Below are 225,530 nucleotides of genomic sequence, written 5' to 3'. Positions count from 1 at the left end.
TACATTTTTTTGCAAAAAAACGTATCGACTAAATACCCTGTATTTGTTATCCAGCACTTGCTGATTACTGTCATATATTTTACTGCAGAGTATTTTTGCAAATCTGTTTTCTTGTGTCTCAGTTAGTGGGTGGTGTGAACGTTGTCTTACCGACTTGTTCACACTTGTGCATGTCACATGTGTTTTTAATGTGTGCACACGTATGCAGAAAATTCCTGACTGAAAACCGGACTCCTTCCCAGAAAATGTGCTTTTTTACTGCGCATTTTTTGCACGTTTTTTGCGCTTTATTTTAGCAAAAAAACGCACTTTTTTATGCGTTTTTTTCCGGAGCATCCCCAGTCTCATAGAAAATAGCTAGAAATGCGGATTTTTCAGCGAAAATAATGAGAATGCTGCGTTTTTTACCACGATATATGTATGAAAAGTGCAGAATTCATTAAAATGAATGGGATGCTTCTTTTAAGCGTTTTTTTCCCTAATTCTTACACTACAGATGAGAACCAGCCTGTCACAAAGCTGCAACCCCTCCTTTTTTTACCCACAGCTTACACTCACACCGCAGCTATGTGCCTGCTTGTAACCCTACACCAGATGCTTGCTCCCTGAGGAAGGAGCGTAAGGCTCCGAAACGCGCTTCGGGGTGACGTTCGGAATGCCCGGTCATCTGAGGGTTCCACTGAGGTAATGTTGGCTTGGGGTTTTTAACCCCTTTCGGATGGGTGATAGTGAAGTCCCCCAGAGGGAATGATTACTTTCCTCCCATTTGCAATGTGAGCTCATAGACAATGGCTTGAACTTATTGCAGCAGCACATGACAGCTTGATAGGCATTATAGTGGGGCATTATAGCTGTTTGAATACATATGGATTATAGGTAATAGATATTTGCCTTCATAGCTGTGATCTTCTTTGGAGGTGGTGTAGGCTGTCCTGGTGTCGTACTGTTGTACACTTTTGATAACTGCCATTTATGTTCTATTAAGGTGTTAACACATCGTATGCCTCTTGATAAATAGATTTGTATATCTCTACTACATCCCTTGTATAGCTGGGGTCAGTCCAGCACGTCTTAAGCACTGCTGCACTTTAGTTTGCAATTTGCACATGTCCCCCTATTGTCCAATTCTGTCCTTTTCTAATACAGATGTTATAATTTGATGATACAGGATCTTTTGGTCGTAATTTTTGTGGTTTCCACACTCACACTCAGATGATTCCTGTGCAAACATTCTCTGCTCCACAGCTAAGGAATGCTAATAAAGCTAAGGGGGAAGAATGTCATTGTTTGAAGCACCATGCGGCTGGATATAAGTACGGGTAATATTAAAGCGACTGGATCGCAAAAACGATACGCGACAGAGATATAAAAATCACATATCCGCGTAGGACACAAAACCAGCGTTCTGGACCATAATTTTCAGGGTTCCAGCACCCACAGAAGCCGAGAACTGGATTTCTCCTAAACAGTGTGACATAATTACTGCATGTTTGAACTTTAAATATTGTCTGCGACAGGCTAAAAAGAATGATACCATGTGCGTGTTTATACGAGGTACCCTCTGCGAGATATAGTCATTATAAGTTTTGTAGTCAGAATTGTAACTCCTAGAGCAGGGGGAGGAACATCCCTAGACCGCCCCTTTCGTGATGTCACAAACCCAAAGCTATAAGGCATTCTCTCCCTAAAATTGTTCATTTGAGCTAGAGGTTTGATGCCAAAAGGACCCCAGATGCAGGGCAATGTCATCCGCTCAATGCTGACTTTTATTCCTCATTGACTTGCATTGGGGTCGGGTTTCGGACGAAACTCCGACTTTTTTGCCCTAGTTGGATGAGTTTCATCTGAAACAAATTTTGTTTCATGAAACCCGATCCAACCAAAGTCGCTCAACTCTAATGATCACTGATTAAGTGACAGATTCCCCTTAACTATTGCTGTGAATTTCCTTTGTTTTTTCGGCTTCAGAACTGCTTGGGATCTTACACTAAACTTCTACTGAGGCTAAATAATGAGTCTCTAGACTCAATAAGCTACTTTGCTGTTAATCATCTCTATAATCTGTCAGCAGTTCTTAACTACATCCTCTTCGAGCATCGAGCAGCCTGATGTGGGGGCAAAGACCCTGATTCCAGCGATGACATATTATAGGGTGGACAAATCATTGGCGCAATCTTCACACTGGCCGGTTGGTAACGGGACCCATTTCCACCTCCAAAGTAGGAAGAAGCTTCTGTCATAGTCACATTATTGGACTGCAAGGGGCCTGTATACTGTTCTTGCAATGGCGCCCAATTCTGTCTGTGTCCGCCGGTGTCGCAGTGTATTATTATGGTCATTCTAATTATTAGTAGGCGTTATTATTTATTATGGAAATTAGATGCAGCAGAAATATACAGAAAAAGGTAATAGACCTGGCAGTAGTGGGGTACTGGAGCAGCGGGCTCGTAGGTGACGTAGATAGGAGAGGGTTAATGTGGTAACGTTCTATCTCCTAGCACATGAAAAATGCCTGATGAAATGACATCTGTTTCTAAGCGATTTTCAGAATAATTTACTGCTATTATACAAACTGGATGAATGCAATTTAAATATTGCACAACGGATCCAATAAGCTAGTATTAAGTATAAGTGTGTTGGCATAGCAACAGCGTGTGCTATATATTCCATGAGAACATGGACCCGGCCTGGTAGCCTGATCCTATGTTATTCTTACTGTCCAAGTGCGTATAGCAGCACTTCTCAAGGATCATTCACATTTCTAGGCCCCGATTCACCAGTTTTTGCCAGGATTTAGGCCTAAAACTGCATGGTTGCCACAAAACTTTGTGACTTTTGGCGTTTTTTTTGCCAGACCCAACCTTCTTTATATACTTTTTGCAGAGGCGAGGCGAGGCGTTGAAAAATGCATCATAGTTATTCCAATAAATGGCGCACATTAAGACAGAAGTGCACTCCAGTGGTGAACAGCACCTGAAAGATAAGCCAAATTCATTATGAGGCTTATACATTTGGCACATCTTACTCCAGAGGACCCACCATCAAGATTGCCATACAAAACGCCAGTTTTGATGAATCGGGGCCTTGGGCTATGTTCACATGTGGCGTTTTTGCTGCGATTATTAATGCAAATTGTCAGCTGCTTTTTACAGTACCAGCAATGTCTATGAGATTTCAGAAATCTCCTGCACACAGCTTGGTTAACATTTTGTGCTTTGCTTGGTTTTTGCAGAATAGAGCACGTCACTTCTTTCAGCGTTTTCCACCCGTTGAAAGTAATACGTGGTGAAAAAAACGCAGGTATCTGGTTTTGCTGCATTTTTTGGGCCAAAACCTGATGATGAAGTAGAATATGATTTTTTTGTCACTAAACTTTATCAGCATGCACCAGAGACAAATGTAGCATGACAAAAACGCACAAAAAAACACAGAAAAAACAAGCAAAACCTGCTTCTTTACTGCCAAGAGAGCAGGTTTTGCTGCAAATAAAATAAAAAAAAGCAGCAAAAACGCCACGGGTGAATATAGGCCCGGACCACACTACTGTGTGTGATGCAAGAAACTTGCACGAGTCTCTCGCATCAACACACGGTGCTACCGCCGGCACTCAGGACCGGAGCTGCGGCCACATGTATTTCTATGCAGCCGCAGCTCCGGTCATGAGTGCTGACAGCAGGGCCGGGTGTTGATGCGAGAGACTTGTGCGAGTTTCTCTTATCACACACGGTAATGTGGTCTGGGGCTTAGAGTACAATTTTCCATAAAGGAGTAAGAAACATTTAACTCAGCAAAACTAGAAAAAGCTCTGGATTGCGCTGTATTAGCTCTCCCCACATTAGGACGGATTCACAAGGCTGTGATTCGCGGTCAGTACGTAACTACGATGCACAAACTGGTCACAGGTCTCCTGACCTAAATTAGACAGCCTAATGGCGACATACGAGGCTACAGAATTCAAGAAAGGAGGCCTGTGAACAGGACGTGCGTCGTGGTCTGAGCACTAAGCACAAACCTCTGAATGAAGGCATTCTATTAGACTCTGCCTATTGGACCCCCCATTACTATGACACCCTAGTGATCAAGAGGCAGGGGGTGCAGGTTAGTAGGACGCGGGGTGCGTTCCATGCGTATGTGGAGCAAGTGGGGTGTCCTTTAATCAAAGGAAAAGAAGTGCTAGGACGTTGTCCTACTAATCAGATCAAAGCCATGAAAAATTGGTTTATTTGTCATATTGGGCAGATATTTGGGGATAGATCCAGTCGCTTTATTATCGCAGAACTGGAGATACTCTCTATATTTTATACCTGATGGATGCTATATATGTTACCTCATAGGTGTTATTCCCTCCATAGATGAGCCGTTCTGGTTTGCGTATATCTGACTTTTATTAGACGCTGGGTCCCCCATCTATCTCACTTCCCACGCTGTGTTTTCTCCCTTTAGGCAGCAGTTATGTTTAATACTACATGAGAAGTTAGATTTTATTCTTCTGAATTGCCATTTACCTCATTTTAAAAACTAAAAAAGTAAATATATTCCGTTTTGACCTAAAAAGTAAACATATAAAATTGGTCTATCCAAGTGGCGAAAAAGAAAAATGGAAATTGCCAGTTTTCAAGCCGCTCTCGACGCCCAAAAAAATGAGGTAAAAATTGAGCAAAACATTGAAGGAGCCTCAATTTTTCTCACAAATTTTTTTTTTCTCTTCAGACTCTAAAATAATAATAAAAATACACGTTTGTTATCGCCGTAGTCGAACTGTTCTGGAATCCTGAGGCCGGGGTATTTTTAGTGGCACAACGAAGGCCAGGAAAAAAAAATAATAAGGGCGTAATTGTTGTTTTTTCTTACTATTGGAATATTTTTACTCTTTTTCGGTAGATAGTAAAGGGGACGGTGGCATTCACTGCTACAAGCCGGCGTGTGGCGAAGGAGGGTATGGCTCTTGGGAGCAAGAAAACGAAAGCACAAAAAATGTCAGAGCTGAAGGGGTTAAAGCTGAGGTGGCTGACTGGCCCCTTATTCTGTCAGTATCACCCGCATACTCCCGTCTGCTATGGCGGGACAGTGAGAACACAGCCCTGTGGCTGCCTGCGCTCAGGAGCGGCTCTGCCCTCGCTCCTCACTATCTGCCCTCAGAGCTGCACTTCTGTTTTGGTTTCGCCTCCCGCCGCACACAGGTTTCAGTAACGCCCCCCCATCGCATCTCCCCTGTTGGTACAGCCCCCTCAGTCGGTGGCTACTGCGCTTGCGCACAGAGCCGAGCACTTGCTAACGGTGTCATTATAGCAGTGCTATTCCTTGGCAGAAATGGCGGCGAGTCAGACGGCGGTGGTCGCTGCCACTGCGGGGGGCCCCGGTGGGCAGAGTGGAGGAGGAGGCACTGGACAAGGTGGCGGTGGCACTGGAGGAGTGAGTGTGACCGCCGCTGTGTGCCCGGGCTCGCTGTCCGTGTTCCCCAGCTTTCCAAATGGACCGCACTGGAGCACGGGAACCCTGCACCAGCACACGGTGAGGAGCCTGGACCGGGCGCTGGAGGAGGCGGGGACGTCCGGGATCCTGAACCTGAGCGGCCGCAAACTGCGAGACTTCCCGGGCACCGGCTACGACCTGACGGACACCACACAAGCAGGTGCGGCCATTGTCACTGGTCTGTACACAGCCATCAGCTGGGGCCCCAGAGGCCTCACATAAAGACATTACTGGCCACTAGGGATGGGGTCACTGCGCCTGTGGTGATAGTATGGTGGTGCGGTGGTGCCAGTAACATGCCCTGTCTCTCAGGCGGTGCGGGTGTTGTATGGATGTGGTACCAGTAACATGCCCTGTCTCAGGCGGTGCAGGTGTTGTATGGATGTGGTACCAGTAACATGCCCTGTCTCAGGCGGTGCAGGTGTTGTATGGATGTGGTGGTGCCAGTAACATGCCCCGTCTCTCAGGCGGTGCGGGTGTTGTATGGATGTGGTGCCAGTAACATGCCCCGTCTCTCAGGCAGTGCGGGTGTTGTATGGATGTGGTACCAGTAACATGCCCTGTCTCAGGCGGTGCGGGTGTTGTATGGATGTGGTACCAGTAACATGCCCTGTCTCAGGCGGTGCAGGTGTTGTATGGATGTGGTGGTGCCAGTAACATGCCCCGTCTCTCAGGCGGTGCGGGTGTTGTATGGATGTGGTGCCAGTAACATGCCCCGTCTCTCAGGCAGTGCGGGTGTTGTATGGATGTGGTGCCAGTAACATGACCCGTCTGTCAGGCGGTGCGGGTGTTGTATGGATGTGGTGCCAGTAACATGCCCTGTCTCTCAGGCGGTGCGGGTGTTGTATGGATGTGGTGCCAGTAACATGCCCTGTCTCTCAGGCGGTGCGGGTGTTGTATGGATGTGGTGCCAGTAACATGCCCTGTCTCTCAGGCGGTGCGGGTGTTGTATGGATGTGGTGCCAGTAACATGCCCTGTCTCTCAGGCGGTGCGGGTGTTGTATGGATGTGGTGCCAGTAACATGCCCTGTTTCTCAGGCAGTGGCGGTGTTGTATGGATGTGGTGCCAGTAACATGCCCTTTCTCTCAGGCAGTGCCGGTGTTGTATGGATTTTGTAGTGCCAGTAACATGACCCGTCTGTCAGGCGGTGCGGGTGTTGTACGGATGTGGTGGTACGGGTATCATGACCCATCTGCCAGGCGGTGCGGGTGTTGTATGGATGTGGTGGTGCCAATAACATGCCCTGTCAGGCGGTGTGGGTGTGGTACTGATGTGGTGGAGCCAGTAACCTGCCCTGTCTGTCAGGCGGTGCTGGTGTTGTAAGGATGTGGTGGTGCCAGTAACATGCCCCGTCTGTCAGGCGGTGCGGGTGCTGTAAGGATGTGGTGGTGCCAATAACATGACCGTCTGTCAGGCGGTGAGGGTGTTGTATGGATGTGGTGCCAGTAACATGCCCCGTCTATCAGGCGGTACGGGTGTTGTAAGGATGTGGTGGTGCCAGTAACATGCCCCATCTGTCAGGTGGTGCGTGTGTTGTAAGGATGTGGTGGTGCCAGTAATATGCTCAGTCTGTCAGGCGGTGCGGGTGTTGTACGGATGTGGTGGTACGGGTATCGTGACCCATCTGTCAGGCGGTGCTGGTGTATGGATGTGGTGGTACGGGTATCGTGACCCATCTGTCAGGCGGTGCTGGTGTATGGATGTGGTGGTGCCAATAACATGACCTGTCAGGCGGTGTGGGTGTTGTATGGATGTGGTGCCAATAACATGACCTGTCAGGCGGTGTGGGTGTTGTATGGATGTGGTGCCAGTAACATGACCTGTCAGGCGGTGCGGGTGTTGTATGGATGTGGTGGTACGGATATCGTGACCCATCTGTCAGGAGGTGCGGGTGTTGTACGGATGTGGTGTTGCTGGTAACGTGACCCGTCTGTCAGGCAGTGCAGGTATGGTATGGAAGTACTTGTGCTGATGCCTCCATTTGTTCATGTTTCCTCCAATAATGTGATATTATGTATTGGGAAAGAGGAATGTGACCCGAGGAACCCAGTTGTACATACATTGGCAGTGGTAATAACAAGGCGGTGGTGGTTTGTCATGAGGAAGGCCGTGTAACAGGCGGTGGTGGTTTTCTATCATAGGGAAGGTTGTGTAACAGGTCCTGGCAGTGGACTCCTGTCATGAGGAAGGCCAGGTGACAGGCAGCAGTAGCCTTCTGTCAAGGGGAAGGCCGGGTGATTGGTGGCAGCCTCCTTCTGACATGGGGAAGGCTGTGTAACAGGTGGCAGCGGTGGTCTTCTTTCATGGGGAAGGCTTTGTAACAGGTGGTGGTGGTCTTCTGTCATGAGGAAGGCCAGGTAACAGGCGCCGGTGGCCTTCTGTCATGGGGAAGACTGGGTAACAGGCGCCGATAACCACCTTCTGTCATGGGGAAGTCCGAGTAACAGGCGGTGGTGGTGGCTGTCTTCTGTCATGGGGAAAGCTGAGAAACAGGTGGTGGTGGTGGCCGTCTTCTGTCATGGGGAAGGCTGAAAACAGGCAGTGGTGGCGGCCGTCTTCTGTCATGGGGAAGGCCGAGAAACAGGCGGTGGTGGGTCTGGCAGCCTTTTTCTTCTTGCATGGGGAAGGCCTGGTAACAGGTGGTGGTGGTGGCTGTCTTCTGTCATGGGGAAGGTCGGGTAACAGGCGGTGGTGGTGGGCCTGGCTGTCTTTTTCTTCTGTCATGGGGAAGGCCGGGTGTCAGGTCGTGGTATCCGTCTGTAGTGAGGTAGGCCTAGTACCAGGCAGTAATAGTTTTCTGTCATGGGGGAGGTCACGTAACAGGTGGCGGTGGCCTTCTGTTACTATGAAGAGCATATAACAGGCATTGGTATCATTGTGTTATGAGAAACCTATACAAAATGTGGTGGTCTTTGATTAGGACCCCCTACAACTCCAGCATCATCTGATAGCATGGTGTACACGGTATTGATGTAGTAGCACTGTTATTACAGGACGTTGCGCAGGACACTTTTTAACAAGCTGCTATTGCTCTCGCCTTCACCTTGCGCCTGTTCAGCTTTTCCTGAACTCTTATCTTCCAGTACACCCCGACAGCAGTCGTCATGATGGGGTGGAGAATTGTGACTTGGGAATAATATGGGGAAGCTTCTCATTCATAATTGCCAGTAACTGCTGGATTGGTTAGTGGCCCCAAAGAGGACACAGCTTGTCCACATGTTATATGGGCAGCACATTGATTTTAATAGCTGCATTGTGTGGCTTTCACAGGACCCTGTCACCATGAAAAACCTCCTCAAACACTGTAAGGGCTGTGTAGGTGAGTTGAGCTGCCAAATATGTCATTTTATGTTAGGCTTTCACTGGCTTTGAACCCCCTACTGCCCAAGAGCTTTCATTATATGGTTGAGCGTAGGAGTCCTGGATTTACATATAGAGAATGGGCTGCAGGGAAATGTCAGTGAGTATCCAGATAAAAAGTACCGTATATATTTTTTTTGAATCTGCGTCTTTCACCTATGCAGACATTAGAGTGGTTTAGGAAGGATCTCCTCGATGATTTAGGGACTCCAAACTACATCACTAAAACAATGAAGTTTTCAACAATCACTTTTATTTTTGCAATTTTCGAGTTCTTTTAGGGAAACGTATTTCTATACATTGGAAGATGGATACAAAGTCATCCATCCAGTTGCACAGCTTCTATATACTGCCTGTACTACAGATGGTCACTGTGTGTTAATGCTCCCTCCTTACTGTACACAGTGGGGTCCGTCCCAGTAATCCTTCTATAGATCTTGTACCTTTAGGGCTGATTCTCAATCACTCTTATCAGTGCATTCTTTCCAATTACTACATTCCCGAGCAGCGCTTTCTTTATTACGCTCAGTACAGCAATGTCGCAGGATATCCCTTCTGGTATCTTGCTCTGGGAAATATTAGCACTTATTACATGTACTAGGTTTCTTTGTCAGGAAGCCCCCTCCCTACATTTATTACCTTAACCCTGTGGGGGACATAGACATATAAACCAAATTTCCTCTTTTGCAAAGAACAAGCTACCGTATCTACAATGACATGTTACAGTATATGAACATGCATATGCAAGGGTCCAATAATAAGTTAGTGATATTTAATTGTATGACATAAAAAAATGTTCACTAACTGTATGATCTCGCCGATCGCTGTACTTTTTGTCCCTTTCATATGAATTATATGAGGGGAAAAAAAGCATGTGCCCCTTCACGGGCATTAATATGGAGAACCCCATCCTCTTTGCAACTATAACAGCTTCTGCTTTTCTGGGTAGGTTTTTACAAACTTTTGGAGGTGTCTGTGGGAATTTTTGTCCTTCCATCCAGAAGAGTATTTGTGAGGTCAGAGTCTGATATTGGAGGAGAGGCCAGCACACAAGCTCAGTTCTAGTTTGTCCCAAAGGTCTTGGAGTGGTTTTTAGTCCAGGCTTTGTGCGGCCGCTCAAGTTCTTCCACACCAAACTCTGCCAACCATGCTTTTATGGACTTTACTTTATGTATTGGGCAGGGTCATGAAGAACTGAAAAGGGATTACATTTGTTCAAAATGTCTTGTAAGCTGAATCATTAAGGGTATGTTCTGCTGTGGTTCCGCAGCGGATTTGGCCGCTGCGGGTCCGCAGCAGTTTTTGATGCGGTGTACAGTACCATTATTCCCTATGGGAATAAAAAACCGCAGTGCAGACGGTGCAGATTTTTCCGCGCTGTTTTCCTGCAGTTTTGAAACCGCAGAAAGAATTGACATGTCAAATCTTTCTGCAGATTCCCATCTCCACCATTGTGGAGATGGTGAAACCGCAGGGCCAAACCGCCGGATAATCCGCAGGTCTTTTGACCTGCGGATTTACCAAAATCCGTGCGGCCAAATCCGCACCTCATTCCGCAGCGTGTGCACGTAGCCTAAGGGTGTGTGCTCACGTTGCGGATTCTGCTGCGGTTCCGGCCGTTGCGGGTCCGCAGCAGTTTTTGCTGCTGTGTACAGTACCATAATATCCTATGGATATTGAAATCCACAGTGCAGACGGTGCAGATTTTTCCACGCGGTTTTTCTGCGTTTTTGAAACTGCAGAAAGAATTGACATGTCAATTCTTTCTGCGGAATCCGCAGCGGTTTGCCATCTCCTCCATTGTGGAGATGAAAAACCGCAGGCCAATCCGCAGGTAAAACCGCAGGTCTTTTGACCTGCAGATTTACCTGCGGATTTTACAAAATCCACGCAGCCAAATCCGCACCCCATTCCGCAGCGTGTGCACGTAGCCTTAGATTTACCTGCCCCGGGATTATCCGTCCTCCACCAAACTTTACAGCTGGAGCAGTCAGGTGGTGTAATGTTCTCCTGGCATTCATTCACCAAACCCAGACATGTCCATCAGATGCTGCTTTATACTGCTCCTTCCAACACTTGGCATTGTGCTTGGTGATGGCAGGTTTGCCTTCAAGTCCTGTGCCATGAAGCTCCCAGTGTACCGTTTTTGTGCTGGAGGTCCAGTTGATGGTCTCCCAGTGATAACAATCCTGTAATAAATGTTGCTCATGGGCAAATTCCGCTAATATTCGGTCTGCCCTTTTGGTATTAGGCTCTGATCTCATTCACAATCTTTTTTTATTCAGTCAGGGGTATTTGCTGTATTAGATTTTTTTTAATTTGATGATGAGAGGTAAGGTCTGCAGCTGTATTCTTGCTGTCAGAAATAATAGTACCCTGCAAGAATTGTGATGGAGCGTCATATTTGTGATGTTTAGGAACTGAGGCCATCATGGTTTTGTGAACAGAGCCTACTCCTCTGCAAGTGTGCAAGTAAAATGTTATAATTGTTCTGCAGTGCTCTTACCCCTAATATGTGCCCATAGCCTTCTAGTGGTCTGTTATGTATCTTCACTGTGTCACTGATTTTACATGGAAACACTAGGAAAGAAATAGAGGCTTCTTGACCTATTGCAGAAGTTTTGCAGCTTTGACCTTGTCCTGAGAAATGCGTGCAGCGTTCACTTCTCCTCAATTCCTCATTCTTCCTTCCCCTTTAACAGCCGCTGCCATGTTTACCCATCTCCTGTAGCTTCCCCCCAAAAGAGTCTAACTATTCACATCTATAAAATTGCTTATCCTGAGGTTTCTGGTTCATGAACATAAAGTGCCATGAAACATATTTTTTTTTACGTGCAGATACAGTATAACTAAAGTATAGAGACATCTCTGCCTTGAACGATTTTTATTTTTTTCTTTCCCTTCGCGTTGCAGTAGGCTGGATGCATTTCTGGCAGGCTCGTCTTCTCCTACAAGAATCAATATAGAGCCGCTCCGTGCTTGGTTGCCTCTATTGCTGTGTCGGCAGGTGCTTTGCTGTTGAATAGTCATCTGCCCCTTTAATTCATTTCCAGCTGTCTGTGGCGGCGCTGTCTATTGGAAACAGGGAGTCCCCAGTTTCTGTGCTGTTCAGTCTTGCAAATCATGTGCAAGGCAATAAGAATTCCATTCACAGCATCGCTTCCTGACAAATGAGGACGTGTGATGTAGATACAGTAAGACGCTTGCGATAAGTGGTGGGTACAAAGCACAAAGGACTCGGATGTTCCCGGCCGATCGCTCGTTATAATTGTGTTGTTACCTTCCCCTCTATGTTTAGGGATTGTTTTCCCTTCCCTTGTTCCTGTAATTATGTACATACACCTCCATCTAGCTCTATTTTCTGAGTGTGGTGTTCTAGTCGCCCATATGAGTGTTCTCCGATCATTTTTTGCAGCCGCTTCCATGTTTCTTGGCCCTCACGAGGCGCCTTTGTTACTGGAGGCAGGGGTATATTTTATGGCCTTTGTGATCTCTCTCTATGGAATTCCAAAGAGATGGATTTTATTGGATGGGACCTGGTAATTGCTGATTTTGTTTGTTTTTTGTTTGTTTTTTTTTCTTTAAGAGTATTAATGTCATGAAACGTACAACCTAATTTATTATCTTAGTTGTATATTAAAGCTTAGGCCAAGTATATTTATACCTAAAATAACAGTGGAGGATTGGGAACTGGAAAGGTGGCTGCACATTAGACTGTCATATATGCATTCATGAAAGGCCAGTTAACTCTAACAAGGCCACCATCTGTAAACGCCATGTGCATGGCAGATTGAATATAATGGCAAACTGACATTGTCCAGACAGGGCTGTTGCTTTCAACCTGATCCAAGCTACAACAATTTAATTTGCACACGGGGCTGTGGAGTCAGTCTTTATTAAGTGGACCGACTCATAAAATATATAATAAATTGGGCACAGTAATACAATGCAGGATGTGCTGTCAATATTTTTCATAAGAATTTGGGAAAGTTATGAAATGTCCTATAAATGTCTGTTCTAAACGTGATCCTAAGGGTCTCTGCTTTTAGTTGAGATAAATCTTGTGAAGTGAGCCAGGGCTATGGAGTCGGCTGTTTGGGAAACTGTGGAGCCGTAAGTTTGGCTTACCGGCTCAACAGCCCTGGTTGCTATATAGGGGGAAAATTGGGTTCCAATAGAAGGCCATCTTCCTGAGAATAGAAATAAACCACCTCCTCTTTTCTAGTAGGGTCCACTCATATCCATGGTCATGTAGTGTTTTAGCAAAAATCTTAGGAACTACATAAACAAGAACCCTTGACATGCCTAGAAATGGACAGATGTGCATGAGCACCTACCTCTCCCACCAAAGTTGCTGCTGCACCAGTTGGTTATGGAGGGGATCTGGTCACCCCAGTTCCATAGCTGGATGCTAATTATGGGACCTAATGAACATACAACCCAAAAACATTTCCCTATACATGGGAAAGGTAACACTCCACATAATCAATGAACATACTGATCCTATAGCTGCTACACCATAGATATGATCAAGAAGTGTTTAACACAGACTTAATATCAAGAATTATGTTGAAAATTTACACATAAAATAAAACAGAATAGTTGTTGGTGCCTCAAACCAGACAAAAAAATGAAGGAATCAGACAAGGGCAGGGAAAACAAACCAAAGTACTCAGGAGACAGGGTATTCAGTTTTGTATACACATATCATTATATTGCTATATGAGGTGTGCCTGCACAGCTTAAACACCTCCATATATGGTGAAGCATTTTCCTGCATTCAAACATGCTCCATCAGTGGCAAGCAATAAAGTGTCTATGCAGATATTTTAAAGTGCAATAATAGCATCAAAACAGCCCACAGTCGACTGTCAAAAAAATGATATGCTTCCATAGTAAGTAACATGAGCCCATCCGGCATCACCGTGCCCAAATGAAATACAAGAATGAAAACCCTGGCTCAAAACATTATACCTGAGATGATGTTCCCTGTAAGAGTGTACTGCCAAATGGCACGCTGATCCTCCAGACCCCGACGTGCGTTTCGCACCGCAAATGCTTCTTCTTGAGGGTGCCAGGATGACGGCACATCGCTAACGCATACCGATTATGACATGCGTTAGCGATGCGCTCGTCTATAGCAGTGTATGGGTACGTTAACGCATCCGTTGCATAGCGTTAATTCCGCTATGTAACGGATGCGTTTAACGCGCCCCCCCTAACGCAATATGAACCCAGCCTAAGGGTACTCAAACCACAGCTCCGCTTTTTTTAAGTGTCTTCTTCCAGTAAGAAAATGCGCCCACCGAGATCGGCCGGAACCCGGCAACAATAGGAAGATTTTTCCTATTGGTTCATTTTGGTCACTTTGATAGACCCTATCCCAGTGATTAAAATAAAAAAATAGTAAATAACTCCCCCCCCCCCCCCCCCCCCTTTCTTTATCACCCCCTTAGTTAGGGAAAAATAATGCAATAAAGAACATATATTTCCATTTTCCCATTAGGCTAAATTGGGTTAGGCTAAATTGGGGGTGTGTTGGGGTTAGAATTGGGGGGTTTCCACTGTTTAGGTACATCGGGGTCTCCGAATGTGACATGGCGCCACCATTGATTCCAGCCAATTTTGCGTTCCAAAAGTCAAACGGTGCTCCCTCCCTTCTGAGCTATGCCGTGCGCCCAAACAGTAGTTCCCCACACATAGTGTACTCAGGACAAATTGCACAACAACTTTTGTGGTCTAATTTCTCCTGTTGCTCTTGTGAAAGTAAAAATTTGGGGGTGAAAAGATCATTTTTATTGAAAAAATGATTTTTTTTCACGGCTCTACGTTAGAACCCCCAAGTGCTTCACAGAAGTTTATAAGTGCTCACCACATATCTAGATAAGTTCCTTGTGGGGGTCTAGTTTCCAAAATGGTTACTTGTGGGGGGTTTCTAGTGTTTAGGCACATCAGGGGACTCCAAACGCAACATGGCGTCTGATCTCAATTCCCGCCAATTCTGCATTGAAAAAGTCAAACGGCGCTCCTTCTCTTCCAAACTCTGCCGTGCGCTCAAACAGTGGTTAACCCCCACATATGGGGTATCAGCGTATTCAGGAGAAATTGCACAACAAATTTTGTGGTTCATTTTCTCTTTTTATACTTGTGAAAATAAAAACAAGGTTATGAAGTAAAATGTTTGTTTTAAAAAAAAAAAAAAGTTTAATGATTTTTTTTTTTCCACATTGCTTCAGTTCCTGTGAAGCACGTAAAGGGTTAGTAAATTTCTTGAATGTGGTTTTGAGCACCTTGAGGGGTGCAGTTTTTACAGTGATGTCACTTTTGGGTATTTTCTGTCATGTACATCCCTCAAAGTGACTTTAAGGCTAAGTGCACACGTAGCAGAAAATTTCTGCTGAAAAACCTGACTCCCTTCCCAGAAACCGCGCGGTTTTTGCGCAGAAAACGCACAGTTTTTGTGTTTTTTCCGTGCGTTTTCAAAACGCATAGAAATAGCAAGAAACGCGGAAAAATCCGCAAAATTTATGAGCATGCTGCGTTTTTTACCGTGATGTGTTTTTTTTCGCGGTAAAAAGCGCATCAATATGCATAGAAATCAATGGGAAGCTTATTTTTAGTGGTTTTAGTTGAAAAACCGCTAAAAAATACCGCTAAAACAACGCTGTGTGTGGTGGTCCCTAAAAAAAAAAAAAAATTGATTTTGTTGTAAAAATGAGAACTCGCTGGTCAAATTTTAACCCTTATAACGTCCTAACAAAAAAAGAAAAATTGTTTCCAAAATTGTGCTGATGTAAAGTAAACATGAGGAAAATGAAATTTTTTTGTGTGACACACATCTCTCTGATTTAAGGGCATAAAAATTAAAAATGCGAAAATTGCAAAATTTGAAAATTTTCGTCATATTTCCTTTTTTCATAAACGCAAGGCATATCGAAGAATTTTACCACTAACATGAAGTACAATGTCATGAAAAAAGATTCTCAGAATCAGTGGGATCCGTTGAAGCGTTCCAGAGCTATAACCGTGGCTACGATCGCTCTGATTGGCTGTTAAATGTGAAACAGCCAGTCAGAGCGATAGTAATATTTCATCAATGCTGCAGTAGCATCGTACATGGCTGGAGACTGCGATCGGACCCCCCCACTGGCTGACGGGAGCGATCTGACCTCCCCCCCCCCCTTCCCGGTACCTCCTGAGTGCCCGTGTCACTTCCGGTGTCCCTCCCTCCTGCATGGGCACCGCCATCTTCCAAAATTGCGGGCGCATGCGCAGTGCGTCCGTCGAATCTGCAAAGCTGCAGATTCCATTCATTTTGATCACTTTGATAGGATCTAGCAAAGTGATCAAAATAAAAAAAAAATAGTAAATCACCCCGCCTGATCACCCCCATAGGTAGGGACAAATAATAAAATAATTATTTTTATTTTTCCATTAGGGTTGGAATTAGGCTTAGGGTTGGAATTAGGCTTAGGGTTAGGGGTGTGTTGAGGTTAGGGTTGGGATTAGGGTTAGGGTATGTTGTGGTTAAGGTTGAGTTAGAGTTGAGGGATTTCCACTATTTAGGCACATCAGGGGGTCTCCAAACATGACCTGGCACCACCATTGATTCTAGCCAATTTTGCCTTCAAAAAGTCAAACAGTGCTCTCTCCCTTCTGAGCTCTGCCATGCACCCAAACAGTGGTTTTCCCCAACATATAGGGTATCGGCGTACTCAGAACAAACTGGACAACAACTTTTGGGGTCCAATTTCTCCTGTTCGGCTAGTTTCACACTAGCGCTTTTGAGCGCAGCGACGGCCTGCGCACGGCCGCTGCTAAGCCCCGCCCCTGACGCGCCTCCGTCCTTTTGACGTTGCGCCGACCTGCGGCAAACGCAACCTGCTGCAGTTTGGTTGCGCCGGCGCACCGTCAAAAAGGCGCATGCGCCGCCAAACGCATACTGCGCACGGCCTGCGTCCCCAGTGATAAAGATAGGGGGCGCATGCAGCGTCATGCGCCGGTAGGCGGAGCTACCGGCGGAGGCGTGGCAAGGGGTGGGGCTTTGCGGCGGCGGTGCGCAGGTCGTCGCTGCGCTTAAAAGCGCTAGTGTGAAACTAGCCTTACCCTTGTGGAAATAAAAAAATTGTGGGCTAAAATATAATTTTTTGAGGAAAAAATTGTTTTATTTTCACGGCTCTGCGTTATAAACTTCTGTGAAGCACCTGGGGGTTCAAAGTGCTCACTATGCATCTAGATAAGTTCCTTGAGGGGGGGGTCTAGTTTCCAAAATGGGGTCACTTGTGGGGGTGCTCCAATGTTTAGGCACACAGGGCTCTCCAAACGCGACATGGTGTCCGCTAACGACTGGAACTAATTTTCCATTCAAAAAGTCAAATGGCGCTCTTTCCCTTACGGGCCCTACCGTGCGCCCAAACAGTGGTTTATGACCACATATGAGGTATCGGTGTACTCAGGAGAAATTGCCCAACAAATTTTAGGATCCGGTTTATCCTGTTGCCCATGTGAAAATGAAAAAACTGAGGCTAAAAGAAAATTTTTGTTGGAAAAATTAATATGTCCATTTTTTCCTTCCATGTTGCTTTAGTTCCTGTGAAGCACCTGAAGGGTTAATAATCTTCTTGAATGTAGTTTTGAGTAGCTTGAGGGGTGCAGATTTTAGAATGGTGTCACTTTTTGGTATTTTCTGCCATATCGACCCCTCAAAGTGACTTCAAATGTGAGGTGGTCCCTAAAAAAATGGTTTTGTAAATTTTGTTGTAAAAATGAGAAATCGCTGGTCAACTTTTAACCCTTATAACTTCCTAACAAAAAAAAATTTGTTTCCAAAATTGTGCTGATGTAAAGTAGACATGTGGGAAATGTTGTTTAGTAACTATTTTGTGTCACATAACTCTCTGGTTTAACCCCTTAAGGACTGGGGTTATTTTCGTTTTTGCGGTTTTTTTCGCTCCCTTTCTTCCCAGAGCCATAACTTTTTTATTTTTCCGTCAATATGGCCATGCGATGGCTTATTTTTTGCGGGACGTGTTGTACTTTTGAACAACTCCATTGATTTTACCATGTTGTGTACTACAAAACGGGAAAAAAATTCTAAGTGCGGTGAAACTGTAAAAAAAAAGTGCAATCCCACACTTGTTTTTTGCTTGGCTTTTTTTGCTACGTTCACTAAATGCTAAAAGTGACCGACCATTATGATTCGCCAGGTCATTACGAGTTCATAGACACCAAACATGTCTAGGTTCTTTTTTATCTAAGTGGTGAAAAAATAATCCAAAGTTTGCTAAAAAAAAACCAAAAAACCCCCACCATTTTCCGAGACCAGTAGCGTCTCCATTTTTCGTGATCTGAGGACCGGTGAGGGCTTATTTTTTGCGTGCCGAGCTGACATTTTTAATTATACAACTTTTATGCAGACACGTTCTTCTGATCGCCCGTTATTGCATTTTAATGCATTGTCACAGAGATCAAAAAAAGTAATTCTGGGGTTTTGATTTTTTTTTTTTTTTTTTCTCGCTACGCCGTTTAGCAATCAGGTTAATGCTTTTTTTTTTTTTTTTTTTTTTTTTTTTTTATTGGGCGATTCTGAACGCGGCGATACCAAATTATGTGTATGTGTAATTTTTTTTTTATTGTTTTATTTTGAATAGGGCGAAAGGGGGGTGATTTGAACTTGTATATTATATTTTTTTACATATTTTTTTAAAATACTTTTTTTTTTTTTCAATTTTGTTATGCTTCAATAGCCTCCATGGGAGGCTAGAAGCATGCCATACTTGATCGGCTCTGCTACATATAGGCGATGAGCATATCGCCCATATGTAGCAGAATTACTGCATAGCTATGAGCGCCGACAACAATCATGGACAAGAGACCTCTGGTTGTTATGCCAACGTGACGGGCGTCAGCGATGACCTTATTTTCGGCCCGGCGGCCAGAAGCGCCTGTTAAATGCCATTGTCAGCGATTGACAGCGGCGTTTAACGGGTTAATAGGGTGCAGGTGGATCGCGATTCCACCTGCGCCTATTGCGGGCACATGTCAGCTGTTCAAAACAGGCTCAGCCTGTTAAGGGCTCAGCGCCGGAGCCCTCATCAAAGCAGGGGAGAAGTCCAATGACGGACTGTCTGTCATTGGACATTAAGGGGTTAACAGAATAAAAATTCAAAATTTGGTGAAAATTGCGAAATTTTCAACATTTTCGCCAATTTTCCGATTTTGTTTTTTCACAAATAAATGCAAAAATTATCGACCTCAATTTACCACTAACATGAAGCCCATTATTTCACGAAAAATCAATCTCAGAATCGCTAGGATGCGTTGACGCGTTCCTGAGTTATTAACTCAAAGGGACACTGGTCAGAATTGTAAAAAATGGCCTGGTTATTAAGGTCAAAATAGGCTTGATCATGAAGGGGTTAAGCTGCAAATTGGCTCCGTCACTAAGGGGTTAACTCTGTGTTAAACATTTGATGCATTCAAACCTTGGTGGTCCTTTATAAATAAACACTGGAGAAAGGGTGTGCGGGGGACTGTTGGACCTCTTTGTGTTTCTTGTCCCTATTGGAATGGGATGTCGTCCTGTGGTGCTGTCGTGGAGGCTTCTTAGAATAAGACTTAACGGTAATTTGGTTTCTATCTTTTCACATGAACATTCGTTTGGATTTACAGTGTCCATTTTAGCAGGAGTAGTTTTATCCTTGCAGATCACTGTCATATCAGGGGTGAGCTGGTTTTGTTCTAGTTATCCATTATTAAGCTCTTCTTCAAACCTACTGAACATGTATGAAGCTGGCTCAAGAGCTGACTGAGCCTACATCATAAACTGCAGGTGCCATCTTTATTATACAGCCAGCTCCTCCTTCTCATGGCAGCAACCAGAGCAATCTGTGTTTTTTTTTTTTTTTTTTTTTCGTACTTTTTCTGGTAAAATAAATGGCTCTTGGAAGGGGAGGCGAAAACAAGAAATGTTTACTGCTACGGTACCCTCCTGGTAAGTGGAAGCCCGATAATTGGAGCCTGCACCCATTGGACAATTATGACACATACTTTCAATGTGCAGTAAATAGCTCAGAAGGTAATATAGTACTGTTGTAAATAATAGTGCGGCACATGGGGTTGGTTTGATCTGACTGGCCAAAAAGATGTTGCACCCCTGTGGTAAGGTATACCATTATTGTATGGTTAAGCTGATTGGAATCCCTCCTGTCTGCAGAGTAAAGGGTCACTGGATCCCAGCGCTATACTGTGGCCTCTTCACTACACTCGTATTCCAGTAGTATCAGCTTCTGTAAGGGTTGAGTGGAGGGTGACTATATGTGCACTGGCAGTGTTGTTATGCACCATGAAATGTAGTCTTGCCTAGTAATATAGTTGCAGCAGGATGGGTAACCAATGTGTTACGATCACTATTGTGCAGGCAGAGGCTGCAGGCAGGGTTCCCTATCTGCTGGAGCCTGCTTGCCATGACTGATTCACATTAATGGCACTGCTTAAATCCTGTTGATTGCTGCTGCTCTCCCTCTCCTGCTTCTTTTGTGTCTATGAGATGGAGGAGGAAGCTTTTTACAGCTGTGGCTTCAGGATGATGTATCTGGTAAATCTAGCACAGCAACATCCAAAAATAACTTCCTGATTTCTAAAGCAGCCAGTCATTGTTCCTGAGAGCCCGCTGCTCCATGCCCAGCCTGTGTCAGTGAAGGAAAGCCCATCATAGATTTGTGCTACTTTGTTACGTTTCTCTGAGATTAGCAGAAGAGGGATTGGTACAGTGTAACATTGGTTTCTCTATGCGACCAGTTCTTAAACTTTTCTTTGGATGCAATGGTTGATTGTTTATCTGTATGCACCCATGAAAGACGTTTTGGGATAATCATTTTAGAGCAAAAAAAATTCCTTTTATCTGACTCTAGCTTCTGACTTGTTTGAAAAAGCACCTCAACCTATTAGTTGAGCTTTCATTGTACTGCCTCACTTTGTAGTTACTTTCCACTTGAAACACGTTATCATCTTTTCCATAGGATAGTTAATATCTTATTGATTGGTGCGGGTCCCAGCAGTCAAACGCCACCAATTGGCAAAATGGCGCACTTTTAGCCTCATAATAATAGATCAGAAGTGTGTACACTTCCAATCTATCACTCCATTCATCGCCAAGGGTGCTGCTCCTGCCATTTTCATACAATCCTTTAAAGAAAAAATGGAGTGCGGTCAGGTATTCGGTGGATAAGTGATACCTTGTTTTCTCTGTACTACCCCTTTTAATGGAATTTGCATATGCAAATACCATGGTAGAGAGGCAGAATCTCTTAGAAGCAAAGGGGTCAGAGGTTCACCAATCTGTGAATAACTGGAACAATTTTAGAAAAAATATTTAAATATTTACAGTATAGGCAAAAGATTGAGAGGTTCTGGAGAAATCTATGGGCACAAGGGACAAGGCCGACGATAAATATTGGATGCTCGGGCTCTGAGATGGCACTGCATTAAAAACGACTATGATTTGGTTGTGCAAATTGTGTGGTATAGGCTCAGAAATATTTCTAAAAATCATTCTGTGAGCACAGTTTGCCATGGAATTCGCGGAATTCACAAATAGTAGGTAAAGCTCTATCATACAAAAGTCAAAAATCAACATGATGCTACCATCTTCTTTGGGCCAAGTCTTATTTTAAAATGGTCTGAGGCAAAATGGAAAATTTATCTGTGGCCAAATGAATAAAAATGGGTTATTTCTCCTAGAAACCACAGATGCTAGGTCCTGTGGACTTGAAGAGAAGGTCCATTCAGCTTATCTGTGCACAGTTCCTTTTATCTCTGATGGTATGGGGCTACGTTAATGTCTATGGCTACATTAGCCCCTTTCTGACATGAGACGTACTATCCCATCCATGGTACCCGGGTCCCTATGACCGGGGACGGGATAGTACGTCTAAGCAATCAGCGGCGCTCCCCTGCACTATGTGTCAAGGGCGGTCACGGACCGCCCCCGGCACGTTAACCCCTGGGACACTGCAATCAAACATGATGTCAGTGTACCGGGGGATTAGGGAAGCATCGTCAGGAAGGGGCTCCCTCCATGCTTCCCTGAGACCCCCCCCCCGAGCAGCACGATGTGCTGCGCTTTGCTTGGATGGTCTCCTTCCCTGCAGGCCCTCGGATCCAATATGGCCGCGGGGGCCTGCAGGGAGGCGGCTTCCTCACTGCCTGCTGAAAGCAGGCAGTGAGGAAGCCTGTGCAGCACCTGTCAGATCGCTGATCTGACAGAGTGCTGTCCAAACTGTAAGATCAGCGATCTGAAACTATACAGTGATGTCCCACACTGAGACAAAGTAGTAAAGTAAAGTGTAAAAATATTTATAAAAAAATCCCTAAATAAATATAAAAAAATCCCTGATTTTTTTTTTGGAAATAAAAAAACCCCCAAAGTACACACATTTAGTATCACCACGTCCGTAACGACCTGACCTATAAAACTGTCCCACTAGTAAACCCCTTAAAAAAATAGAAATAAAAAACAACGCAAAAAACAATGCTTTATCATACCGCCGAACAAAAAGTGCAGTAACGCGCGATCAAAAACAGATATAAGTAACCATGGTAACGCTGAAAACGTCATCTTGTCCCGCAAAATACGAGCCGCCATACAGCATCATCAGTGAAAAAATAAAAGTTATAGCTTGCAGAATAAAGCGATGCAAAAATAATTTTTTTTGTTCATTCTGCATCACAAAAATTGGAATAAAAAGCGATCAAAAAATGTCACGTGCCCGAAAATGGTACCAAAAAAAAGCCAACTCGTTCCTCAAAAAATAAGACCTCACATGACTCTGTGGGTCAAAATACGGAAAAATTATAGCTCTCAAAATGTGATGCAAAAACTATTTTTACAATAAAAAGTGTCTCTTAGCGTATGACAGCTGCCAAACATAAAAACCGCCATAAATAGTAAATCAAACCCCCCTTTATCACACCCATAGTTGGGTAAAAATAATAAAATTAAAAAAAGTATTAATTTCCATTTTCCCATTAGAGTTAGGGCTTGGGTTAGGACTGAGATTAGGGTTAGAGGTGTATTGGAGTTAGGGTTAGAGTTAGAATTGTGGGGATTCCACTGTTTAGGCACATCAGGTGCTCTCCAAACGCAACATGGCGTCTGATCTCTATTCCAGCCAATTCTGCGTTGAAAAAGTCAAATGGTGCTCCTTCCCTTCCAAGCTCTGCCATGCGGCCAAACAGTGGTTTTACCCCCACATATGGGGTATCGGCCTACTCAGGACAAATTGCACAACACCTTTTGGGGTCCAAATTCTCCTGTTACCCTTGGGAAAATTATAAATTGGGGGCAAAAATATCATTTTTGTGGAAAAAAAAAAATGATTTATTTTTATGGCTCAACGTTATAAACTTCTGTGAAGCCCTCGGGGGTTCAAAGTGCTCACCACACATCTAGATAAGTTCCTTGGGGGGTCTAGTTTCCAAAATGGTGTCATTTGTGGGGGGTTTCCAATGTTTAGGCACATTCGGGGCTTTCCAAACTTGGCATGGCGTCTGATCTCAATTCCAGCCAAAAAAAGTCAAATGGCGCTGCTTCCCTTCCCTAGCTCTGCCATGCGCCCAAATAGTGGTTTACCCCCACATGTGGGGTATCGGCGTACTCAGGACAAATTGCACAATAAGTTTTGGGGTCCTGTTATCCTTGGGAAAATTAAAATTGGGGATGAAAAGATCATTTTTGTGGAAAAAATTTTTTAATTTTACGGCTGTATGTTATAAACTTCTGTGAAGCCCTCGGGGGTTCAAACTACTCACCACATATCTAGATAAGTTCCTTGGGGGGTCTAGCTTCCAAAATGGTGTCACTTGTGGGGGATGTCCACTGTTTAGGCACATCAGGGGCTCTCCAAACGTGACATGGCGTACGATCTGAATACCAGCCAATTTTGCGTTGAAAAAGTCAAACGGCGTTCCTTCCCTTCTGAGCTCTGCCATGCGCCGAAACAGTGGTTCCTCCCCCCCCCCCCCCCACATATCAGGTATCGGCGTACTCAGGACAAATTGCACAATAACTTTTGCAGTCCAATTTCTCCTGTTACCCATGGTAAAATAAAAAAAATTGGAACTGAAGTAATTTTTTTGTGAAAAAGTAAATATATATATATTTTTTTTTAAAACATTCAAAAAATTCCTGTGAAGCACCTGAAGGGTTAATAAACTTCTTGAATGTGGTTTTGATCACCTTGAGGAGTGCAGTTTTTAGAATGGTGTCACTTTTGGGTATTTTCTATCATATAAGACCCCTCAAAGTGACTTCAAATGTGATGTGATGTCCCTAAAAATAAAATGGTGCTGCAAAAATGAGAAATCACTGGTCAACTTTTAACCCTTATAACTTCCTAACAAAAAAAAAATTTTGGTTCACCAAATTGTGCTGATGTAAAGTAAACATGTGAAATGTTACTTATTAAATTTTTTGTGTGCCAAATCTCTGTGATTTAAGGGCATAAAAATACAAAGTTGGAAAATTGCGAAATTTTCGCCAAATTTCAGTTTTTTGTTTTTTTTTCACAAACGCAAATGATATCAATAAAATTTTACCACTAACATGAAGTACAATATGTCACAAGAAAACAATGTCAGAATCACCGGGATCCATGGAAGCGTTCCAGAGTTATTACCTCATAAAGGTACAGTGGTCAGAATTGTAAAAACTGGGCCGGTCATTAACGTGCAAACCACCCTTGGGGGTTAATGTCTAAAGCATAGGCAGCTTAAATATTTTCAACGGTGCCATCAATGCTGAGAGATTTTATAACAACATGTGATCTATGCAGACGATGTCTTATTTCAGAGAAGGCCTTACATATTTCAGCCATAGGCCACATGCACACATTTAGTATTGGGAGAATTTTTTACCCCAGTTTTTGTAAGCCAAAACCCGTAGTTTGGTTTACAAATACTGGGGTAAAAAAACTCACCAAATATTCAGTGTGTGAATGTGGCCATACAATGCATACTTCATCCATCACAGCAGCATAGCTTCACAGAAGAGTAGTTCAGGCCTGCAGTCCAGACTTTTCACCAATAGAACACACACACCTTTTTTTTTTAACGCAAATAATTCAACCCAGGAGGAAAAACAGGATTATGGAGAAGCGAGATGCCTACATAAGAAGCCAATCGGAAATGTTCCTCTTCCAAAGCTCCAGCTATTGACCACCTCACTTCCCAGATCCTTACAGACTGTTGTGAAAAGTAGAGGAGATTCTACACAATGATAGACGTGGTACTGTCCCAACCCAATTTTTTTCAGTGCTATAGAAGAATAACATTCATCTTCTGATCTGTGTTCTATGTTCTGCTGGGAATAAAATATGGCAGTTAGATGTTTCCAAATCTTTTTATTTTTGTGGTTTTTCTTTTTCCCTGTACATCTTGGGCCTCATTTAGAAATCAGTGTTTTTAAACAAACACAAAATGGTACTAGTTTAATCAGTGTTTTTCACTTATGGTTTATAAAATAAGTTACAAAACTTCTCCTATTCATTGCAATGTTAACCCCTTAACGTCCAATGACACAGTCCTTCATTGGACATCTCCTCCGCTTTGATGAGGGCTCCAGCGGTGAGCCCGCATCAAAGCCGGGACATATCGGCTGTTTTGAACAGCTGACATGTGCCCGCATTAGGCGCTGGTGAAATTGCGATTCATCTGCACCTATTAACTAGTTAAACGCTGCTGTCAAATGCTGATAGCGCCATTTAACCAGCGCTTCTGGACGCGCGGCTGGAAATGCACGCATTGCTGACCCCCGTAACGTGATCGTTGGCATAACAACCCGAGGTCTCCTGGAGACCTCTATGGTTGTTGATGCCTGATTGCTATGAGTGCCACCCAGTGGTCGGAGCTCATAGCAATGCTGTGTTTCTGCTACATATAGGCGATCTGAGCATCGGCTATATGTAGCAGAGTCGATCGAGCTATGTCAGCTTCTAGCCTCCCATTAAAACATGCCAAAATTTTTTGAAAAAAAGTTCAAAATAAAACAATAGTAAAAAAATCAAACATACACTGGTTTTGCCACCTTCAGAATCGCCCGATCTATCAATAAAAATAAAGGATTAACCCAATCGCTAAACGGCGTAGTGAGAGAAGAAAAATCAAAATACCTGAATTATGTTTCTATTGGTTGCTGTGACATTGCATTGCAATAACGGGCGATCAAAAAAAGTATATGCGCAAAAGTGGTATAGTTAAAAACGTCAGCTCGGCACGCAAAGAAAAAAAAAAAGAGCCCTCACCCAACCGGAGATCACGAAAAATGGAGATGCTACGGGTCTCGGAAGATGGCGCAATTTTTTTTTTTTTTTTTTTTAGCGAAATTTGTAATATATTTTTTCTCCTCTTAGATAAAAGAGAACCTAGACATGTTTGGTGTCTATGAACTCGTAATGACCTGGAGAATCATAATGGCAGGTCAGCATTTAGTGAACCTAGCAAAAAGGCAAAGCAAAAAACCTGTGTGGGATTGCCCTTTGTTTGCAATTTCTCTGCACTTGGAATTTTTTTCCCGTTTTGTAGTACATGACATGTTAAAACCAATGGTGTCGTTCAAAAGTACAACTTGTCCCACAAAAAACAAGCTCTCACATGGCCATATTGACAGAAAAATAAAAAAGTTATGGCTCTGGGAAGAAGGGGAAGGAAAAATGAAAATGCAAAACCAAAAATACCCCTGTTAAGGGGTTAATCACGGACTGTATTATTATTTTTTATATAGCACCATTGATTCATGGTGCTGTACATGAGAAGGGCGTAACATACAAAGTAGAGATATCACTTACAGTAAACAAACTAACACTCACAGACTGATATAGAGGGGAGAGAGGACCCTGCCCTTTCGGGCTTACATTCTACAGGATGGTGGGGAAGGAGACACTAGGTTGGGGGGGTTGCAGCAGCTCCAGTAATGGTGAGGCGGTAGCTCCGGTAGTGGTGAGGAGGCAGCGGGGATCATTGCAGGCTGTAAGCTTTTCTGAAGAGATGGGTTTTCAGGTTCTGTCTGAAGGATCCGATTGTGGTTGATGGTCGGACGTGTTGGGGCAAAGAATTGCAAAGGATGGGGGCTATTTGGGAGAAGTCTTGGAAGCGGTTGGGTGAGGAGCCAATAAGTGTGGAGGAGAGGAGGAGGTCTTGAGAGGACTGGAGATTACGTGAGTGAAGGTATCGGGAGATTAGATCAGAGACATTTGGGGGGAGACGAGTTATAGATGGCCTTGTAGGTCAGTATTAGTAATATGAATTGGATACGCTGAGGGAATGGGAACCAGTGAAGAGATTTGCAGAGGGGAGAAGTGGAGGAGTAGCGAGGAGAGAGATGAATTAGTCGTGCGGCAGAGTTAAGGATGAACTGGAGAGGTGCAAGAGTGTTAGCAGGGAGGCCACAGAAAAGGATATTGCAGTAGTCGAGGCGGGAGATGATGAGGGCATGTACAAGCATTTTAGTAGAATGAGGGTTGAGGAAGGGATGGATTCTGGAAATATTTTTGAGCAGGAGGTGGAGAGAGCTTGGATGTACGGTTTAAAGGACAGGGCAGAGTTAAGGGTTACTCCGAGGCAGCGGACCTCTGGTATGGGGGAAGCGTGATGTCATCAATTGTTATAGATAAGTTGGGTAAGGAAGATTTGTGAGATGGGTGAAAGATGATCAGTTCAGATTTGTTTACATTGAATTTGAGGAAGAGAGAGGAGAAGGAGGATATGGCTGATAGACACTCCAGGATTCTGGACAGCAAAGAGGTGACGTCTGGGCCAGAGAGGTAGATCTAGTATCATCGGCATAAAGGTGGTACTGGAATCCATGGGACTTTGAGTTGCCCCAGGCCAAGTGTATAGATTGAGAAGAGTAGGGGTCCTAGAACAGAGCCTTGGGGGACTACAACAGAGAGAGGGTGGGATGAGGAGGTAGTGTGGGAGTGGAAGACGCTGAATGTGCTGTTGGAAAGGTATGAGGAGATCCAGGATAGGGTGAGGTCTTTGATGCCAAAGGAGGAGAGGATCTGTAGTAGGAGGCAGTGGTTAACTGTGACGAAAGCAGAGGACAGGTCTAGAAGGAGGAGTATAGAGTATTGTCCGTTAGCTTTGGCTGTAAGTAGGTCGTTGGTAATTTTGGGCAGGGCTGTCTCAGTGGAATGATGGGGACGGAAACCAGATTGTTGATTGTCAAAGAGCAAGTTAGATGAGAGGTGGGAGGAAAGTCAGGGTGGACATGCTGTTCCAGGAGTTTAGAAGTGAATGGGAGCAGCGATATTGGGCGATAGCTTGACATGGCTGTTGGGTCGAGAGTTGGCTTTTTAAGGATAGGCGTGATTGTGGCATGTTTGAAAGCAGAAGGGAAGGTACCGGAAGTAAGTGATAGGTTGAAGAGGTGAGTTAGGGATGGGATAAGAGTGATGGCGAGGTTGGGGGAGGAGGTGGGATGGGATAGGGTTGAGTGCACAAGTGGTGAGGTGTGATTTGGAGAGAAGATGAGCACGCTCCCCTTCAGTGATGTTGGATAAGGAGGTTATGGGGTTTGGGCATTGGTCTGGTATTCAAAAGGGTTGTGGTTGTTGAATAAAAAAGGCTTGCCGTGTTTGGTCTATCTTGCTTTTGAAGTGCGTGGCGAAGTCCTCAGCAGAGATTAGGGAAGTTGGAGGGGGCAGTGGTCGGCGGAGGAGGGAGTTAAAAGTATTGAACAACTGTGTGGGGTTGTGGGATAAGGAAGATACAAGTGATGTAAAGTAGGCCTGTTTAGCAGAGGTGAGGGCAGATTTGAATGCAAGTGTTGCTTGTTTGAGTGCAGTGAAGTCGTCTTGGGAATGCGTTTTCTTCCAGCGTTGTTCAGCAATTCTGAATGCTTGCTGAAGCTTTTTACTGCTGTTATTGTGCCAGGGTTGTCTATTGATTCGTCACACTCTGCTATGCATGACAGGGGCGACCGAGTCGATGGCTGATACAAGAGTGGCATTGTAGAAACTAGTGTCAGTGTCTGTGTTGTGGAGTGAAGATATGGAGTACAGTGGTAGGATAGAGTCAAGGAGTATGTGAGTGTCTAGATGTGCAAGGTTTCTGCGTGGGTGCGCATGTTGCTGCACATGGGTGACAGGTGAGGAGGACAGTGATGAGAAAGCGAGAAGATGGTCAGATAGAGGGGAGGTTGTGAAGTTAGTTAGGGAGCAGAGACTGGTGAAGACCAGGTCTAATGTGAGTCCGTCTGTGTGGGTGGCTGAGGAGGACCAATGAGTAAGTCCAAAAGATGAAGTGAGCGACAGGAGTTTTGAGGCTGCTGACTGGTGGGTGTCAATGGGGATGTTGAAGTCACCCATGATGATGGTGAGAATGTCAGCAGAGAGAAAGTGAAGGAGACAGAGAATTGGTCAATGAGGCAGTTGTTGGGCCTGGAGCTCAGTATATGACAGCAACTTGGAAGTTGTAGGGAGAGTAGATGCAGACAGAGTGGACTTCAAAAGAGGGGAGGGAAGAGGTGGGATTGGGTTGAAGGTGCAATTGGAAGAAAGGAGAAGGCCCACTCCTCCACCATGTCTGTTGCCAGGGCGAGGAGTGTGGGTAAAGTGGAGGCCGCCATAGCATAGCGCAGCAGGGGAGGCGGTGTCATAGGGTGTCAGCCATGTCTCAGTGAGGCCAAGGAAGGAAAAATTGCGGGAGGTAAAGAGGTCGTGAATCACATGAATCTTATTGCAGATGGAGCGGGCATTCTAGAGTGATCCCGAGAGAGGGAGCAGGGTGGTGAGCGTCAAGGGCACGGATTTGAGGTTGGAAAGATTTCAGGTGTTTATATTGGATTGGGAGAGATAGAAGGGAGTAGTAATAACTGTAAACAAATTGTATGCTGATGCCATCCGTATGCTGTCTGTGGTTTTCACTGATCCATAGATTTGTGTTGTAACATTTTCATTCCTGCGATCTGAAAAGAAAGCGGATACGTGTGTGATTTTTCACACAGACATGTGACTAGCAGCATAGAATTTAATGGATACATGAAAAACACAGAACACATCTGCGCAACATGGGTGTCTAAATGAGGCCTGGCACAGCATCCCAACTCTTATGGGTTGTTGGTGGTATGTGTTTGTGTATGTTATGTTAGCTGATGTTTTCTGAAATGCTGCACGTACAGATTGTGGAGACTCGTTCTTATCTGGGTTAAACACTAGGTGTGATGATCTCACAAGCTGTGATAATGGATGGGGAAGACCATGAAGGGGCTTGTGTGTAAAGTGAACCTCTTTGCTGAAAGATGCTACAGTTGTGGCCAAAAGTATTGACACCCCTGCAATACTGTCAGATAATACTCAGTTTCTTCCTGAAAATGATTGCAAACACAAATTCTTTGGTATTATCTTCATTTAATTTGTCTTAAATGAAATAACACAAAAGAGAATGAAGCAAAAAGCAAAATATTGATCATTTCACACAAAACTCCAAAAATGGGCCAAACAAACGTATTGGCACCCTCAGCCTAATACTTGGTTGCACAACCTTTAGCCAAAATAACTGCGACCAACCGCTTCTGGTAACCATCAATGAGTTTCTTACAATGCTCTGCTGGAATTTTAGACCATTTTTCTTTGGCAAACTGCTCCAGGTCCCTGATATTTGAAGGATGCCTTCTCCAAACTGCCATTTTTAGATCTCTCCACAGGTGTTCTATGGGATTCAGGTCTGGACTCATTGCTGGCCACCTTAGAAGTCTCCAGTGCTTTCTCTCAAACCATTTTCTAGTGCTTTTTGAAGTGTGTTTTGGGTCATTGTCCTGCTGGAAGACCCATGACCTCTGAGGGAGACCCAGCTTTCTCACACTGGGCCCTACATTATGCTGCAAAATTTGTTGGTAGTCTTCTGACTTCATAATACCATGCACACGGTCAAGCAGTCCAGAGGCAGCAAAGCAACCCCAAAACATCAGGGAACCTCCGCCATGTTTGACTGTAGGGACCGTTTCTTTTCTTTGAATGCCTCTTTTTTTTCTCCTTTAAACTCTATGTTGTTGCCTTTGTCCAAAAAGCTCTACTTCTTCCAAAACGTTTTAGGCTTTTTCAGGTAAGTTTTGGCAAACTCCAGCCTGGCTTAAAAATTTTATGTCTCGGGGTAAGAAGTGGGGTCTTCCTGGGTCTCCTACCATACAGTCCCTTTTCATTCAGACGCCGACTGATAGTACGGGTTGACAATGTTGTACCCTCGGACTGCAGGGCAGCTTGAACTTGTTTGGATGTTAGTCGAGGTTCTTTATCCAACATCCGCACAATCTTGCGTTGAAATCTCTTGTCAATTTTTCTTTTCCGTCCACATCTAGGGAGGTTAGCCACAGTGCCATGGGCTTTAAACTTCTTGATGACACTGTGCACGGTAGACACAGGAACATTCAGGTCTTTGGAGATGGACTTGTAGCCTTGAGTTTGCTCATGCTTCCTCACAATTTGGTTTCTCAAGTCCTCAGACAGTTCTTTGGTCTTCTTTCTTTTCTCCATGCTCAATGTGGTACACACAAGGACACAGGACAGAGGTTGAGTCAACTTTAATCCATGTCAACTGGCTGCAAGTGTGATTTAGTTATTGCCAACACCTGTTAGGTGCCACAGGTAAGTTACAGGTGCTGTTAATTACACAAATTAGAGAAGCCTCACATGATTTTTCGAGCAGTGCCAATACTTTTGTCCACCCTCTTTTTTATGTTTGGTGTGGAATTATATCCAATTTGGCTTTAGGACAGTTCTTTTTGTGTTTTTTCATTTAAGACAAATTAAATGAAGATAATACCAAAGAATTTGTGTTTGCAATCATTTTCAGGAAGAAACTGAGTATTATCTGACAGAATTGCTGGGGTGTCAATACTTTTGGCCACAACTGTACATATCCATGGGCAGCATGTATCAGGCTCCGGCTGTTTGATCTCAGCCAGGTATGGCTGATTTAAACGCTGCGGTGTGTCAGAGAAAAACATACTTTGAAAGCCTCTGTAGACTAGTTGGACAGGGGGAGTGCTCGGCAGCTTCTCCCCGCCTGCTGCCCTGGAGTGACAGGTCTATACATATGTTTTATATCAGTTTGTAACTGATCCATTGCTGAGATGCAAAACTAAGACTATATGGATGACACGTGAGCGATACAAAGTCTGTGTTTGGATGTAAAAGCAGGAATGTATGTGTGACGTCCATTTTTTGCATCTGTCTAGAACAGTCCGTTTTTTCTATTTTGTGCCTTGCGTGTTGCCTGAAATCTATTTATTTATTTTTTTCCATTGACCTTTTGCAGCAATGAGGTTTCGTGTACATTCGGACAGTAACAATATGAATCCTTTATGGATTATCTGAGGTAGTTTGCTATAAACTGAAGTAAATTTTTCACTTGTACGCTTCCTCCTCGCAATCTTCCAGTCTGACATTTCTCCTGTCTGCATGAAAAGAGGAACAAATCTACACAGGAAACGTTCTTGTCAAACCATCCGCAAGTTTAGTTTGTATTTATGAATGTCACAGAATAAAGTGCAAGATTTATAATTGTTCTAGGCGTGTTAAGAAAAATGAGAATTTTCAATTACCTTGCACACGCGAAGGAAAAAATTGAATAGGACTGTAGAGTATCTACCTTTCTTGCAATTTTGCCTTCTATAACTGCACGTGGATTACAAATGTTTACCAAGTTTAGTGTCTTTTTCCATTAAATTAGTAGTTCAAAGGCTTGTAACTCTTGTGGTTGCCTGAAAAGCATTGCTGCTTGAAAATGGCTATGTATACAACTGACCAGGAAATTTTTTTTTTTTATATATTTTTCGATCTAATTTTTCAGCCGCGTTTCACTACGTATGCGTCGTTTTGTGTTTTGCGCCGGGGCGCGGCTAACGCAACATGTTGCAATTTTGGAGGCGACAATTTGCCGCCGCCAGACGCATGCGACCGCTTGCGGAAGAAATGCGTCAACACAATGCATTACAGTCTGCTTACACTAGTACACGCATTCGCTAGCGTTTCCGTACGCATGTGTTTTTCCTGATTAAACCTGTCTAGACGCTGGTTAGCCACCCCCACGCCTAGGTAGATAAAGAGGGGCTGGGCAGTCATTGTCCATTACTTTCAAGACACTGGAGACAGTAAGGGTACCGTTACACTTAGCGATGCACCAGCGATCCCGACAACGATATGGATCGCTGGTGCATCGCTAAGTGGTCGCTAGTGAGCTGCCACACAGGCAGATCTCACCAGCGACATCGCTGGGTTCGGGGGTCGCTACTTACCTGTCAGACGCGGCGATCCTGACGTCCTCCCGCCCGCGTCCAAGCGTCGCTCGTCGGCGCCACAGGAAGCCCAGCAGGAAGCGCCCGATGAGAAATGATCCTTGACCTTCTCGCGTGACCAGTGGGGGAGCCGGTCGGAGGTAAGTATCACACAGCGATATCGCTAGCAATATCGCTGCTTCGTCACAAAATCGGTGACTTTACAGCGATATTGCAAGCGAAGAAATTCAAGACTTTAAATCACGGAATTCCAGGCAAATGTAAGTATACAACCTAATGTCTGTGTGTCTTTTTTAATTTTACTCTCTGCAGTCTGTAATGTTCTGTCTCTTTCTTGCTGTATTCTTCAGCATGGCCTCTAGCCCTAAGCACACTGGACAGGATTCTGAAGTGAGTATCTTTGCAACTATGGCTGGTAAGTATCACTGTACATATGTACCGAAATCCTGTTTTTCCTTTTGCAGGACACTTCATCAAGTGTCCATGATCCAGACCAGCAGGAGCAACAGAGGGAGGCACAAAGACCGGTGGGCAGATGGCGTGTAAGGTTTTTTTTTTTCTTCTCTTCTTCTTTTGGAGTGTTGCTAGTTATACTGCCTTTTTTTTTTTTTTTCATTTCTAGGTTCCACAACGGGAGGAGGACTACATTGATAATGACATCCTCATCTCCCTTGTTCAGGAGAGAGTCGTCCTGTGGGACACCCGTCATCGTGACCACTCGTAAATGGTGGTGCTTCGGCGGCAGTGGAATGAGGTGGCCAAAGAGCTGATGGATAACTGGGACAACGCTACTCCAAGAGCCAGAAAGGACTTTCGTAAGTATTGCAATGTGGTCTGACAGGGCAGTGAACCTGTAAAGGCCATGAGCACACAGCCATGTGTGATGTGATAAACTCCTGTGAGTTTCTCGCATCACACACGGTTGTGTGCTCACGGCATAAAGTGCATTGTTTAACCCTTTTTTTAAACCCCCTTCACAGTGACCAAAGTCAGAACCAGGTGGCGTTCAGTGAAGGATCGCTTCAATAGGGATCTCAGACAGGAGAACCAGGCTCGCAGTGGTGGTGGTGCAGCAAGGCTCAGGAAATTCAAGTACCACCGTATGCTGGCTTTCCTGAGGCCCATCCTTGCTCAGAGAACGTAAGTATTTCTGTGTTGTATTCCATTGTGTTCTGTTACCTAATCTGATCAGGAGATGGTGCTTGTACAATTTATTGTTTTGTGGTACTAATGTTTTGATTTTCTTTTCACAGCACCTGGAGCAGCACCCTGTAACCTGGTTCGTCCTCTGGAGTGGTCCTTCAATGAACAGCCTCAGAGCAGTCCCAGCCATCCACCAGCGACACAGCAAGTAGGCCGGCATCACAAGCTGAAGAACAGGCAGCTGGCCTATCAGGTCTTCCCCTGTCCCAGGCCTCCTCTGCCTTCTTTTTTTTTTTTTTTTTTTTTTTTTTTGTTTGGTCTTCCTGACAGTGGCAGAAGGCCTCAGACAGGACAGTCTTGCCCGAGTTTCTACACTTGAGCTCGGTTTTCCAGGATGGCATGAAGTCGATGGTAGATAGACTGGAAAGTGTTAGGAGCCATGTTGACACACTTTTCCAGTCTGTCCACCTGCGACTTGACCGTCTGGAATCCGACATACAGAGGCAAGCACATCATTTTTTTTATGGCCATTGAACGGGGCATGGCGGAAAACCTTACACCTGAACTTCAGCTGAATGTGATGCAGGCCTGCAATGCTGCTTACGTACAGGCTATGCAGCAGACTCAGTTGTAACCGCTGCCACCGGTATTTCCCACTGTGCCACCAGTTACCCGGTTCACTGCTCTACCGAGTTCTGCTGCATACCCCTGTATGGCCATCACCAAGGCCCGGTCCTGCCGCAATCCATTACAGCACCTCCACCATGCTGAGTGCAGCTGAGAGCCACTCCACCACCACCACTATGCCTAGTCCTGCTCTGCGCGGATTCCCACCGCCATCATCACCCGGAGTCCTGATCCTGCCCAGCCGTCCACCGCCACAAGCGCGCAGGTTCCAGCTGCATCTAGGCCGTCCACCTGCTCACACAGACCTGGTCGTACTTCATCCACCGCCACCACGCCTACTTATCCCACCACTCCAAGGAGGAGGAGGACAAGCAGCCACCCAACACATGGGAGACAGAAAAAAAGAAAACGGAACAGAGGCGGGAAAGGACAGTGTTGCTCCCTACACCACCCTCGCCTCCCAATGTGTCTGTTATGTCCCATTTGTCCCTCCCATCTAATGTCTCTTCCGTCCCATGTTTCCACTCCTAATGTGTCCACCTCCATCCTTAATCTCCCAGACCCCACACATCTAGTAGCCCAATAATTTTTTATTTTTGTAAATAAAATTTTTTGTTGTTTGCCCCATACCACTGTGTATTTTCTCTTTCGTCGCCAGAAACATACACCATGCGCCATCAACACACAAATCGTCGTATACACAGTTTTTTTTTTTTCCAACTCGTAACTCCATGAAACACAATTTTTTTTTTTTTTTTTTTTTTTTTCTTCTTTTTGTGTTTTCTCTGTCATGGAAAAGCTATGAGGTGGAAAAAAAAAAATAAAAATGCATTATAATCATCACCCCAAAAAAAAGGTAAACAACAGAAATGGTAGGGGTTCTGCAATACTTACCTGCACAGGTGTCAGTACTATTACAGTCAGGATGCTGTATTTTTTGTCATCGTGATCGTATTAGTTCTCACACACGGGCTGGTGAGTAAATATATGAGGTACATTTCCTCCATGATCTCTTCAGTGTGCATTAATCTATTGAACTATAGATTAATGCATACTGAAGATATCATGGAGCTCATGAGAGTCAGCCATGGCACTGACACACAGAACAGGTGAAGTGTAAAGCATGGGACATAAACAAAGTAAACAGGTGTTGTACAAATTTTTTTTTATGGAACATAAAACATTTAAAATGCAGGTAAACATTCAAAAGGCCATAACATTACATACAATTTATACATTAAACCATTGCATCTTGCCATGCCACACGACCAACCTCAGAAAGTACTCCTCGAATGTATCCCTCATTTCGGCAACTTCCCTTGTTGTCCTCAGAGGGTGATGCTGGTAATCTGTCAATGGGTAAGCAACTGGTTCGTCTAGTTCGAAGGATGGTCACTCTTTAGCCATTATGTAATTGTGGAGAACCACACGCGCCTTGACCACCTCATTGACTGTTTCAATTTTAAGATTAATTGCTGTCCGTAGAATGCGCCATTTTGAGACAGGAATACCAAAGGCACACTCAACAGTTGTGCGGGCCCTGGTCAGTCGGTAATTAAAAATCCATTTTGTGTGGTTCAAGTCCCGACTGGAGTATGACTTGAGTAGGTTTCCAAACATCTGGAAAGCCTCATCCCCTACCACAACAAATGGCATTGGCGGGCCTTGAGTGTTGTGAAGAGGTCGTGGAAGGGGATAATTAAAAGTATTGTTATACAAGTGTTGGCCCATGTCCGAGGTTTTTAAAGGTCTGGGAGTCATTTCCATGGCCAAAAGAACCAATGTCGATGGCAATGAAACTACAGTCTGCAGCTGCTAAGGCTGTGAGCACTATAGAGAAGTATTTTTTGTAGTAAAAGTACTCTGATCCACTTTGAGCTGGTTTTGTTATCCTAATATGTTTCCTATCCACTGCTTCCACGCAATTGGGGAAATTACAAATTTCCCAGAATTTTTCTGCGTTTTCCAGCCAGGTATCCGTGTTGGTTAGTGGGATAAATTCATGACAAAGCATGTCCCACAAAGCCCGGCAAGTGTCCGCAACAATCCCAGACAGGGTGGAAAGGCCTATCCGGAACTGGAAATAGAGCGATGATAGGCTCTCTCCGGTATCCAGGAATCTGCCAAACAGAGAATTTTTTTAGAAATATTAACGACAAGGGGTCCCCCCCCCCCCCCCCCCACTAAAATAAAAAGGGACATTGCAGAAGAATACTGACAGGTGTGCGTTTATTTGTAAATATTATTTACCTTAGTGTCACCAGCAGACATTCCTCAGCTGGAATAGCTCTACGGAGCTGGGTGTCTGTCTACTGATGGCTCCTTGTGCACGACCCAGCAATTCCTGGAATCTCTCTTAAGACATCCTCGTGTAATCAGAATATTTGTCCGGGTTTTCACGGAGCTCACTGTATAAGGAGTAGTAGGCTCCAAGTCTCTCCCGGACTTCAAGAATGGGGTGTTGACAAAAACGCCTACGCCGTCGTCTTCGCCTTCTTTCTCTTTCCCTTTCTTGCTCACAAGCAAAGGCAAGAGCTAATTTGATATCCAAATCCAGTTTAAACAAGAAACTCTCCTTGGAAATATCCATCTTGACGCGGGATACAGCCACAAAATCTGCTGTTTTCAGTTCTACACGGGCTATATAACGTAATCCCATTGGGCATGGCTTGTGTCCCAGAATGTCTCCTGGAAAAGTGTTTCGAAATGGGAAGCATGCGCATAAAAAATGCACACGCATGCAAAATGCATACAAACGCATAAAAACGCCGCGTTTATTTGGCGTCTTGCATAAGATGATGCGGCTAAAAAAAACACAGTTTTTATGCGTTTGCATGCATTTTTGCATGCGTTCATGGTTGCGGACAGTACGCTGCAGACTCAACCGCAGATGTGAACCTTACCTAAAATAGTTGTGCGATAGTAAGTTGCTGATTGGTTGCACATGGGGCTGTCGAGTCGGTAAGCCAAACCTCCCAGCTCCTCAATTTCCCTGACTTCATGAGTCCGACTCCACAGCACTGGTCACTACTGAGCATGTACATAAAGTGCAGCACAGATTCATCTCAACTACAACTTCACAGCACTGGTCACTACTGAACATGTACACTGTGTGCAGAATTATTAGGCAAATGAGTATTTTGATCACATCAAACTTTTTATACACGTTGTCCTACTCCAAGGTGTATAGGCTTGAAATCCAACTGCCAATTATGTAAATCAGGTCATTTGCATCTCTAATGAGGAGGGGTGTGGTCTGACATCAGCACCCTATATAAGGTGTGTTTAATTATTAGGCAACTTCCTTTCCTTTGGCAAAATGGGTCAGAAGAGAGATTTGACGGACTCTTAAAAGTCAAAAATTGCGAGATGTCTTGCAGAGGGATGCAGCAGTCTTGAAATTGCCAAACTTTTGAAGTGTGATCACCGAACTATCAAGCGTTTCATGGCAAATATCCAACAGGGTCGCAAGAAGCTTGTTGATAAAAAAAAGGCGCAAAATAACTGCCCATGAAGTGAGGAAAATCAAGTGTGAAGCTGCCAAGATGCCATTTGCCACCAGTTTTGCCATATTTCAGAGCTGCAATGTTACTGGAGTATCACAAAGCACAAGGTGTGCCATACTCGGAAACATAAGATAAAACGTCAAGACTGGGCCAAGAAATATCTTTCGACTGATTTTTCCAAGGTTTTATGGACTGATGAAATGAGAGCCACTCTTGATGGGCCAGATGGATGGGCCTGAGGCTGGATCAGTAAAGGGCAGAGAGCTCCACTCTGACTCAGACGACAGCAAAGTGGAGGTGGGGTACTGGTATGGGCTGCTATCATCAAAGATGAATTTGTGGGACCTTTTCGGGTTGAAGATGGAATGAAGCTCAACTCCCAGACCTACTGCCAGTTTGTGGAAGACACCACCTTCAAGCAGTGGTACAGGAAAAAGTCAGTATCGTTCAAGAAAAACATGATTTTCATGCAGGACAATGCTCCATCACATGCATCCAAATACTCCACAGCGTGGCTGGCCAGTAAAGGTCTAAAAGAAGAAAAAATGACATGGCCCCCTTGTTCACCTGATCTGAACCCCATAGAGAACCTGTGGTCCCTCATAAAATGTGAGATCTATAGGGAGGGAAAACAGTACATCTCTGGGAACAGTGTCTGGGAAGCTGTGGTGGCTGCTGCACGCAATGTTGATTGTAAACAGATCAAGCAACTGACAGAATCTATGGATGGAAGTGTCATCTTAACCCCTTCCCGACCAATGACGCCACATAGGCGTCCTGAAAACCTGTGCCAATCTGACCAGTGACGCCTATGTGGCGTCATGACTTCAACGCCCCCCTGCGGGTCATATGACCGGGGTCACTAAAAGGTCACCCGACCCGCAGATACACACGGGGCTTTGTTCTTCACCACAGGGGGCGTGCGTTCGCACCCACGTGGCTACGATCGCTCTGATTGGCTGTTTCACTTTTAACAGCCAATCAGAGAGATAGTAATATTTCATCAATGAAAATTGATGAAATATAACAATCCAGCCATGGCCGATGCTGCAATAGCATCGTACATGGCTGGAGACCCAGATCCGACCCCCCCCCCCCCCCCCCCACGACTCACGGGGCCGATCGGCCCCCGATACCGACTGACGGCGGCTATGTGCCGCCGCTGTCATCATCTGCTCCCCTCCCCCTTCTCTCTGCTCCCCCCCCCCCACCTTCCGACACCCCCCCTCACCCCCCCCCCCCGGTACCTCCGATGCCCCTCTCCGGCTCCCGGTGTCCCGCCGTCCTGCTTCATGGGCGCCGCCATCTTGGAAAAATGGCAGGCGCATGCGCAGTGCGCCCCCCGGCTGCAGATTCATTCATTTTGATCACTGTGATAAACTCTCACAGTGCTCAAAATAGAATGACAAGTATATAAACCCCCCTTTTATCACCCCCATAGGCAGGAACAAATAATAAAATAATTTTTATTTTTCCATTAGGGTTAGAGTTGGAAATAGGGTTAGGGCTAGGGTTAGAAATAGGGTTAGGGTTGGAATTAGGGTTGGAATTCGGGTTAGGGTTGGAATTCGGGTTAGGGTTGGAATTAGGGTTAGGGTTGGAATTAGGGTTAGGGGTGTGTTGGGGTTAGGGATGTGTTGGGGTTAGGGATGTGTTGGGGTTAGGGGTGTGTTGGGGTTAGGGTTGGAGTTAGAATTGAGGGGTTTCCACTGTTTAGGCACATCAGGGGGTCTCCAAACGCGACATGGTGCAACCATTGATTCCAGCCAATTTTGCGTTCAAAAAGTCAAACGGTGCTCCCTCCCTTCCAAGCCCCAACGTGTGCCCAAACAGTGATTTACCCCAACATATGGGGTATCAGCGTACTCAGGAAAAATTGCACAACAACATTGGAGGTCTAATTTCTCCTGTTACCCTTGGGAAAATAAAAAATTGGGGGCTAAAAAATTATTTTTGTGGAAAAAATTTTTTATTTTCACGTCTCTGTGTTATAAACTTCTGTGAAGCACTTGGGGGCTCAAGGTGCTCACCACACATCTAGATAAGTTCCTTGGAGGGGTCTAGTTTCCAAAATGGGGTCACTTGTGGGGGGTTTCCACAGTTTAGGTACATCAGGGGCTCTGCAAATGTAAAATGACGCCCGCAGACCATTCCATCAAAGTCAGCATTTCAAAATGTCAATACTTCCCTTCCGAGCCCCGACGTGTGCCCAAACAGTGGTCCCCCCCCCACATATGGGGTACCAGCGTACTCAGGACAAACTGGGCAACAACTTTTGGGGTCCAATTTCTCCTGGTACCCTTGTGAAAATGAAAAAGTAAGCACTAAAAATAATTTTTTGAGGAAAATTTTTTTTTTTATTTTCACGGCTCTGCGTTATAAACTTTTGTGAAGCACTTGGGGGTTCAAAGTGCTCACTATGAATCTAGATAAGTTCCTTAGGGGGTCTAGTTTCCAAAATGGGTCATTTGTGGGGGAGCTCCAATGTTTAGGCACACAGGGGCTCTCCAAACATGACATGGTGTCCGCTAACTATTAGAGGTAATTTTCATTTCAAAAAGTCAAATGGTTCTCCTTCCCTTCTGACCCCTGCCGTGCGCCCAAACAGTGGTTCCCCCCCACATATGGGGTATTGGTGTACTCAGGAGAAACTGGACAACAACTTTTGGGGTCCAATTTCTCCTGTTACCCTTGTGAAAATAAAAAATAGCGTGCTAAAAAAATCATTTTTGAGGAAAAATTTTTTTTTTTATTTTCACTGCTCTGCGTTATAAACTTTTGTGAAGCATTTGGGGTTCAAAATGCTCACTACACTTCTAGATAAGTTCCTTGGGGGGTCTAGTTTCCAAAATGGTGTCACTTGTGGGGGGGTTTTCACTGTTTAGGCACATCAGGGGCTCTCCAAACACGACATGGTGTCTGATAACGATTGGAGCTAATTTTCCATTCAAAAAGTCAAATAGCACTCCTTCCCTTCCGGACCCTGCTGTGCGCCCAAACAAAGATTATGACCACATATGAGGTATCGGTGTACTCAGGAGAAATTGACTAACAAATTTTAGCATTCATATTATCCTGTTGCCCATGTGAAAATGAAAAAACTGAGGCTAAAAGAAAATTTTTGGAAAAAAAAAAAGAGATAGATATATATATATATATATATATATATATATATATATATATATATATATATATATATATATATATATATATATATATATATATATATATATATATATATTTTTTTTACGGATCAATTTGTGAAGCACCTGGGGGTTCAAAGTGATCACTATGCATGTAGATAAGTTCCTTGTGGGGGTCTAGTTTCCAAAATGGGGTCACTTGTGGGGGAGCTCCAATGTTTAGGCACACAGAGGCTCTCCAAACGTGACATGGCAACCGCTAAATATTCCAGCATATTTTCCATTCAAAAAATCAAATGGCGCTCCATCCCTTCTGAGCCCTGCCATGCACCCAAACAGTGGTTTATGACCACATATAAGGTATTGGAGTACTCAGGAGAAATTGCCCAACAAATTTTAGGATACATTTTATTCTGTTGCCCATGTTAAAATGAAAAAATTGATGCTAAAAGAAAATTTTTGTTGGAAAAATTAAAATGTCCATTTTTTCTTTCCACGTTGCTTTAGTTCCTGTGAAGTACCTGAAGGGTTGTTAATCTTCTTCAATGTAGTTTTGAGTAGCTGGAGGGGTGCAGTTTTTAGAATGGTGTCACTTTTGGGTATTTTCTGCCATATCGACCCCTCAAAGTGACTTCAAATGTGAGGTGGTCCCTAAAAATAAATGGTTTTGTAAATTTTGTTGTAAAAATGAGAAATCACTGGTAATCTTTTAACCCTTATAACTTCCTAACAAAAAAAATTTTGTTTCCAAAATTGTGCTGATGTAAAGTAGACATGTGGGAAATGTTATTTACTAACCACTTTGTGTCACATAACTCTCTGGTTTAACAGAATAAAAATTCAAAATTTGAAAATTGCAAAATTTTCTAAACTTTTGCCAAATTTCTGATTTTTTTCACAAATAAACGCAAAAATTATCGACCTAAATTTACCACTAACATGAAGCCCAATATGTCACAAAAAAACAATCTCAGAATCGCTACGATCCATTGAAGCGTTCCAGAGTCATTACCTCATAAAGGGACACTGGTCAGAATTGCAAAAAATGGCCTTGCCATTAAGGTCAAAATAGACTTGGTCATGAAGGGGTTAAAGAAAGGTGGCTATATTGGTCACTAATTTTTTTTTTTTGAATGTCAGAAATGTTTATTTCTAAATTTTGTGTTATATTGGTTTACCTGGTGAAAATAAACAAGTGAGATGGGTATATATTTGGTTTTTATTAAGTTACCTAATAAATCTGCACAGTAATAGTCACCTGCACAAACAGATATCCTCCTAAGATAGCCAAATCTAAAAAAAACCCCACTCCAACTTCCAAAAATATTAAGCTTTGATATTTGAGTCTTTTGGGTTGATTGAGAACATAGTTGTTGTTCGATAATTAAAAGAATCCTCTCAAATACAACTTGCCTAATAATTCTGCACACAGTGTACATAAAGTGCAGCACAGATTCATCTCAATTAAAAGCCCAGATCCTTAGATCAGGAACAGAATAGACATTTATAGGACATTTCAGAACTTTATCAAATTCTCATGAAAAAATTTACAGCACATCCTGCATTGTACTACTGAACCCAATTTACTACCGTATATATTTTGTCCATTCTATACTGACTTAACAGCCCTGGTTGCACAGATGTTTTTGTCGCTTGACTTTTCTGAGCTGATGTCTTGTAGCCCTAAATTGGCAATAAATAAAATGGGCCCCTATCTTTGGAAGCATATGGTGGAGCAGCAGGAATAAAATTAGGGAAAAAGCGGTTACCTTTTTAGTAACGGGTTTTTTTTTTTTTTTGGCGTTCCCCTGACTTAAAAAGCATATAGCTCCTGTCTGAGCAGGCACACAAAGCAGGGCATGGATTCAATAGAAGCCAATGATATATTGATTTACTTACTCTTGAAATATCTGACCTATCAATAGTTTGACACTCTGATCTTTCAGTGACCAGGTGATAAGCAGATAAAAGCTATATCCGCAATGTAGCGCAGATCCCTGTAGATTTAGTGGCTGCTAAGTACTGGAAAGAGAAGTGTAATCCATCTCTCCACATTACACTGTTCCCCTGTTCACAGTCCACTTGTGGCTTTCTTTTACACCACTCTATGGATTCTTTCACGTTGCGTCTAGTACATGCTCTGTGGCCCCACTGGATTCGGATGTATGCGCTAATGAGGCTATAGACTATAATGGTGCTGACAGAGCGAACGTGCATTCTACCATGCATATCTTTTGAGTGCATACGCTCAGATGCAGTCTACTACGTCTGTGTCTATAATACAAAATCAAAAGGTCATAATCAGTAGTGTTCAATAAAAGGTAACCAAACCACCAACTGGCATTAGCTAAAGGGAAAACTCCATAAAGTTTCAAGACCTGCAGAAAAAAGGAGTCTATATCCTCAAATAAACTCACTTCCTTATTTTATTAATAATCACAAAACATATATTAAAAAATAGACAAGTAGTTACAACACTAAGTATGGCAGAGTGTCAAAAAAAGAGACTAGGGTGCAATATAAGTGCGGCATCACTAACAGCAAGAAGTCTTAGCATGTACATAGCCAGTGCAATTATATACAAGAGGCCCCATAGGTCCAAATTGGCGCAGGCTAATTTTTTGACACTCTGCCATACTTAGTGTTGTAACTACTTGTCTTTTTTAATATGTTTTGTGATTATTAATAAAATGAGGTGATTTTATATGAGGATATAGACTGCTTTTTTTCTGCATGCCTTCATACGTCTAAGTGTCTGCCTACACGCTCAGAAATGATGCACGACATAGCGCACGTTTGCTCGGCCAGCGCCATTCTAGTCTATGGCCCCTTTGGTGCATACGTCATAATCCTGTCTTGCATGTGTGTGGTTTTGACTGGGCCTCTGAGCGTTCACTAGACGCCATGTGAAAGCACCCTATTAAACGCTTGTCATTGTGCTTACATGCGGCACTCAAAAGATCAGATGCTGAATCAAGATTTATTGTGTTTTTTTTTCAAATAAACATATGTAACGTTTCGGTCTTTTCATCAGACAGTTTGTTAATAAGATAGGGCTCATAGAGGAAATGCAGACATGAGAATCCAATATGTGAAAAAGAGAGAGGTCCAGATGCACAGGCGCTGCGTGGTAATGGACGAAAATCCAGTGGGAAGGCGCCAATCTTTTATTTTGTATCTATTTTGAATGAGGGAGTGTAACCCTTATCCGAGCACCAGCAAAATATCTGAGGAGTGACGTGTCATTTTTTTTCAAAATTGTGCTTGCATGCAGCTGCTCAGATCGGACTTTGATACCCATGAAGCTTCTGACTCCCAGTTTTTATGCTGACGTTAATGCCAGAGAAGTTTTAAAACTCTGCAGTTATGGAGTCAGCAAAGCATTGGCAGTAGTGATGAACGAGTATACTCGTTGCTTGGGTTTTCCCGAGCATGCTCGGGTGTTCTTCGAGTATTTTGGCGTGCTCAGAGATTTAGTTTTCGTCTCCTCAGCTGCATGATTTGCGACTGCTAGACCGCTTGAATACATGTGAGGAATGCCTGTTTGTTAGAGAATTCCCACATGTATTCAGCCTGTCTACAAGTCGCAAATCAAGCAGATTAGGCCTCTTTCACACATCCATCTGTCACCATCAGTCAAAATCCGCCGTTTTGCTAAAAAAAAAAAAAAAAAAAAAAAAAAAACGGATCCGCCATTTTTTTTGGCGGATCCGATTTTTTTTTTTTTTTTTTTTTTTTCCCCCCATTGAGTTGCATTACCGGCGGATCTTGACGGATGGTCATCTGTTGGATCCGTTTTTATACGGTTCCGCCAAAATTTTGGCGTCCGCCGACTTGCCCGGACGGACAATGCAACGTTTTTTTGGCCGGCCAGATCCGCATTTTAAAGTGGGCATGTGCGGAGGAATTGACTCAGCCGGAAATTTAACCCTAAACTCTGTTCTGGCGGCTGAAAAAAATCTCTCCCTCTCTCCCTCTCTCCTTTAAATTTCTGCCTCACTCTCTCTCTCCCTCTCTCCTTTAAATTTCTGCCTCACTCACTCTCTCCCTCTCTCCTTTAATTTTCTGCCTCACTCTCGCTCTCCCTCTCTCCTTTAAATTTCTGCCTCATCCGGATCCGTAAAAATAACGGTCCGGTGACACCCGTTTGTTTCAATCCGCCAACGGATCCGTTTTCCGCCATTTTGACAGATTTCAACTGAGCTAAAAAACGGATGTGTGAAACAGGCCTTAGACGAAAAACTAAATCTCCGAGCAGGCCAAAATACTCGGAAATCACCCGAGCAACAGTGCTCCTCGCCCATCCCTAATTGGCAGCTTTTATTCCCCGTGTACCCCAGCATTTGCTGACCCTGCTCTGTATGTTCACATGGAGTGTTTTGAGTAAAGGTAAACAGCTTTTCAAGCAGAGGCCAATTCAGTTAAATTTTTTTGGTTTGTTTCTGAAGCAAGTTTTTTGAAGTATGTATTTTTAGGCTGAGTTCACACGTTGCATTTTTTTTGCGTTTCCGCGGCGGTTTTAGCCTCGCGATTTTGCTGTGAAAAATAAGCATTCCTATGGGATTCCGCAGTGCTGTGCTAATGCTGCGGTTTTTACAGCGGCGGAATCGCTTCGCAGTAAAAACCGCAGCATGCTCATTAATTTTGCGGAATTGCGGCCATCCCGCACCCATAGGAATGCGTTGTTCCGCTTACTTCCCGCATGTGGCTGTGCACACCATGTGAAAAGTAAGCAGAACAATTGCGGATGGTACCCACGGTCCGGAGGAGAGGAGACTGTCCTCTGGGCTTTGGGTACCATATCCCTGTAAAAAATAGAATTTAAAATAAAAAATATTGTTATTCTTACCTTCCGACGTCCCGCGCAGCCTTTCCGCCTCTCTCCACGCTCTCGTTCCCAGTAATCCTTTGCGAAAATGACCGTGATGGCGTCCGTTCTCGCGGGATCGCGAAGTCTCGCGGTCATTCGCGCGACGTCATCGCGAATTACCGCGAGACGTCGCGATCCCGCGAGAACGTACGTCATCGCGGGCATTTTCGCAAAGGATTACTGGGAACGGCTGCACGGGAGGTCGGAAGGTAAGAATAACACCATTTTTTTTTTTTTTACATTTTATCTTTTACTACTGATGCTGCATAGGCGGCCTCAGTAGTAAAAAGTTGGTCACACTTGTCAAACACTGTTTGACGAGTGTGACCAACCTGTCAATCAGTTCGCCAAGCGATGCTACAGATCGCTTGGAAAACGCTAGCATTTTGCAAGCTAATTACGCTTGCAAAATGCTAGTGTTTCCGCGGGAAAATCGTGGGAATTTAAAATGCGATTTTTTCCCGCGGAATGGAATTCCGGAATTCTCGCGGTAATTTCCGCGAGAGTTCCGGTACGTGTGAACTTAGCCTTAATCTGCTTTTTTTTTTTTTTTTTTTTACAGTATTTTGATGTCACAGCACCTTGTTTAGAGCAGATTCCCTCATGATCTGCATCAAATCATCACAGCTTTTTATTTTTTCCCTACTAGTCCTTTTTATAAAACCTCTTGAAGGAAAAATAACCCCTCAAATTCCCACATATGAAGATCAAAAAAGCGGATTTCCCATAAAAACTAATACAAAGAGTTGGATGAACACTGTCACACCGGCGCTAAAAATGGTCACACAGCTTGGTGTGAAAGCCGCTGGCAAGCCAGGCAGATATAGTGTGCTTTCTGCCAAAAAGAAGAAACAAGACAAATAACATGTTGCCGTGCTTTCAACACTGTGGGCTCAAAAAGGGGTTAGGTGAGCAAAAACTCAGCCCAAGAAAGCAACTGCAAGTACTCACTGGTGAAATGCCGATGAAACCCCATTCCAGATGGAGGCCAGTTGGTATGGATGCAGGGAGCGTCCTCCCGTTTGCATAGTAAACAAACCCCCCCCCTGTGTAGAGCACGCCACAATGAGCCGGTCATTGTGGCGCGCTCTACACAGGGGGATTTTGTTTTCTATGCAAACGGGAGGACGCTCCCTGCATCCGTACCAACTGGCCTTTATCTGGAATGGGGTTTCATCGGCATTTCACCAGTGAGTACTTGCAGTTGCTTTCTTGGGCTGAGTTTTTGCTCACCTAACCCCTTTTTGAGTCCACAGTGTTGTAAGCGCGGCAACTTATTTGTCTAATACAAATAGTTTGCAGAAAAGTATGTCTGCAGATGCTCTTAGGCTATGTGCGTATTTGCTTGCAGAAATTTCTGTAAGTTTTCTGCATCTCTTAGCAGAAAAACGCAGTGGAAAATGCGCGTTTTTAATGCACTTATGCGTTTTTGCATTCGTTTTTGTAAATACATAGAGCGAAATAAAGATATTAGTAAAAAAAAAATAATTGTGATGTAATTTCCTTGTTCAACTCCTTCTTCATTCTCCACTGAAGACCATAATATCACTGCATACCATGTTCAATGTTTACACACACAAAACCTATATATCCTTGGGAAAGTATTCGGCCCCCTGGAACTTTTCAAACTTTCCCCGCGTATGCTTCAAACATATAAATAAAATTTTGGTAAAGAATCAACAAGTGGGACACAGTTGTGAAGTTGAACGAAATTTACCGGTTATTTTAAATTTTTGTGGAAGTTGAAAAACTGAAAAGTGGGGCGTGCAATATTATTCTGCCCCTTTACTTTCAGTGCAGCAAACTCACTCCAGAAGTTCATTGTGGATCTCTGAATGATCCAATGTTGTCCTAAATAACTAATAATGATAAATATAATCCAGTCTCTGTATAAATGCACCTGCTCTGTGATAGTCTCAGGGTTCTGTTTGAAGCACAGAGCGCATCATGAAGACCAAGGAACACAACAGGCAAGTCCGTGATACTGTTGTGGAGAAGTTTAAAGCCGAATTTGGATACAAAATGATTTCCAAAACTTCAAACATCTCAAGGAGCACTGTGCAAGCGATCATATTGAAATTGAAAGGAGTATCATACCACTGCAAATCTACCAAGACCCGGCCTTCTCTAAATTTTCATCTCAAACAAGGAGACGACTGATCAGAGATGCAGCCAAGAGGCCCATGATCACTCTGAATGAACTACACAGATCTACAGCTGTGGTGGGACAGTCTATCCATAGGACAACAATCAGTCGCACACTGCACAAATCTGGCCTTTATGGAAGAGTGCAAGAAGATAGCCATTTCTCAAAGATATCCATAAAAAGTGTTTAAAGTTTGCAACAAGCCACCTGGGAGACACACCAAACATGTGGAAGAAGGTGCTCTGGTCAGATGAAACCAAAATCGAACTTTTTGGCAACAATGCCAAACGAAATGTTTGGCATAAAGGCAACACAACTCATCACCCTGAGCATACCATCCCCACTGTCAAACATGGTGGTGGCAGCATCATGGTTTGGGCCTGCTTTTCTTCAGCAGGGACAGGGAAATGATTAAAATTGATGGGAAGATGGATGGAGCCAAATACAGGACTATTCTTGAAGAAAACCTGTTGGAGTCTGCAAAAGACCTGAGACTGAGACGGAGATTTGTGTTCCAACAAGACAATGATCCCAAACATAATGCAAAATCTACAATGGAATGGTTCACAAATAAACGTATCCAGGTGTTAGAATGGCCAAGTCAAAGTCCAGACCTGAATCCAATCGAGAATCTGGAAAGAGCTGAAACTTGCTGTTCACACAAGATCTCCATTAAACCTCACTGAGGTTGAGCTGTTTGCCAAGGAAGAATGGGCAAGAATTTCAGTCTCTCTATGTACAAATCTGATAGAGACATACCCCAAGCGACTAGTAGTTGTAATCGCAGTAAAAGGTGGCGCAACAAAGTATTAAGTTAAAGGGGCCGAATAATGCACTCCCCACTTTTCAGTTTGAGTTTCCACAGAAATTTAACCAATAAATTTCGTTCAACCTCACAATTTATTACATAAAGAGTTAAATAAAGATTCTCTCTTTCTCATCAGCCTATGTAGGAGCATCAACATAATTAACCTACATATGCTGTAACAAAACAGCAACTGTCATAACTCTGCATGAAACGCAATATCTGTTTATTTAAAAAAAAAAAAAAAAAAAAAGCTTGGGGTCCTGCGACGGCTGAGGGCTGATGTTAATATTCTGGAAAAGGAGCCAGGCTATTAATATTATCTCCCAGCTGTTTGCTTAGGCTTTTCTGGCTAGTTTACAGGGGAACCCCAGAAAAAAATCTGACATGGGGGGTCCCCCTATAAAATCGAACCAGCAAAGGCTAGGCAGACAGCTGCGGGCTGATATCATTAGCCTGGGAAGGGGCCATGGATATTGGCCCCTCCCCAGGCTAAAAAAACAAGTCTCTGCCATCCCAGAAATAGCACATCTTATAGATGTGCCAATTCTGGCACTTAGCCTCGCTCTTCCCACTTGCCCTGTAGTGGTGGCAAGTGGGGTTCATATTTGTGGGGTTGATGTCACCTTTGTATTGTCATGTGACATCAAGCCCAAAGCTTAGTAATGGAGAGGCGTCTACAAGATACCTCTCCATTACTAATCCTATAGTTACTTGGTAAATAAAGGCATAGCCAGAATAAAGTCCCTTATTTGAAATAATCATGCGGACTCCTTTATTGACTCTTAATTTACCATACTTACTGAACGCCTAATCCCTGACGCCCTCTTCTCCTGCAAACAATCAAAAAATAATTAACCAATAATACTATCATGTCCGACGTAGTCCATTTAATACAGAGTGTCCCACGGCGATCTCATGTGTAGAACAGTTACATCAAGAGATGTAACCACACTACGCGGCCTCCGGCGATGCACTATTTGCGATTACCTCCTGTCAATATATCACTGCGCTGCCTTGATAATGCACCCGAGTTCATCAGCTCTGGTGCTCTCAATTACTGCACCGATGTGTGAGAACCGGAGTTGATCAACTGATGAACTCTGGTGAACTCTCACAGCAGCACAGTGATGCACTGCGGGAGAGATTACCTCCAGTCATTGTATCACCAGAGGCCAGGTAGAGCGGTCACACCTCCCAATGTGACTGTTCTACACGTGAAATTGCCGTGGGATACTGTGTTAAATTGACTATGGCGGACAGGGTGTGTATGTTGGTTTAATGATTTTGATTGCTTGCAGGAGACGTGGGCATCTGGGATAAGGTGTTCAGTGAGTGTGTACTTTGCATGTGAATATGTATGGATTATGTAAATGTTTTTATTTTATTTATTTTTTTTACACTTGAACACAGGCGCCGTACGATGAGACTACTCTCCCATCATTGGCTCATGCTGTCACTGCTATATGTGACAGCAGACATAGCTGGATGGGAGTAGTAGTCTCATCAGACGCCTAAGTACAAATCACTATGGGCTGTTCGTCGCATGGGTACACACCCATAGACATCCGCACACATATTCTCCGCTCACACACTTCCTCCTTCTGTCATAATATCCTTTGACAATTCTACAGCTTTTTTGGCAGCAAATATGCCGCAAATACGCAAACCTTTTTACACCTGCATTTTTGCTGCAGATTTGACTGACTCAATTGAAGTCAATGAGTCAAAAACGCTGCAGAAAATAAAACGCTGCAAATACGGCCAGAAATTTACTGATCATGTGTACAACACTTAAGGATTGTTATTGCATTACCTTGCTTAAGTATTCCATTACATTTTTGGAGCATTTATGCGCGTAAAAAAAACGCATCATGTGCACATAGTCTGAGTGGTCCAAAAAACTCTCTCCACTTAGTGGCTGAGTTGCTGCAGTTTCTTCTAGGTTTCAGTAGTAACCACTCACAGGAGATCACAAACTGACTTGTTAGGCCTCTTTCACACTTCAGTTTTTTGTGTCAGTTAAAATCCGCCAAAAAGGCGGAAAAGCGGATCCGTTCTTAACTGATGTGAACGGATGGCACAGGATCCGTTTTTTGACGGATCCGCAAAATGAGGAAATTTAAAGGAACCGCTGGCCGAGAGAGCGAGAGAGAGTTGTTTTTTTTTTTTTTTTTGCCCGTCACCCAGACAGAATTTCGGGTTAAAGCAGTGTCTGGAGGATCCGCCGGCAAAAAAAAACGTTGCAAGCTCCGTTTGGACATCTTTGAGGATGTTGACGGACAGCAACATTATGGCGCATCCGCACAAAAACGGATGCAACGGACCGCAATCCGTCAAAATCCACCAATAATGAGTCAATGGGGAAAAAAACGGATCCGCAAAAAAAAATTGCGGATCCGTTTTCTTCAAAACCTGGCGGATTTTGACTGTAAAAAACGGAAGTGTGAAAGAGGCCTTAAGGGCCTGTCACACTAAGCGATATTGCTAGCAATATCGCTATAACGTCACTGGTTTTTGTGACGTTATAGCGATATTGCTAGCGATATCGCTATGCCTGATACTTACCTCCGACCGGCTCCCCCGCTTGTTATCGCTGATCGTGCGAGAACGTCCTTAACCGTTTCTCGTCGTCAGCTTCCTGCTGGGCTTCCTGTGGCGCCGACGAGCGACGCGTGGACGCGGGCGGGAGGATGTCAGGATCGCCTCGTCTGACTGGTAAGTAGCGACCCCCGACCCCTGCTATGTCGCTGGTGAGATCTGCCTGTGTGGCAGCTCACTAGCGACCACTGAGCGATGCACCAGCGATCCTGACCGTGTCATATCGCTGGTCGGGATCGCTGGTGCATCGCTAAGTGTGACAGTACCTTTACTCTGGTGGCTTCTATAATAGGATCACACTTGCATTATTTCACAAATGATTGTGAAGATAAACTACTCATCTATGGCAACGAAACTGAAATGATTAGCAAGCATGTGCCAATACTTTTGCTCAAGTTGGCTCGTGAGATATTTATGGCTGTATGTGAGGGGCTATATTCTCTGTAGGTGTAGAAAGGCACACAGGAGCTGTCTGGACTGCAGTCCTTGGAAACTCTCCTGGCCACCAAAGACATGTTGGTGCCTGCCCCTGAGAAGAGCCCAACATTGCAGAGACTGGTGTAGAGACTGAAAGGGGAGCATACACTAAAGTGTGGTCTTTTATGCATTCATATGGTTAAAGTAAAGATCTGTGTTATCCCAGAGATTTTTTTTTCTTAACTTGTGCTGTAACCCTATTAAAATAGTTCTAATTATGCAGGATTCCTTTGAACCTAGCAGCACTCTTAATGAATGCTGATAACCGGCCTTGTGTTGGCATTCTATACATACATTATTTTCTTTGCCAGGTTTTAAGATACAGAACTATTTCCAGGCACATAAATCAGGGAAAGCTTTGAATGCTAATTGAAGTTGCACATTCACAGAAGGCTCCTTCTTTTCCTCTGAAATGTAAATGCAAGGTTCTTCTGATGGTTAATCATTCTTCAGAAATTGTAAAATAAGTAAACCTGATGTTCTGCTTGGACACAGAGTCCCTGCACAGAACAGAGCCTCTGGGTATTCTCTGTACCCATTACTGACAATAATGGAGGCTTGCTTTGCATATGAGGCTGCCAACGTAATAGACTAGCTGCCGTGTGTGGCATTGAAGCATAATTATATATCTCATCATTATACCCAGGTACTCTATAACGTGCCTGGAAGCTGCTCACTTTTTATGCAGTACAATTTAAAAAAAACAAAATAAACACAAAAACAGCAAAACTCTCAAAAAAAACCCCCAAACTTTTCTTCCTCAAATTCTCAACTTCTTTTTTTCCTTCGACCTTCTTTTTCAACTTTTTATGACCACAGCAAAGATTATCTGGTCATAAATGGGCTTAGAATATTGTCCAGAAGAGAAATAAGCTTTGAGCCCCTTTAAGACTTCTGCTTTTCTTGTGCAAATAGCACTCGTACGTATTATAATGTATGGGGCTGTTCACATCTTCGTGTATTTTTGCTGACTGACTGATCCGTCTAAAATCACCGAGACATGACCGATTTTTGATTTGAGCCCCACTCAACTCTGATTAACTAATTTAAATCTATTTGTGATTAAAAATTGGACAGCATGGACCTTTTGATATGAGAAGCGTATGAAACCTCCATTAGTTACTGTATTTATTTTTTTCCATGAAATATTGATGGTAAAATCTGACACATTGACCAAACCATGATGAAAATCAAGACCGTAATTTGCATGCGAGAAAAATCACTGACATCTGAATTAGTCCTTGTAGATCTTGCATGCAGAACGAGCTCACTGACCGATAAACCGGTAACTCTGCAGCCTTCTACTTAAAGGGATACATTAGAGTGTTTTCTTTTACATCATCTACAATTTTAATAAACCCTATGTATGCATTTAAGGGGGTTTTCCAGAAACAATGAACTTTTAAAGTTGATTTTAATCAATATATCTTGAAATAATTTCCACAATTGGATGTGTTTTAAAAAAAAAATATTCCTGTTCTGAAATAATCTTATAAATATGCCTCTGCTGTGTACTGTGTAAGGCCTGTTTCACACGTCCTGATATTTCCGGTACCAAAGATATCGGTGTCCGTGTGTGTAATAATTGTGGCATATGTGCCACTTGTGTGCTGCATCAGTACCACACGTCCTGGCGCCTGGGAACAGCTCTAACTATATCGCTGCTTCCCTACTGAAGACCGCTCTCCTCCTTCTCCCATGCTCTAACCAGGGCTGTGGAGCTGGAGTCGCGGATTCGGAGCCCATTTTAGTGGAGTCTGTGTCATGGAAATTCAAGAGTTGGAGGTTTGGCTTACCGACTCCACAGCCCTGGCTCTGACGGCGAGCAGGAGAGAGTGTTGAGTTATATTCAACTGATAACAGACTACTCCCATCAGTCTACACCTTCTGCCGCTAACAACAATGACAGCTGACGGCTGCGGATGGGAGTATTGGTCATCCACTCCCTGCCCTATAAATAAATATGTAAATAAAAAAAACTGTGTAGATTCCCCTGTATTTTTGATAACCAGCCAGGCAAAACCGACAGCTGTGGGCTGCAACCCTCAGCCATCTGCTTCAGCAAGGCCTGGTTGTCAAGAATAGAGGGGTACCCACGCTGTATTCTTAAATTATTTAAATAATTTAAACAAAATGGTATAGGATCACCCCCCATTTTTGACAACCAGCCTTGCTAAAGTGGACAGCTGGAGGCTGGTATTCTCCGGCTGGTAAGGGGCCGTAGATATCCCCCAAGCCTAAAATCGCAACCTGTAGCTGCCCAAAAAAGGCGCATCTAATAGATGCGCCAATTGTGGCGCTTTGCTTGGTTCTTCCCACTTGCACTGTAGCTGTGGCAAGTAGAGTAGTATTTGTGGGGTTGATGTCACCTTTGTATTGTCTGGTGACATCAAGCCCACAGATTAGAAATGCAGAGGCGTCTATAAGACAAGTATCCATTACTAATCCTATAGTTGAGTCCTCAGTGGTTGGTACCTTTTAATGGCTAACTGAAAAGATGGTAACAAATCTCAAGCTTTCCAGACTACTCCGGTCTCTTCAAGTAGGCATAGACTAATACAAAATCTGAAGAGTCACATATTTATACACAGCACAGAACTGTCACTATGGGAGAGTGATAAACAGTTGTGTCCGTAAAAATTGGATCAGTTCGTAGATAAGGAGTGAAAGTTTATTGTCCTTTGATTGGTGGTCTGGTTCTGTGTTCTGATGGCCCCACACGGTCTGAAGGGCAAATTCCTTAATTAGGGCTTGTTCTGTACTTGACCTGCAACGAGTGTCTCCTTGGTCCGTATCAATGGGGGCTGGTCCTTGGCTGTTGACCGGCGTCGTTTGTGTCCTCCGTACTTGGCGGTCATTGTCTGATTCTGGGCCTTTCTTGTTCACACGTCTGCGGCCAAACCATAACGGCTGCGGGAACTGCGGCAGGACCAACTGCCGCCTCTGAGCCTGGCCATGCCTTTTATATTTAGACACTGTGACACAGGTGTCACCTGACATGGTGTCATTCTTCAAACTCTTCCCTTGGGGACCATGTACTTCCTTCTTGGTTCCAGCTACCACAATTCTTTCTTTTTACTTTCACTTTCAATTTTGTCCAGCAGATGGCCGTGTTTGCTTAATGTTACTCAGTCTCTCATCCATCTCTCTACAGCACAGGAACATTTTTTTTAAATGCATCCAATTGCGGAAGTTATTATTCCAAGATCTATTGATTTATAATGAACTTTGTCTGTGGAAAATCCCCTTTTATGGAGAAAAGAAGCCCCCAAGTGGTGTGTATGTTCTTAAATGTTATAGCTATTCATTAGATTTTTGTACATGGCCATCTTATGAGTCTTTGCTCAACTGCTTCCCTTATGTAACAATAGATGTCTATGCACATATTCCATGTTAATGAACTAAGTGAATGACTTCCTTCCCTGTGGTGCTCTCTAAGATGGTGCTGGGGTCTAGCTCTGGCATCTTGGATCCCTTTCAATATTTGCTGCAACCTGAAATGGTGCACTAACGATTCTCTAGGATTATCAGGCTGACGGGGATCTTCCACCATGTTTCCTCGGCTTTTATACACCGTCGGATATAATTAAATTGTCTGTGTAGCTGCCTGTTCTCAGCAGTAATTGGTTATTTCTGCACCTTCAGGGCATTCACAAATTTATACACAGTGGAGGAATATTGTAATGAATTGTTGGAGACCCAACCGTCCCCCATGATTAGTTGTCTTTGTTCAAACCCTGTAGACTAAGCTGCAAGAGCAGCGTCTTCTCCTTTCTGTATCAGTCTGTCCATTCTTAGTTTGTACACAGTGTTTATTTGTTTTGTGTATGTAACCCCTTCTCATGTACTCCCCTTTTTTTTTTTTTTTTTTTTTCTTTTTTTTGAAGGGGGCAATGTGTGAATACATAGCTGAATTTTAGATGGCACATTACATCCTGCCTGAAGATCATACCATAGAGCAGGGGTGAGCAATTAATTTTCCCGAAAGGCCACGTGACAAACTGTTGACTGTTGTAGACTGCCAAACCAATAGGCGCAAATTAATTCTGTTCATTATTATTAACATATTGATTATAATTATTTTATATTAATATTAACTATCGCTTAATATTGAGCAGAATTAAGTATGCTGAAACCCTCTTATATACCATTTGAGCCCGCACACAGCTCCTTCTATATATCATATAAGCACACACACAGCCCCTTTATACCTTACGAGACCCCACATAGGCTCTGCACGATCAGCCAAACATCCCATACACATGGAAAAAATCCCACCACATACTCGCCTCGCTCCTGTTCTGACTCTGCTCTCTCCAATACACTGACTTTCTGCAGTGCACAGCTGATGGCCGCTTGGCAGCCCCTTCTCCACCAATGCATTCACTGCTGCCTGCTTACCCAGGGTGAAGATATCGATGACAGTGGGGAGCGCATGGTGCAGCCTGTGAGCAAGGGCCACTGTTTTTTTTTCAGCCCCTCGGCTGTCTAGGTCTGTGGGCTCGACGGGAACAGCCAGAAGGCCGGATGGGTCATAAGTCTGCCATAGAAGAACCATTAGGTCTGCCATAGAAGAACCATTACTGTTAATGAAGTCCAAGGCAGCAAATTTAATGTAACCAATATGAAGGGTTAATAACAATTTGGTGTAAAATAAAATTCAGTTTTGAAGGTGTATACCTTCAAAGATCATGAACTTTCATAGGCTGTCCTAAGATCAACATTATTATCTTCAGTCCCATAAACTAAATAGAGCAGCAATGCACAATCACCACATTGGGTGGCATGTAATCACTGTTCTTGTGATTTGGTGGGACCCCCAGGAAGCAGAACATATTTCCTTTCCTGTGGATAGAGCTGTGGAGTCGGTTAACCCCCGACAACTAAATTTCCATAACTCCCCAGCACTCATTACTACTGAGCCTGTACATAAAGTGCAGCACAGGTTCATCTCATCTACATCTCCACAGCACTAGTCACTACTGAGCCTGTACATAAGTGCAGCACAGGTTCATCTCATCTACATCTCCAGAGCACTGGTCACTACTGAGCCTGTACATAAAGTGCAGCACAGATTCATCTCAACTACAACTTCACAGCACTGGTCACTACTGAGCATGTACATAAAGTGCAGCACAGATTCATCTCATCTACATCTCCACAGCACTGGTCACTACTGAGCATGTACATAAAGCGAAGCATAGATTCATCTCATCTACATCTCCACAGCACTGGTCACTACTGAGCATGTTCATAAAGCGCAGCACAGATTCATTTAGACTAAAAGCTGAGATCTTTTGATCAGGGACAGAAGAGACATAGGACATTTCATAACTTTCCCAAATTCTTTTTTTTTTTTTTTTTTTTTTTTTTTTAATCAGATAGTTTTTATTCACATTTTCATTATAACAAACAAGTGAAAAACAACTGTATCACTAATCCTCCACTATTTGCGACAGCCACCAGATACCTATTCGCCTCCATTGCGCAAAACCTTTAAGCGACCTCATTTGCGGCAAATACAGGTTATCCCAAATAGGGGAATATTTTGTGAAACCCGTGATTCCTCTTAACTGTTTAATTTTATCCCACACTTTAATCATGAGAAGGACCGTAGGATATCTAGACTCCCAAGGTCTAAATCTGCCCGCCTCTAAGTTGGGTAACAGCGACCCCTGACCCACAAGAAACCGGAAAATCAACTGGCCCCCCGCTGTCTCCGTTGGGAAGCCCTCCATTCCCCCCGCCATGTGCTGACATTGAGAGGAGAGAAAGTAGAGCCATGGATTGGGCAGCGCCAGCCCCCCCTCCTCTTTAGATTTTTGTAAATGTTCCAATTTGATCCTTGCACCCCTTTTTTAACCAAATAAGTTCTCTAAATATTGCATTAATTTTGTAAAACCTATTTTGAGGGAGCCAGACTGGGGAGTTGTGAAGAACATACAGAAGCTGCGGCATGATCACCATTTTCAGTAAGTTCACTCTCCCCACCACAGAAAGATGCAACTTAGCCCAGGCCTTAACCTTTCCCTTAATCCTGTCCATGAGATTCAAATATTCAAAATCCATTAGTTTATTAGATATCATAATACCCAGATATTTGAAAGTCGTTACAACCGGCACCTGTGTGACGTTGATTGGGATCGGATCTAAAGGGAGAATCGCAGATTTTTCCCAGTTAATAACTAGTCCCGAGACAGCGCCAAAAGAATTAAGGAGCAGCATCACATTATGTAATGATCTATCAGGGTCAGCAAAGAACATAAGCAAGTCATCAGCATAGAGTGCTACCTTCTACTGTCCTCCGTATCTGAACCCCTCGATGCCCTTATAATATCTTATTCTGGAGGCCAGAGGCTCTATCACTAAAGCAAAGAGTAGCGGGGACAGAGGGCAGCCCTGCCTCGTACCTCTATAAAGAGGAAAAGGGTCAGACAGTGATCCATTTGCTCGTATTCGTGCTTTTGGTTCGGAATATAGGAGCCTGATCCAGCTAATAAAACACGGACCAAACCCCATACAGTGAAGTGTAGCCCAGAGGTAGGTCCACTCTACACTGTCAAATGCCTTGGCGGCATCCAGAGACAGGACCACCCTCCCCCCCGCATTATCCGCCCTCACCTGCATGTTCAAAACTTCAAATACAGTCACCTAATATTTATGGCCGTAGACTTAGGAGGCATGAAACCCGTCTGATCCGAATGTACTAACGATTCCACCACCTTCGAAAGTCGAGTGGCCAAAACCTTCGCCAGGAGCTTAATGTCCACCGTCAGGAGGGAAATGGGTCTATATGACCCCGGGAGTGTCGGGTCTTTGTCCTTTTTTGGCAGCACAGTAATAATAGCTTCCCTCATAAAAGATGGAAGAGCTCCAGAACTGTGACTATCATTGAATACAGCCAGCAAGGTAGGGAGTAGTACAGATTTATACTTTTTGTACACCTCAACCGGTAAGCCATCCACCCCCGGCGCCTTACCATTGGACATAGATCCCAAAGCCTCTTCAAGCTCCCCCAAGTCCAGCGGCTAATCAAGCATACGTCTCGCCTCGTCAGTCAGACGTGGGAGTTTAGCGGGCCCCAAATTGTTGTCAAGGTCTTCAGTCGAGGCCCTGGTGTGTGAGGAGTATAACTCGGTATAAAAAGTCTCCAAAATTCTCAAAATACCCGGTGTGTCATTGAAAAGTTGCCCACCCACATCCCGAAGGCCGGCTATAAACGAGGACCCCCCCCTGTGCTGAAGTTATAACCGAGAGCAAATGACCAACACTCTCCGCATTTTCAAAATATTGAACTGACTGAAACATACGTTTTCGTTTCGCAGTTTCTAGCGTCATTTTAGTCACCTTCAACTGTGCCTCTTTTAGCCTTTTCTGACTGGCGAGAGTGAATCGCATGGAGAGAGCCTTTTCCGCATCCTCCAGCTCATGAAGTATAATCTGAGATTCTGCTCTGGAATTAGATTTAAGCTTTGAAATCTCACGTATATACATGCCCCGCAGGTATGCCTTCAGAGTCTCCCAAACAGTCAAACTAGATGCTGAACCCAAATTAAACCTGAGATGTTCCTGTATCTCAAAGCTAAAGCTATCATTCTTATCCACTAGCTGCAGCCAAAACGGATTAAGTCGCCATAACGGTTTAGTTTTCAATCTATTATCCCCCCCCCCTTGATTGTAATGGACATGGGCGAGTGATCCGACACTGTTCTCAGCAAATAATTAACGTCTAAAATTTTTCTCAGCATCAAATCATCACCCATAGCCAAATCAATGCGTGACACTGAGACAAAGGTAGAGGAGAAGCATGAATATTGGTAGACATCAGGATTACGACTTCTCCATAAGTCAGTCAGGGCTAGCTCATGTAACAAAACTCCGAAAGGCGTACGATTACCTCCCGGTTTCAGGGGTGCATGATTCCCTCTATCCCAGTGGGAGTCCAAAACATTATTAAAGTCCCCCACCAACATATAAGGGACCCCCGGAAAGTCCCTCAACATGGTATGAATTTTATATATAACTTTGCTGCTATAAGGCGGGGGGGATGTATATAGAAATGAGTATACTCATTGTGTACTCATGAGAACTCTGTATACTCATGTGTACTCATTGTATACTCATTGTATACTCATGAGTGTATACTCATGAGTATATACTCATGAGTATACTCATGAGTATACTCATGAGAACTCTCCCCAACATGTCCCCCGGCAGTGCCAAGGGTATTTCAAACAAGGGCGATGTTATTCCCTTCCACATCAGTCAATGGGCGTTTCACTTCCTAACTGCTGTCCACACATAACAGGATGAGTCCCCACAGCACATGGCAACCATCTATAGCAAAACGACAACATGTCGAGCAGTTTCCTGCAACAGAACCGAAAGTCAAGACACCAGACAGCGCAGAAGTGTCCAAAGTAGCAAATACATCATCAGCAGCATTCCCGGTCTTCCTCATCCTTCCTCAGCTGCTGTTCATTCAGATCCAGCCAGTCCATAGCATCTTTAGCATCCAGAAAAAAGTGAATTTTGTTCCGGGCCTCGACCCGCAGCTTGGCCGGGAATATCATAGAATATCGGATACCTATGGCCCTTAGACGTTTTTTGATGTCCATAAATTTAGCTCTCATTCTTTGTACTTCTGGCGAGAAGTCAGGGTAAAAATAAACTCTGGAGCCATCAATAGAAAAGTCAGGATGTTCCCTTGAGTATCTAAGGATATTATCCCTGTCCCTATAGTGGAGAATTTTAGCCAAGATAGGCCTCGGTTGGTAACCAGGAGGAGGAGGGCGGGTAGGAACCCTGTGAGCACGTTCCACAGCATATAAATGAGTTATATTATCAGTTCCTATTTTCTCCTTAATCCAGGCTTCGATAAAAACAGTAGGATTTTTGCCTTCATAACGTTCAGGAACTTTCCCAAATTCTTACGAAACAATTTACAGCACATCCTGCACTGAACTACTGTACCCAATCTATATATATATAAAACTCAAAAATCTGTAGTAGCCCGCTCTATACAAATCCACAGTTCTTGCCCGATTTGGGTGAAATTTGACACGCCCCCTCTCCACCCACAGGAGCAGAATACTGCGCATTTTCCATCTCGCTAGCGTCCTCCGTCATGAGATTGGGGCCACCGAAGTTAGGCCCTATACATATAATGGAGAAATGTGAAGGTGAAAGTAAAAGTGCTGAGGGGAAAACAACAGTTGTGACTGACATTAGTGATGGGCAGTCCGGCTCTTTTTGGTGATCCAGCTCTCACGGCTCCGCTCACCAAAAAGAGCCGGCTCTTTTTGGATCCTAAATGGATCCCTATTGCATACATGTTCAGGCGTCCAAAACTCTGCCCACCTGCCGCATAAACCCCGCCCACTTTCTAGGAATCAATTAAATTGCTGAGTGGGCGGAGGTTTTGTCTGGTGGGCAGAGTTACGTCTGCCGAACGCCGGGATTTTATGCCCAGTGAGAGCCATTCAGGGATTTTAGTGGGTCTCACTGGGGTGCCGGCTCTGTGTCGGATCGTTCGCGAATGACACATCACTAACTGACAGGGATGGATTATAGCTATGGTGCCAGAGTTGCTGCTAAAGGGGCCGCACCACCACACACAACACACAAACATTTCACAAATACCATACAAACATCACACAGACAGCACACATACACCAACCAACAAGCACAACATCACACAAATGCCACAACACACCACACAAACACCAGACCACTCTAGACACACACACCACAAACACCCCACAAATACCACACCACCCCAAAAATACCACATGCACACACACGCATGCAAGGACCACACACGCGTGCAAACACACTAAGATGGATTTACCCTACGTACACGGACAAACCATACTGAGCAGAAATATTGGTCAGGCGAAAAATACCTCATAGTAAGATTGTCATTATTGCTTACTATACAGGGAGCTTTCATCACTGAAGCTGCTGAGGTGAAGTGAAAGCTGAGTTTTCATTACTGAGATGTGAGCTCCTTCAGGTCATAGTAATACTGTGTGAGGGCTGCTCTGTATTTACTATTCATCCTGTTACATCTCTTATCAGTGTCAGGTGAATACTAAGGACTGTTTTTTAAAATGTCGCCCAGAAAACGACCATCTATAGGGCAAGTTCATCCAAAAGCTAAGAAAGCAAAATTGTGTCAAAGAGCTGAGATAAGTGAGCAACGTGACTCGTGGCTTGAAAAAACCAGATAAGACATCAGAGCAACGGGAATGTCGTCTTCACAAGAATTGGATAAGGCAGGCTGAAACTTGCAAAGTAATTGTTTGGGATGAATGCACCATGGCGCACAAGAAAGCGGTCGAGACCCTTGATCGCACCTTGAAAGATCTGCGGTGAACTGATCGTTTAATGGGGGGAATTGTAATTTTTGCAGGTGATTTCTGCCTGACATTACCTGTCCTTAAGGGAGCAACACCAGCGGATGAGCTGAATGCCTGTCTAAAATCATCTTATCTGTGGTTACATGTTCAGAAGCAAAGTCTTACTACTAATATGCGGGTTCATTTGATGGGAAATACAACTGCGGACAAATTTACACACCAGCTACTATGCCTTGAAAATGACAGGTTCCCTACTGATTCCACTACTGGTCTCGTTTCTTTTCCGGAAGATTTTTGTGATATGACATCTTCGGTAATGGAACTTATTGACCAAGTTTTCCCTGATTTTTGTAACAATTTTAACAACAATCAGTGGCTTTGTGAGCGTGCAATCCTAGCTCCTAAAATTGATAGTGTCAGCTCCATAAATCTAATAATTCAGGGAAGGCTGCCTGGTCTAGCGACCACATAAATGTCCATTGATTCAGTCATGGAGAGTGAACAAGCCGTAATGTATCCATTGGAGTTCCTGAATTCTTTAGAGCCTCCTGGAATGCCACCGCATAAGCTCACTTTAAAAATAGAAGCCAAAATAATTTTGCTTCGGAACCTTGATCCACCAAAATGTGTAACAGCACAAGATTGTGCATTAATTGTCTCATGCCCAATGTTATTCAAGCTACTATTCTTATGGGAAACTCTAAGGGAGCAAATGTTTTCTCTCCGCATATTCCTTTCCTACCAAGCGACATGCCCTTCAATTTTAAGCGTCTGCAGTTCCCAATTCGACTTGCATTTGCTATGACTATAAACAAAACACAAGGTCAATCACTTAAAGTAGCCGGCATTAATTTTGTTTTTCACATGGACAGTTGTGCGTTGCTTGCTCTAGAGTGGGTAACCCTAAAATTCTTTTCATATAGTCACCTGAAGGTAAAACCAGAAACCTTGTTTACCAAAAAGCACTACAATACTGTAGATAGTTGTTTAGCTGTAAACCAATTTTACTCTCTTGTCCATGAACTACTTATAGATTACACTGGAGGGAGGGGGGAAGGGTTGCACTATGTTGTTAATTGGGTGTAAATGTTTTATATGTTTGTGTAAGGTGCATAAATTTTCATTTTTGATTTAAAAAAATAGTTGTAATAGTTTATACTACATAATATGTATTGAATATGTAAAATCAATAAAATTGTTGAAATAAAAAAACTTGTTGTTCACATCCATGTTGTGTCAAATTAGTAAAATGCCAAAATAATAAAAATTTTAAGTGAAAAAAATTACTGTAGCATTCTGAAAATGTCAGTTTCTGGGTGACACTGAAAATTTTACTTTAGCTACCATAACCAACAATTTAACATATTTTCCACAAGCGACGCCGCGGGTATTCTACTACTTTTATTATATACAGTCAGGTCCATATATATTTGGAGACAACATTTTTCTAATTTTGGTTCTAGACATTAACACAATGAATTTTAAACAAAACAATTCAGATGCAGTTGAAGTTCAGACTTTCAGCTTTCATTTGAGGGTATCCACATTAAAATTGGATGAAGGGTTTAGGAGTTTCAGCTCCTTAACATGTGCCACCCTGTTTTTAAAGCGACCAAAATTAATCGGACAGATTAAATAATTGTAAATAAAATGTTCATTTCTAGTACTTGGTTGAAAACCCTTTGTTGGCAATGACTGCCTGAAGTCTTGAACTCATGGACATCACCGGACGCTGTGTTTCCTCCTTTTTGATGCTCTGCCAGGCCTTCACTGCGGTGGTTTTCAGTTGCTGTTTGTTTGTGGGCCTTTCTGTCTGAAGTTTAGTCTTTAACAAGTGAAATGCATGCTCAGTTGGGTTGAGATCAGGTGACTGACTTGGCCATTCCAGAATATTCCACTTCTTTGCTTAAATAAACTCCTGGGTTGCTTTGGCTTTACACCGTGTGCAGAATTATTAGGCAAGTTGTATTTGAGAGGATTCTTTTTATTTTTGAATAACAACTATGTTCTCAATCAACCCAAAAGACTCATAGATATTAAAGCTTAATATTTTTGCAAGTTGAAGTGGGGTTTTTTTTTTAGATTTGACTATCTTAGGAGGATATCTGTTTTTTCAGGTAACTATTACAGTGCAGAATTATTAGGCAACTTAATAAAAACCAAATATATACCCATCTCACTTGTTTGTTTTCACCAGATAAACCAATAGAGCAACACAATTTAGAAATAAACATTTCTGACATTCAAAACCAAAACAAAAAAAACAGTGACCAACATAGCCACCTTTCTTTACGATGACACTCAAAAGCCTTCCATCCATAGATTCTGTCAGTTGCTTGATCTGTTTACGATCAACATTGCGTGTAGCAGCCACCACAGCATCCCTGACACTGTTCCGAGAGGTGTAATGTTTTCACTCCCTGTATATCTCACATTTTATGAGGGACCACAGGTTCTCTATGGAGTTCAGATCAGGTGAACAAGGGGGCTTCCCATTTAGCTAGAAATCTTGGCTTGTGTTCCCTTCCCTTGTACACAACTTTACATATTTATTAGTCTTTCCTCATTTGCCTCTTCTTGTAACCAGCAGCATCACGAGCCCACACTACAAGTTCACAGGTTTAACCGTGTGAAGCAATATTTTCCTGTAGTTACGGGTTTCACACATACACGTTTGTCGTCTTATCTTCTTGCATGACGGGCTTTTGTAAATACTGGCGCTGTCATATCGTGCATGTGCTGACAGTCCCCAAAATAAACATTTATCGTAGATGTGTCCTGTGGGTGATCGAAAGATAAATCAGAAGTGATTAGCGCATCGGCAGTGGAAAAATCAACATCTACCAAGACAGATTACTCGTATGTAAATATGATGTCTGTTCATGGGTGGGTTTCCTGTTGATTCCTCAACAGGGATGTTAGATTTCTTAGACTTGTAGTGTTTTATTTTAGCTTTTACCGAACATATGTGATCTGCTTTCTCGCTCTCCTTTCCATTATTTATTGTACTTGACCTTATAAGTTTTTCGTCATATAGTGAATGAAATGAATAAAGATGTGTTTTTTGTTTTTTTTTATATTAATATGCATGTCCCATAATAAAAGTCACACCATTTCCTGTTTTTAGACTTATCCAAAAACCGCTTTGCAGAGATCCCACTCGATGTCTGCCTCTTTGCACCGCTTGAAACCTTAAATTTATATCACAATTGCATCAAGTGCATTCCAGAGACCATCAGAAATCTCCAGATGTTAACCTACTTAAATATCAGGTACGTGAGCACTGGCCTATAAACTTATACTGACATAGTAACAAAGTTCTGCCTGGAATCAATATTAAGGGGAACCTGACAGTGAATACATGCAGCCTGATCCACAGGGTGCTTGATTTCAGCCACATATGTTTGACTCTGAAATGCTGCAGAGTGAAACACAACAGAGACTAGTAAGACAGGCAGGACTCAGTAGCTTTTCCCTGCCCGCTCCCGTGGAGCGACCGGTCTCTCTATGTGTACGTGTATAGAGAAAGACCTGTCAGTCAATAGCTGCTGGCGCAGAGAAACCAATGGAAACCCGACTTCAACGGTGTGTTTTTCTCTGAAACCCTGCATCATTTGAGTCCAACGTATACAGCTGAAATTGTGCAGCCAGTGTCTGATACATGCTGCCCTTGACTCGGACTGCACGTATCTGCTGTCAGATTCCCCTTAAAGTGGGTTGTCTGCCACTAGAAATTCTTTTTTGCAATATGGTGCACACGATCATCACAAGAACGGCAGACCTGTGCCCTTATGTGCAAGGAGCGGTATTTTCTGTTACTAGCTGCTACGTTTTCCACTGTCTACAGAACAGAGATAGTGGAGTACAACACTTGGCTATTTGTCATTCCTGTAAATCATGAATGCAGCAGATGAGTGCATGCGGTGCGGCTCCATATGAACTGGGGGCGCAAGACCCATGTGTTCATGATCAATTAGACCTTCAGTGATTAGTAGTTATTGTGGGACAGCCTTCTTAAATATGTTGATATAGTGTGCTCCTACACTTTAATGAAGTGTGATGGGAAAGTCGCCGTGGGCCGTATGGAACCAGGCTCAGGAGCTCAGTATGGCTCAGGCTAAGCTCTTGAAATACCAGCTGTGTTACGCAACAAGCATCTGCCCATAAAAGCAGAGGCCAAAGAAAGGCTTGATTGCTGCTGTTAACCATTTAGATGCTGCTGTTAACCATATAGATTCCCCTGTCAATCCCTGTTAAATGTCCTGATTGAAGCTCGGCCACAGGATTGAAACTTCATAAGAGAACTGCAGGTGCACTCTATACTGTAATGGTGTGGTACTGTAGTGCTAACATATTGTAACTTGGCTTTCCCTGTACTATTGCAGATCATGGTATAAGCAATCAATGAATTGTAGGTTTTTACTTATTTAATCAAAATAATGTTCAGGCTCAGTTGAGACACAAGTAGAAGTTCTGATAACTTTTTATACTTGTAGAAAGTTGAGTTGTATCTGCATTCACATATCTTGTCCCTCATGGAGTAGACAAAGCTTATTCTGTGTCACAAGACCTAAGTTAGTGCTAGTATGAAATGAACACAACACTACATGACTGGTAGAGTGCTATTGGCTTTCTTTTTTATTTTACAATCTAACCATTTTATTTTCTTTTTTTAGTCGAAATCTTTTATCAACGTTGCCAAAATATCTTTTCGACTTGCCACTGAAAGTTTTGGTTGTGAGTAATAATAAACTAGTTTCCATTCCTGAAGAGGTTGGAAAATTAAAAGACTTAATGGAACTGGTATGTAAACTTCCCTCTTTTCATTTTAATTTTCTTGATTTTTTTTCAATTTATTTTTATTTTTTACCCTTTATTCTAGGATGTCAGCTGCAATGAAATACAGATTCTTCCATCACAAGTAGGAAAGCTCCATTCTCTTAGGGAATTAAATTTGAGAAGGAATAATCTTCACGTCCTTCCAGATGGTAAGTCTCCATTTTATCATGTAACTTTTATGATATGCTTACTTTTTTTTATACTTCATCTCTTGGTATTGCCATTCAGAGACTTGGATGTAGTTAATGGGGTTCTCTAAGAACGTAATAAAATGGTGATTATACATAATTTGCATCTTAGTCAATTGCCGGCAGCATCCACTGCAGTCTGAAGAAATACCACTTTCGAGATGTGTCTCAACTGTCAGAGGCAATCAATCGTAAGCTGACATACCAGAGATGACATGTAAGTGCTGTGACGAGAAAAGAAATATATTTTCTCCTTGTCTGACTGATCACAGAGGACTGAGGCTGGAAAAAATTCTTTTGTGATCAATTGGCAGAGGATAACATTTTTCTGCCTTTTACCAGGAGCTTTGATATTTGTGCTTAAGATACAGCTCCTCTGTCTTTAAGACAGGTTTCTGGAGAAGTGTTTCTTCAGTCTGCAACCAATCCTGAGTCATGACAAAGACTGGCTGCAACGAGACTTGGGCCATTTTATTACATTCTTGGAGATTCCATCCCCCCCCCAAGGAAAAGTTATAACATGGTAGGAACAATGTTTGTCCATCATCTGGAGCATTTTTGCAGGCTGCTACTTTATTACTCTAAAGGTCTTAAAGTTATGTTGAGATATTGACAAAATATCTTAGTTCTCGGGGGCCTGATCTGGCAAATGTCCATTGTAGATCAAACTGCCATGACCAAGTGGCGTTAATAAGGGGTGAAATATACACGATAGTGATAACTCTCAGTTCTTGAAGTTAATAATTAAAAAATGGGTAAGTGATAGGATACGCTCGATTATGGCAAGGGGGTGTATCAGTGCAGTGACACGCCCACAGTCCCCTGTCATTCTAATATACATATGGCTTTTTGCTAGATTTCTCAAGACCAGCACATCAGATCTCGGGAAACAAGAAAAAATGTATAATTTTTGTTGTGGGACCATTGCTGATACAGCAATAGCGCTACCTTCATGTACAAAATAAGTTCTGGAAGGCTCACTTCAAGACGTTAAAATGGTTTATTTAACGGCGCAATCACTTTTTTTTATGTGTTTTCAGTCACTTAGTATTTTCAAGTAGGATAATGAGCAATAAAAACGCATACAAAGAGCTGACAACTTTTTATTTTTAACTTTGTCCCTTTCCTTTTAAAACTACTTTTAAACTTGTGTTTTTCTCCCAGATTTGTCATTACTTCCACTGGTAAAACTAGACTTTTCGTGTAATAAGATCACAGAAATCCCAGTAAGCTACAGGAAGCTTCGGCAGCTTGAAGTATTAATTTTGGATAATAATCCTATGCAGATGCCTCCAGCACAAGTAGGTGGTCTGCTGAACATGCCCGTTTTTGTTAGTCTTTTTTTTCATTTGTATGGTAAAAAAAAGCTTTACTTAGAGTGATGGTCTGCAACTAATATTGATTTTAATCCTAAATGCCTGTCTATTGTAATCTATCCTCTCTTCTAATATGCGATGATTAAAAATTCCTGTTCTCTTTCTACTGTTTTTTCATTTCATTTGAGAATTTCCAGTGCATGGTGGGATGCTCAAAATGGACATAATTGGAACAGAGGCTGTGGTCACTGCTGCAGCCTTCGGCCCACACCCTGTAATGAAGAGTCATCAGTAACGTCATCAGTTTCAGTGGCTGGGCTAGTCTCTGCTCTGCTGAGCTTGTATCAATTCTAATGTATGCTCAGTATTAACTCCCTGTGCTATATTCTTTTCGATGCACAGTGTTCCCTTGCCGGCTCAAATAAGAAGAAACAAGCTGGTAACCGAGCGCATTGGAAGGCAAGAACGTGGCAAGCAAGGACAGCAGAGACCAGCTCTGCCCCCGAAAGAGACATCACTTTTAGGGGCGGAACTGGTCTCTGCTCTTTTTGATTGCTGTGTTCTCGCCTTGCAATGCTCACAGACAGTGTGCTCTCTGGATCACTCCATTAGAATCAGTGAAGGAGCGCACTGTCACTGTGCATTGAAAAGAATGTCTTACAGTACGTCGGAATTCACAACAGATGCATGCTCCGTATAGCAAGGACTAGCCTAGTCCCTGAAATGGACTTCGCTGATGAAGTTTTGTTTCAGGATAGGGACTGCAGCCCCTGCTCCTTAATAGAATTTCATTTGAGAATTACATGCTGGGATACGCAAGCAAAATGTCATCAAAACTTAAGTAGGTAAAATAAAAATAAGGTAGAGTAGAGAGGGAACGGTACTTATTAATGAAACTGTATTAGAAAAGTGATTAGATTATTACATTAAGTGCACATTTTAGGATTAAAATCAATATTCGTTTCAGGCTACTTCCAAAAAATATGTAGACAAGGCATTGCTTGTCTACGTTATCGGGGATTACTTGCTGATCTTTGGGGGTCTGACCCCAGTGTACTCGAGAACAGGAATCTGTGAACCAGGCTATGTAGCCCCATTCTGAATGTAGTGGAGGTGTGCTTTCTCAGCCTCCACACCTACCTATCATTGTCTATGGGACTGTGGGTGATAGCCGAGCACTCTACAGTCCTATAGAAAATTAAGGAGAGGCAGAGCGAGCGCAACTCCTTTCAGCACTGGGCTTGGCAGAGCCTGTGGATAACGTGATAACATTGATTTTTTTTTTTTTTTTTTTTTTTTTTTGAGAATAAAGAGTGTTGAACAGAAATATCTTGACTTTTACAATCTCAGCAACAACAGAGACAGAGCAAATAAGGAGAAGGCTAAGCAATATTTTCTTGAAGTTTTGTCTATACAAAATGATGTAAAACGGTTCTCTTCCCAATTCATCATATTGAATAATCCTTTTTTTTTGGTACGGGTACAGATTTGCCTGAAAGGGAAAGTTCACATATTTAAGTTTCTGAATATTCACGCTTGCTGCCGGACAGAGAAAAAGCCAGACTCTTTGGACTTGCCGCCTTTAGTGAAACGACTCCCTTCTCAGCCTCTCACAGACAGGTAAGTGGCTAGTTCTCTCCCAAGATTTTTGTTTTTTGTGCATGAAACTAAACTATTAAATTAAAAGAAAATCATTTACTAATATTTTCATATTTTTAATTGTCAACCAAAACCGGAGCTCACTATTACAGCTCGGCTCTGGTCCAGTATGTACACTGGACTTCAGCATATTAAAAAAAATGATGATTTAACCCATTAAGGACTGCCGATATGCCTTTTAATGGCGGCCGTTAAGGGTACTTATTCCTCAGCGCCGCTTTTTAACGGTGCTGAGAAATAAGTGTATAGCACCCCCCAGAGTCAGAATTTCTCCGGGGTCTTGGGTACCAGGGGTAGCTGAGAACCCAGAGAACATCATTCAGGTTGGTTTTTACCGACCCCAGTGTTGTGATCGCCGTTAACGGCGACCGCATGAAAAAACCTCCAATTTCCCATTTAATTTCTCTCTCGTCTGATTGCACATCAGAGGAGAGAGAAATGGGGTCCCCCGGTGTCCCTGGACCCTCCTGCATCCCCCAGTCCTGTTCCCTGGCCACCGACATCTTCTTCTGGGAAGAAAATGGCGGGCACAAGCGCATTGCGCCTGCCAAGATCTGCCAGCCGGCACCCGGAAACAGTAGGGAATTTTTCTTATTGGTTCATTTTGATCACTGTGATAGACCTTTGGGGTTAGGGGTGTGTTGGGGTTAAGGTTGGGATTAGAATTGGGGGTTCCACTGTTAGGTACATCAGGGGGTCTCCAAACGCGACATGGCTCCACCATTGATTCCAGCCAATTTTGGGTTCAAAAAGTCAAACGGTGCTTCCTCCCTTCTGAGCCCTGTCATGCGCCCAAACAGTGGCTTTCCCCCACACATGGGTATTGGCGTACTCGGGAGAAATTGCACAACAAATTTTGTGGTCCGTTTTCTCCAGATACCCTTGTGAAAATAAAAAAAATTTGGTTCCAAAGTGAACTTTTTGTGAAAGAAGTAAAATGTTTATTTTGTTCCTTCCACATTGCTTTACCTCTCATGAAGCACCTGAAGGGTTAATAGGTTAATAAACTTTTTGAAAGTGGTATTTCACACCTTGAGGGGTGTAGTTTTTAGAATGGTGTCACTTTTGGGTATTTGCAGTTATATTGACCCCCCCCCCCCCCCCCCAATTTAGTTCAAATGTGAGGTGGTCCCTAAAAAAAAATGGTTTTGTAAATTTTGTTGAAAAAATGAGAAATTGCTGGTCAATTTTAACCCTTATAACGTCCTAACAAAAAAACATTGTTTCCAAAATTGTGCTGATGTAATGTAGACATGTGGGAAATGTTATTTATTAACTATTTTGTGTGACATCACTCTCTGATTTAAGGGTACAAAAATTACGTTTGAAAATTGCAAAATTATTCACATTTTTTGTCAAATTTCCGTTTTTTTTTCCCATGAATAAACGCCTGTCATATCGAAGAAATCTTACCACTAACATGAAATACAATATGTCACAATGGGGGCAGGCTTTGCAGCCTTGAGAATCTCTCCCTCCATGTGTTCACCCACCTATCCACTCTCTCTATCCCCATGTGCTGACTTCTCCCGTCTGTGCTCTCTTCCTTGACCTGTCTACCCCATGTGCTGTCCCCCTTGTCTGCTGTCTCTCTCCTTCCTGTGCTGTGTTCTCCCCTCATGTGCTGTCTCGTTTGAGCTCTCTCACCCCTGTCTCTGACCGTGTACAGAACATACCACAGCTCCTGGGCAGGGGAGGAAATAAAAGACAATACTGACATTACATCAGGAGATCGCAGAGGATAGATTTTGTGAGATAAAATATTGTTTAAAAACAGTCAGTGAAATATTTTACCTCACAAAATGAATCCTTTGTGATCCCCTGCTGTAATGTCAGTATTGTCTTTTGCTTCCTCCCCTGCCCAGTAGATGTGGTATGCTCCGTACACGGTCAGACACAGACAATTTTTTAAAATGAACTTTAGTTCGTGGGAAAACCCCTTTAATGTGACCGGCTTCCTCTGCCTGTAGACACGTCACGCATCTGCCACCGTGATCAGCCGAATGATTGACTGCGCCTGCGCGGAATTCGCGCAGGCGCAGTGCGATGGTGTTCCGCTGGTGGTACCGCGCAAGTGGCTGCGTGACTGTGAGGTGCGTACGGCGTATAGAGTGTGTGTGGTGCGAGGGCGTTCCGCTGGTGGTACTGCGCAATAGGTTGGTACCTGCAGCAGTTTCCATATTGAGACACCCATGACTTGGGTGTCCCAGTATGGTGGTCGGTGAACTTCCTCCTCTTGGAATTCTGGGATACGGTGACATCTGGACAGAGAAAGAAATGAAAACATTACAAGGCAATTGTATAAATAACGTGAAAGTGGTCAGAATTGCAATAATTGGCCTGGTCATTAAGTACCAAATTGGCTCTGTCACTAAGGCTACTTTCACACTTGCGTTTTTTTTGCGCTGCGTGCGCAGTGCAAACGCGCATAAAAACGCATCATGCATTTTTTAATGCGTTTTCTTGTTTTTTTGCAAAAAAAAAGCATGCGTTTTTTTGCGCTGACGTGCACATGACCATGCGCACGTCAGCGCTCCCATAGACTTTAATGGGTTTTGGGTGAATTTCGTGCGCATTGCGCGTGCGTTTTTTTGAGACCGGTCGGACGCACAAAAAATACAACAGGATGCATTTTGTGCGCCCGGGCGCACACTACAAAAACCCACATGCGCGTACAAATGCATGACTATGCACACCCATGTTAAGTATAGGAAAAAAAACGCATGTGTGAGCAAAAACTCAGCGCCAAAAAGGAGATTTTTGTGTACTCACCGTAAAATCTTTTTCTTAGCCTCTAATTGGGGGACACAGAACCATGGTGTTATGCTGCTGTCCACTAGGAGGCGACACTATGCATAATCTGAAAAAGATTAACTTTGGCTCCTCCTCTGCAGTATACACCCTTGGACGGCGTCAGCCTTCTCAGTTTTGTGCAAAAGCATTAGGAAGAACATAACCGAAAAAAACAACATAACCATGCCTGTAAGAAGGCTACTAGGTACGAGCTCAAAGAACAATATGAGAATTCAACCTTAACAACGGCCCGTAAGGGCAACAGGGTGGGAGCTGTGTCCCCCAATTAGAGGCTAAGAGAAAGATTTTACGATGAGTACACAAAAATCTCCTTTACTCTGTCGCCTCATTGGGGGACTCAGAACCATGGGACATCCCAAAGCAGTCCCTGGGTGGGAACCAATGGACGAATATTGTGCTAGCAGGACCCTAAACTTAGGGCACTGCCGCCTGCAGAACCCGTCTACCCAGGCTCGCGTCCACTGAGGACTGGGTATGAACACTGTAGTGTTTCGTAAACATGTGTAGGCTAGTCCAAGTGGCCGCCTTGCACACTTGTTGTGCCGAAGCCTGGTGCCGAATGACCCAGGAGGCCCCTACTGCCCGTGTAGAGTGTGCCGTGATACCGGCCGGAAGAGGGGAACTGTTAAGTCGGTAGGCTTCGTGTATGGTGGACTTGATCCACCTGGCAAGGGTAGCCTTGGAAGCCGACAGGCCCTTGCAACCGCCTTCCGGAAGAATGAAGAGGGAATCACACTTCCGGAAGGGTGCAGTCCTGGACACGTAAATCCGCAATGCTCTGACGAGGTCAAGCGTATGCAGAGCCTTCTCCACTCTATGAAGCGGACCCGGACAAAGGGATGGCAGTGAGATTTCCTCATTCAGGTGGAAGGTGGACACAACCTTCAGAAGGAAGGATGGTACAGTACAGAGAACCACCTTGTCCTGGTGAAAAGCTAGGAAAGGCCGTCTGCAGGAAAGTGCTGATAATTCAGACACACTGCGTAGCGAGGTGATTGCCACTAGAAAAACCACTTTATGTGACAAAAAGCAGAATGGAACTTCTTTAAGGGGTTCGAAGGGTGGTGCCTGCAATGCTGTCAGGACCAGGTTGAGGTCCCACGTTTCCAGTGGACGTCTGTAGGGGGGAACCAATCGGGAAACTCCCTGGAGAAAAGTCCTTACTTGCGGTTTGGTAGCAATGCGCCTTTGAAAAAGGACTCAAAGCGCTGACACCTGACTCTTGAGCGAGCCTAGGGATAGCTTGGCGTCTAGGCCCGATTGAAGGAAACCTAGTACCTTCGGGAGGGAATAAGGGAGTGGGACTTGTCCATGAGATTCGCACCAGGAAAAGAAAGTACGATAGTAAACCTTGGCGGAGGCTGGTTTCCTTGCCCTGATCATGGTCGCAATGACATCCGGTGAGAACCCTGCCTGGGTTAGAATCCAGGTTTCAAGGGCCATGCCGTCAAATTGAGAGCCCCTGAATTCCTGGGGACCAGTCCTGGACCAGGGCATCCGCTCTGAGCGACCGCGGGTCGTGTGTCCTGGCCATGAAATTGGAGACCTTGGCATTGAGATGGGATGCCATTAGGTCCACATCCGGGGTTCCCCAGCGTTGACAAATCTGGTAAAAAAATCTCGGGGTGGAGAGACCATTCCCCCGAGTCCATTCCTTGCCTGCTGAGGAAGTCTGCTTCCCAGTTTTCTACACCTGGAATGTGTACCGCAGAGAGTACCGACCTTATGTCTTCCGCCCAGTGGAGGATATGTGCCACTTCTCATCGCCTGGGCGCTGCGGTCCCGCCTTGGTGATTCACATATGCCACCGCCGTGGCATTGTCCAACTGTATCCGTATGTGAGAGGCTGTAAGCAAGTGACGAAAGGCTCTCAGTGCCAGGAAGATGGCCCGGATTTCCAGGATGTTGATGGGCAAGGTCGCTTCCATTGATGACCACTTGCCTTGTGCCCTGTGATGTAGGTGCACCGCACCCCAACCTGTTAGGCTTGCGTCAGTGGTCAGGACCTTCCATTGACCTGAGAGAAAGGGTTTTCCTCTTGCAAGCGGAGTTAGCCACCAATGTAGGGACCTCCAGGTTGACGATGTCAACCGGAACTCCCTGTCGAGGGAGAAGGGGTTCCTGTTCCAAGATCTGAAGATGGCTAGTTAAAGAGGCCTGAGGTGAAACTGGGCAAATGGCACTGCCTCCATTGCTGCTGCCATTCTGCCGAGGACTCTCATGGCAAACCGGAGAGATCGTGGAGGATTGCGGAGGAGTGTGCGAACTCCCAGACGGAGGGCCAGTGTCTTGTCCTTGGGAAAGAGCACCAGACCCCTGGAGGTGTCGAATAACATCCCTAGGAAGGTTAGTCTGACTCGGGGTAGTCGATGATTTTTGTAGGTTGACTAACTATCCCAGACGACTCAGTGTGTCTATTGTGATTGAGACACTGACCTCGCAGTCCTTGAAGGTGGAAGACTTGAGAAGGTCGTCCAGGTACGGAACGACTAGAATGCCTCTGGAGTGTAGAACGTCCATGGTGGCTGCCATGACCTTGGTAAACGTTCTTGGAGCCGTGGCGAGTCCGAACGGGAGAGCGAAAAACTGGTAGTGGTTTTGGTTGATTGCGAACCTGAGAAACCTTTGATGGGCGGGAGCAATTGGTATGTGCAGATATGCGTCTTGTATGTCTATGGAGGCAAGGTATTCTCCCTGCTCCATGGATGTTATGATGGACCGGAGGGACTCCATGCGGAAATGACGGACCCGTACATATTTGTTGAGCTGTTTTAGGTCTAGTATGGGCCGGTCGCTGCCTCCTTTCTTGGGAACTACAAATAGATTGGAGTAGAACCTTCGGAATCTTTCGTTCGCGGGAACCGGCATTACGACTCCTGCTTGAAGGAGAGAGGAGACCGCTTGGTGGAAGGCACGAGCCTTGTCTGGTGGTGTTGGTTGAACAGAGAGGAAGAACCGGTTTAGTGGAGTGGAAGTGAACTCTATCTTGTATCCGGAAGACACTATTTCCCTGACCCACCTGTCTTCTCTAATAGGCAGCCAGACTTGCTGAAAGAGAAGTCGCCCGCCTACTGGTGGGATGTCTTCCGGAGTTCGTGAGTCATGATGAAGCGAAGTTCTGAGGTTTTGCTCCCTTGGTTTTCGCTTGGCCTGCTTTCGACTGCCAAGTCCTGTCCGGTCTCTGCCCCGTCCGTGGGTTGTCCCTGCGTGGAGAGCGGTTACGATTTTGCGCTGGGCACGAGACGGACCAGCCCGAAGAGTTCCGAAAGGATCGGAATCGTGTTTGGTTTCTCCGTTCAAATGTGCGTTTAGGTTTCAGTTGAGGGAGAGAGGTACTCTTACCCCCAGTGGCATTGGATATCATTGTGTCCAACTTTTCGCCGAAAAGCCTTCCACTAAGGTAGGGAAGATGCGTGATGGACTTCTTTGAAGCTGCATCCGCTTTCCATTCCCGCAGCCACAGGATACGCCGAATCGTAATGGAGTTTGCCGCTATCCCCGCTAGACCTCTTCCTGAGTCTAGGGCTGCATGAAGCATGTAGTCTGCTACCACTGCTATTTGAACTGCTTGGTCCGAGAGCCCGGTATTTGAAGCTTGAAGACCCTCCTGCAGTTTTTTGGCCAAAGCCAGGATGGCCTTGGCCGCCCAACTGGAAGCGAACGCAGGGGCCAGGGAGGCCCCTGCTGCTTCGAAAATGGAACGAGCCATGCGTTCTGCTTGTCGGTCTGCTGCGTCCCTGAGGGTTGAGCTATCTGGCAGTGATAGTAGGGTCTGTGCTGCTAGTCTAGATACCGGGGGGTCCACTTCGGGTGGATGTGTCCACTGCTTGGTGTCCTTCTGTGAGAAGGGGTACTTCGCTTCCAAATATTTGCGATTGGCAAATTTTTTCTCAGGCTGTGAAAACTGCTTAGTAAGTATAGTTTGAAACTCATGGTGATTAAGGAAGACCTTAGGTGGTTTCAGAACACTTTCAAAGCAAATCTTATGTTCTGGGGCTTCCGGGGCTGGCTCTGAAATTTCCAGCACCCAATGGATGGCAGAGATTACTGTATGTCCTCAACTAGCACTGTATTGCTAGGGGGACAAGGTACCACAGACCTCTCCGTTTCGCTGTCTGAGTCGGAGTCACAGATGCCTTCCGAATCCTGCGTATCGCTAAGGCGTTCCCTGGTGGGCGACCTGGGGCGGGGGTCTTCTGTGGTCGGGGATCGCTGTGGTGAACTGCATTGTCTGTCTCTGATAGGGGACTGTCTAGGTGACCTGGAATGACGGTGTCTCTCCCTGGAAGGGGATGACCATGTGCTATAGGACAACGCAGGTGACCGTGACCTTTGGGTCCGCTTACGTCTGTGTCGGAAACAGCATGTTCCTGAGACAAGCTGTCCTTTTGCTGGGTAACGTTCATAGCTGAGACATGACCCTGCAGAGCTTGCAGCAATGTAGCGTTTAGGTTATCTATGGACTGTGTCATAGACTGCGACATCTGAGTAGGCCATTCCGGCGTGTTATCTGACACTGAAGCATTGGTAGGGACTCCCTGGGGTTCTGACCCAGAGTTCTGGATGCAATCCCGGCAGTGCGGATACGTGCTGCCACTGGGGTGAGTGGTTTTGCAGGCTGTGCAGAATGCATAAAAACAGTCCTGCCTGGTTCTCTTTCTTGAGCCCGGCATAGTGCACAGAGGCTGGCTATCCCCTGATAGGGGTGGCTACGCAGAGGAAACCCACAGAGAGCCTTATAGATAATATAGATTCACAGCTTGAGTAAAGAGGACCCAGCTGTGATCTTACCCCACCAGTGTGCCCCTAGGTCCAGCGCCGACAAATCACAGTTCTGTGCCCCCCGAAGACTGCTGTGGCTCTCTTCCCTGCTGAAGGCGTCCGTTGTCAGGTATGGCCTGCAGCCAGAAAAATGGCCACCGGGACGCTGAGGAGAAGGGGGCGGAGAGCTGAAAAGGGCGCTCGGGGCTATGTAAAAACGCGCCCTTTCTGTCTCGATCCGCCCCTTCTATGACACTATAGAGTGTCATATTAGTCATCCGGGGGGCGGGCTGGGGAGTGGGGAAAAAGGCGGCAGCTTCAGCTAGGCCGAAGCCGTGATCTCAAGAGACCTGATGCCCAGGAGGGCTCCAGGGCGGCGTGGTAGTCCGGGAGGGGGTCGGATCTGCACCAGACCCCCCGGAATGGGCGACTGGCTAGCGGTGGGGTCAGCAGGGGTAGCGGTGCCTGTATGAGGGGGTCCCCCTGAAGTGCTATAGAGCCGCTGCTGCTGCAGAGACGGGGGCGCAGAGAGCGCTGTCTCTGATGTGCCATGTCTGCCTGCACCTTCCCCCGGCCCCAGCGGGATCCCACAACTGGTCTGGATTCCCTGGATGCTGCAGAATGCTGCCTGTTCTCCGACCCTACCTGAGGCGTCTCAACCTAATGCCCCCTGAGTGGGATTAGGGAGGGTGCGTCTGTCACCGTCAGGGGGTCTTCATCCTCGCCTCGACCTCAACCCAGACCCCAAAGGGGTTGGGGAAGCAGGGGGGTCTCAACTTCGGACCAGTACCCGAGGGACTGGGGAAGGAGCGACATGGGGAACCACCATCTCAACTTCAACTGGGCACCCCTAAAAAAAAAAAAAAAAAGGGGACCAAGGAAGGAGCCATGCCGGGAGTCTAGCTGGAGACCCACTTTTCTTCATCTGTATTCCGGAAGAAAAAAACGGAAAAAATCCTTAGGTGTGCCTCCTTGCGACACTAAGCAAAAACTGGAGACGGCTGACGCTGTCCAAGGGTATATACTGAAGAGGAGGAGCCAAAGTTAATCTTTTTCAGATTATGCATAGTGTCGCCTCCTAGTGGACAGCAGCATAACACCATGGTTCTGTGTCCACCAATGAGGCGACAGAGTAAACGCAAGTGTGAAACCAGCCTAAGGGGCTAAAGTTTTTTTTTGTCTTTCTATGATTGAATTCAGGCTGAAGTAAAATGTAGGCCTATAAACTTAGTGTGAGAAACAAAGAAAAGGGGGGAAAAGTGCAAGAAATGATCAGAATGAAAGATAGATTAATAAGCGCAGCACAAACTGCTTTTTAGTGACACTGCCTTCTGTGTCAGTCTTGCACTGTGTGTACACAGGCGTACAGAAAGGTCAAAACGGTCAGACTCAATGAGAACTTGCTATGAAACAACTCTAGATCAGAACAATATTTATGGGGAAATCCAGAATATTCACAAATATTCCAGGAATTTCTACTTAATTTTTTCTTTCTTTCTTTGACCCTATTTCTAATTTTGCAATTAAAACCAGTTTCACACACAATCGTACAGCTTGCACCGTTCTTGCTTTGGAAGGCCTGGCCTATGAAGCAAATGGCTAAGGACAGGAGACTAGATACTTGAACCAGGTTTTTTTTTTTTTTTTTTTTGAAAGGTCGAAGTTTTGGCATGTGGCAAACTGGCCTAAAATTGAGAACTGTTCATTATATCATTTGCGCTTTTTTTTTTTTTTCTTTTTTTGTATTGTGATTTTTTACTTTTTCATTTCTTCCTTTTTCTGTTTTCCATTGTGATAATTGTTTTAATTGTTTCTTAGCCGATTCATCAATTGCAACGTCTCTAAAAAGTTGTGAAATTTTGTGAAAATGTATTTTATTCGTCCCCCAAGAGTGAATTTATATGCATCAGGTAATTTGCACCATTTAGTAAAATGGGCGGCTTTATGCAAAAACTGGAAAGACTGATCAAAGACAGGAATTAAAGTGCATTATTTTTTTTGCACAAAATTCATGAATAACATGCACCGTTTTAAATGATTTGGTGCAGAAAAAAGTCAACTAATGCAAGTAAAAAGAAGTGACTCAAAATCTAGAAATGCAATTGATACAGTGGGTACGGAAAGCATTCAAAATGTTTCACTCTTGTTTCATTGCAGCCGTTTGGTAAATTCAAAAAAGTTCATTTTTTTTCTCATTAATGTACACTCTGTATCCCATCTTGACTGAAAAAAACCCCATAAATGTAGAAATTTTTGCGAATTTATTAAAAAAAAGAAAAACTGAAATATCACATGGTCAAAAGTATTCATACCCTATGCTCCGTTTTGAGTAGATGCACCCTTTTGAGCTAGTACTGCCATGAGTCTAATTGGTATGATTCAAGTTTTTCACACTTGGATTTGGGGATCCTCTGCCATTCTTCCTTGCAGATCCTCTCCATTTCCGTCAGGTTGGATGGTGAACGTTGGTGGACAGCCATTTTCAGGTCAGCCATTTTCAGGTCTCTCCAGAGATGTTCAGTTGAGTCCAGGGCTGTGGAGTCGGAGTCGTGGAGTCGGAGTCGGTGCTCATTTTGGTGGAGTCGGAGTTGGAGTCGGTATAAAATGGACCGACTCCGACTCCTAAAATATATAATAAATTGGGTACAGTAGTTCAATGCAGGATGTGCTGAATATTTTTTCATAGGAGTTTGGGAAAGTTATGAAATGTCCTATAAATGGCTGTTCTATTCCTGATCTAAGGCTACATTCACACACAGCGTTTTTCCTGTGTTTTTTGAGGATACGTTTTTCAGCTGCAAAAGCAGATCATCTTTTTAAAAAACTGCATCACCTGAAAGGTTTTTGAGCTCATAGATAATGTTTTCAATAGCAAAAGCAGATTAGAAATCTGCTCTATCTATCCATTTATCCATATCTGTCTATCCATATCGTATCTGTACCAAAAAGAATGAAAACCGGGTAGTACACCAATATATATTCTGTTCTATCTAAATATCTTGATTATGGGATCATAAAAATGATTAAATGTCTGAGGTTCACATTGTACTACAATACATTTTTCACTTAAATATAAGCAATATGTGTGGGAGTCGGAGTCGTGGAGTCGGAGTCGGAGTTGGAGTCGGTGTAAGGGAAATTGAGGAGTCGGAGTCGCAGGTTTGGCTTACCGACTCCACAGCCCTAGTCAGAGTTGTTCTGAAGCCACTCCTTTGTTATTTTACCTGTGTGCTTAGGGTTATTGGCTTGTTGGAAAGTGAACCTTCAGCTAAGGCCTGTTTCACACTTCAGTTTTTTTGTGTCAGTCAAAAGCTGTCAAAAAGGCGGAAAGCGGATCCGTTCCTAACTGATGTGATTGGATGCCACCAGATCCGTTTTTTGACGGATCCGCCGAATGAAGAATTTTAAAGGAACCGCTGCCCGAGAGAGAGAGAGAATTTTTTTCGTCCGCCAGAAAGTATTTCAGGGTTAAATTCCCGGCTAACTTCCTTTTTCTGGGCATGCGCACTCTAAAATGCGGATTCTGCAGCAAAAAAAAGTTGCAGGGTCCGTCCAGGCATGTCGGCGGACGCAAAAAAAAAAGGATCCAACGGATGGCCATCCGTCAAGATCCGCCGGTAATACAACTCAATGGGGAAAAAAACGGATCCGCCAAAAAAAATGGCGGATCCGTTTTTTTCAAAATACGGCGGATTTTGACTGATGGTCAAAAACGGAAGTGTGAAACAGGCCTTAGTCTGAGGTCCAGAGCACTCTGGAAGAGGTTTTCATCCAGGACATCTCTGTACTTGGCCGCATTCATGTTTCTTTCAATTGCAACCAGTCCTGTCCCTGCAGCTGAAAAACACCCCCATAGCATGATGCTGCCACCACCATGTTTCACTACTTGGATTGTATTGGGCAGGTGCTGAGCAGTGCCTGGTTTTCTCCACACAGACCGCTTAGAATTATCACCAAAAAGTTCAAACTTCATCTCATCAGACCACAGAATCTTATTCCTCATAGTCTAGGAGTCCTTCATGTGTGTTTAGCAAACTTTGGGCTTTCATATGTCTTGCACTAAGAAGATTCTTCCGTCGGGCCACTCTGCCATACAGGCCCAACTGGTGGAGGGCTGCAGTGATAGTTGACTTTGTGGAACTTTCTCCCATCTCCCTACTGCATCTGTGGAGCTCAGCCACAATGATCTTGGGGTTCTTCTTTACCTCTCTCACGAAGGCTCCTCTCCCATGATTGCTCAGTTTGGCTGGACGGCCAGGTCTAGGAAGACTTCTGGTGGTCCCAAACTTCTTCCATTTCAGGATTATGGAGGCCTCTGTGCTCTTACGAACCTTGAGTACTGCAGAAATTCTTTTGTAACCTTGGCCAGATCTGTGCCTTGCTACAATTGTGTCTGAGCTCCTTGGCCAGTTCCTTTGACCTCATGATTCTCATTTGGTCTGACATGCACTGTGAGGTCTTGTATAGACAGGTGTGTGCCTTTACAAATCACATCCTATCTGTTTAAACACAGCTGGATTCCAATAAAGGAGTAGTATCATAGAATGTTAGGGGACCTCCTGGTCATCTGGTCCAATCGCTAAATCATCTCAGACAGGTGTCTGTCCAGCCTCTGTTTAAAGACTTCTATTGAAGGAGAACTCACCACCTCTCATGGCAGCCTGTTCCACTAATTGATCACCCTGAGGCTGTTTTCACACGCTGCGGATTCTGCTGCGGATCCGCAGCAGTTTTGGTCCTGCGGATCCGCAGCAGTTTTTGCTGCGGTGTAAAGTACCATTAAAATCAATGCAAAATGAAAACCGCTGTGCAGACAGTGCAGATTTTTCTGTGCGGATTTGCTGCTGTTTCAAAACCGCAGCATGTCAATTCTTTGTGCGGATTCCGCTCCATGGCAGGTGTCAAACCGCAGAGGAAACCCGCAGGCTAAACCGCAGAAAAACTGCGGTTTTTGACAAATCTGCGCAGAAAAATCCGCAGGACAATCCGCAGCGTGTGCACACAGCCTGACTGTCAAAAAGTTTTTTTCTAATGTGTCGCCTCCCATTCAGTTTCATCCCATTGCTTCTATTCTTTCCTAGTGCAAATGAGAATAAAGATGATCCTTCTACAATGTGACAGCTCTTGAGATATTTGTAAGCAGCCATTAAGTCTCCTCTCAGTCTTCTTTTTTTTTTTTTTTAATAGAACTATCTCGAGGATCACAAGGAAAGGGACAGCATGTGACCTAAATATGAGTGTCTGAGCAAAGGGTCTGAATACTTATGACCATGTGATATTTCAGTTTTTCTCTTTTAACTTGCAAAAATTTCTACATTTCTGTTTTTTTCAGTCAAGATGGGGTGCAGAGTGTACATTGAGAAAAAAAATAACATTTTTGAATTTAACAAATGGCTGCAATGAAATAGAGTGAAAAATTTAAAGGGGTCTAAATACTTTCCGTACCTACTGTATATCAGATCCATAAATTGTGTCTCAGAGGCACAGCCATGCCTGCTCACCTACTCACTATTTTGTCTACAGCAGGATGTGTAGTAGTACAAAAAACACTGGCGTTTCAGGGAAAATATAGTTTGAAGATCCAGCCAGGGGCCTAAAGCTGGAGACCAGACTAGTCCAACTCCACTGCCGACCAGCTCTTCTTAGGCTATATGCACACGATGCAGATTTGCTGCGGATCCGCAGCGGATTTTTCCGCGCAGAAACGCAGATCCGCACTGAGATTTACAGTACAATGTAAATCAATGGGAAAAAAAAAAAGCTGTGTGGAATTGCTGCGGATTTAAAAGAATTGCATGTCACTTCTTTTGTGCGGTTCTGCAGCGTTTCTGGACCCCTCTGTGATGGAAATCCGCAGTGGTAAAAGCTGCAGAAAATCCGCACAAAATCCGCATCAATTCCGCAGCAAATTTGCGGCTGCGGATTCTGCCAGGAGATGCGGATTTTGTGCAGAAAATTCTGCACCACTTTTCCTACGTGTGCACAAAGCCTTAGCGCAGCTATAGGTGAGGACCGATCTCTCCCTCGCGCATACTTTGACCGAGACCTGTCACTCACATCAAGCAGTGCTGGCAAGAGCCGGCCAGACTAGTTTGAAATGCCCAAGTGTTTCAGAGAGTGATATACCAGGCCTGCAAGTCGTGCTGCCCACTATTTGGGCAGCATAAATCACCTGATAAGTTCCCTTATAAAGATTTGGATATCTGCCATCATGACATGTAGTACGTTTTATTTTCTATTTTCTACCACTTCTAGTATTGAAGACTTTTACCCAAGTAAAAACCATGGACCCGACTCTGGAATTGGCAGTGACAATGGAGATAAGCGTCTGTCAACAACCGAAGTACGTCGTGTAATGCTCCTCTGTGGTTATGGGGAAGTCTTATAAATCTATCATGTGTTTTGTCTACTATTGGTCTGATTGTGAAGTGCGGCCACACAGGTGTTACATGTGCAAGGACACGAGGCTGAAGGTGGAACACAGCCAGTGCATCCATCATGTCTGCCATCTACTTGTATCTCGGCGGAGAATAAAACCTGCATATGGCATAGGATATTTACTACTATAAAGTGACCTGTCGCCCTTTATTCTCTTCTCATGTGCAGCCTTCTGACGACGATACAATCAGCCTTCACTCTCAGGTATCCGAATCAAGAGACCAGGCACTGAAGAATGACAATCATTTACTAGGGAGTAAGCTGGACTCTCATAAAGGTAAGCTGCTTTTCTAGTGCAATTTGCTGACAAACTTGCAGGACAGATATGTTCACATTGTATTGATAGCGGTCTAGTGCCATCTAGACTCAAAAAAAACAAAACAAACAAATGCTTAAAGAAGCCATGAAGGTTATATTAGGGCAGCCCCTGAAATACAGATTTTTCTTGTCTTTGTGAAATTCTGATTGACTACTGGTAAATCATTTTTTTTTTTTTTTTTTTTTATTGTTGCAGGTCAAGATCAGGAAATTTACGACTACGACCCAAGCGCTGAAGATACAGATCACAGTGACGTTCAGCTCACTGGTCCCTTTGTTTCTTATATTAAGGTAGTTGTTGAACAGATGTAAACTGCACCATGGTCCATCTTTTTACCATCTCTGAGGTCTTTGTCTTCCCACTTATTTAAGGAAAGAGGGAAACTAAGTGATAAATCCGAGAAAGTTGAAGAAAATGCAGAGTGGGAAGAGGAACATAGGTATTTTTCATGCTCTTATTTAGCCCTTAAGTTTTTAAAAAAATATATACATGCACACCTGTTTTCTCTGGAAAGAGAGGAGAAAGTCGCTGCCAAACTCTGACGACGGCTTATCTCCACTAAATGCTAAGGATCAGGCATTAAAATTCCGAATGCTTGTCCGTCCTTTTCCCCGATGTCTTCTGTAAGGGTGCTTTCACACTGCGTTCTGGAACCTGTTTGTTGGTTCCCATTGGGGCTTACGTCCGAACCTCCCCTCCCCCCATAATGGTGCCAACGGCACAAACATGCTCTTTGTCTTGTATCGTTTTCGGGCGTGTACTCCTATCCAATCGACATGACTTTTCTGGAGTTTTCACTTTTTGGATAACTATACATTTTGATAAACCTGTGTTCCACGGATGTGGCAATACTGAAATGTTTTTCTATTTTATTTTTGCTTCTTTTTAACGGATTATTGAATTAGGAATTTTTTTTTTCACTTTTTATGTAATATTTAACCCCTTCAGAAACTAAGAAAAAAAAAAATCCCCTACAGTGAAAGTAATGATCTCCAAGAAGACGAGCACCAGAGTGACAGTGCCTGCCATGGTACACTATAAGCTCCTCTGAGAAAGGCCAGCAGACACCAAACGTATGCTTAAGACCATTAGCCTGCTGGGCTGGTTGCGGGTTCTCTTGCAAAACCAGATAATTGCTATGGCTGCCAGAAGCAGGACCTGTCCGGGTGGTCCATTCCTTACCCCTGGTCATTTTTGGATCAGACCACTGCCTTTACCCCCCAGGTGTTGTTTGCAGGCTTTTGTGTTTGCACATGTGTATTTGAGTTGCTCTGAAACTTTTTCTGTTTGTTTTTCGGAGACCTCCGTGAAGTCTGTATAACCCTTTTCTGTGCTTTGCATAGAAAAAAAATGACATTCTGGCTTTATGTATCCTCGCAAACGATTATTTCCGCTGCAGCGACACGAAGCAACCAAACATGGCCAGGAGCGTGATTTTCTTGTGTGTTTTTCATGTCAGGCTTCAGAAGGAGCAGTTGTTAGAAGAGGAAGAAGAGGATGAAATAAAGGAAGTAACAGACCTGAGGAAAATAGCAGCACAGTTACTACAGCAAGAAAAGCACAACAGGTAGCATGCTCTTTTACACTGCAGGAAATGTGCGATCAATAGCTTTTACTTTTTAGAGCTATTTTTATATCTATGTACCCACACAAAAGCAGCAAACTGTAATATTGTAGCCACATAATGCCACCACCAAGAATCTATCAAGGACTGATGTCGCAGTCCACATAAAATATGTAATCTGCCATGCAAAGACACCTGGGTGTGACCATGAATGGTTAAAAAAAAAAAAAGAAAGCAAAATCTTTACTGACACTCAAGTAATAAACCACAGGCAAAATCAGGGGCGCATTGGTGACATCTGCTGGCCAAACTAGAGTATGACATAAGTATAAGCTGCAGGGGATCCTTAATGTTTCCTCTCTGGAATTTCTGGGATGGTTAGTAGCTCTGATCAGATGACTTAGTGACAGACCCTCTTTCTAAAGCCATTTTACTATATTGTAGGACTGCATAATCATAATTAGCGAACGTGCATTTATTACCTGTATTGCTTCCTACATGTGCAAGTGAGATGTAATCAGTCACAGATCATCAAAAGAGGTCACATGAATCTGCACAATGAGGAGAATACACCCCATGTCACCCTGCCTTGATTCTGGGAATAGTGCATTATGCCAACCAGTAAGTTTCAGCACCCCTCTGGTGGCTTACACCACTGAAATAATACAGGATCTTGTAAATGCCTAATAATTACTATTAGTCATCCGAACATGGGAAGTCATGGAGAATATGAGGCCCATATAGAGGCCCCCCCCACCCCCCCTAAAATATACCAAAAAAATATTAATTCACTAAATGGCAAAAAAACACTCCAAAATATAACAAGAAGGTTTTGATAAAAATCAGGATGAAAGGTGAAGAATCGAGAGTAAAGGGGCACAGCAAGGGGCAGCAGCAATCATGAGTATATGCATATACTATATCAGTAGACATTGCAATAGCAGTACAAAATCTCATGTATAACTGCGAAGGGGCCTGTGCATAGATGGAGATCAAGGCATGGAACACAGTACTGATCACACACACAGCAGCCATGAAAATGCTAAAACCTTGTGCGCTGCATGTCAACCATATTATTGCCTACCCATTACTCTATGTGCCAGGAGGTGGGCCCACAACCCCTGGACACATTTTGCAGTGCCTTCCTTGGGGTGGTTCTTACTCTAATGTGTGTAAATGTGTAAGGAGCCTGTCCACATTTAGTGCAAGGTATGTTTTAAAACCACAAAACATGTATTTAATGATGACACCTGGCCAAGCTGTAGCCCCTAATGGTCGGGTGTAGTACAATTATGCTTACAGTCGCTCTTTAGAATTACTATTATAAAGCGTAGCACATCGTACCTTTCTGTAGTTTTCACATGTGCTCAGTTCGCAGATTCAAAGATAATATCGTAATGTTAACAAGCCATTTTACCAGATACCCCTCATTCAGAAAAATAATGGTAAGATACTTTTGGCGTTGAGTTTTAATGGATTATTCTCAAAACCGTTAGTTATATCCTCCCCTTATAACTTACTGGGGGTCCGACACCTGGGATGGCCTGGTTCCAGAGACCTTTTCTTGGTATCACTGGGGGTAGCAATGGTTGGACCCCCAACGATCAGTAAGCTATACCCTTTTTTATTTTTTTATGTTTTATAACTCAAATATTAGCACTGCATGCCATCTTCGCAGGTCTGTAAAGGCTATGGATACTTTTGGGGGCCTGTAGATTTGGTTTGTATGTACTGTTTTCTTCTTCATCTTCTATGTGTCACATGGCAAGCTGCAGAATGCCTTGCGCTAGCAAATCGGTGTCTTCCTCCCCGATCTCTTCTTTCCTAAATGGTTTCATAGGCTGATTTATGATACAGATCAAAACTGAGCTTTGCTTTGCACATAAATCTGTTTACAGAACCGTCCAGGAGAGGAGAGTTAAGGTACAGACCGGAGTTGTCATCGTCTAATGGATCTACTCATGGCATTCTGCAGCTTGCTACTATGTATTGTGCTGTATAGAAGCTGCAAAAGCCAAACTGATAGAAATTTTTATTCCAAACTGTAGCAATTTTTAATAAAAAATGTATGCATTTTAGTAAAAGAAAAATGCAGAAAATTCCCCCCAAAAGTCTCATTACCTTTAATAACTATTTTCACTGCTCTGACTTATTCCACTCTCTTCTGTCTTTAGAATAGACGTTTCGTTTAATCTTAATCTGTTTCTTCCCTTTCCTGTCAAAACTAACAACTCTCACTTTCCAAACTTTCTCCTCCTGCCTTCTTCATCTTTGGGTTTGGTTGGTTTGGTTGAACTTTGTGGAACAGACGAAGGCCATTAAGTTATAGAACTTCATTCAGTGAAAAGCTCTTCCAGAGGACAAGAGCCGCGGGGCGGGTTTCAAGGTATCTAATGTTTACACATTTACCATACTAGAGGTGATTTTAAGTGTTGAACACAATATTGTTCCATTTTACTTCACCTTCATTTAAATTGGTGATCTTACGAAGACAAACTCTGCAAATATATGTGCAATTAGGGTATTTGGTCATAATAAAGGATGGTTACCTGGGTGGACAGGTCATTGTCAGGATGGTCCATGATATGTGTTAAAAAGGAGAGCCACTGTGTAGGAAAAGCTCTTGTTCTGGTGTATTTAAAGGGGTGGTCCACTACTCGGCCAATTCCTTCTTAATTACAATATTCCCCCACCTAAAAGAAAAAACAGTCTTCAGCTTCGGCACCGTTCCAGTGATGGCAGCTCCAGGACTCGTGTGACATTCTGTCAGCTGCCGTTAATGATGCACTTTACTTTTACTGCATTTGGATGAAACTGACATCTGAAAGACATGAAAAGTGCTGCTCTCTGACTTCTTCCAAATGTCTGCTTCATCCGAAGGAAGTGAGAGAGGCTGCTAATTGGCCGCAGGGCTACATGACATATGTCTGGTGAGCCCCAGGGGACTCTGTGCCAACGTCGCTGAAATGGCATTGGAGATATAGGGAAAATACTGGCAGGCACCTCCCAGCAAAAAGCTGGTTGCCCCAGGCCTCTATTTCCAAATGGGTGTTCTCTTATAACTAACACCTTTTATTGCATGCAGTCTTAGGCTAGTTTCACACTAGAGTATGGAGGAGCTGAGGAGGGCTGCGGACTTCCTCCATGAAGCTCCGCCCACTGCCACGCCTCTTCCGTTCAGCTCCGCCTCTGTCGGCATGCGGCCTGCGTACCCTATCTTTAGCATTGGGTACACAGGCCGTGTCGATGTATGCGCATGCCTCCACGTGTCGTTTTGACGGTGCGGCGACCTGCGCCGAACGCAACATGTTGAATTTTGTTGCTCTCGCCGCACCGTCAAAACGACGAATGAGGAGGCAGGAATATTGCTTCATGATTGCATAGCGTCTTGCCTTACTGCCAGGGCTGTGGAGTCGGTAAGCCAAACCACCTGCTCAGAATCCTCAATTTCCTGGCTCCACAACTCCGACTCCAGAGCGCTGGTCACTACTGAGCACGTACATAGAGTGCAGCACAGGTTCATGTCCACTACGCCTCCACAGCACTTGTCACTACTGAGCATGTACATAAAGTGCAGCACAGATTCATCTCCTCTACGACTCCACAGCACTGGTCACTACTGAGCATGTACATAAAGTGCAGCACAGATTCATCTCCTCTACGACTCCACAGCACTGGTCACTACTGAGCATGTACATAAAGTGCAGCACAGATTCATCTCCTCTACGACTCCACAGCACTGGTCACTACTGAGCATGTACATAAATGTACATAAAGTGCCGCACAGATTTATCTCATCTAACAGCAGAGGTCCTTAGATCAGGCACGGAACAGACATTTATAGGACATTTTATAGCTTTCCCAAATTAAAGACTTACAGCACATTCTGCATTGTACTACTGTACCCAATTTATCATATATTTTAGTAGTCAGAGTTGGTCCATTCATACCAACTGCAACTCCACAGCCCTGTTTACCTCATCTTAGATGGAGGTGAAGACATGATGGAACCATCCACTGGTATTGGAGGACACAGAATGCGCCAAAAAAACATTCCCCTCACAATCATTCCCCATCCTCCAGCCTGAACCCCTAATACATGATGCTTGTGCCAAATTGTGACCCCCCCCCCCCCCCGATGGTTCACCTAGCCAAGCAATGTTTTGGTACTACTCAGTGGTTCAGTTATTGCACTCACTGCCTCTGTCTCCCATAGATGGCCATGGCGCTGTGGCCACCTGTTGTTAATGCCCATCTTTGCAGTTTGCCTCATTGGAATTATTGACGTCCCATTCTGACCCCTCTTGTAGCTAAATAGTTTACACCCACAGAGGCCCTTTTTCCAGTCACCCATGACTGCACAATGAGAGAGGGGATCCGCCCTTCCAGGACAGGAAACCTTCAAGATAGAGGCTGTGTGCCCACTAGGGTGACCACAAAAAAATCGATGTCAGAATTTTGTCCGTCTGGACCCCACAAAACGATTCCCCTTTCCAGATATTGAGATAGCCAAAATTTGAGCTCGATCAAACGACGTTAACCCGTGCCGCTCGTCGCTCAAAGTTTGAAAAAATCCAAATTGAGGTATTTTAAGATTTAGGTATTTTGCATAGTCTGTTAGACTATAAAGAATGTAACAACAACATTGCAGAAATAGCCCTGACCACATTTTCGAACCATTTGTGGTATTTGATTGCAGAGTTGGTGGGATTATCGTTTTTTGATCCCACCATTACAGACAATGAAAAGTTGTTAATGGCTAATAAATTGCTCAGTAGCACAGATGAACCATCAGAGCACGCTAACCTACATGAGTTGATAATTTTACATAGATATCTAATCTATTCTAGAGCTTTTGTTAAAGTAGTTTTTGAAACGTCAGAATATAATGCTCGGCATTTGCTTACAACTTGCAGGACATATTGCTTTTGTTCTTCATCTTTTGTCAGAAGGTCGTTAAAGTCGGTTACTTCCTACCTCTTTTAATTTTTCTTTCCTAACTTTTGGATTTACAACCCTAGCGTGCTCTGATGCGCCGCCAAACGCATGCTGCGCACGGCCTGCGCCCCCAGTGATAAAGATAGGGGACGCAGGGCGCATGCAGCGTCATGCGCCGGTAGGCGGAGCTACCGGCGGAGGCGTGGCAGGGGCGGGGCTTAGCGGCGGCCGTGCGCAGTGTGAAACTAGCCTTAGCGGAAAAAAACGCAGCATGTTCATTAATTTTGCGGGAGTGCGTGCGTTTCCACATACAAACAATTGTATTGCAAAGACGCTTAGGAAAATGCATGCTAAAATGCTTAACAAAAGCGTCAACAACACTTACAAAAGCGCTTCATAAAACGCATGCGTTTTCCCGGGAAGAGGGTGTGCATTTCCGCTCAGGAATGTTCTGCTTCAAAAAAGCAACGTGGGCACATAGCCAAAAAGGGTGGCTCCTCTCTCTGCATCAGTTGGTTTCCTGTCTTTGATGGGGAATCCTTGAGATGAACTCTCGTTGTGCCATCACAGAAGAAGGAAGAGGATGCCTGGGACAGACTGGGTTTGGCACACAAGGGTCTGCTGTGTCTGTCACCAGGTACCAGTAGTGCCTCGGAGGCAGCATTGAGGCTCTCCTCTTTGAGCGAAGCATGGGGAGGCAATTTTGTCCGGCCACGTGGCCCGGATGCACATTGGTGCCCGGGTGAAACCAAAGATTGCCGATGCCAAGGACAGATGAGGTTTAACAGGCAGAGTGGTCTGCTACATCTGTAGCCTGGTCCTGGTAGCGCCTCGGAGGCAGCAGACAAGCTATCCTCCTTGAGGGAGTGTGGGGGAAAGCACTGGCGGAAAGCCCACAGCCCTAAGCACATGGGTGCAGGGTGAAGTTAAAGCGCATGCCCCTTCCCCCCCGTGACTCCTTCAGAAGCGGCAATCTGTTGGATAGTGACGGAGGGAAGGATTTCATTTACCTTCCCTCGGGATCTTCGGCAAAGCAGCCTGAAGGCAAAGCAGCAGTCAGCGGGACACAGCCATGAAGACCCCGGCCGCCGAACCAGACCACAAGTACAACTCCGCCAAGAGTTAGCGCCACATGTCACCCGCCGTGCACTTGTTGCTGCACAACGTTGTACTGATGGCCGGCGGTATGTGCGTGGGGATGGAGCTCTTCCGCGCCCGGGCACCGGGAGTAGGCCTCGGAGCATGCGCAGTCCAGCCTAGACGCTGGAGGAATGCGGGTACCGGAAGCACGGGCCAAGCAGCCGTTGGCATCAACCTGGAATAAAAAATTGTGCCAGGATTGCACCGAACGCACTATTTCTGAAGAAGCCCCTAATTTTTCGGCAGGCCCAAAATCTTTAATCCAGTCAGAAGTGCGTAGATCGGTTAGCATGATACAAACCCTGGCAGCCAGTGGTAGTAGAGGAAAGGATAGATCCAATCCATCCCCTTCATCACATGCTTAGTCCGCGGCCTCGGAGCAGGACTACTCTGATCTGTCAGCGTTATCCTTTAGTAGCTCAGAAGAAGAGTTCGGTTTCCCAGCAGAGGCAACAGAGAAACTGATAAAAGATGTACGGTTGACTGTGGGGCTGGTAGACAAAAAAGCTAAGAAATCAACACAGGATCTAATATTTGGAGGTCTTCAAAAGAGAAAACGTAGATGCTTTCCAGTGAATGAGCAATTGCAGTGCCTCATTAGAAGGGAGTGGGAGAAGCCGGACGGAAGGGCACAGGGGATGGGGCCCCACTTAAGAGGAAATACCACTTTGATGAGGAGGCGTCCTACTCCTCGGATAAAGCGCCAAAATTGGACGTTGCAGTCTCTAAAAGTTCAAGGAGATTTTCTCTCCCATTCAAAGATCTGGGATCACTGAAGGAGCCACTAGATAGAAAGACGGACGGTTTCCTTAAGGCAGCCTGGGAGTCCTCGGCTGGGGCTCTAAGTCTGGCTATCACGGCTATGTGCGTAGCTAGATCCTTGAAGGTCTGGCTAGATAACCTTGAGGAAAAGCTGGAACAAGGGGTGCCAAGAGAAGCAATACTTTCTCCTTCGCCTCATTGGGGGACACAGGTACTGTGGGTCATGTGGTGGCGTAAAACCGCTCCCCAGCCGAGGAGGCTGGCGTTGGTTGTGACAACCAGCCAATGGTCTGGGGGAAAGGGCTTGCCTTGGAGAAGCGAGGTACTGGTTGTCCAACACCCGAGTGCCTGTCTGCCATAATACCTGTGTCCCCCAATGAGCATCTCTGAGAAAAGGATTTTACGGTGAGTTTATCACAAAAATCCATGTTTCTCCTTCGCGTCATTGGGGGACACAGGTACTGTGGAAGACAGGAAGGATCTGGAGAAAATTCCTATCTCTTTCGGGGCCAGTTCCATTAACATCCATATTAGAATTCCTTCAGAAAGGTCGGGAACTCGGCCTAGAAGTTAGTACCCTTAAAGTTCAGGTTATAGCACTTATATAACTGCGACCTGGCGAATAATAGGTGGGTGGCCAGGTTCATTAAAGCATGTACTAGATCCAGCTCAGCTCCATCTCCTGGGCCCACTCCATGGGATCTAAATCTGGTATTGTCACAATTGACAGAGTCCCTTCGAGCCACTAGACTTGGCCTCCGAGAAGGTAGTTACATTTAAAAGCGGCTTTGTTAGTAGCACTTACTTCAGCCTGAAGAATAGGGAATTTACAGGTTTTATCAGCAGACCCTCTCTACACTCAGGTCATGGAGGATAGGGTGGTGTTGAGATTAGACCCGGATTTCCTTCCCAAAATGGTGACGAAATTCCATAGAACTCAGGAAATAGTCCTACCATCTTTCTGCCCTAACCCAACCAATCAGAAAGAAGAAAAACTACATTTCCTAGATGATAGGAGGTGCCTCTTACAATATTTAGAGATGATGGGACTTTGGAGGAAGCAGAGAGCCCTATTTTTGTCCTTGGAAGGGTCTTAAAGTATCCAAACGGACCATAACTAGGTGGGTGACAGCAGCCATGAAGCTAGCATATGTTAGTGCAGGCAGGGCTATTCAAGGTCTTAAAGGCCCATTTCATGAGAGCCATGGCAGCGTCCTGTGCGGAAAGAGCAGATGCCTCCATCGACCAGATATGTAAATCGGCCACATGGTCCTCTCCTTCTACTTTCTTTAAGCACTACAGGTTAGACCTCTCTGCCTGCTCTGACCTCAGATTCGGGTGAAGGGTTCTGTAAGCGGTGATCCCTCCCTAGGAACATAGATCTCTGAAATTCTCTTGTTGTGCCGTCATGGGTGACTGAAAAACACGGGTATTACTTACCTGGTGATGTGTTTTTTCGTAACCCATGATGGCACCCTTAAATTCCCTACCTACTTTATCTCGTTTGTTCGGTGAATCTTAGTTGTTAGTCACTTCCTTTAAAAGTGTATAGTAAAAATTTAAATATTTAGTTGTGCAAGTTACCGTATGTTGAGTTTACACTATTCGGCGGAGTTCCCCTCATGCTCTGGAAAACAACTGATGCAGAGAGAGGAGACGCCCTTTTTATCTTGAAGGCTTCCTGTCCTGGAAGGGCGGATCCCCTCTCTCGTTTTGTCGTCATGGGTTATGAAAAAATACTTTACCAGGTACGTAATACCCATGTTTTTTTCCAGCCCCTGCGTTCTCCGTGCACTCGTGGATCCCAACCAGATTATCAGCGTGGAAATAATGCTTGCGCTTGCAGCTACTGTAGCACACATGACCCGTGTCCCGTCTGATCACTCATTTTTCCCAATCTGTCATGTTTCATACTAAAACTGATTCACAAACACTCGTTCTTTCCATTGTTATGTTGATCTCCGGGATCATGTGTCCTACTTTCCATTCAGGAAAATTTCACTAGTGGAAAGGTCAAGTGTCTCTAAAAAAAAAAAAAGTGACCACTCTGGTATGAGTCACTATTAAATTTTTTTTTTCCTATTCAAATCTGCTGTTTTCAACTTCAGAGCGGCCAGAGGTAAGCGGTGAATGGAGCCAGAACCGCACTAATCCATAGGAGAAATGCAGATCCGGTGCTATTCATTTCTGTAGGCTATGTGCACACGCTGCGGATCCGTACAGTTTCTGCTGCGTTGTACAGTACCATTGTTTTCAATGGTGAAACCAAAAACGCTGTGCACATGCTGCGGATTTTTCCGCGGGTTACTATCCGCAGCATGTCAATTCTTTGTGCGGAATCTGCTGCGGTTTCACACCTTATCATTATGAGGTGTGAAACCGCAGGACTTTTGACCAGCGGATTTACCTGCGATTTTTACAAATCCGCGGGGACAAATCCGCCGCTCTCAAAAGTATGTGTGCACATAGCCGTAGGCACTGAGCGGCAGTTTACAAAGCCATGCTGCTTGGCTCCATTTTTCGCTTGCATCTGGCCGTCACCAGAGATAAATGGGCGTCAGACCCCACCAATCTCATAGTGATGGCCTGAGCCTTGGGCAACACATTTAAAGATCCTGGAACTTATGAATTTGGTTGTTGGGTGAGTTGTGGACTGTCTTTATTACATTGCAGCTATACATATACGGTAACCCTTTTCTTCTCACTTTTTGGAAAAATATCAGGAATATCATTAGGGTACGTTGCACACGGTGCGGATTGTCCTGCGGATTTTGCTAAATCCGCAGGTAAAATGACCTGCGTTTTACCTGCAATTTAGTGCAGATTTCTTGCAGATTTTATGCGGATCACACCTGCCTTTTTACACCTGCAGATTCCTATAATGGAGTAGGTGTAAAACGCTGCGGAATCCGCACAAAGAATTGACATGCTGTGGAAATGAACCTGCAGTGTTTATGCTGCGGATTTTTCCGCAGCATATGCACAGCGTTTTTCAATTTACATAGGATAGAATGGTACTGTACATCGCAGGAGAATCTGCTGCGGATCCACAGGGCCAAATCCGCTGCAGATCCGCAACGTGTGCACACACCCTTAGGCTACATTCACATTGCCTCCTCCATGGTTCATATTTTTGCCACAATCGTAGCAGTGCCACATCATTTTGCTGCAGTTTTTAAAAATTGATGGGATCTGATGCATTTCTACCATGATCGCTGCAAAAAAAAAACAAAAAACACTGCAGCTGCAATGTATGAATGCAGCCTAAATAAGAAAAATAATTATCCTGTTGATTCCAGTATTCACCGGCAGGTGGCAGTATTGTGCCATGTGAAGCTTTGTTTTCTCGTGTTGCTGCCCTCCATGTGGCAGGCTGTGTAAGGCTGGGGTGGACATATCACTGGTGCAACCTGTACAGTTTCTCAGTGGCCCATGAGGTAAGGAGGGGCCACTGCCACCTCCAAAGCAGGAGGAACTGTGCATTATGCTGAGTTATTGGACTGCAAAGCGCCCATATATTATTCCTCTTCTGTCTGTGTCTGCCAGTGGTGTAAGGTACACAGTATACCTGAAAGTATAGTATAATCGTTCACTGCTATTATGGCTTCTAATGCTGATTTGTTAAATTGTATTGACTGTAACATATGTCCTATCAGTGGAAAAATACAGATAATTGCCGGCTATTTTGCATTATAAATCTGCTTCAGCTAATTGTGCAACGGTTTATGATTTTTTTTTTTATCTTGTCTTTAGGTAAGCTGACTTTACCAGATGTATAAATTTTCCCCTCTGTTTCTATATTTTCAGTTGTTCTTCAGGGGATCACTCCCAGTTGTCTCCATGTAATTGGCAGGTAAAACCTTTTAGTTTCTAATACACTTCTTAGAATAACACTGGTCTGAGTGTGATCCGATCTGATGGTCGCCCTCAGATCTGCACCTGACATACCAGTCATTTTTTTTTTTTTTATTATTATTATTTTTGTAGGACGGGGAGAAGGACAGAATTAATGAGCAAGGATGGCCATCCACAGAGTGCGCAGTGTGGCAAGCAGAGGAGAGGCGGCGATCCAAACAGACCAGGAGAGAGTACTTCAAGGTAACCGGACATACGGCTCATCAGGATTTATACAAGAATGTCTATCAGGAATGTTGTGGTCTTGATTTCTGGTTTTATACACATAGATTTCTAAGCATTCACAAGAATCCTACAGAGGATGAGACTGGTGTGAGTCCGGCTTGATATAAATAATAATAACTTTATTTCTATAGCACCAACATATTCCGCAGCACTTTACATTATAGAGGGGACTTGTACAGACAATAGACATTACAGCATAACAATAATCACAGTTCAAAGTAGATACCAAGAGGAATGAGGACCCTGCTTGCAAGCTTACAATCTATACTTACATTTCACCGTGTTTGTACAGCCTGTGATTTTCGGTCCAGCAGCGACTCTACAGACCCAAACAGCAGTGTTATTTGTGCTTATAAGGCCATTACAGAAATCTTTACACTGACTGTGTGAAATGCAAAAGTGTGAATCCAGACATATACACCCACACTTGTTCCTCTTCTGTTATATTCGTCCTAAATAGTGATGATCAAGTATACTTGTTAATCGGGTTTGCCCGAGCATTCTCGAGTGGTCTCCGAGTATTTTGGCATGCTCGGAGATTTAGTTTGTGTTGCGCAGCTGCATGATTTGTGTCTGCTGGACAGCCTGAATACATGTGGGGATTGCCTGCCTGTTAGGAATTCCACACATGTATTCAGGTTGTCTAGCAGCCGCAAAAGATGCAGCTTAGGCGACTAAAACTAAATCTCCAAGCACGCCAAAATATGAGTTCACCAGAGCTTGCTCGGGAAAATCCGAGCAACGAGTATATTCGCTCACCACTAGTCCTAAATAAGCTCCCTATTCCATGCTCGACGTTGTTTTTCGGATATCGTTTTACAAACTTAAATCATTGTGATTGGCTAACAGACTTGGATCTGTTTACTGGCGGATGAGACAGATTTTAATTAGATTAATAAGACTGTTACGATTTTGATTGACACAAATCTGACAGCTGTACGTTTAGCGATATGTAAAACGTTCAGATTCCATGAAAGAATTGTGTTCAATAAACCGTGTCACTAGGTGACAGTGAGGAGACTCGCAAAGTTTTATCATTGCTACAGAGTTGACAGGAAATCCAGTCTGCACAGCCACATATTGGTGATCGTACTGTCAGTAAAGCCAAGAAAATCTAATAATGATGACTCACATGGTGTTATTCTAACTAGGAATAACGTTTCCATTGGTCATCAGCCGGGGAATTGTCCTGGATTGTCTCCTCTAAACCTTCCCAACGTCTCGATTCATCTCCTAATAACACGTTCTATTGAAATTCATCCCAATGCGCCTCAGTTTAAGGAGCTAGAAAGATGTTGTATGATCCTGGAGAAATGGAGGTAATACATTTATTTGGCACATAACAATGTTAAAGGGGTTGTCCAGGCTTGGTACTCAAGTCAATGTGACTGCAGACGTGTGAATCATCACACAGCGTGCACAGTGCGCGCTGTCAGGATTCTCCAGTGTTGGAGGCGGGTGGTCATGTGCGATTTGCATACTTGCAGCTAGACCTGTATGGCTTCCTTCAGCTCACCCGTATTGAGCAATTTCTTGCATGTCTAGTTGGCACATGACCGAATATGCAAATCGCATACTTGTGGCTACGCACCCACCCGCTGCCGACACCGAAAAATCCAGACAGCGGGCACTGTGAGGTTACAAAAGTTTGCAGTCATACCCACAAGCCTAGGTAAACCCTTAAAGGTAATGTTTCTATAAAATACATTTAAAATATGGAACATACAAAATCCACACACACACATTTTTGGGAGAAAAACATAAAATTTAATGGGCATAGACATCAGACAATGTTTTTATTGAGGAATAAAAAATCATCCTCTTGTCCCTTTTTAGAATGGGACATGTGAATAGAAAATGCTGAATTTTTCACAAAATATCTCTAAGTTTATGTAGCTGATAAAAGCTACGTCTGTGACCTTTGCACAATATTTATAATTTTGTCATTTATTTATTTTTTTCCACAGTACAAATCTTCTCGAAAGTGTTCAACCGGAAATGACGATGAGGTGAAACACCCAGGATGGTCTTTTTTTCCCCCCCCCCTCATAATCTGCCTGTTATGATTTTCGCACTAGAACAACATGAAATGCATGTGCTCGATCACCCAATCCATTACTTCTTTTATACTTGCTTTCCCTTTTAATACACAGACATTTCTCTATAGTGTTTTCAAAGGTTATCGCTAGTACATGCAGTCGCTTCCTGCACGGTGGGGGTTTGCGTGTCAGGTTCCAAATCTAACTTCAGATTTAAAGAGAGTGTCTGGTCTAAAATGAAAAGCTTGCAGTCACTTCAGCAAACGCACTGTGTGATGCAAGGATTTGCTGGTTTTTGAGTCGGGAACAACAGTCGGAAAACATATGTGATATACTTGCTCCTGGGTAGAATCGGTCTAGTGGGCACTTCCTCTCTCCATACGAGCAAGGCTGTGCCCACTAGACGGCTTCTGCCCAGGAGTATGCATATTGCATTTATAACCGGCGTTCCCTGCTCAAAAACCAGTGACTCCTTACAGCGCACAGTGCGTGCGCTGGGGGGATTCAAAAGTCTGCAGTCACACAGTGACTGCAGACTTTTTCATTTTTTGACCAGACAACCCCTTTAAGGAGGCCTTTTAAGTGGTCTCAAAGTGAAAGTACAACCATTTCTTTAAATTGTCTGTAAAACAGTTTTTAAAGGGAACCTGTGACCTCTGAAAACGCTATCTACCTGCAGATATAGGGTTACTCTGCATGTAGAAAATGGAAGATCTCCTAGCAATCACCACCCAATAGTTCAGACTTCAAGGGTAACACTACTTTCAAGTAGCTTTTCAGAATAATCTGTCCAGTGTGTATACATGAGGAATTACAATATTTTTGGCCATTATGTGACTTCTATTCTGCATTCTCACCAGTTTTCCCCTCTGCAAGCTTGATCTGTAACTTGCAGTCCACTGTTTGTGGGGCAGGAGATGAGCTGCAGAGATTTCTCCTACAGAGAGAACAGCACAGAGAGGATGCCTGCTGTTCATTTACATTTGAGCTTACAGAGAGAGGGCGTTATACAGCAGAGCTGAGGTGTCTTGATCTGAATTCAGCTTTGATGTTAGGTTAAACACTTAATACAAAGCTCTGCACAATGCTTTTTTCCTGTTTGCTCCTCCTCATTTCTTCCGTCTCCACAGAGGACAATGGGCCGTGTCACATCACACCTGTAGTCGTCTCTTCTGAGCAAGGTGGACTTGAGCTGCTATTTCAGCGTGGATAAGTTTAGGAGGGAGGGCATCAGTGTCTGATAAAACGGAAAGAGCATGACTTCTCTGATAAGATACATTACAAAGTTTCTTATCGTCGCCCCTGCTACTGATTTATGCAAAGTTTGTCGAAAGTACAGTTTTCTTTTAAAATTAGTGATTGTCTCAACTTGTGAAGAAATACAGGAGAAATCACATAATGTCTGGAAATAGTGTTAGTCCTCATGTACCCATAAAACAGCCTATTCTGATGGGTAGCTACAAGACTGTATATGCTACAGTGAAATCATGGATTTCTACCGGTAAGGTTTGTATACAGAATTATTTCATTTTAACTTTTTTTTTTTTTTCTCATTTCATTTTTAGCCAAACAGTGATAGTGCAAATGTGTCACCCTCATCTCCTGTCTCATCAGAGGTACATCTTGTGCTTTCTTTCCTTTTTGATTTTCTATTCAGTCGGTTATGTCACATGGTCTCCTTTGTTATTTTCAAAAATATCAGCGCTTTGTTAATGTAGTTTATTTACGATTTGCATCGTCTCTTTGCTACAACCCAACATGCTAGTGCGGTCAGTCCCCCTCCCCCACCACCACTTCTTCATTCTCATTCATAGTGCATTTGCCATGGTGTCCTCATCGTTGAATAGTCGGCAGTGGCGATAAGCATGCATGCTCTGTTGATCTGAGCTTGCATATATATGACCGTGTGACGGCAGAGGTTTAGCAGAATCAAACACATGGTACTGCACTAATAGTTATACATGGAGTAAAATGACAGTAGATTCAGCATTTGTAGTCTATTGTGCTGTTGTCATAGGTCCCAGCCAAAATGGGATTAATCAGTCGAGCCGAGAAACAGCATCTTCATCAGACTTGACTGTTAGCTGTTCTTCATAATCATGGTCTATGCGTACCAAGAATTGCTTAGTAGACATGCAGGCATTCTATAAAGCTGCAGGGGCACATCTATTCTAGATGCTTTGGGCTAGGCTTGTGATCTCTGTGTAGCTTCCTTGTTAAAGAGGACCTATCATTTGCTAAAAGAAAAAAATGAGTTGAGTACCTTGTGAAAATCCCTGAGTTCCCATCATTCTTTCACCCTTTTCCATTTTGTGCAGCATCGCTCCGTTGCAGAGATCTTCTCACTTGTGGGACACTATGTGAAATCTTGGCTTTTCAGGCCAGCTAAGCATTTCTTTAGAATCTTCTCTGGGGGCATGCCCATTCACCCCTCCGTCTCAGACGCTGCCAATCACAGGTCAGGAATGACAGACTGATAGATCAGCTGCCGAAGTTTGCTTGGTAGCATTTGGAAGCAAAGTGTATGCCCCCAGAGAAGACTGAAGAAGTGTCCAATTGGACTGCAAAACAGAGATCGCACATTTCACATTTGAAACGCGTTGTGCAAATAAACCTTCAACTCATCTTGGTCCCAAGGATTCTCCATTACAGTAACGCAGCCTGATATCGTGTTCACAGAGCCAGAGGAGAGCAGAGATGGAGGGAAAGCAAGCAGGTGGGAAGGTGTATATAAATGACTGGCCACACCAAGTGCCTGTGCTTGGTTTGCAGAGTCATTCTGTGCTAACCGTCCCTTTAAAGTGAAACGGACTTCCAACTCATGCGTGAACCATGAGCATCATGAATCTTGACACTGAGCTCTGCAGTTATATATATCGTTGTGAAATGCTGTTGCGTTTCAAGGAAAATCGACTTGCAAAATCTGGATAGTGACCATGTGAGTCCGATGCCCAGACCAAGAGGCAGGTCCCCAGCGGCTTCTCCCTGCCCTGCTTCCATAGACTAATGGCTCTGTTCTATACTAGTCATGGCTGAAACAACAGATCTAGTCTCTCATTCATGCTGCCAATAAATATTCTTACAACTACTCAGGAATTTCTTAAATGTTTCTTGGGTGATTTACAGACGTGACTTTTAGTTTAGATGTCGTTCACATCCCCCACTGTGTAAGCTTTTCCAGAGAAATGACAGCATATTATTCTTCCGAGCCCAAAGGTCCAATAAACGTAATGTGACTATCGAAGTTCTAAAATAGCCGTTTGCCTTTTTAATGACTGGTCAGATGCTCCTAATTGTCAGAGTTTAAGGATACAGGTCCCGTGATAATTATCTGATAGAAAAAAATGAATCCTCTTGTATTTGGTCATAAGTAGTGATGAGCGAGCGTGCTCGGATAAGGTGTTATCTGAGCATGCTCGAGTACTAATAGTATTCAAGCATGCCGAAGATACTCTATGTTCGATTCACTGTTGCTGTTCGACAGTCGCAGCATATGCAGGGATTGTCTGTCGAACAGTTACGAGAGATGCAGCCACGGTGATTCGAACATGGTATTCAAGCACGCCAGACACACTCGGCACATGAGCATGCTCGGATTACACCTTATCCGAGCACGTTCGCTCGTCACAAGTCAGAAGTTAAATTCTTGCCAGGTTTTGCAGTAATGTAGTTTAAAAAGTTTAAAAAAAATTTAATATCTATTTTTTTTATCCTAAATTGTCACTTTTTTTTTTTTTTACTTTGTTGTCCTCTTTGAACGATAGGATTGTGAAAGGTCGCATAGTAACTCGCCAACGCCATTTGGATTGAAGCCAAGATCTGGTAAGCATTACTTATCCACTTATGTCCCTTATACTTGTTTCCTTGGAATTTTTTATTTCTTTTAATAGATATTCTGAACTTTGCCTCAGTGTAGCTTTTGACCACATATGGTGTATTGGCGTACTCACAAAATGATTAGTACAATTTGTTACTCAATTTCTCCTCTTATTGCTTTTGAAAATTGAATACTTGGAGCCAAAGTAACATTTTAGTGGAAAAAATGGTGTTTGTGGGGAATTTTTTTTTTTTTTTTGTCATGGCTCAACATTCTAAAATTATGTGAAGCACCCGTGGGTTCAAGGTATTCACCACACATGTAGATACATTTTTTGAGGGGTGTAATTTCCAATATGGGGTCACTTGTGGAGGTTTTCCAATGTTTATCCACATCAGTGGATTTACTTTCTATTCCAGCCATTTTTGCTTTCAAAAAGTTAAATGGTGCTCCTTCCTTTCTGAGCACTGTCGTGCGCCCAAACACCATCACAAATATTAAGAAATATGTGCCACTATTATACAAGGATAAAAAACTCTGCAATGTCCTACAGAATAACAGAGTTCAATATATAGCCAAGCGGGCTCCTACTTTGGTGAATAAATTATCCCCTAGTATGGTAACCAGTAATACTTTCTCACAAAATTCTACATGGCTCTCATATAGGGGATTTTTAAATGCAGCCACAGTTGCTGCATCTCTTGTTCTTATGCACTTACAAGTAAGTCTTTCACATCGGTACAAACTGGAAATTCTTATCCCATTCATAGTTTTATAAACTGTAATACTCCCGGTGTCATATATTTAATTCAGAGCATGGAATGTGAGGTGCAGTATGTAGGTTGCACTATTACTCCATTAAAGAAACGCATTAGAAGACATCTGTCCGACACTACTAATCCTGATGCATTGAATGTCTCTGCGGCGTCCAAGCATTTCATTAATTGCCATAACCGAAACCTCACCCATTCCAAATTTAAAGGCATAGAAAAATCAGTAAGAGGTGGAAATTTTCAGGGAAAAACCCTCGGGAATCTTACTGGATATTTAAATTATGTACAAGAGTCCCAACAGGTCTGAACACCAGACAAGATTTGATCATGCAGTACAAGTAAAATAATACCGCCAAAATAATTGTTTTTTGCTGTGTCAAACATGTATTTGACTGTTTAGAAATAGGTGTGTATAGTCCTCATATATATTCCTTTAATGTATTCCCTTTTTTTTGTGGTATTGCATGTAAAGTAAATAATTTTGAGGGGATTTTTTTGTTTTTTTTCCCACCTTTCACTCTTTTTTTAACCCCTTACCTACAATGGACGTAATATTCCGTCCATGTGACCCTGGACCTAATACCCATGGACAGAATATTACGTCATGCCCTTTAATGCGACATCGCGACGTAAGTCGCGGTGATCACATTAAAATGCTGACGCCATCTTGCCTCAGGATAGATGGCCTCGGCATCCCGGGCAGTCTCCGCCCTGGCCCGCCCCTCTCTGAGCTGTAATTGGCTGTTAAATTCAGAACAGCCAATCACAGCGCTTCTCTTTGTTTCAGCCAATCAGATTGGCTGAAACAACAGGATCCTAGGCTAGGATCGAGTACCGATGTACTCGATCCTAGGACCGGTGCCTTGCAACGCCAGGCACTGGAGAAAAGCCCCCAGATTGGTGCGATCGCCGATCTAATCGATCGCGCCAATCGCAGCGCACAGCGGCGCAATATCGCCGCTGTGCCCTGCCGGTACCGGCCCGGATCGGTGCTGTAATAGCACCGATCCTAGGCCGGAGCCTAGGACAGGCCCAGCAGGGCCTGCAGGAAGTGGTTGGCGTGATCGATTAGATCGGCGATCGCGCCAGCCACAGGGCACAGCTGCGGTCACGCTGTGACCGCGCTGTGCCCTGCTGATGACCTGGCCATGACTTGCCTAGGAATCGGAGCTGTGAGGGTGAAATGCATGCAGAAATGCATGCAGCTGAACGCTCCGGTCCGAGTGCCGGTGGCAGTGCCGGGTATTGACGTGCGAGGCTCGCGTGAGTCTGCTCTCTCTGCCTGTTGCACACCTCCGGCCACACAGCCAAAAGCAGGGGCCCCTACTTCCTGATACCGGCCGGCTCAAATCAGCACCAAGCCCAACGTACATACGCTGCCAATTTTCATGCCCGGACTAGGACCTTCGTTAACGCCCAATTGCCGATCCTGTCACTGCTATTGCCGAGGTGTAGCAGCTAACTCCAGGTCCTTCTGTTAATTTAGCCCCCGGCTTTCGGCCTTCTTCCGAACTCAGTGTAGTCGTGTAGGCGTCCATCACTATCCTGCACTGGATCTGGGGCACACTGCAGCCTGAGCAGCGAAAATGCCGTTATCAGGTAGGACCAGCCCAGACTGGTTATTTTTTCTCTTCACAGGGGCTTAGCTCTACACAGCATTAGCCCTAATCCCTTTAATCCTGTGCCATCTGTAAAAAAAAAAAAAAAAAAAAAAAGTGACCTTCAGGCCAGTCTTCGTTTTTTCTGCCTGTCCTGCAACCCCTCCACCGTGTCTGCCCCATAGTAGCCCTCTAACGCCCGTGATGAGAGCACACCCCTCCCTTTCGTAGTGGGCTAATGTCATGTCAGTCGGTCTCAGACCTGATAAAAGTTTCACAGTCCCTGGTCCAAGTCCTGGAGCGACTTCCACATTTGTCTACTGCCACCAGTGCTCCGAACGCCTCTCACGGTGATTCACATGCACCTGACCTTGACTTTCACAGAGTCAAATCAGGTACAAAGCAAAGGAATTGGGCTCTTTCCATTTCTTCCTCTAGTTCTCCGGGTCCCTCTGCATCCTCCTGGATGCAATCATCTCCCCATGCCCCCTCCTCGGAGGCGGCTTTTGGGTCGGATGTGGATTCCCAGTCTGAGCCCGATAAGGAGCAGACCTTAAAGATGTAGGACATGGTTAATAGCCTTTTCTTGGCTATTACCCAAATTCTGAACCTAAGGGAGGACGAGGCACCTGCTCAGGAGTGCTCCGTTTCCTTCAAACGGGTGAAACGTCCTTCCCGGAATTTCCCTAGTCACAGGGAATTTGAAACTACTATGTGTAAACACTGGGAACACCCTGAAAAGCGCTTTCCAGGAAGGAAGCAGCTACACATTCTCTATCCCTTTAGCCTAGACCTCATTGGTAAATGGGCAGAATCCCCTAATGCGGATCCGCCGGTTTCTCTCCTGTCTTCCTGGAGTGTCTTGTCTCTACCGGACGGTGCATCTCTTAAGGAGTTAACGGATAGACAGATTGAATCCTTGGCTAAATCAGCCTTTGAAGCAGCTGGAGCCTCCTTCTGTCCTATTTTTTGCCTCCACCTGGGTCGCAAAGTCAATGTCTGCCTGGGTAAGACTGCTTTGTCAGGGGTATTCTAGCAGCTGCTCCCCCGGGTGAGATGGCAGATTTGTCAGGTCAGATTGTCCACGCCGGCAAATATCTTTTGACCGCTTCCTCAGATGCGGCCAGTTGTTCCACCAGGCCTACCAGCAACATCGTTGCTATACACCGCATTCTATGGTTGAAAGCATGGAATGCAGATCCACTGAGTTCCTCACTGGCCTTACCTTCCAAGGCTCTAGACTTCTTGGGTCCAAACTGGATCAAATATTTTCCGACGCTACCGGCGGAACAAAGCACCTCGCTTCCCCAGTCCCAGTCTAAATGTCTTTTTTAATAAGAGGTCACTTCAGTTTTGTTCCTTTTGGCCCTTCTCTGCTTCAGGGACTTCCGCCCTGTCTTCAGGGTTCCGCGCCAACAGGTTCTCCTCGGCCGGCTTTCTTCTCTTCTGGGAAGTACAGAGGGTATGAAAAGTATTCAGACCCCTTTAAATTTTTCACTTTGTATCATTGCAGCCATTAGGTAAACTCAAAAAAGTTCTTTAAAAGAATCATTAATGTAAAGACTATGCACACTTACATACCTAAAAAATGCTCAAAAATTAAATTTGGTGAAAGGAGAACCATCCTAATGAAAAGATCAACTACAGTGGGTACGGAAAGTATTCAGTCAAGAAGGGTCATAGAGATGTTCTGAAGCCACTCCTTTGTTATTTTAGCTTTGTGCTTATGGTCATTGTCTTGTTGGAAGATGAACCTTTGGCAAGTCTGAAGTCCAGAGCACTCTGGAAGAGGTTTTCATCCAGGATATCTTAGTAGTTGGCCGCATTCATGTTTCCTTCAATTGTAACCAGTCATCCTGTCCCTGCAGCTGAAAATCACCCCCAAAGCACGATGCTGCCACCACCATGTTTCACTGTTGGGATTGTATTGGGCAGGTGATGAGCAGTGCCTGGTTTTCTCCACACATACCGCTTAGAATTATCACCAAAAAGTTCTGTCTTCATCTCATAAGACCACAGAATCTTATTTATCATAGTCTGGGAATCCTTCATTTGTTTTTTTTGTTTTTTTTTAGTAAACTCTATGTGGGCTTACATATGTCTGGCACTGAGGGGAGGCTTCTGTCGGGCCACTCTGCCATAAAGGCCCGACTGATCAAGGGCTGCAGTGATAGTTGACTTTGTGGAACTTTCTCCCATCTCCTTACTGCATCTGTGGAGCGCAGCCACATTGATCTCGGTGTTCTTCTTTACCTCTCACCAAGGCTCTTCTCCGACGATTGCAGTTTGACTGGACGGCCAGGTCTAGGAAAACTTCTGGTGATCCCAAATTTCTTCCATTTTAAGTATTGTGGAGGCCATTGTGCTCTTAGGAACCTTGAGTAGTGCAGAAATTCTTTTGTAACCTTGGCCAGAGGTGTGCCTTGCCACAATTCTGTCTCTGAGCTCCTTGGCCAGTTCCTTTGACCTCCTGATTCTCATTTTGTCTGACATACACTGTGAGCTGTGAGATCTTATTTAAACAGGTGTGCGCCTTTACAAATCAAGTCCTATCAGTTTAATTAAACACAGCTGGACTCCAATGAAGGATGAGAAACATCTCGAGAAGGATCACAAGGAAATGGACAGCATGTGACTTAAATATGAGTGTCTGAGCAAAGGGTCTGAATACTTATGACCTTGTGATATTTCAATTTTTGTTTTTTAATAAATTTGCAAAAATATCTACATTTCTGTTTTTTTCAGTCAAGATGGGGTACAGAGTGTACATTAATGAGAAAAAAAAAGAACTTTTTTGAATTTACCAAATGGCTGCAATGAAACAGAGTGTGAAAATTTTAACACTGTCTGAATACTTTCCGAACTCACTGTATGTCGGTCATCGATGATGCCTGGGTTAGAGAGAAAGTCACATTCCGTTACAATATCGTTTGTTCTTCCCCCCCAGCAAGACGCTTTCTTTCTGTTGCGCCAGCCGAAACATCCGTTTCAGGCCCCAGCGGTTCTTCAGACCGTCTCTTCCCTATTTCGCACAGGGGTAATTGTACCTGTTCCCTGGAACAAACGGTTTTCAGGATTCTACTCCAATCTTTTCGTGGTCTCGAAAAAAGACGGATCGCTCTGTACGTTTTTGGACCTCCAGCGATTCAACCTTCACGTTTGGATCAGTCTTTTCAGGAGTTCCCTACGTTCGGTAATCGCCTCCATGGAACCGGGAGAGTTTCTTTGTTCTGTAGATGTTCAGGATGCTTATCTTCACATTCCTGTTTGTGTTCAGCATCAGAGGTTCTTACGGTTTGCGATCCAGGAGGATCAGTAGCAGTTCTCGGCTCTTCCCTTCGGCCTGGCCTCCGACACCAGAGTATTCTCGAAAGTCAAGGCAGCGGTCATGGCCATCTTTCGCTCCAAGGGATTCGAATAATTTCTTACTTAGACGATCTTCTGATCATGGGGCCGTCCTGCTGAGGCTGCTACCAGAGTCTTCAGATCACCCTGGACACTCTGGTTCGCCTCGGCTGGACTGCCAACAGAGAGAAGTCCTCCCTAACCACAGCTCAGCACCTGCTGTTTCTGGGCATGTGGTTCGACACGGTCCAAGCACACGTCTCCCTTCCAAAGGAGAGGTTGTTATTCCTCTCCCAGGGGTGCCGCGCACTAAAGCGACCGGTCCTTCTCCCCCTGTGGTCATGCATGGGAGTTCTGGGGAAGATGATTGCTGCCATGGAAGCCATGCCTTTTGCCCAGTTCCATACCTGTCCTCTTCAGCTGGCCCTCTTGTCGGCTTGGGACAAGAGGACCGTCTCTCCGACCTCTGCTTCTGTTTCTCAAGGTGAGGCAGTCCCTACCAGGTGGACGCTATCAGCATCAGTCCTACGAGGGAAGTCCTTCCTTCCTCTCTGACGGCAGGTCTTCACCACCGACGCCAGTCTCTTCGCTTGGTGAGCGATCTTTCTTCATCAGCGCAGGCTCGCTGGAACGCCCAATAAGCCACTTTCCCCGTCAATGTGGAGATCATGGTAATATTATTTGCCCTTCGCTGCTGGCAGGCCCTACTTGCAGGCCAGCCGGTCCGCATACAGTCAGACAATTCCACTGCCGTGGCTTTCATAAACCATCAAGGCGGGACTCACAGCAATCAGGTTATGTTACAGGTAACCAGGATTCTGCAATGGGTGGAACGTAACTTTCCCGCAATATCAGCCGTGCACATTCCGAGGGTGGAAAATTGGGCAGCCGATTCTCTGAGCCTTCAGAGTCTCGCATCAGGTGAGTGGTCACTCAGCCCCACCGTTTTCAGCCAGATATGCTAGAAATGGGCACACCTTGATGTTGACCTGTTGGCGTGTCTGATGAACCATAAGGTTCCTTAGTACGTAACCAGGTCCCGGGATCCCTAGCCATCCGTTGCGATGCTCTAGTAATCCCGTGGTCACATTTCCATCTGCCTTTTCTTTTTCTGTCCCTCCCCTTGATTCTGAGAATCGTGAAAAAGTTAAAGGCCGAAGGGATTCCCATAATACTGATAGCTCCAGACTGGCTAAAACGGGTCTGGTACGCGGAGCTGGTGAACATGCTCATGGACATTCCCTGCAGGCTTCCAGACTGTCGGATCTTCTTTCGCAAGGTCCCCTCTTGCACCAGAGTTCATAGTCTTTAAGTTTGATGGCATGGCCTTTGAGGCCGCAGTTCTGAGAGAGGCTGGATTTTTCTCATTACGTAATTCAGACCATGATTAGGGCAAGAAAACCAGCATCCTTGCGTATCTACCACAGATACTGGAAGGCCTTCTTCCGGTGGTGTGAGGACAATTTGGTTCCTATGTCCTTTTCCCTTCCTTCTATCCTTGGTTTTTCTATAAGCGGGTCTTGACTCGAGTTTATCACTCAGTACTCACAAGGGGCAAGTTTTCTCTATGTCCCTCTCCGGTCCATTCCCTGGAGAACTCCTTCCTGGGCGTTTTGTCACCAGGCCTCGGCTTTACAGATTGTAATGCTGTGACCTGGTCATCTTTGTTCACCTTCGCTAGGTTTTACAGGGTTCATACTCATGCCTGGTCTGATGCAGGCCTAGGAAGGAAGGTGCTGCAGGTGGCTGTTATGCACCGGCCGACCTAAGTCTGTTTTCTCTTTACATTTTTTCTGTTCCCACCCTTGAGGACTGCATTAGGACGTCCCATGGTTACCTGTGTCCCCCAATGAAGAGATAAAGAAAGTAGGATTTTTGATACTCACCGTAAAATCTTTCTTAGAGCCTTCATTGGGGGACACAACACCCTACCTAATTGTACCACTATTGGGCCAAAGTGTCATTGTTGTTGGCTTGGTACATAGGTTGAGATTTGGTTGCTTCTCCTACTGCTTTAGCACTAACTGAAGTACTTTGTGCCTGTCGGTGTGTGTATAATGCGGAGGAGGAGCTATTTTCCTTTATTTGCCTAATGTCAGCCTCCTAGCGACAGCCACGTACACCCATGGTTACCTGTGTCCCCAAATGAAGGCTTCAAGAAAGAGATTTTACGGTGAGTACCAAAAATCCTTCTTTTGTCACTAATTTAATCATAACCCACAATATTATGTATATCAAGAAAATCATCCAGCTTTTTTTAAAATCTGCTTTAGTGTCTGCCATTACTACCTCCTGTAGTCTGGTATTCCACAGTCTGACTGCTCTAACTGTAAAAGAACCCTTTCCTATTTAGCTTCCGGAGTTTCCTTTCTTCCACCGGTAATGCGTGCCCTCTGGTCCTTAGTATGGTCTTTGGAAGGAATAAGTCATGGGCCAATCCGTTGTACTGACCACACATGTAAATGAGATCCTCTCTGAGGTGCCTTTTTTACTAAGCTAAACAAGCACAACTTTTCCAACCTTTCGTCATATGAGAGGCCTTCCATCCTTTGTAATAATCTAGTTGCCCGCCTTTGAACTGACTCTAACTTCTGAATATTCTTTTTGAAATGTGTAGCCCAATACTGGATCTAGATGTCGCCTCACCAGGGGTAACAACACATTTGGGATTTTCTCTTTTTTTATACACCCTAAAATCTCGTTTGCTTTTGCAGCTGCTGCTTGACTTTGACTACTGCTGCTCAGCTTCCTTGTAACCAGAATACCCAAGTCCTTCTGTTCTGTAGTCCCGAGTATACTCCTATTTAATTTATATGCAGCCATAGGATTACTCTGTCCTAGGTCCCTTAATCTACATTTATCTACATTAAACCTCATTTGCCAAGTGTTTGCCCATTAAGTCATCTTATTCAGATCATTTTGCAATATTGTACTGTGAAGGTCAGATTTTAATATCCATAGTTTGGTGTCATCAGGAAAGACTGACACTTTACTCTCTATCCCATCCACAAGGTCATTAATAAAGAGGTTAAAAAGAATCGTTCTTAGCACAGATCCCTCCATTCCCCACTGCTGACTAGATCCCATTTAGAGAATGTACCATTTATGACAACTCTTTGTTTCCTGTCATTTAGCCAATTCCTTACCCATCTGCATATTGTTTCCCCCAGTCCTTGCTTCTGTAGCTTCATTACAAGGCTGCTGTGGGGTACAGTATCAAATGCCTTTGCAAAGTCCAAATAAATCACATCAGTCGCATTACCAACATCCATATTTGTACTTGCCTCCTCATTGAAACCCAACATGTTGGTTAGACACAACTAATTCTTCATGAGTCCATGGTGGTTGTCAGTTATTATATTCTCTGCAATTTATCTCTGCAGATGATCTCTTATAATGCCCTCAAAAACTTTGTACACTACTAATGTCAGACTTACCATTCTTAATTACATTCCTTCAAAGTAACTTCAAAAGTGATGTGGTCCCTTAAAAAAAAAAAAAAAATTCTAAATTTTGTGGGAAAATGAGAAATTGCTGATCAATTTATTTTTAACCCTTAGAACTTCCCAACAAAAAAAGTTTCAAAGGTTGTGCTGATTTAAAGTAGACTTGTGAAATTTTATTTAGAAATTAATTAGTACAACATGCAATAACTAGTTTAAGGATATAAACATGTTCTCAAATTCTGATATTTTTACAAATAATGCAAAAAAGTTCATCCTAAATTTACCACTAACATAAAGTGCAATGTGTCACAAAAAACTGAAGTTAGGCTAGTTTCACACTAGCGTTTATTTCCTGCAGCGCACGGTGCCGATAAGCCCCGCCCCCTCCCGGCTCCCTGCCCGCCCCATCCGGTCACCGGCGCCTACTAGCGCACATGGACGCTTGCGATCTGCCCACCCTATCTTTAGCATAGGGTGCGCAGACCGTGCGCTGGCCGTGCGCTAGTAGGATTTTAGCGTGCGCTGCGCACTTTTGAAGGTGCGCCGAACGCAGCATGTTGCATTTTGGCGCGCACGGCGCACCTTCAAATGTGCGCAGTGCACGCTAAAATCCTACTAGCGCACGGCCAGCGCACGAACTGCGCACCCTATGCTAAAGATAGGGTGCGCAGATCGCAAGCGTCCATGTGCGCTAGTAGGCGCCGATGACCGGATGGGGCGGGCAGGGAGCCGGGAGGGGGCGGGGCTTAGCGGCGCCATGCGCTGCAGGAAATAAACACTAGTGTGAAACTAGCCTTAAAGAGCATGTTTCTTGCTTGAAATTTTTAGTTAAATTCCTTGTAATAAACCCTGAGCTCCCTTGATTCTGACATTTTTTCTGTATTTTGCTGCTTTGCTGCAGAAATATTCTATTCGCATGTGTTGCTACTAGAGCGTAATATATGAAATCTCTTCTTGTCTTGCAGCTGAGTAGCCTTCTCTGGGGGCATGAGCCTTCACCCCTCCCTCACAGACTGATCTAACAGTCTCAGATGCTGTTGAGCTGTGATCGACAGCATCTGGGAAGGTGAGAACAAACGCCCCTAGAGAAGACTCTGAAGGACCTCCCAATTGCACGGCAGGCAGAGATTTCACATAGTGCGCAAATTTCTACAGTGGATCAAAGCCGCACAATGTATATGAAAAAAAATAATACACCAGAATCTGTGGCGTTTGGGGACTTTTAAAAGGTATTTAACAAAAAATTTTTGGGTGCAATGGACATTTTCTTTAGATCTACAATTAAGAAGCAAATGAACAATTAAACTGTGCAAAGTTGTACATAGTCATTTAAGGTAAACCGGTTTCTTGATTCATGCTGTCTGAGCCATGGGCTCTGCTTGATATATACCAGAATTGCTCTGCTTTACATACATGAGGATTAACCTAGTATTGTAGAGACAATGGAATTATCAAGGTTTCAGAAGTTACAACATGTTTTCTCACTTGTGCAATACTAAGGAAATCCTGAAAACGTGACCTGTTGGGGCATGTACATAAATAGAAGAGCAGTCCCCGTAAACCTTCCCCGTTTTCCAGGTCTCAATCCTTGGTTAGAGCCTACAATGCCCTAAACAGTAGTACAGAGGACCGTGAGAACAGAAAATCAATAAAGAGCAAAAAAGATCCTCCACATACAACCTAATTAACAAAATGATTTAGCTTTATTAAATATACATCATGACAACACATGAACACATTTTGTACAGAAAACGAAAAAAATCACTGCACAAGAAGGTTAATCCTATTGACTGTTATAAAATGCATAAAAGTGCAAGATCATTTGTTAGAAATTATGTATCGTCCCAGTTGCTAAGCTTACAATGTCATACGTTTGCAAAGTGCATTCCCATATATACACATTGGTATGGATGATAAAAAACTTTTTGGTAAAGTGCGAGGTCATAAGGTGTAAAGAAAATGCTGAGCTACACTGGAGACTAGCCCAATCATGTACTGCAGATCAGAGGAGTCAGATGTTTGGAAGTAGAGCTGTAGTGGCATTGAATCGGGAGTCATCCTTCTGCAGACAGCTCTAGGGAGAGGAGGACATAAAGTTACTTAGACAGGCTATAGTAGGCACAGTTCAAACATTAGATGTTAGTGATCATATTTACCCACAGTCAGAGCTTGCAGCAGTGGACACCTGAGCGCATGCTGAGATTGACATCTGATGGTTTTCAGCAAAATGGCTTCGGTCGCAACGCATGCGCAGATTCACACCTCAGCTAAGTGACTAGCAGAGATCTCAATCTGCGCATGCGCCACCACTGACGTTTTGATGAAGACCATCATTGAAGCATGACGGAAAATGAATGGGTGGCAAGGACAGAGCTAGCACAAACATGTAAAGAGAAAAATAGGCTCGTACAAACACAGAATGGGCGCGGCAGAGCCGAAGACCTTCTGCAAAGTCCCACCCCAATGCATCAAAAAGATATTGCAGGAAAACTTTTAACTTGAAGTAAACCAGAACTAGAATGCTATTTTCTTCCCTACAGGTATCTATTAAATCAGTATAATATCACAATTATGGCAAATCTTAACATCCTAAATTATGATGATTAAATAGCCAGGAATTTACATGTGCTCTGCGGCTTTGTTTATGCAGTGAGGAGTAATGGTGTGCTTAGTACTACTGTTCTGGTGATGACTGGAGCCCAATAACTTATACATTTGTAACTTATTCTTTCAATAGGTGATACATTTTCTTCTTATGTAGGATAAGCCCTTTCAGTTGTTTCTGATGGTTTTTGAGGTGGTTTTGTATACGGAAATGCACATAGCCACAGCTTCATATCACATTTGTTCCTTTTTATTTCAGCGTTTAGTCGCTCTTCTCGTCAAGAATGCGGGTCATTAGATCCAGGTTTCACAATGCGAAGAAAAATGGAACATCTAAGAGAAGAAAGGGAGCAGATAAAGCAGCTGCGAAATGTATGTGAGACTTCGAGAGTACTAAACACCAATATACCATAGTCTAATGGGAGTGTGCACCATGTGTGAGAAAGATTCAGCAAAAAACGATTTGCCTGATAGCATCCAGAAAGGTTTCTACCTCTACCATTCTTCTCCTGATTTCCAGACTTATGTTTCTTGTTCTCCCGTGGCAGCAAAACTACAGCCAGAAGGAGAAGAATGGAGCTGCCGGGTACAAATACGCCCTGCAAATATATATAAAGTACCGTATTTTTCGGACTAAAAGACGCACCGGACCATAAGACGCACCTAGATTTTAGAGGAGGAAATTAGGGAGAAAAAAAAAATTGAAGCAAAAAAATGTGGTCAGTTTTGTACTTAATATCCCCTATCATGGTATATAAGAGCCATTTCGTAGTATGCATGGATCCCTCATCCCTTTCCTGGTGTGCATTGCCCTCTCATCCTTATCCTGGCAGGAATGATTGCCCTCATCCCTATTCTAGTATGCATTACCCCATCCCCATCCTGGTGTACAGTGTCCCCTTCTCGTCCTAGTATGCATGCCCCCATCCTTATCCTGGTATGATTGGCCCCCCAACCCCGGTCCTGGTATGCATGGCCCCATCAGAAAACATTTAAAAAAAAAAACAAAACATTACACTTACCTTCCCGGCGCTCCCTCTCAGTATCTTGTTCCAATGCCAGCAGCTGCTTTATGCTTGTGAGCAGCGCATGGCAGGGACATCATGCTCTGCTCACAAGTAGAGCACAGCTGCCAGAATACTCACTGCTCTCCACACCCTGACTGTGCGCGCAGACAGCAGCGAGTATTCAATGCTATTCAGTAGTGCACAGCTGCAGGTGGTCACGTGTGCCGCTGCTTAAGATAAATGAATATTCACCGCTCTGGATGTGGAGAGAGATGAGTATTCATTTCTCTTAAGTAGCGGCACACGTGACCGCCGGCAGCAGCAGGTAGCCGGTTGCTGACACTGCGCGCTACTGAAGAGCAATGAATACTCGCTGCTCTCTGTGCTCACAGTCCTGACGTGCAGAGCAGTGAATATTCTGGCAGCTATGCTCTGCTTGTGAGCAGTGCATGATGTCCCTGCCATGCGCTGCTTACAAGCAATAAAGCAGCTGCTGGCATTGGAACAAGATGCTGCAAGGGAGCGCCGGGAAGGTAAGTGTAATGTGTGGTTTTTTTTTTTTTTTGGTTTTTTTTTTTTTTCTATATGTTTTCTGATTGGCCCCATCCTTATGATTGGCCCCATCATACCAAGATGCTATTAAAGAGAAATGAATATTCATTGCCCAACACGCCCATGGGCATGGAATGCAGTAAATATTCCTTTCTCTTTAGCAGCGGGCACAAGAGTTAGACGCAGCAGCCGGCTCCAGCCTTGTGACCCACAGCCAGAGCCAATACATCTGGACTAGAAGACGCACCCCCCATTTTCCTCCATATTTTTGGAGGAAAAAAAATGCGTCTTATAGTCCGAAAAATACGGTATATGGCTCTGACAAAAATGGCGAGCAATGCGCTCATTTACAAAATGAATTTAGTTGAAGCTGTGCGACTAATCACCCCATTCAGCTCCTACTGTATGCAGACTTTCTGTCATGGGAGAATGGGAAACCGAAGTCCCTTGTTCTAGCAATTGATGGGGGTCCTGCGGTTGCTGTTGATCTAACATTTAATTTTTACATATTGAAATGATATATGTAGAGGTTTTTTTTTTTTTTGTCAGTCAACAGTGCATCTGAAAAGAAAAATGACTAAAGAAAAAACTGATGCTTCTCTTATTTATTCCTGCTTTTAGCTCTGAAAAACAGCTTGTTTTTTTCCAGCTGTTGCTTAAATGAGTAAAATTATCTTCCAACAGTCAGTTGACTATAAGGCGTACCACTGCTGTGACCATCCGCTAGAATCTAGTGAAAAAGCTGGCAGCAAGGCTAGATATTACTTGAATGAAGTGTCTTTGCATTGTACAGACATGTCAGATCTCCCTAAGGCCTCTTTCACACATCAGGTTTTCGGCGTCAGGCGCGATCCGGCGCTTTTGACTAAAACCGGATCCGGCGAAATGCAATGCCGGATCCGGTTTCCCCCCCATTGACTTGCATTAGAGCCGGATCGAGCCGGATGGCCATGCTTTTCATCCGATTTTCGCCGGATCCGGCAATGTGACGCGATCCGGCGTCTGGAAAAAACGGCTACTGTAACGTTTTTTGTCTCCGGCGAAAAAGCCGGACACGCCGGATCCGGCGTGTCCGGCTTTTTCATACAATGAAAGCCTATGAGCGCCGCAATGCGCCTGATCCGGCGACAGCCGGATCCGGTTTCTTTGGTCTGAGCATGCTCAGTAGCTCTGCCCACAGGACATATATAAAAGCAAGACAATGGGACCCTCAGCCACACCCAACATGCCACCCAAGCCAAGAACCAGGAGCAGGAGAAGGCAGCAGACATCTGCAGCAGCAGCACCATCAGCACCACCCCAAATGGAGCAGCATGCTGAACAATGGGAGGGGAGTCCAGCAGCAGATGAGAGACGGTAATTATCAAATCCCCCATTCCTCCAAACTAGGGCTATGGAATATCAAGATATTCATTGGCCCTTTGTTTCTCTTTATTCAACAGCCGCCCAATAGATGCAGCAGCAGCAGCAGCAGCAATGGCAGCAGCAGAAACACCACCCACAGCCATGGAGTCTGGCCATGAGGAAAGACAGCACATCTTCTGGGAGCCCTCCCTCGCATCGTCAGCGTTTGACGGTAAGTTTTTATTTCCAAAATCCATCATCTCTGTAATATATGTGTATTCATTGCCTTTTATTTCAAAACAGGAATCACAAGATGAAGAGGAGCTCCCTGAAGAAGAAGGAAGGGGTGGACAGACACTTGGAGTGGGCTCACAATTGGTAAGTTTTTTGCATCAAACGCAGAAACACAACATCACACTACACACAACACATAGAAAACAATGTTCTGCAGACCACACACAGCAAACAAATGCCTACATCCAAAGACATAACATTTTTTGTTTTCTTCTCTAGTCTTCCCAATCTGGTGCTCGGCCAAGAGGTCCTCGCAGTGCCTCCCAGGGTCGTCGGCGACAGCAACGCGGCGGTCACCAGCGTGTAAGTATAAATATTTTTGCTTTGTTTTTTTTGCACTTTTTATTTCATTTCTTTTGTGGAGGCTAATTATGTTATTTTTGTCTTTTTCTTTAACAGCCTTCACAGCGTGCTCCCGACTCTGACGGTGAGGATGGAGGGATTGATGTGGACCGCCTCATCGATCTCGTCAGAGAAAGGGAGCCGCTCTGGAATATGGCTGACCGCCGCCACGCTGACCTGATCGTTACCCGACGACTCTGGGAGGAAATCTGTTCGCTCCTTGTGGACCGCTCGGGCCCAGATTAAAGAGCGTAAGTATATACAGTACCGGTTGCTTGATTTAAACCAGTGTTTCCCGAACTCCAGTCCTCGTGGTCCCCACGGATCATGTGTTCAGGATTTCTATTTACTTTGGAAATCCTGAAAACATGACCCCTGGGGACCATGAGGACTGGAGTTTGGGAAACACTGATGTTGTATACTAACCACTTTGTCCTTTCTCGTTTCAGGGGAGAGAATTGTGAAGCGGTGGCGGTCTGTGAGGGATCGTTTCAAGAAGGAGTTCAATAAAGAGATGCGGGCCCCGAGTGGATCTGGAGGACGCAGGAGCAAGTACAAGTACGCACGAGCCCTGTCGTTCCTCCGGGAGACAATGCTCACCAGAAGGTAAATATTACACACCACATGTGACAAAAAAATGTTTACATGTAACTTTTTTTTTTCAGCCAGGGCCATACCATGTCACTATTTTAATTGGTTTTTTTTCTCTTTATTCCACAGCACGGTGAGCAGCACTCGGGAGCCTGCACGATTGGACCCTTCTGAGGCGATCCCTGAGGAGACCGGCACCGAGGGACACTTCGACCGCCCTGGTACATCTGCACCTTCCCAGCCTTCCCACACATTCGACCCATCTGTCCCATCCACCAGCACCAGCACAGGAGCATCGTGGCCGCCTACATTACATGAAGCTGCTGGTGAGGAGATCGCTTTCCCTTTACCCCACCCTTCTGCCCCTGCCACCTCTAGTACATCTGCGGGTACAGGGCAGCAGCGGCAGAGGGGTCAGGAAAAGAGTTATGCGCCAGAGTTCTTGCATCTGAATGCATCTTTCCAGAACTGTCTAAAAGTCTTGTCAGAGAAAATCTCCGCAGGCTTTCAGCAGATCAACTCCAGCATTCTGGAGGTGAAGACACTTCTGCAAACCATGCATTCAGAAGCAAGATCTTCGCCAAACCACACCTTTTTCAGGTCTGTTGTGGAGCGCATGGCAACACTATCTCCTACCCAGCAGATGCATGTAATGCATTCGTGCCACGGTGCTCTACAGCAGGTTACCTCCCAACCTCCACCTCCCACCACTGTAGTTCCTCCACCTGCACCCCCTCCAGCCACTTTCCATCCTCCCCCTCCTATTACATCTGCACCCCCTCCAGCCACTTTCCATCCTCCCCCTCCTATTACATCTGCACCCCCTCCAGCCACTTTCCATCCTCCCCCTCCTATTACATCTGCACCCCCTCCAGCCACTTTCCATCCTCCCCCTCCTATTACATCTGCACCCCCTCCAGCCACTTTCCATCCTCCCCCTCCTATTACATACCAGCAACCTCCCCAGTACCAGCAACCTCCCCAGTACCAGACATCTCCCCACTTCCAGCAACCTGCCCCGTACCAAACTCCTGCCCCGTACCACACTCCTGCCCCGTACCACACTCCTGCCCCGTACCACACTCCTGCCCCGTACCACACTCCTGCCCCGTACCACACTCCTGCCCCGTACCACACTCCTGCCCCGTACCACACTCCTGCCCCGTACCACACTCCTGCCCCGTACCACACTCCTGCCCCGTACCACACTCCTGCCCCGTACCACACTCCTGCCCCGTACCACACTCCTGCCCCGTACCACACTCCTGCCCCGTACCACACTCCTGCCCCATCATCTGCTCCTACAGTCCCTGCCCAACCCTCCACTCCACCGCCCACCACCTCTTCTTCCTCCCACATGTCCACCCATTCTGTAGCTTTTTCCACACCATCACCTCTAACTGTTCCTTCCCCACCACGATCCCAGTCCTCTCTCCACACTCCCAGTGTCGAAGTGTCCCGCAGCCCCTCCAGCAGTATTTCCACCCCACACTACACAGATTTATAATGTGTGTTTTGTAATAAAAATGGTCATTTGGTTTAAAACATTTATTAAAAAAGTTTTTTTCACTTTAAAAACATTTTACAAAAAAAAAAATATTTTAAATAAAAGTTAAATTATCGTTTTACAATGGTTGTCTGTCATTTCTTTCTGCGGCGAACTATGTTTAAAAAAAAGGTTAAATACAGGGTATTTCAAAGGTAAAAAGGTATTCAAAACCAGGTATATAACTGTGGGTAAATTTTAGCTTTTTGCCACAGTTGTGTTCCTGGTTGTGTTTGAAGCAAAGTATTTCACCTAAAAAGTTGTGTTTATTGTTGGTGATTTCCTAACAATGTACACAACTTTTGTTAAAAGGTGAAATACTTTGCATAAAACACAACCAGGTACACACCTGTGGCCTAAAGCTAAAAATAGAGACCATGACAAGATAGCCAACTTTGGTTGGCAAAGGTATATACTGTTGGTACAGAAGGTACACAAGTTTGGTTGGGCACAAATCTTTCACACTCTGTCATCCTGCCAGTGTACTCTGCCTTGAGGTGACAAAGTATAGTGCAAAATTGTCCCTCATTACTGAAACCGTCACAGAACTTCTAGTGGTAATGTCATGGTAATCTTGCAAGGTGGTTTCTTCAGAGGTGTCCTCAATGGAAATGGGTTCCTTGCGTATAACAAAATTGTGGAGTACCATGCAAGCTTTGATCACCTCGTCCACAGTTTCTGTCTTGAGGTTGATCACAGTCAATAGGACCCGCCATTTGGCTGTCAGAATACCAAAGGTACATTCAACCATTCTTCTTGCTCTTGTGAGGCGGTAATTAAAAATGCGTTTTGGTCTTGTCAATCCTCTGCTAGAGTACGGTTTCAAAAGGTGTTCTGACAGCTGGAAGGCTTCATCCCCTACACAGACAAATGGCATAGGTGGACGAGATGTTTGCGGCAGCGGTCTAGGTGGTGGGAACTGGAAGGTGTTTCCATACAGTTTACGCCCCATGGCAGACAGTTTGAAAACTTGAGAGTCATTGGAGCGGCCATAGGCCCCAATATCAACTGCAATAAATTTGTATTCCGCGTCAGCGATGGCCATGAGGACAATTGAAAAATATTTCTTGTAATTGAAATATTCCGATCCCGATCCAGCTGGCTTTACAATGCGGATATGTTTCCCGTCCACAGCGCCCAAGCAGTTGGGAAACTGACATATCTGTTGAAACTTGTCAGCAATTTCAATCCACCTCTCTGTTGTGGGCTCTGGTAAAAACTCTTCAGCTAAGGAGTCCCACAGTGCACGGCATGTGTACTTCACAATTCCAGATATGGTGGAAATCCCGAGTCTGTACTGGAAATGCAGTGACGAAAGGGATTCTCCAGTTGCAAGAAATCTGTGGGGAATTAAAAAACAATAAATTAGTTTTAAATCACAGCATTACATACCAAAACTGACCTATAACACTTGGAGATACAAACTACCACCAACAAGATTGCAGTGAAAGTGTGCTCTGATGCGATCACATCCAATAAATGTGGCTTACCTTAAAGTCACCATCAGACGCTCTGCGGGTGAAACAGAGAAGCGGCAATAGGTGTCCGCTTTTCTTATGAGGTGTGCAATGCGCTCCACCAAGTAATCAAAATTCTCCATTTTCATCCTAACATATCCAAAAAATTTATCCGGGTTTCGTCGAAGGTCCATGCAGAGTGTAGAATAGACCCCACGCGTCATTCTCTTGGTTGTGATGGGGTGGATCCACAAACGTCGTCTACGATGCCTGATGCGCTGCTGTCTCGCTCTCTCCTTCTCCAGAACAATCACCCTCAAACGATTCGCCTCCGCTGTAAAATCCGCCAAATTCTTCAAAATATTTCCAATGACAACATCCATCTTCGCCAGTAACTTGCTCTTCTCTCCAACCTGCACTTTCTCCTCTACAACCTGTCAAAGAAGGGCTGTAGGAACACTCTATATATAGTTTTCCAGGAGCCAATCCCGTTCGGAAGGCCACAAGGGTCAATTTTAAAAACCGGATCCGGCGTAATCCGTCGAAAAACGGATAGAAAAACGGATGAACCGGATGAGACGGATCCGGTTTTGTCTGTCAAGAAAAAGACGGATCCGGCAGAAAACCGGATCCGTCACATCCGGTTTTACTAAACATTTGCCGGATCCGGCGTTCCGGCACGACGCCGGATCGCGCCTGACGCCGAAAACCTGATGTGTGAAAGTAGCCTTAGCATGACATACCGTAAATATTTTTTTTGTTGCTGCTTTTTTCTGTGTCTAATAAATGGGGACAGTTGCAGATTGTAATAATAGGAGTTCAAATAGTCCATAGTTTGAAAAGACACACCAATTGTATGTCACACACTGATAAATGGTTAATAGCCTATTGTCACACCATGTTTGAACTGGGGCAGCCATATTTTCTAACTGCGACAGGCTGAAGAGTGCAGTCATGTAGATGTGTTCCCGGCACTTCTCACAATCAGATACGGCTCCGACCGCTGCCATGACCTGACCCTGGTCGCCCTGCCTGGCTCTTCTGCTGCTACGAGGACCAATTTTTCATTACTTCCATCACAACCCAGGCGTTCTTGACTTATAGGAATCACTAGCGGTTAGGAAAGTAACTCAATAGTAAGTTTATTTCATCACCACTGATTATTCTCACAGCTCTGTGCAAACCTTTTATCCTATTCCTTCCTTCTATTATTTCCTGGAACGAAGCGTTTATTCTCAAGAAAATACAGTAAAACGCTCCCATACTGTTCACTAAAAAAAAAAGTTTTCAATAAGGTTCAAGGGAAAAAATGAATAAAATAAAAAAATATATATTATTGGAAAGTTTTTACACTACAAAAGTAAATAACTGAATTAAAAGAAATAAGGTAAAATAGGTATTAAGGCTTTGTTTTTGTAATTTAAAAAAAAAAGAAAAATTTCTGACTATTTTAACCACTGTGCATGGTAAATTGCTATATAGTATCCAGTCATTCAGGACATTGTTATTAAATATAACCAAGAATTTCCAAGAATCCTAGCTCCATGTATGACATAAAGGGAACCAGTCACTTTGTCGCTGGCAATGTTCCATATATTAAGGATGGGATTTTAGGAAGTGACTCATGGGCTCAGTGTACAGGACATAATTATACCAGGAAGCAACCAATGCAAGTACATAATTATTTATTATGCTCACTTATATAGCACCATTAATATCACAGCACACGTCCTCATCATCACTGTCCGCATTGGGGCTCGCAATCTACATTCCATATCAGTATGTCTTTGGAGTGTGGGAGGCAACCGGAGTACCCAGAGGAAACCCACGCAAACACAGGGAAAACATGTTCTTGGTGGGATTAGAGCTTGGGACCTCACAGCTGAAAGCTACAACATGCAGCCCATTTAATTATAATTTGCATTCATTTTTACATCAAAGGGTATAACAAATTGGTAAACCCCTTCTTGATTTTTTTTTTTTTTTTTTTATATTGGTTAGCCATATCAGTGTGAATTTTCACCATGTTAATGCTACAAACCATTCCTTCTGTACAAACGACAACTGGTTCTTGAGAAGGGTGTTAAGGCCCCGTTACACATAACGATGTACCAGCGATCCCACCAACGATCCAACATGGATGGGATCGCTGGGACATAGCTGATCGCTGTTGAGCTGTCACATAGACAGCCCCTCTAGTGATCAGGACCAGCGAGCAAGCTGGTTTCCAATGTAAACAGCAGGTATCTAGGAGCCGCGCGGCTCTTGGATACCCACTGTTTACCCTAGATACCAGCGTGCACGCTGGTATCCAACGTAAACATCGGGTAACTAAGAGCCGCGTGTGCACTGGTATCTAGGGTAAACAGCGGGTATCCAAGAGCTGTGTGGCTGTTAGTTACCCGATGTTTACGTTGGAAACCAACGTCGCTGATCGCTGGTCTCTCGCTGCCACACGCAGCGATGTGTGCTGGTCAGCGGAAGGCCAACAATCAAAAAATGGCCAAAGACGATCGTGCATGATCAGCAATACCCGGCAGGGGGGCCGGTCACTGATCCCCATCACACACAGCGAGATCGGTAGCGATCTCGCTGTGTGTGACGGGGCCCTTAGAACGACATTGCACTCTCGCTGTCCCTCATATACATAGATGCCGGTAGATCACGGACCTTCGTTTATAGAATTGCATTATTTCCACAGAATCTGGAGTCCAGGCTGAAGGTCATCCTGCCAGAAGATATTGGAGGAGCCCTCATGGACGGCGTAGTATTGTGTCATCTTGCCAATCATATACGACCCCGTTCAGTTGCAAGCATTCACGTTCCATCACCAGCAGTGGTAAGGACTCATGTTAGTGATTGTCAATTCCTTAGTAACAATGGGTCACAAGCACTAAAAAGCAAAATCTGTAGTAGTTTGGGTCCGATTCATTACTGCTTCTGTGCCTTTTTTTGTTTAATTTGTTTGAGTTTTTGTGCCATGTTCCAGTTATCATTTGGGCCTTTTTTAAAGTCTTTTTTTTTTTCCCACTTTTTTTTAAATATATTCACTCAGTGTAAGCAGTTTTTATTTTCCCCACAAGTTTTGCAGATGATACCTACTGTTTTTTAAAAAAGTGGCAAAAATGGTTGCACAAATGTACTCTAGTCCTTATTTATTGTGCAAATTTTGCTACATTTTAACAGTACAGGCGACTTTTTTTTTTTTAAGCAAAAAAAAGCGATATTGACATCTTTTGGCATTACAGTTTGTGAGCCACCTGCGCTATTTTGAAAAAATTAGGGCAAAAAAGCACCAGAGAATATAAGACAAAATCAGTGACTTTAACCTCCCACAAATGATGACTCTGTCCTTTTGTGGTTCACTGTTGAGCTATTTTTTATGGCACAGTTGGGATTCTCCGGCCTCGCTTTTCTTCCTTCCTTCCTCTGATAGCTGCAGATATGATTTCCCCACCGTTCCTGTATGTAATGCAGCAAGTCCAGTGTCTTATCATAGCAGGCACTCCGGGGTCATTTAGAATTCTGGATAAATCTTTTCTTACATGACATCCTTTTTCTGTTATTACATTAAGAAGTTGTTCTCAGGCCTTTGCTGTTGTTTCCACTCACTAAGGAAACGGTTAGGCCATTTTTAGAATACTTTTCTTGAATATTTATTTGATGAACGTGCAGCTTTTAATCTTGATCTTTGATTGCAGGGATCATAAAAGAGACCACCTACCTCTACACGTTCATCCAAGTTATTATGTGGGCATGAACCACTTACTGTCACCATGCTGGTTGTTCGGGACCTAAGACTATGACCCTAGAACTAAGGAATCGCCGTAAGGCTTAGTTACCTTCCTATCATTATCAGAGTCAGAGTAAATGGTGACATTGCAGAGCCCTCTTTTGTCACTTGCCACAGCGAATGGGTTAACAATTGACTGTTGTATGTGCACGGGCCAAAAGAGCTGTGCGTGGTAATGCACTTCTACCTCCTGTGCCACCTACAAGGATGGATGGTCAGAAGGAAAAGTCAGTTCCCCATCCATAAAATCCTGAACACTGTGCTTATATTATCACTGCGATCATCATAATTAAAGTGGACGTTTCATCATCTGAAATTTGTAAAAGTGCTTGTATAGGAACAGGTCTAAGTGGTAAGGTTTCTCCTTGTGGAGAGTGACATGCCAGCTCTGGCTTGTCAAGGTAAGGAGGCTTATTCACCGTGCAATGCTCCTCTGGAAAATAGTATGCAAATTGCCTCTTCAGAGGAAAAGAGGACTTGAACTCTATAGCGCCACCTGTTTGTAACTTGTAGGATCGCTACTACCATCAACCCTTTAACCCCTTCACCCCCAAGGGTGGTTTGCACGTTCATGACGGGCCAATTTTTACAATTCTGACCACTGTACCTTTATGAGGTCATAACTCTGGAACGCTTCCATGGATCCCGGTGATTCTGACATTGTTTTCTCGTGACATATTGTACTTCATGTTAGTGGTAAAATTTCATTCAAATAACTTGCGTTTATTTGTGAGGAAAAACGGAAATTTGGCAAAAATTTTGAAAATTTCGCAATTTTCCAACTTTGAATTTTTATGCCCTTAAATCACAGAGATACGGCACACAAAAAACTTGATAAGTAACATTTCCCACATGTTTACTTTACATCAGCACAATTTTGGAACCAAAATTTTTTTTTGTTAGGAAGTTATAAGGGTTAAAAGTTGACCAGCGATTTCTCATTTTTACAACACCATTTTATTTTTAGGACCACATCACATTTGAAGCCACTTTGAGGGGTCTATATGATAGAAAATTCCCAAAAGTGACACCATTCTAAAAACTGCACCCCTTAAGGTGCTCAAAACCACATTCAAGAAGTTTATTAACCCTTTAGGTGCGTCACAGGAATTTTTTTGAATATTTAAAAAAAAAAATGAACATCTAACTTTTTTTCACAAAAAAAATACTTCAGGTTCAATTTTTTTTTATTTTACCAAGGGTAACAGGAGAAATTGGACTGCAAATGTTATTGTGCAATTTGTCCTGAGTACGCTGATACCTGATATGTGGGGGGGAACGACTGTTTCGGCGCATGGCAGAGCTCCGAATGGAAGGAGCGCCGTTTGACTTTTTCAATGCAAAATTGGCTGGAATTCAGATCGGACGCCATGTCACGTTTGGAGAGTCCCTGATGTACCTAAACAGTGGAAACCCCCCACAAGTGACCCCATTTTGGAAACTAGACCCCCCCAAGGAACTTATCTAGATATGTGGTGAGAACTTTGAACCCACAAGGGCTTTACAGAAGTTTATAACGTACAGCGGTACAATTAAAAAAATCATATTTTTTTCAACAAAAATGATCTTTTCACCCCAATTTTTATTTTCCCAAGGGTAACAGGACCCTAAAAGTTATTGTGTAATTTGTCCTGAGTACGCTGATACCCCACATGTGGGGGTAAACCACTATTTGGGCGCATGGCAGAGCTCGGAAGGGAAGCAGCGCCATTTGACGTTTTTGGCTGGAATTGAGATCGGACACCATGTCGCGATTGGAAAACCCCTGATGTACCTAAACAGTGGAAACCCCCCCACAAATGACACCATTTTGGAAACTACACCCCCCCAAGGAACTTATCTAGATGTGTGGTGAGCACTTTGAATCCCCCAGTGCTTCACAGAAGTTTATAATGCCCGGGCATGAAAATAAAAAAAACGTACTTTTTCCATAAACATGATCAATTAGTCCCCAATTTTTCCCAAGGGTAACAGGAGAAATTGGACCCCAAAAGTTGTTGTCCAATTTGTCATGAGTACACTGACACCCCATATGTGGGAGAAAACTACTGTATGGACACACGTCGGGGCTCGGAAGGGAAGCAGTGACGTTTTGGAATGCAGACTTTGATGGAATGGTCTGCGGGTGTCATGTGCGTTTGGAGAGCCCCTGATGTACCTAAACAGTGGAAACCCCCCACAAGTGACCCCATTTTGGACACTAGACCCCCCACGGAACTTATCTAGATGTGTGGTGAGCACTTTGAACCCCCAAGTGCTTCACAGAAGTTTATAACGCTCGGACGTGAAAACAAAAAAAATATTTTTGCCCCCAATTTTTTATTTTCCTAAGGGTAACAGGAGAAATTGGACCCCAAAAATTGTTTTGCAATTTGACCTGAGTAGGCTGATACCCTACATGTGGGGGTAAAACACTGGTTGGGTGCATGGCAGAGCTTGGAAGGGAAGGAGCACCATTTGACTTTTTCAACTCAGAATTGGCTGGAATTGAGATCAGACGCCATGTTGCATTTGGAGAGTCCCTGATGTGCCCAAACAGTGGAAACCCCCAATTCTAACTCCAACCCGAACCCCAACACACCCCTAGCCCTAGCCCTAGCCCTAACCCTAGCCCTAACCCTAGCCCTAACCCTAGCCCTAACCCTAGCCCTAACCCTAGCCCTAACCCTAGCCCTAACCCTAGCCCTAACCCTAACCCTAACCCTAGCCCTAACCCTAACCCAAAAATGGAAATAAATACATTTTTTTTATTTTATTATTTTTCCCTAACTAAGGGGGTGATAACGGGGGGTTTGATTTACTATTTATGGCGGTTTTTATGTTTGGCAGCTGTCGCACGCTAAAAGACGCTTTTTATTGTAAAAATAGTTTTTGCATCACCACATATTGAGAGCTATAATTTTTCCGTATTTTGACCCACCGAGTCATGTGATGTCTTATTTTTTGCGGGACGAGTTGACGTTTTTATTGGTACCATTTTCGGGCACGTGAAATTTTTTGATCGCTTTTTATTCCTATTTTTGGGACGCAGAATGTACAAAAACCAGCGTTTCATGAATTTCTTTTGGGGGGTGCGTTTACACCGTTCCGCGTGCGATAAAATTGATAAAGCGGTTTTATTCTTCGGGTCAGTACGGTTACAGCGATGCCTCATTTAGGTCTTTTTTTATGTTTTGTCGGTTTTATGCAATGAAAACTATTTTATATAAATAATTATTTTTGCCTCACTTTATTCTGCGAGCTATAACTTTTTTATTTTTTCGCTGATGATGCTGTGTGGCGGCTCGTTTTTTGCGGGACAAGATGACGTTTTCAGCGGTACCATGGATATTTATATGCGTCTTTTTGATCGCGCGTCATTACACTTTTTGTTTGGCGGTATGATAATAAATCGTTATTTTTTGCTTCGTTTTTTATTTTTATTTTTTAAGGGGTTCGCTAAAGGGGTTAACTAATTGGACAGTGTTATAGGGCGGGTCGTTACGGACGCGGCGATACCTAATATATGTACTTTTATTGTTTTTTTTAATTTTTTTTTAATTTCCAAAAAATGGATTTATTTGGGGGATATTTTTTTTTTCTAATTTATTTGGCGAATTTTTTTTAATTTATTTTAACACTTTTTTAAATTTTTTTTTAACTTTATTAAATAGTCCCAGGTGGGACATCACTGTCCTGTGACAGATCGATGATCTGTCACATCACAGATCACTGTGACAGATCAGCGATCTGTCACAGGCAGTGCAGAAGGCTCCCTCATGCCTGCGCTTTGCAGGCACTGAGGAAGCCAGCTTCCTGCAGGCCCCCGAAGGCCCCCGTCGCCATCTTGGATTCGGGGGCCTGCAGGAAAGGAGCCCCCCGCAGCAGCGCTGCACATTGCGCTGCCGTGGGGGGCTCAGGGAAGCACGGAGGGAGCCCCCTCCCTGCCGATGCTTCCCTTTAACCCCCGGTACACCGCGATCATGTTTGATCGCGGTGTGCAAGGGGTTAACGTGTCGGGGCGGTCCGTGACCGCCCCTGACACATTGTGCCGGGTGTCAGCTGTGATAATCAGCTGACACCCGGCCGCGATCAGCGGCACTCACCACGTGGGCGCCGCTGATCGCGGTAGACGTACTATCCCGTCCATGGGCATAGGGGCCCGGGTCCCATGGACGGGATAGTACGTCGGATGTCAGGAAGGGGTTAAAAAACAGGCAACGTTACAATGTACCTCTTAGAAACCCCTTCACCCCCCCCAGACCATTTTCCCTTTTTCATTTCTTTGCTCCCCTTTTTTCCAGAGCCATAGCTTGTTTATTTTTTCCATCAAAATGGCCATGTAAGGGCTTATTTTTTTGCAGGATGAATTGTACCTTTGAATGACACCACTGATGTTACCTTATAATGTTCTGGGAAATGGAGGAAAAAAATCCAAATGCTGTAAAATTGCAAAAAAAAACGTAATTCCACAATTTTTTTTTTCATAACCATGTTCACTAAATGCTAAAGCTGACCTGACCTGCCACTATGGTTCTCCAGGGCATCATGAGTTTGTAGATACCAAACATGTATAGGTTCTTTTTTTATTTAAATGGTGAAAAAAATCCAAAGTTTGTTTAAAAAAAAAAAAACCCGCCATTTTCCATGACCCGTACTACGGCATCTCCATTTTTGAAGCTGTGGGGCTGGGCGAGGGCTTATTTTTTCTGTGCCGAGCTGACGTTTTTATTGTTACTATTACGGGGTAGATACAGTGTTTTGATATTGGTAAAATTCAATAAGGAGGCAATTTTGCAGCGACCAAAAAATGTAATTCTGGCTTTTTTATTTTTCTGGTTAGTTTTACTGATCAGATTAATTATTTTTATATTTTGATAGATTGGGCAATTCTGAGCTCAGCGATGCTAAATGTTTGTTTTTTATATATTGTTTAGTTTTATTTTGAATGAGGCAGACGGGGGGGGGGGGTGACTTTGAAGATAGATAGATAGAGAGATATATATATATATATATATATTTATTTTTTATTCAATTTTTTTTTTTACTTGCTTCAATACACTGTGTTCCAAATTATTATGCCAAAAATATTTCCTCATATTTTCTCTAAATTCCCTATATGAATTGCAGTCATTGTTATTTTCCAGTCATCTAATATTCTAGTATAATTGCAATGTTTTTGAACAAACTGCCTATGAAAACAGTATATTTTTAAAAATAAAAAACATTCAAAATGCATGTTCCAAATTATTATGCACAGCAGAGTTTTCAACCTTTTTATTTTTATTTTGAACAAAAAAATGGTCATTTGCATTATCAGCTTATTACAAAATGAAATCAAACCGTTTTCAAGTCAAAACGTTATTCTAGGTGATGTTACATTTGCACATAGGATCCCTTGTTGGAAAGAAGCTTCTGAACTCTCTCGTCCATTGAATTTGTCAGTTTTTGGATGGTTTGTGCTTCAATTGTTTTGCCTGTGGACAGAATACCCTCCCAGAGCTGTTGCTTAGATGTGAACTGCCTCCCGCCATCATAGACACTCCTTTTGATGATGCTCCAGAGGTTCTTAATGGGGTTGAGGTCAGGGGAAGATGGTGGCCACACCATAAGTTTGTCCTCTTTTATGCCCATAGCAGCCAGAGATGCAGATGTGTTATTTGCAGCATGAGACGGTGCATTATAATGCATGAAAATGGTCTTACTGCGGAAAGCACGGTTCTTCCTCTTGAACCATGGCATGAAGTGCTGTTTTAGAAACTCCACATAGATTATGGAGTTCATGTTTACCCCTTCAGGGATCCTAAAGGGGCCGACAATCTCTCTCCCCACGATTCCAGCCCAAAACATTACTCCACCTCCTCCTTGTTGGCGCCTTAGCCGTGTTTTCATGGGGTGTCCATCAACCAGCCATCCTCCACTCCATCCATCTGGACCATCGAGCGTTGCACGGCACTCATCGGTGAACAAAACAGTTTGCAAGTCAGTCTTCATGTATCGTTTGGCCCACTGGAGCCGCTTCTGCTTGTGTGCAGTGGATAGAGGTGGTCGACAGAATGGCTTACGCACAACTGCAAACCTCTGAAGGACCCTGCATCTTGTTGTTTGGGGGACGTTGGAGGCACCAGCAGCTTCAAAAACTTGTCTGCTGCTATGACAAGGCATTTTTGCAGCTACTCTTTTAACCTGACGCAATTGCCTGTTGGAAAGAGTCCTCAATTTTTCCTTATCAGCACGCACACGTGTGTGCTGGGAATCAGCTACATACTTCTTGATTGTGCGATGATCACAATGAAGTGTCTTGGCATTGTTGATTGTAGTCATGCCTTGACCTAAATACTCCACAATTTGTTGCTTCTCAGCAGCCGACACATCCTTTTTCTTTCCCATTTTGGCAAAAAATGTAGGCTGCTTAATAATGTGGAACAGCCTTCTTAAGTAGTCTTGCCTTTATTTGGACACACCTTCCAAGCTAATTTGCACTGGTATCTGCAATTGCTTTCAGTAATATAAAGAGCCCTGACACACATCACCATCAATGAGTTTAAATGACAAACAAAAAAATTCTAACCTTATCACTCCTAAACTCTTTTTGCATAATAATTTGGAACACAGTTTAGTCTCCTTAGGAGACTTGATTCTGCAATTATTCGCATCGCTTGTGCTGGGCTGCAGCGATGTTCATATCAGATCTGCAATGATAACCATGGGGGGTGTCTTGCACACCCATCGGTGCCCTATGATCATGTGACAGGGACGCCGATGGCCAGAGTTAGGCCGGGGTCAGACTAGCGAGAGCAATGCAAGAAACTCACACTGCCACCAGCACTTGGACAGGAGTATGCGGCTGCATGTATTTCTATGCAGCTGCACACTCCGGTCCCGAGTGTCGGCGGCAGTGCTGGGTATTGATGCGCGAGTTTCTCGCAAGTCTGACCCCGGCCTTAGTGCCTCTCTTCCTGCAAGCTCATGGTAAAATGCTACTGTCAGAGATTGACAGCAGCATTTAACATGTTATAATCCAAGAATGGATTGTGATTTCACCCACGGCTGTTAGGTGCTCATGACAGAATTAAGGAAGCTGTCATGTACCGGCAAAGGTGCGGGCTTAGTGCCGGAGCCCACCTCAAAGTGGGAGATACGTGATATGTCGAGAAGGGGTTAAAATATCCTTAAGTATAGAGGGAATTTTAATTTTATTTTTTAGTTGCCAGATTGCTGCATTCCTCCGATTTTGCAAAAACAAAGTTCTCTGCTTGCATCATCGGAGAAAGCACAATGTGGACAGCGTTGCAACCATGCTGCTGGTCTGAAATGTCATTCAGGAAATCCCCACAAGGAGGAAGATAGGAAGCAGGGGGTGACGGAGTTCCCCAAGAGCTATCTTAAGACAATCCCTTCTCTGGGAATAAATCTCAGCTTTTATTGTCTTATCATAAAATCTAATTAATGTTTTACAATGTAGGGAGCAGATGTCATTCATGAAGACGTGCTTTTAAGATTTCATTTACGGCAATTGCTTCTTGGGATGTAGCTGTAAATTATCCTGAAATCCAGCAACTGTGAAGTCTCTGGGACAATTTCTAAATTATACAGAAATTGTATTTACTTTCACAGATGCCCTTAGTGGATGTCCAAATTGGCACGGTCTTCAAAAAATAGAAACAAATCTTGAGAAATAATGAAAAATATTAATGGCTGTCTGCCACTGACCAGCTTAAATTGTTTAACTCCATAATTGAATCCAGCATTAGTGCTGTGGAGAAAATCTCGTAACTCCCCAATTGTTGGCCATGATTTTTACTATCTTATAGATCTGTTAAATTCTTGTTACTGGCTGAAGGTGATTGTCCTGGTGTACCCTGGTCATAATCATCTCAAGCCAGAAAGGAGCGCAGAATTTAGAGTACATTCACAGGCGACAGTAATATCTGTATTTTCAGCATTCATAGAGTACTCACAAAACGTTTGGGATATTTGGCTTTTGGGCAAAATTGCAGAATTAACCTAAAATGCCCTCTAACCTTTTCAGGTGAACTTAATGTGACCGTCTCTAAACTTTTGGATGCACGTGTCTAACTGTTCGATGTTTCTGTACTTTTTGCACAACTTGCTGTTCTCTAACAAGGAGCTTAATGGCAAAATTCAGAACAGGTGTTTGATCCATGAATCGACCAATAAATTTCAGGGGTTGAATTGGTGTTAAACAGAATCTGTCATCCCCTGGGATGCTTTTAATCTATTACTTTGGGCATAGAATCGAATAGTTAAAATAGCCCTACCTTTTATGCCTCATAGCTGCGGTCTAGTTGTTGAGAAATAGTTTTAATATTTTGTTAATGATTTCTTCCAGGCTCCGGGACATGTGGTGCCTGGAAGAAAACTCTGCCTCCTGTCTTCATTATCATAGCACCTGCCTCCCATGCACGTTACAGTGCAATGTGAAGTGCAGTTGTGACGTAGAAGGGAGGAATCCCACACCTGCACTCTGCACTCCTCCCTTCTACGGGCAATGACTTTGACTTTCGCTCCAGTGTACTCCGCAGCGTACGTGGCAATAAGGTGCTCTCCCCACTTCCTTCCTCCCTGCATAGTCATCATTTGCACCTTTATTTCGCCGCCCAAGGGCGGAAAAGGTATCCATAACCGCGTAAGTGCAGGGCGCAGGTGCGAGATTCCAGCACTACAACTACATGGCACTGTCACGTGCATAGGAGTGGGGTACTGTGAGAATGAATACAGGAGGCAGAGATTTCTTCCAGACACCGCATACCCCGGAGCCTGAAAGAAATTAACATAAAGATTAAAAGGCTCGTAACTCTGTACTCCAGAACTTTAATGACCAGAGGCCAGCCTGAGTGGGATGCCATGCCTCAGCAGACAGTAACTCCAGTGTGACGGCAGGAGACGTTGTTGTCGAGCTGTAATTGATGCTTAAGGCCACATGACAAGTAATTGAGACATTGGCATTTTTTTTGGGGTGGTATGCTTACCACTTGTTGGCTTTTGTTTCAATAAATAGTTTGAGATGAGGAAATTGCCATTGCATGCTTCTACTTAAATGCCCGACTGTCATGATAAAATATAACTGGAGCCGGATTGTATTACGTTTTCCATTAATTTTGCCCCAAAGCCAAGTATCCCTAGCTTTTTGTGAGTAGTGTATGTGTTAGATAGACTTCACCTCGTGTGTCACTCCTCTAAATTATCCACATTAAAAATCTGCAATGAGAAATGACATTAAGAAATCTGCACCTCTGATCATTTGCCCTGCAGAAAATTCCTCAAATTGATGAGATTTTCTAAGTCCCCCCCCCTCCCCCCCCCACACGCACACGCTGCATACCTTTTCTTTGCGGATTTGAATCATCATTGCGGCGTTTTTGCAGCTTTTTTTTTTTCAATTCAAGTGACTTGCAAAAAAGCACACAAACACTCATCAAAGCACTTTTTTTTACTCAGCATGTTTACTGCCAACATTCAACTACTTTCCGCAGATTTTTCTGCACCATAATCCAAACACATGCACATGTTCTTAGAGTACATTTCTTTGGAGCATATTCCTACCTGCAGACTCGCTCACAGAAAATCTATGACAGTAGTGACATGTTATGTATGACCTATTTTGAAAACTTACATGTCACTGGGAAAAACCAGAGTGTAAATTTGACCGGTGCCACTGTATGCTTCTGATATTACTGCGGAATTTAACTTTTTGTTTTCTGCAAATGGTGAAATGTACGGCAGAGCTGCCTGCTTTCTACTGATGTTTCTGCTGGGGAAATGTCTCGTGGGATGGACAAAAAATGTAGTGGTGGATAACGCATCGCTGCAAGACCACAAAGTTCTTGTCTGATGTCTGGATAATACCATGTTGAGGTTTAGCCAGAATTTAATGGATTGTGATGGATTTCCTGTGTAATTACCATAATTGGATCCATGATTCTGGCTTCTGTCTGATGTGTAACAACATCTGATTTTTTTTTTTTTTTTTTCTAGCCTAAGCTCAGCATGGCAAAATGCAGGCGTAATGTAGAAAACTTTCTGGAGGCATGTAAGAAACTCGGGGTTCCACAAGTGAGTTGAATGCTTTACCTACGTACCTACACATGACTAATGTTCTCAGATGTGTCGTAAATCATCTCTTCCTGTTGGTCTCTTCCAGGACAGGCTATGTTTACCCCACCATATCTTGGAAGAGAGGGGACTAGTGAAAGTTGGGGTCACAGTACAAGCACTATTAGAACTTCCCTTATTGAGAACTTCCCAGCTTTCGTCAGTGTGACCTGCCGTGGGAGAGCCAAGGACGACGAGCACTGACGACCTTCAGGCTCATCCTAAAGCCTCAGTGGTGGATTTACTGGCAAGACTTATCCTTCTGAGTGACGTTAGCCCTGACATGTGAACTGCGCACAGCTACTGTCCCCTCACTGAATATACTGAATTACAGTGAAGGGTGTTTTTTTTTTTTTTTTTTTTTTTATATTTTAAATTTCTCAACCTGTTTTTATTGTTGTTTTAACTTGTGAAATACCACTGACTGCACATCTGTGAATGCATGTGTGGATGTGAATGTATATTCATAGACAGAGCCTGGCAAGGTTTAGTAACATGGGCAATGCAAATGTCAAGAATTTAAGTCTGGCATTAGGTGGGTCGTCCATCGTGCAGAAAATGTTTGCAGGGATCTTAGACTGGTTTTGAAAAATAAGTCGTACTCGGCCTTCCTCTCTAGTCACTGGCGGAGGCATGTCACTTTTTGGGTGTGGAGATTCACAATGATTGCATAAACATCAGATAGAAGCTGTGGAGAATTATTTATTTATTTTTTTTTTTTTTAACTGTTCTAACTTTTTTTGCCAACTTTCTCTCCCAAAAATCAAAATTGTCTGCTGGACAACCCTTTTAAAGAGGTCTTGATTCCTGGCACCGTTACGAATCCTCTTTTCCCAGTTCTGGCTAGTGCCGGATGTGGACAATTGCGGCGAGTCATCTTTACAGAGGTCGGGTACTGCACATCCTCACCTGTCTATATGCATCAGTGGATCTGCAGTACCCCGCTGCCAACCACTATACAGTTGATGGCACTGTTGTTCATCTCCGCAACTGATGAACTATTCTCGGCCAGATTTGATCAGTGGTGTCGATAGAATTAGCAGCCAACATTAAAGCACTGGACAAACCGCTTTATCTCCTTCTCGTGCATACTTACTACGTTGGGTAATTTCTGATTTTGGACAAACAGCTGAAATAAGTGGTGTCCTCTTCCTAGCATACCCACTTTGCGGGTATGTACGTATCTTAGGTGTATACTCCGGAGGCTCCGTCATTTACCTTGGCTGTGTGTCATGCAGTAGTAAAGAATCTGAACATGCTTGATGACTAGAGCTGCATCAATGCTGTACAGTCATCCTACACCTTGTTTCCGCTTGTCCTGCCAGCAATACTATCCCACATCACAACTGAGGTCTTACAGATGGTTGTGACTAAGATCATTTTAGTTTGCATTGTCATGGACTATAACCAGCCTTGTCTGACATGTTACCTTGCAGCTATAGCCTGAAGTTACGGAGGACCCACTGGAAGGGTTATGTAAGAATAGATTAGTATAGCTTATAGATCAGACGCGAGTCATGTCACAACTGTTCTGGCAGCTGCTCGGTCATTCACAGCAACACCACTGTGCATTGCAGAAATGCTTGTGGCTCTAATTATGTCTGTCTGCAAAGCTATCAGTCTGAGTGAGAGATGGACTACAGCAAAATGGCTTTATGTAGCGCTAAAGAAAAAAGATGAAATGCCCACCTCCTTAACACTGCATTGTTTGGAATGATGAGATAATTTGTTCTTCCAGGAGGGTTTATACCTTATTGTTGCCATCAACCTGTCCTCTGTAATAGTAATAGGTTGGCAATGATGTCTTATATTCTGGCTGGCCAATGCAACATAATGTGGGCAAAGTACATCCTGCTTTACTGTGCCAGCACTGAATGCTGGTGATGGCTCGTAATGATGTACCAGTGCGGCGTCAATCAAGTCAGAAAGAGGAGTGGCCTGCATGACTTTTCAGAGGGTTGGCTCCACCTCTATGACCCTATTAATCATTAGAATACAGCTTGTGCTGTTTTGAAAATACTTCTGCTATTTTTTACCTTAGGCCTGTTTCACACATCAGTTTTTTTTGGTCAGTCAAAATCCGCTAAAATGGCGGATAACGGATCCGTTCCTGTACTGACCACAACGTTTGGCACCGGACCGTTATTTTAACGGATCTGTCAATGGAAGAATTTTAAAGCTGCCTGGGGAAGGAGAGAGAGAGGCGGACGTCAAAATTTTGGCGGATCTGCAAAAAAACGGATCCAATGGATGGCCATCCGTCAAGATCCGCCGGTAATGCAACTCAATGGGGAAAAAACGGATCTGCCAAGAAAAATGGCGGATCCGTTTTTTTTTTTTTTTGCAAAACGGCGGAGTTTGACTGATGGACACAAAGGGATGTGTGAAACAGGCCTTACCTGGGTTGGTGGCAGTGTTAGGTTTTAATTTTAACCCTTCTCACAGGTTATCTGTAATATAACCTTTTAGCATCCGGAACTATTTCTAACAGTTTTCTAAAACCTGTGTATAGATGTTAGGTTAAAAAAAAGCAAAAAAAAAGAACATTGTAGTTACCAGCAGCCACCATCAGGGGGAGCTAAACTTCTAACTGTATAAAGTCATACCATTGAGTTCAATGTATGGGAAGTTTGGTGTAAGCTCCTCACTTTCCTCTAGTGGTGGCTGGAGGCAAACAGTTTTTTTTAAAGGGAATCTGACAAAAGGATTTTGCCACCTAATTTTGAGAGCCGCCTAATTTAGAGACCGAGACCCTGATTCCGGCAATGTGACAATTGCAGTGGCAATGTGTCAATACTGAGCTTCTTGCTGTATTATTATTTTTTTTTTTTTTTTTTTTTTTACAAAAATCGCTTTATCAGCAGAAGATTATTACTGGAGGAATAGTAAACCTTCTGCTATATAACCCTGAGGGTGGGGTTATACAGAGCTCAGCATCCAGAGAGCTGCTAGATCTGCAGATGAGAAAACAATGGTTGGAACAAGCATCAAAATAAGTGACACATCGCTGGAATCGGGGTCTTTGCCCCCTACGGCTCAGATTGGATAGCATGAAAATTAGGAAGGATTCACTTTAAACTGTCTATGGTGTAGATTTGGAAAACAGGAGTGGGCATTCCTCTTTAAATACGACTGTTGCTGTAACATGTCTTTAGTTCTTGTTGCTTTCTGCCACTGTAGAGTTAATTTTCTGGCTGCTCTAATACAAACCAGTGGGATCCTTTTTTAAATATTGGATTATTTATTGCACTTCTAGTAACTTATATTCTTCTTTTTTTTTTTTTTTTTTTGTTTGGGGTATCCCCGTGTTATTTTCTGACTGCTCCAAGATGATACTGACTTATTTTTTTTTCCTGGTTTTATATTTGTGTATATATATATATATATTTGTAATTTTTTTGACTGCTTATTTTTATAGTCTGAGTTGGTGCCAAAACCTCTTTTTAAGTTGTAGACTGTTTACATGTGAAGTGCCTGTGTTACTGACGTCATAGATGCGGAACAAAGGCATCGGGATGTCAGTTCTGTTACGTTCACACATTGAACAGGGTTTCACGTACTTCTTTTGATGATTTTTTACGTTATGACTATGGTATTGTACTGTTACTTTGCGTAGTGATCGCTGGGTGGGAATTGTAAATACTTTTTATTTCTTTGAAGCTACAATTGTGTCGGCACAATGAGCCCTTTTCTGGGTATAGGACTCATCACTGGAAGTGCAGCAAGTGTAAGTACAGCTGGCAATACCCACATTTCAATGTCATTTTTTTTTTTTTAAAGAAAATTAATAGAAGCTTATGTATTTAATTTTTTATTTTTTTTATATTGATTGTCATTTATTATGGATATAGTCAGCTATGGTCGTGAGGGTGTTTTTTTTTCTTCCTTGATTTTCCAATTCACAATTTTGTAATTGCAATTAAAACATTTTGTGCACAATAGTAATTTTCTCAAAATTCGGATTCCAGTTCGTTCTGTCTATTATGGGATGTTGTACTTTTTCTATTAACCAATGAATGACCAGTGCTGGACTGAGTTGTCAATGGTCCACCAGTAATCAACTCCAGAGCCCCACTTTTCAGCTACATGCAAATGTTACATTATCCTCAATTACAAATTTATATAACAATGAACTGGGCAAATTAGTAAATGAATAAGATGCCGCCTTTGTCTGTACATAGTGATTCAAGTATATTGTGCCAAGCACTGCTCATATAGGAGGGTGGTGGCCCACCGGAGGATTTTCCTGTTCTCCTGTGGGCCAGTCCATTCCAATATTACCCATACCAGAGGTGATGGGGTTTTCCATCACCTGACTTAAATTTAAAATGAAATTCCTCATTTGACAAAGCTATACATTAGAAACGTAAATGGAACTTTGCAGCACCTTGCCTAACAGCATTTGTATCATGTTACTTGGTTGCAGCCTCACTCAATTCATACACTGTGATGCTTTTACTCTTCAATCACAATTGTGATAATTTTTTTTTTTTTGATTTGTGACTTGATTGCTAAACCAATAACACAGCAGGTTAGTTCTCACTATATAACACTCCTGTGAGATCCCACAATGCACTGCTCTCGGGTACAGGCTGTCAGTTAGGCCTAACTGCTAATATTCAAAATTTTAAAATTGATACAAGATAAGTAAGACTGGAATATTGTAAAATGTCCTTGAGAAGTGGAGTTTTCCTCTTAACTTGCATTTTATAAGTTTGCCGTCCACTATTCAGTGTTGTAAAACTTCTAGGAAATCACAACACTAAAAAAATAAATGTTTACTACCACTTACCACCCCCTTAACAGGTCAAAAAGAGTGTCCATCAGGTGAGAGATGAGATGTTTACTGTGTTCTCCAGGCGATCCTCACATTTATATACTTTTAAGTCTGTGTACAAAGTGGAGCTTAAATATGGATTCTGCTAATGTGTGTGATATAATTACTGTAAGTTTCTACCAATCTTGTAAGTTATCACCTATCTATAGTTGCTGATCGTTGACAATTCAACCACTTGTTAGCCCACCTATTCAGAGAACAGGACTCTGCAGAGCCTGGTGTGAATGCTGCTGAGATGGAGCGTGCATGCCACCACTGCTCCTTTCATGGTCTGTACGCCTATATTTCTAGCAGTTCCTTAGACATTGAATTCTCGGTGTAGGTGCATGTATGGCACATCCGTACCCCTCCTCCATACCTCTGTTCAGAATCAAGTGGGGTACCAGCAATTAGCAAGTCATCACTTGCCTTTGTGTAATCCATTTATCCTTTGATTATAAAGTTATGGCTGTAGACTTTGGTATGAAGATGTCTTCTGCTTTAATAGTGGACTTGAGGATGGAGAATAAGTAGTTTGTGGGTGACTGTTATGAGGTCAAAATCACAAGATATTAGTTTACACTTACTAGGAGAAATGATCTCACCCACAGTTGTTCCTCGGAAATCTTTGAGGAGAGGTTCTTTTAGACACTACTAATGTGCCAAGATAAATAGATTTTAACCAGAAGTTGGTCTCCTCCTGTACTTTGGTGATAAGTAGTTAAGTCATTAAATGGAAAGTCAACACCACTGCTCTGATTTCTGATGCTGGATGGGTTTTAATGTAGCGTGCACTTATGAGGACATTTTTTACTGGAAACCTTGCTTGGCAGCTTTTCATTTTCCCTGAAGCAAATTACACCGCACATGGGCTGCCTGTGGCATATTCTCTCCGGTCTGGTCCTCCAGGACAAAACATGCTCCCTGCTGTGTCTTCATGATGAGGTTTGAGGGACTTTACAGGGTTTTATTGGAAATGGGTCAACAGCATACATATATTTTTCTATTACCATCTACGGTAGATAAAAAAAATTTGCAGTTTCACACAAAGTACTAGACCTGAAACTAGAACTCTTTCCCGTTTTTTATTTTTTGTATAACGTGGTCAAGAACTGATGAGGGTAAAGGTTTTTGTGAAGAGAGTGGGAGGAGGTGAGCTGTGAGATCATGTCTACTATATATTGAGGCATTCGCATTCATTGAAATCATGTCTGTGATGATAATGAGAATCCTGAAAAGCCTTGTGTACAAATAATGAGGTGTACGTGTAGTAGAAGGCATATTGGTCAGTATGAAAAGCAATACTTATTTTATTTTTTATATAGCTGTGATATGGGAACAATAAATTTCATATAAAAAACAAACTTAATAGTCAAAATTTCTCATTACACTGTAAAGATAGTGTTATGAGGAAACAATAATATAAAATATAGAAGTAACTTGTACTTCTACTGTTCCCCTCCTCCTACCTCTTTAATCTCCTTCTGGAGCCTCAAGTGATGGAACAGGTGGTTTAAGCTCAGTAATATTTGTCCTCACGATTTCTTAAAATAACAATGTGTAAAATATTAGATCCTTATAAAAACTCCAGTTACTGATTTTTTTTTTTTCCAAGCTTATTAATCCTACATACTACACCTTATCCCAGCACGCTCACTCATCAATAGTTATCACCCATACTAAACTGTAAAGGAAAAGTAGGTTATTGTGACCCATCACTGTAAAATGTGTTTGCGTGTGTGTGTATACACACATGGCAGAAAGTGTTGGCACCTTTGAAATTGTTCCAAGAATTTAAGTATTTCTCCCAGAAAATTATTGCAATTCCACATGTTTTTGTTATACACATGTTTATTTCCTTCTTTGTTTATTGGAACAACACAAAACAAGGATAAAAGGCAAATTGGACATAGTTTCACACAAAACCCCCAAAATGGGCTGGATGAGATAGTTGGTACCCTCAACTTAATGTTTGGTTGCACACCCTTTGGAATAACTGCAATCAATCGCTTCCTATAACCATCAACTGTAAAAATATAGCTTCAGATCATCCATCTCTCTGGAAAAGGAGACAAAAACATCTGCATAGTTTTTGCATTTAGAAAAGAGGCTATCACCACCTTTCACCCCTAGAGCTTTTTCCAGGTAATAAAGAAGGAACTTGTACTTGTTCCAAATTGATTGTGATCATTGTTTGGCTTGTTATCTAGGGAAATGCTCTCTGCGCTAACAATACATTTGCTGAGCTGACCTTTGTCTAGATTCCTAGGAATGAAGGGATTAGAACAAGAGAAAATGTTCAATCTGTAACCTTGTAGATGCACTGCCTGGATTTCGCTACTGCAAACAAGGCATACCCTTTGTCTTCCACATTCTTAGACACTCTGGTTATCAACATTTCCTTTATAGTGAAATTACTTAGAAATTACTTAGAAATGTTCAGAGTTATCTATATTTTTAGCTGTTTGTAGAAACTGAAGTGGAAGTTTTTTTTTCTTAAAAGTCCCTGGAGTATCTCTCATCTATTTTAATCAGTGATATTTGAACAAGTTTTGAACATAATTGCAATTTCCACTCCAAAAATTTGCGTGTATTAATACACACTCACTAATACACACAGCATGCTCACCTTATAGCAACCGGTGAATGTAACCACGTTTCACACAGTCCCATGACTGGAAGCAAGCAGCTGAAGGGAGAACAAAACTTCAGTTTCTCCTTGTAGCTGCTTCTCCAATAAGCCGGTCACACAGGATTGAAGCACTGTTCATCTACAGATTACCTCTGTATCTGCAGATAAATGGCGTTTCTCAATGTGACAAGTTCCCTTTAAGTAGTTGTCTTTTACTAGACCAACCCTTTTTCATATAAACCAGACGATTTTCCTGGGTCCAGCTTAATAATCCATTGACGATCAGCTGTGGCCAGCCAGACACTTCGCCTGCATCTGTCAATGCTAATAGTGATGAGTGAACGTAATATTTTCGAGTCCCCATGCCTGCATGTCGTGCGGCTGTTGGACAGCCCCAAGACATGCAGAGATTGCACTTTTGTTAAGCCATCCCTGCATGTGTTGCGACTGTCGTACACCGTGAGACAAGCAGGAGCGGAAACTCGAAAGTATTATTTGAACGCGGCAAAGTCACTAGGCTAGCACCCAAGCATACCTGGATAACACCTTATCCGAGCACATACGCTCTTCACTAGTAATCATACATATGAATGACAGTCAGAGATGGAGCATCTCCTTGTTAGGAAGAAAGTTACTTCTGTGATGCTCAGATTCCCTCTTAGTGAGGCCTCCCATTTAAGGGTTAATGTAGTTGGCAGACTTAATAAAGTGCCAAGTACTGGGCAGGTCATTTTTTAGCCTGAATCGTATGCTTCCTCCTCTTTTTAAGAATTTTGGGAAATTCTGCAGAATCCGACACAATACATGACACTTCTACTTTTCTCAGGTAAGAGATACATAGGAATCCTGTTTCCAAGGTGTCAAGGGACTGAACTCTCTTGTGGTTCATTCCCTTAAGCGAGTTCCTCTGTACCAGCCAGTTCAGCAATACTATGGGGTTGCCAAACTCTGGCATGAGCATATCCGGGTGGTAGGTTAGCTTTACAATCAGGTTGGCCATAAATGGACAGTACCACCTGTCATTGCCTTGCAAAATGTTCTGTTTATTTCCACCATAATGGGAATTGTCCCTGTTATGATGAGACAGTAATTATTAACTACCAGATTTAAATATCTTTTTATAAACATGAAGAGGGATTGGCGTTTTGTGGCTGTGGCGGCCTTTTTTTTTTTTTTTTTTTTTTTTTCTTTTTTGCTGAAGTCACAAAAGGCAGTGCAGCCATATTTTGTCATCCATTCACTATATGCCTATAACATAATTGAACATAGGGAAAAAAACAAAACAGCAATCTAAAAGAGCCCTAAATACTGGGATGACCACCAGCGCATCTGTGCTGAATTGGCAGCCAATAAAGGAGGCCAGTAGAGTGGGGTTTTATTTTTTTTTATATTAGAAACTAGATGATTTTTTTTTACCCCAGATCACTTTGAAATTGACTGTTGAAACATCCTGCCAGTATCTTGCTGTGCTGTATATGCTAATTTCTGCGCCACAGCGATACTTATTGAGTAGCACGTCCTAATTTTTTTTTTTTTTTTGGTCATTTGGATTATTTCTGTATGTAAATATTTGTAATACTGCCAAGTCTAATTTACCGTTTAAGTAATTTTTTTCATTCTGGAAAGAAAAAAAATTTGTGAATGCTTCCAACTTTTCTATGTTGGCCTTTACCCAATTGCTTCCTTTGGTTTGTAAATAGGACACTTTTTTCATTGATCTTGCATGAATGTCTGGAATAAGACTGTATATATTCTATGAATAAAATTCAAACCATTTCATTAACATTGTTGTAGTCTGATTGTGGGCTTCTATCGATCACAGGTGAGTAAATAACAGTTGTGAAACGTATTAAATTACTCTTCTTTTGTTTTTAGTTTGCGTTAGGTAATTATCTGAAAACAATTTAATCAACAGAAAGAAAATGGCTAGTTTAAAAATATTGGAAGAAAAATTCCAAGAAATTGTGACTTTAGATTTCACCTTCTATACTGTAACTATAAGTATTAAGTAAATTGTCAAAATGCATTACTTTATACACAATGACCCATGAAACATTGAGTAAAAAAATGAGGAACAACAGTACATTAGGAAGCCAAGGAAAAAATGTTATCAACATAAAATTTAGTTATATTCTGGCAAATGTAACATTCATAATACATACAGTACACAGGGGGGCATTTACCCATTGATCTTGTGATCTAAATTGAGTGCAAATTGCAGCATGATTAAAAAAAAAAAAATGCCACACCTAAAATTAATATGACGTTAAATTGACAACACTATTTGCAAAACTACTTTTGGCAAATAAATACCCTACCTACTTTCCACCAATCCGAAAATATATTACCACTTTTTTTATTTTGAATAAAAATACTATTTGTTTACTATATCCACATCCAAAAAGTGTAAAAAGAAAAATTCTTTCTTTTCCATCAGCCACATGGCCATCTTACCCCTTATATCGTGAAGGGACAAACTTATAAGATCAAGATCCATCTGGCTTAAAGAGGTGATTCAGCACCTAAAATGTATTATCTAAATATTTATCCTTACACCCTAACCACCTATGTAATTTGCTTTATTACATGATACCTTACACTTCTCCCTATCTGGTTAATAGCTATTTTTTTTTCTGCATTTCCTTTGACGTTTTGTTGAGAGGAGACTCAAACATGACGTCACAGGAGGCTGAGACTGCACTCGCTCCCCGCAACATCAATCGCCTCTCCTGAGGCAGGACATTACAGGGGCCAGTGCTGCAGTTACTACAGTTTCTGGCATCACCACCCTGTTTTAAGATGTGAATCCTTGGTGTGGGATGCTGTTGGAGATTCAAGTGCAGCGCCAGCAATCTGCTGCTATGTTTGCCATCATAGCCTCTATCTGAAAGACGTCAGGAAGCAGAGATAGCAGTGATTGACTCAAGCACTGTCCCACAGCTTCTAGTTCAACCCACAAATGAAACTCCTGATGATTCAGTTCTGGATGGTACTGAAAGCTGGGGGGCGGTGTGGGTGTAACTTTCAGCTGTTTCCACCCCTGATGACGTTTTGTTCGTGGGCAGTACTAGAATCAGTGATTGACACCATTGCCACCCCAATGATAGTTCGTTTGAAGCTGTTGCTAGAGACTGTGGGGCATTGCTAGTGTCACTCTCTGCTTTTTCCACCCTCTAATAGCATCTTTCAGTTAGAAGCTGCGGTGGCAGAGGTAGAAGCAGTGCCGGCGCTGCACTCCCGTCTCCAACAGCATCTATCACCCAGGATCCAGAACGTTTTCAGATGGGGCTGCAGCGCAAGAAGCTAGTGAGTTATTGCAAGCACTGGGAAGTGAGTGAAGCTCCAGAGTCCCGTTGCGCCACGTTTGAGACTTCTCTCAAACAAAACGTTGCAGGAGCGCAATTAAAAACAAAACATTTAGGGTTAGCAAGATGGGAAAAAGTGTAGGATATTTTATAATAAAGCAAATTACAAAAGTTGTTAGGGCGTAAGGATGTACAGTAGTAATCAAAATAGCAATCTAATATGACTAACCAGATTAATCACTGTTTTTGGTATAAATTGTTACCTCATGTCAAAAAATTTACTAATACGAGCATTAGATTCTAAGAAAACCAACAGATTCTGCATTTTTTTGAGTCTGTGTATTAGAATAATGAATTGAAAAGGGAGTGTGTTCAAAATAAGTGTGTACGTCAATTATTGAGGTCAATCATTCTGTGAAGAAACAGGTGTGACTCAAGTGGCCATTATCTAAGGATCAAGCCAGGACATGTTGTACATGCATTTCTCCTTGAAAGCCTGAAAAATGTGGGTCGTTCAAGACATTATTCAGAAGAACAGCATACTTTGATTAAAAAGTTGATTGGAGAGACAAAAACTTATAAAGAAGTGCAGACAGTGATATGCTGTTCAGCTACAATGATCTCCAATGCTTTAAATGGAAAGCCAAACCAGCAAGATGTGAAAGAAAATTGAAGGCTATCTTTCGAATGGGTGGAAGAATAGCCAGAATGGCAAAGGCTCAGAGATCAGCTCCAGGAAGAGCAAAGACCGTCTCAAATTACCTGTGAGTACTGTAACACCTGTGTGAAGCTAATCTCGAAGTCCCCGCAAAGTCCCAAAGACATGTACTGAAGTGCATACAATTTGCCCTAAGAACACATCAACTGGCCTAAAGAAAAATGGAGAAACATTTTGTGGACTGATGAAAGTGAAATTGTTCTTTTTGGGTCCAAAGTCCTCAGACAGGTTATCAGACTTCCCCCAAACTCTGCATTCAAGCCATAGTACACTCCGAAGACAGTGAGGCATGGTGGTGCAAGCATCACAATACGGGCATGTGTTTCTTACTATTGTGCTGGACCTATTTACCGCATACCAGGGATCATAGACCAGTTTGTATATATTAAAATACTTTGAGGTCATGTTGCCTTACGCTGAAGAGTAGAGATGAGCGACTTTGCCTTTTTTCGGGTCGAGTCAAGTTTCATGAAACCCGACTTTCTCAAAAGTTGGGTCGAACGAAATCGGCCGATTATCGTGAAAAGTCGAAGGCCGACTGAAACACGAAACCCAATGCAAGTCAATGGGAAAGCAAAGTCGGCAGGGAGTGGAGGACAGGAAACACGCCTACAGTGCCCATTTGAATGGCAAAAACATCAATTTTTATTACTGAAGCTGGTCAACCTTAATTTACTTCATAATAATAGTTACGCACTGAAAACTGGGGGTTATTTGGCTAAAGTTGTGGAGGGGTAGGGCTGGCTTCAGGTTTTCATGTGCCCTCTGCCAAAGAGCGCCCCTTTAACACATACCACAACTCATAATGCTCCGATACGGTAGAGAAATAGCGGTATAGTACAATGAAAAATACTTCACTTTTTACATCTCATGACTGATATTGATTTTAAATTCTCCAATAGCTCCAAAAACGGACAGTATATTACTCCATACAGTATTATGGGCACCGCATAGTGCGCTATACAGAGTAATGAGGCCCATATATTTCTCCATACAGAATCATCGGTCCCATATAATGTTTGAAACAGTATATGATGATGAGCTCCACATAATGCTACAGTATATGTTGGTCCCCATGGATGAAGCTCCACTGTCTTATGGGCCCAAATAATGCTCCATATATAATGGGCCCCATTTCTAATGCTCCAGTGTATAATGGCCCTGTAAATGCTGCTCCAGTGTCTGATGTCCATCTTTGGAATGCTCCAGTGTATGGTGGGCCCCATATATCATTCTCCAGAGTATAGTGCTCCCCAAAAATTGCTGTCCCAACATTGAAAACAAATAAGTCTCCTCGCTAGGGAATCCCTGTACTAGTCTGGACTCCTCGTTGTCCCCATCTTCCATCTCCCTGCACTTGGCTGTTTAGGCAGAGGGCGTACAGACGTGATGTCATTGCGCTTTCTGATCAGAATATCACTGTCAGGACACGCGGAAGACGTCATGGCGGTGGAGCAGGGAGAGGTAAGTATTTCAACTTTGCAAGTGCTGTGATCCGGAGCAAGCAGGGGGGGCCCACTCGTTGGCGACGGCAGTGGCACAGGGCCCCTCATAGTACGGTGGTGTGTGGCAGTGTGTCTGACGGCAGGTGGGCCCTCCCCCTCCCACCGGCAGAGACACTTTTGCATACTATGAGGGGCCCTGTGCCAGCGCCGTCGCCCATGAGTATGCCCCCCACCTGCTCAAGGAACCTGCACTTTCATCTGCACCTTCCTCTTTGTCACCTTGTAAGGTGGTATAGTATGCGGGAAGGGGAACCTGAGTTTCCTCAGGGTCAGATTCTGGCTGTGTAGAGTGTGAGGGGAATGTGGTCTGGGTCAATGTACCAGCAGAATCATGTAGCAGTGGCTGGGCATCAGTGCACTTATGGCGTCCCCAGGAGTACGGTCGCTACAGTGGCATTTCCTTCCTCCTAGGGAGTGTGATGTCATGCTTGGGAGCAACGAAGGATCTCTAGCAGTTCAACCAACACACAACACATTTCCCACTCCAGGCCAGCAGGGAGACCTCTGAACCTGACTGCTGAGGAGCTGCTCTCTGTGGTCGGGAGGAGGTAAGTTAGGGCACTCTGTGCAGGGAAGGGGAGCTGGAGGATGAGCAGAGTTAAGGCTCACTCCTAGCTGGAGCGCATGGTCCGGATTCCGGTCTCCGAGTTTGAAGGGACACTGACGTTCCTGCAGCAGAAACCGGAGGAAGTAGCAGCTGTAAAAGCTCTGTACCCAACTAAGGCTCGGAGGCCCCAGCATCGACGTGTGGGAGCCAGAAGGAAAAGGCTACGGCTGCCTGCCATGCGAGAAAGTTTCAAAAGAGAGTCAACAGGGGAACTTCATTGAACTCAGCACTACGAGTACCTCAGATAAGCGCTAGAACGGAGGCCACACTGCCTATCTGCAGAGAGAGAATTTGAAATTGGCTTCCAGGCTGACCAACTCCTTCTCCATCTGTACTCTGGGTCCTGGACGGCACTTACCAAGTACAGGTAAAGGGACTGTGTCTGTCATCTTTCTCCTGCACCTGAAGCACGGCTCTGCTACATCCTGCACTGCACACCATCTACCAACTCTTTCATCTGCCCTGCGACTACGGCCCTACCTGTGCAGGGCTTCTACATCTTAGCTGCACCACAACATCTGTCCCAGAGAAGCGACACTGCAGTGCTGGTCAATCTAATCAGAAACCACAGGTGGCGTCACGTATCATTCACCTATAAACGTAATTCACCACTTTGCATGGACGCCCAGGGCCACGGAACGGGTCACCACCACCGTGACACATCCCTGTGAGACACCGGCCTGGTACCGATTAACCCCACTGCCCTGGCTGGCCACCCACACTCCATGTCAGATTCATCTTGGACTTGGGAATTCACGATTTGACTTGATAACCCAGGCATGGTATGATAGAAAGAGCTACATGGACTAATGTGAAGTGTGGCCTGCTCCATCATTCACTTTTGGTGGGGGTGAAGGACACAAGGAAAGGGGTTCTTCCTGACCAGGAGCCATCACTTGACGACTCAGTGCTTGCATTTTTTTGAAACTTCAGATGAGGAGGGCATATTTGCTGAAGTCTGTTTCGGCAATGTAAGCCAAAACCAGTTCCTCATGCTCCGCCTTTAAAAGCGGTTAACCTACTCCCAGAAAAGGTAGCCTTCCAGGCATGCCGGAGCCAGACCATGACGCAGGCTCAGCACCTCCTGCCTTAGCTGCTATTGTGCTTTTGTCACTACCAGCAGATGCACCACCACCATCAGCACCAGCTGGCCACGTCCGCAGCCTCTTCAAAATTTTGCAGAAAATAGACCCAAAATAACATCAGATATATGGCACTGTATCAGAAGCATACAGCTCTATTCAGTCAAAGGATAATTGTCAATCTCCCTGTATATTCCATCAGTCACACAGAGACGCTCACAGGCTCAGTATGGATTAGACAAGAATATAAAAATTAGACAAAGTGTACAGTATCATCAGATAGCCGGTATATATATAGTATAGATTAAACATTCTAAATCTCCGTAGATATTTGAGGAGGCACACATAGACACTCTCAGGCTCAGTATTGGATTACAACACAATCTAAAAAGCCATAAAACGGTAATGGATCTCAAGAGTACAGCTGTACACAGTGTAGGCGTCATTATTATCAATTTCAGTATTTATTTCCACAGTCAGAAAATAACTCTCACTTGGTCAGTTTGAATTAGACCAGAATATAACAAGCAGTAAATGGGTAATGTATCCCAAGCATAGAGCTGTATACAGTGTTGGGGTAATTTTTAAATGTACATCTAAATTGCAGGAGTAACCCATAGACACTCACACGCTCAGGATGGATCACACCACAATATAACAAGAAGATCCCCAAGAAATAATCACATGTGGGACAATGTTCCAGGTGTCAATGATACACTTAGAGTGTTGGTTGGAGGAGGACTTCCTGGCAGAAAGGGTACAGTATCACCAGATACCAGGTATATATAGCATAGTTTAAACATTAACAATGTACGTCTATGTATCAGGAGTAGTGTTGAGCCACCCCACTAGTGTTTTGGTTCGTCGCACAGGAGGCAAGTTTGTCGAACGTTCGAAGAACACCGTCGAACCCCATTGAAAACAATGGCAGGCAAACATACAAACACATAGAAATCAATTACAAAACACCTTTAAAGGTGTCCCAAAGCAGACAGGCTTGTCATGCCCTTATGAAGTCAAGAAAGGCTGGAATAAAAATGTGAAATACAAACCCCCCCAAAAAAAAAAATTTCTGAAATCGAATGCGATCATATACCGTCGGACTTCCCACCAATAAAATATGCCAACTGCCGATGGGGTGGCGTTATTCCCACGAACCTCCAAACTGTGTCCATGAAGGCAAAATGTTTGGTTGCCGGGGGCTGTATGATTGCAAAACTGAACCTTAAAGGAATGTCAAATAGGGCACCACCAGGAGTGGAGCCTGTGGCTTAATTGGACTCCACCCAGGAAACCACAACCATTCAAGCTACAGAAAAGATGGACAGATTGCAAGCTTTGTCGATTCTGTGTGTGCTGTGGTATGTCCATTTGTAGTTGTGCTAGCGATTTCTCAGCTTTATTCCTTTAACAATTGAGACTCTGGCATGCCCCCGCAGTACGCGTCAAGCTTACTAGAAGGATACGCGAGGCTCTGACACGCGAGATCGAGCAGTAACAGGTCTTTCATGCCCTTACATGTCCGGGGCTGCATGCGCGCTACACTGAAAGGACCAGCTTTTGTCGCTTACAGGTGCTGATAACCCGCTGAACACCGTTAGTGATGGGGATCTGGGATTTCAATTATTCCCCGCGAACGATGATTTCCCAGTAAGTGCAGGTCAACCGCAATTACGGAATTAGGCCTAACCAGCATTCCTGACAAAATGAAAAAATTACGTGTCCAAACCACAGGTGCTGCAGCTTGCTTAACAGCTCGGCAGCCGTTCTCAGGCCCAGTATGGATTCGACAACATTGTAGAAAGTTGATAAAGGGTACAGTTTCACCGGATAACACGTATATATGTAGCATAGTTCACACATTAAAACCCTATGTCTATAGATCAGGAGGCAGGCTCAGATGGTCTCAGGCCCTGTATGGATTAGACGTGATTGGACAAAGGTGAGAAAGGGTACATTATCACTGGATAGCAGGTATATATAGCATAGTTTAAACATTTAAAATCTCCGTGTTCTCAGTATGGATTAGACAACAATCTAAAAAGTAGAAGAAAAGCAAATGTTTTTGAAGCGTACACCAGTATACATTTTTGGTGGTATTTTTAAATCTTCATATATATTTCTGTCTCAGTAAGACAGTCCAGCCTCTCCGCAATAGGAAATGAGATGCATACAATTACTGACATAAACTCTAGTGATTGCAGAAATCTAGGAATTAATAATCACGGGAAAAACTTCCGTTACAATTCTCAGAGGCGATGCTGACCCTCAATTTATGTGAGGAGACAGCGAAAACATAACTTTGTGAAGAAAGTGTTGCTGTATCGCAGTACCATTGATCCCATCAGCGTTACTCATCTCCATCAAATTTTTATCACAGGGAGAGATGTAAACATGATGCTCACTGCCTATCATTGATCTGTCACGTAACTTTGGAGTGCAAAAGACAAGCCACAGGCCGTAGGCGATTCTAAGGGATTGGCATGAGAGGGCACATTAAAAAATGTGCACCGGAATGTCACACGTCTGTGAGTAAGAAAACTGAAAGCTGATGATAAACCACCACTGCATGTCATTGTGAGTCGACGTCCATAAGAAATGGAAGCCATTGATCATCTGAAGCTAGAGACCAGTGGGACAGGGCATAGCTACGTCTTAACCGTCATCTATTGGTTCAACAAATTTGTAGTGGCAGTCCCAGTGAAGGATTTGACAGCCCAAACTACACAGCGGAGGAGCAGGGAGAGGTAAACATTGCAAATGCTGTGACCCTGCCCAAGCAAGGGGGGCACACTCGTGGGTGTCGGTACTGGCACTGGGCCCCTCATAGTACGGCGTTGTGTCTGACGGCGGGTGTGCACCCCCACCGTCAGAGGCACTTGATTGCACTATGAGGGACCCTGTGCCAGTGCCCGCGCCCAAGAGTCGGCCTACCCACCTGTCCAGGGCAACGGCACTCGCACGGTTGTGTGCGCTAGGTGGTGACCCCGGCCATCGGGGGGGGGGAGGCAGCCCAGTTAGGGAGGTTTACAAAATGGCATATGTTGATATGGGACATTCAGCTGCTGCTGAAGGCGAAATTGGTCAAGTCCGAGGAAGAGGAGGACCAAAGCAAGCCATTTTTCTGGCAACCTATGTGTCATCAGGGTAAGGTGGGACAAAATCCTTGGAACCCATGCATGGTTCATTTTAATGAAGGTTAGATCATCCACATTTTGGGTCGACAGACGGGTCCTTTTTTCTGTCAGGATTGATCCAGCTGCACTGAAGACTCTTTCTGATAGCACACTTGCAGCTGGGCAAGCGAGCTCCTGTAAGGCACATTGTGCTAATTCAGGCCAAGTGTCCAGTTTAGCGGCCCAATAGTCAAATGGGAATGACCTGTGAGGGAGAACATCGATATGGGAGGAGAAGTAGTTTGTAACCATAGTTGACAACTGCTGTCTCCTGTCACTTTCAATCAATTCAGTATTACCAGTCGTGTAAGCGGGACTTGAAAAATCAGTCCACAACATGGTCATGAAACCCCTGTCTCCAACGCCATTTCTGATGTGTGCACCACGAACACCTAAGCTGCCCCCGGCCCCTGCGGCTCGTGTGAGAACCATCACCGCTGATGTGTGCCTCAACTAACCGGTTTACCAGAGTTGCTTGTTTGTTAGCCAATATTAGGTCAAGGTTCTCCTGTGGCATTGTTTTGGAATTTGCCTTTATAGCATGGATCCAGGATGCTGGCCAACCAGTAGTCGTCATCGTTCATCATTTTGGCAATGTGGGGGTCCCTTTTTAGGATCTGCAAGGCATAATCTGACATGTGGGCCAATGTTCCCGGTGTCAATGATGCACTGTGAGTGCTGGGTGGAAGAGCACTTTCTGGCAAATCCACATCACACCAGTCACGCACAAACCCTGTACCAGACCTTGCCATGCCAGCCACCATTTTCTCTTGCCCCACGAGAAGCATCCTCCTCCCCTAAATAATCATCCCCATCATCATCCTCTTCCTCCACCTTGTCCACGAGAGGTCCTGGAGCAGACAATGGCTGACTCATCAAGGCTTCCCTCCTCTTCCTCCTCATCTACCTCGGCTGCAGACGCCTGCTCCTTAATGTGCGTCAAAGTTTGCATGAGCAGACGCATAAGTGGGATGCTCATGCGGTGCTTGGGAAGGTGGAGCAATCGCTGCAGCTTCTGCATACGACTGGAGTGTACCGGCGGAGGTGCGAGCACAGTCTTCGAAACTTATGGAGCAGTCCTGTTAACTCCAGATAATTATTGAGGAAGCACTGCGCCACCAGGTTCAAGGTGTGAGCCAAGCAAGGTATGTGTCTGAGTTTTGAAAGGGCTATGGCTGCCACAAAATTCCGGCCGTTATCACTAACTACCTTGCCTGCCTCAAGATATAGACTGCCCAGCCATGACTCAGTTTGTCGCTGAAAGTAGTCGGCCAGTACCTCCGCGGTGTGTCTGTCGCCCAAACACATCATCTGCAACACAGCCGGCTGACGCTTTCCACTAGCTGATCGATAGGGGGACACCTCGTGTGCAACACTGGCAGCTGCGGATGGAGTGCTCGTGCGACTGCGCTGTGTGGACGAGCTTTCGCTTCTGGAGGAGGAGGGTCGAATGCATACAGCCAACTGTTTCCTATACCGTGTGCTAGGCAGCACTGTCCCACCACCGCTGTCCCCTGTGGACCCTGCATCCACCACATTAACCCAGTGCGCAGTGATGGACATGTAACGGCCCTGGCCATGCCTACTGGACCATGCATCAGTTGTCAGGTGCACCTTTCCACTCACTGATTGCTTGAATGCATGGACAATGCGGTCTTTCACATGAAGGTGGAGGGCTGGGATGGCTTTGCGAGAAAAGAAGTGGCGACTTGGTAGGTCATAGCGTGGTACTGCGTAGACCATGAGTTCGCGGAAAGCTGTGCTTTCAACCAACAGGTAGGGCATCATCTCTAGCGAGATTAGTTTGGCAATGTGGGCGTTCAAACCCAGTGTACGCGGATGAGAGGATGAGTACTTTCTTGTCCTACTCATAGTCTCTGGTAAGGTGAGCCGGACTTGAGAGCTGCATATGGTGGAACTAGCGGTGGACATGGCGGACTGAGAGAGGGTTGGTGATGGAGTTGGTGTTCTTTCTGATGGCCTAGATTCAGTCTTTCGTTGATATAACATTGTTATTCCCTGACAGCTTTGGCCTTGCGACGACACCTCAATATTTGCTGCTGGTGGTGTGCTAACCGGTGGGCTTACAGTGGGGGAATCAATGTAGCGTTGCTGACCACCTTCTTTGGGAGCAGTTGCACATGTGGTACGTGAGGTTTGGTAGTCCATCCACGCTTGCAAGGGCATGGTGGTAAAATGTATAAGCATAATTTCTCAGATTTTTCCCTCGGCTAAAGGTCTTTGCGCACTTCTTACAGATAACCTTTGCCTGATCATTAGGATTTTGTTCAAAAAAGTGCCAAACTGCACTCTTCCTACTATGGAAGACATTTTGAGGCCTTGCACGCTGTGCTATTTTGACCGTCTGGCCAAGCTGTCCTGCAACTCTTGGTTTTTGTAACCCGTTTTTGGACTGCTCTGGGCCTGCCAGATAACAGCTGTATCGATGTCGATGCCTGCTGCGGATGCTCCTCCTCTTCTGAGCTCTTCCCCCAATGGATGTCAATCTGGGTCAACAACTGGGTCATCCATCACCTCCTCTTCAATGTCATGTGCACCTTCCTCTGTGTCACTGCGTATGGTGGTATAGTATGCGGGAAGGGGCACCTGAGTTTCATCAGGGTCAGATTCTGGCTCAGTACACTGCGAGGACAATGTAGTGCTCTGAGTGAATGTACCAGCAGATAAATCTAGCAGTGGCTGTGCATCAGTGCACTCCATGTCAGATTCATCTTGGACTGGGGAATTCACGATTTGACTTGATAACCCAGACATGGTATGAGAAAAGATCTCCATGGAGTAATCTGTAGTGTGGCCTGCCGCATCCTTCACTTTTGGTAGGGGTGAAGGACACAAGGAAAGGTGTAGTTCCTCACCAGGAGCCTCCACTGACGACGCAGTGCTTTTATTTTTTTAAACTTCAGAAGAGGAGGCGATAGAGCTGGAGGCTGTGTCCGCAATGTGAGCCAAAACTTGTTCCTGAAGCTCCGGCTTTAAAAGCGGTTTACCTACTCCCAGAAAAGGGAGCCTATGAGGCCTTGTGGAGCCAGACAATGACGCCGGCTCACCACCTCCTGCCTTAGGTGCTATTGTGCATTTGCCACAACCAGCAGAAGCACCCCCACCAGCACCACCATCAGGATCAGCTGGCAACCCCCGCCCACTTCCATGGCCTCTTCCACCATACCTCTTCATTTTTTTGAAAAAGGTACCCAAAATAACAGCTATATGGTACTGTAATACAAGGTAAATGGTCTATAGAGTCTTGGTGAGAATTTGAATCTCACTGTAGATTGGAGGACGCTGAACTATTGTCTCAGGCCCAGTCGAGATTACACCGCAATGTGACAGGCAGAAATTGGCTGGTGTATGAGAAGGCAAAAGCTGTATATAGTATTGGTGAGAATTTGAATCTCACTGTAGATTGGAGGACGCTGAACTATTGTCTCAGGCCCAGTAGAGATTACACCGCAATGTGACAGGCAGAAATTGGCTGGTGTATGAGAAGGCAGAAGCTGTATATAGTATTGGTGAGAATTTGAATCTCACTGTAGATTGGAGGACGCTGAACTATTGTCTCAGGCCCAGTCGAGATTACACCGCAATGTGACAGGCAGAAATTAGCTGGTGTATGAGAAGGCAGAAGCTGTATATAGTATTGGTGAGAATTTGAATCTCACTGTAGATTGGAGGACGCTGAACTATTGTCTCAGGCCCAGTCGAGATTACACCGCAATGTGACAGGCAGAAATTAGCTGGTGTATGAGAAGGCAGAAGCTGTATATAGTATTGGTGAGAATTTGAATCTCACTGTAGATTGGAGGACGCTGAACTATTGTCTCAAGCCCAGTAGAGATTACACCGCAATGTGACAGGCAGAAATTTCCTAGTGTATGACTAACTACAAGGTGTATATAGAATTGGGCAGAATTGGAATCTCCCTAGAGTGTAGGTCTGTAAGAACGGACAAACTCCTCGGCTTTTCCTTACAGAGTCACACACAGCTTCAATTTGGCCGTGATACCAGCCGGTACACGGTACTGTGTGAGGAGCGTACACCGCTGTACGGTGTGTGAAAAAATGAACGCTCAGTAACTCACCAGGACAAAACAATAAAATTTGGATTGCTTTGAAAAAAGCAGTTTGCTCAGCAGTGTGAAAACAGCAATGCAGCTATCAGGGAGCCTTAAAAGGCAGCCTAATAACCAACAGAGCTGATGCACCAAAATATAGCCTCCCCTTACACTGCACAGTAACTGGTGTGTTGTACAGGCAAAATCGCTAGCAGCAGAAGTAGTTTTTGGTATCTTCTTCCCTGCCTAACGCTCTCCCTACAGAATCAGCAGCAGCAGCTCTCCCTATTCTGACATCAGCATAAGTAACATGGCGGTCGCCGTGCACGCCCTTTTATACTCCCTGTGACGCCACACAAAGCAAGCCAATCACTTGCATGCCCTTCACAAACGTGGTAACTGCTGCCTATGTCCTCACGTTGCCCACAGTGTCCGTTCTTCCTGATTGGCTGGGCACAAAAGCATCTTTTGAAATGCGACTTTGGCGCGATGGTCGCCGACCTCGTGGCCGACCACACGCTAAGTTCGTGTTTCGTTTCATGAAACCCGACTTTGGCGAAAGTCGGCGACTTTTGAATTTTTTCGACCCGTTTCGCTCAACTCTACTGGAGAGTTGAAATGAGTGTTTCAACAAGACAACGAACCTAAACACACCAGTAAACAAACAAAATCTTGGTTCCAGTCCAACAAAATTGAGGTAATGGAGTGGCCAGCCCAATCCCTGGACCTTAATCCGATAGAACACTTGTAGGGTGACATCAAAAATAGTTTGAGGCAAAGCCAACAAATGCCAAAAAAACTGGGATGTAGTCCAAGTATCCTGGGCAGAAGTTGGCTGACTCTATGCAACATAGATGTGAAGAAGTTCTAAAAAACTGTGGGTATACACTGCTATTATTTTGAACACTACTGTATTATGTGTTTACAGTTCTTGCAAAAATTAAGAGACCACTGCAAAATTTTTATTTTGTCTGATTTTTCTCTTTATAAATATATTTTTGAGTAAAATGTGTATTGCTCATTTATTTTACAAACTACTGACATGTCTTCCAATTTCCAAGCACTAAATTTTGTATTTACAGTTAGGTCCATATATATTTGGACAGACAACATTTTTCTAATTTTGGTTCTAGACATTACCACAATGAATTTTAAACAAAACAATTCAGATGCAGTTTAAGTTCAGACTTTCAGCTTTCATTTGAGGGTATCCACATTAATATTGGATGAAGGGTTTAGGAGTTTCAGCTCCTTAACATGTGCCACCCTGTTTTTAAAGGGACCAAAAGTAATTGGACAATTGACTCCAAGGCTATTTCATGGACAGGTGTGGGCAATCCCTTCGTTATGTCATTCTCAATTAAGCAGATAAAAGGCCTGGAGTTGATTTGAGGTGTGGTGCTTGCATTTGGAAGGTTTTGCTGTGAAGGAAACATGCTGTCAAAGGAGCTCTCCATGCAGGTGAAACAAGCTATCCTTAAGCTGCAAAAACAGAAAAAACCCATCCGAGAAATTGCTACAACATTAGGAGTGGCAAAATCTACAGTTTGGTACATCCTGAGAAAGAAAGCACTGGTGAACTCATCAATGCAAAAAGACCTGGGCACCCACGGAAGGCAACAGTGGTGGATGATCGCAGAATAATCTCCATGGTGAAGAGAAACCCCTTCACAACAGCCAACCAAGTGAACAACACTCTCCAGGAGGTAGGCGTATCAATATCCAAATCTAGCATAAAGAGAAGACTGCATGAAAATAAATACAGAGGGTTCACTGCACGGTGCAAGCCACTCATAAGCATCAAAAATCAAAAGGCTAGGCTGGACTTGGCTAAAAAATCTAAAAAAGCCAGCACAGTTCTGGAAGAACATTCTTTGGACAGATGAAACCAAGATCAACCTCTACCAGACTGATGGAAAGAGAAAAGTATGGCGAAGGCGTTGTACAGCTCATGATCCAAAGCATACCACATCATCTGTAAAACATGACGAAGGCAGTGTGATGGCTTGGGCATGCATGGCTGCCAGTGGCACTTGGTCACTAGTGTTTATTGATGATGTGACACAGGACAGAGGCAGCCGAATGAATTCTGAGGTATTCAGAGCCATACTGTGTGCTCAGATCCAGCCAAATGCAGCCAAACTGATTGGTCGTCGTTTCATACTACAGATGGACAATGACTAGAGTTGAGCGATACCGTCCGATACTTCAAAGTATCGTATCGGATGGTATCGGCCGATCTTTAAAAAAAGTATCGGTATCGCCGATTCCGATACCGGAAGTCCCATTCAAGTCTATGGGACTTCCGGTATCGGAATAAGAAAAACCCTTTCCTGCCCTTGTACAGCCTCTCTGGGGTCTGTACGGGCCTTTCGGGGGGCTGTGCCGGCCTGCCAGGGGGTCTGTGCAGGCTCCGGTGGTCTGTGCCGGCCTGCCGGTGGTCTGTGCAGGCTCCGGTGGGCTGTGCCGACCTGCCGGGGGGCTGTGCAGGCTCCGGGGGGCTGTGCCGGCCTGCCGGGGGGCTGTGCCGGCCTGCCGGGGGGCTGTGCCGGCCTGCCGGTGGTCTGTGCCGGCCTGTGGGGGTCTGTACCGGCCTGCCGGGGGGCTGTGCTGATGTCCGGGGGTCTGTGCAAGCATCGTCCGATGGGACTACAAGTCCCATCGGGCGATGCCTGCTACCATGACAGTGATTGACACATTAGCCAATGATGGGACAGTAGTAGTCCCATCATCCGGCTAATGTGTTAAATGTAAAAAAAAAAAAAAAAAAAAAAAATTACATGCTACATACATGCTACATTCATACAACATGCATACTACATACATGCTACATTCATACTACATACATGCTACATTCATACTACATGCAACATACATACATACATACTACATACTACATACATGCTACATTCATACTACATAAATACTACATGCAACATACATACTACATATATACTACATACATACTACATATATACTACATGCATGCTACATACATACTGCATGCTACATACATACCACATATATACTACATACATACTACATACATACTACATGCATGCTACATGCTACATACATAACACATATATACTACATGCATGCTACATACATACTACATGCATGCTACATACATACTACATGCTACATACTACATATATACTACATGCATGCTACATACATACTACATGCTACATACATACTACATATATACTACATGCATGCTACATACATACTACATACATACTGCATGCTACATACATACTACATATATACTACATGCATACTACATACATACTACATGCTACATACATACTACATATATACTACATGCATGCTACATACATACTACATGCTACATACATACTACATGCTACATACATACTACATGCTACATACATACTACATATATACTACATGCATGCTACATACATACTGCATGCTACATACATACTACATGCTACATACATACTACATATATACTACATGCATGCTACATACATACTGCATGCTACATACATACTACATGCTACATACATACTACATATATACTACATGCATGCTACATACATGCTACATACATACCACATATATACTACATACATACTACATACAATACATTCATGCAATACATACATAGACATACAGTACATATAACATAGAGTAACATACTTACCAATACTTGTCACATTGTTCCCCGAAGCCATTGTCTTTTCCGGAATAAATATTAACATAGCAAACCACAAAAATACTCACCCACGATCCGAAGCAGTCCACGAGTGTGTCCCACGACGATCTTGGGTAGAGAACTGCAGCATCAGATGATGCTGCCGTTCTCTACGGGCTGCAGGAATCCAATGACGGAAGGTAGGTATCCTTCCGCACTGTATTCCTCCGCCACTTAAAAAAAAAAAAAGTCCCTAGTCTCACTTTATGCCATTGCTGCGTGGGAAATTCCCACACAGCAATGGCATAAAGTGAGACTAGGGACTTTTTTTTTTTTTTTAAGTGGCGGAGGAATACAGTGCGGAAGGATACCTACCTTCCGTCATTGGATTCCTGCAGCCCGTAGAGAACGGCAGCATCATCTGATGCTGCAGTTCTCTACCCAAGATCGTCGTGGGACACACTCGTGGACTGCTTCGGATCGTGGGTGAGTATTTTTGTGGTTTGTTATGTTAATATTTATTCCGGAAAAGACAATGGCTTCGGGGAACAATGTGACAAGTATTGGTAAGTATGTTACTCTATGTTATATGTACTGTATGTCTATGTATGTATTGTATGAATGTATTGTATGTATGTAGTATATATGTGGTATGTATGTAGCATGTAGTATGTATGTAGTATGTATGTGGTATGTATGTGGCATGTAGTATGTATGTGGTATGTATGTGGTATGTATGTAGTATGCATGTAGTATATATGTAGTATGTAGCATGCATGTAGCATGCATGTAGTATGTATGTAGCATGCATGTAGTATGTATGTAGTATGTATGTAGCATGCATGTAGTATGTATGTAGCATGCATGTAGTATGTATGTAGTATGTATGTAGCATGCATGTAGTATGTATGTAGTATGTATGTGGCATGTATGTGGTATGTATGTGGCATGTAGTATGTATGTAGCATGCATGTAGTATGTATGTAGCATGCATGTAGTATGTATGTAGCATGCATGTAGTATGTATGTAGCATGCATGTAGTATGTAGCATGCATGTAGTATGTATGTAGCATGCATGTAGTATGTATGTAGCATGCATGTAGTATGTATGTAGCATGCATGTAGTATGTATGTAGCATGCATGTAGTATGTATGTAGCATGCATGTAGTATGTATGTAGTATGTAGCATGTATGTGGTATGTATGTAGTATGCATGTAGTATATATGTAGTATGCATGTAGTATATATGTAGTATGTAGCATGCATGTAGTATGTATGTAGCATGCATGTAGTATGTATGTAGCATGCATGTAGTATGTATGTAGTATGTATGTAGTATATATGTAGTATGTATGTAGCATGTAGTATGTATGTAGCATGCATGTAGTATGTATGTAGTATATATGTAGTATGTATGTAGCATGTAGTATGTATGTAGCATGCATGTAGTATGTATGTAGTATTTTTTTTTTTTTTTTTTTTTTACATTTAACACATTAGCCGGATGATGGGACTACTACTGTCCCATCATTGGCTAATGTGTCAATCACTGTCATGGTAGCAGGCATTGCCCGATGGGACTTGTAGTCCCATCGGACGATGCTTGCACAGACCCCCGGACATCAGCACAGCCCCCCGGCAGGCCGGCACAGCCCCCCGGCAGGCCGGTACAGACCCCCACAGGGTGCACAGACCACCGGCAGGCCGGCACAGCCCCCCGGCAGGCCGGTACAGACCCCCACAGGGTGCACAGACCACCGGCAGGCCGGCACAGCCCCCCGGCAGGCCGGTACAGACCCCCACAGGGTGCACAGACCACCGGCAGGCCGGCACAGCCCCCCGGCAGGCCGGTACAGACCCCGGGCAGTCCACACAGCCCCCCGGCAGGCCGGCAGAGACCCCCGGAAGGCCCGAAATGACGGCGCATCATGATGCGCACACACCGCGCATCATGATGACGTCAGTCTGTCAATCAACTTGGAACTTCCGATTCCGATGCCGAATTCCGATATTGAAAAAATATCGGAAGTCGGTATCGGAATTCCGATACAGCAAGTATCGGCCGATACCCGATACTTGCGGTATCGGAATGCTCAACACTAACAATGACCCAAAACATAAAGCAAAAGCAACCCAGGAGTTTATTAAAGCAAAGAAGTGGAATATTCTTGAATGGCCAAGTCAGTCACCTGATCTCAACCCAATTGAGCATGCATTTCACTTGTTAAAGACTAAACTTCAGACAGAAAGGCCCACAAACAACAGCAGCTGAAAACCACAGCAGTGAAGGCCTGTCAGAGCATCAAAAAGGAGGAAACACAGCATCTGATGATATCCATGAGTTCAAGACTTCAGGCAGTCATTGCCAACAAAGTGTTTTCAACCAAGTACTAGAAATGAACATTTTACTTACAATTATTTAATCTGTCCAGCTACTTTTGGTTCCTTTAAAAACAGGGTGGCACATGTTAAGGAGCTGAAACTCCTAAACCCTTCATCCAGTTTTAATGTGGATACCCTCAAATGAAAGCTGAAAGTCTGAACTTCAACTGCATCTGAATTGTTTTGTTTAAAATTCATTGTGGTAATGTCTAGAACCAAAATTAGAAAAACGTCTCTGTCCAAGTATATATGGACCTAACTGTATTTTCAGAAAATGAGAAATGGTCAAAATAACAAAAAAATGCGGTGCTTGCAGACCTCAAAGAATGCTAAGAAAACAAGTTCATAATCATTAAGAAACAACAAACTAATGTTTTAACTCAGGAAGAGTTCAGAAGTCAATATTTTGTGGAATAACCACGATTTTTAAATCTCAGCTTTCATGTGTCTTGGCATGCTTTCCACCAGTCTTTCACACTGCTTTTGGGTGACCTTATGCCACTCCTGGTACAAAAATTTAAGCAGTTCTTTGTTTGATGGCTTGTGGCTATCCATTTTCCTCTTGATTACATTCCCAAGGTTTTCAGTGGGGTTCAGGTCTGGAGATTTGGCTGGCCATGACAGGGATTTTATGTGGTGGTCCTTCATCCACACATTGATTGACCTATCTGTGTGGCATGGCGCATTGTCCTGCTGGAAAACCCAGTCCTCGGAGTTGGGAAACATTGCCTGAGCAGAAGGAATCAACTGTTATTCCAGGATAACCTTGTATGCGGCTTCATACGTCCTCAAAGATTAACCTGCCAAATTCCAGCCTTGCTGAAGCATCCCCAGATCATCACCGATCCTCCATCAAATTTCACAGTGGGTGCAAGACACTGTGGCTTGTACGCCTCTCCAGGTCTCTGTCTAACCATTAGACAACCAGGTGTTGGGCAAAGCTGAAAATTAGACTTTTCAGAGATTACCTTACTCCATTCCTCTATGGTCCAATCCTTATGGTCTTCGGCAAACTTCAGTCTGGCTCTCCTTTGCTTCTCATTGATGAAAGGCTTTTTACATGACTTGAGCCCTGCCTCTAGGAGCCTGTTACAAACTGTTCTTGCCTTGCACGTCACCCCAGCTGCCATTTGCATTCCTATTGTAGGTCACTTGATGTCATCCTGCGGTTGCTGAGTGACATTCAAATAAGATGGTGGTCATGTGGAGAGTCGTTTTTGTCCTTTGCTGGTCTGTAGCTTTGTTGTCCCAAATGTCTGCTCCTTGACCTAGTTGTAATGGACTGCCATCTTAGAAATTTTAAGGATGGAGGCAACAATGACGCTCACTGTATCCCTCTGCTAGTAAAGTGAGAATTGAGCCCTTCTTTTCCTCACTCAAGACTTTTCTTTTCAACTCCTTTAGCATGGTTAAAAGTTATTGTTCCAGGGGGCGTGGCCTGGGCTCTGAGCATGTAGGAGGCAAGAGCTCTAAGCTCCCACAGTCACACACTAAAGCAACAAAAAAGCGTGCAAAGGGTTAATAAAAAAAAAAACCCATACTGGACCCTATTCTATTCCTGAAACTCTGGTGCACATTCTGAGCCTAAAACTAGGACCCTGGTCCAAAGGAGATCGAAGATATGCACTTTTAAAAGTTTGGGACAGTAGTGGTGTAGGAGAAACAGAGGGACATCACCCTCCCACCATCTGCCTTCCTGGAAGTGACTGGAGTGCTACTGTGGGCTGTGTATAAGCCAGGACTGATCTGGAGGCTCATCGCCAGTAATAAGGACAATAAGGACTTTATTTGGAATCCTCCCGGTAAGGAACAACTTGATTCTAACTGCCTGCAATGTTTTTTGCCTGTGGGGTGTAGAGGATAATGGAACTGCTGCGGCGGAGGGATACGGAACTATGCACAATCTCCCCTTCTCCCCTCTGGATTTCTGACTGTGTGCCGCCGAAATCAGGAAGTTCCACGGCCAGGGTGAGGAGAGCGGGGGCAGAGAAGCTGATCTGGACCCTTTCTGGACTGGCACACTGAGGATATAAGCAGAGGACACCGGCGGGGACTACTTTCTTGTCACAGAGCAGAGAGGCGGAGGGATACCACTGGACCCACTGAACAGACATCAGAATGGCTAAGAACAGCGTTCCACAGCCACATTGAGGTCCGGGCAGGGGGCGACAAGCACAGGGGGAGCCTCTGAAGACAGCAGAGGTGAGGCACATCCGAGTTTGGGCCTCTAGAACCGGCTGCTGATTAGTGCTCACAGCCGCAATAGACTTCAATGGGAAGTAGATCCGACCGCTTCCAGCCTGTCAGCTCTGAGCAGACCTGACGTCACAGGCCCTGCAGCGTTCAGTCAGCAGTCTCCCCTGTGACAGGCACAGATACTCCAACGAACTGTACAACACAGCAGAGACTTAACCACAGGGGTACTGGGGAAAGGACACAGGCATCTGGGAGGCACTCTTTATCCCCATATAGCGTCCCTAGGGATTGTTCACTGGCTGCTTTCAGCATATCAGTGGCGCAGGCATACAATATAACAGAGTCTGCAGTTCATGGCTGGTGGTCCCGGTGCCTGGTATCCATCTGACCAGTGAATTATAACAGAAGATTACCTTTATTTCAACTGAGGATCAGAGATACAGGGGCTGCCGGTATTGATACTGCAGAATTGTGTGACTTTACTCGCTCTCACTGATGGTCTCTCAGTTAACTCCTTTGGGAAACTTGCTTTTTGACCATTTTTCTTAACTTGTTTGATTGAATAATTTAAAGGGGTCATAGATCTGATGACTGGGAAGAGTTTGTGGCAAACCAAGATGCAGTCAGGTAGGGGCAGAGCTTCCAATAGCCCACACAGGGTCACGAGGCACAATTTTGGGGCACACTCTAAATCCTACAACGATATCCCTAATTTGTTAAGCCCAATAAAATCTAGGTCACCCCTGAAAGGAGACGAGCCAAAAACGCCTTATCTAAAAAAATCTCAGAACCGTGCATCTGTCAAAGTTGCAAAAGGGGATCAGGTACTAATAGCTCATTGACCAAAACACTATCTAAAACACAACCTGAAACGCCTCAAAAAAATAAAAATTTAGGGGGCAACATTAACCCCCCCCCCTCCAATTGAGACTCTTACGGAGGAAATGGACACTTCCAAATCAAACAAAAGGAAGGGACCAGGCGATCAGGAAAACACTGGGAGTCTCTCATCTGAGGACTTCGACAGTGTCCCAGCTGACTATACTCCAAACACAAGCCCTGAAAGGCAGAAGCCTAGGAGGGATAATGGAGGTCCATTCCCTTCGTTTGAGGTTCCTCCTCCATCCATTAACCTGGGGGAATACAAGGGGTCCAACAAACAAGCCACTGAAGGATTCATGGCGGATCTCTTCCAGTCCTTCAGTGATGCCCTAAAAATAGGCTTTGAGACTCAGGCCAAGGCCCTACAGGAAACTTGCAGAAATCTTGGCCAAAAGGTTGAGAAATATGAGGTAAAGATGGTACAGGCGGAGAGGGATATAGTTTACCTCTCAAAGGAGAATTCACTCCTCAAAAAGGAGGTTATTTCCCTTAAAAACAAATTGACCGATCTGGAAGACCGAAGCAGGAGAAATAACTTAAAGATACGAGGTATCCCTGAGTCGGTCTCCCAGGCAGATTTCTTTGATTACACCAAAAATTTGTTTAAAAAATTATTGCCAAAATTGACAGAATTAGAAGTCAATATCGATCGTATACACCGCCTCCCATGTCCCAAAGGGGTCCCACAGGAAAAGCCCAGGGACATTATCCTCAGGGTCCATTTCTTTGAAACCAAGGAGAAGGTTTTAAAACTTTTGCGAGAGAGAGGTTCACCTCCTGAGCCTTATAAGGATCTTAAGATTTTCCAAGACTTTTCCAAAGAGACAATGGATGCAAGAAGCTCCTTCAGAGATCTGACCTCTAAACTTAGAGAACTTAGAGTGTCATATAGATCGGGTTTCCCTACCAAACTTTTAGTCTGGTATAAAGATAAATACTACCCCATCTATACTCCACACGAGGGTCAGAAGTTTCTTAAATTCCTCATCAATGAGCCAACCTTTAGAGATAGGGATTAGGATTGATCTTTGTCTTATGTTTGAATTTATTTGGGGGTCACTATTATTTCCTTTTCCTGAACATGAATATTAGTACCCATAATTACAGTTTATCGTTGTCACTGTGGGAACTTGCCATAATTTTTTTCTCATTTTTCCCCCGATCTAAGGTGAGACACCAACCAGTTTGGAGTCCTCCAGGAGAACTCTCAAGTTCTTAATTTTTTTTTTTCTGTATTTCATTGTTCAATTTGTTTCCCTTTCCTGTTTTGATATTGCATTCTAACGATGAAAATTTTATCGTACAATTTTGGGCTCAACAGTCCGAATAAGAGGTATGCGGTATGGAAGGAGATCAACCAAACCCGGGCCGAATTGGTTTGCCTTCAGGAGGTTAAACTGGCTTCCGATCGACACCCAGTTTTCCAGTACAAGAACTTTCCACACATGTACAAGTCTCTCTCCACAAAGAAAAAGGCTGGGGTCATCACATTGGTAGGTGGCACCATTCCTTTTCAGCTCTTCAAAGAAATACCAGACTCCTTGGGGAGGTTTCATATACTCATATGCTTACTCCATGAAAGGCCATGCACAATAGTGAATGTATACGCACCCAACAAGGGACACATTCGTTTCTTGAACAAGCTTATCAAAAAAATCGACAAAGTTAAAACAGGCGAATTCATCTTATTGGGCGACTTTAATATTGTCCCAGATAGCAGCATTGATTCATCCTCTTTAGTTCGCCACTAGTGTTGAGCTTTCCGATACCGCAAGTATCGGGTATCGGCCGATATTTGCCGTATCGGAATTCCGATAACGAGTACCGATACTTTTTTCATATCGGATACCGGAATCGGAAGTCCAAAATGCAATGAGCCACTTTTGTGGCTCTGATTGGCTGCCGAAATGACGTCATCATGATGCGCTGTCTGTGCGCATCATGATGCGCCGTCTGTGCCGACTGCCCGGGGGTCTGTACCGGCCTGCCGGGGCGGCTGTGCCGGCCTGCCGGTGGTCTGTGCCTGCCTGCCGGGGGTCTGTGCCGGCCTGCCGGGGGGCTGTGCCGGCCTGCCGGTGGTCTGTGCAGGCTCTGGGGGTCTGTGCCGACTGCCCGGGGGTCTGTACCGGCCTGCCGGGGGGGCTGTGCCGGCCTGCCGGTGGTCTGTGCATGCTCCGGGGGTCTGTGCCGACTGCCCGGGGGTCTGTGCAGGCTCCGGGGGTCTGTGCAGGCATCGTCCGATGGGACTACAAGTCCCATCGGGCGATGCCTGCTACCATGACAGTGATTGACACATTAGCCAATGATGGGACAGTAGTAGTCCCATCATCCGGCCTATGTGTTGAATGTAATAAAAAAATTTTTTTACATGCTACATACATGCTACATACATACAACATGCATACTACATATATACTACATGCATGCAACATGCATACTACATATATACTATATATACTACATGTAACATACATACTACATATATACTACATGCTACATACTACATACTTGCTACATACATACTACATACATGCTACATACATAATACATATATACTACATGCATGCAACATAAATACAACATATATACTACATGCATACTACATATATACTATATATACTACATGTACCATACATACTACATATATACTACATGCTACATACATGCAACATACATACTACATACTTGCTACATACATACTACATACATGCTACATACATAATACATATATACTACATGCATGCAACATAAATACAACATATATACTACATGCATGTAACATGCATACTACATATATACTATATATACTACATGTAACATACATACATATATACTACATGCTACATACATGCAACATACATACTACATACTTGCTACATACATACTACATACATGCTACATACATACTACATACATGCTACATACATACTACATACATACAACATATATACTACATGCATGCAACATGCATACTACATATATACTATATATACTACATGTAACATACATACTACATATATACTACATGCTACATACATGCAACATACACACTACATGCTACATACATGCAACATACATACTTGCTACATACATACTACATACATGCTACATACATACTACATACATGCTACATACATACAACATGCATACTACATATATACTATATATACTACATGTAACATACATACTACATATATACTACATGCTACATACATGCAACATACACACTACATGCTACATACATACTACATACATGCTACATACTACATACATGCTACATACTACATACATGCTACATACATACTACATACATACACTACATGCATGCAACATACATACTACATATATACCACATGCATGCAACATGCATACTACATATATACTGCATATATACTACATGCATGCAACATACATATATACTACATACATATACACTCACTGGCCACTTTATTAGGTACACCTGTCCAACTGTGTGTTAAGACTTAATTTCTAATCTGCCAATCACATGGCGGCAACTCAGTGCATTTAGGCATGTAGACATGGTCAAGACAATCTCCTGCAGTTCAAACCGAGCATCAGTATGGGGAAGAAAGGTGATTTGAGTGCCTTTGAACGTGGCATGATTGTTGGTGCCAGAAGGGCTGGTCTGAGTATTTCAGAAACTGCTGATCTACTGGGATTTTCACGCACAACCATCTCTAGGGTTTACAGAGAATGGTCCGAAAAAGAAAAAAAATCCAGTGAGCGGCAGTTCTGTGGCCGGAAATGCCTTGTTGATGCCAGAGGTCAGAGGAGAATGGGCAGACTGGTTCGAGCTGATAGAAAGGCAACAGTGACTCAAATTGCCACCCGTTACAACCAAGGTAGGCAGAAGAGCATCTCTGAACTCACAGTGCGTCGAACTTTGAGGCAGATGGGCTACAGCAGCAGAAGACCACACTGGGTACCACTCCTCTCAGCTAAGAACAGGAAACTGAGGCTACAATTTGCACAAGCTCATCGAAATTGGACAGTAGAAGATTGGAAAAACGTTGCCTGGTCTGATGAGTCTCGATTTCTGCTGCGACATTCGGATGGTAGGGTCAGAATTTGGCGTAAACAACATGAAAGCATGGATCCATCCTGCCTTGTATCAACGGTTCAGGCTGGTGGTGGTGGTGTCATGGTGTGGGGAATTTTTTCTTGGCACTCTTTGGGCCCCTTGGTACCAATTGAGCATCGTTGCAACGCCACAGCCTACCTGAGTATTGTTGCTGACCATGTCCATCCCTTTATGACCACAATGTACCCAACATCTGATGGCTACTTTCAGCAGGATAATGCGCCATGTCATAAAGCTCGAATCATCTCAGATTGGTTTCTTGAACATGACAATGAGTTCACTGTACTCAAATGGCCTCCTCAGTCACCAGATCTCAATCCAATAGAGCATCTTTGGGATGTGGTGGAACGGGAGATTCGCATCAGGGATGTGCAGCCGACAAATCTGCGCCAACTGTGTGATGCCATTATGTCAATATGGTCCAAAATCTCTGAGGAATGCTTCCAGCACCTTGTTGAATCTCTGCCACGAAGAATTGAGGCAGTTCTGAAGGCAAAAGGGGGTCCAACCCGTTACTAGCATGGTGTACCTAATAAAGTGGCCAGTGAGTGTAGACATACAGTACATATAACATAGAGTACATACTCACCGTCACTTGTCACTTTGATCCCCGAAGCCATTGTCGCCTGAGGAATAAATATCAAAATAAAAAAAACACCAATATACTTACCCCGATCCGCAGAAGTCCACGAGGGTCCCACGTCCATCTTGCGTGGAGAACAGCAGCATCAGCTGATGCTAACGTTCTCTACCAGCTCCAGGAATACAATGACGGAAGGTAGGTATCCTTCCGCACTGTATTCCTCCACCACTGTAAAAAAAAAAAAAAAAGTCCCTAGTCTCACTTTATGCCATTGCTGCGTGGGAAATTCCCACGCAGCAATGGCATAAAGTGAGACTAGGGACTTTTTTTTACAGTGGTGGAGGAATACAGTGCGGAAGGATACCTACCTTCCGTCATTGTATTCCTGGCACTGGTAGAGAACGGTAGCATCAGCTGATGCTGCTGTTCTCCACGCAAGATGGACGTGGGACCCTCGTGGACTTCTGCGGATCGGGGTAAGTATATTGGTGTTTTTTTATTTTGATATTTATTCCTCAGGCGACAATGGCTTCGGGGATCAAAGTGACAAGTGACGGTGAGTATGTACTCTATGTTATATGTACTGTATGTCTATATGTATGTATTGTATGTAGTATATATGTATGTTGCATGCATGTAGTATATATGTTGTATGTATGTTGCATGCATGTAGTATATATGTAGTATGTATGTAGCATGTAGTATGCATGTAGTATGTAGCATGTATGTAGTATGTATGTTGCATGTATGTAGTATATATGTAGTATGTATGTTACATGTAGTATATATGTAGTATGCATGTTGCATGCATGTAGTAGGTATGTATTATGTATGTAGCATGTATGTAGCATGTATGTAGTCTGTAGCATGTATGTTGCATGTAGTATATATGTAGTATGTATGTTACATGTAGTATATATGTAGTATATATGTAGTATGCATGTTGCTTGCATGTAGTATATATGTTGCTTGCATGTAGTATATATGTTGCATGCATGTAGTATATATGTATTATGTATGTAGTATATATGTATTATGTATGCAGTATGTATGTAGCATGTATGTAGTAAGTAGCATGTATTTTTTTTTTTTTTTTCTTTTTTTACATTCAACACATTAGCCGGATGATGGGACTACTATTGTCCCATCATTGGCTAATGTGTCAATCACTGTCATGGTAGCAGGCATCGCCCGATGGGACTTGTAGTCCCATCGGACGATGCCTGCACAGACCCCCGGAGCCTGCACAGACCACCGGCAGGCCGGCACAGCCCCCCGGGCAGTCGGCACAGACCCCCGGAGCCTGCACAGACCACCGGCAGGCCGGCACAGCCCCCCGGCAGGCCGCACAGACCCCCGGGCAGCCTGCACAGACCCCCGAAGCCTGCACAGACCCCCGGGCAGTCGGCACAGCCCACCGAAAGGCCCGTACAGACCCCAGAGAGGCTGTACAAGGCAAAAATAGGGTTTTTCTTATTCCGATACCGGAAGTCCCATAGACTTGAATGGGACTTCCGGTATCGGAATCGGCGATACCCGATATTTTTTTTTAGATCGGCCGATCCATTCCGATCCGATACTTTTAAGTATCGGACGGTATCACTCAACACTATTCGCCACAAGGTCCCAGCTTTAAAAAACTGGTTAATTCAAAATGAGCTTTATGATGCTTTCCGCTGCTTGAAGACATCGTCACGTGAGTATTCTCACTTTTCAGATGTACATAAGACAGCTTCCAGGATAGATCTTCTACTTACTAACATATTCACTCTGTCCAAAATTAAGGACATTCGCTTCATGCAGAAGTCCATCTTGGATCATACCCTGGTTTTCATTGACTTCCTTGTGGGTCCTCCCCCTGACAAACCATTCCGCTGGAAGCTTAACTCAGCTTTGCTATATATACCAGAGTACAAACAAGAGATAGAAAACGCTCTCTTAAACTACTTCAAGGAAAACGTACCTGGTGAAGTAGATCAGTTCACGGTCTGGAACGCCCATAAAGCGGTCCTGAGGGGGTGTCTTATGCAAATTCTTTCTAAACATAAGAAGAGAAATAGGGAAAATATTACAAACCTACAGGCCCAAATTAATGATCTAGAGAAAAAACAAACAAACTTAAAAGTTCCTGTCCAGGCTGAGATTTTGAGACTTAAACAGAGTTTGAGATCTGAAATCTACAAGGAATATGATGCTGTCATCAAAGCATCTAGGTACAAATCGTATGCGTCTCTTAACAAGCCTACCAGGTTTATGCTGAGGAAATTAAAAAGAGAATTAAAAGGAGAATAAATAAGATAGTATCTCCATGGGGTGACCCCAAAACTCACCCTAGGGACATTGTCAACTCGTTTGCAGAATTCTTTAAAAATCTCTATAACCTGAAAGATGATCCCCAATCACCGGTGGCTAACTCGAATTTTGTACATTCTTTTCTACAGAGTATCGATCTACCAAGAGTCGATGAGCTGGACTTGAATTATGTCAATAGCCCCTTTACAGAGAGAGAAATTGTTAACGTTATCAAGAAACTGCAGTCCCAAAAATCACCAGGGCTGGATGGCTTCTCTGGAGACTACTATAAATCCTTTTCAAAAGTTCTGGCTCCACAGCTGGCTTCTGTCTTTGATCTGGCGTCCTCTCGGGGTTCCTTCCCAAAGGAGATGTTAGAGGCAACAATTATCATGATTCCAAAGGAGGGGATCCCGAGAGGATACAGAGCTAAAGGCCAATGTAGCATGTGGACAGAGCGGCTCCTCTTATTTCTTGGCCGCGGGCTTCTTGGCTTTAGCCGCCTTCTTAGCCGGACTCTTGGCAGCTTTGGGTTTGGCCGCCTTTTTAGCCGGACTCTTGGTCACCTTCTTAGGCTTGGGAGCGGCTTTCGGCTTTTTCGGGCTCTTGGCCGCTTTCTTGGCAGCTGCGGGCTTCTTGGCCTTTTTAGGGCTCTTCTTGGCCGCGGTCGGAACCTTCTTGGGCTTCTTCGGAGATTTGGCGGCTTTCTTGGCAGCAGCGGGTTTCTTGGGCTTGGCCGCAGCTGCTGACTTCTTCTTGGCCACTTTGGTCTCTGGCTTCTTGTTGAGCTTGAAGGACCCGGAGGCGCCGCTGCCCTTCACCTGGAGGAGGGCGCCCTTGGTAACCAGAGACCTGACGGCCAGCTTTATGCGGCTGTTGTTCTTCTCTACATCGTACCCTCCGGCAGACAGCGCCTTCTTCAGGGCGGCCAGAGACACCCCACTGCGCTCCTTAGAGGCTGACACGGCTTTCACGATCAGCTCGGAGACGCTGGGACCGGAGGGTTTCTTGCTGCTCTTGGTGGCGGATTTCTTCGGCTGCTTCTTGGGTTTGGTGGCCGGTTCTGCGGGAGGGGGAGCGGCGGCTGGCGCGGTCTCTGCCATCCTATGCTGCGGAGCTAGAACACACCTAAACACCTATTGCCTAAAATCCAGGATCTTTATGATAAGAGTATTCGATCCCACGCATTGAAAATTTCATCCGATCCCTCTCACCCGGGACACTCCTCATTCCAACTACTCCCTTCAGGACGTCGCTTCAGAGTCCCCAAATGCAGCACCAACCGCCATATGAACAGCTTCTATCCACACTCTGTTCAACAATTAAATCGTCATGTGTAGACTATATACTGTATCTGTCTTGTTAGATGTTACTTGTTGTATCTGTTGTTATATATTATGTTGCCTCTTTGCCACAAAGAATTCCTTGTATATATGTAATATGTACTTGGCGATAATAAATTTGATTGATTGATATCGCTCATAAACAGCGATATTAAAATCTACTCAAAGATCATTGCAAACCGATTAAACCGATTATCCTTCCACGTCTGTTGGCGGATGATCAAATAGGCTTTACAGAGGGCCGCCAGGCCTCAGACAGAACTAGAAGGGTGTTGAATCTGATAAATTTAGCGAACAACCTGAGAACCCAAACTGCTTTTCTGGCACTGGACGCCGAGAAGGCGTTTTATAGACTAAACTGGTTTTACTTAAAAGCAACTCTCGCTAGATTTGGCTTTGACGATAAGATTCTATCAACAGTCTTCGCCTTGTACTCGGGCCCTAGTGCCAGGATTTATGCAAACAATTTCCTCTCCGACCCCTTCGACATTACCAATGGCACGAGACAGGGGTGCCCCCTGTCCCCCCTTCTATTTGTGCTTGCCATAGAGCCCCTAGCCGAAAAAATAAGAATAAACAATGATATTAAAGGCTTTGAACTGCCATCACAAAATTTTAAAATTGGATTATTCGCAGATGATCTATTCCTCACGCTACTGGATCCTGCAAACTCCATTAAAGCCCTTTCAGTTGAACTAGAAAAATTCTCTAGAGCATCTTATTTTAAGATAAACCCAAACAAATCAAAATTTATAACTCTAAACATGAAACAATCTGAAATTATCGAAATAAAGGCCCAAACCCAGTTCATTTGGGAGGAGAAAGAGATTGTCTATCTAGGGATTAGAATAGCTGGATCAATCCAAGCCACAGTTAGGGCCAATTTAGACAGCATTATAAAGACTATTACAGGCGATCTATCCTTTTTGGCTCAGCTAGAGACTTCCATCTTTGGGAAGATTCTGGCAGTTAAAACTTTTATCCTTCCCAAAATTTTAAACATATTTAGGACTTTGCCAGTTAGCTTTCCGCGCCAAACCATTGCTAAAGCTCAAGAGCTCATCCGACTATTTATTTGGAAAGGTAAAAAAGCAAGAATATCTGCAGACTTGATGTACAAAAATAAAAAACATGGGGGCGCAGGACTGCCCAACAAATACGCTTATTATCAGGCCTCGCTCATCAAACAGAGCTGGCACTGGTTTACTGAAAACATGACGCATCCAGCTTGGTATGGCTTGGAGAGAGATGCTAGTGATAGAGGTTCCTTACAAAAGCTTTTCTTTCACTTCCTTCTGCAAAAGCCCAGTGCGAACTCATCTCATCCTATATTCCGGCCGATAATCTCAGCCTGGAGGGATCTCATTAAGCCAACTAAAAATATCAAAAAAGCAGAGCAAATCTTAAAGTTGCCTCTATCTTCATTGGCACTGATGGATGATCTCCCGATACCGGAGGTTTGGGGGAAATCTGGAATTAAAAGGGTGGGGGATGTTTTTAGTGGAGTGGAGTTCCTGAAATTCGGTGAGATCAGGGTTAAATATAATTTATCGTCATCTGAGCTAGTTTTTTACACCATGTTGAAAGACAGAATTTGGAAATTCATAAAAGGGAAGACTTTGAATTATGAAATGCTATCTTCACTATTCTGCAACATTAAAAATAAAAACCTCTGGAGTCTGCGTAATTTGTATAGATCTGTTGTCAAAGACCTAATGAGCCACAAAAACATATACATGAAGAGATGGGAGTCCGATTTTGGTGCTGATATCCGTCTCGAGAACTGGAACGATGCCATCAAAAACACTTACAATTCCAACATATCAATGGGTCTTCATGAGCGTTATTTCAAATTGTTAAATAGGTGGTATTATACCCCGACGAGGTTATCGCATTTTAAGACAGAGCTATCTTCCTTGTGCTGGAGAAATTGTGGACACCAAGGGAACCTCTGCCATATTTTCTGGGGTTGTTCAAAAATCAAAAACCTCTGGCTTCAAGTCACACAGCACATTAATCTCATTGCTAAGGACTTCACAATTACACCCGAAAGAGCACTTCTTTCATTAGACATGGAACAATTTGATGATTCGGTAAGACACATTATCATACACATCATCTTAGTGACCAAGACCATGTTAGCACAATGGTGGAAGAAAGCAGAGGTTCCCAAGTTTTCAGACATACTTGACAAGATAGGCCAACACAGTGATTTAGAACGCAGATTTGCGATAAACAATCACATTCACAAATATTCAAAAAAAAATGGAAGACATGGAACAACAAATTTCATATCAAATACACTTAACAAGAGGCACTATATTTTAAAGTTTAAACTTGGGCGCTTTAGTACTGGGATGCTGAATCTCCTTCCAAGAATATTACCCCATAATAAGGATTGTCGATTTTTTTTTCTTTTATGTTGTTATTCGATATATGTTATTCTATGCCTATTTGTGGGTTCTCTAGTTTTTACATTTTTTTCCGTACCTGTACAAGGTTGTTTATTCACCACTCTCTTCCCTCCCTTCCTACCTTCCTTTCTCTACCCTGTTTATTTCTAAAAAAAAACAATAAAATTATTTTAAAACAAAAAGTTATTGTTTCATTCCTATTACTTTTGGGATATTACTAGCACTTGTTTTGCCATCCAGCTTGTCCTATTGCAAGAGGATTGTGAACACCACAGTAGGGTTTTTTTTATATACTTTCCTTCATTAAATAAGATTTGGTTCAGGTGATCACCTAATCAGAAGCACATTAATTAGAATAAGGTGTACTCTGGATGAAATTCAACTGACACTGGAATGGAATGGCTGTCAGACATGTAGAGAAGCTGATTTTTATAAAACTGTGCAGTGGTCTCTTAAATTTTTGCCAAAGCTGTATTTAGGAAATACATTTTATGTTCCAGTCCACCACTTTAAACCTAAGGCTGGTTTCACATTAGCGTTTTTTTGCGCGTCCATGCGTCATGCGTACCTATGTTTAACATGGCATGCGCATGCTCTTGCATTTGCACGAGTTCGTATGCGTTTTCGTGCGTATGCATTTTTTCGTCGTGTGCGCCTAGGCGAGCAAGACGCAACCTGTTGCATTTTTGAGTCCGCTGAAAGGCGTAAAAAAAAGCTTGCGCACGGAATGCGACAAAATAACGGATTACAGTCTGAGAACGCAGGCGTGCGCATGGACATGTGTTCGTCTGCGTTTTCGTGCGCATGCGTTTTTGGCGTAAATATGTGTAGACACTGGTTTTAACCCCTAGAGGACGAATGCGCATTAACGCAAACGCATGCAAAAAATGCATGATACGTTTTTTGCATGCGTTTGCATTGCGCACGATGCACTGCGCAAAGAAACGCTAATGTGGAACTAGCCTAATATGAGTATTACATGAATTCAGTTATAGAATGAAAGAGCTCAAGGGTTCAATTGTATTCTGTTTATGCACATCCAGCCTGACTCGGATATAATGGCAAAAACTCAGCAGCTGGGAGGAATGACACGAAGGAACCTTCAACCTGGCTAGGTAGATGAAGATCGAGATGAACTTCCATAAAAGATTATACAATATTCTCATGTAGATTTACAAATTAAATAACCTGTTATGTCTAAAACATTTTAAGGCCTTTCTGACAGAAGTAATAATACGTCCATGAGACGTGGGTCTATCTGACCAGGGATGGATTATTACGTCCTCGCACACGGGTGGTGTGCGGACTATCGCCGCCAGGTGTCAGCCGATTCTGACAGCTGATACCCAGCACTAAGTGCCAGGAGCGGTCCTCACTAAGACTATTATCTCCATCTGAATGGGAACCTATGAAAAATCCTCTGTTAGGACTGAAGTCTATATCTCTGTGGAGGGGAAATGGCCCTGGTTTGATTAAAAACACCTGCAGCTAACAGGTGGAGTGCTCAGTCAGAAGGTAAATGAATACCTTCTGACAGGATTGGCATAGAATAGGGACCTGGAAAGCGAGAAATGCCTTAACGTTGGCTTCCAGGTACACATAACTTGGCCATTTTATGCGCTAAACTTTCTCAATTTTTCATACTTCTAATGCAGTAATGCAATTCATTATTCATTTTCATGTTTGCATGGTTTGGCGCTACAGTGTGCTTCCTTTTTTGCTTGACACTAAAATGATAATAATAATAATTAAAAAAAATTTTTTTTTATGGATATCTTTGAGAAATGGCTTTCTTCTTGCCACTCTTCCATAAAGGCCAGATTTGTGCAGTGTACGACTGATTGTTGTCCTATAGACAGACTGTCCCACCTCAGCTGTAGATCTCTGCAGTTCATCCAGAGTGATCATGGACCTCTTGGCTGCGTCTCTGATTAGTCTTCTTGTTTGAGATGAAAGTTTAGAGGGACGGCCGGGTTTTGGTAGATTTGCAGTGGTATGATACTCCTTCCATTTCATTATGATCGCTTGCACAGTGCTCCTTGGGATTTTAAAAAGGTTTTGGAAATCATTTTGTATCCAAATCCGGCGTTAAACTTCACAACAGTATCACGGACCTGCCTGTTGTGTTCCTTGGTCTTCATGATGCTCTGTGCTTCAAACAAAACCCTGAGGCCATGTGCACACGATGCAGATTTCCAGCGGATCCGCAGAGGATTTTACCATGCAGAACCGCTGCATATCTGCATTGTGATGTACAGTAGCATTCTTTTGTGCAGTTTTCCACCTGCTCCACTCTCCAAATCCGCAGGGGAAAACCGCACAAAAACCGCAAGAAAAAAGGAAGAAATCCGCAGGAAAAATGCAGGTCATTTGACCTGTGGATTTCTTCAATTCTGCGTGGAAAAATCCGCAGGGCAAAAAAGTACGTGTGCACTTAGCCTGAGACTATCACAGATCAGGTGCATTTATGCGGAGACTTGATTACACACAGGTGGATTATATTTATCATCATTAGTCATTTAGGATAACATTGGATCATTCAGAGATCCACAATGAACTCCTGGAGCGAGTTTGCTGCACTGAAAGTAAAGGGGCTGAATAATATTGCACGCCCCACTTTTCAGTTTTTGAATTTCCAAAAAAAATTAAAATAAACAATAAATTTCATTCAACTTCACAATTGTATTCCACTTGTTGTTGATTCTTCACCAAAAATTTACATTTGGTATCTTTTATGTTTGAAGCTTGATACGTAGGAAAAGGCTGAAAAGTTCCAGGGGGCCGAATACTTTTGCAAGGCACTGTATCTCTGTAATCGTACTGACTGTTCTAGGAAAATTTGCGCTCCAGGAGGCAAATAGAGCTCCGTTCGTCCCGTTTGTCTCCATATGGCTAAGTAGTACTGTACAGTCACATATGGGGTATTGCCACATTAAATAGAAATTGTGGGACAAATTTTGGTGCCATTTTTATGCACTTCTTGAGCGAAATGTAAAATCTGGGGCTAAAACAAAATTGCACTGGTGAAAATTTTTTCTTCACTACCCAATTGTATAAAATTCTGTGACACACCATGGTGTCAGTATGATCACTGCACCCATAGATGAATTCATTGAGAGGTGTAGTTTGTAAAAGGGGGTCACTTGTGGGGGGGTTCTGCTGTTTTAGCACCCCATGGGCTCTCCCAGTGGGTCATTGCACTTTATAGAAACATACCAGAACAAAAATGACATAAGAAGCCTCATATTGGCAAACTAGGATCCTCTCAAGAAGAAAATACATTCGATTCAAAGAGAGTTTTCTGGATCTCCTAACCACATTGTGGGTACGTCAAGAAAATTCAGAAAAAAAAAAGATAAAAATAACAATTATCTTTATTCATGCAAATATACAAAACACCAATTTATAAAATAACATCCATATGAGATGTAATCCATATGGAGAAAACAGGTGGTCAGCAGAAATGACTATGGAAATGGTGGAAGGCATATGTAAAATAACCTCGTGCAGAGAGTCTTCCATGTAGGCACAAGAGAGCACACTAACATATCAAACATCCAAAGTGCATAGTACATAAAGTGCGCTGCGTTAGTGCAATCAAAGGAATCCTGTCCACAAGCTAGAGGAAAGATAAAGGGTAACATCAATTGTAACTATAAAGAATGCCAGAAAAAGCTAAACATGGTAACAAAGATACCAGGACTGACCATAGTGTCCAGTGAACCACCCTAATTAACCAGTAATATAAAGTACATAGTAATCAGCGATCCCTTGCCCATGATAATGCCCAACCAGCGTATAAATAGCCCCTATCTATACGCTGGTTGGGCATTTGGTTGGACAGTCACGAACCAGTTATGACTGGCACCCAAAATTTGGGGATCATGAGGATCACGGGAAAGGCAGAGCACCATAAAGTCAGCCATGCGTGCCAGACTACGAACAGGCAAGACTTCCGTGTCCCCACCAAGAGGACGACTGACCATGCTCTCCTCATCCTCCTCCCTGTCCTCAAGCTATCCACGCTGAACAGACAATATGACAGTTGTGCTTGTAGTACCATCTATAGCGCATGAAACTAGCTCCTGTTCCTCCTCCTCTTCCTCATTGTCACCCAATCCACAGTGGGATGAGATGAGGCTGGGCAATGTGTAATCACTCTGTATGGTTCTTCTTGGCCACTTTGGTCTCTGGCTTCTTGTTGAGCTTGAAGGACCCGGAGGCGCCGCTGCCCTTCACCTGGAGGAGGGCGCCCTTGGTAACCAGAGACCTGACGGCCAGCTTTATGCGGCTGTTGTTCTTCTCTACATCGTACCCTCCGGCAGACAGCGCCTTCTTCAGGGCGGCCAGAGACACCCAACTGCGCTCCTTAGAGGCTGACACGGCTTTCACGATCAGCTCGGAGACGCTGGGACCGGAGGGTTTCTTGCTGCTCTTGGTGGCGGATTTCTTCGGCTGCTTCTTGGGTTTGGTGGCCGGTTCTGCGGGAGGGGGAGCGGCGGCTGGCGCGGTCTCTGCCATCCTATGCTGCGGAGCTAGAACACACCTAAACACCTATTGCCTAAAATCCAGGATCTTTATGATAAGAGTATTCGATCCCACGCATTGAAAATTTCATCCGATCCCTCTCACCCGGGACACTCCTCATTCCAACTACTCCCTTCAGGACGTCGCTTCAGAGTCCCCAAATGCAGCACCAACCGCCATATGAACAGCTTCTATCCACACTCTGTTCAACAATTAAATCGTCATGTGTAGACTATATACTGTATCTGTCTTGTTAGATGTTACTTGTTGTATCTGTTGTTATATATTATGTTGCCTCTTTGCCACAAAGAATTCCTTGTATATATGTAATATGTACTTGGCGATAATAAATTTGATTGATTGATATCGCTCATAAACAGCGATATTAAAATCTACTCAAAGATCATTGCAAACCGATTAAAAAACATCCTTCCACGTCTGTTGGCGGATGATCAAATAGGCTTTACAGAGGGCCGCCAGGCCTCAGACAGAAATAGAAGGGTGTTGAATCTGATAAATTTAGCGAACAACCTGAGAACCCAAACTGCTTTTCTGGCACTGGACGCCGAGAAGGCGTTTTATAGACTAAACTGGTTTTACTTAAAAGCAACTCTCGCTAGATTTGGCTTTGACGATAAGATTCTATCAACAGTCTTCGCCTTGTACTCGGGCCCTAGTGCCAGGATTTATGCAAACAATTTCCTCTCCGACCCCTTCGACATTACCAATGGCACGAGACAGGGGTGCCCCCTGTCCCCCCTTCTATTTGTGCTTGCCATAGAGCCCCTAGCCGAAAAAATAAGAATAAACAATGATATTAAAGGCTTTGAACTGCCATCACAAAATTTTAAAATTGGATTATTCGCAGATGATCTATTCCTCACGCTACTGGATCCTGCAAACTCCATTAAAGCCCTTTCAGTTGAACTAGAAAAATTCTCTAGAGCATCTTATTTTAAGATAAACCCAAACAAATCAAAATTTATAACTCTAAACATGAAACAATCTGAAATTATCGAAATAAAGGCCCAAACCCAGTTCATTTGGGAGGAGAAAGAGATTGTCTATCTAGGGATTAGAATAGCTGGATCAATCCAAGCCACAGTTAGGGCCAATTTAGACAGCATTATAAAGACTATTACAGGCGATCTATCCTTTTTGGCTCAGCTAGAGACTTCCATCTTTGGGAAGATTCTGGCAGTTAAAACTTTTATCCTTCCCAAAATTTTAAACATATTTAGGACTTTGCCAGTTAGCTTTCCGCGCCAAACCATTGCTAAAGCTCAAGAGCTCATCCGACTATTTATTTGGAAAGGTAAAAAAGCAAGAATATCTGCAGACTTGATGTACAAAAATAAAAAACATGGGGGCGCAGGACTGCCCAACAAATACGCTTATTATCAGGCCTCGCTCATCAAACAGAGCTGGCACTGGTTTACTGAAAACATGACGCATCCAGCTTGGTATGGCTTGGAGAGAGATGCTAGTGATAGAGGTTCCTTACAAAAGCTTTTCTTTCACTTCCTTCTGCAAAAGCCCAGTGCGAACTCATCTCATCCTATATTCCGGCCGATAATCTCAGCCTGGAGGGATCTCATTAAGCCAACTAAAAATATCAAAAAAGCAGAGCAAATCTTAAAGTTGCCTCTATCTTCATTGGCACTGATGGATGATCTCCCGATACCGGAGGTTTGGGGGAAATCTGGAATTAAAAGGGTGGGGGATGTTTTTAGTGGAGTGGAGTTCCTGAAATTCAGTGAGATCAGGGTTAAATATAATTTATCGTCATCTGAGCTAGTTTTTTACACCATGTTGAAAGACAGAATTTGGAAATTCATAAAAGGGAAGACTTTGAATTATGAAATGCTATCTTCACTATTCTGCAACATTAAAAATAAAAACCTCTGGAGTCTGCATAATTTGTATAGATCTGTTGTCAAAGACCTAATGAGCCACAAAAACATATACATGAAGAGATGGGAGTCTGATTTTGGTGCTGATATCCGTCTCGAGAACTGGAACGATGCCATCAAAAACACTTACAATTCCAACATATCAATGGGTCTTCATGAGAGTTATTTCAAATTGTTAAATAGGTGGTACTATACCCCGACGAGGTTATCGCATTTTAAGACAGAGCTATCTTCCTTGTGCTGGAGAAATTGTGGACACCAAGGGAACCTCTGCCATATTTTCTGGGGTTGTTCAAAAATCAAAAACCTCTGGCTTCAAGTCACACAGCACATTAATCTCATTGCTAAGGACTTCACAATTACACCCGAAAGAGCACTTCTTTCTTTAGACATGGAACAATTTGATGATTCGGTAAGACACATTATCATACACATCATCTTAGTGACCAAGACCATGTTAGCACAATGGTGGAAGAAAGCAGAGGTTCCCAAGTTTTCAGACATACTTGACAAGATAGGCCAACACAGCGATTTAGAACGCAGATTTGCGATAAACAATCACATTCACAAATATTCAAAAAAAAATGGAAGACATGGAACAACAAATTTCATATCAAATACACTTAACAAGAGGCACTATATTTTAAAGTTTAAACTTGGGCGCTTTAGTACTGGGATGCTGAATCTCCTTCCAAGAATATTACCCCATAATAAGGATTGTCGATTTTTTTTTCTTTTATGTTGTTATTCGATATATGTTATTCTATGCCTATTTGTGGGTTCTCTAGTTTTTACATTTTTTTCCGTACCTGTACAAGGTTGTTTATTCACCACTCTCTTCCCTCCCTTCCTACCTTCCTTTCTCTACCCTGTTTATTTCTAAAAAAAACAATAAAATTATTTGAAAACAAAAAGTTATTGTTTCATTCCTATTACTTTTGGGATATTACTAGCACTTGTTTTGCCATCCAGCTTGTCCTATTGCAAGAGGATTGTGAACACCACAGTAGGGGTTTTTTTTATATACTTTCCTTCATTAAATAAGATTTGGTTCAGGTGATCACCTAATCAGAAGCACATTAATTAGAATAAGGTGTACTCTGGATGAAATTCAACTGACACTGGAATGGAATGGCTGTCAGACATGTAGAGAAGCTGATTTTTATAAAACTGTGCAGTGGTCTCTTAAATTTTTGCCAAAGCTGTATTTAGGAAATACATTTTATGTTCCAGTCCACCACTTTAAACCTAAGGCTGGTTTCACATTAGCGTTTTTTTGTGCGTCCATGCGTCATGCGTACCTATGTTTAACATGGCATGCGCATGCTCTTGCATTTGCACGAGTTCGTATGCGTTTTCGTGCGTATGCATTTTTTCGTCATGTGCGCCTAGGCGAGCAAGACGCAACCTGTTGCATTTTTGAGTCCGCTGAAAGGCGTAAAAAAAAGCTTGCGCACGGAATGCGACAAAATAACGCATTACAGTCTGAGAACGCAGGCGTGCGCATGGACATGTGTTCGTCTGCGTTTTTGTGCGCATGCGTTTTTGGCATAAATGTCTAGACACTGGTTTTAACCCCTAGAGGACGAATGCGCATTAACGCAAACGCATGCAAAAAATGCATGATACGTTTTTTGCATGCGTTTGCATTGCGCACGATGCACTGCGCAAAGAAACGCTAATGTGGAACTAGCCTAATATGAGTATTACATGAATTCAGTTATAGAATAAAAGAGCTCAAGGGTTCAATTGTATTCTGTTTATGCACATCCAGCCTGACTCGGATATAATGGCAAAAACTCAGCAGCTGGGAGGAATGACACGAAGGAACCTTCAACCTGGCTAGGTAGATGAAGATCGAGATGAACTTCCATAAAAGATTATACAATATTCTCATGTAGATTTACAAATTAAATAACCTGTTATGTCTAAAACATTTTAAGGCCTTTCTGACAGAAGTAATAATACGTCCATGAGACGTGGGTCTATCTGACCAGGGATGGATTATTACGTCCTCGCACACGGGTGGTGTGCGGACTATCGCCGCCAGGTGTCAGCCGATTCTGACAGCTGATACCCAGCACTAAGTGCCAGGAGCGGTCCTCACTAAGACTATTATCTCCATCTGAATGGGAACCTATGAAAAATCCTCTGTTAGGACTGAAGTCTATATCTCTGTGGAGGGGAAATGGCCCTGGTTTGATTAAAAACACCTGCAGCTAACAGGTGGAGTGCTCAGTCAGAAGGTAAATGAATACCTTCTGACAGGATTGGCATAGAATAGGGACCTGGAAAACGAGAAATGCCTTAACGTTGGCTTCCAGGTACACATAACTTGGCCATTTTATGCGCTAAACTTTCTCAATTTTTCATACTTCTAATGCAGTAATGCAATTCATTATTCATTTTCATGTTTGCATGGTTTGGCGCTACAGTGTGCTTCCTTTTTTGCTTGACACTAAAATGATAATAATAATAATTAAAAAAATTTTTTTTTTATGGATATCTTTGAGAAATGGCTTTCTTCTTGCCACTCTTCCATAAAGGCCAGATTTGTGCAGTGTACGACTGATTGTTGTCCTATAGACAGACTGTCCCACCTCAGCTGTAGATCTCTGCAGTTCATCCAGAGTGATCATGGACCTCTTGGCTGCGTCTCTGATTAGTCTTCTTGTTTGAGATGAAAGTTTAGAGGGACGGCCGGGTTTTGGTAGATTTGCAGTGGTATGATACTCCTTCCATTTCATTATGATCGCTTGCACAGTGCTCCTTGGGATTTTAAAAAGGTTTTGGAAATCATTTTGTATCCAAATCCGGCGTTAAACTTCACAACAGTATCACGTACCTGCCTGTTGTGTTCCTTGGTCTTCATGATGCTCTGTGCTTCAAACAAAACCCTGAGGCCATGTGCACACGATGCAGATTTCCAGCGGATCCGCAGAGGATTTTACCATGCAGAACCGCTGCATATCTGCATTGTGATGTACAGTAGCATTCTTTTGTGCAGTTTTCCACCTGCTCCACTCTCCAAATCCGCAGGGGAAAACCGCACAAAAACCGCAAGAAAAAAGGAAGAAATCCGCAGGAAAAATGCAGGTCATTTGACCTGTGGATTTCTTCAATTCTGCGTGGAAAAATCTGCAGGGCAAAAAAGTACGTGTGCACTTAGCCTGAGACTATCACAGATCAGGTGCATTTATGCGGAGACTTGATTACACACAGGTGGATTATATTTATCATTAGTCATTTAGGATAACATTGGATCATTCAGAGATCCACAATGAACTCCTGGAGCGAGTTTGCTGCACTGAAAGTAAAGGGGCTGAATAATATTGCACGCCCCACTTTTCAGTTTTTGAATTTCCAAAAAAATTAAAATAAACAATAAATTTCATTCAACTTCACAATTGTATTCCACTTGTTGTTGATTCTTCACCAAAAATTTACATTTGGTATCTTTTATGTTTGAAGCTTGATACGTAGGAAAAGGCTGAAAAGTTCCAGGGGGCCGAATACTTTTGCAAGGCACTGTATCTCTGTAATCGTACTGACCCAAAGAAGAAAACTGCCTGATCAATTTTGCCACACACGGAACAGCATAAACCTCCCTCCCCCCACCAATTGCTGGTTTTTGTTAATTCCGCCTCCCAAAAATCGGAATAGAACGCAATGAAAAAATTTCATGCCAGAAAGTGGTACAATTAAAAACGTCAATTCGTCCCCCAAAAAGCAAGCCTTCACATGACTCTATGGACCAAAATATTGAAAAATTATAGGTCTCAAAATGTGGTGATGCAAAGACTATTTTTTGCAATAAAAAGCATCTTTTAGGCTAGTTTCAGACTAGCATTTTTTGCCAGCAGCGCACGTGCCGAACGCACCATGTTGCATTTTGGTGTGCTCGGAGTACCGTCAAAAGGGCACAGTGCGCGCAAAATTCTACTAGCGCACGGTCTGCGCACCCTATGCTAAAGATAGGGCGTGCAGATCGCATGCAGCCGTGTGTGATACTAGGCGGAGATGACCGAAGGGGGCGGGCAGCGGGCAGGGCTTAGCGGCCGCGTGCGCTGCTGGCAAAAAACGCCAGTCTGAAACTAGCCTTAGTGCGTTACAGGAGCCAGACATAAAAACCCAATATAAATCTGGTATCGCTGTAATCGCACAGACCCAAAGAATAAAATCACCTAATCACTTATACCACACTAGGAATGGCATAAAAAATAAATAAACCCAATTCACCTGCTGTTCATTTTTTTCAACTTTGCTCACAAAGATCGCAGTAAGGCTCAGTGCACATTTATCCTGTGCTCTATGCTGAGCGTTTGCATCTGGGTTTCTGTCTAAATCTCTGAAATACGTGATTCAAACGGAACCTCTGGTGGAATATTCCCTATAATGAGACAGATGGAGACACTGTGGATGCCATCTGACCTGTTATCTGGCGGTGTCCATCTTTTTAGGATTGCATGAAAGTGCCGTCAGCCACAGTTTTGTGCACTTCTGAAAAGGACACAGCTGAACAGAGTCTAGAGTAACTCTGCTGCCTCATTATAGTGAATAATAAATCACGTCACTCAGAGATTTTAGATGGAAACCCCAAAGTAAGTGCTTAGCGTAGAGCGCTAGATAAATATGATCCCAAATGTTATGTAACATGTTCCCAACAAAAGCTTCAACTCAATCCACAAACAAAAGCAAGTCCGCACTCTGTCATCTGTTGATGGAAATATAGGGGCTTCCACGTTACTGGTAGCACAAAGGCTCTGGAAAAGCGAAGTGGCTCCTTACCCGCCAAAGAAATTCAGAAAATTATCCGCTCTTAAATCCAAATGCCCCCTCCCTTCTGAGCCCCACAGTGTATCTAAACCACATATTGCTTCGACGTTTGGCATTTCTGAAGATGTGAGAGCCCACCTAACTTACTAGTGCATGCTTCCAGAAGCACAGGCTGGGCATTACATACAGGTTACTACAGTGTACTGGTCGCTACAGCGGCAGTTTGCAATTTTCACTCAGCAACATTCATTGCTGCTTTCTTCTTGAAAATACCCATGAAGTCAAAATCGTCACTACACCTGTAGATAAATTCCCCAAGGGGTATAGTTTCCAAAATGAGGTCACTTGAGGGGAAATTCTGTTTTTCTAGCAATTAGGGGCTCTGTATATGGAGTCCGCAAACTGTTCTAGGAAAATTTGCGCTCCAGGAGGCAAATAGAGCTCCGTTCATCCCGTTTGTCTCCATATGGCTAAGTAGTACTGTACAGTCACATATGGGGTATTGCCACATTAAATAGAAATTGTGGGACAAATTTTGGTGCCATTTTTATGCACTTCTTGAGCGAAATGTAAAATCTGGGGCTAAAACAAAATTGCACTGGTGAAAATTTTTTCTTCACTACCCAATTGTATAAAATTCTGTGACACACCATGGTGTCAGTATGATCACTGCACCCATAGATGAATTCATTGAGAGGTGTAGTTTGTAAAAGGGGGTCACTTGTGGGGGGGTTCTGCTGTTTTAGCACCCCATGGGCTCTCCCAGTGGGTCATTGCACTTTATAGAAACATACCAGAACAAAAATGACATAAGAAGCCTCATATTGGCATACTAGGATCCTCTCAAGAAGAAAATACATTCGATTCAAAGAGAGTTTTCTGGATCTCCTAACCACATTGTGGGTACGTCAAGAAAATTCAGAAAAAAAAAAGATAAAAATAACAATTATCTTTATTCATGCAAATATACAAAACACCAATTTATAAAATAACATCCATATGAGATGTAATCCATATGGAGAAAACAGGTGGTCAGCAGAAATGACTATGGAAATGGTGGAAGGCATATGTAAAATAACCTCGTGCAGAGAGTCTTCCATGTAGGCACAAGAGAGCACACTAACATATCAAACATCCAAAGTGCATAGTACATAAAGTGCGCTGCGTTAGTGCAATCAAAGGAATCCTGTCCACAAGCTAGAGGAAAGATAAAGGGTAACATCAATTGTAACTATAAAGAATGCCAGAAAAAGCTAAACATGGTAACAAAGATACCAGGACTGACCATAGTGTCCAGTGAACCACCCTAATTAACCAGTAATATAAAGTACATAGTAATCAGCGATCCCTTGCCCATGATAATGCCCAACCAGCGTATAAATAGCCCCTATCTATACGCTGGTTGGGCATTTGGTTGGACAGTCACGAACCAGTTATGACTGGCACCCAAAATTTGGGGATCATGAGGATCACGGGAAAGGCAGAGCACCATAAAGTCAGCCATGCGTGCCAGACTACTAACAGGCAAGACTTCCGTGTCCCCACCAAGAGGACGACTGACCATGCTCTCCTCATCCTCCTCCCTGTCCTCAAGCTATCCACGCTGAACAGACAATATGACAGTTGTGCTTGTAGTACCATCTATAGCGCATGAAACTAGCTCCTGTTCCTCCTCCTCTTCCTCATTGTCACCCAATCCACAGTGGGATGAGATGAGGCTGGGCAATGTGTAATCACTCTGTATGGTTCCTTGCTCCATCTCATCATGCTCCGCCTGCAATGCATCCTCTTTGATTGTAAGCAGAGAGCTTTTCAGAACTCAGAAAAGTGGGATGGTGACACTAATCGCGTCATCGCCGCTCACCATCTTTGTGGAGTGCTCAAAGTTTTGGAGTCTGAACTGAATACCGACAGCCTTGTTGATGCTGGTAGTCAACAACTGCCCTGTTCTGCTCACAAATCCTTTCCAACATCTGTAGTGTAGAGTTCCAATGCATGGGGCCATCACACAACAGTTGGTGAACGGAAGCTGCAAATGCTGCTGAAACACGGCAAGGGTAGCTGAAACTGTAGCTGACTTTCTAAAATGGGCACACAGGTGGTGTACTTTGACAAGCAGATCCAGCAGCTCCGGGTAGCTTTTGAGAAACCATTGAACAACGAGTTTAAGCACTTGGGCCAGGCTTCGTACGTGTGTGAGCTCGCCTTGCTTCAAAACCGCCATAAGGTACCGGCCATTGTCACACATGACTATGCCTGGCTGTAGGTTCAGCGTTGTCAGCCACAGATCTGCCTGCTCCTTCAGAGCTTTCCACAACTCTTCAGCATTGTGCGGTCTGTCATCTAAGCATATTAGCTTCAGTACAGCCTGTTTACGCTTGGCTGACACAGTGCAGCAGTGCTTCCAGCTTATGACTGATGTGGTCATTTCAGAGATGGAGGCTGAAGAGTAGGAGGAGGTGCAGGAGCTGTAGACTGTTGGGGCAACCCTGATTGACTTAGGGCCCGCAATCCTTGGCGATGGGAGGACGTGTTCCATCCAAAGGTCCGACTGGGTCCCGGCTTCTACTATGTTAATCCAGTGTGCCATCAGCGAGATGTATCGTCCCTGGCCACAAGCACTTGTCCACGTGTCCGTGGTTAGGTGTATTTTCCCAGTAACTGCTTTATTGAGGGCACGGCTAATGTGGGACAAGTGCTTGTGTAATGCTGGGGCGGCACACTAGGAGACACAGTGGCGGCTGGAAATGAGTACCGAGGGATGGTGCCACCATCAGATTGCAGAAAGCTTCCATTTCCACAAGCCTAAAAGGCAACATTTTGAGCGCAAGCAGCCAAGATATGTGAATTTAGTAGTGTGGCCTGTGGGGCGTTGGCTGTGTATTTGTGCTTGCATTCCAAGGACTGGGGTATGGGCAACTAAACGCTATGCTGGAACAAGGACGTGGACGTGCTTGATGAGGGTGTTAGTTGAGTGTGTGCAATGACAGATACAGGGCAGGAGGCATCGTCACATGCACCATGGACAAGGGGATTGGCTTGCACGCACAACAGCGGAAGAAGCAGTGGTGTCACCCGCAGACAGTGTTCGTGGAACCTGGGCTCCGGCCCACAAATTCGGGTGCTTTGCTGCCATGTGCCTGATCATGCTGGTGGTGGTGAGGCTGGTAGTTTTGCTACCCCTGCTGATGCTGGCATGGCAGGTGGTGCAAATGTCCTTTATGGGGTTATCGTCAGAGTCTTTAAAGAAAAACCAGACTCGGGAAGACCTAATAGTTGGACAGGCAACTTCCGTCGTGTTGGTGTTACGGGGAACGGTTGCCCGCCTTATGTCTGCTGCCACCACACTGCTTTTTCCCGCCTTTTGGGGTGCTACGCCTCACTCCCCCTGTGTGATGCTGTCCTCACTCTGCATGTCCTCCTGCCAGCTTGGGTCAGTTACTATATCATCCACTACCTTGTCCTCAACTTCTGCACCCTGGTCCTCCTCCTGACTTTCTGGCAATTGTCTCATCATCGTCCACCTCTTATAACACTTTCCCATCATCGCCTTCGTGTGACCGTGGCTGCTCAAATATTTGGGCATCGCTACATGCGATCTCCTTGTGCCCCGCTTCAAATTGACCGGGTGAGAGGCCTGAATCTATAAATAGATAAGTGAACAGCTCTTCGGAGTGTCCAAGTGTGGAATCAGTTGTCTCCGGGCACTCTGCATGGTGGGAGGAAGGAGGATCAGGGTGAGGAATATGCAGTCCAAACTCACTGCTACTCAGACTTGACTGTGTGGAAGGTAGGGTGGTGGTGGTGGCAAATTGACAGGAAGCATTATCCGCTATCCAACCAACAACCTTTTGACACTGCTCTGGGTTCTGGTGTGCTGCTGCGATCCCCTAGTAATTGGGATAGGAAGGTCGGGTGAGAAGATGTGGGTGTTTGTTGTGGCATAATTTCAACTTGCCCACGGCCTCGGCATGCACCATCACCATCATGTCCAGTTCCACGTCCCTTGCCACGCACCTTGCCCATTTTAAATGGAGGACAATATTTTGCACAGGCACTACAAATGGCTGAGTTTAAAATAGCTGGTCTGTAGATAACTATTTTTTTTGCAAACTGGAATCAATAGCTTGTATAAGACACTCCAACAAAATTTTACAGGAGCCCATATAAGGGCGCATTTTCTGCGCACTCAGATGTGATCACTGTAACAGCCAAACCCCTGTTTAAAATAGCTGGATTTTCACGCTGTGTTATGGAAAGGATCTGGCTGTATTCTGCAGTGCCAACAAGCAAATTAAGCAAAAAAAAAAGTGTGCTCTGGTTTGCTTGTGAAGAAAATAGTTAGGATTAGGGCTCATACTCACTTGCATGCAAACCTAGCAGTGCCACCGGCACTCAGACCGGAGCGTGTGGCTGCATAGAAATACATGTAGCCACACGCTCCGGTCCAAGTGCCGGCGGCAGTGCCAGCTTTTCATGCTAGAGACTCGCACGAGAATTGTGCGAGTCTCTCGCAAGTGAGTATGAGCCCTTAAGATGCAAAAAAAATTATTACTGGCCAGTGGCCACTGATACCTGGGGCTATGTATATACAGTAAATTTCTGTAATAGGCAGCAGACAGTAATGGAATGAACCCTCTTGCTGTATGCAATGAAGTATGCCACATACTCTGCCTGCCTACCTAGCACTGATATCTATATACACCGTAATTAGTCCTCAGAAGGACTGTTGGTTTAGATGGATTTGTGTATTCAATATGGTATTCCCACACTAACTTATACACCACCAAATCTGTTCCTATCTCTGCAACAACTCTCCCTACACTGCCTATGTCCAGAGCAGACTGTGACAAGCACGTCGCTGCCCGGTCTCTTATAGACCTGATGATGCTGTGTGGCCAATCAATCACTGTAATGCCACAACCAACATGGCTGCGGCATTACAGTGTGTGGCAGACAATCCCTGCATGTTGATTGATGCTCTAAAGAGCGCCAAGCAAGCAGGGCAGGGACCTGAGCTCCCCCAGAGCAACCCCAGAAATGTGAGCGAGCACCGAGCACTTCGGAGCATGCTCGCTCATCACTACATGGCACCTATTCAAATAAATGGACCCAAAGACACTTTTTTCTGCTTTTGATCATAGACCCCTCTTGATTTTCAACTATATGTTCTTACAGAACAAAGCTAATTGGGGTATCCTGACGAAAACAACCCTTTATATCAACAATTAGAGTTGAGCGACTTTTGGTTTTTTAGGGTCGCGTTTCGTTTCGTGAAACCCGACTTTTCCAAAAGTCGGGTCGAGCAAGATCGTCCGATTATAGGGAAAAGTCGGGGTCGTCCCGAAACACGAAACCCAATGTAAGTCAATGGGGAATAAAAGTCGGCAGTGAGAGGAGGACAGGAAACACACCTACAGTGCCCATTTGAATGCCAAAAGCATCAGTTCTTCTTACTTAAGCTTGTCAACCTTAATTAACTTCATAATACAAGTTACGCACTGAAAAATGGGGGTTATTTGGCTAAAGTTGTGGGGGGGGAGGGCTGGCTCCAGGTTTTCATGTGCCCTGGGCGAAAGAGCGCCCCTTTAACATATACCACAACTCATCATGCTCCGATACGGCAGAGAAATAGCGGTATAGTACAATGAAAAATACTTCACTTTTTACATCTCATGACTAGGCCCATCTATTTCTCCATACAGAATCATTGGTCCCATATAATGTTTGAAACAGTATATGATGAGCTCCACATAATGCTACAGTATATGTTGGTCCCCATGGATGAAGCTCCACTGTCTTATGGGCCCAAATAATGCTCCAAACATAATGGGCCCCATTTCTAATGCTCTAGTGTATAATGGGCCCTGTAAATGCTGCTCCAGTGTCTGATGTCCACCTTTGGAATGTTCCAGTGTATGGTGGGCCCCATCTATCATTCTCCAGAGTAACGTGCTCCCCAAAAATTGCTGTCCCAACATTGAAAACAATCAAATAAGTCTCCTCGCTAGGGAATCCCTGTACTAGTCTGGACTCCTCGTCGTCCCCATCTTCCATCTCACTGCACAGTATTTCAACCTTGCAAGTGCTGTGATCCTGAGCAAGCAGGGGGGGCCCACTCGTTGGCGACGGCACTGGCACAGGGCCCCTGATAGTACGGTGGTGTGTCTGATGGCGGGTGGGCCGAACCTGCACTTTCATCTGCAGCTTCCTCTTTGTCACCGTGTAAGTTGGAACTGAATATGGGAAGGGTAACCTGAGTTTCATCAGGGTCAGATTCAGGCCGTGTAGCGTGCGAGGGGAATGTAGTGGTCTGGGTCAATGTACCAGCAGATTCATCGAGCAGTGGCTGGGCATCAGTGCACTTGTGTCGCCCCCAGGAGTACGGTCGCCACAGTGGCATTACCTTCCTCCTAGGGAGTGTGATGTCATGCTTGGGAGCAACGAAGGATCTCTCTAGCAGGTTAACTGATTGGGCGGCGTTATTCCCACGAGTCATGACCCTCCAAACAGCGTTCATGAAGGCAAAGTGTTTGTTTTACATGGGCAGTATGGTTGCAAAGCTGAACCTTAAAGGAATGTCCAGAAGGGCACCACCAGGAGTGGAGCCTACGGTTAAATTCGACTCCACCTGGGAAACCTCAACCATGCCAGCTACAGAACAGATGCACACATTGCAAGCTTAATTCCGTTAACGAACGAGACTCCGTCATGCCCCGAGGTCCGAGTCCGGCTTACTAGAGGGACACGTGAGGCTCTGGAACATGAGATTGGCCAATAACTGGTGTGTCATGCCCTTACATGTCCGTGGCTGCATGTGCGCTACACTGAAAAGGCCAGCGTTTGTCGCTTACAGGTGCAGATAACCCGCTGAACAACGTTAGTGATGGGGATCACTGATTACAATTATTACCCGCGAACGATGATTTCCCAGTAAGTGCAGGTCAACTGCAGTTCCGGAATTAAGCCTAACCGTCATTCCTGAAAAAATGAAAAACTTACGTGTGCAAACCACAGGTGCTGTAGCTTGCTTAACAGCTCGCCAGCCGTTCTCACGCCCAGTATGGATTACACGTGATTGCACAAAGGTTAGAAAGGGTACCGTATCCCCAGATAACATGTATGGATAGCGTACACATTCAAAATATATGTCTCAGGAGGCAGGCTCAGACGGTGTTAGGCCCAGTATGGATTGCACGTGATTGCACAAAGGTTAGAAAGGGTACCGTATCCCCGGATAACATGTATGGATAGCGTACACATTCAAAATATATGTCTCAGGAGGCAGGCTCAGACGGTGTTAGGCCCAGTATGGATTGCACGTGATTGCACAAAGGTTAGAAAGGGTACCGTATCCCCGGATAACATGTATGGATAGCGTACGCATTCAAAATATATGTCTCAGGAGGCAGGCTCAGACGGTGTCAGGCCCAGTATGGATTGCACGTGATTGCACAAAGGTTAGAAAGGGTACCGTATCCCCGGATAACATGTATGGATAGCGTACACATTCAAAATATATGTCTCAGGAGGCAGGCTCAGACGGTGTTAGGCCCAGTATGGATTGCACGTGATTGCACAAAGGTTAGAAAGGGTACCGTATCCCCGGATAACATGTATGGATAGCGTACACATTCAAAATATATGTCTCAGGAGGCAGGCTCAGACGGTGTCAGGCCCAGTATGGATTGCACGTGATTGCACAAAGGTTAGAAAGGGTACCGTATCCCCGGATAACATGTATGGATAGCGTACACATTCAAAATATATGTCTCAGGAGGCAGGCTCAGACGGTGTTAGGCCCAGTATGGATTGCACGTGATTGCACAAAGGTTAGAAAGGGTACCGTATCCCCGGATAACATGTATGGATAGGGTACACATTCAAAATATATGTCTCAGGAGGCAGGCTCAGACGGTGTTAGGCCCAGTATGGATTGCACGTGATTGCACAAAGGTTAGAAAGGGTACCGTATCCCCGGATAACATGTATGGATAGGGTACACATTCAAAATATATTTCTCAGGAGGCAGGCTCAGACGGTGTTAGGCCCAGTATGGATTGCACGTGATTGCACAAAGGTTAGAAAGGGTACCGTATCCCCGGATAACATGTATGGATAGCGTACACATTCAAAATATATGTCTCAGGAGGCAGGCTCAGATGGTGTTAGGCCCAGTATGGATTGCACGTGATTGCACAAAGGTTAGAAAGGGTACCGTATCCCCGGATAACATGTATGGATAGCGTACACATTCAAAATATATGTCTCAGGAGGCAGGCTCAGACGGTGTTAGGCCCAGTATGGATTGCACGTGATTGCACAAAGGTTAGAAAGGGTACCGTATCCCCGGATAACATGTATGGATAGCGTACACATTCAAAATATATGTCTCAGGAGGCAGGCTCAGACGGTGTTAGGCCCAGTATGGATTGCACGTGATTGCACAAAGGTTAGAAAGGGTACCGTATCCCCGGATAACATGTATGGATAGCGTACACATTCAAAATATATGTCTCAGGAGGCAGGCTCAGACGGTGTTAGGCCCAGTATGGATTGCACGTGATTGCACAAAGGTTAGAAAGGGTACCGTATCCCCGGATAACATGTATGGATAGCGTACACATTCAAAATATATGTCTCAGGAGGCAGGCTCAGACGGTGTTAGGCCCAGTATGGATTGCATGTGATTGCACAAAGGTTAGAAAGGGTACCGTATCCCCGGATAACATGTATGGATAGCGTACACATTCAAAATATATGTCTCAGGAGGCAGGCTCAGAAGGTGTCAGGCCCAGTATGGATTGCACGTGATTGCACAAAGGTTAGAAAGGGTACCGTATCCCCGGATAACATGTATGGATAGCGTACACATTCAAAATATATGTCTCAGGAGGCAGGCTCAGACGGTGTTATGCCCAGTATGGATTGCAAGTGATTGCACAAAGGTTAGAAAGGGTACCGTATCCCCGGATAACATGTATGGATAGCGTACACATTCAAAATATATGTCTCAGGAGGCAGGCTCAGACGGTGTTAGGCCCAGTATGGATTGCACGTGATTGCACAAAGGTTAGAAAGGGTACCGTATCCCCGGATAACATGTATGGATAGCATACACATTCAAAATATATGTCTCAGGAGGCAGGCTCAGACGGTGTCAGGCCCAGTATGGATTGCACGTGATTGCACAAAGGTTAGAAAGGGTACCGTATCCCCGGATAACATGTATGGATAGCGTACACATTCAAAATATACAGTGGGGAAAAAAAGTATTTAGTCAGTCAGCAATAGTGCAAGTTCCACCACTTAAAAAGATGAGAGGCGTCTGTAATTTACATCATAGGTAGACCTCAACTATGGGAGACAAACTGAGAAAAAAAAATCCAGAAAATCACATTGTCTGTTTTTTTTTCATTTTATTTGCATATTATGGTGGAAAATAAGTATTTGGTCAGAAACAAGCAATCAAGATTTCTGGCTCTCACAGACCTGTAACTTCTTCTTTAAGAGTCTCCTCTTTCCTCCACTCATTACCTGTAGTAATGGCACCTGTTTAAACTTGTTATCAGTATAAAAAGACACCTGTGCACACCCTCAAACAGTCTGACTCCAAACTCCACTATGGTGAAGACCAAAGAGCTGTCAAAGGACACCAGAAACAAAATTGTAGCCCTGCACCAGGCTGGGAAGACTGAATCTGCAATAGCCAACCAGCTTGGAGTGAAGAAATCAACTGTGGGAGCAATAATTAGAAAATGGAAGACATACAAGACCACTGATGATCTCCCTCGATCTGGTGCTCCACGCAAAATCCCACCCCGTGGGGTCAGAATGATCACAAGAACGGTGAGCAAAAGTCCCAGAACCACGCGGGGGGACCTAGTGAATGAACTGCAGAGAGCTGGGACCAATGTAACAAGGCCTACCATAAGTAACACACTACGCCACCATGGACTCAGATCCTGCAGTGCCAGACGTGTCCCACTGCTTAAGCCTGTACATGTCCGGGCCCGTCTGAAGTTTGCTAGAGAGCATTTGGATGATCCAGAGGAGTTTTGGGAGAATGTCCTATGGTCTGATGAAACCAAACTGGAACTGTTTGGTAGAAACACAACTTGTCGTGTTTGGAGGAAAAAGAATACTGAGTTGCATCCATCAAACACCATACCTACTGTAAAGCATGGTGGTGGAAACATCATGCTTTGGGGCTGTTTCTCTGCAAAGGGGCCAGGACGACTGATCCGGGTACATGAAAGAATGAATGGGGCCATGTATCGTGAGATTTTGAGTGCAAACCTCCTTCCATCAGCAAGGGCATTGAAGATGAAACGTGGCTGGGTCTTTCAACATGACAATGATCCAAAGCACACCGCCAGGGCAACGAAGGAGTGGCTTCGTAAGAAGCATTTCAAGGTCCTGGAGTGGCCTAGCCAGTCTCCAGATCTCAACCCTATAGAAAACCTTTGGAGGGAGTTGAAAGTCCGTGTTGCCAAGCGAAAAGCCAAAAACATCACTGCTCTAGAGGAGATCTGCATGGAGGAATGGGCCAACATACCAACAACAGTGTGTGGCAACCTTGTGAAGACTTACAGAAAACGTTTGACCTCTGTCATTGCCAACAAAGGATATATCACAAAGTATTGAGATGAAATTTTGTTTCTGACCAAATACTTATTTTCCACCATAATATGCAAATAAAATGAAAAAAAAACAGACAATGTGATTTTCTGGATTTTTTTTTCTCAGTTTGTCTCCCATAGTTGAGGTCTACCTATGATGTAAATTACAGACGCCTCTCATCTTTATAAGTGGTGGAACTTGCACTATTGCTGACTGACTAAATACTTTTTTTCCCCACTGTATGTCTCAGGAGGCAGGCTCAGACGGTGTCAGGCACAGTATGGATTTGACGGCCCAGATTACACAGCGGAGGAGCAGGGAGAGGTAAAGATTGCAAATGCTGGGGCCCTGCCCAAGCAAGGGGAGCCCACTCGTGGGCATCGGTACTGGCACTGGGCCCCTCATAGTACAGCGGTGTGTCTGATGGCGGGTGTGCACCACCACCATCAGAGACACTTGATTGCACTATGAGGGACCCTGTGCCAGTGCCCGCGCCCAAGAGTCGGCCTACCCACCTGTCCAGGGCAACGGCACTCGCACGGTGTCGTGCGCTAGGTGGTGACCCCGGCCATGGGGGGGGAGGCAGCACAGTTAGGGAGTTTTATAAAGTGGCATATGTTGATGTTGGACATTCAGCTGATGCAAAAGGCGAAATAGGTCAAGTCCTAGGAAGAGGTGGACCAAAGCAAGCCATTTTTCTGTCACCCTATGTGTCATCAGGGGAAGGTGGGACAAAATCCTTGGAAACCCATGCATGGTTCATTTTAATGAAGGTTAGATCATCCACATTTGGGTTGACAGACGGGTCCTTTTTTCTGTCAGGATTGATCCAGCTGCACTGAAGACTCTTTCCGATAGCACACTTGCAGCTGGGCAAGCGAGCTCCTGTAAGGCATATTGTGCCAATTCAGGCCAGGTGTCCAGTTTAGCGGCCCAATAGTCAAAGGGGAATGACCTGTGTGGGAGAACATCGATATGGGAGGAAAAGTAGTTTGTAACCATGGTTGACAACTGCTGTCTCCTGTCACTTTCCATCGATGCAGTATTACCAGTTGTGTGAGCGGTATTTGAAAAATCAGTCCACAACATTGTCATGAAACCCCTGTCTCCAACGCCACTTCTGCTGTGTGCACCACGAACACCTCTGCCAAGCTGCCCCCGGCCCGTACGGCTCGTGTGAGAACCATCACCGCTGCTGTGTGCTGGGAATGCCTCAAGCAACCGATTTACCAGAGTTGCTTGTTTATTAGCCAATATTAGGTCAAGGTTCTCCTGTGGCATGATGTTTTGGAATTTGCCTTTATAGCGTGGATCCAGGATGCTGGCCAACCAGTAGTCGTCGTCGTTCATCATTTTGGCAATGTGGGGGTCCCTTTTAGGATCCGCAAGGCATAATCTGACATGTGGGCCAATGTTCCCGGTGTCAATGATGCACTGCGAGTGCTGGTTGGAGGAGCACTTTCTGGCAAATCCACATCCCTCCAGTCACGCACAAACCCTGTACCAGACCTTGCCACGCCAACATTTTCACTTGCCCCACGAGATGCATCCTCCTCCCCTAAGTAATCATCCCCATCATCATCCTCCTCCTCCTCTTCTTCCTCCACCTCGTCCAGGAGAGGTCCCTGAGCAGACAATGGCTGAATGTCATCAAGGATTCCCTCCTCCTCTTCCTCCTCATCAACATTGGCTGCAGACGCCTGCTCCTTAAGGTGCGTCAAAGTTTGCATGAGCAGACGCATAAGTGGGATGCTCATGCTTAGGATGGCGTCGTCTGCGCTTACCAGCCGTGTGCATTCCTCAAAACACTGAAGGACTTTACAGAGGTCTTTCAGCTTCGACCACTGCACACCTGTCAACTCCATGTCTGCTCTCAAAGTGCCTGGCCGTGTATCCTCCCACAAATGCATTATGGCCTGCCTCTGCTCGCACAGCCGCTCCACCATGTGCAGGGTGGAGTTCCACCTTGTTGCAATGTCGATAATGAGGCGGTGGTTGGGAAGGTGGAGCAATCGCTGCAGCTTCTGCATACGAACGGAGTGTACAGGCGACCGGCGGATGTGCGCGCACAGTCTTCGCACCTTCTGGAGCAGGGCTGTTAACTCCGGATAATTTTTGAGGAAGCACTGCACCACCAGGTTCAAGGTGTGAGCCAAGCAAGGTATGTGGCTGAGTTTTGAAAGGGCTACGGCTGCCACAAAATTACGGCCGTTATCACTAACTACCTTGCCTGCCTCAAGATGTACACTGCCCAGCCATGACTCAGTTTGTCGCTTCAAGTACTCGGCCAGCACCTCGGCGGTATGTCTGTCGCCCAAACACATCATCTGCAACACAGCCTGCTGACGCTTTCCACTAGCTGCTCGATAGGGGGACACATCGTGTGCAACAGTGGCAGCTGCAGATGGAGTGCTCGTACGACTGCGCTCTGTGGACGAGCTTTCGCTTCTGGAGGAGGAGAAGGAGGGTGGAACGCCTACAGCCAACTGTTTCCTATACCGTGGGCTAGGCAGCACTGTCCCACCACCGCTGTCCCCTGTGGACCCTGCATCCACCACATTAACCCAGTGCGCAGTGATGGACACGTAACGGCCCTGGCCATGCCGACTGGACCATGCATCAGTTGTGAGGTGCACCTTTCCGCTCACTGACTGCTTGAGTGCATGGACAATGTGGTCTTTCACATGATGGTGGAGGGCTGGGATGGCTTTGCGAGAGAAGAAGTGGCGACTGGGTAAGTCATAGCGTGGTACTGCATAGACCGAAAGGGCATCATCTCAAACGAGATTAGTTTGGCAATGTGGGCGTTCAAACCCAGTGTACGCGGATGAGAGACTGAGTACTTTCTTGACCTACTCATAGTGTCTGGGAGGGTGAGCTGAACTTGAGAGCTGCATATGGTGGAAGTAGCGGTGGACAGGGCGGACTGAGAGAGGGTTGATGATGGTGATGGAGTTGGTGTTCTTTCTGGTGGCCTAGAATCAGTCTTTCGTTGATATAACAGTGGGATTCCCTGACTGCTGTGGCCTTGCAACGACACCTCAACATTTGCTGCTGTGCTAACCGGTGGGCTTACAGTGGGGGAAACAATGTAGCGTTGATGACTACCTTCGTTGTGATCAGTTGCACATGTGGCACTTGAGGTTTGGTGTTGTGTCCACGCTTGCAAGTGCATGCTGGTTAAATGTCTAAGCATGCAACTGGTATTCAAATTTTTCAGATTTTTCCCTCGGCTAAAGGTCTTTGCGCACTTCTTACAGATAACCTTGGCCTGATCATGAGGATTTTGTTCAAAAAAGTGCCACACTGCACTCTTCCTACTTTGGCAGACATTTTGCGGCCTAGCACGCTGTGATCTTTTGACCCTCTGGACAAGCTGTCCAGCAACTCTTTTGATGTTTGGAACCTGTCTTTGGAGTGCTCCGGGCCTGCCAGATAACAGCTGTTGCGATGTCGATGTCTGCTGTGGATGCTCCTCATCTGAGCTATTGGAAGCAGCACCCTCTTCCCCCAATGGATGCCAATCTGGGTCAACAACTGGGTCATCCATCACCTCCTCTTCTATGTCATGTGCACCTTCCTCTGTGTCACCGTGTATGGTGGTATAGTGTGCGGGAAGGGGCACCTGAGTCTCATCAGGGTCAGAATCTGGCTCTGTACACTGCGAGGACAATGTAGTGCTCTGAGTGAATGTACCAGAAGAATCATCCATCAGCGGCTGTGCATCAGTGCACTCCATGTCAGATTCATCTTGGCCTGGGTAATTCACCATTTGACTTGATAATCCAGGCATGGTATGTGAAAACAGCTCCATGGAGTAATCAGTAGTATGGCCTGCGTCATCCTTCAATCTTGGTTGGGGTGAAGGACACAAGGAAAGGTGTGGTTCATGAACATGAGCCTCCAATGACGACTCAGTGCTTTTACTTTTTACAACTGAAGAAGAGGAGGCGATAGAGCTGGAGGCTGAGTCAGCAATGTAAGACAAAACTTTTTCCTGATACTCTGGCTTTAAAAGCGGTTTGCCAACTCCTAGAAAACTAAGCGTTCGAGGCCTTATGTAGCCAGACGATGACGCAGGCTCAACACCTCCTGCATTCGGTCCTATTTTGCTCTTGCCACTACCATCAGATCCACCACCATCATCATTACCAGCTGCCAACCCCCGCCCAATTCCACGGCCTCTTCCACCAGCCTTCCTCATTTTTGGTAGAAATGTAGACAAAATCCAACAAACTATATAGTATGTAAAACAAGGTACAAGGTGTCTATAGGACAGGGGAGATTTTTAATTTCTGCTCACACTTTTGGACACTGGACACTTTTGGATTGTGTGAGGCCCAATGAATATCTGAGCGCTATGTGACAGGCTCGATGGCACAGCTGTGACCTAAGTGACTAGAGGATAAGTGAGATTTTGAATCTCTGCACACACTTTTGGACACTGGACACTTTTGGATTGTGTGAGGCCCAATGAATATCTGAGCGCTATGTGACAGGCTCGATGGCACAGCTGTGACCTAAGTGACTAGAGGATAAGTGAGATTTTGAATCTCTGCACACACTTTTGGACACTGGACACTTTTGGATTGTGTGAGGCCCAATGAATATCTGAGCGCTATGTGACAGGCTCGATGGCACAGCTGTGACCTAAGTGACTAGAGGATAAGTGAGATTTTGAATCTCTGCACACACTTTTGGACACTGGACACTTTTGGATTGTGTGAGGCCCAATGAATATCTGAGCGCTATGTGACAGGCTCGATGGCACAGCTGTGACCTAAGTGACTAGAGGATAAGTGAGATTTTGAATCTCTGCACACACTTTTGGACACTGGACACTTTTGGATTGTGTGAGGCCTAATGAATATCTGAGCGCTATGTGACAGGCTCGATGGCACAGCTGTGACCTAAGTGACTAGAGGATAAGTGAGATTTTGAATCTCTGCACACACTTTTGGACACTGGACACTTTTGGATTGTGTGAGGCCCACTGATATCTGAGCGCTATGTGACAGGCTCGATGGCACAGCTGTGACCTAAGTGACTAGAGGATAAGTGAGATTTTGAATCTCTGCACACACTTTTGGACACTGGACACTTTTGGATTGTGTGAGGCCTAATGAATATCTGAGCGCTATGTGACAGGCTCGATGGCACAGCTGTGACCTAAGTGACTAGAGGATAAGTGAGATTTTGAATCTCTGCACACACTTTTGGACACTGGACACTTTTGGATTGTGTGAGGCCCAATGAATATCTGAGCGCTATGTGACAGGCTCGATGGCACAGCTGTGACCTAAGTGACTAGAGGATAAGTGAGATTTTGAATCTCTGCACTCACTTTTGGACACTGGACACTTTTGGATTGTGTGAGGCCCAATGAATATCTGAGCGCTATGTGACAGGCTCGATGGCACAGCTTTGACCTAAGTGACTAGAGGATAAGTGAGATTTTGAATCTCTGCACACACTTTTGGACACTGGACACTTTTGGATTGTGTGAGGCCCAATGAATATCTGAGCGCTATGTGACAGGCTCGATGGCACAGCTGTGACCTAAGTGACTAGAGGATAAGTGAGATTTTGAATCTCTGCACACACTTTTGGACACTGGACACTTTTGGATTGTGTGAGGCCCAATGAATATCTGAGCGCTATGTGACAGGCTCGATGGCACAGCTGTGACCTAAGTGACTAGAGGATAAGGGAGATTGGATTGCTTTTAAAAAAGCAGTTTGCGGAGCAGTGGGTAAACAGCAATGCCAGCCTGTCAGGAAGCCTTAGAAGGCAGCCCAACAACCAACACCACTGATACACCACTATATAGCCTCCCCTTGCACTGCACACACAGTGACTGGTGTGTTGTGCAGGCCAAATCGCTAGCAGCAGAAGCAGTTTTTTGGTCTTCTTCCCTGCCTAACGCTCTCCCTACAGAATCAGCAGCAACCTCTCCCTATACTGAGATCGGCAGAAGTAAGATGGCGGTCGGCGTGCACGCCCTTCTATACCCCCTGTGACGCCCACCAAAGCAAGCCAATCACTTGCATGCCCTTCTGAAAGATGGTGGTGACCCCTGCCTATGTCATCACATTGCCCACAGTGTCCGTGGATCCTGATTGGCTGAAAAAGAGCGCAAAACAAACTTTTGAAACGCGACTTTGGCGCGTAAGTCGCCGACCTCGTGGCCGACCTCATCCTAGGGTCGGGTTTCGTTTCATGAAACCCGACTTTGCCAAAAGTCGGCGACTTTTGAATTTTTTCGACCCGTTTCGCTCAACTCTATCAACAATCCTTTATATCCGCAATCCCAGATTCTATCACTAACCATTTCTCTTGGCCTTTCACACCTCTCAACCTCTGAGATACACAAAGATGGTAATACCCTTGATTTGGTCTTTGTTCGACTCTGTTCAATCTTCTACCTCAATAACTCACCTCTTCCGCTCTGTGACCCAATATCCTGTCTTTCACGCTCACAAATCCTTGTCCACCCCAGCACACTCCTACCTACAACACCTGCAGAAATTTACAAGCCGTTAACCCTCACTCACTTACAGACACCCTAGACTCATCACTGTCCCCAATATCCTCTTTTTCCGGGCCTGATCTGGCTGTGTACCACTACAATGACACCCTCAGAAACATCCTTGACCAAGTAGCTCCCCTCATCCTCAGAATCTCCAAACACAGAGTAAATAGCCCTGGCTCACATCGCAAACTAAATTTCTCCAGCGATGCTCTAGGAGTGCTGAACGCTTATGGAGGAAAACTCGCACATCAGAAGACTTCGTCCACTACAAATTTATGTTAACGACTTCTAACTCTGCCCTTTACCATGTCAAACAGACCAACTACACCACCCTGATCTCCTCATTATCTAACAACCCAAGAAAAAAAAAAACTTTTGGACATCTTTCACTCCATCCTCAATCTGAAAGCACAGGCCCCTATCACAGACATTCGTGCTGACAACCTGGCCTCCCACTTTACAGGGGAAATAGAGAATATCCATCAGGAAATCCGCTCCCAGCCACCAAGGGCTGTGACTCCCATCCCTCCTTGCATCTCCTCTGGCTTACTCTCCACATTTGATCCCATCACAGAAGACAAAGTCTCCATTCTCCTCTCTTCTTCTCGTCCGACTACATGCACTACTGACCCCATTCCCTCACATTTCCTCCTGTCTCTCTCCAGTTTTCACTACTCACCTAACTACAATCTTCAATCTCTCCCTCTCCTTTGGCATTTTCCCTCCTCCTTCAAACTCTCTCATTACTCCATTATTAAAAAAAACTCTTCCTCGATCCATCCTGCACAAATAACTACAGACCAGTCTCCAATCTCCCCTTCATCTCTAAACTCTTGGAGAGCCTGGTCTATTCATGCCTTACCCATTTCCACTCATTCTCCTCTATATTCGCCAGAAACTGCACTCCTCAAAGTGACCAATGACCTTCTGACAGCAAAGCGTAACGGTGACCACTCTCTGCTCGTTCTTCTCGACCTCTCTGCAGCTTTCGAGACTGTTGACCACTATCTCCTACTCTCTATGTTCCAGTCAATAGGTTTAAAGGACAACACTCACTCCTGGTTCCCTTCCTATCTTTCTGACTGCTCCTTCAGTTTTTCGTTTGCTGGCTCCATTTCATCCTCTTTTCCTCTGACTGTTGGGGTCCGTCAGGTCTCAGTCCTTGGCCCCCTCTTCTCTCTCTACACAGCCCCAATTTGACTGACCATCAGCAGATTTGGCTTTCAGTACCATCTTTAAGCTAATGACACAACTATACACATCATCCCCCTGACCTTACCCTCGCTATACTACAGAACACCAGTGACTGTCTGTCCGCAGTTTCCAACATCATGTCCACGCTCTATCTGAAACGGAACTTGTCCAAAACTGAACAACTTCTGCTCCGGCTGTCTATTAAACTCCTTAAATCTGACATCTCCCTCTCCGTGGTGGGCACCATAACGTCTAAGCAGCAGGCGAGCTGCCTGGGTGTTATGTTTTTTATATAACTGGATATTTATTGATTCTCCAATAGAAATTTACAGAATGATAACACATCAAGATACAATGCATGTAATCATTCAATGCAAAACAGTTAACAAACATAATAGAGACAAATATAATTGACAAGACAGTGAAACACGAGGGAGGGAAGGAGGAAAGATCCCAGGGAAAGATGGCACATTTTGCTGAGTAAATATCGATACTAAGCCTTCCGAGCCCAGTATACGTCCCACAGATTCCACGTTGCTTCAAAACTTTCAAACTTATTATTTATTAAAGCAGTGAGATGTTCCATACTTCGTATGTCCTGTATGCGGGAATGCAACTCGTTAAGTGACGGAGGATAAGCCAGCCTCCACTTCCTTGCTATTAAACATCTTGCGGCTGTGGTCAGATGTAAAAGAATCTGCTGAATCCTACTTCCAATCTGGAATGGGGGGATATTGAGCAAGTAGAATTTAGGGTATAATGGAATAAGAAGACCCGTAACTTCGAAGATTAAAGTTTTGACCCTACTCCAAAACCCTTGTATAATTGAACAAGTCCAAAAAATATGGGTTAGGTCTCCATCATCAGAACCGCATCTCCAACATTGCCCAGATATATTAGGATTAAATTTATGCAATAACGAAGGAGTATGATACCAAAACATAAGTAATTTAAACTGGTTTTCCTTATACGTATAACAAGTGGAAGTCTTAGTTGCCCTTCTCAAAACCCCCTGCCACACACCCGGAGAAAGAGATTCCCCCAAGAAACCCTCTCACCTGTCCATATAGGAGTGTCTTGGAGACTCCTCCGGATACGGGTCTAATGAAATCCTATAGCTATCAGATATAAGACCCTTGGTCGATACTCCTGCCCTGCAGAGTCTCTCAAAGCGGGTTGGTTTGGAGACTACTAAGGAAGAGTAAAGAGACATCATATAATGCCTAATTTGTAAATACCGATAGAAAGAGTTTGAAGGTAAGTCGAAGCCCGATTGTATCTTATCAAAAGGTAACAAGGATTTAGAGTGACTATCAACTATATCAGCAAAACAAAAAAGTCGCTTATCAAACCACAACTTAATCAAGTTCCCCCTAAAGCTATCTGGTAGTTTGGGATTAAACAAAAAGGAGGTTTGCCTGGGTGTTATGTTTGACACCAATATTTCCTGCACCTCCCATATACAATCTCTTGCCAGTTCTTGCCATTTAGACCTAAAGAACATCTCTAGAATACGCCCCTTTCTCACCATGGAAACAACAAAAACCCTCACTGTTGCCCTGATCCACTCTCACCTGGAATACTGTAATGCTCTATATTAATTGGCCTCCCCCTTACTCTACTTTCCCATCTCCAGTCCTTCCTTAATGCAGCAGCAAGGGTCGACCATCTGGCTAATCGGTACTCTGACGCATCCACACTGTGAGAGTCATTGCACTGGCTGCCCATTCATTATAGAATCCAATTTAAACTGCTTGCCCTCACCCAGAAAGCTCTCCCTAATGCAGCAGCCTCCTACATCTCCTCCCTCATTTGTTTATTGATCTACCCGCTCGTTACATGCTGCAAACGACTTTTGACTAACCTCTGCACTAATCTGTACCTCCCACTCCCGGTTCCAAGACTTCTCCCGCGTTGCGCCAATCCTCTGGAATGCTCTGCCCCAAGAAATTAGGACTATCCACAACTTACACAGCTTTAGGCACTCCCTCAAAACACATCTGTTCAGAGCGGCATGTCGTGATCTCTTATCCACCATCTATCTGAGAATAACCCTCCTCAAACTCCACCACACTCAACAGCACCACAAAAACTGGCTAGTAACTACCTCATGCAGCCATTATCTATTCCCATTCCCTCAAGATGGCTGGACCATCATTGTAAATAAGCTCCTGTATTTCGTGACTCCCCCACCTCATTGTAGATTGTAAGCTCTTATGGTCAGGGTCATCATTATTTTGCTTTAATTATTGTATTACTTTGAATATTGTTACTTATGACTTGTATATGAACTGTTGTATTGTAAAGAGCTGCAGAATATGTTGGCGCTATGTAAATAAAGATTATTATTATTAGCAATCCTAGAATCTACAACAAGACCCTTTACATTATCTTCAAAACAGTCTTCCTACTTTGTAGATTTTTTGTTCTGTGGGTGTCAATTGCACGCTCCAATTTTTGTGTTTGACTTTGTTCCCCACATTTCTTTCTTTTTAGTTTTTGCATCCTAATTTACTTTGTTTATGTGGAAGAAATTATCGCTCCATCAACAGTTTGTCAAACCACTCCGCATGTGCTTTATATTAGAATATTGCGTTAATGTCTGTGTATCATTACTTTGTTTCTATGAGTTGTACTGAATGGTATTTATTACTTTCCTTTCTATGATTTTGAATGTTCTATGAATATATTTTAAAGGGAAATATTGCTTTTGTCAAAACCACTGATTCTTTTTCACTGTACTTCATATTCAGTCACCGATACAGACTTTGTTTTTTCTCAAGTTTTATGGACCATTTCATCTCTAGAAGAATCTAAAAGACTTTCTTTTCATAGGTTTCTATTAACCCCTTAACAACCAATGACGGACATAACCCGTCATGAGCTGGTGTCAGTTCCCGCACCATGATGTGCTATGTCCGTCATAGAATCATAGAATCATAGAATTGTAGAGTTGGAAGGGACCTCCTGGGCCATCTGGTCCAACCCCCTGCTCAAAGTAGGATTCGCTAAATCATCCCAGTTAGATGTCTGTCCAGCCTCTGTTTGAAGACTTCCATTGAAGGAGAACTCACCACTTCTCGTGGCAGCCTGTTCCACTCATTGATCACTCTAACTGTCAAAAAGTTTTTTCTAATATCTAATCTGTGTCTCCTCCCATTCAGCTTCATCCCATTGCTTCTAGTCTTTCCTTGTGCAAATGAGAATAAAGTTGATACTTCTACAATGTGACAGCCCTTTAGATATTTGTAGACAGCTATTAAGTCTCCTCTCAGTCTTCTCTTTTGCAAACTAAACATTCCCAAATCCTGCAACCTTTCCTCATAAGACAGGGTTTGCAGACCGGTCACCATTCTGGTCGCTCTTTTCTGAACTTGCTCCAGTTTGTTGATGTCTTTTTTAAAATGTGGTGCCCAAAATTGGACACAATATTCCAGATGAGGTCTGACCAAAGAGGAGTAGAGGGAAATAATTACTTCACGTGATCTAGACTGTATGCTTCTGTTAATACATCCTAGAATTGCATTTGCCTTTTTTGCTGCTGCATCACACTGTTGACTCATATTCAGTCTGTGATCTATTAGTATACCCAAGTCTTTTTCACATGTGCTGTCACTTAGCCCTATTCCTCCCATTCTATATATGCTTTTTTCATCTTTATTGCCCAGATGTAGTACTTTGCATTTCTCCCTGTTAAAAACCATTCTGTTAGTTGCTGCCCACTTCTCCAGTTTATTTAAATCTTTTTGAATCCTCTCTCTCTCTTCTCTAGTATTAGCTATCCCTCCTAGCTTTGTGTCATCAGCAAATTTAATCAGTTTACCCTCAATTCCTTCATCTAAATCGTTGATAAAGATGTTGAACAATACAGGGCCCAGGACAGAGCCCTGTGGTACCCCACTTGAGACATTCTTCCAACTGGATGTGCAGCCATTTACGACCACTCTTTGGGTCCGATCACTAAGCCAGTTATAAATCCACCTAACAGTTGCCTTGTCCATTCCATACTTAGTCATTTTTTCAATAAGGATTGTATGAGAGACTTTGTCAAATGCTTTGCTGAAGTCAAGATATACTATATCTACAGCATTTCCTTGATCCACCCAATCAGTAATACCATCATAGAAGGAAATTAAATTAGTCTGACATGACTTATTAGTTACAAACCCATGCTGACTCTGTTTAATCACTTCATTCTTATCCAGGTATTGACATACATGTTGTTTAATAATTTGTTCAAAGATCTTTCCTGGTATAGAAGTCAGACTCACCGGCCTATAGTTGCCTGGGTCCACCTTCTTCCCCTTTTTGAAGATAGGAACAACATTTGCTCTTCTCCAGTCTTCTGGCACTTCTCCTGTTCTCCAAGAATTTTCAAAGATTATGGAGAGGGGTTCAAAAATTTCTTCTGCTATCTCCTTCAGTACTCTGGGGTGTAATTCATCTGGACCTGGAGACTTGAATACATTTAGGTTAGCTAAGTTTTTCCTCACTATCTTTCTGTTTATAGATATCCTGGATTCTTCTATTCCCTTAATAGGACAGTGAATAACAGTTGATGTTACATTTCCTTTCTGAGAGAAAACAGATACAAAATAGGAATTTAAAAGTTCAGCCTTCTCAACATCCTGTCTTACCATTTCATCATTTTCATCCTGTAAAAATCCTATAGCATCTTTGACTTTTCTTTTACTTTTGACATATCCCCAAAATCCTTTATTATTGCTTTTGACATCTCTTGCAAGCCTCAACTCATTTTCAGCTTTAGATAATCTGATTTGTGCCTTGCAGGTTCTGCAGACAGCATTATATTCTTCTTTAGATATGCCTCCTTCTTTCCATTTTATAAACATTTTTTGCTTCCTTTTTAGCATGTGCTTAAGTTCTGTGTTCATCCATCCTGGTTTCCTTAAATGCTTCCTATTCTTCCCTCTTTTCGGAATTGTTAACAACTGTGCTTTGAGAATTTCATTTTTCAAGATTTCCCATCCTTCCTGGACATTTTTGTCTTTAAGGATATCCAGCCATTGGATCCCTCCAATTCTCTTTCTGAATCCCTTAAAATCTGCCTTTCTGAAATCTAACCTTGACGTCTGAGTCTTCACAGGTCTTCCGCCTCTAGTTATCCAAAATTCTAAAATAGCATGGTCGCTACCTCCTAGGGTCCCAGCCACTTTTACCTCCTCAACCATTTCCTCCCTGTTTATAAGGATTAGATCCAAGGTAGCAGTTCCCCTTGTTTTCTCCTTTACCTTTTGGAAGATAAAGTTGTCAGCAAGAGAGGATAAGAATTTCCTTGACCTGTTAGTTTTGCCTGAGAGAGATTCCCAACAAATGTCTGGATAGTTGAAATCTCCCATGACAACTATGTCATATTTTTTGGAGAACTTGGCCATTTGATGCATAAAGAGTTCATCCATATCTTCAGCTTGCACAGGCGGCCTGTAGTAAATGCCTACAATGGTGTCCTTTCCATTGTTCTGTCCTTGTATTCTTACCCAAACAGTTTCCACAGAACTCCCAGTCTCTGAAGCTTCAATCTCTGTGCAGATATACGCGTTTCTAACATACAATGCGACACCCCCTCCTCGTTTATCAAGTCTGTTTCTTGCAAATAAGTTGTATCCTTCTAGTCTTGTATTCCAATCATGTGTATTGTCCCACCAAGTTTCAGTGATTCCAATGACATCATATTTCTTTTCCTGTGTTAGTAGTTCCAATTCTCCTTGTTTGTTGCCCATGCTTTGTGCATTAGTATAGAAACATTTTAGTTTGTGATTGGTTTCTCTTTCTCCAATATTTTTTTTAATTAGATTCTTTCGTCTTTGTTCTTCCTTTCCACTTCTAATAGCAGAGTTCTCAGTAGCATTTGTCAGGTGTATGGCTTTTTCTGGTCTTTTGCTTCCCTTCCCATGTTGTTCTAGTTTAAAGCTCTCCTTACAAGTGTAGCAAGGCAACTTCCAAATACCTGCTTTCCAGTCTTCGTAAGGTGCACCCCATCTCTAGCAAGTAGTCCATCGTATAAGTAGTTCACTCCGTGATCCAGAAATCCAAATCGTTGCTGACGGCACCATCGACGTAGCCAGTTGTTCACCTGCAGAATCTTATTCCACCTCCTTGTTCCATGGCCATCCACTGGGAGGATGGAAGAGAAGACCACCTGCGCTCCCAGTTCTTTCACTTTCTTGCCTAAGTCTTCAAAGTCTCTGCAGATGGTTTCCAGGTCGTTTCGTGCGGTGTCATTTGTCCCCACATGTAGTAGCAGGAATGGGTAGTCATCTGTAGGTCTGAAGAGTCCTGATATCCTGTCAGACACATCATTAATTTTTGCACCTGGAAGACAGCACATTTCTCTTGAAGTTATATCCGGTCTGCAGATAGCGGCCTCTGTTCCTCTCAACAGGGAATCCCCCATGACCACCACTCTCCGTTTCTTCTTCACAACATTTTTCTTTCTCCATCCAGGAGGACTCTGAAGGCGTACAAGGTTGCTGTTTGTTGGCAAAGTCTTATCCTGATGTATTTCTTCATCGTTTTCCTGCGTGAGAGCCTGGTACTGGTTTCTGAGCAGTATGGGTGCTGACTGCCTCCCGATCCTCCTGCTTCTCTGGGTCACATGTCTCCATTCCTCTGTTTCTTCAGGTGCACTTCGAATTTCTTCTCTTTCTGTAACATGAAGAGATAATTCTGCTCTGTCCAAGAACTCTTCACCTTCCTTAATGATCTTCAACGTAGCTAACCTCTCTTCGAGATTTTGCAACTTTTCCTCCAACAGGGTCACAAGCTTGCATTTGTGGCATGTGAAGTTTGGCTTTTCCACTGGTAAATCTGTGAACATGTAGCAAGAAATGCAGCTCACCAAATGGCTCCTGGCCTCTCCCATCTTGAGATTTCTTAAAAAGATGAAAGATGAGCCAAAATTCGCGCGCCGACAGGCGCGGTTTCTCCGATTTCCTCTTTTCAGCTGCAACGGCCAAAACCCAGTGATCGTTGAGCTCGCGGAGACTCTTCACTTATCCCAGAAGGCACTGGGAATATGCAAATGATCTCCTCAAGACTCTTCCCCTGGTTTCTCCGATTTCCTGTTTTCAGCTGCAACGGCCAAAACCCAGTGATCGTTGAGCTCGCGGAGACTCTTCACTTATCCCAGAAGGCACTGGGAATATGCAAATGATCTCCTCAAGACTCTTCCCCTGGTTTCTCCGATTTCCTCTTTTCAGCTGCAACGGCCAAAACCCAGTGATCGTTGAGCTCGCGGAGACTCTTCACTTATCCCAGAAGGCACTGGGAATATGCAAATGATCTCCTCAAGACTCTTCCCCTGGTTTCTCCGATTTCCTCTTTTCAGCTGCAACGGCCAAAACCCAGTGATCGTTGAGCTCGCGGAGACTCTTCACTTATCCCAGAAGGCACTGGGAATATGCAAATGATCTCCTCAAGACTCTTCCCCTGGTTTCATGACTTTAAACTGTCACTGCGAGTAAACACAGCTGTCACTGACAGCTGAATGGCACGGGAAGAGGTGTGGAAACTCATGCCGTCGGTCCCCATACTCAGGGCACTGTGATCGGTCAACCAATCAATCGGTCAATCAATCTGACTGAGCGATCACAGTATGATCACGCAGAAATAGTGGAAATATCAGCAACTCCAGCTGATCACAGCAGAAGCTTGGTGCTGCCAGTGGCCGTGGTCCTGCACTAACAGCCAGGGATAGTGCCATCAACCGCACCTTTCTGTTCAATCCTCTAAATGCTGCAATCGAGAGTGATCACAACATTTAGGAGGCAGGTAGAGGGTGAGAGTTCTCTCTCGCGACGCACATTTCACGTTAGCTTTTTCAACAGGGTGAGGCTCCTTGATGTGTGTTGTCCTAAATTGGCAGGGCTCTCAGATCACCAGGCCTACACCTGTCCTCAACCACCTGTTACTGATCAATAATTAAGCTAGAAGTGCTGTTCCAAGCCCTGTCCAATGTATCCATTTTCAATTATACTGTTTGTACTTTGGGTCAATTGATTCCACTTTTCCTGGTGTTTGTCCCTAATTTGAGATGTTTTGGCAACGTTTGACCGTTTGACACCCACCCCCCGAAGGTGCTGTCTATGTATTTGGTTTGCCTCACATTGAATTCAATGGGGGTTCGGATAAGTTTGATGATCATCAGGAAGTTCGCGGAACCGAGCCAAACCAAATCTTAAAAAGTTTGTTCAGCACTAGTCATTACACTAAATGTTACAACTTAGGCACAAAGCTGAATTTTAACAGCATATGATTTATGAAGTTTTATAGGCTTGTCAGTATTTTAATTGTCTGTGTGCTTGGAAAAATCCTTTAAGGAGTTATATGATAGTCTATTACAGAGCTCTATTTTGGCAATTTTAGATGGTGGCAAAAAGGGAGCACAATTCTTTTAGGCTTATTAGTCTTTCCCATTGTTTTGGGACTTTTCTCAGTAATGAGATTGATAAAACTTTAGCACCATGTACAACCTTTCAACAATCTACATGTTTGATTTACAATTTTTCTTTAACTGTCCATCTAGTGCAGATAGTGAGCATTGGGTTGCTTCCTATTCATTCTAAAGGTTTGTTAATGTTTTTGTGTTTCATCCGTTCTTTGTTTTATATACAAGTGTTTCCCTAAGGGCTGCTCTTTTTCTTTTTTTTCTGTAGCTTTTTTTTTTTTTTAAATAGTGGTATACTGTGAATTAGGAATTCCATTATTATTTGGATAACTTTGTCTTTATTGGTCCATAGGAATCTGGTATATGTGATAACTTATTCAGCTGTGTATGGAGTCTTATTGGTATTGGCATGTGGGGTATGCAAATTAGCTCTCGAACAGAAGGAAGGTGAACACTATCATTAATGCCACCTATTGGATGTAGCTTCCTTGTAAGTCAATGATCGACACTTTAATGAGCTTTGTGACATGACTAAAGGCCCCGTCACACACAGCGAGATCGCCAGCAACATCGCTGTGTGTGACACACATCAGCGATTGGCCCCCCTGCAGGGTATCGCTGATCGTGCAGGATCGTCCTGGGCCATTTTTGGAACGTTGGTCTCCCGCTGGCCAGCACGCATCGCTGCATGTGGCAGCGGGAGACGAACAATCAGCGACGCTGCACGATGGTATTTAAGGTAAACAGCGGGTATCCAAGAGCCGCGCAGCAGAAACCCTCTGTTTACCTTAGATACCAGCGTGCACGCTGGTTTCCAGGGTAAGCAGCGGGCTCTTAGAAACCCGCTGTTTACCTTAGATACCAGCTTGCTCACTGGTCCTGATCGCTGGAGGGGCTGTCTAACGATGTCCCAGCGATCCCATCCATGTTGGATCGTTGGTGGGATCGTTGGGACATCATTATGTGTAACGGGGCCTTAAGGCCACTAGAGCTTGATTGTTTTGTTGGCCTTCTTTTGCTGGGATTATGCCTATGGGCCATAGTGTTCTAGAGGTCTAACCATAATTATAGAAGGCTTGAAGAATCCTTATTCTCATGTACTTATTTGCAAAAATGTCATGGGCAATTTAGAGGTTTGATTTAATATATAATTTCAATGATAGGTCAGACTTAATTTTCCTAGAAGAGTTATAATTGCTAACAGATGCGATGGTGTGGTTTGGTTGTTAGATTACTTAGTATTGTTACATTTGTAGCTGTTCATTTGGATCACATTTTTCACATTTTCAGTTTTCTGGCTTTTGGAGCCAGCACTTTGGGCAGCAAGGAGTCTTGCCGGTGAGTAGTGGTGAGTGAGCATGCTCAGTACTTGCCCCAGCATCGCTGTACTTGCGGTGCTTGGCGAGCGCTGAGCATTTCCGTGATTATTCGGAGGGGGCTCGGGTCTTTGCCCTGCATGTTTGGCACTCTTTAGAGGGCCAAACAACATGCAGGGATTGTCTGCCACGCACTGTAATGCCGCAGACATGTTGGTTGTGGCATTAAAGTGATTGGCTGGCCGCACAGCATCATCAGGTCTATACCAGACTTGGAGCTGCCCTGCTCATCCCAGTCAGCTCCGGAATCACCAGGTTGAGAGAGTTGCTGCAGCGATAGGGACAGAATAGGTGAGGTATACAGTTACTGTGGATATACCATAATTGAATACACAAATCCAGCTCAATCAACAGTCTTTCTAAGGACTAATTACGGGGTATATAGATTGTAGTGCAAGGCAGGCAGGGAGTGTATGTGGGTATATACATATCCGTGCAAGACATGCAGGCACTGTAGGTGGGTATATAGATATCACTGCTAGTCAGGCAGGCATTGTATGTGGCATACTTCATTGCATTTGTGAGCAGGTTGCGAGATGCAGTGACGGACAGGAGGCAGAGCAAGGGTTAACAATTTGTAATAAACAGGGGAATACTCCACGCAGGGAGGTTCACAGTTAAGCGGGGATTAAACAGTACAATTTGCAAAGGATATTCTGAGTTGAAGAACAAAGGATCAGGTAACCGCAGTTCCGGTGATTAAGGTTAGCAAGTCAGTAGTCCCTCAGACTATGAAGTCAATAGCGCCGGCAACGGCGGCAGCAGTCAGTCTCCAGTACCTTCCGCTAAGCCCCAAGTCCATATGCTGCAGTGGCCGACAAGGGTGCGGGCCACAGTCCTATACGAGCCCAACACTGGTAAAGTCAGGGCGCAAGTGTCTGTCCCGTACCAGGTCATTCTTATGTGGCACGTGCCATGTACTCACGGACATGTAGCATACGGCGCCTTGCCCTCTGGCAGTGATCGGGCACCCACTGCGTGTCCCCCTCTCTCTGGTCCCTGCTGTTGGTGGCGGGAGGTGACGGACGCTGGCCTGTGTGATGCTGGTGCTCCCAGGATGGAGCACTCCTCTCCTTGAACTCATGCAAAACGCTCAGCTCCTCTCCTGGCAGCGGTCCCTCTGGAGACGGTGGGGCCGGTCGCAGCATCGTTACTCGATGGGGAGGGGAAGCAGAGTGCACCGCTCGCCTGACTGCATGCTGCCCTGGGATGTCGCCAAACACCACTGCTGCGTGCGCTTTTTCTTTATATTCCTCCACGGTCAGGAGGAAGGTCCGGCTTGCTAATGCTTCCCCCAGACAACAGGGGACCCAGCCTCGACAGTTCCGGCCCCAGAACGCAGGTACCCGCGGTCCGGTTGTCCCCCTTAAACATATATCAAGATGGTCCATTCCATTACTGTCTGCTGCTGTTGCCTATTACATACAGGGTCAGACTGGGGCACCAGGACACCGAAGAATCCTCCGGTGGGCCAGCCCCCAACCCCAGCTCCTGCCTCCATTATCCATGCCTGCCCTGCATGCTCATAGCATGCATAGAGCGGTGCACACTTTATTGTATAGCCGGCACTGGCAGGCAGACTGCACAAGTGATGTGATGGGAAATGCAGGGGCAGCTCCTTCACATAACCTACCACCGTTGCTGGCTTCTATTACTCTGCCAGGAGAACCGTGTGTGTGCGTGCCGACCCTCACTTCAAACAGCACAGTCAGAGGCACAGCTGACTGTGAGGCTGAGTCCAAGAGGAGACACACATGCACCCAACAGCTGACTCAGCTGATCCGCAGTCACCTGTTTCCTGTGCTGCATCTTTCAGCTCCTCTTCCACAAAGCCTTGGACAGCAGTTGAAACGCTGATTGGCTGCAATTCAGCCAATCAACGTTAGTTTTCTTTGTGTGACCTCACATCACAGCTCCAGCAAGGAGCTGTGTTGTAATTGGTGAAGGTCTTGCCAAAGCAGCACAGCCATATATTGTACAGAGGAGCAGAGGGAGTCTGATGGCTACAGTGTGACTGTAAGTATATAAAGTATATGATGCCTGCAGCCTCACTAGTTGTCCAGCCACTGAGGAAGTTAAGGGAGAGGGGCCCCATGCAACCTAAAGATGACACATGGGAGGGGGTCCACAGTAAAATTCTAATTTCCTGTCTGCTCCCTCCCCATTGTGTCAACCACCTCTATTTTACTGTGGGTTCCCTTTCCCTCTCTGAGTAGGCCCACAGGAAAATAGAGATGAAACTGGGGGAGGGGGCCCACAGAATATTGGGTGACACAGTGGGGGAGGTTGCACATGGGAGAATAGAGGTGAAAGAGTGGGGGAGGGTCCCACAGGGTATTTGGTGACATAAATGTGGGAGGGTGGCCCACAAGAAAATAGATGTTAAACAGTTGGAGAGGGGGCAAACAGAATATTGGGTGACACAGTGGGGGAGGGGGCCCACACAAAAAAAGAGGTGAAACAGTGGGGGAGGGGGCCCACATGAAAATAGAGGTGAAACTGGGGGAAGGAGCCCACAGGATATTGGGTGACACAGTGGGGGAGGGGGCCCACAGGATATTGGGTGACACATAGGGGAATGGGGCCTTCAGGTGTTTAACACATTTATTACATCCGCCTTACATGTATGGCGCATGTTAAATGCCACTGTCAATCTCTGACAGCAGCATTTATCACATGCCAACATGCGTGCGCATCATTCTCTCACCCATTGGCGTGCCCATTATGTGATCGCGAGTCGCCATTGGGTTGTCATGACAGACGGGGGTCAGATTCTTGTGGCCGGGCTTTAAAGGAGACCGTGATTACTGCTCTATGCAGCGATGCTGTGGCATCACTGTATATAATAGCTCATGCGATCGGATGATCGCGTCTTCATGTCCCCTAAGGGGGCTAACTTATACCTATCGCACGGTACCTGATGAGAACTGTATGGACTATGAGCGGGTCAAAAAAGTGATCTTGGCCCAGTATGCGCTGACACCAGAGGCATACCGCCAAAAGTTCCTCGGACTTATAAAACAGGTAACAGATACCCACGCTGAATGGGCCTGTAAACTACTGCAGTCACTGCTACAGTGAGTACAAGGGAGCCAAGCAACCACTAAAGAGGACGCCCTCCAGCTCTTCTTGTTAGAGCGATTCTTTACTGGACTAAACCCCGAGACACAAGAATGACTTCGGGACAGACGGCCAATGACTCTTGAGGAGGCCGCTCATCTGGCCGATGAACATTATGATGCCAGGAAGTCTCAGGTCTCAGTTGTCAGGATCAAAGACTGTCACTAGGGGCCCTCCCATGGGTCTGGAGGCCCCTAAACCACAGAAGATTGTCGGGGACCAGCTAAGACCCCGGCTTACCAGAGTCCCCCTGGGGTGCGATGCCACACCTGCCATCAGCTGGGTCACCTGCAAAGACATTGTCCCAACTGGACTCAGCGCACTCAGTGTTCTAAGGCGGGAACGGTTACCGTCAACCGGGCCACTGTACACTACTACCAGGGCGAAGCTGACCCGGCATTGGGGGCTATGACTAATCCGGGGATGAAAGAGATGGAGGAAGTGCTGCATGAAGTAGACCCCATGCAGGCAGCCCAGGCAGATAATCGACAACAGCATCGACAGGCGGTGTGGGTTCATGGGAAATGTATGCAGGGACTAAGAGATTCCGGAGCAACTTTGACCCTTGTGAAGCCTCATCTCGTCCGGGACCAAGAGAAGACGGACCGGACAGTGGCCGTCTGTGTAGCAGGGTAAGCCATACATCAACTGCCCACTGCCAGGATTCACCTGAACTGGGGAGTCGGGGTTGGCCTTGTTGAGGTCGGCCTGATGGAGGATTTGCCTGCAGACGTCTTGCTGGGAAATGATTTGGGGCCCATGTTGTCTGCATTCTCGGTCACCCGTATGGCTGAGACCTATCCTGTGACCACCTGGAGACAAGCTCGAGCTGCGGAGGCGGAATCACACTCAGAGGAGGCCTAGGTAAGACACCCCAGCCCTACACGTATCCCCATAGCCAGACACATTTCTTGGGCCACCCCAGCTGAGTTTAAAAGGGAAGTACTTGAGGATCCCTCATTACAGGGGTATCATGGGAAGGCACAGGAGGGGAGAGGAGTACTGGAAGGGGAACAGTTTGTATGGCATCAGGGACTCCTCTACCGGGTTACAGAGCAGTGCCACACAGGGACGAGCCCCACTATAAAACGACAGCTGGTAGTTCCCAAGAAGTATAGGCAGGAGCTACTGCGAATCTCTCATGACATACCCTTGGCCGGGCACCTCGGCGTCAGTCGCACCAGGCATCATCTGACACAAAACTTCTTTTTGCTGGGGGTAACCTATGATGTTCATCAGTAGTGCCAGACCTGTGACAGTTGCCAGCGCATTTGCAAGAGGGGAGATCACTTCAAGGCCAAACTACACCCCCTCCCCATTGTGGAGGAGCCAATTAGCCGAGTAGCGGTCGATCTGATAGGGCCATTAGCCAAACCCAGTCCGTCAGGGAAAAAGTATACACTCACTGGCCACTTTATTAGGTACACCATGCTAGTAACGGGTTGGACCCCCTTTTGCCTTCAGAACTGCCTCAATTCTTCGTGGCAGAGATTCAACAAGGTGCTGGAAGCATTCCTCAGAGATTTTGGACCATATTGACATGATGGCATCACACAGTTGGCGCAGATTTGTCGGCTGCACATCCCTGATGCGAATCTCCCGTTCCACCACATCCCAAAGATTCTCTATTGGATTGAGATCTGGTGACTGAGGAGGCCATTTGAGTACAGTGAACTCATTGTCATGTTCAAGAAACCAATCTGAGATGATTCGAGCTTTATGACATGGCGCATTATCCTGCTGAAAGTAGCCATCAGATGTTGGGTACATTGTGGTCATAAAGGGATGGACATGGTCAGCAACAATACTCAGGTAGGCTGTGGCGTTGCAACGATGCTCAATTGGTACCAAGGGGCCCAAAGAGTGCCAAGAAAAAATTCCCCACACCATGACACCACCACCACCAGCCTGAACCGTTGATACAAGGCAGGATGGATCCATGCTTTCATGTTGTTTACGCCAAATTCTGACCCTACCATCCGAATGTCGCAGCAGAAATCGAGACTCATCAGACCAGGCAACGTTTTTCCAATCTTCTACTGTCCAATTTCGATGAGCTTGTGCAAATTGTAGCCTCAGTTTCCTGTTCTTAGCTGAGAGGAGTGGTACCCGGTGTGGTCTTCTGCTGCTGTAGCCCATCTGCCTCAAAGTTCGACGCACTGTGCGTTCAGAGATGCTCTTCTGCCTACCTTGGTTGTAACGGGTGGCAATTTGAGTCACTGTTGCCTTTCTATCAGCTCGAACCAGTCTGCCCATTCTCCTCTGACCTCTGGCATCAACAAGGCATTTCCGGCCACAGAACTGCCGCTCACTGGATTTTTTTTCTTTTTCGGACCATTCTCTGTAAACCCTAGAGATGGTTGTGCGTGAAAATCCCAGTAGATCAGCAGTTTCTGAAATACTCAGACCAGCCCTTCTGGCACCAACAATCATGCCACGTTCAAAGGCACTCAAATCACCTTTCTTCCCCATACTGATGCTCGGTTTGAACTGCAGGAGATTGTCTTGACCATGTCTACATGCCTAAATGCACTGAGTTGCCGCCATGTGATTGGCAGATTAGAAATTAAGTCTTAACACACAGTTGGACAGGTGTACCTAATAAAGTGGCTAGTGAGTGTATATTGACAGTGGTAGATTATGCCACACGGTATCCAGAGGCGGTTGCATTACCTAACATACTGGCAGAGACAGTGGCGGCTGCCCTGCTCCAGGTTTTCTCACGGGTTGGATTTCCCCAGGAGGTTATCTCGGACCAGGGTACCCAGTTTACAGCAGAGGTGACCAACCAACTGTGGAAGCTGTGCGGCGTAAAGTCCATTAGAAGCTCCCCGTACCACCCGCAAACCAATGGGTTGTGTGAACGTTTTAACGGAACATTAAGACAACTCATTGGGACTTTTACCAGGACCTACAGGGACTGGGAGAAATTCTTGCCACACCTCCTGTTTACCTATCGGGAGGTGCCCCAAGAATCCACGGGGTTCTCCCCGTTCGAACTGTTATACGGGAGGCGGGTAAGGGGACCCCTAGACTTAGTGCGAAAATATTGGGAAGGGGAGGGAACCATAGAAGGGATACCTATTGTGCCCTATGTGCTGGAATTCCGGGACCGCCTACAGGAGCTGACTCAAGCTGTACGTGGGAACATGCAGGCGGCCCAACGGCGCCAGCGCGTATGGTACGATCGGAGGGCCAGAGAACGCACCTTTGATATAGGACAGAAGGTCCTGGTGTTAGAACCAACTAGGCAGAACAAGTTCAAAGCTGCATGGCAGGGGCCCTACCAGGTAGTGGGGAGAATAGCCGACACCACCTACAATGTCGCTGATTGTGATGACCCCAGGGTTATCCGCATGTTCCACGTGAATATTCTGAAGCCCTACCGGGAGCGCCCTGAAGAAGTAGTGGCCATCTGTGCACCCGAAGCAGAGGATTTAGCAGGACTCCTCTTGCCTGATGTCTTAGGGGAGAGGACTCAGTCTAAAACATGGGACCAGGTACACTTGAGAGAAAACCTAGGGCCCTGGGAGAGACAGCAGGCGGAGGCGTTGTTGAGGCAGCGACAGAGGATGTTTTCAGAGAGACTGGGGTACACCCGCCTGGCACAACACAAGGTTGAGACCCAGGATCAGACCCCCCTGAGCCAACCCCCCCTTCCGCGTCCCTGAGTCTGTACGAGAAGGGATGCGACAAGAGGTACAAGATATGTTGCGTTTAGGGGTCATTGAAGAGTCAGTCCCTGGGCATCCCCCGTAGTGTTAGTGCCCAAGAAGGATGGGACTACCCGGTTTTGTGTAGACTATCGCAAGCTAAATGAGAAAACAGTGACGGATGCGTATCCCATGCCGCGTGTGGATGAGTTGTTAGACGGCTGGCGGGGGCAAAGTATTTGACCACCATCGATCTATGCAAAGGCTATTGACAGATCCCCCTAAGTCCTGATGCTATTCCCAAGTCTGCATTTGTCACCACGTTCGGCTTATTCCAGTTTCGAGTTATGCCATTTGGGATGAAGAATGCCCCTGCGACCTTCCAGAGGCTGGCTGACCGGCTTCGTGATGGTCTCCAGGACTATGCTTGTGCCTACCTGGATGACATCGCCATCTAAAGTGCGACATGGGATGAGCATCTAAATCACCTAGAGACAGGATTGGACAGGATCCACAAGGCCGGAATCACCTTGAACCCCAACAAGTGTCACGTGGGCAAAGCAGAGGTTCAGTATTTAGGACATTGGGTGGGAAGTGGGAAGTGGGACGCCAGACACACATTACAATAGCCGTGGGATTTACAAAGGTGGGGGGAGATCAGAAGTGGGATATCTTGTTTACCTCTGCCTAGGGGGTCGCAGCCGGTCAGTTGCTGCATTAAGGGCATACATCTCCTATTCGGTGTGCTGGGGGGGTTCTGTAACATGGGGTAAGATGAGATCGCTTGTAGCGATGCCAAAATATTTGAGCAGCCATGGTGACACAAGCGGTGGACAATGATGAGACACAATTGCCAGAAAGTCAGGAGGAGGACCAGGGTGCGGAAGTGGAAGACGAGGTGGTGGATGATATAGTAACTGACCCAACCTGGCAGGAGGAAATGCAGAGCGAGGACAGCAGCACACAGGGGGAGGGAGGTGTAGCACCCCAAAAGGCAGGAAGAAGCAGTGTGGTGGCCTCAGACAGAAGGCAGCCAACCGCTCCTCATAACACCAACACAACAGAAGTTGGCAGTACAACTGTTAGGTCTTCCCGAGTCTGGTTGTTTTTTAAAGACTCTGCCGATAACCCGAAACAGGCCATTTGCACCACCTGCCATGCCAGCATCAGCAGGGGTAGCAAACCACCAGCATGATCAGGCACATGGCAGCAAAGCACCCGACTTTGTGGGCCATACCCCAGGGTCCAGGAACACTGTCGGCGGGTTACACTACTGCTTCTTCCACCACTGTTGTGCGTGGAAGCCAATG

General features: G+C 44.3%; 4 protein-coding genes across 6 annotated transcripts; 2 read left to right on the top strand and 2 right to left on the bottom strand.

Annotated features, from left to right (window-relative positions):
- Positions 1–5,182: 5,182 nt before the first annotated feature.
- On the top strand, positions 5,183–145,556 carry LRCH2 (leucine rich repeats and calponin homology domain containing 2). 3 transcript variants are annotated; one of them, XM_073543456.1, is made up of 21 exons: positions 5,186–5,632; positions 65,932–66,076; positions 67,481–67,607; positions 67,687–67,792; positions 68,996–69,132; positions 70,634–70,767; positions 84,637–84,724; positions 84,988–85,096; positions 85,334–85,428; positions 85,510–85,577; positions 86,598–86,705; positions 89,011–89,088; positions 97,350–97,395; positions 97,530–97,640; positions 99,650–99,691; positions 101,287–101,337; positions 103,486–103,543; positions 115,564–115,676; positions 125,139–125,276; positions 136,209–136,286; positions 136,375–145,556. In XM_073543456.1, the coding sequence occupies exons 1-21, from the start codon at positions 5,311–5,313 to the stop codon at positions 136,492–136,494; spliced, it is 2,274 nt and encodes a 757-aa protein (XP_073399557.1). In that variant the 5' UTR covers positions 5,186–5,310; the 3' UTR covers positions 136,495–145,556. The 3 variants fall into 3 exon arrangements, with proteins under 3 accessions (XP_073399558.1, XP_073399557.1, XP_073399559.1); XM_073543457.1 differs by lacking the exon at positions 101,287–101,337 and having other exon boundaries at positions 5,183–5,632; XM_073543458.1 differs by lacking the exon at positions 89,011–89,088 and having other exon boundaries at positions 5,192–5,632.
- Positions 119,289–121,141, top strand: LOC141048079 (uncharacterized). The gene is made up of 2 exons (XM_073543455.1): positions 119,289–119,449; positions 119,564–121,141. The coding sequence occupies exons 1-2, from the start codon at positions 119,358–119,360 to the stop codon at positions 120,939–120,941; spliced, it is 1,470 nt and encodes a 489-aa protein (XP_073399556.1). The 5' UTR covers positions 119,289–119,357; the 3' UTR covers positions 120,942–121,141.
- Positions 145,557–174,809: 29,253 nt separating the features above from the next.
- LOC141048204 (histone H1.5-like) lies at positions 174,810–175,445 on the bottom strand. The gene has a single exon (XM_073543656.1). The coding sequence runs from the start codon at positions 175,443–175,445 to the stop codon at positions 174,810–174,812; it is 636 nt and encodes a 211-aa protein (XP_073399757.1).
- A 6,809-nt stretch (positions 175,446–182,254) lies between these two features.
- LOC141048180 (histone H1.5-like) lies at positions 182,255–182,620 on the bottom strand. The gene has a single exon (XM_073543640.1). It carries the CDS (start codon positions 182,618–182,620, stop codon positions 182,255–182,257), a length of 366 nt encoding a protein of 121 aa, XP_073399741.1.
- Positions 182,621–225,530: the final 42,910 nt, after the last annotated feature.

This window comes from Dendrobates tinctorius, unplaced genomic scaffold (genome assembly GCF_039654945.1).
Source record: "Dendrobates tinctorius isolate UK_male_01 unplaced genomic scaffold, ASM3965494v1 ptg000133l, whole genome shotgun sequence".
In the NCBI taxonomy this organism is placed as follows: domain Eukaryota; kingdom Metazoa; phylum Chordata; class Amphibia; order Anura; family Dendrobatidae; genus Dendrobates; species Dendrobates tinctorius.
The sequence above is the reverse complement of the archived record's forward strand: the minus strand, read 5'-3'. Positions and strand labels throughout refer to the sequence as shown.

Bases quoted from the DNA above. Each gene is read 5' to 3' on its own strand.
- LRCH2 (XM_073543456.1), top strand. From the start codon at position 5,311: ATGGCGGCGAGTCAGACGGCGGTGGTCGCTGCCACTGCGGGGGGCCCC. The intron at 89,089-97,349 runs GTATCTAATGTT...CTATATTTTCAG, and splicing joins GCCGCGGGGCGGGTTTCAAG to TTGTTCTTCAGGGGATCACT. The intron at 115,677-125,138 runs GTATGTGAGACT...TTATTTCCACAG, and splicing joins AGATAAAGCAGCTGCGAAAT to AATCTGGAGTCCAGGCTGAA.
- LOC141048079 (XM_073543455.1), top strand. From the start codon at position 119,358: ATGCGGGCCCCGAGTGGATCTGGAGGACGCAGGAGCAAGTACAAGTAC. The intron at 119,450-119,563 runs GTAAATATTACA...TTTATTCCACAG, and splicing joins GAGACAATGCTCACCAGAAG to CACGGTGAGCAGCACTCGGG.
- LOC141048204 (XM_073543656.1), bottom strand. From the start codon at position 175,445: ATGGCAGAGACCGCGCCAGCCGCCGCTCCCCCTCCCGCAGAACCGGCC.
- LOC141048180 (XM_073543640.1), bottom strand. From the start codon at position 182,620: ATGGCAGAGACCGCGCCAGCCGCCGCTCCCCCTCCCGCAGAACCGGCC.